General features: G+C 39.7%; 4 protein-coding genes and 2 long non-coding RNA genes across 19 annotated transcripts in view; 2 read left to right on the top strand and 4 right to left on the bottom strand.

The window, feature by feature from the left end:
• LOC128906762 (uncharacterized) overlaps positions 1-73,367 on the bottom strand; it is a 90,293-nt gene extending 16,926 nt beyond the window's left edge. For 2 of the 5 annotated variants that reach the window (XR_008465313.1, XR_008465314.1), the window contains exons 1-11: positions 73,242-73,367; positions 70,129-70,228; positions 39,294-39,472; positions 30,243-30,454; positions 19,540-19,831; positions 15,093-15,356; positions 13,362-13,439; positions 5,619-5,902; positions 4,272-4,513; positions 2,992-3,075; positions 1,286-1,398 (exon numbers count right to left, since the gene is read on the bottom strand). This is a non-coding gene — a long non-coding RNA (uncharacterized LOC128906762). Of the gene's footprint in view, positions 1-1,285; positions 1,399-2,480; positions 2,851-2,991; positions 3,076-4,271; positions 4,514-5,618; positions 5,903-13,361; positions 13,440-15,092; positions 15,357-19,539; positions 19,832-30,242; positions 30,455-35,992; positions 36,082-39,293; positions 39,473-70,128; positions 70,229-73,241 lie in introns of those variants that run through there. The other 3 variants (XR_008465315.1, XR_008465316.1, XR_008465312.1) reach the window with 3 other exon arrangements.
• A 74-nt stretch (positions 73,368-73,441) lies between these two features.
• On the top strand, positions 73,442-86,161 carry IRAK1BP1 (interleukin 1 receptor associated kinase 1 binding protein 1). 2 transcript variants are annotated; one of them, XM_054194609.1, is made up of 4 exons: positions 73,442-73,723; positions 80,509-80,574; positions 84,689-84,819; positions 85,838-86,161. In XM_054194609.1, exons 1-4 carry the CDS (start codon positions 73,442-73,444, stop codon positions 86,106-86,108), a joined length of 750 nt encoding a protein of 249 aa, XP_054050584.1. In that variant the 3' UTR covers positions 86,109-86,161. The 2 variants fall into 2 exon arrangements, with proteins under 2 accessions (XP_054050584.1, XP_054050585.1); XM_054194610.1 differs by lacking the exon at positions 80,509-80,574.
• Positions 86,162-86,357: 196 nt separating this feature from the next.
• LOC128906761 (uncharacterized) lies at positions 86,358-97,346 on the bottom strand. Its single transcript, XM_054194611.1, has 7 exons — positions 97,253-97,346; positions 94,980-95,145; positions 93,644-93,733; positions 91,678-91,748; positions 90,723-90,886; positions 88,795-88,905; positions 86,358-86,859 (listed from the first exon to the last, which is right to left on the bottom strand). The coding sequence occupies exons 2-7, from the start codon at positions 95,105-95,107 to the stop codon at positions 86,764-86,766; spliced, it is 660 nt and encodes a 219-aa protein (XP_054050586.1). The 5' UTR covers positions 95,108-95,145; positions 97,253-97,346; the 3' UTR covers positions 86,358-86,763.
• Positions 97,347-106,304: 8,958 nt separating this feature from the next.
• Positions 106,305-224,732, bottom strand: PHIP (pleckstrin homology domain interacting protein). 3 transcript variants are annotated; one of them, XM_054194606.1, is made up of 42 exons: positions 224,652-224,732; positions 224,447-224,505; positions 224,219-224,248; positions 224,010-224,069; positions 214,213-214,363; positions 214,015-214,113; positions 204,871-205,031; positions 192,969-193,190; positions 192,277-192,377; positions 185,632-185,702; positions 184,711-184,811; positions 184,552-184,592; positions 183,385-183,483; positions 181,172-181,325; positions 180,097-180,231; positions 164,911-165,039; positions 159,797-160,022; positions 156,726-156,863; positions 155,508-155,691; positions 154,699-154,822; positions 145,772-145,912; positions 144,839-144,915; positions 143,895-144,126; positions 140,540-140,659; positions 136,810-136,917; positions 136,283-136,407; positions 136,017-136,099; positions 129,817-129,928; positions 129,542-129,603; positions 128,019-128,174; positions 125,955-126,075; positions 123,770-123,895; positions 121,745-121,817; positions 121,292-121,342; positions 120,869-121,018; positions 119,179-119,331; positions 116,963-117,126; positions 116,207-116,487; positions 115,734-115,895; positions 114,208-114,276; positions 113,252-113,887; positions 106,305-106,907 (listed from the first exon to the last, which is right to left on the bottom strand). In XM_054194606.1, the coding sequence occupies exons 1-42, from the start codon at positions 224,695-224,697 to the stop codon at positions 106,876-106,878; spliced, it is 5,565 nt and encodes a 1,854-aa protein (XP_054050581.1). In that variant the 5' UTR covers positions 224,698-224,732; the 3' UTR covers positions 106,305-106,875. The 3 variants fall into 3 exon arrangements, with proteins under 3 accessions (XP_054050581.1, XP_054050582.1, XP_054050583.1); XM_054194607.1 differs by lacking the exon at positions 106,305-106,907 and having other exon boundaries at positions 107,572-113,887; XM_054194608.1 differs by lacking the exons at positions 106,305-106,907; positions 114,208-114,276 and having other exon boundaries at positions 107,572-113,887.
• Positions 224,733-225,419: 687 nt separating this feature from the next.
• On the top strand, positions 225,420-226,434 carry LOC128906757 (uncharacterized). The gene is made up of 3 exons (XR_008465311.1): positions 225,420-225,737; positions 226,109-226,229; positions 226,327-226,434. It is a non-coding gene; the product is annotated as an uncharacterized LOC128906757 (long non-coding RNA).
• Positions 226,435-242,593: 16,159 nt separating this feature from the next.
• HMGN3 (high mobility group nucleosomal binding domain 3) lies at positions 242,594-270,021 on the bottom strand. Of its 7 annotated transcripts, XR_008465656.1 has the most exons (8): positions 269,174-269,288; positions 253,425-253,475; positions 247,547-247,576; positions 246,847-246,894; positions 244,408-244,521; positions 244,192-244,291; positions 243,190-243,892; positions 242,594-242,752 (listed from the first exon to the last, which is right to left on the bottom strand). XR_008465656.1 is itself a non-coding variant. In XM_054196563.1 (7 exons), the coding sequence occupies exons 1-7, from the start codon at positions 269,219-269,221 to the stop codon at positions 243,879-243,881; spliced, it is 402 nt and encodes a 133-aa protein (XP_054052538.1). In that variant the 5' UTR covers positions 269,222-269,304; the 3' UTR covers positions 242,594-243,878. The 7 variants fall into 7 exon arrangements, 6 of the variants coding, with proteins under 6 accessions (XP_054052538.1, XP_054052537.1, XP_054052541.1 ...); XM_054196563.1 differs by having other exon boundaries at positions 242,594-243,892; positions 244,408-244,518; positions 269,174-269,304; XM_054196562.1 differs by having other exon boundaries at positions 242,594-243,892.
• Between the last annotated feature and the right edge of the window lie 18,337 nt (positions 270,022-288,358).

Here is a 288,358-nt window from a genome sequence, read left to right as displayed (position 1 = left end):
TTCAGGCACTATCCAGCCTTACAGTAACTCCTTCCAGTTCCACTCTAGCAGATAAATAATGCATGTTTTTCTTGTTTTGATAACTCCACGGTATAGCCATTTATGTTCCTCTAGGGTCTGAATCTACAGACATGGATGCACATTAGCACCAGGCGCTTGAGACTATTGTCACCACATTGACAGTTACCCCAAAGACCCGATTACCGAAATACCCAGGAGTTTCAGCATGGTATTTAATGGGGGAAGGTTTAGGTCTCATCACACAGAAAATTCTTACCAGAACCAATATAAGGAGGTCATTTTCAAACCTCAGTAAACAAAAATCAAATGAGGCCAATAAACAATCCTTAGGAGGAGGAAAATAAACAGATCAGTCATTAAGAGAAAATAGTTTAAAATTATTAATTTTTTACTATAGATATATTTTAATTAATCATTCATTATGTGGAAGCCCAAGAAGTAAACAGCATGCTTGCTAAGCCGCTTCACCATTGATTTTTAAACAGCCTCAGGTCATGGCCGCCTTCATCTTTGAATCACCTATTGAAATAATTGATGTGCCAAGTATGGGGATTTATCAGTCCAAACTCAGAGTTATGCCTCACTTAGAGTTTAAATGATTTATCTTTCTGGTTTTTAGGTGCTTGATTTTACTTTCTGTTTTACTTTGGACAGATGCTACTGAATTTGCCTAGAGGGACTATATTCAAAGAAGTGAAAGATGGCATTGCACAGATATATCTCTTTATTACCATGCTTCTGAAACATATCAAAAAGTTAAGCACATTATTGAGTAGAATACCACTGGGAAATGAACTATAGAGGCCTGCTGACTTATGTTTGATTGCATTTAATACTTCAGGGGCAACCCTGCTAGAGACAACAGTCCGCACGTTGCTGTGTCAGCTTCTGTCTCTACAGAACTGAGCCAGCTCAGATCAGGGCTCCAGAGCAGAAAGACCCCAAGGTCTTTTCCCCAAGGTCTGTCCCCAAGGCCTTCAGTCTTCCATTGTCCATCAGCCTCAGAGCTGACTGATGGCACTTTGGGAGCATTTAGCCATTCTGGTGCCAAATGCTCACTTCTTCCTAGCTGAGGAGCAAAGTAATTAAATAAGCAGAGTGCCAGGGGTGGAGAGAAGGAAGAGGGAATTGATGTCAAAGGGTTAAGAGTGACCCTGCTCTCCTTCTGCAAAAAGAGCTCCCAGAAAGCCGCAGGCAATTTGGGCATTTTAAATACTCCTCAGGGGAAAAGGGAAGCTGAGTTGAAGTTACGAGTGATTCTTACCAGGGAGTTTTGCTGTGAATATGTCCTAGGTCTGGAAAAACTGGTGGGATGTTCACACTTACTTCATGTCAAATGCAAGGCTGCAGGAGCCCATTCAGCAACTGCCTTGTGAGCTTCAAGGGAAGGAAGAATCAGCCAGAAAATTTTGCGTTAATTCTCTATGATTCTCAAATCTCTTCTTCTACCATCTTTGACAGGGTGGGTGTGAGGCTGTGGATGCTACACTGTGATATCCAACCTAATGATTCAAACTGAAGGCTGAGAGAAAGAGTTTGCTCATCCCATATAGAGATAGTTCTGTCACCAGCTACCAGCTGACTCTGTAAGTGACAGCACTTTGTTTCCAGCTTAGTCAGCTCCTGATTTTACCTAATGTTTGCAGTTAGAAGAATTAACACCAAAGAAGTTTTGCTCGCTACTATCCAGCAAGTCAGCAACTCACGTTCTGGTCTGGAACATTCACCACATATTACTGAAGCTATGAGAAAGCATTTATTTTTTTTTAGGAATACACAGGCCACAATTGAGGTTCACGGATAAAATAATTCATTTCAGGATACAGGCTAGCAAGGCAGGCAGCTGCCATCTGATGCTGTACCTCTGAAAGATTCATGTACCAAATAAAACTTCTGCACATCTGCTGCAGCTACGTACATACAAAAGAATTCAGCTATATTTTCAACCAGTATCTCATGATCCATGTTTTGGACAATAAACCTTCCTTTTCATCTATTAGCAGGTCTTTATTCTAAGAAAAAAAAAAAAAATCTGAGTAAGGTTGTTTTGAATGATTCACTGTGAATAAATCTGACACATTTAGCCATTATCCTCTTTGCAAATAATCCTGTCTTGTGTAAAAGTGTCAGTTATTCCTGAGAATAAGAGAAGAATACATAAAGAAATGTCCATTTCAGGTAATCCATAAATAGGTAGTAAATCTCTGTTTGGTGTGTGACTGGATACGTTTCACACAATGCTATTTTTTCTCCCCAGACAGATCTTTTTAGAGATTCAAGCATAACACAATGGACAAATAGCAACCATCTGAAAACAGCCAGCATTTTTGTTATTCTGCAGCTACCACGTTTTTGTTACGAAGGCAAGTATTCAGACATAGTGAAGACATTGTTTTGCAAACATGCTTTCACTGAAATGCTTATTAAAGAAATACTATGCATGAGCAACCATTCAAAATTCTAATAAGTGTTCACAATGTTTTCCCTATACTTCTAGTCATGAGCATTTTAAACTGCTATCATATTAGCCCATGCACTTGCAGCCTTGCTGCTGTGCAATAAGGTGGGACAGGGTGTCAGATGTCTTTTGAGTCTTGCCTATTCCAGGTTAGCAGGCGGCTGGTGCTGAGAAGTGACAGGGGTGCGAGTATGCGCAGTGTCTGAGGAGGGTGCTACGCTCCCCAAATTCCCACACTCTCATCCTGATAAACAGTGACGGAAGTTAATACCTATAGAAATACGTACTTAAGATGCACAAAACACACGTGGAGCTTTCCTTGCTAAGTCTTCTCAGTGCGCCTGGGTTTCAAAACACTGCAGAAAACACACCTCGATATCAAGAATTTGAGGGACAATTTAGCTCTTCCAGTGTATTTTTTTTCTAGAGTCAAACAGTCTTCTAAAAATTGTGGATATTTAATTTAGAGTGTTATGAAAAACATGCTGAACTGAATACTATCAGACACTTACCAGTTTGAGTAATGTTGAATGGCCTTTACTATGTTCTGCTGCCCTCTGCATTCAAGCAACGTCTTCTTCTGTAGGCCTATTACCCTATAAAGTGGGGGAAGACAATATGTTTTCAGAACTTTTTCAGAACACGCAAGAGTTAGGTGCCTCTAACACATTCGTACTTTTTTTAAAACTACTGATTTTAGAAAGGATGAGGATGAGCAATTCTCCATTTTCTTTCTAGGGTGATTGACACGTTCATTTTCACTCACATGCCTATGAACTTTTATAAGCATTATGATATAAGAATACTTCCCCACATTACAGCAGCACTTTCACGTGGGAATGAATGCAGTACTTTGCTTAAAATACCAATAATTACACTCTAGCTAAAAGATAAGCAGCGTTAGTACCTGATATAGCATTGCCGCTGCATGTTATTGAACAGCCACTTAACCACTGCTCTGTTTGACAACTGTAGAGTATAATTATATGTTACTTGAAAATGTTCCTTTTGCAAAGTGGCACTACAAAAAATCTTTTTTATTATTTTAAAAAGACTAAAACACCTCAAAAAAAAAATGCCCTGCTGAGCTGAATGCTGCATTACAATCAAAAGTAAATCTGTCACTAATCGAATGAATATACAGGATGATAAATGTGGCTAATACAAAAAGATCTATGGGACTCAACTTGGAGAGGGGACCCGGTGACCGGTTTTCACCATTCTCACCATCCATCAGCGGATGTGGTGGGACAAAGAAAACAGGAAATGAGGAGGGATGCAGCACGCTCTGCAGGGCTAAGCTCAGGGCTGGGGGCAGAAGAGACAGGTTATAATTCAAACCCTCCCACTAACCCCCCATGTACCCTTGGAGAAAGTGTAACTTCACCACTCCGACTTCACCGGTTACGGAATGGAAATAAAAATTTCCTCTTCAGAAAGTTGTTAAGAGGAAGAGCTGGCTAATCCTGTGCTTGCATAAGCATCCACTTTTCCCAGTGTCAGCCCCAAACGGTAATTTGAGAATCATTTGAGGCTGGTCTGCCCGCAGACTTCACCCGTAGCTTTAAGCACCAGCCGGTTTGCGTGACCTTTTGCCCAGGGCCAAGCCTGCTCTGCCTTCCTTCCCCGAGATGGCGACCACGCAGCCCAGCTGTGCCCAAAGGCACCGTGCTCTCCCCCCTCTCAGCCTGAGCACAGCACTCTGGAGACAGAGCTCATCTGCATTCAACATTTGCTAAGGGTGGACATCAACAAAAAAAGAGGAGACTTTTTGGATGCAATGTAAACCCACCGGCAAAGGTCAGAAAAACAAGGTCTAAATGTGGTTATTGGGAATTTCCCTGATCTCTCACTCCAGACCCTTTGCTGCAGGGTTATTTGCGGGTTTTTTCTTCACCATCTGGTACTAAACATTGCGTCCACAGCTTTCCAGAACCTCAGGCTCCCCCTGATGCTGATCCCAGCCAGTTCCTGTGACAAAATGGATGACTTTCCTCCTGGTCTGATCCAGAAATAGAATTCTTGTGACCCCACCTAGAAGTAAAACATTAACAATACCAAAATTCCTAAGCACAAAGCACTGGATTACCACCTTGCTTACAGACACATGTAGCCTGGAGCCCATAAACTGGACTACCCGTGAACAAAGACTACTAGAGTCTCACTTTTATTTCATTGGAAAGCCCACACCAAGAATTCAAGACAATAAACTTCAGGTCTCAGAAATCAAGTTATTATGTGACAGCACCCCCTCTTATTGTATATCCTAATTGAATTTAACATCACACTACATCTCTATCGAGAAAGACAATGACAAATATTATTTCGCTACAGAATACTCAGAAACATATCTGCAAGATCACAACTAGATTACCCTCTTGACAGCAGTGATAAATGATTGTCATTTTCATCCTTTAAAGAACTTTTAAAGTAATAAACTAGTGATCCAAGTGCTCCAGTAAATAAGAGCACATTTTGTTAGCCTTCTGTCAAAGCTAGCAAAATGGCCACACTGTGATTGCCTTTACCAGCGACACAGCCAAGCGGGAAACACATCTCCACTGATTGCCGCTTTACATTCCTTGACAGGACACATCTATCCTAGGAAATTTAATTAGTTATATGTTTTCTGGACATTCTGGCACTGAGGGCAACTGGTACAGAATGCCTTGTTACCGTGCCATAGAATTCTTTTTCCCTTATGAACAAGGTGGCACCACCCAAACTTCTTATATGGAATGGCTCAAGCTAATTCCCAAGTGATGCCTGGGGATAGTTCAGGAGACTTGCCTCAGGCCAAACCCATTCAAAGGACCATTCTGACAATTTAAGAACATAGACAATCACAAAACCATAGAAATATTGTTTGAAGATTACTTAATCCAACTTCCTGCTTGAAACTGGACTATTGTCGTCACTAGTTCAGGTCTGCCATGCCTCTGTCCAGCCACATCTTGAAAAGATCCAAGGTTGCAGATCCAACAGCCCCTATGAGCCACTTCAAGATGCTTCTGGTGGAGTAATTTTTCTTACAGTCCAACCTGAACCTCTAAACCACAATCGATGGTTATTACCCCTTGCTGTGCTGTCAGGAATTACAGTGAAGAGTTTATTGGCAACTGGACATGATTTCACTTACCAATCTATTTATTTTAAGAGCTGAGCAGAACCTCTGGGTCTGGGCTCCAGAAGATGGATGGGGAAGAGATGGAGCCATGGCAGAAATAAACTCCACTGGAGTGAAAAGAAGCCCAAAACACCGCACCTTTGAAAACCTTCCTCTGAAACCACCATCTAGAATGGTTGCAGCCACTAGATATTTGAACAGGGATACCTCTCAGACTATGCTATGGTCTTCTCACAGCACATCTCCCAGCTCATCAGCATATTCCTTGCCCTTCTCCCATCTTTAGTGCAGGAGATCTTATTGCAAAAGAGAAAAGTTTGGGGAAAAGTTTGTCAGCATCAGAGCCAGGAACTGCACCCACTCCAGACCAAATTATAAGCCATTGTTCAGGAAAAAATACCTCTGCTTATTTTCAGGAACAGAAAAGATGGTCAGATTTCAGAGTTTAAGTAAGACCTATTCTCTTATCTCAGCAAGGAAGAGTAAAGGTAAGTGTGATTTTGTGTTTAAAACTGCAGGCCCCAATACCTGTTGTTGGTGTGTTTGCACCAAAAGTAAGTTGAGAGAGTAAGGTGTCCCCTTTTCCACCTGGAAGTGATGGATCTGGCCATTGTGACTGTATTGTCGCTGACTGTCTCACCAGACTGGCAAAACTGTGGATTTGATGTTGCCCAGTGGGTTTGGTTGGCAGATTATGGAGTAGGACTGAGACTGCCACGCAAATCACTGGCGGCAAAACTATTGCAATACAGGGCAGAGCTTGGTGGCAGTTAGGTGTGATGTCAGTGGGACACTGACTCCTGTCAAGAACAACATTAATGGCCATGGGGAGGCACGAGTCAGGATGCACAGCTTTGCCAGGTTCAGGGCGTACATGGTGTTCACGGTTCCTCCATCAGTCGCAGGCTTCGGCATTAACCCTCCTAGCCCAGGGCTTTTTTCAGGCGCATCCAACTATTGCATCAAGTAGACGGGGTGAAGAGAGGTAGGACAGAGCACACAGCGAGCAGCTGCCGCTACACGTGGCTGCGCAGTGTGCCAGCATCGCTGTGAGGAAGGAATAAATCACCGTGCTGCCTGGCATGGAGCCTGCTTTGGTGGAAAGGCTCCTTCCCCGTTCTGCCGAGAGGTGAGTACTAAGAGCTGTGAGACACGTGGTCAGTTCCAGGTCTTCACATTCAGCATTTTGGCTTGAAACCGTTGCAGGCTCTGCATCTTCAGGCTCAGGAGTCTCACACCCACCCGCGTCCCCACCGCACAGGGAGTCCTCAGAGCCTGCTGGCACCAGGTGGGCCACCACCTCTCCTCTCTGCAAGCAAACCCAACACACCCCAGTCTGCCCCAGTCAACTATGCACCTATCCACCGGGCACCATCTCAAAGAAGATTTTGATACCTTAGAACAGAGGAGGGAGAAAAAGATGGGGAGGGGAAAATTCATAGAAAATAAGAGGTCAGCAAATCAATGTTTTTAAGAGCACTTATCAGTGGGGTATTTGTACTACAAAGTATCAGTCACTACTGTCAGGCCTTAGGTAAACATGCCGAATTGCCTCATATGTGTATGCTCACTTACTATATGAATGCACTTTAATTTTGTGTGAGCCCCTCTAAATTCAGCTTACCTGGATATTTCAAAAAATATATAAAAGAAAAACTAAAGTCTAAGCTCACATCAGCCTAAATTGCTAAAAAAAACACCCAAAACTATATCTGCAATTTGTCATTGGTGCTCTTGCTGCAAGTTAATTCCACATATCGGTCAGTTTGACAGCAAAAATAATGCCATGTGATTTGCAGAATTAAACACAATAGTACTTTTCATTTTGGCAATACCTTATAAGCACTCTTCAAATATTTCAAGCCCAGTAGAGACTCACAGATAATCTTTGCCAAATACAGTGGAAGGGTTCGTAGGGCGTTTTCCCCAGCCCTTTGGGAATATGAGGAAGAGGCAGCCATCAGCTGTTAAACTCAAATCATTTACCCCATTCTGCCTGGCCACATCAATGAGCTGCTTGATTTCAGCCTGCTGCTAGTATGAATGATACAAGACTCAAATCTTGGAATAATCGTATTCACCCACAGAACGCTGAGCTCAGATGACAAAATACTCACAGCCATGCCTTAATCCAATATAACTAAAAAAAAAAAGAAGCTATTAGTTTGGTTTCCTATCCTCTTATTTCTGGGAAATCTGTCCATCAAATTTCAGCTGCTGCTCAGTGTCGCCTTCACCATGAGATGAGCAGCACGACATGGGAGCTGTCATTTGTCTTTCATTTCTAGATTATATTACAGATGTTATGTGATTACTGGAGATCAAGTGGGTGAAATGCTGTTTCATTTCCCTGGAGGCTGCAGATCATCCTTATATAAGTTGTCACGGCTTCTAAGTGCTTCTCCTGCTGCTGGCTTTCAGCCTTGTGCTGTAAAGGGACCTTCCTTGTCCCTGGGATGAAGCTGCCCAGGGGTGGCCGCTGTGCTGGCAGGGGAAGAATTCATGTTTTGTTCTGCAGATTTGGATTTTAGACATCTTGCACAGTTCTTCCAGCACTGCACAAATTCGGTGAGATTCTGGCATTCTGCAGGTTGCCAGCAAGTCTTTTTTAAGCCTATTCAAAAAACACCTGTGAGCGTTACAAATCTGAACCGAGGGAAAACAAAAGCCAAAATGAAAAACTGTTTCTCCCTTCATAAACTCTCATGGGGAGGAGCATTTTCATGTGTTCATAAAGTACTCCCACCAGGAAGACAGAGAAAACTGAGCTTTGAAAACTGGTCCAGCTCATCACCTGGAATCCAGATATGTCTAGTGCCCATGGCCACCTGCCCGGCTCCTGGCCCCTCTCCCCAGCTCACTTTCTTCTTCCAGTTGTGTGGTGCAAGCCAACAAGCAACTGAAGTTGGGGTAGATGCAGGTAACAGACTGTGTCTTCCCACAACACCTTCACACGTGACTGCCACCTGGTAAAATTAAGCTGTTCCACAGCAAGCAGCAGGGATGTGGCCCTGTTTTTGGGGCAGTTCTTATGCTGCTGTACCTGCCCAGAGCCTGCCCAGCCCTGGCAACAGGACACCCGGACACTATGGGTCACTCGATCTGGGTGTAAGTCACAGCCACCTAATGACATCTGCCCAGCTTGAACTAACCGAGGACAATTACAGACATGCAAAAATAGAACCAAGGAGAGAAATAACAGCCTTTCCACAAAACAGTAAATTTGAACTTGATCAAAGAGCCATGAGTATGAAATCATTTCCACAGGAGTTATCTGAATTTGGGTCTGAAAAGACAGTAGGAGCAGCACGCCAGACACACGTTTATGAAGGATGACTCCTTCATTTTTATATATATATAAATACATATATTTAATAATTAGTGTAAGAATACAGAAACATTCTCAAGTGCAAATCCATCATTGCTTAAGTAATTTCTTGAAAAAATCCTTTCTGAGGAATATGAAGGAAACTAGGAATATGAGGAAATGAGGAATATGGGCTTCATATTACTTCTCCACCAAGATCTAACATCTAACAGGATAATCCTGCCTGTTCCCTGTAGTATCTGTTCATGGACCTGTAGCCGTATTCCTTTTTGCCTAGTCCCTTTTTGAAGCTGCTGATACCTTCTACCTCCATTAACTCCCACGGCAATGAGTTCCAGGTCACTACCTGCTACATCAAGACATAATTTATCTTATGTGCTTTTAACAAGTTTCTCATCAGTTTAAATCACTTCTCCAAGTTCCTGTATTGAAGGAGAACAACATTTCTGCATTCACCTTAACCACTATCTCCGTGATTTTGTAAACCTCAGCCACATGTCCCAAAGCCTCCCCAAACTGAAGTCCCAGCTTGTCTGCAGATACTTCATCCCTTTAATCATTTTAGTTACCCTCTTTGTACTTTTTTTAAAGTCCACTCTGTCCTTTTCAAGATGCAAACATGAAAACTGCCCACAGTATTCAAGCTGTGGGTGCTCTAAGGCTCTGTATAGCTGCAAAATGATGTTTTTCCTTTTGTAGTCAATACCTGATGATATCCAGTGATTTAGGGTAAGATGGGAAGGATCCTTATCCTGTCTTCAGACCTAAAACAGAAACTTGAAAACAGCTCTGTAAGTCTTCATTACTTTTTTGTGTGTTTCATGATCTGGAAGCACAGAGGCCCCAGTGTCTTTTAGGAGTATCCATTTGTTGCCACTTTACAGGAATCTATCCTGCTTAGCAATTTCTGAGGAGTTTCTGAGCCCCCATGCTCCTGAATCAAACAGCAAGCTGAAGTTTGGAAATGAAGCCTGTCGTCTTGTCCCGTGTTTTCACCATGGTTGTGGTCATTTAGGCTAATATGCTTCACTTCACAAATTAAATGAGCTAAGAGACGTGGCTCAGCAAACAGGTGGTAGCTCAGTATGCCTCAATAACCCAGTCCCTCTGGCTCCAAACCTGTCCATGTTTGGAGAGCTTGTCAGTGACAGAGAAAAGAATTAGCCTCTTGCTACGCTTCACACACAGCCCATTTCTCACAGAAGCAACCACCTTTCGTATTTTTGGCTCTAAATTGTCCAGATTCCTTTGAGCTAAACCTAAGACCTACTGAGTAAGTATTTCTAGCCGATGCCTTTATAATGTTTGTTGCACAGGAAGAAAAATTCAAGAAGAAAATAAAAGCATGTCAAAAAGGATTTAGGGGTTTGTATGTATGCATATATGCATGTATATGCAAAAACACTTTGAAAATGTGGATTTTAGGACACGTTTTTTCTTGGCAGAAGAAATATTTGTGTTTACAGGTCCTAAAGGACACACGTCACCAAAAGTCACAGTGGTAATAAGAAGCCTAGGACCAACAAAGGATCAGCCCTGAAGGAAAATGAAATTATTCTCAAGCAAAGGAAACAGTTAAGCTAGCATTTGACGTACAAATCTTTGAAGGCTGGTTGGTTCTTTTTCCTTCAGATTTCACCATAACTGGAGAACTAGGCATTAAAACCCACAATACACATTTCTATTCCTACCTAATTTTTCGAGAGATTAGTTAAGCAATGATGGCTTTTCACTTGAGACTGCTTCTGTAGTGCTACACTAATTATTAAATATACGTAGGCACTGAGCATTCCCCCCAGTTAATATCGATGTTGAATTCAGGTTAAAAAAAAAAATTGCCAATTTGTGCCTGTGTTTCATAAGCAAATGCACTGACACTTGCTTCAGGATTCTTGTTTTGCACTCTGTGGCTGAAGGCCAGGTATAAATAAATTAATCAGGTTATTAAATTGGCCCACGCTATGAATTACAACTCTGCACACGGCAAGCGGGACATCTGAAACTTGCCCTTCTGACCTGCAGAACGGCTAGAGAATTGGCACAGAAACTCCGAGGCACGGGCACACTTTTCAAGAGCTTTGAAAGTCAGCCAGCACAGCAGCGCACAGCACACGCCTGAATCCAGTCAAGTTGAAATATTTTATCAGAAGCCCATCAGCGAAGGCCTTCAGTCCCTCCCCTGACCTTTATCCCTTAGATGGGAACTGTCTCCAATCACTGATGCCTCCCATCCATAAGAAGCAGCATAACTGACCGTGACTCTCTTCCTGTAAATGATGAAAGTATCACCTGGTGTGTCAGATGCTTTTGATGAAGGTAAAGTTAAGGGGGGATATTTTGGGCAATTATGCATTGTCAAAACATAATGAACGTGTTTGAAACGGAGAGCTGAAAATAAGCCGTTTGAAACAAGCCTGCCAAAGGAGTCAAAGGCTTAGCATGAATTAATAACATTTGGCATTCCAGCAGCAAGAGCAGTACATGGACTCACTCAACTTGTTGCTGTGGGCTTGGTGGCAGCACTCAACCAAAAGCTGAAAGATGATGGGATCTGCTGCTGGGAGTAGTCCCTCTGTCATCAGTAGAGGAAATGCAACAAGCGGGATGAATAATACATCAAAATGGTCATGATAAAACACCACCCATTCATTAGCTGGAGAAGACATGATATGGGGAAGACCCAGGAAGTGCGGAGCATTTCTTCTCGGCGCTTTTCTTCCCAACACACAAGGGGGCTTGGCCATAGAGTCTCCTGCATCCCCTCTCCTCCTTCCTTGCTGCATTAAAGTGTGAGGGAAGACTAAAAGGCTGCGGAGGATAATGGAACGTTATTGCAGAACATTTCTGCTTGGATTTTGCATTTCTTTCCGTGTGCAAGTTCTGAAAGACTTCACACTCTGTGCTAGGCAAAATCACAGGACCTTGAAAGTCTGACTTACTGCAGAGCCAAAACACAAATTCAGTAATTTTAAATGATAACTTTCAATTAGTTTGAAACTGAAGTAGGTTAGATTCCAGCTTTAAATATTTTGTCATATACAAGCAAATATATAAGTGATTTACTGTGTATTGCTTTTATGATATAGTGCAATAGTTGTGCCTGGCACTTTGATATATTAAGTGAACAGTTCCTGCCTTATAATTTCATGCTGTAAAATGAAATATGTTTGTATATAAATAAATATATGTATGCATATACTTTTAAACACATAGATTCCAGTGCTGACAGCACAGAAGTAATGAAGTTAGTTTCCCACCTGCTTAAAACAGCTGTCAGCTTTGGCTGGTCTGAAAAAATCAAGAAGAATGCTGAAAAAATCAGAGGCAAATTGATGACAAACAGAAATCTACATTGGGGGAAGCAAATATGCCAGCTGAAGAAAATAGTTTCTGAATTCTTGTGAATGAGTTGCTAAATACAACCTTAGTCAATGAACAAGCCATTCTTCAGTAGCACAACAGATAGCTCAGCATGGTCACAGTTTGCCTTGGCCCTCGCATTACAGCACAGTCTGTTTCCCATGATAGCTCACGTGCAAACACACACACGCTCTACCAGCTGCCTTCACTACGTGAATACAAATAGACAAAGACACTGAAAAGGCTGGGGGAACCTGGTCAGAAATTAATAGCTTAGGTCAGGTTACTTTCAAGCTTTTCTTCCAACATGCAACACAGGAAATTTATGTATTCCCTCACAGAGAAAATTACCTTTCATGGGTGAAATACACCCTGTGTGTTCTGGTTCAGCATCAGTTACCATGTGTTGCAGGCTTGGTTGATTACCTCCTAGCTGGACTCTTATTAAGCTACTGTGAAGAACATCCCAGTCCTCGGTTCCTCCTACATGTCCCTTTGCACCAGAAGTGTGCGGTGGGCTGTTTGCCCCATTAGCATGCCTTGCAAACTCCCTGGGCAGCTGCACCTTCTCTAACATCATGAAACAGGCAGACCTACAATCAGTATTTCACCTGGGATGGGAACATCTGCAGTAGTTTGTGTTCTCCTTCTAATGGATAAGCAAACTTCACACCATTCACCCACCCTTCAGGGGGCAACTCAAATCCTTGCTCTGGATCACAATATCCCATATCCCATGATGTGACTGTGACTCCATCCTGGTATGTTCCCAAGGTATCAGCTTCCCAAGTCCACAGGCAAAAGCAGGAGAGAGCAAGACTTTTCTTGAGAGTCTTATCAGAGTTTTCAGGGCTTTGGCCAGAGGTAGGACTCTGTGCTGTTCACAAGCTGGCAGAGCAGAGGAGAGACCAAACTAAAGCAGATTTGCCCTTGATCAACTGTCAGAGTTTTCAATATCTCCAAACTATGCAGTAGTTGAATAGAAGTTTTTAGAAGACTTGTACAGATGTAAAATCTAATGAGTATTCTGAGCATTTCAGCTCTCTAGCCTTAAAGCACTTTCTTACCTCAGAGAGGTACATCCTAGGTTTCACAATAAACAAACTGATGTCTAGTAGGAATGTTTCTTTCAAAATTAAGAACACCTGGGAGAAGAAGGACATGGCATAAATAATTTAGTAGTAACATAGGAGAAAAGAGAATAAATATTAAAAGCTCTATTCAAGATTCTTCTCATCCTTCTCGAGACTGGTACAAACATAAGCAGCAAGCAACTTGGATCAAAATTAACTCCAGACCTATTGAAGGCCAGCACCTGGGAAGTCCTTGGAAGGTGCCATTTAGAGGAAAATGTAACTTTGAGGAAGATTTAGGCTTCTCAAAGGAAGACTTCACCTCTCATCTAGCCTACCATTAATTGGACTTCCCTAATGAGATCATGCCCGACAGTCCATAACCTTCCACCTTCAAAATAGTTTAAATGTTCATTTGTATTTCAGTTCTGGCAGTGCCACAGAAACTTCTGGGAGTCTCTTTTACCCCAAACTTGTGAACACTGTTACAGTATAATAACAACCAAATGTTGCTCAGAACATACTGGTAATACTTTTGAAATGAAATATGGAGCGTGTACAGTTTTGACATTCATAATATGTGGCTATGCAAGGAGCAATATACAAGTTCCAAACTTCTGTCTACTGGATTTTGAAGAGATATGGAAAGGGAAGAAGTGGGGGAAGGAGATGAAAGCAAACAGATATGTGTTTTAGGCTTTAAAAGGACTCAAGTACATAGACACATCAGGGAGGAGTTCTGCATTGCAGAACGGAAAAGAAACCTTAAGTAAGTTCTGTAAGATTCCCTTAATGTAAGTAAAAAGTAAATGTCCTTTTAAAGACTAGAGGGATCCTCTGTCCTTTGGATGCCTAACTACAGAACAGTTTGGTTAATCAGTTATCTTGCACTTTTCTACTCAGCTGCATAATGATTCCTGTGCTTAGCAGTACAAATGGAGTATTTGTACTGCTTGCAACAGCAGGAGCGGCAGGTTCAGTTTGGTAGTTGTAAACATCTCCGGTAGTTTCAGTCAGTCTTCACACATGCTTCCCTTGGGTCTGTGGCCATGGCCAACCCATAGACAGTGCTCCTTTCCCTAATATGGGGAAGGAAACTACTTTTTGGGCTTAGTAATTTGGACCCATTTATTTCAGTGCTGTTCATCATCCCTCTTGCCACCCAGGAAAAAGCTGAATTCCAAAGAAACTGAACTTCATTAATTAAGACAGAATATTATTTCAGAACTGTTACTGGAGTGCATGCAATAGGAATTGCAAATCATCTGTTACATGTCAGGAGATCTTGCCAAAATATTTTCAAAAATAATCTTTTCGCAGCGCCTGATTAAGTAACACAGTTTGAACATCCCTTTGCAAACACATGCTGTGCCTTTTTAGATACAATTTTTCTGCCAGATAACTCTTTCTCTGTCACAAGCTCCTCAGCTCCTCTAAGAATCTTCTCTACATAAAATTATCCAACCTTTCTTCACCAGGCCCATGTGCTTATTGGGCACACATTAACTCTACCAGTAAGTCTGCAGGACACAATGCAGTGCCACACAGAGAAACTCAAACCAATTCCAAAGAAACTAGAGAGGCACCTGGAGCTGCATTACCTTGTTCTTTACTCAAGACTAAGGCATCCAACCTTGCAAGTGTCCTCACCGTTCTGCACTAGGGCTGCCACTCTGTCTCTTGTTGCCAAAGTAGATCATTCATTAAATCATGATACATACATACCCTCTCCTCCTAGATTTCAAAACTATGTTTTTTCTTGTATGGAGACAAAATAGGTGGGAGCTACCGGAACTGTGAAAAAAATATTAGGCAGATATTCCTTTAGAGAAAGTGGTGAGTATGAAACAACGAATCCCATGGAAACAGCCTCAAGTCAAATGTGGCATCTAGTGGCTCTATGTCCTAGAGTGGTGAAGGCTTCTTCCTTTTCCACATTTAGAGGCTCGGATGAGGGAGTCAGGCAGTGACACGATACTTGGAGCTATGCTGCAAGAAGAAAATGTGACAGTGAGGCATAAATTAACACTAGAATGAATAACATTAAATCATATTGAGAAACACTAACTTCAGCAGGCTGAAAGTTTAAGGCTGACATTTAGTCTAAACTAGGAAGCTCCCTCTTCCATGGGGACAGTTGGGTTCCTTAGAGCCTAATATTCATCCCAAAGTAAGTTTCTAAAGTAAATTGAATGAGTCACTGCCTGTCTCTACATCAGAATCACAGAATCATAGAATCTTCATGGTTGGAAAGGACCTTTGAGATATCAAGTCCAGCCATACACACACCAAAAAAAAAACAAAACAAAAAAACAAAACCCACAAGCAACCAACCTACAATCTCTGCCACTAGAGCATGCCCTGAAGTGCCACATCCAGACGTTTCTTAAATACCTCTAGGGATGGTGACTCAGCCACCATCTGAGGGTGTTCCAGGGGCAGGCTGTTCCAGTGCCTGGCCACTCTTTCAGTAAAGTAATTCTTCCTAATATCTAATCTAAACCTCCCCTGCCGCAACTTCAGACCATTTCCTCTGGTCCTGTCATTATTCACTTGGGAGAAGAGGCCAACACCCACCTCTCTACAACCTCCTTTCAGGTAGCTGTAGAGGGCAATGAGGTCTCCCCTCAGCCTCCTCTTCTCCAAGCTAAACATGCCCAGCTCCCTCAGCCTCTCTTCATATGACCTGGTCTCCAAGCTTGGTCTCTAGCTTTCTCTCAGCTAGAGAAAGGGCCTGGAAACTACTGAAGCTGGCAGCAGATGTCTAGCAGGGTGGAGTTACACAAGATGGATATACAGAAGGAGACAGGCTCCATAGATCAACTATTCCCTTATTCTTCCTGGTAAGGGCTGCCACATCTTTCAGATCTGGGTCACATTAGTTTTCGTCTAAGACCCAAGACAGAAAAAAGTCTGCCTACAGGTTTCCTTCCACACTGGAAAGCATCACACCCAAACAAAGGAAATTCTTATTCAAAAGCCTTTCACTGAAGCCTCCTTCAGTCTTCTCTCAAGACGTGGACTGAACAAAGGTATTTTTTTTATTTCCATTTACTTCCACCTGATTTCTATTCCTCTCCGGTAAAATTTTACAACAAGGCTATTAATCAAATCTAAATTTAAATAAAAATCATATTGCATTATCTTTTATTGTTGGTACTATTGCTCTCATAATGCTGAATAATGGTAATGATGTGCTTGTGTGCAACCAAAGGATAAATTAAAAAACATCTCATGAGTGGAAATTCTTGTTTCACATTGAGCCTAGGACAGATTTTGCTGGATTAGGTATGGCCTAGTCTATTTTATTGCAAAATAATTCAAATTTTCTTTTTTATTTGCTAGAAAGTCTACTGATAAACAATTATTTTATGCAGAATACCACACAACTATAGCCATATACATATCTATATAACCCAGTTACTAATGCATTCATGAGGCAGGTAGAACACTTATGGATATCAATCCTTTTGCAAGTAATTTATACATTTTGAACAAGGGTGCTGCATTTTTCAATGCGACGTCTAATTCTAGGGACTGCCAGGCTTTTGCATCAGTGCAGTCGGCATTTTCCCAGTCTGGTCCTTTTACCTCTTCGCTTTTATCCACTTCTACATGCCTCTTGTCTTTCTGTTTGATCCTATTAGCACTGAGATCAACCACAAAATTCCTGCTGGGAGCAGAAGGGGATGCTGTCTTTGTGATATCTAAATCCAATATATGCCACCCTTCTTCTCTACATGCCAGCTGCAAAGAGGTGTCTGCTCTTCTAACTCGTCACTTTTAGATCTTGCCCTGTTTAGGTCTTTTCACCATTTAAAACAAAGAAAATAAAAGTATAAACATGAAAAACTTTTCAAATAATGTTACCTTTCATTAATATCCTAGAATTTTTGCAGTTTCTTTTCTAATCCCAATTCATACATACACAGTTGCACTATTGGTTTAGCTATACAAACCGCACAGGACAGAAGGTCAATTTCTCCATGGTTTTCACAAGAGCTGAGTAAGCAAACTTCATGTTCACTGGATGCATGTGGGTTTTCACAGGACATAAAATACATGCACTTATAAAAATGCATCACTATGGCTATAAAAAGGTATGCCACTTCAGCCCCTGAGATGAGGAAAACTGACTTGAAGATTTGCAGATTGTAAATAGGTCTATCTTGAACGTTTTTTTTGCCAAACAGCTTCTTTGTTACAATACTGTGATGATTCCTCTTGAGAAATAGACTTCTCATAGTCTTCACACAGGACAGGAAAAAATACTTTTTTCCCTTTAATACCACTTCATTAGTAAAAGGAAAGCAATTAACAATTATGCGTATTCTCATACCATTTTTACTGTAAAAGAAGGCATGATACACATGCGATTGCTCATCTAACTAAACATACTTGGAAAATAACTTTAATAATGAATTCTTGCCACTGGATACTGTTTTTAATCCAGTTAAGATTGATGGCGGATGAAAGAGCAGCAGGGTAAATACCACTTTAATCAAAACAACTGATATAACTGATGTCTGCTATTTCACTCCTGCCATCCCCTTCAGCGATACGGAAAATGAAAACTATTTTTCTGGTATTCTCACACCTACATTTCAAGACCGTCACTTCTACAAAATAAAACAAATCTTTTCGTTTGCTATTTTTTGAATCACCGTTAACACTTATTGTAAAACAGATGCTACGGGAAAAACAAAATACTAAGCAGTGTTTTCTGTTGAACTGGTAAATTAGCATACAATTCACTGAAGTTTTAAGTTCCTATGTTACCACAGAGTTTAAAATACTTCTGAACATGGCAGTCTGTTTGCGTGCATACTAACAGCCGCATCTTCCAGATACGCCATCTTGTTTTTCCAGAGTTAAACCCAGGATTTCTATAGATTTCATTAGGTTTACTTAGACCAGGGCTGTTGCCCCCGAACAAATGTTAGAGAACCTGCCATGAAGCTGGTCTGTGGATATGAATTTGATATAATTTGGATCACTGGAGGACTTTCCAGGTTGGAAAATTGCTAATTGTACACCATTGTCCCAAAGGGTAACCAGAAATAGAGGAATAACGTGATGCTTAGCAAAAAGATGACATTATTTAGGAAGGTATTAAACAATATAAAACCAGAAGCAGAGGTAATGCCAATCAAGATGGTTTTATGGAAAACAGCTCATTATCAAAACCAGTTTTACTTCTCTAATGACTTACATGATTAGTAGACAAAAGTAATGATATAGACATAATATATTTAAATTTTAGTCTTATCTGTGATTTTCGGAGGAAAAAAAAAAAAAACCAGATTCAGAGGGTCCCTCACAATTCATTCAGAAAGTCCAAGAGCAGCAAATAAAGAGAGAACTGAAAAAGATTTTAAGATTTTAAGATATCATTTAGACCACCCTCCGCTCAAATTCTTCACTCTCCCAACGCCTTTCCTGAAAGGGGTTTTTCAAACTTGTTCTTAAAACCTTTCATGATGGAGATTCCTTCAGATCTTCCATGTCATTTCTACCTAAGTTTTGTCGATCTTTTCTACAAGAGCCTATATCCTCATTCTTTGCCTCAGGAATCTTTTCAGTCTGTACATTTCTTTTTCTTGCATCTGGAGCTTCAGCAATGTGAAATAAAACCCCAGGGTTACACCAGACACAGTGTGCTTCCCTAGGAGGGATAGATGGATTAAAATGAAGACCACAATCCCTAGGAAGTGTGTGTCTCTATGTAGCACTGCCCTACCAATGTCAGCTTTACCAATTATGAACGTCCAAAGACTATAAGGCAGACAAAACCCCTTGTTTTTTTAAAGCTGTGTTAGAATTTGGGCTTTAAAAAAATAAATGCCGGGTTATTTTTACTTACATTCTAATTTGCCTTTGGAGTAAATCTGAGTCATGACTTTGAGTTTTTCACTGCAACCACTAAAACTAATAACTATTTCTGGGGTTTTCTTTCATTCTAAAATAAGGGAATGATCTCCTGTAATTACTTGTTTCCAGGAGTGAAGGCTTTGACTGAAAAACAAACCACTGCATAATGTGAAAACCGTTGCTCCTCATGAAAGAGCTGGCAGTTTTCAAAGGCAGAGCAGCTTTCCAGAAATAAATGGGAAGCTGGAACTACACAGACTTTTTATCAGATAACATGAAAGAAAAAAAAAAAACATCTCACACTTCTTAGCAGGCGCAGAGGAGAGCAGGCACCACTTAGCAGCTGAGGGACTGAAACGGGTTCCTGCATTTCCAGGCTGTCCAGCATCCAGAGCTGCTCCAAGTGTCGTGGTTATCCACCAGCAGTGCGGGACCTGAGGATTTTCTAATATATCCTGGCCCTCAGAAATTCAGGAACAAAGATGTGGGCAGAGAGAGCAACTACTTCAGAAACAAGGGTGTATATTAAGCTCTCATCTCTATGCCGAGGGATCTCAGAAAGGGTTGGGTTAAAAATGAAACTTCAGGAGCTCCTGCTGAGACACACAAAATTTCAAAGTTTATAAAAAAGAAGACATTTAGTTGGCTTTCTGCATCTCTAGCTACATATTCATATCCCTCAAAAAAAAAAGTCAAAAGCTAACCTAATGGCCTTTTTAGCATACATAGTTTCTGACAAGTTTTACTATTGCCTTTCTTCTACAACCTAAACGGAAAATGCAGTTAAATCAAAGCTACTGGGTGGGGGGTACTACACAAGGGTGGGGGGCACTGTATGATTGTCACCTCCCTGCAGCTCTGTAGCACTGAGTTTCATACAACGTCACCACCTGGGATGGCTAGGAAGACAGCAGTCACTGAGCTATTACCTTGTGTCTGGGCACAGTGGAATTTAATTCGGTTTGACTGCCACATCAAAATGCAGCTCATGCAAGATGCTAATGACAGGCTTCTGCAATTCCATGCATTCAACAGCAATTTATTAGCTTGGATACACTCTAGTAGGGCATAAGGCATTTTATTCATGATAATATATTGAAATAAAGGAGAAATACCACAAAAATATTTTCACAACCAATCTGTGGGGCTTGCACCTATTTAAAATTTTAATACTTCTTTAGAGCTTTAAGCAGTACTAGTGACTAAAACATTGGAAAATGGCTCCTAGGACATAAAAGGGGCAAGGTGACAAAGCGGGAAGACAACAATCGAGAGTTGTTGCTCCTCCATGCATAGTAGCATGTTTTTCCATCATGGGATGTAGCGTGCAGATACAGGGCTACTACTTGACTTCCTTATCCACTATGATTTACATCAGGACTTGATCCTGTTGTGTAAAAAAAGCATATTTAAAGAGAAAACATACTGAACTTTACAGAATTTAAAGAGAAAACATACAAAGCACTGCACAGCAATGGTTCTTGCTAGCTAGTTACAGGCTCGATGATCTCCAGTACCAACAGGAGATAGTGCTTGCACTAGGGAGCATACACAGGGGGTTCTTGCAAAATGTTTTGGGCCACTGGTACTAAAAACCTTCATGCTCCCCTAGGTCTGAGCCATTTTCACATGGAAAGGCTTGGGTATTTCACAGGAGTGAGCTTGCCACATCCCAGACCGCTTTTTACCCCCGGAGCAGGAGGAGGTCTGATCCCTGAGCATGCAGCAGCTTGCTCCAGCCGGGGACCCCAAAACCTTCTCAGCAGACAGAGGAGATCTGGGCCATCCTTGCACACATCTACCTGACAGTCACTCCCAGCAGACACCCACACTGGGGCAGATGGCACAGCAAAGATGGCTTCAGCGTCATTCAGGCACTGAACAAACACAGTGTAAGAAGAAAACCCAACATCAGCTAACCCAGGAGGCTGGAGACTGTGTAGAGGAACTCGTTCATGAACAGTATGACAGCACAGTGGCGATTGCTGAGGAAAAGGTGGAGCGGACAACAACGGTCAGTCACTTCCTCAGCCTCTCTAGCATCGTCATCTGCTGTTTACAAGTCAGTTCCTACCGTAGGTCTGTGCCATGCCAAAGCACCCGGAAAGAAGAGGATCCTTTTATGTCGTCAGGTGCGAGACTAACATAAAAAGTATGGACTGCCTAGCCTCACATCTCTGAGGCTTATAAAACTACCTGCTTCGTTGAAATTCAAATAAAACGAATTGTCTCCTTCTTTAAGCTTTTGAAAGCTTCTGTTATAAAAAAAGAAGAATACTGAAAAGAAAGTTGTAATATGAAATTGTCTAAATGGAGATACAATTTTGTCTCACATGATACACGAGCTGAACCCTAATGACCTCTCAAGAGTCTTAATTCCAGTCAAATAAAATCATAATTAATTACTTCAGGAGGCTGCTAAGTGACCATAGCACTGGAAAGTCTGCGGGAACTACGTCAGTGCTTCTGTGCTGTAAGACTTTAGTATAAAATCTTAAACATTTAAATGATTAACCAGGTCTTGTCAGCTCTCCTGGGACTGCCAGGCTTCTCCCAAGTTTTCCTATGGAGCCCCACTCTCCCAGCATGCAAATACACACACACACACACACTGCTAGCATAACATGGTTGCCACAGAATTGATTTTAAAAAGCAACATGCAACACAGCCCATTAGAAAATACTAGGAGACCATGGGGGAAAAAATCAACCCCAGTTCAAGACACTAATGTTACTGAGTTCTTGATGCAACACATTTGCTGAAACCATCCACAATCAATTACTGAGACAGAAATACAAGTGTGGAAAGCACCTGCCTTTAAATAAGAGACTGTTTATGCACTTAAAACTGTTCCTTACTTTTCTTTCCATGGGACAGAGCCTCTTCAACTGGTTTATATACAATTAAGCCCCTATTTCCTATGTGGTCCTGGACCATAAGAACCAGCGTTGATGACTTTTCACATTGTGGCAGAGTCCTGGTTAAATAAAAGGCCTTTAAGGTATAGAAGGGTTGATATGAAATATTCCTAACATCTTCCCTTTAAGGAAAAGCTTGTTTAACTGAGACCTGCTAGTGAAAGCGATGAGATGCATGCAGACAATGCCCGATTGCTCAGGCACTAACTCATGTTTGCTGCAGTTCCAGCCTCAGGCCCTTAAGATTTAGGAGTGTTATTGAGTTTTTCCTACCAGCTTGTCTCCCCAGGTCTCACTTTCCATAGATAAAACAGGAGAGACTGTGCTAAGAGCAGATCCGTCCTGACCGTTTGTGGTGCTGCCTGCTGCCCAGTTCTGCCTCCCTGCAGAGGGTGGCACATGGCCCAGCCCCGCGTTTCGGCCACTCACCAGAGCGCTGCCTTTGGGACCTTTTGCACTGAAGACTGCGCAAACCGGACCGACACAACTCATTTTCCTTTCCATCACACAGCTTTTGGTCACGCACCAGTCAAAACCAGCACGCAAAACAAAGGCCAAATATTATGCAAAAGAAAGAAAAAAAAAGTAAGGCTTCAATTTAAATCTGTAAACAATTACAAAGAAATCAGACTGACTACACAGGATGAATAATCTTAGAAGTATGATGCCTGTGTTCGCTTCTTTGATTTACATCTTGCTGTAATAACCAGATAAACCAAAATATGAAAGAGATACTGGCAAATTAACATGGTATTTAATATTAAATTAACTGATAATTACTACGATAACTGCTTACTTTTTATAAGTAAGCTTTTTGAATTTTCAGAATATATGCTATTTCTAACCCTGAGCAGCTCTTATCATTTAACAGAAAGGCAAAGTGCCTTGGAGCACAAGAGCAGGAAATCAGCACTACAGAATTCCCTCTCAGAAGACATTTAAATTTTATGTAATAAGCAAGGCCTATGACAAAATTACGTGTAATGTAATGTAATTGTATCATTTCTCAAAGTTTTACATAACGACTTTCTGTTTCTAAATAGTACTTCATTATTGGGAGCAGAAGAATGTAATTGTTCTCTGGGTGCTGCTGATAGCTCCTAAGGGCACGATCAATCCTGCCGAGACATATAATTCATGCACTGTTTGCTTCTGATACAGCTACATTTGCGAAAGCAATGCAGTGATTAGATTCCTCCAGAATAAATGTGTCTGTAAATCCCCCATCTTGCAAATATTACTAACAGCTACACCCAGTAAAGGACTTGAGCCACTCGCATGAGGCTGGGGCAGAACTAACAGACCTCCAACCAAATCATCATTTTAAATAAAATAAAAAAAAAAAAATAAAAATCTCCCAGCTATCACTTAACCCTGGACTCATTTACAATCATGAGGCACCTTGCTATCTAACTCTAGTCCTTTCGGTGCCTGAGGTGCTGCTCCGGATCCTCTCAGCAGGAACCATCCGAGCTTCTCAAACCCTTTTCCCACATGGGAGTAACCAGAGTCACGACATTAAGCTTTCTTCTGCCACATTTTTGGAAAGATTGAATCTGATAGGCATTTAACACAGCATGAGCAGAATTAGATGCCTTCACAAAAAGCAACCGAGGACACTCATAAAAAAACAGAGGCTATTTTAGCAGTCAGCGGGTGCTCACGAAGGGAGATCGCTCTCTGCAGTACCTCAAGCCAGAGGAGAACAGTGCCCTCAGCTACCTCAGGCTAAACATCATCCTAAGTAATGATCCATGTACACACAGAAATTACACAAACTGAACAAAGGGTAAAATTCATCTCTCCAAACTAAGACATCTGCACCGCAGCTAGCTGGAGAAAAATGAGTGGGTTTAGGGCATAATTCATCTCATTTAAGGAATGTACCTAAAACTCATGACGTGTATCACTCCTTAGGATTGTTTTTCCCACACTGACTATAAAGAGAGCCCTAAAAAGCTAAATCAGATATAAACGTATGCACGGCAGACTGCTAAAGTTAGCTGAAATGTCTTCCACTAAGTGTTTATTAATAATTTAACTAACCAGTAACATGGTCAAAAGTGAGTCAGTGCACTGTTGTCATATTATTTATGTTACCATTGGACTGTGCAGAGAGCAGAAAGATGAAACAGAGACTGAAAAGATATAAATTTTTCCTAACCCTGGAGAAAGTCATATTTATGTATGTCCTTGTATACAATAATAACATACTGATTTCCATCAGTTCCACATAGGCCATTAATAAACACAAACTAAATTCTGAAATCATCAATTTAAAAAAAAAAGAAAAAAGAGAAAGAGAGAGTAGGAGCCTTGATAAACCTATAGGACTCCTATGGCAGTCCAAAGAGATTTTCACACAGGGCTTTGTAACCACGACAATTTTTCGTTGGTTTCACGGACACCGTCAGGGGATCTTCCCAGAACAGGAATACAATCAGTTTGTTTCAGTAAATTTCAAAATCAGTCTTGAAGACGACTGATATTATTTACCTTATGTAAAGGCTGATTCTCAGAGGTTTCATCCCATTTGCAAGGTGTATAGTGCTTGGGTACAATGTATAGTGCTTGGGTACAATCGTACTGAGTTGTTCTTTCCACAACTGCCTGTTTCCAACATGTATATAATTTAAGAAAAGTCCACCTATATGACAGCGTATTTCGAGTGTTCATGCAGCATCTAGTGGCATGGAACCTCAATGTAGACCTGATTGAGGCTTCATGAAAAATATTACTTTAAAAAATTTTAATCATACCTTCTCTTGGTCTGACATTATAGATATAGGTCATCTATGTGAAGACCACCTGAAGCACATGTAATTTTGCCCAGCGCACTGATCTCATAGCTTTGACACATTTGCAGAATCAAAACCTAAATTTCCTGTAGGATGACATAGGAATTTTTATACTTTAAAAGCAAATAAGAACGACACATCTACTTTAAAAAAAACCAATATCATTGTCCCGTGCATCGCTTCTTGTTGACACTGGTCTCTAATTTGGAATATGTCTTCACCCACCCTATGAACCTCACCAATATATCTTTGCTTTCTTTGGCACATAGTCTGCCTTCCAGTAAAGCATCACTGATTGCCTTCTGAGTGTTCAATTAGCTGGTACCTCAGACAGGCACATATTGTAATTTTCCTGCAAATGACCCATTTGAGGAGAACCAAAGATGATAACTATCACAATGTCGTAGAGAAAAAAAGACAGAAGAAACAACAAAAATCAAGGGAAATGGTCAGTAAATCCCCAACTGGGTTTTGCAGTCCTCATTAGAGGAAACAAAGATAGTAAATAATCCTTAACTGAAAGAAAGCAGGACTCAGAGACCAGCACTTGCATGTCATCTGTTTCATCTCTGCTTTCTCCTTCAGGAGAAGCCAGCTGTGGCATAACTAACATTGGCTGTGTTGTCTATGGTTTTCTTCCATGGGCCAATTGTTGCCTATGGTCTTTTTTTAATCACTCATATTTTAACTTTCCTCTTTTCATTACCTATTTTTCCATATTAATCACAGCTTGCCACCTATGGTTTTTTACTTTCATCTGCTATCTCCTCTGTAATTTCATTTTGTTAGTGTTTTCTTTTTCCTCCTTCAGCTAAGCACCAGATCATTTAAATGGCAGGTCTTACACCTGCCTTCAGCCCAAGCAGTCTCTCCCACAGGGCAGAATTTGGTTTCACAGCAGAGGCAGAGCAGATTCGCCATGGGTGGAGGAAGGGGAGAGGTCAGCAATGAGGATCAGCCTGCATGCTCCAGGTGAGAGCTTGACACTCCCCAAAAAGCAGAAGCAGATGACTATCTGAGCAGGAGGTGGGGATAAACTAAGAGAACAGGCATCTTACCTGTCCACCGTCAGTCAAGATCTTCTCTTTCTGCCTGCTCTCCCTTCGCCTTTCCAGCCCCCTGAGTGCGCACCTCCAGCTGAATCTCTCTGGTAAGGTCCTCAGGGACATCACTTACTCCTTCATCACAGCCATCCAGTGCCACACTGAGCTTTGCTCTTTGTTTCCCACCCTCATAGACACGTAGGACACCACCTTGGGCCCCAAACCAGTACACCCTGGGGTAGACAGGGTATAGGAGGAAGTGTATAGTCAGTCCCCATGACACCTTGGGACTAATTAGGCACAAGGTATCTGAGGACCCAGCACAGCTGGCTCAGTTGGCCATTTTGCAGGACAGTGGGATGCTCCTGTGCAGCCTTCAATGCTATTGTGGCCCTGAGGAACATCGAGACTTTTCACCTGTCTCTTTTTGATGTCTCACAGCTGCTTTAGCTCTAAATCAAACCCTTCCACACCCAGCCATAAACTTCTCGCAGCTCCAAATGTTGTCGGTGGCACATTCTCAAAAAATAACCCAGGGAGGAGGAGGAGGGTTTAATATATTTAATTCCTACTTTGACAGATGGGGACCACTCAAAGCTTTGAGCAGTCTGCAGTAGTTATGTTGACAGTAACCACCCAGGAGCATAAATATAAACAAACACACTCGCACAGCACTTGGTAATCAAATGGAGGTAATAATTTACCTCACCCGGTGGACAATAAAAATTAAAAACCTCAGGGGAAGACTTGTGATCCCTCAAGTCACATTCAGTGGCGTACCCTCAACCCCCTCGCAAGCCCAACAACAGAAAGGCTAATTGTGCTGTGCTCGCCCGGATTAATGTGTTGCAACCGAGGTAGCACTCTGAAGATTTAGCCTCTGAGCTGTCAGGCAGTAACCGTCAATCCCTGGAAGGAAAGGGAAGAGTCATGCTGGTCTCTGCAATCCTTCCACTATCAGCAATATCCAGCAGCTCCAGTAGCACAACAGGTCCAGCCGGGGTCTTTAATATAAATAGGAACCACAGAGAGACATAAAACTTTGTCCGCCTTCCCTGTCCCTCTGTATTGTGGGACTGCAGCCTGAAGGAAGCTGAGGGCTGAAGCGGTTTAACTAGAGCCAGTCTGGCCTTGAAGGAGACAGGCTGGGAGTCCTCCTGAGGTCCCTTCCATCCCTGTTTCCTATGATTGCTAACTGGTCAAAATTGAGCAGCTCCTAAATGCATTACTAACTTCAGCCTCTAATCTCTCATAAAAAAACAGTCTAAAATAGATAGGAAAATAGTCTTAGCCTTCCCTCTAACTGGAGGTTGTCCCCCACTTTAAAAATAAGAAAAGATCTATTCACTTAACACTTAAATGACATTCCTAAGCCAAGTTCAGACACTACACAAATAATTGCACTGTTTCCTTAAAAAAGTTATAGACTGGACCTTTTCACTAAAAATTGGTATTACTTTTCTTTTTCACAGGGATTTTTTATTTCTGGATCTCAAGGCCCTTGGCAAAGGTAAGTAACTGCAAAATAAACCTTTGAAGGAGCGCAGTTCTAGTAGCTATGTGTTGTATGAGAAATTGGTTATGAATGTATAATTTAGGGCTTCAAGGAAAATTTTAAAGCCAGGTATAAATTAAGGACCTAATACTGCTCTCACTGAAGTCTGTTAGAACATGACTGGACTCTAAATGACCACTGGAGGTTACTGTTTCCCCATAGAAACTCAATGAGTCAAGCATTATGCTAATTATTTTCAATTATTAAAGACAGGCATCCTTAATATCAATGACTGCAAATTGCTCCCACATACGGTATGCTGTGTTGAGTGTGTTTGGGGGGCAGGGGGAGGGTGTTTGAGCGTGCAAGTATAGAGATGCAGTTGGAGAAAAATTTCTTGTTGCTTGTTATTATTATTTGTTATTAATATATGTATTACCCCAGGACCCAACATTTACTAAGTTTGCTGTGTGAAGATTGGAAATTGCTGCCCTAACCACCCATGGCCTTAGTGAAGAGACAAGAGAGCATTGCAAGCAGATAAGAACCCAACAGAGGCTATTGATTGGAGTGATAGACAGCAGCATCCACATGCCAGCAGCCACAACATCACCATGTCCTGGCGGAAGTTACAGACACAGAGAGCTATTTTAAGGGAAGATCCAAGGGGGGACTGTAAAGCTGGTTTGCACGTGTTTACAGAAGTTGCTCTGCAGTGCATTGGGCAGCTGGAGCTTTACTGGTGTACCCCTGAAACCTGGTGAGCAGGTAATCTTGACTTTCTGGGACAACTGGGGGCAGCAACCAACATCTTTAGTATGAATGAGAGATGCCAAGTTGGCTAATATGACTGATTAACTCTGTTTTCAGGTGATAGCCACTGTGGGTACCTTGTATTACTGCTTTAACATGCTACTTCACCTTAGAGGCTGTGAGAAGGTGGTTATTTTAGGATAGATGTACTATCATCCTCCTTTGCCCATATTACTTCTATTCAGAGCTTGCTCAAATTTTTCTGTGCAGCACTGGAGAGTTTTAGGTACCTGCTACAAATTGGGGATAATAATTGCCTATTTTCGGTCTCACCTGTTTGAAGGCAAGCTCTGGGAGGCAGGTGTTGCCTTTTAATATCCATTTGTGCAACATCTGTACAACAGATCTGGACAAGGACCCCTAGAAACTCGTTCAGTACAAGCAGTAAAAACAATAATAATAAGGTGATTCTACCTCTCAAAATATCTTCAAAGAGTAGACACAGGCCATAATATTATAAATCATGTCAGGAAGTGCCTAATGGCAGTTTACCCACCAGAACCTGATCTTCTCCCTCACTATTGGCAGCCAGAGGCACCTAATGGCGTGTTAGAGGCAGCAAAACAAGAGATCAATGTGACACAAAAAGAAAAAAACCCCAACCCAGTGGTGTGTGGAGAAAGCACTCAGTCAAGCACAGGGGAAGCAGCTGCTTTGTCATCTGTAAGGCTCTGTAAAATACCACAGAATAAAAGAATTTTAAAAATAGCACTCCATTTTCTCTTCTTTAAAGATTTGTCACACCCATCATTTTCTTTTCTACAAAGTTCTCCTCACCATCAAAGCCTTTTAACTTTAATATTAAAGTGACATATCATTTTTTTTCTCTTTCCTTTTATTTGGGGGGGTGGGGGAGGATTTGCATATTTTCCTTCATTGTTGGACTTATTTTCTTCAGTCTAAAACTGGTTTTGAAATTCTAAGCAGGTTTAGAAGTTCCGATAGAAATCCAACAACAATGTTTATTTAATTAAAACAAAAAGAAAATCTGTTTTTTATGTCTCTGTCATACTATGCAAGGACATTTCCGTACTCTTTGTAGCTGTTTCATTGGAAGCCTTTCTGCAGGTAAAGCGGGACTAGGCACAAGAGGAAGCTCATCTTCCAAGGTGTTGGGTCTGGTTGTCTCCCAAACATCTTCCCCTGGCACAGACTGGCATCCTCAGTTTGGTAGTACGATAGAGGGTCTTTCTCCTTCCAGTTGCCACTTCGAGTCTGGGTGAGTTTGGCAGTCGATAGTAACCATCGCCTCTTAAACAGGTACTGGATAAACACTGCAGGCCAGACTGTCGTTGGTACGAGCCATTTTGTAACCCTTCTACCAGGACCTGAGTGGAAACAGTTATAGATGAGTTCGCACTTAATCACTGCTAGAGCACTGTTCAAGTCCTCACCCAGAAACCAGGGAAAATTATCCTGATGCAAGGAGCAGTGCAAATGGCTCAGTGAGTAAACTGCTCCCACTGGCAAATACAAAACAAAGGGCTTAACAGGCAATATTTTTATTAAAAGCAGAAAACCAAAATGCCTCTAACAGGTAGATAAACAGGGTAGCCATAAGTCATTCTCAAAGCATAACCGTAATTTATAGTCTTTTCTTCTGGGGAGAGAACTGCCATGCCAGCTGGATGCCTTTCCCCTTCTCTACCTGTGTTCACTGATAGTGTGAAAGATCAACGCCCTGTCTCAGCCCTTCAACACCCTGTCTCAGCTTAACAAGCTGGTTGCAGGTGGCCCTCGGCTCTGCCCAACCGCTCCATCGTCCACCACCTCCTGTTGGCCCTTTCTCCTCCACAGCCATGTGCATGTGTTACCTACAGAGCATGAGGACATCTCTCCTCCTGCCTTTCTGGGTGGTGCAAAGGACTCGGCTGGAAGATGTCAGTTCTGCCTGCTGCTTTCTGACCAGCCTGTGAAAGAAAACAGTTTTCACCCACCTCCAAGAGCAAAGGCAGACGGCAAACAGCCCTCAGAGCAGCAGGACGTGCTGATGGCTTTCCCATGTCTCAAGAAAAGTGACTTCTGGGAGGGAGGTGGAAAGGAAGTGGGTGGGGGGGAAGGAAGGAATGGCATGCCGGAGTCGGTCCCCTGGTAGGAGTGAGAACAAACACTCACATCCAGATGCCCAAGCAGAGTCACGATGCTGAAACTTGAAAGGAAACAAGAAAACTCGATTAGTGTCATACTTTTTCTTTTTTTGCAGGTTTAGGAGCTCCCAGGGGGTGAAAATGTAGCCTACACAAAGCCTAGGCAATATTGTGTTTTAACAAGGGTGGAATAAAAAGGAATTTAAGGATTCCTTGTTTCCAAGGGGAAAATCAACCCTGTCTTGTACTGCAAGTACATCTCGACAAAGAATGCTGCTACTGATAAAAGCTCATGTAAACTTCTGAAGGAATGATCCCCAAGATCCTTAAATATTAACTTCACAGGACTCGGTTAATGTTTTTGCTGCAGAAAACTGTAAGGCTGATAGAGACAGGATTGGCAAGTTCTGAACCAGCTCTTGTAACAGCAAACAGTTCTCTAGAGTAAATAGCATCATTATCAATAAAAATGACATTTCATTTACTGCAGTTTTTGTAAGAATGCCTACTCTGTTCACAGAAATCTCCTGTTCATTGGAAAAGCCAGCAGTTTTCAAAGTAGTGACAGAAATTACCTGCCCTTCTCTGTATCTAGAATTTATTTTCCCCCTTTCATTTAGTTGCCTTGATAGCAAAACTGATTTAACTAAATTACTGCAGCCTACTCAGGCAGACACAGTTATATCAATATAATGGTGTTAATATATTTATAAGTGGTATCAACTAATACTAATTTCAACCCAGAGGTTATACAGATTTAAATACATTTATACTTCTCCCACAAGTAAAGTAAAGCCTTCTGAACAAACAATAGCAATAGTAATCATGCAGAATAGTTGGTAAACTTTTATATCAGCTTCATTTGATTGCTAAAGTTGAGATAAAAAATATCCTCCAGGATACTAACAGCCAGAAAAGTCTTTAAGGTAAAAAACGGTGTTTTGCTGGTGGATTTATTTTAACTCCAGAGCTAGACAAATTTCAGACAGTGCACACTGACAAAATGACACATTCAGTGGTTCTACTTTGACTGTGACCATGACAGTATTGTTTGATCCTGTCCCTCTTCTTCTAGAGATTGTTTCTGGTTTTCTTCCAAGCAGAACACAAAAAGAGTGTGTTTGCCTTTGCGCAGCACTATTTGGCTCACAATGATGTGAAATAACCATTAAATAGATGAATGTATTACGGCAGAGCTGGCAATTATCAGTTGATAATGAAACTGCCAAGGATCATCTAAGAGGGAACATGTCTGGCCATGCAGAGTCCCGAGTAATCCATAACTTGTGATTACCTTGTCATTTAATAGTTTAACATGTGTTCCATAACATATTAAGCTTAGCTCATAGTAGAGAGGCCATATGTCAAAGCGTTCTTCAAAAATTTACTATTGAAATTTTTATAACATCTTGATAAAGTATGCAGTTAATTTGGTCATATTTTCTTAAAACCAAGAGCAGTGGCTGTTTGAAGCTCTGAGCATGCAGTAACCATTCGGATCAGGATGAAAGGAGGAGCGGGGAGCACAACTCGCCCATTTCAGAGAATGCTCTTCCTAATCGCAATCAAAGCCATCAAAGAATTCTTTGTAGAGGAGGTGAGAAAATTTTCAATTAAAGGTTCCCACCTACCTAGTGGCAAATCTTGACTTGCAAAAAAATTAAAAAGGAAATGCAAGTTTTCAAAATGTTATGTGGTTTTATTTGAGGGAAAAAAAGTTACAATTTGCGTATCCAAAGTATCAGGTTTTGGAATTCAAGCAAAACCACCATATACTTTCACCTGAGCTGTGTGCTGTAGATTTTAAATCACAAACACTTTTGAGATTTTAATTTTGCATCATAACTAAACAGAACATTTTTGAAACTTGATAATTCTCCCACTCTATTTTTTTTTGCCTCTGAGAATTAGGAGAGGTTTGAATAGTTTCAATAGACATAGAAGTCACAGGCGGAGACAACTGTCCATGGGATGTTTCAACATGGTCTCATCTTTTATCCCCAAAACATGTTTTCAGCAAAATAAATAAAATTTCAAAAGACAGTGAAAGTATTCCATCTAATTTTTCTTATCAGCTTTGACCATGTTATTTACCTTTTCTACCGCTAACATACTGCCTGCTTCCTATCTCTATCTTGATCTCTTCAGGTTTGCTAAAAAGGCTTGGCTACAAAAATATTACATGAGAGAAGTCACATATCTGAGTAAAAGACAAACCCAGCTCATTAGTAAGTTGCTGTGCAGGAGCGGTCACCGTGCTCCTCTTGCTGAGTCATTTCCATGGGCAATGTATTGCAAACTTACCGTGGGTATCTTGAGACAGAAGAAAGTAATTACTGTACCATTTTAAAGCCACAAGACTTTATGAAAATTGTAGATACTAAATGTTATTGGTTCTACTATATCTGAGATCATGCAGGCTGCAAGTTTGTCCAGTGAGAACCAGAGAGATGTGTCCCCATAACTCTGATATAGTACAGCTTTACTGCCACCTTTTTCCAAAGCACAAGTTGGGAACCTTATTAAAGGAAGCACATAAATTCACAGCATACTTCGCTTACTTAGAAAGGAATAAAACAAGTCTTATTTTTTAACACATTCTGCCATTTAGAAGGACACTACCAGCCAGTAGATTCTAATCTGGCTTTTGCAGAAAGAAGATATCTACTTGATCTCTTTTGATACAGCTCTCAGTGGAAATAGACTTTATGTCAACAAAATCACTTATTTTTTATCTTCGAACGATGTCTTGAAAAAGATGTGATGTTAAAGGTTTATTTCTTAGCCGAGAGAGGAAAAAAAATAAAAAAGAATGGGACTGTTATTCCATAGTCAATCTGAATCTGCCTAACTGTTACCTTCCTCTCTGGGTTATGACTTTCAGTTCTACCACCAATAAATTTGAGAAGGTTTCTTGTGGTCACAATTGGGAACCTCAGCCCGTTATGGCTGGTTATCTCAGTCTCACGAACCATTTGATACAATCTAATCCATTAGTAGTTATTTTCCCACTTAGGACCACAGCCATTATTTCCCCTCTGATACATGAACAGACATAAAAGTAGACAGCGGAGAAAACTCAGGTGACGGACTCTACATCATAGAGGTCATAGTGAGAAGCCTTCTATGCAATAAGTAGCATCAACAAAACCTAAATTAATCATAACTGACAGTGCAAAACAATAAATAAATAAATAAAAGGTTCAAACACAACAATGATGCACTGGAAGTAGAGAAGAACAGTTCAATGTTTCTCTCAGGAGAGAGAAATTAAATTCCTCGCTCTATAAGCAGCAGAGATGATGAAACTCGGTTTCCTGCAGATCTGTATCTCAAGACTGTGCTCTCCTCTGGACTCTCTGATGTCTAAGCAACATGACTCCACATCAGCTTCTCCCCTGATGGGGCATGAACCTTCTGCTTCCTCTACCTTACCAACTATTTTCACAAAGCTTGTAGGGGTTTATTTCTTTATTTATTATATCTTTACCTTTCTGACAAGTTTGGATGAAATCAGCTCACATGTCCAAAAGTTTGGGGCCACGGTGGGCAGGACTGCGGACAACTAATCAACAGACAGACAAATGCAGCAAGCTTTCATAATTGTTGTTTGCTCAGAAAAAAATAGGTTAAAATAAAAGCCTGTCCTTGAACCAAAAGTTGAACATATCTGTTATTTGCAGGGTTGAATAGATAAAGGGTGGGAGCGAAAGACAATTCAGTGGGACTACACCTGAGAAGAGACTCAGAGAGAGATATTTGATAGAGTTTAGATACAGATTTGATATAGATACAGATAAATTCTGAGAAGACAAAGGTTGCAGTGGGAGAGGGAGAGGGTGATGGGGAAGGTGAGCTGGCTGATGAGATAAGGAGCTCGGGACCTTGTCAGGCCATCGTTGTCACAGCCTCTGTCACCTCGCCTTTCTTCTGATTTGAACTCAGTGCTACAGAGAGGTTGCAAATCTGTTAACCTCCAGAAAACACAGCTCATAGATATCACCATATGGAACCCAACGTGGGTCAGAGAATTATCCAAGAAGAGAACTCTTGGATAAGCTCAAAATCAAGGAAACTGGGCAGGGGGGAGAGAGTTATTTGGTTTTCCTGTTGTTTGCACCTGACATATTCCAACTCACACTGTTTTTGATTTATTTGTGGGACCGGGAATGACTTATATGTCAGGGAAAGAGGTGAGGGAGGGAAATTATCCACTTTCATGAAAATTACAGAACAGAAGTAGCATGCCTGTGGAGACAGAGAGCAGCAGAGTTACTTAGCTGCCATGTCACGACATCCCATAAGAGGATACTGAGAGGGGCTGGCCAGAAAACAGTAAGGGAAGCTCTCGCTCCACATCTGAGTGCTGGAAAAGAGGAAAAGCCCTATATCTAATGGAAAAAACCCCACTGCCATGAGAAAACCAGTTCCTTGGAAATGACAGCAGGAGCCTGCTTTCCTACAGCCTGAAAGCAGAACTCTGCCACGTCCACCCCAGAAATGGTCTGAATCATGTTTGTCGAGTGCAAAGAAAGGAGTCGCAGGCACAATAGGTGCTGCCTATCCCCAAGCTATTCTGTCACTCATCTGTTGGTACAATTTTCATCTGAATGACTCTCAGAAAACAGAAAACTTCTGAAGCTCACTAAGCAAAAAAAAAAAAAAAATTAAAAGAGGCAATGGCATTTGCTTTGTAAATAACATCTCTCTTTCTTTGAGCTATTCCATGCAAGAAGAGGCAGAGCTGGCTGCTTTCACTTACTGATAAACTGATATGAGTGAAGAAAGTAACAAGCAGTTTTTATGAACATGCATTCACTTGGGATAATGGGCTTTCTATAAAGGATATAAGTGTGTTTGAATGCCAGCACTGCTCAGGGTGTGGGTAGAAGTGCTGCCTCCCCAGACTGTGGTGCTCCAGAGTTTCTCTCTGCCTACTGCACTGTGTTTACTTGTGTTAGTTGCACTTGAATCAGAGCAAAGGGGAAGGATGTGGGGGACCAGTGACTGACTCAAATCTAGCTTGTGTTAGTGTCCAACTGCTGGCCCGTATGAAATGAATTTATGTCCGTAACATTTCGCTATCTCTTTAATAATTAAGCTCAATCTTGTCTAGCTGGGTGCTTGAATAACACATAAATCAGAGTACCACCCTAGTTAGAAATGGCCCAAACTAGTGCCAAATTCTGTAACACATTAAGTTTTCAGCAGGCTGAATTTTGAGGCACAAATCCAGACTGGCCTCATCAATACTTTGCAGAGGATGAGTAATTCTCTTCTGCAGCGAGTCCTGGTAAGCCACGTCCATATGTAGCAGCCCCTTTTCCACTCAGCTTCTCATCCCATGGAGACGGAGTGTGAGAAAAGGCCCCCACTTTTGCTGTGTGATTGCTGTGGTGATAAAAAAGGGATCCATAAATCCTTCCTTCAGCAGCCTGAGCAGACATTGGTGAAGGTATAAAAGGCCAGACATGAGCCCAAGCAGATCTCCTGGCTTTGCCCACAGAAAGGAATGAAGGTGGTACTTACACCAGTGTCCTCAATGATAGGTAAGGCACCTGCCTGGAACCAGGCTCAGCAGAAGCTACACAGATATTTACCTTTGAGACTCTAATCTCTAAAGCTGTACAGACGAGATCCTGTATTGTCCCGTAGTGAAGACTAAATTTACTGGATAAAACCACAAATCCTATTTAAAAAACAAACAAATAAACCATGTTGCATCCATCTCTAACTAAAAATTACTACCTTGACCTTAAAGTCAAGACTTTAACAGGGATTTGAAGATTGAACTAAATTAACTTTTATTCCCAAGACATGACCCAGTAAGAACAGCGTCATTTGGTTCTGTGCAGCTTATGTGTACTCTGGAAGGGTTTTTTACAGAGCTGAGAAATCAGGCTTAACAACACAGTGTTTTCCCTCTTAAAGTACTTCAAAATCTTTGCCCTGGACCAAGGCTTGCCGAGCTGCTGCAGGACTCGCAGATCCTCAGTCCTCTGCTTTCCAGGACTGGCAGCACAGACCTCCTCAGGTCACTCCCCTGACTGCAGCCTGCCCTCCCGTAATCCTGAAAAACATTCCCAGGAAATGCTGAGCGGGGAAATTATGTTGCACAGCCGTGTGTGATTTACACACAACAGCTCGTCAGAAAACATGAGGCAACTTCTGGAAGAGTGAGCCTTTGTAGGGCAAATCTCACAAGCTTTAATTTCATCCTGCTACCAGTGCTGTGGGGCTCTGAACTTCATCAGAAAAGATGCTTATTAATGATTCAGCTCTGGGAACTCCAACTGATTTGAAGGAGAAAATGTACTCTTTGAAGAAGAACTGATGGGAGTCCTCTCTTTCGAATCACTCCTCAAGACCTGCTTCTGCTGCAGCATCCATCAGCCAAATAATGTTAGCAGCAGCCAGGGACAACCCACATTCTTTATTAAAGGTGTTTTCTAATGATTCAGAAACACCATGCTGGGCCCATATGATAATTTACTTCATCTTGTGATATCATCCTCACCTTCTTTCCTTTCTCACTACCTCTTTCCTCTTTAAACTTATGTGCTATATTTTTTACGAGACCCTGTCCTCTGGTGTTGGGGCAGCACAAGATGCTAGTCCAATTGCACTAATCCTGCAACTGAAGTTCTGCACTGATATCTGTGTGGGTCTCTATGTATACGTACTTATATGCAAGTATAAATGCTCACAGGCAAGTGTGTATATGTATATGCATATATGTGTATACACACACCCACACACGTACCCTCTCGGTTCTCAGAAAAATTACCTGGAGCTTCCTACCACAGAGCTTCCAAACACGAAATAATTCACGCTTTATGTACATTTAAAAATCTTAAAAATCAAAAGTAAACAAGCCAAAATTCTCTTAAGTAAATCTTTAGTATCTGATGGGAAGGATATTTGTTTTTTAAGGGATATGAATTAGTTCCCTTAAATATACATCATGATGTTACTTGAGAAATGAAATATTGTACTTAGCAAGATCAAATAAGAGATTACATCTGTCAGAAAAACTCTCTTTAAGGAAAATGTTCAAACACAAAACTTTTAATACTTTTTTCCCTTGGAAATCATACAAGATAAAACTAAATGTGTCATCATTCTAACTGAATTTTAAGAGTTACAGAATCACTTCTTGGTTTACTACCTCTATATAAATTGTAGAATTGCTTACAATATGAAAGATGTTTGCCAATAAAGTGGCAGGCAAAGCATGACAAGCTAAGCTGAAAATGCTTTTAGGCTATTAGTGCTAGGGACCGGGGTTGTTTATTGCTATGGACGACAGCCAGCCCTCTTTGAAATCACTCAGAGCTTTCCCACCATGACTTCATCCAGGCCACTGTGCTGGGACACAGACCGGGGTCTCAGTTTGGGTACCCGGCTTCACTACTTCAATCAGTAACACTGGTGCATGGAAAAATTAAACATAAGCAATATCAGCTTATTATCACATTTGGAACATAAATCTTTCAGTATCCTGGCAAGTTCATGTGAGCGGGTACAGACGGATTCTGTCCCTATTTATACAGGTGACCCCAATAGTGTCAGTGGTGTATCTGAGAGCAGCTTTACTGGTTAGGCAGTAAGCTCCCAGTTCACTCACGAGTGCAATACGCTGTTCCACGGGCTGCTCCCTACATAGGGCCTGTTGCAGTCAAGACTACAAACTTCTCTATTTGGATGCCCAACTTCACATGCTTCTTTAGGAGGCTATCAGTGACTTTTCTCCAGTCACACCAGCTGAGACTCATGCTTTGGCCATGAACATAAAGGACAGAGCAGCATGGCCACAGTCCACTAAGGCTTCAGGCAGCTGCTTGATAGAGTCCTGGTCCCAGCCTTGAACACTGTACCGCTTTCCCTCCCCACCTGAAAGCTCTTTAAAGGTTTCACATCCAGCTGAATGCTACATCGGTGGCAGATTATTTAATAAAAGCAGTGGAGTGGAGCCGAAAAGAGTATGATCTGGGGGATAAAACAGAGATTTAGAAAGTCTTTGAGAACTGCCTGCTCACAACGCCGCACACGTTAGAGCAGCCTTACTGCTCACCACTTCCAAAGCCACCCTGGCACCCAAGAACTTTGCCCACCTGTAGGACTTTCAGCCACATACCAGCAACTAGGAGGGAGGTAAAAGCTGATGCGGTGGTTTGATACTATATGGAAGTGTCCTCAACAAAGCTGAATTCCCTAATGCCTGAAAAAAACCCCACAAGTGAGTTTCACACTGTCCGGACAGCATAAAGCTGTCTCCTAGAGGAGAAACCTCTGCTCCATGCTGCTCTTCAGATTCTGAAATAGCGTTTCCCTTATCAGGTAACACAGCACATTCTCAAAATTCACAGTTACCATGGTACATATGAGAGAATATCAAGGTCAGAGACAGCCAATTTGTAAAGATGAGTTATGCTAAACAGAACGCTATACTATAAATTAGAATATTACACTAAAACCTTTGCTGCTGGAAAGCCTCCAGACATCTTACTATGTCTCAGAACCAATCTGAAGGTCGGGATTTACTCATCACCTTCTGTAAATCAGGCTAACAAATCAGGTGTACACAGTAAAATGGCTTTTTTATTAGAAGCTCTCAGTTGCCACATAGATTGAGCAGCTGCTCAAAGGACGGTAGTAGCTGCTGTGGCTGAGACATTGTCATTCTCAGCTCCTGTTTCAAGCCATTTGTGGTATTGTGGAAAAGAGTATCAAAAGTACGTGGCAGAAATCGTTGCAGTATACTCCAAGATAAATAAAAACTGGAACAGCTGCACCAAGTTGATGATTTAAAATATATAAAAGCTATAGAAATCAGGTGCTAGGGAGTTAAAGTCTGTCAAGAAGATTGAAAGTGCTGCACAGAGAAAGGTCAAAGCTCACCTCTTTCCATCTGCCTTTATTCTAGTTGTCTACTTTCTTCTTGCACCATGGAGTGTGTTTGCAGCTGAATCTCCTGGATAAATTGTGGATTTTCTCTAAAAAGTGTCTCATCTCCCTGAGTAAAATGGCTTCTTGGATTTCCCGAGCTGTAAAAGCCACTCGAACGTCCATTTCCATCTCTAGTGACACAAAAAAGAGATGCTATCCAGTAAACTGCTTACCACTGCTGCTGAACTGCAGATCAACGCCAAGTTTTCGTGCATGCGCTAAATATTTTGCGTAATAGAAGAGTGCAAATACTCTATTACAACATAGTAGAAAAGCTTATTAAACCAGACTTGTCATGCCTCCAGAACAACATAAACCAAGTGATATTCCAAAATATGTCCTGAAAAATCACTATGATCAACAGAAATTACTGCAAAATTACATTACCTGTGCATTTAGGTTGTAACTCTGTTCAGACTGAATTAGGTCCCATTGAATATAATGGCATAGGCTCACCACCTTCATCCTTTATTTGCTATCTCTTAGAGTTTGAGTATTTAATTTTTTTAATAATCTACAGAAAGGGACTGATATTAGTGTCCCTGGAACTAGCAGGCTTTCCACATATCCTTATGCTCATAATTCAGCTTCAGCACAACTTAAGTATCTCTTTTACAGTTAAAAAAAACCCTCTAATAAAATGTCCCTGTTCCGAGAAAAAATTAACTTGAGGGTGTGCCAGCTTCCACCTCTTTACATCATCACAAGAAGGAAGAACCATTTCCTCGTCAATAGGAGAATCTGTGGGTTTTTTTTCCTTCGCTAGAGGGGAATTTGAGGGGTGTTAGGCATTCATGTGTCACCCAGACTGCCACAAAATTCTCTCTCTACTGTCTTGCAGTAAAGTCTGTATTGTAGATGCCCCAGAGTGCATCTGCCTGCAAAAGGAGTAAGCCATAGGAAAAGGACTTATTTTAACCCCATTTAAATACTCAGGTACAATTAAATAAGTATGTGCCACACTTTGCTGCAACCAAGTACACGGTAAGAGCAGCGCAGTGCTCCACAGGCACACATGGCCACAGAGGTTGTGAATGGCAAGCCGGGGCTGGCTTCACCAAAGCCCCTTAAATTGGGACAGGGATGAACCTGAAGTGTCCCGAGCAAGTCCCTGGGGTTCAACAGACACCACTCTGGCTATCCTTTGTGCAGCTTATTTCACAAGGTATTTGTTTAAGTAAAAAAAAAAAAATCTATCAACTTGCAAAAGTCATCAAAGAAATCTAAAGGAAACTAAAGTTTCGATGTGTCTCTCAACTCTTGTAGCCTCCCTAAGAAAGAAAAAAAATGTAATAAATGCCTACCATTTGGTGCAATGCAGTGTATTCCAAGGGCGAGAACTTTTGTTCTTCAGAATTATTTTTATAATGTCACCTCTGGCAGGAATGATTTAAGAGCTTCCAGATAAAGGAATGAATTTCATCAGAGGCAGAGAGATCACCTCAAGTCTTCCTTTAGCTTCTTGATGAATAAAACACCCTCCCCAGCCCACTCCAGCATCTTGCTGCTACACTCAGAAGTGGGACTTTAAAGCAAAGGAAATTACTTGTGTCTCAGTCTAAAGGACGTCTCTAAAAAATTAAGAGAGTAAACAGAAGTGCACCGAGTAGAGATGAGTTTGTTGACTAAGCTTTAGACGGTGTTAAAGGTGAAACTATCTTAAACCAAGTGTATCCAATCTACTCCTCTGAACCACTATTACTACATAGCACCACCGTGCCTGCTGCAAGTGAGAACAAATGGTACCTCACATTTTCAGAAAGTGAAGGCTGTCATAGCATTTCAGGCGTCATGCATGTAGGAATAGCTACTTGCCATTGCCAATGGCTAATTGCCATTCCTACTTGCATGTAGGAATCCTTGCTCTAAAACTCTCCAAACTCTCTCTAAACTTATACTTCTTCCAATGCTAGACACAGCAAAGTATCATCTAAAATCTTAAATAAAGCCAATTCCAAAGGGATTTCAGTACCAGTCTCCCTCCCTGGATAGATTCCTGCTGAGTCTTGCCCACCAGGCACATTCTTCTCCAGTATCCATTAGTTCTTCTTAGTAAACTCAAATAAATAGACAAAGAAGAACTGGAGCTTGGAAATAATTTTCAATTTACTCCTTCAACCAAGAGAAGCAGCTGCTAAATGAGTATGTGAATTGGGATCTCCCCTCATTGTAATCCTTCTGCATAGCTCCAGTAAGGAAAAGGAATCCTAAATATTGCACACTCCCAGCCATAAGTCACCTGAAAAAGCACTATGCCAGGTAGCCAGGGCTGGGCTTGCAGAATTCCCTTGGACAGGAGCAAGGATGAACCTGAAGTGTCCTACGCAAGTTTCTGGGGTTCATCAGGCACCACTCTAGCTATTCTTCATGTAGCTTACTTTGAATATTGAGGTATTCTTTTCTATTCTACCAGGATCTTTTCACTTGGAGATGCTGGATGTGGAAACATATTTTGTACAAATTTCCATAATCTCCATAGCCTCCGTAGTTGTCCTAATTCCTATACAGACAGCAGAGAAACAGCATCACTGAATTAAGCTCTGATAAAGAAGGCCTCAGCTCACATAGTACCTACATTTCCTAACAGCTCATGTTAAAGAAAGAGGAACTCAGACTGGCATGGGTTCACAGAATACTGGTTAGAGAAGTGGAGAAATGGAGATTCATCGTATGAGGGGACACTTATTACAAAATTACTTATTCAGCTTAAAAAAAAAGGAAAGACATCCTGAGACAGGGTACAATTGTGCTACAAATACTTCACGGAGAAAACATAAGAGAAAAACTTTCCAAGCTCGCAGACAGTGTTGGCATATGAAGAAAATGGTTACTAAGAAATGAGACTTCCAGCCATCTGGAGACCGAAGTTCTGGAACAGATTTCCAGAAAAAATATACTAGGAACAAAACAAAAAATCCCAATCAGTTTCCAAGATAGGTCTCAATGTGTTTGCAAAAGGGGATTATTTGGCATGGTTTCTCACAAGGAAATCCACCTCAGTACTGTACCTATATTCCTATAGGAATAACCTATAAACATTTCTAGGGAATCAGAGCACCCAAAGGCTGTTCAAGCAAATCGTTGGTCACGTCAGCCTCCTATGAGGTACAATAAAGCACTTTATGCAAACAGTGCAACATACTTAAGAAAAAATGTATCTGAAATATTTGAGCATGAGGAAGCAGACAAAATGAAAGCTTTAAATGTTCATTTAGGGAAAAGAGCTATCTACAGTGCACAGCATATTGAAGGGCAAGGAATGCAATTAGTGCTTGCTGCTGTATTTCAGTGCTTGATAATTTCTTCTTAGCATGTAATTTACATATTAATACTGAAAATACCATTTGTTTGTCGATTGCATTATCGCTCTTTGATAAGCATGTGTCATTAACGCATACGAATAAGGAGCTTCCACCTGTCTGCTAGCAAACACAGCCAGAAGTTATTTACAAAGGAATCATATTCAGTCTGCTTTATACCGTAATGAATCACCTGCCTCATTAGTGGAAACCTTTCCTTCCACCACACCATGCAGGCAAAGAAAGATCCTGACAGCAGAGCTAGTACTGCTTACTGCATGCTGGGTAATAACACAAGACTCTTTGCTATGAGATCAACATACAGATGTGCTGGAATTGTACCCATGTGCCTTCTCAAGACACCACCTTGTACGCAAGCACCTTAAAAAGAATGAAAGTTAAAACCCAGCTTTTAAGAAAATCAAGGCATGGGAGGCAAAAAGAAAGTCCAGGACAGCGGCAGAAGCAGAAGCGCTGGTGAAGCCGGCAAGCAGGGCTGGCTGACAGCTCAGCAGAGCCACAACCTCCCGCTGGCAGAAGATCTGAGTCACGGCAGCCACCTGAGTTCTCTGGCAGAGGCCAGCCTTTGGTCACTCAGTCAATAGAGGAAGAACACGGTTAACTCCATGTAACCGACAGAATGGAAATAAGCATAAATATTTTAACACACTTTGGTCAGTCTAAAGGTCCATTTGTTCCTATAGCCAGTCTCTGGCAGTGGCTATCAGCAGATGCTACTGCCAGAAAACATGGCACGCAGAGAGCCCTGTTGACCACAGCTGATCTTCCCAGCAAGCAGGTGTTTGAGGCTGCTCTGTGCCAGGGTTTGTTCTTGATGGCCTTTCTTCTCCAAACCCATCCAATTCGCTCAACGCATTGCTACTTTTACATCTGACACATCATATGGCAATGAGTTCCTGAGCTGCATTACAGGCTGTGAGGAAAAATACTTCCTCTTGCTTGTTTTAAGCCAGATGCCTAATAGCGCCGCTACACTGCCCACACTGCACAGGCTGTGAGAGACAGGGAATGAATCTGAAATCTGAACTGAACTGAACTGTACCACATACATCTCAGTGGTCTCTTTCCCAGGCTAAAAGCCATAACTCATTTAATCTCTCCATGTGCAGAAGCCATTTCAGATTTCTGGTTAACCTTATTGTCCTTCTCTGTATCTTTTCTAGCACTACTATATCTTTTTGAGATTAAGGGATAAGAAGTGAGCTCCCTATTCAACACCCCATATATGTAGCAGTGACAAAGTGATATTTTATCTTCCATTCCTTTCCTTATAATTTCTAACATTCCATTTGCCTTTCAATTATCATTGATCATTACAATGTGGGGTTTTTTTTCAGAAAATTATGTGTAATAACTTCAAATTGTTATAGCTAATAGAAAAATTATCATTTTGTATATATTGGGATTTCCCATATTTGGGATTGGTTTTCCTGGATGCATTACTTAAGGTACAGGGGCCCTAGGCTTCATCTGCCATTTTTATTTTACAGTCAATTAATATCAAGAAATCCTTCTAATGCTCTTTGCAGTTGGGTCTGAATTTTGGCTGTTCTGAAATATTTTGCCTGATCAAGCAGCAGCTGTCACCACATCGCTCACCCCCTTTCTCAGATCATTTATGAATACACTAAACAGCACAGAGTCTGGGACTGTGGACACTCCTCTCTATTGTGAAATAGAGATCGTTTACTCCTACCCTGTGCCTTCTTTAATTTAACAAATTATTAATCCATGACATCTTAATCTCATCAAGAGCCTTTGGTAAAAAGCATTGTTGAAAGTTTTCTGGAAATTTGTTATTAACTGCATCACCCTTACTCACATATTCTTCAAAGAAATCAAATAATAGATTTGTGAGGAATGATTTCAGCCTACGAAATCTGCTTTGACTCTTTTCACTTATGTTGTATTTCACCTCTCTACTCATTTCTGTTGTTTCTTACAGCTTCTACTGCTTTGTCCAGCACAAAAGTCAGAAGTACTGTTCTGTGGTTCTTCGAATTCTCTCTGCGGCCCTTCGATAAAAACTGGTGTTGCTTTTGCCACTTCCCAACCATCCAAAAGAAAAAAAATAATATTTTAAACAATAGGTTGGAAGCTACAATTAATTGTTCAGCAAATTCAGCCCCGAGTTCAACGTGTCCATACTGGGCTCATGCTGCCTGATGTCATCAGTTTGATTCTTCTCTTTCCACTGACTTTTCTAAACCCTCTTCTGGTGTCATTTCATATTGAGAGAGTTCCTCAGACTTGCTTCCTATAAAGAAAAGTTTTACAGTAGGACATCTTCCCCAATGAATGTCAATGAAAAGAATTCATTTTAAGCTTAGTTCCTTACTTTCACTGGGCTCCCTGTAATTCCCTTCTGCTGAGTTTGAGATGTCAGTATCTTCATTTAAAATCATCTACTCTAGTTCATATCTCTGCGTTTTTAGACTTCTATACTGGTAGAAAAGTAATCATATTCATGAGTTTTTCCAGCACATATGAACTTGATCAAGCTGCCTGTTTCTGTGTCTCATGCTTAAATAGATTTTAAGTTTTTTAATAATGAGCAGTGAAAACAGGGACCTTATTTGCCCACACATGATCAGTTACACAGCCTCATGTTTTATAGCATCCTATACCTAAGTGTAGGAAATACTCCATCCCAGAAGAACTAACAACCCCAACAATGAAGGATAACAGCACAAAAAATAAATTCAAGACAGCTGGCGCTTTCACTCTTCTGTAAATTAGTTGTTCCCCCCCCAGAAATAAACTGTATTTAAATTAGACTACATTATTTAGGCACCGTCTTAAACGTGGAAAGAAGATTTATGTTTCTGCTCTGGGTTTATCATAGGTCTCTGAACACACAGCAAATGTTCAATGTCATATTTATACTGCCACATGCTGTGATTTTCCCTGCCTGAGAGACTCCAGGGAATATGCCCTCTGCTCATCTGCAGTTGTGAAAGTATTTAAGCTGCCATTTGTACAGCAAACCAGTAGAAGGGAATGAAAGCACTAACCCATCCTTCTAAAACCACACAAAATAGCCTGGCTGAAAGTAATACCACCATTTCTGTGCTCACTTACAAAAAGGAAACACTGCGTTATCTCTCTCCAATGACACTTTTTCTTTCACAAGATATCAACGTTCATTATTGCTTTGATGACGAACCTGACAAATGATTTCTATTCACAATTCAGCATCCCCAAATGTTTGTCAGCAGCATTTGCTTCTCGTTACTTCTAAGTAAATATTTTCTAGCAGCATTATGTCTAGACCTGCTAACTCTAACAGCAATCTTATCTGGGCTTTTTTTTTTTTTTTTAATATGATGGGGACCTTTTCAGACGTATTTATGAGTATCTGTTCAGAAGCTTCTGGCTCCAAACAGGCCTACATTGATATTTTATTTGATATCTTGTTGTATAATACAAAGCATTTTTAACTGGGGTCTCCTTCAAGAAATCCATGTGGGGTTACGTTGATGCTGAGCTGCTTGGCTGCTCCTCGCCTTTCCTGCCTCAGGCACACAACCACCAAGCTGCTTAACCACCTGGGCCACCAACCAGGTAGCAACAACTCATAACTACTGTTCTGCTCGTCTCTTAGCCTGCACACACCCAGGTATCTGACAATAGCAGTGGGGAAAAAAAAGCACGTACAGACACACATATATATACATGTATATGTATATCACTCTTACAACCCAACAACTGACATGCTGTTTGCTGGTTTGGCCTGAGCTGAAGCCCTGAAGGAGATTTTCTCAAATTGAGTTGGAACTAGACGGTCTTTAAGGTCCCTTTTCATCCAAACCATTCTATGATTACAGAGAAAAGCTATCTTGAAAGTAAGCATAGTCTGGTCACCACAAATAAGTAGTGTGTGCTTGCATGCCTCAGGCAGCTCGCAGGAAAACCACAAAACATCAGCACACCACCAATGAGAATGTCAACAAGTTTAAACAGAAAGAGTGCATACTCTTGGCATCACAGGGACACAGGTTCAAGTACTCACTTGGCCTGATGTGGGTCAGAGACTTGCCACAGGCTGTACACATACTGAGAGGGTACCTCTGCTACCCAGCTGCTGGTATTTGGGAAGGGGAATCTCATTTTCTTTACGAAGAACATTGGCATAACTGCATGACTGAGAGAAATCTCCAGGAGAAAGGCCAAAGGTGGGGAGGAGAAGGGCACCCATTCTCAGGATCTCATCCCTCAGCAGCACAGGCTGATAACAACTAAGCTTCCAAAGTTTTGAGAGGTCACAGAGCCACCGCATTGACCAGCACTGGGGAAGCAGCAGTATTGAGATGTCACACCTAAGTAAATGCTCCTGCAGATGTGGACACCTTTTTGTGACTTACCTCAGTACAACAGTCCCTAGCTGCCAAAATCTATGATCCTTTCTCACTACTAACCTCAGTGGGACTACTTACACAATTAATCCTTAATTGCATGAGAAGGGATTGCTCGATGAGGTTCTTAGACTTGCATGTTTCTGGTCAAGTCATCAACTGATGTAAATTAGCACAGCTTCAAAGAAATTAGTTAAGTGATGCTCAAGGTCTGGCTCCTACTATTTGTGGGTTTTAGAGGGAAGATAATAGAGACAAAGAGATTTTCTACGAGGAAATTGTGTCTCTGCTAATATATTAGAATTCTTGTCAGCAGATTAATAGGTAAAGTAGGCTGGTAAGGTATAATTTATTTGGATTTTCATTAAATTCTATTAAGGAAACTAATTAGTCATGGGTTAAATGTCAAACCTCTGTCCCGGAATTTGAAACTGATGAAAAGTTTCTGTACAAAGGTAGAGAATTTAGGCATGCGAATGGTGAGAATGTAAAAGTAGCTGTAGAGGGGCAATATTATTTAGTATATTTAAGTTATTAGTAAACAATCAGGAAATTATTTGCTGGGAGTCTATTTGGAAAACACAAAAATGTTAAGCTGCATCAAGTCTGAAGGAGGTTTGAGGAATTTAAAGGGATGTAAGTACATAAGCAGATAGTTATCATTTCTATGAAACACCCTACTCTTAGCAAGGGTGAGCACTGTCACCAGCTGTCCTGTCCTTAACATACCTGAAGACAAGTTTGAGCAATTTAAAATGAGCCTCAGCTGAAAAGTGGGAGAAGCCCATCTCCTTTCACAGAAAACATCAGTTGGTGTGGTCAGTGCTAAAGCACAAGGCAACACTGGAACACCTCTCCTACGAGGACAGGCTGAGACAGTTGGGGCTGTTCAGCCTGGGGAAGAGAAGGCTCTGGGGAGATCTTATAGCCTTTCAATACTTAAAGGGGGCTTATAAGAAAGACGGATAAAGACTTTTTACCAGGGCCTGTAGTGATAGGAAAAGGGGCAATGGTTTTAAATTTAGGTGCATGGAAGAAATTCTTTACTGTGAGGGTGGTGAGACACTGGAACGCGTTGGCCAGAGACGCTGTGGATGCCCCATCCCTGGAAGTGTTCAAGGCCAGGCTGGATGGGGCTTTGAGCAGCCTGGTCTAGTGGGAGGTGTCCCTGCCCATGGGAGGGGCATTGGACTAGGTGATCTTTAAAGTCCCTTCCAACCCAAACTGTTCTGTGATGCTATGAACGCAGTCATCTTGGCTTGGTTTACTTTTTAATACACAACTGCTACCCAGCTATTTATCCTGACAGCTTATGCCCCTGCGGAGGTACTCTGCCAGCAAGCAGCAAAGGGATGAGTTCTTGGGCAAGCATCTAAGCTGTGGAATCAGGAATGAATCCAGTAACACACTGATTGCAGTGACACAAGCTGATTTCCACACAGGGGAAACCCAGTGTGTAGGTCCTAAAGGAAGTCATGGTACCCTCTTGCCAGATCCTCAGACTCAAGATACAGGAGGCCCAAAATCATGTCCCAAAAATAATAGTGCAAGAGACAGTACTGGACATTTCATGGATAAGCAATTGTGGAAAAAGCTACAGAACTTAAGTTACACGTGAGTTATAAGTATGAAACCTCAAGTTTCTCCTTCATTTATAACTGTGCTGTAGGTGGGGATCAGGCTGTGCCTGTATGCCCACCCAGTCATGCCCAGCTTCCTCCCTTCTTTCTTCTACTTCCTTCCTCTACTTCCCTCTGCTATAAAATCTCCATGGGCTGGACCACAACCGTTGTGCATCTGTTCAGAGAAACCCTTTGCAGCTGCAAGCACTGAGCTGGGAGAAGCAGCTGAGCGTAAAGGCGAACAATAGTTCCTTCAGCAAATTTTCTCATTGCTATTTCACACTTCTACGGGCACAGCAGCTTCAGAAGATGAAGAAGTCTTGCATACCAGCATTTATACAAAAAACTTTGTTCCCCACTGACCTTGAGTCTTGTATATCTGTGGGAGACATATGGTATATAATAACAGCAGTGCTAGGGGAAGTTCAGTTCAGCCAGTCACAGCTTACACACAGGTAAATGCATTTTATTAACTGTAAGCTTTCGTTTTCTCTCGTGGGTTCACAGGAGCCTCATAAGACATTTTTCTAAGGAGAAAACAGAACTGAACAATCTTTCAAGAAAAGAACCCATAAAGCTCACAATTAATTCAACTCTATAATATGCAGAACATAAGCCTGAAAGCCAATTTAAAATCTTCAACATAAGATCAAAAACCACTACAAAAGGATGGAAGTATTTTTAAATGGGAACACTCTCTTCAGGAGTCAAACTGCTTTGCAAGTTGAAAACTTTCTGTGTTCATAGCCAGTAGCTTCCCTTTGAAGCAACTTTTCACATTGAGATCTGATGGAATCACTCAACATTACAAAACAGGAAAGCACTACTAATTATGCTTCTTATTTTGAGGGTACAAAAATACAATCACAGATAAAGATCTCAAGATGCACAAAGCCTAAAAAAAATTACAAGTCCCGGCCTTACAGCTGATACATGAGAGAAAGTGGACAAAACTACACAGGAAAACAATGCAATAATAAGGAAAAAAAATCCATTAATTAGCATCCTGTTCCATGGGATCATATATAAAGAAATAGCAGGTCAATCAAGTGTTTGTAGAAGTTCTCTCCTAAACCAAAGCATGGTCACATTTGTGCAGGGGCATTGAAATAGGATGCATGCGCTGTCAGCCATGCATGCCAAATCAGATGAAAACAGCACAAGATGGAGAAGGAAGTGAAATTCCAAATTTAATCAACGTTATCTACGAAACAAAAAGCACTGGTAAGTAAATCAGTCAGATAGATGACTGAACCATATGAGTATAAAGATACAGTCAGACAGTGAGGGATATCAGCAGAAGAAAATTCTTGGTACTTTAACATTATTGTGGTATCGCACGCAGTAGGTGCCTTAACTTAGCTAAACTTAGAATTGCAAACACATAGCAAACCTAAAGTTCAAGTTCTTAAAATCAGACAAGAAGTGATGTTTAGACTTTTCATTAGACTGCTCCACAGAAGTGAGTTTCATACAAAATTTGTATCATATCCATATATCCATTTCTCTTGCACGTTTGTCCCCACTGCAGAGCTCTTTGTGAATGAGAGAGCTTCCCGAGCACACAGGTGCTTTGCAGCTACCTCACAAAATACGTTCCTAAGTTCATGCGGAATACGTGGTGTTATTTGGTGTTATTTCTTTGGCACTAGATAACAGCTCTCTCGAGCAAAACACACACTTGCGGTGGCTCATGACATCTACCATTTTATACCACTAAGCCCTGGGCTGTGGATAAGTCAAAGGCATGAAGTCATGAAGAGACCCATAGCAGCTATTTAAACGTTAAATATGAAAATTTTCACACTGCTCAGTTAAAAATACAAAGATAAAAGTATAAAGGAAGAGTCACCTTTTTTGACAGGTAACAAAATTTGAAAACAATTGTTGTGACCTTAACTTTTGCCTCTAGCATCTCTTCCTTTAGTTCAGCATTACAGTTGAAAAATTATATTTTTTTTAAAGGGTGCTGGCTTTGAGAAAAATGAAATGATCTGTGGCTATTTCCATGACTCCTGTGGCAGTTGGAATTTACGGGATTAGCTACCCAGACATGACACTGGAAATACGTGTTCTGCAAAAGAGAATATACGTTTATTCAGGTCTAGTGGCACAATGGATTCGCTGCTTGGAAGGATGGATTTGTTGAGTGACACTATTGCAGTCTGATTATGTGACACTGCGTGCTACCAGGAATAAACAGAAATCAAAGACAGGGCCATGAATGGAAGAACAGTGAAGCTAAAAGCTTCAGCAGAGACACTCTGAAAAAAGGGGGAGAAAGGATAGGGAAGAGACCTAAACAGCAGGTATCTTCAAGTAATGCACGCCAGAAAAATGGAAGGATTGTCAAAGGGGAGGTTTAATTCTGGCAGCCTCTAGCTGTGAAGTAGCGGACGTGTTTCACAAGTTTTGAGTTAATTTGAGCAGATGAAACTGCAGCATGAAAGAACCCTACCTTCCGTTGCTCTTTCCCAGGACCCCCGTCCTACAGAAATATCTTAATGATTAAGTTGTTCCCATTCAATTTTAGGCAATCTTTAAAAGACATGTAAATAGCGCCTCTTCCTTTTCTTCCCTAGAGCATCTATGCCTTGCTGAGACACTTAAGCAGTGGGAGCTGGTTTGAATCCTTTCCGGTGGAGGAGTGAATGGAATTGCATCCCACATGGAATACTCTACCCACTCTGAATTACACAATAAAGATTATACGTAAAGAAGGCACTATTACTTTCTTTGGTTATGTCTTATAGGATATGACTGCTGCTCCACTTCTGAAGAAAATTTCTGGGGCAAACAACTTACCCCAGCCTGTCCGGAGGGAGGCACCTTCCTGGAGACATGGATCGGATGACTATGAGTCCAGGCAAGGATGAAGATGTGAGATGGAATCTTATTCCCAGTTGTTCCTCATAGTGATTTGAGACAACCTTCCCCTCCGAGCACCAACCATGAATCCCTTGCAAGGCATCCACCCCTTGAGGGGCAGAGGACAGGCACTGTAAGGTCCTCTGCTGTGCATTCCTGTACTGCAGTAGGAACCTTAAAGTTAGACTACACACAAAGACACTCAGCTCTCCAGCACCCAGGTCTGTTGGTGAACCTGAGCTCATGTCACTGCGTTGTGTCTCCTAAAGAACCCCTCAGGCTGGCATTGACACACAATGAGTAGAACATACAGAAACCTACGTTACTGCTGCCAGTGCCACATGGGGATTGAAAGGATTTCTGTCACCACTGGGGCCAGGCAGTTTAACATTCTTTGTGAAAGCTGTGGTTTCTTTCTTAAAAAAATATTAGGATACTGGCATTAAATGCTCACTGATTTGCATATAAATAAACTACATTGTGCAGTAATTTTTGCTTTGTTTTCTTACATACTATTTCTATTGTTGCCACAGTCTTTTGAGATTTGCCATCTGTGCCTTGAGCATTAAAGTACTCACTGGGATGCCACTTATCTTAATCTTTTTTTGACATTTTTCATATACAAAGTTCCCCGCATAGTGACAGGTTCAGTATTGTTAAAAAACAGCAGGAGAAAAACCCAATTAAACTTGCAATGTTCCACGGAGCAAGGCACATACGCAATATGCCTACCAGATGACTTTCTCTGTCCTTGCCCGTACAGGACATATCTACAAGAAGATTTTCCCCTGTGGGCATAGCATGTCCCATTTCCTAAAATTCTGCTACTTTTCTGCAGAAGGGAAATATAAATAAAACATATTGATAATGGCTCTCTTCACCTCAAATATATATACTGGATTTACATGAAGCGCTAACATTTCAGATTTTCCAGGTCTCTGAAAGCCACCTGTGCTTTCGGTTGCAGCTTCCTTGTACACACAAAAAGAGTTATTGCTTACCATGTTCTTCAGGCTATTTTAGTGTGTAACTCCTCCATACGTATGTAATCATTTAATTTTCACACATGCACTATAACAGGAGGAAGACTGGACAGACATGTATGCTCACAGAACATACTCCTCCTTTGAGATCCCATCTGCACTTCAAATTCAATCATATTAAGGAACTCCCAGTGTGATTCACAGTGAACCCAAACTCTGATTTATAGCAGACCTAGAGTGCAATTTGTCTCTCACCACTTCAGCTGTCCACCAGCTCAACAGTTAGTCCATGAAATAGTTTCAGGCTGCAAATCCCACTTTCGCCTAAGCATTAGAGGATGGGGAGGCAGTGAGGCAGTTGTTTCCACAGGCTGTTTCAATGTATCCCCGAGGGCTGTGTATTGCTAACACCAATCCTAGTGCCTAAGGGTCCCTATTAAATTCAGAAGGAAATTAAGCACTTAACATGAGCTTACAAATTATATTTTCAGAACAGGTCTTAACATTGTAAAAACGTTTGTAAAACATGGTACAGAATTTGGATGCCTAACCCGTTTCTGAACTGCTGAATACACTTCCCTAGGAGTCTGGAGACACCTTGTGTGGAGATCACAGATAGGTACTGATGATCCCTCTTACAGACAGTAAGTGCAAAATCCATGAAAGAAGCCATAGCAACCATATTTTCACTGGATTGACTTTGGTAGTTAGAACATTTTTTAGGTGCATTATTGTGTAGGCAACCTACCAATCTTTGGATTTTTAAAGAACTTCTTTTAGCCATGCTAAAGAAAAAGCATAAGCACCCAAATTGAGATGGATTTGCTCACTGCCCTGCAATAGACTCACACCATGTAAGTGAATTTCTTTGCTTTTTAACTTTGCATTACTATTAGGAAAGGAATTCAGAGAGTGTGTTGGCTAGTCGTCTGTTGGCAGAGGGAGGGAAAATAATTTTGGTCACTCTTCCAGACAGCCTACAGGCAACGATTCATGAGAGATACCTGCAAAACAGTGGTGATAAATCCTCCCAACAACCAGGTGTTAGGCAGCTCATTGCAGTACAATCTAAAGGAGTCTGGGGCTGGAGGATTTTATGCCTTAATGGCATAAAATAACATTTAACATGGGTAATGCTTTTGAAGATCCTGCTGCACTAGACACAAGGTTTTCCTCCATCCTGCCTGGTGGGTATCTCTACAGCACAATTCAGCACAGTGGTATGCAAATAATCAACCTGGCATGTTCACTGGGAACAGCGAGATCATATCATCATTACCATAGCCTAGATATTCTGCTCCTCAGCATCATCCCAGCTATCCTGCTCAGGAAACTGCAGCCCTTCACCCAGGCTATCTGGCACAACATTGCTTTGTGCCCTGCACACGGACCCTGAGCGTTGTGGGAAGTACAGACATTCATAAGGGAAGGGGAAATGATACCATCCCAGAACAAGCTGTCAGCGCACCACAAACTCTCTGACCCAATAGCAGAGAACAAGAGGTCCTAAAAAAGCCGTACACAGGGGGGGAATCTTCCTGGAGGTGTCTTCTGGATGGGCAAGGGCAGAACCAGCCCAGGATCGCTTGCTGTAGATGACACAGTCCCTTACCAAATTCTTCTTACTTCAACTTTTGCTCCTGGAACGTTTTTATTAACCAGGACACAGGTCAAAAGTGATCAATAAAATAGACCAAACACATAAATCTTTATTCGAACTTCTGAATTTGACAATCTACAAATGAATCGCGTGTAGTAGCTGAAATTGGGCACCTACTTTTGCACCTAGAAATCCTAGAAACAGGGCAGCGTTCCTCAATCTACAGTCTATAGAAGTTAAAACATACATCCCCAAAGAAAAAGGGACGGTTTTCATATTATGCATTCAAAAGATGCGAATTGCATTTTGAAGGCCTGAATGTGCTCCTAGCACAAGGGAACACAGCTCCTTTCACCTTCAGAAAGGGAAGCATTCATTTATGCTGAAACCTTTCATCTCTGAAGCCAGTGCTGGAGTCATATAAAGCATTTGACTATGGACACAAAAGCCCATAAACCCTTGTTCAATAGCTGGGTGACTGTGTTTGCTCATGCAAACTGTATCTAGCAAACTCACTCCTGGCTTTGGTAAACATCAAGAAAAATTATGTGTTTTGTGGGCGTTTATAATTTCAATATTCAGATACCTTGTTTTGCAACTTTTACTCCCAGTTATTAACCCTTACAAACCTGAGTTGTTTGTATAAGTCTGACATCTAAAACCGAGCCAGCAGAGCCAGTCTTATGTCCACCTCATCAGAACATGGCACCTGCATTAAAACAATTGCTTAGCATAAGAGAGTGCCTAAAATTCTGACCAGATCAAAAGTATATATATAATAAATTTTTTTACTTACATATTCATGTTTAATAACTTAGTTCATTTACTGAGACTAATGAACAACACACTTTATTTAACATGTTTGCTGAGTTACTGGAGTTTACAAAACCATCTGGGATCACTTCTACTTTGTGTATTCACACTGTTAATAAACTATTCGACTGCATTTTCCCTTGCGCAGGGGATATGTGCCAGGCCTATGTTTGAATCACACGTTTGCATTTGTGCTCCAAACCCATGACAACGCAAAGACAAGCAACCACAGTCATTCTACAAACTCTTTAAATCCTTTCACTGGGCACAACGTGAAATAGATGCTATAGCTATACCAAAAGTAAAGTGCATCAAATCAATGTGGGAATGGATATAACTGTTTCACATAGAAGTATTTCTAGCTTCCTATTTAAACCTAAGGACAAAAATGTATATGTCATTTGCAGAGTTAAAATTCTGAAACATGTTCTTCTTTCCTCTATATTTCTCAGTCTCAGAAACCACACGGATTGCAGGGAAAAGCCTGGCCACTGAGGAGAATCGTTGCCCTTTCTCGAGTGCTAGCCTCAAAACCAACTTAAGAGGGAGGGGAAAAGATTATTTCCTCTTCAAAACACATAAAACAGGATTTTAATTTTTCTCTGGCATTCTTGCTTTTGGCTGATTCATTGTTGTACACAGATACATTTATAAGCAACCAAGAACAATGTTAAATTTATTCAGAACTGAGTTTATTAGTCCAGTTAATCCTAAAGCTTTGGAGAATTTAGTGCAGGGATTCAGAAAAGATAATGAAAGACTGTTTTGTTGAATACCGGTCAAAATATTTCTGAAGACCAGAAATCCAGGCATTTTCTTAAGACAATGAAACAGATAGAGAAAAACTTACTTTCACATATTTTAACATTAAAGCATTCCCACAAGTGCTTAAAATGCTGGTTAACCCAACAGAGAATTTAACTGAAAATAAACTAACTTCTTTTTATGTTCAGCAAATGTTTTTACTAATAAGCAGTTAAATTTGTTACTAACAATATTTTAAAATATTTTACAACAGTGGACTATTTTATTATTTTCTATATTGCTTTCACATTTTGCTGACAGCTCATATTGACTTCAACATGTCTGTAAAATCATACCAAATGGCTTACAGTATTTTTTTTCAATACTCGTAAGTGCAGAATCAAACATTAAACATGTAAAATCAAAATAATATTTCTATTTATCATACAGTTGACCTTTTTTTAATAGATAGTATAGGTAGGATTCACTTCCACTTGCTACAACAAAAGTGGCTTCAATTTGTGTATTTGATTCTAGAGAAGAATCTGTCTCTATATATTTAAACTGTCAACTTCAACCTACATTATGTCCCACCATAATGTTCACAGTATTTCATGAGCAGATCCATTTTATTTGCAGTTATTTCTTCTCTTTTCTTGCCTTGCTGTAACAAACACTTTGTTCTCTCTCAGTACAAAAAAAAAAAAAACAAAAAAAAAGAAAAATAGTAGAGAAGCCACAGTCCATATCTCAAGTGATGATCATCTCCAAAACAGCTCATGTACATCTTATCAGAGATGCCTCCATTTGGAATACTAATTTCCTTAGAATTTTTGTTTGCAATGAACCAAAACATAGCACTTGAATGAAGAGATACGGTCCACTAAAACTAATAGTATTTCTCATAGTTATTTCTGTTCTAATCAAAGAACTTTATTTCAAAACTGAGTACAAAATCATAAATTAATTCAACATCCAAGTTTAAATTTTCAAAAGCATCTAAATATAAACTACCTTTGTAGCCCAAACATATTTTCAAATTAAATGTAGAAGCTTAAATGTCATTGACTATCAATGAGATTGAGGGTCCAGTATGAAGATTTTGGTCTTTAAAAAAGCAGTTCAATGGAAAACCCCACTATGTAACCACACATATTTTTAAAAACCAAATACCTTTAAGAATCCAGCTCCTAGTAAAAAAATCTCCTTTGAAAATGTGAGAAAAATGAGCCCAGACCAACTCAGTAACCAAGCTGTCTGTACAAATTAGGTGCCAGTTTTTCTTCTCTGTGGCAATAAATAGAGGGTACCTTTTGTTTTTAAGTGCTTTCCTTTTGTGTGAAGGACACCACTATACTGTTTTCTGTATAATAATATGAGGAAAGAAATGAAGTTATTTCTGTACCTGTTCTCCTGAATAAATGTTGGGCCAGATTTCTGAAGATATGCACTAAATCCAAGTCAACTTTGTCCGTCTTTGATTTCAACAAGACTGCATTACCTGGACACCTTCTTTAATCCAATCTTAAGAGCAGCAGCTGGGATACAGGAAACCTTAATCTGAATTCACACTAACTTCTTGTTAGAAGGGGTGGAAGGAATAGTAAGAGGTATTTAAACTACTCAGGAGAAAAATAGGTGCAACTGAACTTTGAGCTGTGTTCTCACTGCAGATAATGTCACTAGGCAGTTTATTCAACTGGAATTACTACTCTTGATCAGAAAATCCTGATTTTTTGTGAGAAAGAAGTTATTTCAGGTAAAATGATTAGATACCTGTTTTCTATCTTATACTTTCTAGACGAAAGCATAGCATCGACCTATCACAGTATCAGAAGGGTGCCTTTTCAAGCCAGCAGACCTACTTGCAATACTGTCTTAATGGCTACGAAGAGCAAAGGGGAGAGCAGTAGCAACAGCTACTTCTACAGATTCTCTTGACAGGGATTTTCTAACTTTATCATCTAAAAGTCAGCTGCCTAAATGTCAGCTAGTCCCCTGGGCTCCTTTATAGTCGAAGGAGAGAACGAGGCACCTCCATAAGGCAATCCATCTCATCGTAAAATAGATATCTAAGACAGGTTCAATGAATCACTATCTCATTTCTTTCTTATCCTATGGCTATGAAGGGAATGTGACAAGTAACTTTTAGATGCCTGAGTTTGGTAAGATGAATCCTGCCCTAGCATGATTTTTCAGTCTACTCTGAAACTTCACTTTTGGATTTTCTTTGCCTTGGTGGTCTTTGGGTCTTGGTTCCCTTTCTTGCCACTGCTGCCAAGCTTCACAATGCCTGACCTGACCTCACTCGCTGACCTGAGCCAAAACCCACTGGAAAATCCTCTTTGCTGTGAATGACCTTTGGATCAGACCTTACGGGAAAAGCAGTACAAGGGCAAAGGCTCTTATCAAGATTATTACAGAACAGCAAGTGGGTTTACTCCAGTATCTGCAGGAAAAGTTCTCCCTTGAGTCTTTAAGACAGGGCCCATGTATTGATTAGCCCACTTCGGTCCAGAAGGTTAGCAGTTTTTTGATCTCCTATCTTGAGCTGTCATACATAACTTGATAAACTGCATCAAAATTGCTCCCTATAGTTGTTCACTTCTGGCCTGTTAGAAATGCCAATGAGGGGCAGAAGACTCTCTCAAAGATCTGTCATGCACAAGTCTTTCTGCAACAGACTATTGAAAAATGGACTTTCACTCTGAATTCTAGAATTCCCTCTAGTCTCAGGTTAATCAGAATTTTATTAAATTTGGGCAATGAGTAAAAATATTGTTGTTTAAATGGGTCCATGCTTGCCATTGAGGCAAAATCACACTTTTAGTTCAAGTATATCTACTAATGCGTGCTCCTATCCACCTATCTACATGAATCTGTGAGTTAAACACACCAGTGTGAACTTCATTAAATCAAACTTTTATGTTCTTTACATAATTCAGTCAAAATCTAGGGATCTTTATCACTTTCTCATCAGAATTAACAGGATACAGCCACAGTAAAATGTACCGTTATTGGAATTTCATTATTACCTCATTACAATGTCATGTATTTACCATTATAGCATAAAATAGCATTCAAATCTCTTGGTCCAACATGGATATCAACACCAAATAAAAAATATTAGCAAAAGAAATGGAAAGCAGTAAGCTCGCTCTAATGCTACTCTGTCTTTCTCACAAATACAGAGTCAATGGATGATTTAAATCTCAAATTGAACTCCATTTTTCCTACTAGCACTCTTGTAATGAACACTGACATTTTAAAACTGGTCAAATAACTGTGAAGTACTTCTTATGACATATTTACTACCTTTGCTTTCCTACATATATATATCTACGTGTATATATGTATATATATGTAAAGCTGTTATACTACTCAATTGCAATTCTAGTATGAAGGCTAATTATGTAACTGCAATATTGTGTCACTCTGTGCCATGTAGTTGAGTTAAAAAAGTCTTGCACAGCTTTTGGCAATAGAATAGTCCATGTCCTTTACAGCAGATACTGTTATAGAATCACAGAATCATAGAATCGTGTAAGCTGGAAGAGACCTTAAATATCATCTAGTCCCAACCCCCCTGCCAGGCAGTGAGGGGTCCCACTAAACCAGGTTACTTATCCTAGCATAGTTCATCTAGCTTAAATATCTCTCTCCAAATGTGCACCATAGCTAATGTTTAGAGAAAAAACAAAAATACAGGGAATTAATAGAGTGATTTCTCCATGCTAGACCTCCCAAGCAACCAGCAGAGTTCTTGAGACTTCCTCTGCAGGAGATCATTCCCAGACTCTGTCCTCCATTACTTTATCATAGAAGGAGGTATTAACCCATTTATGAATCCATTTACCGTAGTCTAAATGCAGAAAACAGGTGTGATGGATTCCGTATGTTTTGTTCAACATTTGCTTCTTAATTCATGTTAATACTGCACGCTTCCAGAGAATGACTGGGTCAGGTGAACTCGTTTGGAGAGGAAGACTGCTCCAGCATTGGTATGCCACTGAAGGAGAGGAGACTGCAGGGTAGAAGAACATGAAAGATGAAATAAGAAAACACAAGGAAAAAGGAAAAAGGAGAAGAAGGAGAACAAGACAAAGAACAAAACCAACAACAACAAGAGAATGAATGCTGAGCAAAAGGAGCCCATGGCACAGTAGAAGGACTGAGAACAAGTGTATGTCACGATATGAGTTCAGGCCAGGAGCATGCTTTCAAGAAAATCTTCTAACTATCACCATTTGGTGTGTTTCGGTTCGCATCATGGAGTGGTCTCTGAACATATCGACTGGATTCTTTTTGGATGAAAGTAAGTTGGAAGACATCCTCCGGGACTGCAACCCCAGCCTCAGAGCAGTATTCAATGTACAGGACCACACCAGACTTGGTTTGAAGTACATAGGCATAGTGTGGGCACTAGGTCCTCAGCAGCAACTGCTCTGCTCCACAAATACAGCTAGTCGCTCCCACTACTTGCCCATGAAGATGTAGCCTGAAAAAGTCCGGAGTGGAGCAGAAGCTTGCGCAGCCAATCCTCAAAGGCAGTGGGTGACCAAAAAGGACTGTACAGACTGTGCTACAACCCGCAATGCCACTGAGTTCACTGAAACTATGCTTGGAAGCCAGGACCTGCCTTCAACACTGCACTGGGCAGCTGAAGATTTTTTTCTTAAGGTATTTTTTCTATTCTGTTTCACTTAGTCAATTTATTTTATTAAAAAAAGATCAATTAATCTACTTCTATTCTCAAAAAAAATGTCCACTTGACCTTCCCAGAAGCATCACTATTAAAAAAATGCTGAAGTAATATCAATTGACTTTTGTTTTTTATTTCCTAAAATGTTAAAATCTTGATTGCAAGGAATCAGGTATATATGAACTACAGTGAAACAAGATCTTATACTTCAAAGATGGAAACACTCATATCTGATTGTAATCCATCTCCCGGCTTACAGACCAAGGCCTTCAGGGAGCAGGACAAATCCACATCATCTTTCTAAATGCCAATTTTGTGTTTTGACCTCTGGCTTAGATATCAGATAAAAATCACACATAACCACAAAACTCCCGAGTGATTACATTAATGCAGATGCTGAAAAGAATCAGGTTTTTGAGTGAAAGTAATCATGAACTTCGGCAAACATAAAAATTTCTTCCACATCTACCTTTCCCTGCTAAAAAAGAGCTTAGGAAATACATTGCTAGTCACTTTAGAAAACGCTTATTGCTCACTGTTGCTTTATGTTAATTTTACTTTGTTTGATCACATAGTCCTTTTTTGGTAAATGATATGTGCATTTATAAGGCACTTTCAGATCTAAGGATGAAAAGCACCAGCTAAAAATTCTATCATCATTTCCACTGCAAAGGATTCATAAAACGAGAATCTTGTTTGAGAGGAACATAAAGTATACACCAGGACTATAGAACGTAGCTTTAAATACGAACATAAAGTCGTTACTGAAAGTTCCAACACAAATCTAATGAAATCATTGACACTGAGAAAGTACATGCCTATATTTTGCAAGTAACCCATACATTCTCTTTTATAGCAATGTTTAAATTGGAGAAATCCTACTGGAATCAGTCTCCAGAAATACAGCCGTCTCTTTTTCTCCAGCTTCTTTTCATACAGTTATCACAAACAGCAATTATATATTCATATTCATATATTCATAAAACTAATTTCCCTGGCCAAGAAAAGGCAGTCGTGTGTCTCCAGGTCACAACCCTGGACTGAAAGGTTACAAGAAGACCCTAAAAGCCTAGGTGCCACTAGAGCGCCTAACAAAACTTTCCCCAGGGCTCACCAGCTCTACTTTCCTCAGGCCAAGCAGACCCCTGGGCTTTGGCCAGATCTGTCAAAACAGGTCTAAGCCTGCAATAGTCTGCCCTCCACACCAGAGTTTAGCAGTGGATGATCTTCAGAGCCTCTTGGTCATGTTGCCTGTGGTTCACTAGGAAGGCTGTAAAGCTGCCTGTGCATTACTGACGGGGTTGTTTCGGCCTACTTTGTTCTGGTCAGCACATGATGCCATATTTAATATGACTCTAAATTTGGAGTCATTTTCATACAGCACAGATAAAAAAGGATGAGCAGTGAATTTCAAGCGCTTTCACACAGATGGCAATGCGGTGCGAAATACTATTCCATTTTCCCACACTCAGATAAGAAAGTATAAATGTCAAATAAACCGGAGATTTTCCTCCGAGGAAAAGAAAAATGCAAAAAAGTTAGAAACCAGTGCCTAGATGGAGCTCAGCAGCCCCCATTTTGTCCCTTGTTATACAATCATGTTTATTGCAAGCCAGTGGGTTGATTCACCGGAATGTGTCACTCCAAACCACTATATTTTGCAATCTCTTACTGCCATCTTATGCCATTTTTTGTCACTGCACAACCCATGACATACTAAAAATCGTCAAAGAAATGCTTTCTCACATAGAGCATTTCCTTTTATAAGTGTTTGTCATCCTATCAGCTCATTATCATCTGGCCCTCTTTTCTGCACCCCCAATTCTGCAAGAAAATATTGAACACTGAATTCCCTTTGAAGTTGATGAGTAGCAAGAACCCCCAGCACCTTTGAGGATCGTGTTAGAAAGGCTAATAACAAGCTCTTCTCTTCAAAAATATTTCTGCAGTTGCTCATTGCTTTTCAAACATGTGGCTCGATTCTCATTTGCGCTGATTGACCCCATGTTTCCCATTCCAGTACTGTGCAGGGACTACAAAGTAAATGAAGATAGGCCTGTAGTTTTCCTTCTGTAAAAAAGATGCCTATAAATGGTGAAAACAGATTCACAGTATGCATTATTCACACAAAAATAATTTGCAAAAATTGCTGATTTAAACCGCATTAAATGATGGAACACCAAAATGAGTGAAGCACAAGAAAAAATAGTGATCTATAATGAGCTTTACTTTTAAACAGGTTTTTTTTTCTCTCAAAAACTACTCTAAATGACATTGTGTACTTCTACGGGTGTCTTCTTTCTTGAATTCCACATCAAATTTCCAGTTTATGGGTAAAGGGACACTGCTGGGCACCTTACCAGCAAAGCATGAAAATTCAACCTAAACTCTAAGAGTTAAAATGGGTTTTCTCCCTTTCTGGTTCTATCAACTCTAACAATTTTTCCACTAGCCAAGATATTTCCCCAGCACTGTCTGTAAAAAACACTCCATTTAGTTCTGCTCTAGACATTGATGATTAGAGTTTAGTAAAGAAAGCATCTTGTGGCTTATATATTAGAGCAAATAGATTCATTTCTCTCCCGTTCCCTTCTCCCACTCAGTTGTGGTTTTGTTCTTCTTGTTGCTGCGCTGATGAAAATTAAAATAGAGCTCAGCTTCTCAATACAGCCAATGTAAACAAACCTTCCAATTCACAGCAAATTCTGCAATCACATTTTATGCCACATAAACTCCACTTTTGTAAATGGCATTGACTTCAGCCATTCCCAGCTACTGTAATCCCAAAGCACAATGTTGCAAGACAACTAACATTTGTATTGATTTTTCGATATGTGCTACAATAACTCCTTTTAAGCACACTTCAGTGATCATTCTCAATGACAACGCAATCAAATGAGAGCTGCAAAGTATTTCATTGTTTGGCTTTCCCTAACACTGGAGCAATTCCTGAATCTCACTTAATAATACATTCACAGGAGAATCAACTAACGCAGTAGGACCCTACCTTCTAAAAGCAAAATTATCTTTTTCTGTGCTCAGTTTCCTGAAAGACTACTATTACCCCAAAATGGACAAATTAATGTGATGTTCTCCACTCTTAGACATCATTTGGTCCTTGTCACAACCCTCTGCTCTGTGGCATACTCCAGTGTGGGGAAATCAAAATAGTTACAAGTCACTGCTTTCTGCTTACTTGGAAGGAGAAAGTGCAGAATCTAACCTTGAAAACTCCCAAAACATGCCAGATTGGTATAAACAGAACCATATGGTTAATCTTGCAATTATCTATTTTCCTTAGTATTTGCAAAACTCCCTTTGGTCTGTATTTTTAAACATAAGGGACCTAATTCACCATGAGCAGGGATATCCTCAAGTAGATCAAGTTGCTCAGAGCCCCGTCCAAGCTGACCTTGAATGTTTCCAGGGATGGCACATCTACCACCTCTCCAGGCAACCTGTGCCAGTGTTTTACACCTTCATCGTAAAAAATTTCTTCCTTCTATCTAGTCTGAATCTACCCTCCTTTAGTTTAAAACCATTATCCCTTGCCCTATCGCTACAGGTTCTGCTAAAAAGTTTGTCTCCATCACTTCTATAAGCCCCCTTTAAGTACTGAAAGGCCACAATAAGGTCTCCCCAGAGCCTTCTGTTCTCCAGGCTGAACAGCCCCAACTCTATCAGCCTGATATGATATATATGATATATTTATATGTGCTGAGGTGACGGAAATTATTTAGAGGGGAATTCAACTTCAAGCTAGGTCCATAGACATTATAGCACAGAGACCTACAATAAAATAACTTGCCAGCTTAACTTCAATAGCAAGCAAACACATACTCTAAACCAAAGATGATGCATTTGTAAGGCTGCAGCGTATTCTACACATCCCGAGGTATGTGTAAAGTGCCCATGGAAATTTTAGGTCAAAGAAAAATGTGTCATAGCACAGAGAAAAATAAAGAAGTCTCTCTATTACACTTTTAAAAATACAAATTATTGTTTGAAAAAAAAAAAAGAAAAAACATCCAAGTCTTTTTCTATGCATCTTGCAAGGCTTTTGAACTGATCCTGATTATTTGTTATTTTACTTAAGTGTTTAAAAACGTTAGTCCCTCAGGGTTACTAACTACAATGCCACTCTGTTCCACTTCACATCTACTTCACAACTGCTTAAAAGTTTCTTTACAAACCAGTCACCTCTACTTCTGAATTAATTTTACACTAAATAGCAATATTGCAAATCTCCAGATTCATAGTCCAAGCATGCTCACAAACGTCCTCTTGAGATACAGCTTTCGGATAGTAGACCTCTCCACCTTGCCAGAACTATCACCCTGATACCATCTGCTTTGACAGCTCTTCTTCTGTCATCCCTTTTTCTGGCGTTTGCTATGCATTGTCCTACTGTCTCTGCAGGTCCTACCTGTTCCATTTTCTCTCTCTGGCGCTTGGCCATTTTTGATTATGGAGCCTCCAGAGCTTTTCAAAAGCATTTTTATAGACAATTTTTTCCTGTGAACATTTTCTCTTGGCTGATCTTTGAACTGTGATTTGGCTTTTCGCCTGCTGTATCACTTATATTTCCACTAATGCATCTGCTGTTGCAATTGCAGTGGCTATTCTAAAACTATCATCTCAGACATTCATGCAAAATTATTGAGATATCATTTCTTTAGATCTCAGTTACTAAGTGATCTACTTTGTGTGTTTAGTTACTCATTCCCAAGTCACGTTACACTACTTTATCTATTTTAAACCCTCAAAAAATCTTCTCCACTAACCAAAAATAAGATCAGGAGTCATGATTCCCAACCCTTCCACCCTTTGGCAGTTGCACGGTTTGAGGACTGGTCAGTAGGCTGCTTGATCAAGGTGCCCCAGTGACAGGTAACTGCTGTAACAAGCATTTGGACTTGGGAGCAATCACACTGCTGTGCCAAGAGTCTGCTCTGGACACAGGAACGTAAAGGCGCCTTAGACACCCTTTGACAACAGGAACATCACCTCTTCATTTGTGTCATGTAGGGTGGAATTTGGGGCAGGTGCTCAGGATGGGAGCCATGGTCCCTTGTAGAGAGTCTATGGGCTCCACAGAATCACAGAATGATAGTGGTTGGAAGGGACCTCTGGAGATCATCTAGTCCAACCCCCCTGCCAGAACAGGTTCACCTAGAGCAGGTTGCACAGGAATGCATCCAGGTGGGTTTTGAATGTCTCCAGAAAAGGTGACTCCAGGAGAAAAGCTTTTGGCAGGAGGCACCTAACTTCCCCTTGCATTTAGAAACCATGTTGAACTGCCTTTTCTGCCAGAGAAATTGCCTCTAGAAACATATATACATATATATTAAAAAAAAAAAAACCAACATTCAGGAAGATTAATATTAGGCAGTGAACACCGGTACAGGAACTCTACAGGGTTTCACTCCAAACCCCACCATTGGGTATAGTCTGAGCTCCATCCTAAGCCTTTAAACCTAGGCTTAACTGTTCATAGGGAAAACAGGGTTAGGGTTTCTAAGGAAACCTTTTCTGAGGAAGGACATGAAGAAGAGAGTAGTAACACAGTAAATTTAGTCCTCCAAAGAATTCTGGAAATGCGGGGGAAATCTGTAAAAGGTAGAGAAGAAGGTGAAAAATACCTCAGTTGGATTGAGTAGAGTGAGCTGGAAAAGGAGGGAAGCAAAACCCGCAGGATATAGCCAAAACCCAGGGTCTTCAAAGGCAAGAATTTGAACTCCTTATCATGGAAAATCTGAGGGATAACAAATGAAAGCTTGCCAAATATAGAGAGAAAACATCGATTTCTGTTCCTTTTTCCAGTAACTTCTAATGCATGAAAAAAATGTCTTGGCACAAAAGTTAGGGAGACATTTCTAACACTGTTTCATTTCTAACACTGTTTCACTTACCCTTTTAAGGTTGTCACTGTGTCACTATCTGTTTCTTTCCAGCTTTCATTCCCCTGAGTACATGAAAGCACACATAGTCTCTTGCTGTCAATTGCATTGGTCTGAGCCTCCCACCTCTGCTTCCTCTTCTGATCCAAACTCTTGCACATCATATTTCAGCTAATTTCTCAGTTGTCACACTCTCCCATAGTTATTCTTACATCTCTTGCTTCCAGCATCTGCACTTTAATATTCGGATGTGTATATTTAAAACTAGCAACTGTTACATGCACCTTTACAGCTGTTCTGTATATTCATCATTCAGATTAATAGGCATAATTAACAATAATCTTAAAGTCATTAAGAAGATCCACAACAAAATCAAAGTTACACCTTGCCGCAAATATTTTAAAGATGCAATGTCATGTACTGAATTTTTTTCTTTTAAAAAAGATAAAGATCATCCAATGACCAGTGATCAGTTCTTTACCTTTTCCTCCACCAATTGTGTGATAGCAAGATCTCATATGAATTGATAGCTCAGGGATTAAAGACTAAGCAAAGAAAATCTTCAGTCTGTGTATAGTCAAACTACAGATTTCCTTGATGCAGGAGATTCAAATTATTGGGTCAAGTCTAATAACGACTGCCTGGGTAATTTCAAGAAAGCTAACATTTGTTACATTGCATACCCAATTAATCTTGTGCTTCAAGACATTAAACTGTAACTTGCCTTGCTGAAAAAGAAGCTGTTTTTTCTCAATATCATAGTGTTGTGACGCTGGGATAGGTTCAGTGTAGTTAAATAAATAAATAATGTGTAAGGGAAAGAGTATCTTTTAATTAAAAAAAAATATTTTCTAATTCAAGCTTAGATAGACAATTTTTAAGTATTGATTTTTAAGTCATTTGTTTTCCATTGTGTAATTTCCATTACATTAACAGAAATGCAAGCCAGCAGACAAATTCCAGGAATAGGATGGATAAAAGCTGCCCTGGGGAAAAAACAGCCCCGGGCCCAAATCAGCCCTGGGCCCACACACTTAAGAGTTTCAGGCTATACCCATGAGCAAAGAACAGGGTCTAACAACCAAGCCCCAGAAAAAAAAATCCACCTGGGATAAAAACTCCTTTCCTTTGCATTTTGAAGCCGGGACAAAGGTCTCTGTGATCAGTTGTGAGAAAGGGAAGTCAAAGAGATGGTGCCTGTCGAACCTTGTCCGAAATTAAGGAACTGAGCTTGTGGAAAGAGGGAGACTACGGTCTCTTGAAGCAGTGTTTCCTCATTGTTGCTGATTACAATTAAGTGCTGAGCCAGTGCATTCCTTGAATCTCATGACAAAAAGGATACAAGCAAACAAGAGACAGCGAGGACAGCTAAGGCACCGGGAAGTGAAAAAAATCTCTAGTATCAGAGGGTCTTTACAGAAGTGGGTAGCCTAAAATCTACCAAGGACTGCTTGGAAAAGAATAGATTTGTTAGTTTCTAGCCTCTTCTAATCTGCATTTTCTGATCATCTTTTTTTTTTTAGCAATCAGAATAATTAATCAATAAATATCTGCTCAAGAACAGCAACAGGCTCTCCACAATATGAAATATTTCCATCAAGATGCCAGTTTTCCAAAAGTTTGGTCAGCTCACTTCTAAACTTCTAAATGTTGTGTGGCCTCTTACGGAGGTCGGGACAGAGGGATTTCTTTTGGTCTTAAAATCCAGCATTCTGTAATTCTCCCCAATTGTATGATTGCCGCCACAAAGCTCCTTTAAAGTGTTCCTGCCGAACGTGTAATTGCTATAACTGCCAGGTTCCCATTGGTGAAATTACAGCGGTATATTGTCTTGCTGAAAAGGAGTACTGTGGGGCAGTTAACATCAAGATGTTTAGCAGTGCTTATATATGAGAAGTATACATGTATGTTCATTCACAGTCATTGTGAATTTCTAAGAAAATATAAAAATGTAGGCTGGAGAAAATAGATATTATTTCCTTCATAACTCACAAAAGCTCAGATGACATTTTAAATAAAAAAACCCTGAAACTTAGTATTAAAATTGTTAAGCATGTAAATTTTAATTGAGTTGCTTATAGTACCTGAAGTTACACTTTAATTATCAGATTCTGCAAGATTACTATCTTTAGGTTATTAATTTATTTATAATTTATTCTTAAAATATTGCTTCTTTTGACGTATAAATTTTTGGCAAAGATTTATTGCCTACAGAGAATAATTCCAGGCCATTTCCTCACAAATGCATTACTGAAGACCACTTCAATGAGCCGTTTAGCCTTTCTGTAATGTTCATACCCTTGAACAGAGACTGCGACTTTTTTCATTTTCAGGTGCTGCTGAGCACAGAACACGAGACATTTCAGTGACATCTACGACAGAGACCAGATGTGAATCTTATTTCTACTAGTCTTAACCTAACTTTCTCTATGACAGTATTATTAATATCAGTATGTTCCATGCTTTAGGGCTTCATTCAGTTGTGACTGAAGACAACCACAGTCTCTTAACTGATTTCAGCAGCAACTGTGTTAAGTTTTCTACAGTTTTACAGAAGTGGTCAATAATGATGTTCTGATGTTTTTTTTGTACTGTGGGTGTTCGAGCAGTAGACTATCAGCTTGCTTCATCAACAGCTAGCTACAGTCAGAGAACAATTTCATTGCTCACATTATATGTTAAAGTTGACTTAAAAAAAACAGAGTAAAGAAGTCTCCATTTTTATTAACAGGACCAATTTAAGACTAGAAAAAGTCAGACCACATCTGAGCCCAGACTGAGTCACTGGTTTTGTATTGAGTTACCTCCAAAATCACTTTATCTTGTCAAATCACTATTTAGGAAGAAGCCTGGGAGGAAAAGAAATGACAGATGTCTTTTCTGAAGCTGTGAGATGCTAAGCTGTTTAAAGGAAAGTAAAAATGTGACAAATCCATTCATGTTTTCCAGCAATACTGCCACTTACCATAGTTGGGCTGCAAATTCTACTCATAGGAGTGGGTCTTGCAGCAAGCGACATCTAGAGCAGAGACCCACTGACCAACCTCCTGAGCTACAGAAATTGTTAGCAGCCTTGGAAATTCTGTAGACAAGGTCAGAGTGAGAAGACTGGAGGCATTTCTCTTTCTCCATAGACCTCTGTATGTTGTTAAAGGGAAAACCTTTGTTTTGCTTTAAAATTCTCACCAGCCTCACCTCCTGTGAGCCCTAGTATGTTCCCCTCAAGCCTCATCAAGTCTCATTTATCCTCATTAGTCCATGAGGGGAAACAAGCTTCCTGAGGACACTCATGTCCTTAAAATACAAGATTTCACAGAAATCATCTAAGTTGGAAATTTTGATCTTGGAAATAGAACACTACCAGGGGAAGGGCTTCTAATTTTCTCTTTCTTCCATGCATATTTCTTCTTAAAAAATAAAAAATGCTCAAGTAAAAGTTTGGAACTCTTTGGTGATCATTATTAAGTTAAGAATTCAGTAATTTAGAACTCTGACAAATTAATTTTAAATTTTGAAGAAGAATTTTCTATTTTCTTGGATCTAACCTTCTCAATTTTGAGTCTCATATGGTTTTGAAAACAAACCTGGCTTACAGCGGATATTTATTTGCCCTACAGAGTGATTGTCAACGCAATGAAGTGGGTGACCAATCAACTTTGCATAAAAACATTGTAAGGAATAACCAATTAATACATTGATACAACACAGGGCCTCCATTCAGTAAGTGTTTTACAGTACAGTAGGTCAGCACCTGAGACATATGACAGAAAGATATCAGTCAACACAGCAACTGCAAATTGTCCTTTCACAGAAAAGCCTTTGGCAGCAGCTTTAACAGAGATTTCCTTGTCACGCACATTCCAAATCTCAAAAATCTTACCTCACTAACTAAATCCAGCTGCGTTGCTGAAAGTCATTAGCAATGTAGCACTTCTCTGCTACCATACAGAAATAGATCCAGGCATAAAACCAGCTGTTTCCTAAGGAAAAAAACAAATCCCATACACAACTTAGCACCTTCTCCACCTTTTCATAGTCTGTAGGTAAGTTTTCAATTTTTAAATTTGAGTTAGCAGAATGATATTCACAATTAAATTAGCTTTTCCAACTCTGAAACAACAGTTTAATCCATCATTTTCAAAAATGCCTCCTACTCAAACTGTAAGTCAGAAAAAGCTTATTATCCATAGATTGGGCTTTATATTAAAATTCTGAGTGACAGACTCTCAATATACTTAAACTGGAGCTTTGCAAAGTACCCTTAAAGAGTGAAAAGTAAAAATGTTATTAAATTATCCTTAGTGTATGATGTTCTTATAGTGCAAGCTACTGTTCAATACTGCTGGACCTTGTTTCACAGAAAAGTATTTTTCCATAGATTAATTTGCATCTAAGGCAATTTTATAAGTGGTCCTAGGAAAGGTCTTCTAGGATTCATCCAATTAAGCTTTTAATTATGATACCTTTTTGTAATATTTCTACAAGACACATCGTGTTCCCAGAAAGTTAAAAATCACACAGCATTGAATTATGAAGTGCGTAACACGCAGGAGATTTCATTGCATATCTGTGTATACGCATGTAACTACTGCAACAGATTTTTTCTGATACAGGCTGCCTTCATAAAAAGGCAAATCACTTATCATCAATGGTTAAATCAGAATAGTCTTGAACAAACAAAACCAACCTGGAGAGTACCCAATTTGGGTTCATTACATTATCCAGCCCTTCCTTAAAAGCTTTATTGATGATTTCTTGATAAGCAGCATTCAATACTTAGAGTGTGCCTATTGATACTGTTACATATTATCAAGTAAATCCTCTACAAACATCTTGGCTAAATAAAAACAAACAAACAAAACAAAACAAAATCAAAAAAGAAAGTACTGCTGTGACAGACTACTTTCAAAAGCATTTTTAACTCCCTGTTTAATGAAATAATTTCTTTCTGAGCAATATACATTTATAATTTCCTCTGTACTCATTTTCCTTTTATATTTTATTTCTTAAAGTCAGCAGTACCCAGAATTTATTCATGTAAGCTCTCGAATGGATTTATGTTAAGTGACTAGGCACCAGTGTTTCTGGATTCTGTTACAAGCTTCTTCCTTGCGTTGTCATATAACTTTGATCAAAGTCAGTTACACTCAAAATTTTAGGTGTCTCTACTTTCGGTTATTCATGCTGAGAAACATGGAGTGTCATCTCCAGAGGTAATGATGAATACCTAACAGGTTCAATCCATTTTATTTGAAACTTTAAGTGTTCAGCAAATCTGGAGAGAAAACCAGATTCAAAGGCAGAAGGCTCAAAAAGTCACGAGGCATGCAAAAGTCATTGATACCTCTTAAGGCAGATGTGATATTAATGATGGGAAAGGAAGTTTGTGCACAATCTCCCTAATGATGGGACATGAAGCACATACCGCACCAAGCAGATTAATGAGGGGAAAAAAGACAGGGCTTCAATTCCCTTAATATTTCTCTTTCCTGACACCTCCAAGGAATCTGCATCTGACTTGTAAAATCAGGTCTTGATGTCTTTACATGTCATGTTTTTATCTAGAAGGAAACTATAGCAATATTTATCTGTATCATGTCATGCAGACTTTCCAGCATTTGCAACATGAATTCTGAAGGCTGCAAGACCTTGTCTAAACATACAGTATCATCAGCTTCCAGCCTCTGTACCCAATTCCAGACTTTGGGTGATCAAAACACAATGTACCACAAATGTAAACAGTAATGGCATATCCAGAGTCCTTTCCAAAAATCCTCATACAAATGAGACCAGACATACAGAGCTAGTCACTGAGACAGTCATTTCGGAGTCATTCGGACAGGCTGGAGAACTCAGCTGAGAGGCATCTCATGAAGTTCAGCAAGCGGAAACGCCAAATCCTGCATCTGGGGAGGAACAAGCCCATGCACCAGCACACGCTAGGGCCTGACTGGCTGGAAAGCAGAAAAGGGCTTGGGGTTCTGGTGGACAACAAGCAGATCACGCACCCACATGGCAAAGCAGGCCAACAGCATCCCAGATGGATTAGGAGAAGCATTGCCAGCAGGTCAAGGGAGGTGATCCTTCCCCTTTGCCCAGCACTGGTGAGACACACCTGGAGTGCTGTCTCCTGTTCTGGGCTCCCCAGTACAAGGGAGCCATGGACAGACTGGAGAGAGTCCAACAAAAGCCCACAAAGACGATGAAAGAGCTGAAGCATCTCTCCTACGAGAAAGGGCTGAGAGAGCTGTGACTGTTCAGCCTGGAGAAAAGAACGCTCAGGGGGATCTTATCAATATGTATAAATACCTGATGGCAGGGAAGGAAGACAAGGGAACCAGGCCCTTCTCAGTGGTGCCCAGTGACGGGACAGGACATAATGGACATGGCTTAAAACACATGAAACTCCACGTGAGCATAACAAAACACTTCATTTTTACCGTGAGCATGGTCAAACACTGGCAGGGGTTGCCCAGAGAGGTTCTGGAGTCTCCATCCTTTGAAGTATTCAAAACCCAACCGGACATGATCCTGGGCAACCTGCTCTGCCTGACCCCACTTGGGCCGGGGCTGGACCCCCTCTCCAGAGCTCTCTTCCCACCTCAAGCATTCCATAAGCCTCTGAGAAGCCTTTCCTAAAGAGAGGTCAGCATTAGCAGGCCTTGGTGAGCAGACATTAGCAAAGCTAACGTGTGTACTGCAGCACCCCTCCATGGAGAACCAGCAGCGCTGACGCTAGAATGGATTTTAATCACCCCTGCCACCAGAGGAGGACGTGCCACGACACAACAAAACGCTGCCCTCCGTCCACAGACAGCGACTACAACCAGTTCTCCAGCACTCCTCCTCACACTCCTGTGTTGCTCCAGACCTTAACATGCCAGGAAGATACGACAATAGGTCAAAAATAGCAGAAAAGGGGGCAGCCTTTCCTCAGAGGATATGCACCTGCTCCTCCCCAGCTACCGCCTCTCTAACGGCTACGGCCGTTACCTCGGTAACTGTCATGGCGGATCCCCTCCGGCGGGCGGCAGAGGCACTTCCGCCTCGGTACCTGACATGGCGAGAAGGAGCCTCGGTGGCGTTCCGGTGCGGAGCGGAAGCGGGGGAGGGGGAGGGTCAAGCGAGCGGCTCCCACGGTGCAGCGGGCGCGCCGCCGTTGGTTGCCATGGTGCCGTGAGGGAAACGCCAACATGGCGCTGCCTGTGCCGCCCCCCGCCCGCGTCTTCGCCGAGCTCCTCTCGACTCCGGCCCCGGCCTCGGCCCCGGCAGGAGGAGGCGGCGGCAGCGGCCCCCCGGCGCCGTCCGGGCGGGAGGTGCACGTTAGCGGCAGCGCGGAGCTGAGCGCCGGCCCCGACCGGGCGCGGGTGTCACTGCGGTTGGGCAGCCGGAAGGGGGCGGCCGGGGCGGCGCGGAGCAGCGTGTCCCGGCGCCTGGAGTACATCGCCCAGAGCGCCCGGCAGCGCGGCGTCACGGTGAGAGCCGCCGCCTGCAGCGCCGGGGGTTCCTCTGTGGCGCCGGGCCCCGAGAGGCGGGAGGTTCCCCCCGGGGAAGGCGAGGGGAGGAGCGGGAGGGGCAGCTCCCCTCCGCGGCGGGGTCCAACCGGCACCTCCCGGACCCCGGGGGCCTCTCCTACCCTTCCTCTACCCTGCCGGCGACGGGAGCAGGGGCGGCCGGGCTGGGGCAGCCCCGAGGGGAAAGGCGGCCGCTGAGGGACCGGTGCGTGGAGCGCATCGGCCTGGCCGGCGGGAACCAGAGGAGTAACGAGGGGTTCGGAGCTCTCGGCCTCGGGAATGCACCGGCCACTGGGAAAGCCTGTCTGTCTTTGGGAGGTTGCAGCTTTGCCAGCCTCAACAGGAAAGTTGGAACGTCGCTACTCGGGCACTCCAACGGGATGCTTGTTTTGCATGGGAAAACCATCCTGCTTCGACTCTTTATCATGTAATACAGCATCCTCACGTGCGTATGGATGAAACTGATAAAGGTGTACACAGCAGCATAACTTAACCTTTACATGTGTGTAAGTGTCAGTGTAACTATGTGCTTCCCGTAGCTTAGCAACAAATGCCTACAGAGCTTTTTCCTCTCTCTTTTCCTTGTTCCGCTTAAGTAGAGAGGTATGAAAAAAATGTGAGATGTGATCAAGATAGCTGAAGTGACAGAAGCCCCATGTGGACTTGGAAAGTTCCTTCACCACAGTAAGTTTTTTGGCCACAGGAAATCATTTTGTGACAATGAGGAAAGCATAGTCTTACTTTTAAAGCCTTGTCCACGCTGTAAATGCTCCATAAGGGTGATATTTGTCCTAGCAATTGTGCTGCTGATGTTCTTGGATTTTATAAAACAGTTTTGGACAGTGTTCCACACCTAGGACTCTTAAAAACAGAACAAAGCTGATCTTTGATGAGACACTGGAACAGGTTGCCCAGAGAAGTTATGGATGCCCCATTCCTGGAAGTGTTCAAGGCCAGGCTGGATGGGCCTTTGGGCAACCTGGTCTAGTGGGAGGTGTCCCTGCCCACGGCAGGGGGGTTGGAACTAGGTGATCTTTAAGGTCCCTTCTCACCCAAACCATTCTATGATTCTACGTTAAGTGGTTGCTTTTGAAAGTTACTTACTGTTGAAGTTCCCCAGGAAGTTTGTGCCTTTTTAGTGTATTCACAAATGAGCTGGGGAAAAGGGAGATGACAGAATTCTGATCAACACCAAATTATTCAATGTAGTAAAAAAGTAAGAATCGTAGGAGGGTTCCATGATACTGCATGGTGTTTACAATGCAATTCACTATTAGTAAGTGCAAAGTAAAGAGAGTAAATTACTCGGCCTAAATTACTCGGCCTAAACAGTGATGTGCTTACAGTGAAATTGCATGCCCATATCTCAATGCTGCACGCATTTGAAGATAAGTGCTGACTCCAACTTTTTTTTCCCCCCCCCCAACAAAATAGGTTTTACTATTTTCTTTTAAAACCGATAGTGTTGCTGTCTCTGTTTCTGTATTAGTTAAATAAAGCAGTTTTTCAGGAATAAAGAAGGCAATAAAAAAGGCCCTTTAACCCCTGATTTAGGACAAGCTGATGTTGCAGCTATGGGACTAGATGGCAAAGATACATAGAGGCTGCTGTGGGCTAGGTACGTGAGGCTGCTCCCTACGTTTTTCCCAAACACATGGCTGGGTGTGTGTCTGTGATGGGGAGCACAATTCCATTGACATCAGAATGGCTTGTTCAGTCAGAACCAGTGCATTTTTGTATGGGATTACAAATTGAATGCCTTTAATTTCGGTTAAGTGAATTAACAGGAGTTTTAAGTCTGGTGGATTTTAAGAGGAATGGGAGAAGACAAGGCAACTCATCACACATTCATTTTTATTAGTAGAGAAAACAATAAGCTTTTTACCCACCACCATGGTGAGCTGTCAGATCACGGGGTATTTTCATCCTGACTGCAATTAAATAGCTCTTCAGAGCTCGGATAGATTAGAAAAAATAGTTGCAGATACTTACCCTACAGTGAATCTGAGTAACTGACTGCTAGCTTTGACGTGAGCCTGATTGAATTAGGATAGCACGGAGCATTCAACACATGGTGGATGGCATGCAAAAGGAGTTGGCGGGTCGTTAAGTAAGTGAGCATGCTTTAGAGAGGCTGTGTGCACTACTCCAGGCTAGGAAAAAAAAATAAATGCAAAATGAAGTACGACCTGGGCAAACAAATGATTATATTTGGGTATATGCAGTCAGATTCAGAAATGTAATGGGAGCAGGTAAGCAATGGTGGTGTAACCTAGGTGGAGAGTGGACTGTTTTTATAATGTGGGGAGCATTCAGTGTCTTATTATAGTTATAATAATTTCACAGTAATCTCTTGCTGTTTCGGAAATGCTGTACATTGGAGAATGGAAATGTTGTTTCTTTCTACTTACTTGAGGGACTCTGAAATGCTGCTTAAGTTGTGGGTTTCTCGGTGTTAGCAAAGTGTTAGCTCTAGGGAACTCCGAGAAAAACAACATGAAGTTATTTTTTTTCAGAGTAGTTCCCCGCGGTATAATTTTTAGTGCTTTGTTCCATCCAATTTTAAATCACTGCAGTGCTACAGCTTTTATTTGCCTTGAAGCTTGTCTACTAACAACTCTCACTGCTGGCAATTTGTTCTTAACTGCATTTGCTAACATCACTTGTAGCTAATACCATTCTAGACCACTGTAAAATTAATATCTCTTCACAGTCTCCATATGGTTCTAGTTGTTGCAAGCCTCTTTAGAAATCAGCTGGCTATTCTATATATTTATTTTTAATTAATCTGTAGACCAATGTCCTTAACCCTTGTTGTTGCTGTCGTAGGAAGTCTGTGAGATCAGAAGTGCGTAACCTTTGCAGCAGTAGGAGCTTGCGTGAGCAGCTTGTCAGGATGCCTGGGGGCAGCACCTAATTTCCATATATATTTACACAGGATTTTAATCAGAAATAGATGCACATAGTAGCATTTATTTATAGAGTGCTGTAAGTATATGCAGCATCTGAGAGCACAGAATCTGCTTTGAAGGCTGCAGGGAAAGTAAAATCAGTGGGGAAACCAATCTCTCTTATGCAGCCCAGCTGCTCAAAAGTAGTTTTTTCTCTTTTTCTAGAAGCAAACTCATTTTATATTTACCACCTATGATTTATTTGGGGAGGGGTGTGGAGATGACACTTGTTTTTTTTCACTGTATCTAACAATTGGCATTTGCCATCTTGTTTAAAAATAACAGTGATAATATTTGTTGTACCAGTCAGAGTGTTATAGCACAAAATAAACAAACAAACCATCTCACAAACAATATCCAGTGGGCTCTGGCTTAGAGTTTGTCTCTAATGGGATATATCCTTGGATATATGTGCGATATTCTCCATATTTCAAAACTATTATTTAGGAGTAACAGTTATGGATGCACAGCCAGTTACAAAGAAAGATTTTGAAGTTTTGCTCACTCAGTTACAAAATCTTCCAATTTCAATGTATCCTGGAATAAGAAAGGTACAAAACGGCATAAGGCATCACCTTTTTTTAGACTACCATGTATTTTAAAGAATCCTGACATTTGTTGAGTACAAATCTGCTTTTTACCTTTCTTAAAATAACTGTTACATATACTTCTGTTATTGCTTGAGCAGCATTAAGCAGCAGGATCTTCTTCACCATATATTTTTAGGTTGTCATTCTGTCTGTCTAATGCTAAACAGAACAGACAGAGCGAGGGGATGGGAGGCTGCAGCACAGGTACCAGATGCCTACCTGGGGTACACGCTGACTATAGGTGCTTATCATCCTTAACTGCCCGGGGACACTATGGTGGATGGACTGTCAGGAGATACGAGCATACACCAAGACTCTGATTAACTATTTCTTCAGCTAAAGAACAAAAATGCTCTGTTCAGGTGGAAGAAGCTAACTCTTTTTGTTGTTTAAATATCTTTATTTTTCATAATGTAAAGTTATATTGGATATATCAGTTCAAATGTACAAGTAAATTTTAAGAGATGTTTCCAGGTGTTCCTAGATTTTTTTATTTATAACTACAAATATGAGCATAGCTTACCACAAGGGTGCATTAGCATACGTTTGCAAACTATAAACACTTTCCCTTACTAACGCTGGTCTTGTGTTTCATAAAAAGGTCTCACAGTTTCATTAACTCAGGAACCAGCAGCAGAACACATAACTTTATCTGCAGATAGGCTTTTCTCATACTGTGTTGTTATATAGCTGTCTCCTTGAAGTGTGCTTTTGCTAACTTATCTGTTTAGGGTTTTTTTCCTGTCTTCTTCTGGGGAAAGGAGCAGTCATTCCTGTAAACAGCGACAGTGTCATGAGGGTGGACGCGGTGGTCCTGTGAAGAACATACTGTTCAGAAGTAGCAGATAGGTAGGAGGAAGGGCTATGTAAGATTTTGTTCTGTTGAAAACAAGAAAAATATAAGGCAAAGCACAGTTTTAGACTTAGTATTATAAGCTCAATGGGATATTGGCTGTCTTTTTCATTTTTGTTTTTAGAGTACCTGCAGCTGTGATGGTTTATGTCAGTGCTGGCTCAGATAATAGGCTATATAAGCAGAATGCAAGTGCAGTTCTGTTAAGAATCGTTAATGGCTTCTGGGGTAATTGAGTCATCACATAACAATAACGTTATATTCATTTAATTTTCCTACTGTGATTCTTGGCCCACAGGTTTAGCAAATGGAGAAAGTTATTCCAGAAGTCCAGAATACCTGATGCTTCAGAAGTGTAGCTTTCCCTAAGTCACAGTGAAAACTATTTTTCCTGTGGCTATTGCCATCAAATGGATAGTTCCTTGGCTAAAATATGAGCAGTAGACATAAGCAGTAGGAAAAAAAAAGCCTTTTGCTTTTTATGTAGTCGAAGTCTGGATTCCAATTTAAAGTTATGTTGTCAGCTACCTGTCTTTTCCATATCTTTGTCCGAACACGCTCCCGAACAGGAACAAAGTATCTAACAGAAGATGTATTGCAGGAGGCTACCTTGTTATGACTTCAGCAATTATTTCGTCCATTTATCTTCAATAACGCATACAGCTACTGTCAAATCTGGTGGGATAAAAATTGGCTGTGAGGGAAATTTTATAATAGATGGCACAAAATGATCTTTCACTCGGATTGCATTGATCTTGCAATAGTGCCTGGAGCCACAGGATGGCACTGTCCTTAAATACACAGGAACCTTGCAGAGTGCAAAACCAAATTAGAGGACTTCAATCTGTTCAGCAGGAAAGAGAGCTTATTTTTAAAAGCTTTAAGGAGCAGAGGCAAGGAAAAACAAATGCGCTTTTTCTGTGTTTACTCTAAAGTTTTATTACAGTATAGCTATTTCTTCAAAATATGAGTTGTAGAACAAAGCTTTTCCGTGTGGTTATTTCTGTAAGATCGGTAAGAGCGCTAGAAAAAAATCCTGCTTGTCAATTGTAATTAGATTCTATCACAAATACTAAGATTTTCTCCATTTTGTAAATTAACTGAGTTGCTGGTGCTGGGCTGACCTGAGCACTCTTTTGCAAACCACAGCCAGCCATGCTGACAAACTACCTCAAACCTCTGACTGCAAAAGGGGAAATTGTTTTTTAGGGACTAAGTGGCCCCGGTCCTTGCCCAGGATTATCCAAAAATAAGAACTGTTGTGCTTGTATTTGAGCACTGCCAATCAATCATAAAATTGAAATTTCAAAATTTGTTTCTTGGAGGCTGCTGTGCAATGGTAATTATGGATCTAATTTCCATATGATATTTTAAAAGGAAAATGCTTCTCATGATTAATGTCATTTATATAAGCTTATGCATGCATGCTACACGATAAACTTGAAGATTTGAGCCTCTATAGGAAATATTCTGGCACAAAGCATCTCCTGAAATGTGTCAACACTGAAAGCAAATATTGTTTTCCTATGCAAATAAATTTAATAAGTAAAACTTTCTCAGTAATTGGAAGGCTTAGTATCTGCTTCCCTACAATTCCTGGATATTAAATGCGAAGTTATATTTACAATTAAATTGTAAACTGCACTTCTTGTTGTGTTGTAGTAATTTTACAAGAAGTTGCTCATCCAAAGTGTTTACCAAAGAGATAAGTGGGTGAAAGAAATGTGAGTTAGACCGCTAGCTAGCTGGTCAAATATTCAGATGTAACTGGAGTTATTCTGTATCTTAGTTTAGTATTTTATTTATAAGTCTTACGGGATTTGCTAGTGCTCTGTGCAGACATTAAGTTGAATAATGTAGCTGCTCCTAATGCAAAGGTGCAATGGCGGCACAGCCAGTCTGGTTACTGTTCTGCCAGAATAACCAGTGCTCAGTTGTTGTTCACATCACCTTGCTACAAGCTGCAACTGTTAAAATATCTTAAAATAGGGGCCTGAAAAGTACTTTTCACATAACAACTTTCTGAAAACAATTGAATCTTCTAGTTTTTTGAACCAGGTGAATTTACAGTTACACACTGCTCCTTGCTAGCAGTCACTTTTAAGACCTAGTTGTTCTCTTCAAGTGAATAGCAGCAAAATTACTTTATAGAGCTACAGTATAATTTAAAGAATGTCAGGAAGTCTTTAACATCCAGCTAGTTTTTAACTGAAGAGATTTGTATGGAAAATTCCACATTTCTGTTGCTAAGTCATAAGCAATAAGCCAAAATAATTCAACTTTTCAGGACACAGCTTTTCCAACAGATGCTTACTTTCTGTCTTTTAAGATTATATTCTTGTACTGTTATAGGAAGAAAATATGACTGTAACAGAGGATTTTAGCAGAGTAGAAGATACTTACCAAATGGAAGCAGAGGTACGTATTCAACCTAACCAAAAATAATAATAAAAAAAGAATAAGAAATGTAGCGAGGACCAATGGAAACTTGCAGACTGTCTTTCCTCATACCGAGGAGTTGATGGTCTCTACAGTAAAGGCAGCACAGTCCAAAGAAACTATTGAAGGACTGCAGTTTAAAGCAGAGTTCAGCTGCAGTCTTCTGTTGTGTGCTGAATTTGTTTTCTGCTACTGTAATATAGAAAGAATTATTATCTTCTCAGATGAATGCGTGCTTTTTAATATTACACGATGCAATGGAAGGGAATATTTGGTTCTGGGACTCTCCAGTTGTTCTGTGGCAGTGTAAGCAAACGCACGCTCTCCTTCACCCCTAGCCCTTCCTGCCCTCTACTTATTGCAAGGAGTTGTACTTAGGTGATCAGGTGATAGGTCAGTTCAGAAAGCTGCTCCAGTTAATAACTTTTTATTTTCTAGATTAGCTTTTATTTTTTCCATTATTTTAGCTCCCTGAACTGGAGGCAATGCAAGGCAGAGGACAAGAGCGGATGGGGAATAACAATGGTGTGGGCAGCGCTAATCTAGATCTGCTTAAGCCACAGCTGAACAGCACCTGGACTTTGGTCTATTCTACAAGACTCCGCCATCAGCTTGCTGCAAGTAAAGCAAAGCTAATTGTTTCCTAGGTAATTGACTTTGAATTCCGTAGGTAAAAAGTCCTGTGTGAAAGCTAAATATTATGGGAATAATCCCATTTACTTCAAAAGCAGCTCAGGGAAGTGTATTTTTGCACATTCATGCTATAGTAAGAAATAAATGCTGTGCTGAAAACATTCGCTGAGGGCAACGGTGTGGTTTCAGTCCATGGATCTTTTTAGAACATCAAACTTTAATCACTACCCACCAAATTTACAGATTCCTATGAAGTAAACCTGGAAGTCTGCAATAAAATGATAGATGTTTTACAGAGCTGTTATTTACAATCCCCTGAAACAGGGTTCAGACTCTTTAGTTCGCTTGCTTGCTTTAAGGCGTATTCTCACCTAAATAACAACAATAAATACAGAAATAATAGAGAATTTGGAGAACAAAATTTGGATTTTAAAATGAGTCTTCAGATACTTAAATGTGTCATCTTCTGAATGACTTTAACGTCATAGACAGTATCATGAGAGCTTAAATCACTACGGTTTTTAGATAAGCTATACTTAAAAATTAATAAAACTATATTGAATTATTATTTAAGCTACAGACAAGCGTAGGCTTACATCTTCAGTCTTAAGTGGTAGCTTAACCAATTGTCTCCCTTCTGCTATTAATTTTTATACAACGAAGATTTTATGTGGAAAGCAAATTACATGGATTTCGTGTTCATTTGTAGGCAGCTTGGACCAGCTGTAATTGCTGTTCAAAAGTTGTATGGTTCCCTAGGACCTGGGTGGCAGAACTTGAAAAATCTAGCCATCGTACCGCTGTTTTGGCTGCCCTGTACACTTAAGTAGCAGTATGGTTGCTTATGCAGAGATTAGTTTCTCCTTGCTTCCCCCTTTATGTATGTACTTGTTTCATTAGTGCAGCTTCATAAACCAATGAAGTTCCATTGACCAGTGTGTTTGCCTACTTTAGCAATATAAATGAATTTCAAATTAACTTACACTCGCTTCTTTACTAAAGTTTGCCGTCATATTTGTTGTACCTAAAATCATAGATGTCATGCACTATTTCACTCTATAAACTTTTTACCATTTTAGAAGACTGAAGAAATTCCCAGACAAATAGCTATTTTAAGGTGTAATTAAAAATTCAAGATACGCTTTCAACTGTAAGGAGATAAATTTTAATTCATGCTATAACAAAGGAAAATATGCAGAAGAATGAAGCTGTGGATGAGATCACAAAGCTCTATAACATCTTAATCATAATAGTTCATTTATTGCATGATGATCTCATGGGATGAAGATTATGTTGGTTTTGTGCATTTCTTAACATACTCGCCTCCGTAACTTCTTGTCCTTTACAGCCTTATCCAAACCTCCTAATGTCCATAATGGTTTTGCATACCCTCATATTACTTTTTCACACTTTTTAACCTTAATCATAATTGAAGAAATTGAAACACTGCTTTGCATTTTAATGCTCAGGTATCTTCTGTAAATGTAAGTGGGAATTATTTGGTCTAGCTCTAACTGAAAACTCTGTGGGGTTTAGGGGGAAAAAAACAACAAAATTCACAGATACTGCTCAGTTGTTTTCTGCCCCTGAGGGTACCTGATTACATGCTTCTTTTTTAACAATAAAGTTCCTGAGTGCCCAGAACTGCCTCAGTCTGAGCAGCTTATCTCTTGCTTAAGACCCACAGTTCTTTTGTTTGATCATTCTTTTGTTTCATCCCCTTGAGGGAACTAATCTTGTAGACACTGATAACGACCTGGGAAACACTATGATAGTCCTTATAGTGAGATGTCCAACTTTCCACAAAATACAACTATGACAATTTTCTGGCAAAACAGCACAGGAGGATGTATGCTTTTCATGTATGGCAAGAACTCCCACTGAAGAAAGAAATCTAGGTTTAGTCTCATCTTCAGCCTTTTTTCAGATTGCTACTGCACCTTCCAGAAAGTGATCCAACCCCCACGTTACAGATAAAGGGTGCGCAGCTCAGGTGAAGATGCAAGCCTTGGTGCAGTTTTGCACCAGAGGTGTGACCCTTTGTCCTTGTAGAAGATGGACCTGCCCTGCCACTCCATCTTGGTCAGTTTTTAAGGCCCTAAGCCCAGCTTTGGCTCGGCTGTGTGAAGAGCTACTGAGCCAGTGCAAGGATTCAAGCCAGGATGAGGTACATGTACTGCACTGAGAGGCTACCCAGGGTAATGTGTTCATTAATTACTTTGTGGTAATTGTCAATGTCCACTTTTTACCTTATGCTGTATATGGAGTAGTCCCCTCTTCTCTCACTGAGAGATTCAACTTCCTTGAATTATCTCATTTACCACGAGGTAAATCTGTGGTATGCACACAGGAAGCTACTGCAGTGCAGCTGACATGCCATAACTTGGATTTCTGTACCATATACCTTCGCTGGGATAGGTCGCTGCATGGACTGCAGCAATCGCTGTGCATCACAGGGGTTGGCAGTGGAATGTTCTTTACCACAGCTTTTTTCCTCCTCTTCCTGTTGCAGCTGCGTTACTGTGTAAAAATAAAGAGTCAGGGATAAGAGAAGGTGTGCCTGACTTGATAGTGAGAACACTGTGCTGGGAAGTGAAGATGAGGGTTTAGTTCTTTTAAAGGACTTTGGGACCTGGGATTTCTGATTCCTGAATGCTGTAGCAGCAGCTTGGCATCATCGCTTCACTCCTGCTGACTGTGTTCTGCCACAGAAAAAGGCTGGCTCCTGCCTGGAAAGTTGCCACTTGGCTGGCACTTCCCCACAAGGAAGGCTGTAGGGCTCTGGATGTGGGGCTGATAGCGATGCTTGCTTTGTAGCGCTTGGGAAAGCACCTGAGTTCCTGACACATCTGTACTTAATGCTTCTTATTGCCAAAGCCACAGATAGCTAGATGTTTAAATTGGTCTTAATGCAAGTCTGAAGTGCCCAGTTCTCTGTAGGCACTGGAGTGACTCCGTTCAGCCAACACAGGGTTCTGAGCACACTGCAGGCTGGACTGGGCTAGGCTTAGTCTCAGTTTAGGTTTCTTGAACCTAATGCTTGGAATTAAAATCTATTTGTCCTTTCTGCACAATGTTTTCCACATCATTTTGCTTGGCCTTCTGTGTAATTAACATTTAGTCATCTAAAAAGGGAAGAACCAGGATGCATCTAGTCATGTGTCCCAAAGAGCACGTTCATTCTTCAAATTGTCTACATACCAAGAATGCCGTACTTCCTCACAAAAAAAGCATTTCTTAATCCTCAATTTTAAACCATTTTATTAACTTCTTTCTGTTGCAAACCTAATGATAGTCTCTAGGGCTGTATAAAAGTGCTCTAAGTAAATGTTGGAGTTATATACGGAACTAGTATGTTTATTTTGTACATATTTGTCTTTATACTGATTTAAATACAAGTGTTGAATCACAGGGAAAAATTGAAAAAAATTACTTGTGTGATGTCTGTGTTCACTCCCAGGTCTGTATTATATTCAGCGATTTTGGAAAAATGCAGAATGTTTGCAATCTACTCATTGAAAAGTTAGGAACCTCTGTTACCATCAGTCCACCTCACTTCTACCATACACCAGAAGCTGTAGACACCCTTCGGTAAGTTCTCTCTCATGCCACAAAATTTACAGCTTCAGATAACAGTTAATATGAATACATAATTATACTGTTTGTAATGTCAGCAAATGGTTTCCTTCATACCTATTAAAATTTATGTTCAAATATTTCAGTATTTGTTTTAAATATAAATTAAAGCCGTTCAGCCTAGAAGATGCAGCTTGTTGTTTCTACAGTGTCCCTGTGCAAAAGCAGAATGCAATAAAAAATATTTTCCTACTGATTTCCAATGGAAGTATGATCTACTTTGAACATTAGGTCATCAGAATTTTACTTTGGCTACACCAGCACATGTAGGTTTAATTTGTATTTATTCATGAAGATACAAGTGTGTTACCAGATATTGATAATTCTAAGCACCCTAGCTAATTCCCATTACTCTTAGCTGCTGCCATGTCCTGAAAAGAACCATGTATGGTGCTTGCTCAGCATTGAAACATGCTGCTTTGAAGCTCACAGTCTTGGTATTTTAGGTGTTAATTATTCACAGTCCTGCTTCTCCTATTGGGGCAGGTGGGGCAGAGGGAAGTTTAATCTTGGTTTGGGTTTTGCCTCTTAAAGAAAAAATCATGCCTGGTCCAAGAAGCAAGCTCAATGAGCTGCTGCTAACAGTTCTGGAGATGTCAGAAGTGTATCTCAAAGGTATCTACACTGGAATCTGGAAATCAGGCCAGTGAGGTTAAATAGATGCCTTACACCTGGGCCGCCCAAGTGCCTGGAGCAAGGGTTGAACTCTTGCTCTGCACTACACACCATGGATACCTGCAGCATACAGGTATTAGAAATGCTTGATCATAGCTGATGAGGATGCTGACATTTTCTCCATGCAATCCCCCTTCAAACTCCTAAACTATCAATCACCCAGAACTTGGGGGAAGGTGATGTGTCTTACATCTATGCAGTTACAAAAGCTGAAGCATTAAAAAAAAAAAAATGCTTGGCAGGAATACTTGTACATCAGTTGGCCCTGCTTGTTATTGTGCTGCTTTTTCTCCCTCAGCCGTCAAGTATGTGTTGCTGCTGTTGGAAACACACGGCAGAAAGCTCAAGAAGTCTGTCGACTGTTTGGCCAGTCATTGGGAAAACCTCTATTAATAAGAGAAGAAGAAACAAAAGAATGGGGAGGCCACATAGACAATCATCTCTCGAACTCCCCAGATTCACTGACTCTGCAGGAAAGAATCCAGAATGCTACTGCTTATGCTTCCTGTAGAGTGTTTGCTGTGTTTGAGATAAAGGGAAAAGAAAACAGAAGAAACAAGTTGCTCTAGAAACTTTGAAATCCTACACCTTTTCTTAATAAAATTTTTTATGCTTTCTTGAATTTATTGTTGGTTTTTTTTTTTTTACTTTAGTCTTACAGTAGCAAGTAGAGTTAAGAGAAGATATTAGGAATGAGGTTTGTGTAGTGAGCCAAAGTAGGTTTCTTAACATACCCATCCAGGTGCAAAAAAGTAGATTAACTCCTCCTTTGCCTGTATCATTTGAAAGCAGCACAATTCATGCTTTTGTAAAGAGAACAGTCAAAGTATTGCAGGATTTACTTTCTACAGCCCTCCCCAGAAATTTTAGCTCTATCCCTGAAAATGAAGGTTATGATTTATTCTGGAACTACAGTTCTTAATTGCCTCTGTAAAAGGGCAAGATATTTGATGTGCAAAACCTTTGGTACTCCTAGCTGCAACTGGGCTAGATTTAAACCTTTCCTCCCAAATCTGGAAGAAAATTAATCCCCATTCCAAATCATGGTAAACTGAACATGTACAGCTTTCACTTCTAACGAAATGGATCCTTCAACATAAAACATGCTTAGGAATGTTTTATTTCATCATAGGAAAAAATATACATAAGTTTTATTCTGGCATCTCATGTTTAAAAAGGATATCTTTTGTCTGGGTGTACTTTACATGTACAAACACTTGTACTTCAGTCATGAGGATAGATTTTTTTCAACCATGGCTGCATAATATATTTTGATCCATCATATCCACTGAAATAGGCTTTCATGTCAGGGTGGTGCACCTGAGAAAATATTTCAAGTTGAATAAGCAACAGAATTAGCAATAAATACAAACCGACACTTAAAAGAATAATTAAAGTTACTACACTTAACTTTTTGAAAATTCCTGATTAGTTTTTAAATACATAATGTACATAGATTTTCAGTGGGATTTTCCGTGTACTTTAATCTGATTTATGTCATCAAAACAGTGGCTTTCTCAAAGTACTCTACAAGAGTAATGGGATATTACATGCTAGATCTACATCAGCATTGATGTTTTAAAATCAGAACTGTTTCTTATTGAAGTAGTTGCCGCTCTTCTGTTGGTGGTAGAGCTATTTGTTATTTTTTTCAGCTGGATCAGTTATCTAATCCAATTAGGCAACAGGAACAGTAAAGTAGTCAGGGAAATGGTGAAGATACAGCAAGTTGATGGCCTTGGGTACCACAATGTTCAACGTGAAGATGCAAATCCACAAAGGACAATGCAAGTTACAAGCTTTGCTATGATGCAGAATGCATACAGTGAATGAGTTAGAATTATCAAGTGGGAAAGGGTTAGGACAAGTCTAAGGGTGTTCTCATCGGTCTCAACTCTTCAGGCAATTACTCTGCCTATTAGGCTGTAGGAAAAGTTGAGTGAGGGCAATCCACAGACCTCCTTTTGAAGTATAGCCATCATATATAATGACTCACCATTTGTAATTAATCTCAACTAGACAACTTCCAAGTATCTGATTTTGTGAGCTTGTTCCTCTAATAATCTGTGGGGAGAATTAGCCTGTCATCCAGGTGAGTAAAACAATCTGATATCTTAAAGACTAGTTTACACAAGATAAATATTTAAGATGAGGTACCTGTTTCTCCCCACAGACTATACAGGAAACCAAAGGTACCCAGCTGACTGACATAACCAAGGGTACATTTTTTAGACACACAAGAGTTGCCAAACTCCAATTTTAAATACTTATGACAGTTACCAGGGACAGCATAGTTCCAGCTCCTAAGTTCAGGCATGTTAGCACATTTTATATTACAATTGGTGGCTAAAACAGAAACAAGGACTGTAACTAAGGTTTCTCCGAAATAAAAGAGGTAATAGTGTCCCACTGTTTGGCCCCATGGATTGAGGGGGGTCCTTTATGTGCACTGGCACAGTTTCAAGAAAGGGCATGGAGAGCCTTCAGGCCAGCCTAACTTACACAACTCCGTACAGGGGAGTTCTCCTGACAGGCAAAAGATGTTTGACTTGACCACACATCTCCTGTTAGATGAATGGTTTAGCTACTTGCTGTTATTTTAAGTACAGATACTGTCTTTATCCACTATTTAAAAGACACGATAGCGCTGGATCCCTTGCAAAAAGCCATATGTGCCATGCATGCCTGAAGGCCATTTTGTGGATCAGAGTCTCTGACTAGTCTAAGAATCAGTTGCACCTTGTATAAGCTAGAAATCAAAAGCTACCAAGACCGTGATACACAAAACAGAATTTTTGGCTCCCAGAGAGTTTTGCAGTTAAGAAAGGAGACATTATTCAGTCTGGGCAGCAGTTGAGCAGGAGCTGTTAAAAATGCAGATTTTTCAGAGTGGGACTGAGAAACCAATATACTTTGCTAGATCCAGTAGAAAGAGATTAAATGACTGGTCCAATTTTGATAGGTCAGTGAAATCCTAAAACAAAAGTCCACATCTGCAACAGCCTGCACGTAACAGAAGTCAAGTTGCTAAAACACTTATAAAACTAGGTAGTTGGATACTTTGAAGTAGGCAGTACCTGCGTTTTGTCATTTATCAGCTTCCAAAAACACATACTTGCAAGTATTTTATCTGCTTTCTCTATTAGTTTTCACTAACTTCACAAAATAGATAATATCTATTAAGCGAAAGGTCAGCCAATTTTTAGACATACAGGATAACAAACAAGTTGCAACTGAATAAAAAAGAAATACTACCTCTAATCCCATAATAATTGTTATCTCTTCCTCAGGAATGTAAGCTGTAGATTTGCCAAATCCATTTGCTTTGTTAATTAGAATTCGATAGTGAGGAGTATCTTTTAGATCCTGTAAAAATAGAAAGAAAATAAATAGCCTCGAGGGGAGATGATGACTAAAGATTACATAATGTAATCAGTTAACTTGAACTAGGTTTACAGAACCTAAACCCACTCAACAGATACATGCAAGGAGTTCATTTTTATGATCTTAGCAACATCAGTTTGGAAAATTAAATATAAAGCAATCAAAATTATAATATGTGAAGTTCTTGGCATATCTGAAACATTTTTTGAGAGTCAAGATTTTAATGTATATAGGTCCCATAACAATTTGTTAGTCACCCTTCTTCCTTCACAAGTGGCAACACAGAACACCTGAGAGAAAGAGGCAAATTCAGAACTTAACACCTCTGACAATCTTGCTCCCGATGCTGGACAGAGCTAAGGCAACTTCTATGTATATATAAAAATTTTCCAGCCAAGTAAGGAAAAGTGTGGCTTACTATTATTTTTACAGTGCCTACGAACACAAATCATGGGCCAGGATCCCACCATGCTCACAACTATCCATAAACATTCCTGCCCAAAGTAACCCACAATCTAAACACAAAAAAGTGATGGATGAATACAGACAGATAACTGGAGTTTATGAAGCAGTTAGGATCGATCAATGTGACAGGCAACGGCCTCTGCTCAATGATGTAGTAGAGAACTCAAAGTCAGAGAAAGGCAAGGAAAAGTTGGGCTGAAACCCTGGCTAACGTTTAGAGGGGATGTGCAAGGACTAAGCTTAGTAGTTGCCTCTTAAAGGTCAGAAGGCGTTTTTCATAGCTGATGCATGTAACATGAAAAGGCACAGGCAAGTTAAAAAACCCCAAAAGGCACACACTTAAACCACGCATCACCACTATTAAAATTAAAACAGTAAAGATGAACACAAGGTCACTGGGAGAACAGAACAATATAAAAAGAATCCGAACACCTAATGGGACATTCACGGGTGTTCAGTTGGTGACAACAACACTGGGAGGAGAAAAGAAAGGAAGGATGCACGTGTTTTAGAAGCCAAAGATGAGTGGCAGATGGATAAAATTACAGCAGGGAAGGAACAAAACTCACAAAACAGGACATAATATCTGCTCCCAGCTGAGCATGAATTCCCTGCTACAGGCAGAGTTCCTCATTTTTTCTCACTTTCAATTCTCTGACTTAACGATTAGTGCCTTCCTGCCACTTAAGCAGCATGTCAGCAGCCAAACCACAGAGTATGCAGCACCGTATTATCAGAACAGCACTGTCAACAAAGATTTAGCATCTGATTTTCAAATTCAACAAGGACTTAGGCTGGAGAATTTCAAAAGCCTCAAGAATTCTAACAAAAACAAGTTGTTAAATAGATTTACATTCCAAGTATCCAGATCCCCAAAAACATTGTTTTCTAACTGAAATTGATTAAAGACAAAGGATTACTTGCATTTCTTAGGTGCCATGAAGATGTTACCAATTATGGATGACCAGATAAAAGATTTAACAGCCTCTCAACTTTAGTAACACACCACGAGAAACTCGTTCAAACATTACAGGTTGACACTGCTACTTTAAATACAACACTGTATTAAAACTGAGTAATTTTAATTCGAGACATGCCCAGTTCAACCCTGACCAGCAAAGCTTAACCAATCAGTGGTGCAAAAGCAAAGCGCTATTGGGACAACAGCACAGAAGCAGCAAAGGTACCGCTCAGATGCACAGGTGATATGGGACCCTAAAGTATTTTCCATTAGGTTAGCAGAAGTCTGCCCATGACAGTGTTTCTGATCGTTTTTTTAAACCTGAGTTATTTTGTGTATGTATTAATACAGCAAGAGTTTAATGCATTCAAACCTGTTTTGCTGGAGGATATTTGTGTCGTAGCCATTCTTCTGGAGCTTTAGCTTTTACATCCCATCCAACAATGACTCCCGAATAGCCAAATCTTTTGTGAACTATTACCTGTCCCACACTGAACTGAATATATTCAGGCTTTGGGCTGCGAACGTGACTCGATTCTAATTTAACAAAGAAAGAGGCTTAGCAAGGATAACTGTTTAATCAAGCATATTAAACATTTAAACAGACATTCTCCTCCCTTCTACCAGAAGACAAGTGATAGTTAGATTAATAAGCAAAGTAAACATGGGAATGGGTACTTTGTTTTTTTCTCCCCAGAATTTTAATATGATATTTGACAAAGAGTATCCACCAAGAAACACATTCCTCTATTTGTATGCCTTTGATTGATATTACACAGGGATCTTAACAGAGGTTTGAAAAACATAAACAAATGTATGCATTGACAATTACTTAAGCCTCACATACAATATTTTACAGTGCTTACACATGCTAATGGATTTTGCCATTACTTTTTTTTCCAGCTTAGGTCACAGAATTCTTCTATTCAGTCTGACTGTGAGGAGTTTCTTTCCAAGAGCAGACTGATGAACTGTTTCTTTTTCCTGTTATGAGGTCAATCTAAATCAGTTCATTTGAATCAAGTGAAAGCTATACCACTGTTTCATACATCAGTACAAAACAGGCACACTCAGATCTCTTCAATAAAATAGATACATACATATAGTATGTCAATATTGATACTGTTACACAACACAGGGTGAAAAGGCCTTGGATTTTACATTTTCTGTTTTGCTTAATGAACATTATCAATAATGTTTAAAGAGAAGGAAAAAAAAAAAGAAAAGAGACTACCATTTACAAAGCAAGTATAGAAATCCACTATGGAAGACCTTACAGAAGCCAGTATCACAAGCAAAATCCAAAAGGATTGCAAAAACTCCAATACCTGCAAAATAAGAATGAGTTTCTGCTTCATTGTCGCCAATTTTAGTTTTCTTTTCTCCATAGTACCAATTCCTAAAATGTAAAATTAATAACCCAACATTCAAACAAGTTCTTTAGAAACTGAGTTTTAGGGTACTTGGCCTTCTGATTATTACTGTCTTAAGCATTTGTCTGAATAGAGGGATACTGCAAATCCTTTGATGCAAAATTCTTCACAATTTGAAGCCCAAACAGAATGACAGTTTTATATTAAAACCGCTTTTAAGGAATACACAAGACAAAGGAATTTGTTCCAACAGGAGAAAAGAGTATGAATCTGATTTTTTTGCATATGTAACTCTACAGCTGCATTATAATTTTTATATCAGAGGAAACCCATTTATTTTCTACAGGTGAGCAAATATGATTCTGAACACTAACAGAGTGATTCTTCAGTATCTTTTGTAAATTCTATTGTGAAATCTTTACAGATTGGTTAACATTGGTATGGACAAGGTGTCTGGCAATAAGTCTCAGACTAGGGCTACAATAAATACAACTTATCTTTCTGCACTAAGCTGAATTACATGTGAACTTAAAGGGTGGGGGCTAGCGGAGGGCCATCTTTAAAAAGGGGAGATGGCTTACGGTTTTCACTGCCATTGTGAAAAAGAGAAAGTGTAAAGAAACAATGAGCAAACTCCACACTTAGTAGGGGGGAGCTTTCAAATATTCCTTCTGCTAGCAATGTAACAGGAGCAGTCTGTGAACAAATATATTTGAGCTAACATTCTCCATTCATATCAGTCAGCAACCTGTTGGTGCCAAAGAACTATCAGTTGTCCTAGTCTACTTCCTCTTCTATGGTGTTCACTACCTTCCCTCTTTCAGTCTTACACCCTTTGCCCTGCCTGGAAGAAAGTAAGACCAGGTTCCACAACTGTGCAAACAATACTTTTTTTAAAACGTCTTGGTTTAGCTCAAATCTGTAGAAGACTTAAGGTTGACAAATACCTTTTAACAGGAACAGGGATGGTCAAATATCCTGACTTGTCAGACTGCACTGTTGAAAACAGCAGCTAATATAGTAGGTTTGGAAGGTCTTAAATGCCAACATATTTTTAGGATAACCAATTCTTATAAGATATTCAAAAGACACAAGCAGCTCCGAACGATCATTTGGTCTTGGAAGGCTTTATCTTTAGAAATGCCTGGAGCTTTCCACAAAGCTGCAAAGCAATTTATGGTGAAAGCAGAGTTTCTCTTTCCATCCACATACCGTTCCCCTACGCTTTCCTGGGGGTAAAACTAAGTCTGAGTCTTCCACAGTTCAGAGGACTTGACATCCTTGGTTACTGTTCATGAAGCAATAATAAAGGACCTTTGAAGGTCTAGACATGGTAAAACCTTTTGACTATTTCAACTCCACAAGAATTAAATCTCACAAACAAGCCTTTTAACCTCCCTCGTCTTAAATTTATATGGCATATATATAAATGGATATAATCTTACTTTTTCTAGACAAACTCAGTCACACATCCAATAATCAAGTTTCCCCTTCTTCCTAAATCCACAGATTTCCCATCTGTGTTTTCTGATTCAACTTGAAGTTTACTCGAACTCCCATATGCAGCATAAGATGTCCATCCCATGTTGTAGGATCTGACCCTACAAACGTAGCTGCTTACAATCATTAATATGGTTAATCCTACGGACTTCACAATCAGAGAAATCTGAAGTGGAGGATAACACATATAGAATTAGTGCCATGATTTATATTTAGTTTTGCTTGAAGTTCAAATAGCATGTTTGCATAGAATACAGGCGAAAGGTTTTCTTAAAACTCATAGGAAGTCCCAGTCAGTCTCAACAAGTAAATAAGAGAGATTTCCCCTTTGTTACTTGTTTTCACCCCTACAGCACACCTTCCTGTTAAGAAGAGGCCACGTTTGAAATGTATTAAGTGTAGACAATATGTAACATCCTACCTTGTCTTTGATAGCCACAGCTTTAAACGATCTGCCCACGCATCCAGACTCAAGTAAGATTTTGTAAAGCTGCTCCAGGAGGCAATTATCCTTTAGTAGTAAAAATGATCATCACATTGTTATAAAAATGTTCTACAGTATTCATATATATATATATTTTAATATTTAAACTATGTTTCTATAGCAAACAGGAAAAAAAGTCAGTGACCAGCAACAAATTCTCCTCAAGATTAATATCTAGACTGCAAATGAACATTCTTTCAATCATCACCTGTATAAGTAAACCATATGTAAATTTTGGAAAATGCCATTTTTCATTACAAGGTTGCTTGCTTTCTGTACTCAGACCATAGGAATTGCTAAATTGCATCAGATTCTGCAGTTTCAACTGTTACTTGAGAATAGTGCGCATGAGACATTTCAAAAATGGTACACATAACGAAAAAACTATTAAAAATAGCATAAAAGTTTTTGTATGAATCTAAATGGTTAGTAGTTGACTCATGCCATGAAACCTGAATGTTATTTAAATCTGGGTCTTTACGCTTAAAACCAGACTTAGTTCTTTTTTCATCAGACCAATTTTTTTGCTCTCATTACTTCATGTATTTGAGTTCTACAGATGAACCACACAACCAATGCACTACACAGGCTGCACTGTCAAAACTAAGTCACAGAAGTTTCTCTTCGCATGGTTCATCTTCAAGGTACCAACATTTGCCAACGGTTACCCCTATCAAGTATTTGGACCGGATTCTCCACTTCACATCTGGAGATAGATAGATGCGTGCAACCCTGTCAATACATAATTTCTTAATTCATACACAAAATGGCACTACTTACTTAACTCTACCATTATGACTGCCTTAAGTAATGTACTATGAATGATTTTTTGTTGGTTAAGACTGTACTGAATCATACTATGCGAGAAAACCTATTTTAACAGGAAGTGTCAAAAGGTAATGGAAAGTCAGAAATAACCTTACTAATCGAACACCTCATCCCCCCCTTTTTAAAGTGACATAACCCGTAATAACATTTATTGGAATGTCCGAAACCAGAATGAGATTAAGGCACAGTCATGCACTCACATAGACTATATACAGATTTTTATGTGAAGAGAACAACGGTTGTTATTTAAATTTTGAAGGACATCTTTAAACAACTAAACACAGTCACATTAAGCCACAAAAATGTCTGAGGTATGATTTGAATGTTGTTTTCATGCAGGAATGGCCAGTGCGTTCCACCCACACTCCAACTTTCCAGGACAAAGTGTCATTGGGGATGAGAAAGAGAACTCTCTTATAAATACAGTAGGGAAGGAGAGACTTACAACCTTTCTGTTATTTGGATGCGCTGAACAGAGTCCGTCCCGTACCACTGAGATATGAAATATTGTGCAGGAAGCGCAGACAGCAGCACACAGATCTGCAGAGCTGCAGCTGCATTGATGTGAGGCATTCCAACAGGAAGTTTTTTAAAAGACTCTTCCTTGCTCTCTACTCAGAGAAGAGGAATAAAAAAAAAAATAAATAAATAAAAAAAGAGAGACAGACAAAAAATGTAGCTGTCAGCTTTTCTAGCTGTGTAGTACTTAAATGTTTCCTTCAGATTGGTTTGTTGATTCACAAGGTAACATCCAATCTACACAGGCATTTCAGTTACACATGGAGCACACCTACATCAGGTCAAACTGAATTAAATTTGAAGGTACTTATAAAAACTAATAGAAGACTAAAGTAGACAGCTTCACAAGACAAAGAAAACAAAAACCTAGTTAAGTTATACAGACATCTCTTTCATCTGGAAATAGGGGGAAAAAAAAAAGAAATGGGAAGTTGTATGGTTGTCCAATTTGCAATAAAAAGCTGCTCCCCATGAATAAAATTCATTGTGCTGCTATATCATCAAATTAAGTGCATTAAATATGTCCGACATATCAGATTGATGGCCTCAAGGAAAATCTATTTAGATGCAGCGATTATCATGCATTTGACAGAACTAAGGAATTTTTCTTTCAAACCGAAGGCACGCATAGCGTCTTACCAAGATGATAACAATGTGTGCCACAGTCCCATCACTAGACTCGAAAAAGATTTGACATCACCATACATTCCACAAGCACCTGCCACACCTTACCAATGCATTAAGATATTCATGGCTCTTCCCCTCCTTCCCCGCCAAATTAAGATATTCACCTTCAGCTGAGGAGCACATTTACTGTCTTTTTACATCTGTGATGTTTTTTCAAACCGGAACTAAGACTCGCTGAAATTTGAGATTTGTATCTTTCACACAAGTGTTCTCAGGGTGCACAGGTTTACTGCAACATTCAAAGAGTCATCTACATCCACTCTCTGTTCTGTCTCATTAGTCTCCAGCAGTGGCTGTTACAACTACTACTCTCTAGTAGACTATGCAGCTTGCAAGCACAAGCAAATTGTTTCTGTTGTTTCTGAGTTGCTTCTAGTTCCTACTATCCTAATTTATGTCATTTACTCAAATAATATATATATTTATTTATATATTACCCAAATAATTTGCATTACTGCAATAGATACAGTACTCATGTATGCAGGAAATTATATTTATGAAAACTGCCTAGCAAAGGTAGTCGAGATCACACAATAAAGCTGAAAGAGGCCCAAAGAATATTGTAGGGACTACGAAAACATCTGCACGTGTGATCAACAGTTACCACAAACTGTATTTTTCACTTCTGCATTACCTGCTTTAGAGCCAAGAGCAAAGAAAAAAATAACTCCTAATTTTAGACATTATCAGTAGTTGTACGTGTACAGTACTTGTTTACTCAGGTATATCGGCGCTGGGGGGGAGGAAGAGTCGCATATTAGTTCAACAAAATAACCATCAGGACCCTGCTAGGCTGGGGAGCTGGACAGGACCCCCGGGGAACGCTACCACCCTGCCCACAGCGTTTCCACAACATGGCCGTACAGCTCAATTTACTTAAAATTTACTTAAAAACTTCAAGGCCAGGTTGGACGGAGCTTTGAGCAACCCGGTCTAGTGCAAGGTGTCCCTGCCCGTGGCAGGGGGGTTGGAACTAGATGATCTTCAAGGTCCCTTCCAACTGTAAATATTCTATGTATGATCCTATGATTCTATGAACTGTCCCTGCGGGTCTTTCTGCTATTTCTGAAAGCAACTTTTTGGGCAGCCGGATCCACCAGATGGAAAGGAGCACAGCAGCAGATGGGAGATAGCCCGGACCAAAGCTGGGGCCCTCACAGAACCAAAATACTTTTGCGCACATTCCCCGAGTACCTAAAAAACCTGTCAGAAACGAGCTATACCTTTACCCCCGTCGACAACCGCCCGGCAGCCGAGCCGCAGCCCCCACCGCAGCTCGGGGAGAAGCCGCCGAACTCCCCGCCCGGTAACTCTGCCACACGCGTCGGGGGACCAAGGCCACGAAACCGACCGGCGGGCAGGTGAGGCGACCCCGCAGGCCCTCCTCCCCCGCACCACCGGCCCCTCAGCACCTGAGGGGAGAGCCGGCCCGGCGCCAGGCGGCGGCAGGTGTCGGCGCCACCCCGCCATCCTCCCTTCCCTCCCGGTTCCCCGCGTTAGGCAGCCCCTCACCCGGCGGCTCCGCTCGGCTCCGCTGACCGGCGAGGGGTTGAGATCCCAGGTGGAGGCGGCGCCACCTGACGCCAGGCGCCGCCGGCAGCTCGCGCCCCCCCCACAGGGGCAGGGCGCGAGCTGCCGGCGGCGCCTGGCGTCAGGTAGCGACCGTTAGGGGGCGGCGGACATTTTGTGCGGCTGAGGGGAGCGGCGGGAAGCGGCCGCTTTCGCCTGAGCCCCTTCCCCCGATATCCGGGCCGGGAAGAGTTTTAACGCCTGTAAATGGAAGCCAGAGCGGTGAACGCTGGCGGCTTGAGGCTCGTGTCAGGTTGTCAGGTGTGGGGGTTACCTGCTTTCTCCCAGTCTGGCAGTTGTCTCCCCCTGGTGTGGTTAAGCCTCCCCCCGGGCTGTATGGGGTAGGGATTTCGCATTCTCAGAAAACAAACACCTGCGTGGACTTTAGTCCCTTGCCATTTTTAAGGAGATTATAAAGAGAGAAAGGAAGGAGAGAAAGGAAGGAGAGAAAGGAAGGAAGGAAAAGAAAGAAAAAAAGAAAGAGAAGGAGAAAGAAAGAAAAGAAAGAAGAATAAAAAAGGAAAGGGAAGGGAAAAGGAAAAAAGGAAAGGGAAAGGGGAAAGAAAACGGAAAGAGAAAAGGAGAGGAAAGGAAAGGGTTTTATTTATTTTTGCAGGTTATTTTTTAAGTAAATGATATTTGCAACTCCCTGAAGTCATTTTTTTTTCCGTGAAGATGGACAAGCGCCTTTAACCTGCTATGAATAGAAGTCAGGGGAAGTTCTCCAGTGTGAAGTTTATGTCGTGTTTTAACATAAACTTTTAGCCCAGCCTCACAGCGCACCTCTAAGCACCCTGTTGGTAGTTCAGAGAGCGCTTGGTGGTAGTCTCTGGGCCTGGTTCTGTCACAGATGGGTGAAGGCACAGCTGAAACAAAAGCCGTCAGCATGGTTTCGATCATGCATGTGTCAGCCGTCAGGCAGAGCCTCCCTCTGGGCCTGCTGAGCTGCTGCACCGGGGGTTGAAACCTGCTAATGAACCTCCTCTTTGTCAGGGACTTCTTTAGTGTAAATTCAACAGCCACCAAGTTTGTTGATGACACCCAAATAACAAGAAGAGGATAGTCTCAAACAGAGAGATTAGAACAACAGGAACGTTGCAGACAACAGGGGAAATTTTGCAGTCGCAAACGTTGAGTCTTACCGAGGGAGAGGAAATGTTCTGGCCCTGTCTTCTCACTTACTGAGCACATCTCTGTAAAGGGCAGTACCGTGAAAAAAGGGGAAAATATTGAGCTGTAACTAGTTCAATAATGTAGCTTACTTTTCATATCCATAGTTGCACTTTTCAAATGAAAAACTGGAGAAAGTACTTTTTCCTGTAGGCAGATGCTAAAAGAGAAAATGGTCTCAGAAATAGTTTGAAAAATGCAGGAGCTACACCGTGTGATGGTACGGGCTGAAATACTTCTTGCTTTCTGTCATGGATAATATCAACAATGTATAGTACAAATTGTGGCCCAATACACTTGCGGTCACGGCAAGTGCAGGGCAGCCAAGGGATCAGGGCCAGCCAGCATGGGTTTAGGAAAGGGAGGTCCTGCTTAACCAACCTGATCTCTTTCTATGACCATGTGACCCGCCTTCTGGATGCGGGGAAGGCTGTGGACATTGTCTGTCTGGAATTTGGTAACGCCTTTGACACCATCCCCCATAGCATTCTCCTGGAGAAGCTGGCGAATCATGGCATAGACAAGTGTACTCTTTGCTGGGTTAAAAACTGGCTGGATGGCTGTGCCCAGAGAGTTGTGATTAATGGGGTGAAGTCCTCTTGGCGGCCCGTCACCAGAGGTGTCCCTCAGGGCTCAGTTTTGGGGCTGGTTTTGTTTAATATCTTTATCAATGATCTGGATGAGGGGATTGAGTGCACCCTCAGTAAATTTGCAGATGACACCAAACTAGGTGGGAGTGTTGATCTCGTTGAGGGTAGAAAGGCTCTACAGAGGGACCTGGACAGGCTGGATCGACGCGCCAAGGCCAACTGTATGAGGTTTAATAAGGCCAAGTGCCAGGTCCTGCATTTCGGTCACAACAACCCCAAGCAACGCTACAGGCTTGGGGAAGAGTGGCTGGAAAGCTGCCCAGCAGAAAAGGACCTGGGGGTGCTGGTGGACGGCCAGCTTAACATGAGCCAGCAGTGTGCCCAGGTGGCCAAGAAGGCCAACAGCATTCTGGCTTGTATCAGGAACAGCGTGGCCAGCAGGAGCAGGGAAGTGATCGGGTCTCTGTACTTGGCACTGGTGAGGCCTCGCCTCAAGTACTGTGTTCAGTTCTGGGCCCCTCTGTACAAGAGGGACATTGAGGTGCTGGAGCGTGTCCAGAGGAGAGCTACCAGGCTGGTGAGGGGTCTGGAGACCAGGTCATATGAGGAGAGGCTGAGGGAGCTGGGTATGTTTACCTTGGAGAAGAGGAGGCTGAGGGGAGACCTCATTGCCCTCTACAGCTACCTGAAAGGAGGTTGGAGAGAGGTGGGTGTTGGCCTCTTCTCCCAAGTGAATAATGACAGGACCAGAGGAAATGGTCTGAAGTTGTGGCAGGGGAGGTTTAGATTAGATATTAGGAAGAATTACTTTACTGAAAGAGTGGTCAGGCACTGGAACAGCCTGCCCAGGGAGGTGGTTGAGTCACCATCCCTAGGGGTATTTAAACGTCTAGATTTGGCACTTCGGGGCATGCTCTAGTGGCAGAGATTGTATGCGGTTTTTTGGTGTGTGTATTGTTGGACTCGATGATCTCAAAGGTCCTTTCCAACCATGAAGATTCTATGATTCTATGATTATTAGACACCTAACAAGTCATTAAGTCTTTTCTTCATTAACAGGGCCTGTTGTGATAAGACAAGGGGTAATGGTTTTAAACTAAAAGAGGGCAGATTCAGACTAGATATACGGAAGAATTTTTTTACAATGAGGATGTTGAAACACTGAAACAAGTTGCCCAGAAAGGTGGTAGATGCCCCATCCCTGGAGGTGTTCAAGGTCAGAATGGACAGGGCTCTGAGCAACCTGATCTAGTTGAAGACCTCCCCAACCAAGGGGAGGTTGGACTAGATGATCTTTAAAGGTCCCTTCCAATCCAAACCGTTCTATCATTCTATAGATGAGGAAAATCATGTAGCATCTCATACATCTGTCAGACAGAGGAGAGGAATCAGAATCATAGAATTGTTTGGAATGGTATTAGCCTTTAAGTAGAACACATTGTTGGCTGCAACAGTTTGACTGTTGCTTGGGCTGAACTGAATTGTCTCGGGCAGTGGTTTTGAGCCCAGGGCCTATAAAAGATAGTTAAGAAAAGCAAGCATGATATCAGGAGGCTTACATACAGCATCCTGGGGCATGCGGACAAACAAGGATGATCCATTTTTCTAGTACAAAAAGTGCTTTGAATTCCTGTGCCGTAGCTAGGCAGGAAGCTAAAGGAAAAAAAAGCATCGGGATTTGGCACTGCTGCTTTCCCTTCTCCATTGCTTGTGCTGCCACTTGATGATCTTCCTTTCCCCCACCATCTCAGGGTCTCTGCAGAGACCTTCTTGCTTTGGGGACTGCCTGCGTTTGTCAGTTGTAAGGTTGTATTAAGATGATGAGGGCTTGGCAAAAATTATAATAATGATTTCAAGACAGCATTGGTGGAAAATACAACATGAGGGAACTAAGTGGCCAGCCTTAGGGTTTTGTTTGTTGATGGATTCAAGCCCATTCAGCATGGCAGGTATGCCTAGTTGAAAGCTCACATGAATACTGACAGACTGGAAATACGAATTTAACCTAAGAGAAATATGTTTTTAAAACATAACCAATCAAGTTGCTTGTCTATAGATAAAATATAGTGGCAATAGCTTCAGTTGGATAATTCAACCATTATTCTTCAACCCAATTAAAGTTTCATTATGGGGGAACATTATAGGTTAAGTTTTCTGAAGGTATTTAGGAGTAGCTTATCACAAAGGTTTCAAGACCATGGCCACACCAACACAAGAGATGATGCCTGTTTATCTCATCTCCTGCATTGCCGTTGCAGTAAAAGATGAACGAGTTTAGGACCTAAATAGGAAAAATGGAAAGAATCTATTTTTCCTAGGAGCCCCACTTTCCTTCCAGCCCAGTCAGCATCAAAAGGCAAAGCAACTTTGAATAACAGAAAGGAAGAGAAAGAGAAACAGAAAAGTACGCTTGGTGTCTGGAGGGCATTTCTCCAAGTGGGTGCTTGGTGCTCAGACTGCTGGGAATAATGTTGCTAGCATTTAAATGGGCTAGTGAGATTTGAAGGTAGCAGCTCTTTGAGGAAGAAGTGGTAGAAAGGTTGAGGTGCTACTTTTACTATCACTTGAATTACAATTTCCTGCAAGACAGCATATTCCTACCTAGCAGTGGAACGGTTATGTGTGCAGTGGGAAAGTCTCTCCATACGTTCATGACATGAAAAAATTTAAAGCCATCAGTGAGCTGGTGAGGAAGTTCCTCAAGGAGCATGTTTCTGGCTCATGTTAGAGTTCTCTGCAGTCATCTTCTGGGCAACGAGGGTTGGTCCAGCATGGAAGGAGCAAGGCTTCCACTATAACTATATTACGCTATATATATACTTATATACTTTAAGGAACAGGCACGGCACATCACCTCATGTAATGGGCTGAATTGCATTTTATTGGCTTCTGGTGAAAAAATAGCTGTGACTTGACAGTATGAGTGGGGTGTCAGCTGGTTGGAAGGCAATCTAAAGTCGCACTTTTTTGTGAATCATACATGAAGTGGTGAATAGGTGCTGAACTAGTTTTTTTCTCTCTCAGCATCAAGTCTTTATTTGTTCTTGGCAATTATATGATTAGAAGTTAAGGTTGCTAAAGTCAACGTATTTATTGTCCTGGATTAAATATGTACCTTTTCAAAAGAGGAAACGTTTTCTTCCTTTTTTTTTTTCCTCCAGCATGGGAATAAAACACATTCTGTACTGCCACAAAGATCAGATGCTGTTTTGCAGGGTTCTTTTAGACATATAAGATTGGGGAAAACCAAATTAAAATAATTTGCTATAACAAAAGTAAATCAAATAAAAAAAAAATCCACAACAAACAAACAAAAAAACCCAACCAAACTTATGACTCAGTGACAGCAGTGCCATCCTTATCATTTTAGAGGCATCAGAAGCCACGCCACTCCTACATTTACCATCCCTCCAGTCTCTCTGTTCGTTTTTTGTGAGTACCAGTTTATTTTTTTGACAAGAAAAGGTTTCTAGAGAGAGTCTGGGATCATTTTCTTGAAATTTTTTGCACTAGAGGCAACGCAAAGTGAAGGTGAAGCATGTTATCTAAATGCTCCTTACCCTCATGTGCTTTTTGCATTAGTAGAATGGAAATTACATGTGCCAGAATGCCTGAGTAACGTATCTGCTAACGGGCCTGGCAAAAGAACACAGACCTCAGCTTTGTCCCAGGATGTTGGCAGTTTACTGGATTGTCCTTACAGTAACATGAGGCCCAAGCTCGGTTTATTTGCTCTTCATCTATTCTTCAGCCAGCCCCTTCCCTACATCTGTCACACTTTCCCTTTTTTTGTCCTGGTAGCAGATCGGGGCTGTCTGAAGTGTTTGTCTACTGAAGTGACTTGCAACCGTTCTCAGATGCAGTCAGTGCGGTAATTCAGTCACCATGTGGTCATCTATCAATCTTAAGATAAAAATATTCCTGCACCCTGTGTCTTCTAATTCTTCCTCACTTCTAGGGTTTGCATGTTAGCTCAGGTTTAAAACTCAGCTATAAATTTAAGCCACAATGAGACACCTGGATTTCCGTGGCGCCCGAGTGGGAATGAGGAATTATGAGCACTTCGAAAAGTGCGCCTCAGCACCAGAGAGCTTTCAGACTGGAGCTCGATCTCTATTAGCCTAAGATATGCAAAGTAAGGAACCTTTCTAGATGCCTTGCAGTCCACAGCAATTTCCTATTTGCCCCCCACAGCCCACTCCAAGGAGAACAGATTCTGTGGGGCCATTGTGGCTGTGTTTGCATCTCGCCAGCTGAGGCTGCAGTAAATAGAGGGACCTAACCGCTCTCTTGGGCAGAAGCTCAGGAGCCACATAAATACCTGATCCCACCTCAGGGAGCCTGAAGGTTTCAAAGTGCGACTCAAGCAAATTACTCCCATACATTAAAGACCTTTCAGAAATACAAAGTAATTCAAATAGCAAGGTGCTTTGGTTGCGAAGCAGGTTGCTCTCCACATGCTCGAGCAGAGGTTTGTGGTGCAAGAGCCAGTCAGAAACCAACCCTCTGTATGCTCTGCTGTGACTTAGAGGCGGGCAGAGAAGAGGCCGAGCTCCTCCTTGTTCACTGGGGAAGCATGAGGCCTTGGTACTGGTTTGACTAAAAGGATCTTCATGGTCCGATTGCACTGGGATTCTGGCACAGGATCACAGTGGTTTCACTTCTTACCAGGCATCAGTTATAGCAGCAGTCCAAACAGAGTCCTGGACTTGGATAAGACCAGCTGTAGCACTGCTGTACTGTGATTTTTTTAAGGAAGAAAAATACCTTAAAAGGGCCCTAAAGGTTTTGATTTATTGGAATACCCAAGGAAAAAAAAATCAGAAAAATTTTCCTGAGGTGTAAAGGAAACCTCAGACCAAATACTCAGAAAGCAGATGTTTTTTGGACAGTTGGGGGGAGAATGACATATGTAAAGATCTACCATCTATTTGGAGTACTCTGAGCTGGGAGGAGATCCCAAGTTTAAGAAACTATTTCTTAAATAGGTGCATGTGTAAAATCTCATGGTTTCGACCATTCTTTTTCTCCACGAAGAAGCAAGAATTTCCAGATGTTCAAAAGAACCAAATTTCTCTTACTTAATAAGACAGGCATATTTTCACAGGGCTGTGAAACAACAGCAATTACCAAGCTGTAGAAAACTAGGAACACTGCTTTCTGTTTTGTAAAAATTCAAAACAGCCTCTTTCATGAAGACAGAGTTTCCATAAACCTGGTACAATCACATCACATGCACAGAGGGAAGCTGGAATTCTCAACAGATCTCTGAAACCTGGATAAGGGAACTGTTACTCAGTGAACTCCATTTCTGCCGCGAGTCTTCCCTGACAGTAACAGTCCCCTAAGAAGGGGAGAGGCAGCTAAACAGGGAGTCAAGGGCACCAAGACAAGTGCAAAAATAAGGTCCAAACCTCACAAAAAGTTTATAAGAATGTAAGTTTTGTAAAAAGGCTAGAGACAACGCTGCACAGATTTGTCTTGGAACATTTCCAAAGCCAGAGGAAAATTACAACTTGATAAATTAGCATGTAAGACAAAACTCTGTCCCTAAGACAATTTCAGATGATCTATCTACCTTTTCAGGTAGATTTTATTTCAGGTAGCTTATAAGGTTTTAAGGTAGCTTATATGATTTTTCTAGTAAGTTTCCTAAATAGTTTAGCATCTCTTTTCCCTTATAGCTTAATCTATCAGATGAGTTTAGTACTTACACACATTTTACAACTCAAACCCTTTCAACCATTAAACAGAATAAAAATTTGGAGGACTAGATTTTTAATCATTCCCAGTATCCTTGTGCATTCAGATTAACTGATGTCACCGAAGGACAGCGTGCACGGACAGCATGCACATGCACCCAGCTCTTCACGTTGAGATTCTAGTTGGGTAAAAATGCACTGTGTACTGAAAGATATTGGCGTGGTCACTAATTAAAAAGTTCAACTGTTTTAAGTAATTTTGTTCTGTAAGTGTCCTCAACATAAAACCTTGGTGAACAGGAAGGTTTTGGTAACTGTATTCCCTTTCTTTGGAGTTAATGGAAGCTTACACTACCTTCCTTAATAATAAAGAGAACTCAAATTTTGAATTAGGGTGCTCAAATATGAGAAAAATAACCCCACTAGATTTCTCTACTGTAGAATGTAGTTTTTTTTCTAGTGTTTTAGTCATATTCTAACTAGCTTTGCATTTTAAATTACAGTCTTTATTATTTTGAATATCCTTGTTCAAAGTCAAATTCAGAGACCTGAGACAAAGCACAAATGAACAGATAAGGCTGCCTGGGCCCTTGAATACTAACATTTAGCGTGAACTCGGCGTCTTAAGGAATATGCCTCTGCAGAAATCTGATGCTGAATGAATTGATTACCTGTGCTCTTGATTCTTCGTTCTTGTTTTTTTTCACTGGTGTGCTTACAAGCTAAAATAAAATGGGGCAGGTAGGACCAAGTGTAGGTAAACCCTCCCCATTTCTGAGGCAAGAGGAAGCACAAAGGAAATTTGTAGGGCTGTTATCAGATTAGAAACAGCATTCCAGAATTCTCTGCCCTGTCCACCCTTCAGCACGCACAGATTTCAAAGCACGAGACAGGATTCATAAATCCTCACTACACTCCTGTAAGAGTCAATTAAGCCTGTTTTTCAGATATCTAACGCACAAGATTTGTTGGAGGTAGAAAAAGAACGTGACAGTTTGGGCTTTGAATTTCCTGCCCGTATTAGTAAAACCCACAAAACCTACATTTTGCATGCTAATTTTGTGTACAATAATTCAATTATATGCTATTTAAATTCCAGTCACCTTCTACATTGCTTGCTGGCTTTAGTTTTCTGGCATTTGCTTTATTTTCACATGTGCTTCAAATAGAAACATTGATTAATTTTGAAAGCCATTACACTTTGCTCATTTGTCTCTGGGAAAAATGACAAACTCTTTCGTGAAACTCATATTGATTGCTAGAGCAGCAAAGAGCACAGGTTTTGGTACAAGAACTTCTCACTTTGGAATCAAAATGGTCATCTTCAACGATCATACGTAATTTCCCCTTCCTTTAATGAGGCATTTACTCTAACAGGAGTAAAAGGTATTAAGAAGGTAATGAAGCATTAGTACTGGCACAGTCAGCATCTAGCTGCCAGATACCAACATTTCACAGCATCTGTTAATCCTAAGCAAATTCTTGATTCTCACTCAAAAACTTTCAAAGGTTTCAAAAGACACCTGTCACACGTGAGGAGAGAGAACTGGGATATCATTGTATTTTAAGGATTCTGGGCAAAGTTAAACAGAAAAAGATCTTTCAAAAACAAAAGTCTGTAGACTTCTTATAAAATCTCCCTTAGAAGAAACAAAGAAAAAAAAATAAATCATGAACTGCTTAAGACAAACTGCTTCAGTAACAGAACTAAACCCAGGCCTAAAACGAAAACCCTGGACCTGGGGTAGTTTGTTTTTGGAAGAGCACACCACTATTATTAGAATGCTGTAATACTGGAGATGCATATACAGTAAAACTACCACCTCCAGTACTTCACAGAAATATGCAAGGGTGTTGCATTTTCAGTATTCTAAAACTGTTCCTCTCTAAGCAGAACATACCCATTACTAAAACTCACACAGATACTTAAGGCAACAGAGGTTTTTCCTTATATGCTAAAACAAGTCTTGCCTTTGCCACAGACTCTACGGTGGACACGTCTGGAAAGCTGAAGGGAGATCTGACCATCCCCTGACCCCGTGGCTCAGCAGCACACCTACCTGCATCTGAAGTTAAGGGTTTCTCCTGTCACTTCCTTGTGGTTTCAGGTAAGGTACGCAAGGAGGAAAAGATCATCTGATAAAGCAATAACAGGTGAAATTAAACAAAATCTACACGGTGCAGTATTTGAAGTACCAAACATTTCTTTTGCTTTATGCCCACTGAGCAGAAACAGGTAGATATAAACAAACAAAACCCAGAGCGTTGTGCAAACACATCCTGTATTGACTTTTCTGTGCATCACCCATTCAGGGCAACGAGAGAGCAGAGCAGTACTCTACGTGCAGGGAGGCGAGGGACTTCTCTCTGCTTAGTTGTTTTTAGCTTCTTCTAGAGTTGTTGGGAAGCAGAGATTTCCAGATAGATTGGACGTAGCTCTGGTACAAACAGCTGTCACCTGAACAGGGATGGCTTCTTGGAGGATGAGGGGTACCCTGTTGCACACACAAAAGTAAGCTAAGATGACTGGCAACATGGCGTCTTCAGTGCCAGATACTAGTGCCTTTATATTGCCTCCAGAACTGCGGTTTTAGTGAAAAACCTCACCAAATGGCAAATTTTGATCTCTATCGGAGTGCCTTGGTTGTAATTTTGTCTGGACCCACGTAAAACATTACTATATACAGCTATGCTATATTCCACAAGGAATCAAAAGAAGCTGATTTTAGGCTGTTTTTAAGAAAGCAATTGTCCCATAACACAGTAAATCACTAGATAGAAACAAACACTGTTGGACAGCTTAGAAAAACATGTTTTCTATTTATTTAAAAATAAGTTTGTAGTTACTACATTGCAGTGACAGTAATTCTTACACATACATTCTAGTTTGTATAAAAGGATTCAAAGTATTATGCATCAAAACTAACATAGAAAGTGTCCACGTAACAGTAAAGAAATTTCCAATCCATATGTACAAAAAGAAAGGGCACTGTTATTCTGGCGAGATACTTCAGGTTATAACATGATAATCCAGATTTCTGGAAGGAAAAAAACCTTGATAAAGCTAAAGAATTATAGTTTTCAAAACTGTTACTCATTACATACAACAGATTTGTGTTTTACAGAATTCTGTACAAAATAAGCGTAATTTTTAATCTGAAAATGTGTCAGTTTCAAAATTAACCTTTCTAGGTAATTTCCTTGAAGTTGAGCTCCATTCTATACATATTTAAACATTATGACAGAATTTAATTCACGCAGGATCATTATCCAGTTGCCCGCCACACTTCTGCAGTTTTAGTATGGTCCAAAAATGTAACTTCTGTACAGTCTCAATGTGTTAGCAAACCAAGCACACAACAGTGCACGCACATCATAGGGGCACGTGTACGTGATAGGTACTTGTATTTCTTTCTACTCCTAATTCGTATGACCTCATTCTTTGTTCTTTCAGGGTAGGAATTCATAGCATAGTACTACCTTTCCCTTCCTAAAATGTATTGTTTGCACTATCTGAAGTGAATTTCCTGATGTATTTATCTGCATTAAAAAGGATTCAAATGACTACTTGTTTCGCTACCAACCCCCTAAAAGCTAAATTTATTCACCTTTATTTTATTGCCGCATGTAAGGTTTCTCTCTGGAGTGCCTTGAGGCTGTTATACCCTTGGGGGGGAAGAGGCGGGGAGCTAATCGCCTTTTTCTGCAATTTAAAATGTCTTTCATTTTAGCCTTCCTGGTGCGTTTCCTCCTCTAACACACTGTAAAATGACGTGGCTAATTCCCACATTAAAATTAGCACAAACGTAAAAGCACCTAGAGGCTACCTCTAGTTTCAAAGCTACCTGTTATTTCCCCCAGACACAGTAGAAAGTGTACAAGCGCTGTATTCCTGATTCAAGAACAGGAAACTACGTAAACTGTCAATCCCAGATTTGTTATTGGAAACACACTGTCAAGCCTTGGCCAATTTTATGAAATTGAATACACTTTCCTCTGCATATGAACAAATGCGTATGTACAGTAATTTACAGCATAAAACTGACAGCCCTTTCATCAGTTGAAGATCTAAGTCCCCTTGGAAACCAATCTGTTACAAGAACTTCAGGGATAAAAGCAAATACATTGTATAGTAATTTTACAGTTAATTTGGCTTCATCAGGTAGTAAACAGAAAATGAGCTTTTGCCATTTCTAGGTGAGGTTTTAAAGCCCTCTACCTTCTGTATCACAGCACTGTTGCACAGTTGTATTTAAATTCTTGTTAAACACTCAACTGTGTTAAAAAAAGGCAAAAAGAAAAACTTTTGAAAAACTACTATGGACAAAATACAGAGTAAGGTAAGACCTCGGGACACAATGTCATTAATTGTGGTATGGCTGTAAGTTGACTGACCAGCAATATGTTAAAATTACCTCAGCAAGATTTGCATGCTTCAAATTAAATACAAGCGTTGATGAAAGTGAGCTTAAAAACCTCTAACCTCCAATCTACTATGTAAGTATGGGGTGAAAGGGTCCCATTCGGTTAAGCCTATTGCTTTTATAGAACCAGTCAACCATTTAACATGTGCCTAAATTCAAATTACACGCTAAAGCATTCACTTGTAGTCCTTGATCCAACAAATGTGAGCAAAAGATTTAACAATGTGGTGTAAAAATTGTAACAAGCTTGAAGTTACTGAATGGACAGGCTATTTTTTTTTTTTGAGTTGTATGTAGTCTTTTTTTGGTAAGACAAAAGCCTCTGGCACAGAATCAGAATTGGTACTTAAAAATATTTGTACAGCAATACAGTGAGTTGTCTCTACACTAAAATTTATTTTTTTATAGCTATTAATATATCCTACGTGCTGCATCAGGGTCCTTTATCAATTAATAGTTTTACAAATATTAAGCCATAGTAATATTTAACTCAACCAACTCAATCTTACAAGTCTATCAACAAACTGATCACATGTACAAACCGGACACTGTACAAATAAACATATGCAAATATATATCACAGCAGTCTAATCACTGGAGGAAGACATTTTTCTGTAAAGTTGTATCACTCATCATTGCCGAGTGACAAATATTGACAATAATGAACATTATAGTGGTAAAATTTAAGTTCAGTTCCCAGAAAACACACTAACAACAGAAACAAAATGGCTAAAGAGTTGTTAAGTACGTAGGCACAGGTACAATGATTTCTGTTAAACATTTAGAGCGCACTGGTATCACAGAAACAGAAGTTATTTCCTCATTGGTAGTTAGAGAACACACCGTTATGAAGATACCACTCAGCGGTAAATACCTTTAATGTTTCCCAGTAGAAATACCAGAACAGTATCCTCATATCCATGTCAAATATAAAAGAATTCAATGACTAAAACTGCATTAATTGCTGCCAGGTCTGTAAGATCGTTTGCGCGTATATGACTGTGAACCCATGTAATATTTACAATGCAAACGTGAAACGAGCACATGAGATTTTGATACTCCGTTTTCTGAACCAGTTGTTAAGTACTTGAGATGGCATTATAAAACATGCATATAGCTATAGTTCTTAAATTATTTCAGAACACTGACCAACAGTTTATTGCTCACATTTAAAAATTTAAGACTTTGTAATCAAAAGCTCTTTTTCTGTGTTGATACAGTATGTCACAACCTCAAATAATACATTTTTCCCCAACGAAAATGCACAGTCTGATGGTGACAAAAGTCTCATAAATAAAGTTTGTGATCTGGTGAAATTAAATTATAAAAATATAACTTTTAAGTAAATCTGGTATTAACTTCTAATAATTTTTTAGTGTTGCTTATATAAAAAATCTGACCCAAATTATGCACAATTTCAAAAGAAAAAAACCGTTAATGTGTCTAATATGAATTAAAAAGTTACTGGCTGAAGTCACTGATATTAGCGGGTGGGAAGCAGTACCCATATTCTGCAGGTAAGGCCTTCTATTCTCGTAAAATTAAGATGTACAATTTTCTACCTACTGTTAAGGGAACGCACATTATCTCAGTCTCCGAAACTTACTTACAAGGTATTTTTCATATATAAATATATACATAAACATGCCATATAAAACATTATTACAAATGGAGTAAATACAGAAGCTGAATTTTAGATATATCTATTTCATATATTACAATGCAGATAACATCAGGAAATTACACATTTTCAAATGATTGCCGTCATCAGCGAGTTTTGACAAAATGAGCAAGTAGAATCAATTAGCTTTGAATTGTGAAGCTGTATTGCAACTGTACAACCATAGCTTGTTATCTTACCACATGTTTAGTGACTCCATTTTAATTGCATGATAAAGAAATACTTGTTAGAAAAATAAATATACCAACAAATGAAACGCAAACTAATCCCTGCTCCCCAAATTCATATCCATAACAATTCAAAGAGGGTCTGGAAAATATGATAGTATTTTTTTGTAGCAAAATGCATAATGGACTACATAAAACGAGGTATGGTGGATACCAGTTTGCTATCCACAGTAAGCGTATTTCTATTCCTCTTGGTGCCAGATATCAACGTTCTTTGCTCAAACAGTTAAGCTTTTTTTTGTAACAGACAATAAAGAATGAAGAATTAGGCCTCAAGTAAGTATACAGAATCTGTGCAAATTTAAGGTCTTAATTCTGTATGCCCTCCCTTCCAGATATTGCAGATGATGTTCGTAAAAAAAAAAAAAAAGCATTATTATAAAGTAAGGGTGTACAGAATTGAGGTTTCATTTCAGGTTTATTTTTTCAACTAAGTTAGGGTCACACACACACAAAGAAAAACCCCTTTCCCACTACCCAAACTTCCAAAATAATGTATAACCAGAAAATTTTGGTTACATTTTTGTACCATACCAGATCTCAGAAAATATGACTACTTCTGTATTTTTTTCCTTAAAACTGGACAATACTTTAAGTGATAGAAAATGGTATTAAAGTTTGTTTGTAAAGGTATAAAATAACTAAATGTACCATAAACAAATAAATAACTGCTTTTCTTTTCTAGAGCAGTACATATAACAATACATTCCCCTAAGTCATATAGTTATCATTTACAATAGACAACTTAATTTTACTAAGGATGCAAGAAATAATAGAATACAAGGCACAATCATTAAATGGAATTTTTCTTTAGGGTGTATATTGACTTATGTCAGCGTGATATACCATAAAAAGTGCAGAAAAACACAATGTGCAATGAGACCACTGTATAAAACATGATTGCATAAAAAGTGATTTGGCCTTTGAACCTTAATAATTGAAAATAACCAATCTTCCCCTTAAAATTAAACTATAAAGTATGACATTTTAAAATTTATTTTCAATTCTAGTGCTATCTAAAAAATCCTGAAAAAAATTTATACCTGGGTAATATTTTATACGTATGTGTTTATGTATATATTAATATATACACATACACTCTTCTTTGTAGGTCATTTTAGCCTCTTAAGCATGTCTAAAGTTGTAGAAACAACAATCAATCTGGATCAGAAAGTAAACATCGTAATTCCATACCTGTCCTGTAATTTCCTTGAATCCTTTAACCAATTATACATTTCGTCTAAAACATCTCTGTCAAAGGACCCCACCAGTGCATTATTTTCTACCAAAGTACCAAAAAGGATACATTTCAGAACAATGTTAACAACTTACTATTTAAAACAATACACAGCTTGTATCACTGCAAATGGTATGCTGTACTGACACTCAAAAAGAAAAAAAGGCTTTCCACTGCACTGATTCTCAGTCTTTGGCACAATAAACAGAGAGTTAGTGATTGATACAAGAATCAAGGTCTGAAAAATTAGACATTAGTCAAACTTTTTCCAATGTGGATATATATATATATATTTGTGATTACATTTTTGCTATGTTTGGCAGAACTTGGATAAACCAACGGCCTGTGCTAGGCTTCTTTTGCAGCTGAACGTTCCATCACAACTGAAATTAAGCATTTTCAGATTAGCAAAGTTTGGTATTTTTGTGTTTAATAGAAATGTAAGTGAATTTACTGCCACTCTTTGCCAAAATCTGCCTTCCTAGGCAACTCGACTTTACAATCAACGTGTACCTTGCTTGGTCAAAAATAGACTTCTGTTTTCAGTTTGTGGCATTAAAAGTTCTATCACCTTTTTTTAATTGTGTAGAGATACTACGCACTACTCGAGCAGAGTAGTTCTCAACTCCGTACGTTAGTCAGAAATTGCTTCAATTATTCCCAACTGTGGACAAAATGACTGTTGAAATGCATAACCTATTTGGAGGGCAATAAATAGCAAACGTTTAAAATATATTTTTCTTTCAAAGAATGTTCTTTCAGTTTATTTTTTGCTAAATTTTTCTCCCCAAATCAGAACATATTCTTCTAACCCATAATAGCAGCAGGGAAGCAGAAGTCTGTTCTGCTGTTCCTTAACTGTACCTGCTTCATAGCATTCTGAAGTAAAACCCTTGGTAAAAATTACCAACCAATTAAATTAGCTTTTGCTTTTTCAGTCAACTTTCGGACTCTGCCTCTGCTAGACGTTCCAAAAGTTAAGGAGGTGTCTTCAAACAATAGCTGCCTTTGCTCTTCCTCAGAGTCATCTTCATTGTAAAAGGCTGTCCTCCTACCCTGGTTTCTAGTTCTCATGTGAGGTTCAGAATCTTTAAGCTCTTCAGACCCCTCCTCCATAGGCTCATCAATCTTTTTCCTCCTGCTTCTTGTTTGCATTTTAACATTCGCAGGAACTAAAAGGTCCGAGCCCGGCTGATGGGTCTTTATCTTTCTTTTTGGCTTTCTACCCCCACGGCCTTTTTTTTGTAACAAGTCTTCCTTCATATTATTTTCAGAAAGAGAGTTGCATGCAGTAGAAGCAGAGGCTTCTTCTGGTATATCCCTTGCAGTCTGGATTGTATTCTGCTCTGCAACCTTTTGCTGTTCAACAATTTGTAGCTTTTTTGGTTTTCTGCCTCTTTTCTTGTGCACCACTTCACAGCTACTGTTATTAGTCTCCACCTTCGGTTTCCGTCCGGGACCTCTTTTAACTGGAGGTTTCGAAGGCTGTCCTCCGTGTCCATTCACCTGAATGCTTCCTGATGCCAAAGCATTATTCTTGCAGTCTGCTGTAAAGAAATGAGAGTACGTATCACGTAACAGATTTGCGTTTATATTCATTTTCACACTGCCTTAATAAAACTCTCGCTAAAATATCTGAACGGATTCACAGCGATTGCCAATCTGTCAAAATCTAAGAAACCCAAAGTAGAGCTCAAAGAGCTTCGTGCCAGTATGCAATGAGGACTAACTTCTAGTTGGGTTTAGATCAAGGTAGCTTGAAGAAGGAAAAAAAAAAAAAAAAAAGAAAAAAAAAGAAAAAAGGGAACAGCTTGGGTATTTTTCTTGGCTGATGCTAAACCAGTGAACAAAACCTCGTATTTGGTACCTGCAAAGGCAAAAAGTTGCTCGAGAAGCATTGCTGCAAGGATGAGGAATGCTTCACAGCAGGTCACCTCTGCAGAAATGAAAAGATTTCTTTCAGCCTGAGGTAGCATCCTTTATAGCCAGTTCAGTACACCAGGGTTATTTCAACAATAAGCAAGGAAAGGGGTAGAAACATGGGACTGGAACAAAAACAAACAAAACCAAAAAAGAGATATGCAATTTGCAGATTTCTCACATTAACAGACACACAGCAGAATGTACTGGAGACTTTTATGGGCTATGAGTTTTTCCTAGGGGAGTGGTGCTCAACTTCCTCAGTGGGGCATGTCACAGAACCCCTTATGGAGATGTTCTGACACCACAGCCCCTGCCTAAAACGTGACCAGGAACAGACCGATAGCCAGCGTGATAGTTCATCCAGTCCTTTGATGGAACATCAGTGCACAGCTCCTGCTGTGTTCAAATGTGCCCCATCAGGCATTAACAGCTCATGCCTCCACCGTCATGTGAGTGGATGCGCAGGAGAGAAAGGATCACATCAACATCATTCAGCTACCTCTGACATGTCCAAGCATCCAGTCGTATAATGGCGGCATATTTAGCCATGCAATGTGGTGACAGCCAAGGCCTTTGTGAGAGAGTTTGCAAGGAACAGACAGATGATTTAACTGATCAGACCACAAGCTGTTTTTTCAGAAGCATGGATGAGTAAAATAATCCTCAGGGAGAGGAAGACTACAAGGAGTAACCAGATTAATTAGCTGCGGCCCAACTTGTAGACTACTGCGTCTCCATCTTCAGAGAAAAGATGCTTAGTGGATCTAGCTGCCTCACAGCAGCTTCACAGTTCAAAGCTCCTTCGTAAATAGGAAAGCTTTTATGACTAGGAGATCTTATTTCACTCTCCACAGAAGCTTTGACTTTTAAGGTATCCAGACATCAAAAGACCAAGCAAGTTCAGTCAGAAGATTGTATGAAACTAGGTCCGATCAACCCATACAGATATACTAAACAGAAGCAGTAAACACTGCACAGATCTATTTTGCTGTGGCAAAACAGTGAAAGAACCAAGTTGCGGCTGGGATGCTCTGATCTTCATGCTCGTGGCTGTGGAGGGCGTAATCACACTCAGGCTACTGACCCAAATATAACCCACTGAACTTCTATTAGGTAAACCCCACAGGGTTTAAAGTGTGACCCTGCAGAAGTCTGCTTTGGAATCCGAGAACTCATAACATGATCCTTGCAATAATTTAAATGAAGGTACAGGTGTGTTAATGTATCAAAATTGGCTAGACAACACTGTTATCACACCATGGAAATGGCGTTAAGACTAGTCAAAACCATGCTACTTAATCAAGAAGGAAACCCACTCTAAGTTTTTCCACTAGACTTCCCTATTCTACTAAATCATAATGCATACTAATTTCCCACCCCCAAATTATCACTAATAAGGTACAACAAACATTACAGCCACCACACTACACCAATAACTGGGAAGGAAAAGGCACCAAAGAAACTCCATACCTTGTTGATTAACAGTGGAAGATTTTACTTTGCGCTTGATTTGCTTCTCTTTCTCGGGATTTTCTCTTGTGGAGTTATTCCTAGTGTTATGACTGTAGTCAGACTGACTAGGGACTGATACAATATTCTGGTTCTTGGAATGTTTAGTTGAATTCTCCAGTACTAGAAGGGCAAGGAGAAGAAAAAAAATAATTATTCAAGTTAAGTAGTTTATACCACATTCTATCTTATCTGGCTAAAAAGGAAGTCATGTTCTTCTACAAACAATTGGAATCAGTGATCTAGAAGTGCGAAAGCGTCCTGGATAAAATAACATAGCCTAACTTGCTCAGTTTTCCTCTGACGAACCTCAGAGGCCCAGCAGCTTGAAAACAGAACCAGTCTTAACTGAGAGAAATGCATAAGATTTCCAAAAAGCAAGTTTTAGGTTTAAAAACATTCACAGCTTCAAAAAAACCAAAGAAACAACTTGCCTGACTTTCCTGACCCTGCAGTAGTATTAGCTTTTGTAATTAAAGGCTTTATTGTTAAAGGCTTTGCTCCTGAAGAAGTAGATGGTTGCTCTGTAACAGCCACATCCGTTATTCCCCTATTGCTTCGAGTCCGCACAAGGGAAGAGGTTTCAGCCGCTTTTCCATTCATCTGAGGTGGAGCGTGTCTCGGTGCTGTTGACCGTGCAGGTGCAGAAGATGAAGAGGTGGCAGAAGTTTCTGCCTTCAGCGGAGGTTTTATTAATCTCCTCTTCCTTTCAGGGCTGAAAAGGGAGTAACAATTTGTATGCTGGATGACCACTTTTTTATTTTACAGGAATAAATAAAATTAAATGCTAGCGTCTGAGATTGCGGGAGTAAAACGATCATCTCTGTATGAAGTATGTTAAAAACATGACATTTACTGTGGAAATTCATGTAGTTGTGAGCCTCTGAAAAGTGAATCTTTACAGTAAATGCTATAGTTATATGATAAAGCATGATGCCATCACTATCCTAACGATGCTGTTTTACTGTACATGTTTAGCAGTTATTTGAATTTTAAGCACTTACACTAGGATAGCTCTAAGTAAAGTTTAAAACTCTTCCACATCATAGGGACTTGCATGTCAAAGCTATCATTCTGCAATATAGGGAATAGTAAAGGAAGTATTAAGAAAACAAACACACCAAGTTCTACTGTTTAGGTATGTCAAACTTGTGCAGCATTTAATGAATACCATAAAGGAATTAATGTACCTGGATGCAACGCTGCTGGAAACTGAGCTGCTTCTGCTTCTTTTTTTTCTTCTTTTCTTTATTGTATTTCTTTTATGAAAGCGTAGGGCAGATTTATAATCCGATAAAATAGAACTTATGTGTTCTTCAAAGAAAGCAGAAAGGCGCAAACTCATGCTGTAGATCTAAAAAAGAAAAAACCAGTAAATAAGCAAGTTTTATACTTTTCCAAAGCATCATTTTACGTATTTATTATTGAACAATAGCTAGAAAAGTAAACGGATTAATATGGAAATGTTTTAAGGAAATTTACAGTCTCCACAAATTTACACTCATCCATGTGTACGTTTGCTTGAACTGTTTTCATGGCTTTGAGAAGTGTATTACAACTGAAGATCACACACAGAAGGAAAAATTAGAAAAGACACCTTTTCAACAGACCTTCCAGAACACATCCCTTTCTAGCGTCGGCAGAAACCAAAGAGAGATCCTTAATGGAATTTTACTGTATCATACCTAGGGTCAAGAAATCTAGTTTTCTTCTGTATTAAGCTGCATCCTTATATCCCGTATTTGAACATCAGTCTATTCCTCTTATGGATGAATTGATACTACCAGTGAGTTGGTTGCAACAGGTACAATAAATGTACTGGAATTACGTAAGTGCACATTTTTCTTCTCCCCCCGCCCCAGCCTTGGATGATTTACAGAGAGACCCGATCAAACTCAAGTTTAGATCACAGCTAATTATTTGAGCACAGCTGCTATTAATTTTGGAAACAAGAACACAGAAGTAAACTGTCTAGACACTTTAAGAGGGGACACTGCACCTTAGAATATGAAGCACAAAGACTATTGTAACAGTTATCTCCCTAATGACACACCAAACTATCAGAGTGCCAGATTAAACAGTAAGTGCGACAGATTCCGAATACATTACTGGAGAGGACATCCAAAGAAGTTTCATAAGAAAATATGTAAGGAACTATATAAAAATGTGTGTCTAATGTACCAAGGAAAAAAACCAAACACGCTGATGGGTTTAGGTTTACCCTTCAAGTACGCATCAGTGATGTAAAGATGCTAAAATATCACTGAATGACAAGTCAGAGTAAAAATGTCACCTTTCAACAACTCTGTGTTGCACGCATTGAAAGTACACAGAATTCTTGACATCAGAACCTTCCACTTTAAGTAAAATAAAAAACAGCTACAAGTTTACTACTATACCAGTCTGTCTGGAAGAAACATGAAAAAAATATGAAAACGTCAGAAGAATCTGTGAAACCACAACAGAGCTAAGATAATGCCAAGCACTCTCTTTATCTTGCTTTGAGGAGACCGAAAAAGAAAAACCGCAACCGAATCCAGACCTGCCCACCCCTCCAAGCCCTGCCCTTTGATGCAACCAAAAGACAAGGGAGCGATTCTTAGGCAGCTCAAACAGTGAGTGAGATTGTCTGTTACTGACTGAACAGAGACCAAACGCTGATCAGTCCTTGCTAGTCACATACTAAGGAATATGTCCCTGCGTTTTAATAAAGTCCTGATGATTAATTTGCTATTTAGAAGAGCCAAACATAAAAGCTATTAATAATTCTAGTCTAATACCTAAAGCATATTAGTAAAAGAAAAGCTACAGAGAAGCCTTGAACACGCATAATTATACATTTATAATTTTCACTGCTAACAGATACCTACAAGTTAATTCAAGAGAAAATATTATTAACTTTATCACCAGCAGTGCATTTCAGTATCAGCTCACTAAGAATGGCTCCGTAGGCTCATGCTTTACGTGAAGAGTTCTGTTACCCAGAAATCCTGAGTGCTTTATTATCCTCTACTCTCTGTACCCGGATATTTCAGTCTGGGGCAATCTCCAAAGTGGAGATCTCTGTGTGTGTTTTGAAAATCTAGTTTCTTCCTCAAAATACCAGTTAAATTCCACTAGTGTACCCAACAATCATGTTTCTACAGATCTTTCCTTCAGTGTGGCTCTCCCTTTAGATCCACTTTCAAACACTTGCAGAACACCAGAACTTTAGACATTGAAACAGCATACATTCCTTTCCTTTAATACAAAGCTATACTACTTTCTCAGAAATATTCATGTTTGAAGATCAGAAATAATTAAACTTGTTTTTAAAGTAATCAATTACACTGTCTCTCTGGTATTCTGCCCTCTATTTTTCAGATATAAGTATTCTTTCAAACAAACAAAAAAGGAAAAGTCGTACCCTGGATCTTTTACTTGGTGTATAGGCCTTGGAATTGCTGAAAATAAGTCTCACATCTTTACATAACTCCATTGGTGACTCATAGTTTCCAGCTTCCAGTGTTTCTCTAACAGTAGCAAAATCCATCGGAGTGTCAATAATATCTCTATAATCCTGTTAAGAAATAGCAAAGCGATGTATTACATTTTTTCTTCCTCAAGGCTTAATGTATCATTTTCATTAGGATGCATTTGATAAACCTGTTTAAACGAAACTGTCCTCTTTAAATAGGTATGGAATACTCCTAACCACGTTTTGCTCCTTTCTACTCAGACACAACGTAATTCCTCACAGACATGCTTGACAGGATCAAGGTCAGAAATTAACTGATATAAGATTTAATTCATTTGGTACACAGATTTATTGAAACACAGAGCTCAAAATTTTGTGTCCTAAGGGTTATATTACTGGCACACTGTCACAAAGATAACTGTGATATGAAAGTGTGACTACAAGCTCTCCATGTGGCTTAGCAGCTCAAACTTGGTACTAAGCCTAATACTGGTTTTACATATTAGCTTTAAAATATGAGGTTTGAATATTTGAACCTGATCAGAGGCTTAGCACATCCCTGCTGAAACCTCAGCAGTTTCCCAAATGGAGACCTGACAATTTAGGAAAGTAATACTAAAATAATGAAAGCTCCACAGGCTTAAATACCCTGTTCAAGCCAACTATTTTTCTAGGCTGTGGAAGAAACAGAAGAATATCCCTACAACAAAAAGCTTAAATACCAAAATTAACCAAAAAGTTAACTTAATCCATCAGAGCAAACAGAACCTACGTGGCTGCCTCTGAACATTTAACAGGTTTGTGACACCAGGGAGCCTAAGCCTCATAAGTTCTGTCAGTCACTTGAGGATCTTAAACGCAAAGGGCCACTTGTAGTTGGCCACAGCATAAAGTTTAGATTACTTCAAAAATTATGGTGCCCAATGGCTGCAGAAGTGTCAAGACAGACCTACTAGTGACTTCTGAAAAAAAAGCATTTCTTTTCTCTAATTGGGACGATTCATTTCCCCAAAGTTAATCACCTTAGCATGATATTTTAAAGAAAAACTTAAGCTAGACTTTCATGTTAAAATATTCTGTAGTTACAAATGGCTGCTCATGCTCTGAACTCCAGTGTAATCACTCAGGAAGAAAGCAAAATCTGGGCAAGTCATTGTTACTACAGTTAACGTTTCACTACAGTTCTTCTGCGGGTACTTTTTCTGCATCAAGCCCAGATGACTCTGATACGAAAATTACTTTTAGTTTTTATACTTCTGAAATGAAAACTAAAGATGATCCATGACAACATTTGTCAGATGCAACAACCAAACATATGCCCTTCCATTTTTCACCCAGAAAAGGAAAGATGCAATTTAATTGCAAAAGATGCAATTTACTTAACAACATAGGCATCCCTGAATATAAATACTTCAGTTGCAAAATGTTTTAACAGAGCAAAGTAGTACAATTTATTTTGAAATTACTTTAAAAAGACAAAAAACATTATTACTGGGTGACAACCAAGCACTGGGAAAAATGTCTGTCAATAGAGCTGCTGAAGTTTCAATTAGAAGAGCTGGAAAAATGGTCCCAGTTGAAGAAAAAAACCAACCTCACAACTGGATTATAACCAGCCTTCCTATTCTAAAATACTCACTGGATATTCAAGGAGATCCACCGGTTGTCGAAATGGTTCAGAGTCTTCGCACTGAAAAATGAGATTGAGCAGCTCCTGGCATTGCTTCTTCCATGACTGAATGTCATATGACTGGGCTCTATTACGTAGTCGCCGCTTCGGCTGATGATCCTGAAATGACAATATTGTCTGGTGTATAACAGATAAACTAGGTACCCTGCAGAATATAAATTCTAATTAATTAATTTGTACATGCAGCAGCACAGACGGAAATGCTTTGAGATTGAACAGCTCAGTAGAACAACATTTCAGTCACTTTCAGTTCAAAACCTTCCAAAAAGCTGAGACTATGTGGTAATAAGAACATTTTCAGTTTTACAATCCTTTGTTTACAAATGCATTTCTAATTATTTATAGCACTATAAATCATTTTTAAAAAATTACCTTTCTTTTTCTAGTGGAAGTTCCTGGCACATTTGTATCTTTCTCTTCTTCCTTTGAGCAAGATAATGAGTCGCATAAAAAGGTTAAAAAAATATAAGCATATAATGAGTAGGTGAGTTATTTTATGCTTCACTTATCATTTGAGTCTTTACAGTTCTATCCCTGTCCCTCTGGGAAGCATTTCATGTGACCATCAGTTTTGAGAACCTCTCAGAATTATAAAGAAGCACCTCAATTCTCCAATAAACTGTTCACACTGCCTGCACTAAAGGAGGAAGCTGGATTTTTACCCAGTTTCCCAGCTGACAAAAAGAAACATTTAACTGACTGAAAAGTACACCCCATTCCCTCCTTACAGTGACTGAAAACAGTACTTTTGTATCCAGTAGGACAGAGACAGTGCTCCCGTTTCTCCAGTCTATCAATGCCAATGTCCGAGGCACAACCACTTACCTCATCAGAGTCAGACAACACTTTCTTCTTCATTGCATTGTATAATGGAATTATGTCATAGCAACTCTGATCTCTGTGTAAAAAGAAATACATACTAACGTTTATTTTCCATCTTCACCTATGGAATCAACTGTATTTCACCTAGGATAAGGAAAACATTTATGAAGCCATTCCCAAATAAAATGATCAAGTGTTTAGTTCTGTATGAATACTAAGAGGACTGCGGTAATACGAAAAGCTAATCTTCTGCTCAAAAAGCTGTAAAATATTATCAGCATTCTGTAAAATATCAACCACTTAACAGTGTCAAAGTTTTAAAATTAAAAATCATAATCCTTTACTACGAATTTATTAACGTTAGAAAAATACTACACCACATAAAGGGCTCTGGGGCTCATTTAGCTTTCTGAGAAACACTACAGTGGATTTAGGATACAGAATTGCAATTAAATACATTAGCACCCACAATGTAAGACAATTGAAATTTACTGTTTATTTATGTAAGGACTAACACTGTTATTGTACAAACCTGCATAATTAACTCAGCAAAACAAATACTAATTTTTCAGTTCTTGTATAACATAGCCAGCTCCCACACAGAAGAAAGCCCAAAGGTGTTCTGCTATGTAGCCATACAAAGCACCAGAAAAAAGGAGTAAACACTCAGCAACTGTGGACTGGAATCGTAATCCATAATACAGGCTACTGCGATTAGCACTACAACAGCTGGGGAGAAGGTGGGAAAAAAAAGTAAAAAAAAAAAAAAAAAATCAAGCCACTCCCCCACCCCCCCCACCTTCTGCTTTTTAAGACTTCGGTAACTTAGACTATGCCTTAGATTCTCAGAGGCATCTGGATATTTCACTCTCATTACAACCACACAGGGTTTGCCTTCCATACTCTAGGCTTTCTACCCTACATTTAGAACCCTAAAAAAGACTCAACCCAAAACTCTGGGCTTTTTATGCATTGCTAGTTCAGTTAAATGAGTATATTAATAGATAAAAGCTATAGGCCATTATTAAATAAGAATATCCATGTGTTGCACTAATTTAACTAAGGCAATTAAAAATACACACTTTGAAAAACCCTGAGCTGCTTAATTAATCAGAAAAAAGCAACATAGGACAAAACGTTAAAGAACAAAGTAAGAGAGAAGCCCTTTAGATACGTATCTGTTCCTAAAGGTGTATTTCACTAAAAGTTTTAACATCTGAACCAGGTCAAGTATTTTTCACTCTCCAGCCAGTATATCACAGAAATCACAGGCACTGAACATAAAGATTTACGCATGGAGTCAAAGTCCTAGATTTCCAAATACATAATGCAATTCTAATGTTTTTAAGAACACACGAAATAAAAAAGAACAAGTTTCAATTTTCAACTGAGAAACTAAATCACTAAAAATGTGATGATTTTTGTAGAACTAATGAAGTATCTCGCCATTTCTGCAATGTGGGAATGGCAGCACTTCACTGTGTACAAGCAAATCAAAGCAGTGGACACGCTCAGTAAACTCTTCTTACTAACTTTAGGTCTGCAAATTTATCTAGACACGTCAGCTGACTGTGAGGCATCTGAAACATTTCGCATTGAGTTTTTCTATAGACAATAATAAAAAAAAGAACATCTGAAAGACAGCTACTATTTCTGTCAACTACAAATCCTCCAATTTTTATTTTGCATATCAAACAGCATTTTCAATCGCATCCTACATTGTGAAGACTTTAGAATTAAATGCCCACAATTGTATTAACATAGGCAGTATTCAAACTCTAAATCAGAACTCCTAACTTACCTATAAATACATCTATCACTCCACAAAGATACTCAGACCCATTTTTATAAGTTAGCAGAAAGTCTCTTGAAATTAAATGCCATGCCAATCTATGCCAATCAACGTATTATAGAACTTCATCTTGTTTTGAAAACTTACATATTCTTCATCAAGACAAGCTGTAATCTGAAAAGCCTAAATACCCTGGTAAGAGACAGGAGTAACAACAGACCTACTAAGCAACTCACTTTATGAAGTGTAGCAGAAGATCTGTGACAAATTTGGCAGATTTGACGATAGGACTTCCAGGTTCATTAAACGTGCGAGTATTATGTTCTATGTACCGGACTTCCCACATTAATGAAGAAAGGCGCCTGTATGTGAAAGGAGGGAAGGGAGGAAGAAGAGAGACTTAATTTCTAGTAATGTATGTGAAACAGAAGAAAAAGCCTTACATCCTTCTTCTAATGTATTATCCCATTCATCATTTTTTTTTAACATTAAATCAGAAAACATGCACACTTCGATAACGTTGTTCGTTGTGACCAGCAGACGGCAGCTTCCTCAGGCTTCCAGCGCTCATGTTATGTCCTGCAGTAATTTATATAAATGGCTTTATGAATATAGAGCTGACGCTCCTCAGGAAAATTCTGCTGTGACGCTTCAACTTTTGTTATTCCTTTATGACATACATAACCCACCCTGTACCACCTCTTAAGTCACAGCTGAGAATTAACAGAATAGTCATAAAAAATTATTAAAAGTATGTATTTTTCTGACAGACAACAATCAGAATTCCTCACATGGTTCTGATTTAATGACCTAACTATAGAATAGCCACAGCATCATGAAAAACGATGCACAAAAGCAAAAATAACTGAAAGAAATTAAATCCAAATCTAAAAAAGATGTAATAAAAAAGAAAATACATGCCATTTCAAATAAAACCTCTGATGGCACAGAAGTTACAAATATATACAATCTTCTATTTTCATACTAGTAAAACGTGATGAAAAGAAGTGCTGCACAAGTGTTTTGAAGGGTGAAGCGGGGGATCGTTTAACATGTTTAGTGTAGCATAAGCTTTTAAATGCAATTTAATCATGTTTATGGTATTTAATGGTAATCCAGTATTTAGTTCTATACAATGCCAGTAACGACTGGGAAAGATTGTATTTTTTCTGGTTTGTTTTGCGTTTTTGAAAAACACACAGGCATGCTAAGATTCCTGGTTCAGAAGAGAAAAAAAAATAATGTTTTAAGATAAGCCTCATGAAAAGCTACCAAAACCACAAGTGATCTGAACAATCCCTCCTGCAGAAGGTGTAGAAAAAAATCTCCCTGGAAAGCACAACACAAGGCAGTTGCTCATTACCTAGCCAGGCCTTGGCAATACCACGAACTAATAAAAAAACAGATTTACTGAAGAAAGTATGCTGACTACCAAAAATAACCGCTTACTCTTTTGGCAAGAGAAAAAAAATAATCCAGCAAGTCCTCGCCACCTCTGATTGCAAAGCAGTACATTACGGAAGTGAAAGCTGGATTACCTTTTTTCACACAATGAAGATGGAAGAATAAATTTGCATTATTACATTATAATGTATAAAAAACCAGGTTTTTTTTTTTAAATGAAAACATGACTTTAATATAGAATTCGATCTTTAGTTAGTACGCATAAAGTACTGCAAATTAACGTTGAAATTTGACAAAAACCAAAATGCTATCCATGTTTATTCAAAATAAGTACCAGAGGGACACTGATTTTCAAACCATAAACATCCCAAGAACGAAAGGAAACAGAAGTAATTAAAAGGAGCATACTCCTACATAGATAATATTTAGTGAAAAAGAAATACAGCAATTGCAATTGTGGTCTAGGAAAATGCCAAAACGGTGTCAAAAAGTTAAAGCTTATTTTTGTTGCTTTCCAACAATTTAGAATTTCAAGGCCAACTGAAAAGCTACTTTAGCTTTGAAATTGAAAGTAGCTACTTTAAGAAGCTATTTTCTGTGTAGCCTCTAAAGTGATAAAGAAGGATTTTTTTTTTTCCAAAAAGCATTAGAACAAAAACACTTGACATATTTCTAAGGTTTCTCTTATTAAGAGACAGATTTTTTTAAAATTATAGTGCAAACTTCATCCTTTTGGACCTAGTCTCTGGTCCTGCAATTTGAATCTCACATGGGACGAAGAAGTCATTTGCATAAGCAGGAATCTGAATGCCGCATAATTCCAAAATACATTTTGGAGAAGAGCTGTTCAATCCTTTTTGAAGTTTTATAAAACAGAAACTCAGATCAAGGATAGAAGATGGGAGAAACGCAAAGCGCACGCCTGTACCCATCTCCTAGTTGGGTATTACAAGACAAAGAGCTACCAAAAATATGGTCGGGACTATTTCACAGCAGGAACTGAGACTTGGATCTAACCTGTAAAATCTGCTTTCCAGTCTTTGTTTAATGGTACTGAGGTCTGTGGGATATGCCACAACAGTGCAATACATTGGGTAAGCTTGAAGATCCACAGGTGCCACAAATGCAGAAGCGATATCTAGACAGAGTGAGAAAAAAAATAAAAATAAAATCATCAGTTACATACCACAGAAGTCCCTTAGTGGTTTCAAGATTAACACCCCCACAACATATGCTATTTCTTCATCTTTGAAATGCATAGCACTTTCCCCAAAATAACAACAATAACAACTCTAGATACCCCAAACAATTTGTGATATCCTACATATAAAAGCGCTTTGCTGAGGTGTATGCTGCGAATACAATCATTGCAGTGACTACCCATTCTGGTGTGCACTCCTTGGAGACAAGGCAAGCTTGTCAAATCTACATTTGAAAAGTAGATTTAAATGTATAAATTATACATATATAAAGACAAGCAATTCAGTATTGTTATTTACAACACAAGCTCATTTCATCTGGTTTTATACTGCCCCTCTCCCATCTTCACACAAAGCAATTCATTAAATTCTTACCATAAAAGTTACAGTGCTATTTCAATCTCATTAACATACAGGGAAAAATCCAGACTCAAAATAAAATAGAAACACAATCTCCTGTCCCTACCTAACAGCAAAGAAGCCTTCTAAAACCAATCCACCATAATGCTAGGAGACTGCTGAGCAATTAAAGTCTGTGCACCTACACAAACTTGGATTTTTCTTCCTGTGCCTAGAAGCATCATGAGCGCTCCGACACATCATTCTAACATGTTATACCTCAAGGGAAAATATCGTAATACAAAAACCTTTAAAGTCTCTGTCAAAAGTCTTTAAAAACAGAAAATATGTTACTGCTAAACAGACTGCGCTTCTTCTAAAAGCTGTTTACTTACTCTTACGAATGTTTCAGCAACTGCTACTTCGCGCCGATAGGCACCACATATGCTATAGTTTAAGCCCAAACTAAGCAGTATGCCATACAACGTAACGCAAGATGTAAAACCATTACTCTTAGACAACGCAATGAAAACAACTAAAATTTAATTTCCTCACCAGTTTTTAATGTAATTCTGTAATTTGGATTACTACACTGTATGGAGAGTTCCTTGCTTTTGGAAGCAAAAGGAAGCCTCTTATGCAGCATGTCACCACAGAAGCCATAATGTGGGACATTTAGGTATCAGAAGTTATATCAAGAGTTAAAGAGTTTTCTGGCTTTTTGGAAACGTAAGTGTCCCACCTTGCTTCAAGTCCTTCAAAAAATCAGTTAAAAAAAATTTATCTGTGACAATCTACATATTTAATTTATGACCATTGTTACCCCAAAACCTAAGACTGCTGACTTAATACCGTTCGCTCATCACAAAACATACAACAGACTTATGATTCAGCCTGTATTTCACTGATGGATCTGCATCTCAGACACCCATCTTTGATCATGTAAATGTTGCAGTGATGTCCTAAACGTTTTAACAGTTACCTTTTCAGAAGCTGCCCGTAAAGAGTAATTGCTCTACAGCCAAATAGCAAGCAGCTTTTCATAAGTTAATCAATTACTTTTTCCTCAACATTTTGCAACATGGGGGAGAAAACTGGAATTAGAAAAGGCCAATACAGGGGAAATCTACACATAAGTATCCCTTCTCTGATTAAGTATATAAGATTATTTTTTTCCCTCCCATCTGTTTGCAATTTTAACCCCAACAAGAGTTGGGGTTAAACGTATACATAAACTACTTCAGTAGCTGCAGTAAAAAAATCAAATACTTGTTTTTGGCATGTAAAACCCGAATTCCTAGCATATGTCATCAAATTATGTACCAAAAAGCAATAGTTACTTTGAAAACAGGAGAAAATTTAGGTTTTATAGGTACCCACTATATGAAAAAATTAAAAGCGTTCAATGAGAAAGTTTTGTTCCAGTTAATCAAGAGATAAAACGTGTATTTTATCACATTCATTTTGGTAATTACAGAAGTACACGAGCATAGTATGAAAAATATAACAAAACCACCCGTTTCCTGTATGATTCAGGATTTACCTAGAGTCATGAGTTGGTTTATCCCTGCAATAATTCTGTCACACTCCTCGTCTCGGGTCCTGGAACCCCACTCTCCATCCAGAGGTTTGTAGAGCAGTGTTCTACGTTCATCATCTGTTAAAGGAACACTAGTTCCCAGTTCTTCTGGAAATACAGCTAGAATATAACACGAAAACTAAATAAAACATGAGTCGTCGTATCTTGTGCAATACATATATCCGCAATTCAAAGATACATAACATCATTTTCCTAATCGAAACAAATACATACTTCGTGATTTGCTCAAAGACATTCTGGATGCATCCAGTATCCTTTCTGTATACTGTTGTATGTTAAATTTAAATCCTTACAGTGCAGCCTGGTGTACAAGTCCCCCATGAAACAAGATTCATCCTCTTCCAAATAGCTAATTGTAGAATTTATTTTAGAACCAAGACACTCCTTTATCACAGTTAAAGCTTTTTGGTTGCCCCCTTTTTTTTTTTTTCTTTAAACACAAATTTCTGTGTAAGAAATGATTTTGGCATTCCCCAGGTAGGGGTTCCACCTTGTCACAGTTTTGTGAGGTCAAATGGTAAAACCAGAGCTCCTGAGCAAGAAGTTAACAGTGCCATCACGCTACCATTCTTGAGGGCCTACCAACTTTGACAATTCATAATGTAACAGCAGATTTTCAGAGTATGATGCAAAGTACTCCTCTAACGTTTTTTTTAAAGGAAGGTATAACAGAAGTCAGTATTTGTGGATAGAGAAAAAAAATTTATCAGGTTCAGGTTTAGTTATCTGCCCATTTTAATTACTTATTTTAGTCATGTTATCATTCTAACATCTGTATTTTACTTATGACGAAGAGGTACCCGTTAAAAGAAGGGCTGAACCAAAATGAAAAATCGAAATTGACACATTTACAACTTCAAAAAAATTTATTTATGGTTACTTATGAGTGACAATATTATCAAACATTTCCTAGAAAAGACAAGGAAAAATTGCTGATTCTACTTCGTTGTTTAACCAGACTTTTACGAAATCTTCAAAAAAACCCAAAACCCTGCGTGAGAAAAGAAGAAATACTACATTCTTGTCTGTGAACAGTGCCCATGCTGCGCTGCCCACTCTGCAGTGGGTCTACCAGCCACGTGTGCTGGGTCAGGCAGGGAGCGAATCCTACTGCTATCAAACCATCTCACAGGCGCGTGTCACGTCTCCAATGCACTGAACCTCTGCCAGAGCAAGCAGTTTCCAAATCAAAGCTGACTTAGGGCACAGCTTTATCCTCAATCCTTCCTAACTGTACAAAAAGTTAACTTTAACTGTACATTACCTGTTAGAAATTTCTGTAACATTTCTATTTCCAACATACACTTAGTTTGTTTAAGTATGGCTCTGTGTTTTTTTGCAGTTCGTTTACCCTGATCCACTTTTAGTTTAGTAATTAAAACAGGATTAGTTAGGTAAAACCATACATTTTTTTCCCCTTCTTAAAATATACTCTTAAAGCAAATTACTTTATTAATGTACCATACCATTACTTGGTATCAGCTCCATGTCCCAAGGACTCATCTTCTCAGTATCACCGTTGTCCCAGCTTAAAAATAAGCACATCTTATTTATCTACTAATACTGCTTCAACAATGTAATTATTTAATGTTTCTAACATAACTTATTTATATATCACAGAGTATTATAATAAACAGGTACAGTGAGATGCACGACTGAATTTAATGAAAGCAAGTTGCTCAGTCAGTACTTTAAATGAAATAACTAATTAAAATAAAAGATTGAAGATAAATCTGCTAACCAGACATTGTAGCATTGAAATAAGCTATCGGGATAATCAGGCTGAAGAGGTTCCTGGCTCTCAATTGTTCCAAACCACCAAGCATCATCTATCACAGACCTGAAACGATCACCTAGGTAAGAACACAAAACAATGTCATCAATACGAGGCACCTTACTCCTCCCAAAAAAAGGCATTTTTTAGATACATTTGGCTTGATCTTGAATACAGAAATCCATTTGAACACTTGTAGCATCAACAGGCAAACATGAGTCATACTCAGTTTAAAAGAATTATTGTTTCTGAAAGCTGCTTTTAAACCAAAATGAAAGTTAATATGGCATTAAAACCCCAATGATTTACAAATCTATCTACATATTCTTTATATACGAATTTACTTAATTTCATATAAAAAGTAAGACATTTCAATGCTGCAACTTTAAGACTCAAACTTACTTGCATTAAACACTACATGCTATCTATCTTAAAATAACGGAGCAGTGACACTTTCGTATGGGGAATATTTTGTATGCTGCTGAGCTCCTCCTCCTTAGCTTCTGAAGTGCTTTTTCAGCTACCCAAATGTAACTCAGAGGTTTACTGCCTTTACTATGCAGGCAATCTGACTGATAAAAGAATAAAATTTATTAAAGCTTCTTTAAAAGGTTAGCAAAGTAATTTGCTATGACTTGAAATGGTTTCACTGCTGCAAAGCATTTGCCTAGCTGCAAAAAAAAGGTCAGAAACGTTATTAAAAAAAATTACACATGAGAATAGGTGTATTACAGGCCATCATAAATTCTAACATTTTCTGTAACACATGCCATGGAATTTAGAAACAATTTTTAGTGCAGTATTCATTTTGCTCAATACAAGTACAAATGTAATTTAAGTCTGAGATTCCAAGAACTGCACAGTTTTGTTTTCATGGGATTTGAATATGCACACACTTTCTCAACTGCTGCCATGTTTTTTCTGTTTCAGTACATCCACACTCTGCCTAAATGCTTGCTGCAGTTGTCTGAATTAATAGGAAGTAAATATATTCTCAAAAATGTTCTGCTTTCTTTACTGCACTTTTTTTTTTTTTTAATTTAATGGATTGCAAGTACTTCTAGGACAATTACAAAGCTTCCATTAATACTTTTAGTTACACTGAATGTAACAGAACCAAGTATACCAGAAATATCTGAAATGCAAGATCAAAAATGTAAATAAGGGCTGATGCTTTATTTTAAAGGAATAAATTATTCTGAAAAGCTCTTAAAGTACAGTCTCCTCATATGGCATTCCCTAGTGATCAGTTTTACAAAGAAATATGTGGAGGTACAACTGTGAGTGCCTTCATAGGGCTGAACATTAAGCAGATCAAAACCATTTAGAGGAGCGTACGCTGGCAGCCACTTCCAATTTCTCAAGAGCCACACAGCATTCCAATGGACAGAACGATAAAGCAGAAAACAGGTAATTTTAAAAGCCCACAGAACAATCTCTTGAATCACTATTTTTCCAATGTCCTCTGTGTTACCTCATCTATGCAGACAGCAGACCAAAAAGTCTTATTAGAAGAAGGATTTAACATAATTTTCCAGAACTGTGTATCGCCAGATAACGTTAGCTTGAGGAAAATACAAAACGTGTGTTAGTGGCCACTAAGTGTAAGAGACAGGTATGCGCACCTGTCTAAGACATACAGTAAAGCTACAGGAATCTTACTGGAATACCTTTTAGCCCAAGTATTAATCTTGTAAACTATAATAAGACAAAGATATGCAATAAATAGAATCTGAGTAGAAATAAAGACTTGTCACTTTCAAGCTTTTAAAGTTTGTTCTTTCTGAAAGGATTCATACATAAATATACACTTACTATAAAAAAAAAAAAAAGATAAGTAAATATTCTTCCCTAAAACAAACAAAACCAAAAACACACCACAAAAAAACCCACACCAGAACACCAAGGATTGTTATTGGTTAGAAGATCAATGTTTTAATGACTTAAAGTGGAGTCCGAAAATTTAATATGCCGTGACTCTCCAAACAGTAGCCTATAAAAATATTGATTTGTAGGCTAAGTGCCAGAAATTATAGAGAAATAAGAAAAGATAGTAACAGCAGTCCTGAAGAGACAAACCAATAATTGCATGACATGAAAAAAAAATACCAGTTTGTTGATGAAGAGCTATGGTAAAAGTTCAGAAGACCTGAGCATGTCAGGTAAGTCTTGGGGATTTCAGATTCGTGCGGTTAAATACACAGGAACAGTTTCACGTCCAGTTCTAAGGCGTCTCCCTTTACCCTGGCAGAAAGCATGATCTACTTTCAAGGAACATTTTTATATCGTGTTGCACATTGCAACAAAACAGTGCACGATTTGTTCCAAGTACATAAGCATACACTGGTAAAATATCCAAAGCATCGATGCAGCGAGCAGGTAGCACTCTTGAAGGCTCCTGCAAGAGCTGTAACACTTTTACAGCACTGTCTTTGTTGTCCCTCCTTTAGCTTTTCATAGCAGGAGACTATTTTACCAGTATTTATACCACCCAAAAGAGGAACTGAAAAACAAACTGAACTCTAACACACGCTTGTCAGAGTTATAAGCTGGCATTAGACACTACTGGCCTGAAATTCAGGTTATCTACATTGAAGGCTTGATAAAATGTTCCGGCACTTCCAATACTTTTTGTGTAGCTCCGATTCTTTCCACATTGCAAGTTTGTAGAAATACAGCTGCCAGCCCAGGAAGGAGATGCTACCTGTGCTCATAGTCTTAAGAGCAGCAAGGGTAACATTTCAAAGTCCCTCCTCTACTTTTGGATTTCTATCACAACAGCTGACTTCTGGCTAGGCAGTTCACATACAAGGTATGGCGGTCACTCTTCTACTGCTGCCGTGATCTTGTGGGAAAACACATACGGCATGGCAGAGGAGGACAAGATCACAGACTCATGACCATCAGGAAAGGAGCAAAGCTTGGTGACATATTAGTAGATGTTGACCGATCTTGTCTCTTAAGGGATCTTTAAACTGAAATCATCTGTAAAGATATCGAGGTTTACATTTCCAATTCAATCAGAAGCCTAGGGTTTTTATCAAATTCCCTACAGAACTGAAGGCGAGCCGTCTTTTCGAACAACATAATGTAAAGTATGAGATGATATGGAAGTTATTAATACGGCATCATGTAATTTATACATCTACTGCTACGGCACACGTCTTAAGGAAGGATATCATGATGTACATCAAAGGACAGGAGATCAGTTCATCTCTTCTGGCAGAAAAGTCAGGAAAGAAAGAATAAAAAAAGAGCTTTTAACATCCAGCTGTGCCACTTCTTCAGGTTACTGTACCTAGGTACAATGAACTCAGGAGAGGACAGCAGTTTGAAAACAGTGAATATAGACTAAGGAGGCAGCATATTTGCAGAAACATATGTTGTATTGGTTGTTTATACACAGGCAATCAGATAGACTATCATGTTCTTGTATTAAAATCCTCCTTCTCCTGTATGATGCTTTGCCTGAAATGGCAAGAAATGCTGGCAAATCAGCTGCGTACATGCTAGCCACAGCTCCTGAACAGAACCACCGCAGGAATTGAGTTGGCACAGTGATCACTGCTACTTTGCAAAAAATGTGTTTAACATTGAGACCTGCTTTAAAAAAAAAGGCAGGCTATCAACATTTCACTTTCAGGAACATGCCGCTTCACAGAATATACTGAGATACTGGAAAGGACTTAACGGTGCCTGTAATTCTGTAAACGTGGTCTCGTATACAAATTTCTCTCTTCGGGGAACAGAGTTCATCCTGAACTCTGACGAATCTGTAATACTTGCTAAATCAAAAGATTTAAGTTTCAGGGGCAATCTAAGCCTGTTCTTATGAATGAGAACATACGTATTTCCTGACCTCCTGAAAAACACCCAACACCTTAAAGGATCATTTTGTCGTAATGCAACTTTCTCGCCCCCTAGTTATATCTCATTGTTGAAAGGTGATCTTTGTTATCATAAGGAAAAGACGACTAGGAAATAGATCTGACTGGAGGACATGCCCATCATGGACATTCTCCAGTATCCCACACTTCAAAATAACTAATCACTGGCAAAGTAAAATGAATCAAAAACATTCCCACATCACACAGCAGTGAATTATAATTATATACACTTCAGTGAAGCTAAACCATGTGGGGTTTAGAACACAATTCAAACAAGCATAAGGAGATGGGAAAGGTATTCTCTTTGTACAATCTAGAGACCATAAATTTCAAATAGTGGAGGTGTTTCCATAGTTCCAGCATAAATTCCATAAATGGAAAAAAAAAATCTAGTAGCAATGCAGTTCTAAGCCTTCAATCAAAAAAAAAAAAAGACAGATATAGGCGACAGTAAGTTATCACTTACCAATCAACATCATATTTCTAAAAAGTATTCATAATTCCTCTCTGCAAACCCACAGCTGAGATTGTCTTTGCACTTTCTTTTACAGATCACCTTCACTATTTTGTTTGCTTGCTGTAGCTTCAGTCAAGGACAAAGTAGGACTCCACATCCAAATGCAGACAGAGCTTATTCTCAGATCATAGAATCATAGAAACATTTAGGTTGGAAAAGACCCTTGGGATCGTCGAGTCCAACCATCAACTCCACTCTACAAAGTTCTCCCTTACACCATATCCCTTAACACCGCATCGAAACGAGTCTTAAACACATTCAGGGATGGTGACTCCACCACCTCCCTGGGCAGCCTATTCCAGTGTCTAACCACTCTTTCTGTGACGGATTTTTTCCTAATGTCCAGCTTAAACCTACCCTGCTGCAGCTTGAACCCATTCCCTCTTGTTCTATCACTAATTACCTGTGAGAAGAGACCAGCACCAACCTCTCTACAACGTCCTTTCAAGTAGTCGTAGAGAGTGATGAGGTCTCCCCTCAGCCTCCTCTTCCTCAAACTAAACAGTCCTAGCTCCTTCAGTCGCTCCTCATAAGATTTATTCTCCAGGCCCTTCACCAGCTTCGTTGCCCTCCTCTGCACTCGCTCCAGAACCTCGATATCTCTCTTGTATTGATGTGCCCAGAACTGGACACAATACTCAAGGTGTGGCCTCACCAGTGCTGAGTACAGGGGGACAATCACCTCCCTCCTTCTGCTGGTCACACTGTTTCTAATACAAGCCAGGATGGCATTGGCTTTCTTGGCCACCTGGGCACACTGCTGGCTCATGTTCAGCCGCTTGTCAATTAGAAGCCCCAGGTCCTTCTCTGCCAGGCAGCTCTCCAGCCACACTTCCCCAAGCCTGTAGCGCTGCATGGGGTTGTTGTGCCCCAAGTGCAGGACCTGGCACTTGGCCTTGTTGAAGCTCATACCGTTAGCATTGGCCCATCGGTCCAATCTATCCAAGTCTCTCTGTAGAGCCTCCCTATCCTCATGCAGATCAACACTCACGCTTAGCTTCGTGTCATCTGCAAACTTGCTGATGATACACTCTATGTCCTTATCAAGGTCATCAATAAAGATGTTAAACAGAAATGGTCCCAACACCGAGCCCTGAGGGACACCACTTGTGACTGGCTGCCAGCTGGATTTAACTCCATTGACCACCACTCTTTGGGACCGCCCATCCAGCCAGTGCTTGATCCAGCAGATCGTATGCTCATCCAGGCCATGAGCCGCCAGTTTTTCCATGAGAATTCTATGGGGGACAATGTCAAATGCTTTTCGAAAGTCTAGGCAGACAATGTCCACAGCCTTTCCCTCATCCAATAATCGGGTGATCTTGTCATAGAAGATCAGGTTCGTCAGGCAGGACCTGCCTTTCCTGAACCCATGCTGACTAGGCCTGATCCCCTGCTTGTTCGTTATATGAGTTGTAATGGCACTCAAGATGATCTGCTCCATGACCTTCCCCGCTACCGAGGTCAGACTGACAGGCCTATAGTTTCCCGGATCCTCCTTTCTGCCTTTTTTGTAGATGGGTGCTACATTTGCTACCCTCCAGTCCATTGGGACCTCCCCAGTTAGCCATGACTTCAGGTAGATCATGGAAAGTGGCTTGGCAAGCACGTCTGCCAACTCTTTCAGCACTCAACTCACACAGATTTCAGCATAGTATTAGGATTTATTTACTATAACCTACTTTTTAATAAGTTATCATGAAAAATAGGTAGACACTCAGAAAAACAAACAAAAACACACCAAGAAACTCCCCACAACTCACCTATATTCCATCGCCTATGTTTTGCATCATCAAACTGCTGCCTCAAAACTAGGAAATCTATGACGTCTGGCATATCATGGTACCTAATTACAATAGAACACACAACTATTAAGCAATAAAACAGCAAAGGCAGGAAGTAAAGCCCATACATAAAAAAATAACACTTTGAATTCAACACTTCTCAAGTCGCATTAATGGTATCTTAACTTTCAACCTCAACCCCCACAAGAAAGCCCCCAATTTAAATATAATATTGCTTTCCTTACTTCATGGTGAATGATCCTCCCGTTAGTTTACCCGTATCAGGGTCAAGAAATGCTAGTTTAAGACAGCAAAGAGTGGGCAATCCCACCTCATACTTTATCCCAACTATTTTCATCAGCTCTTGCTCCTGGAATAAACAAAATGTTATGTACCACCACTGAAGTTAAGATTACTATAATAACCTTCTGAAACATGCAAATAGGAGTATACTGAAAAAAACAGATTTCTGACAAAACATGTCAAAATCGCATATCTGAAATTTAGTCTTTCAAAACAAGCTATTATTTCACAATGTAACTTCTTTGAAAAATATTTTGCTACAAAGTGTAACCACCTCATCTGCTCAAGCAGATGCAAAAGGACGTACAGTTTAAGGCTTGATTTCATTTGACTATTTAACTTTTTCCCCCCTTATCTTAATATATTAAAAGCACAACATTAGAAACATCCGTATCAAAAATCTTCTTTCGGTTGGTTTCCCAACTTTTTTAATATTAAGGTACAAAGAAGAATGAAAAAGAAGTCATACCCGTAGTTCCATTTTATGCCATGGTTGTTTCTTGGGATTAATACTATATATTTTGTTCTTCTTAGCCATTACAACGTATGCTTCATGACCTTGTCGGAAATAGTAGACCTAAAAGTGAAATGTGATGGTTATCTAACAAAGACTTTGAGGAGTTGAAATGCGAGCATACGACGGCTATGCAGCGTGTGTACTTTCTATTTTATCATCAACTTTTTTCCACTCTGTTTTTCTGCAAAAGTCACAGGTTCTCAAAAAATTAAGTGGTGGACAATTAAAGCAGGTATCATAGAAACACATACAGAAAAAGTAGGAAAGATTCAGAACATCATTTGTCCTATGAGCAAAATATCCTAAATTACACATGTGAGACCAAAATGAAATCAGTAACAAAAACATGTATTTATCACCGCCCTAGAGAACAATTCAATGACAGGAACATGAATTCCACTAATGCACCCGGTTATTCATCACTGTAGGAGAGCCCTAAGATGACAATCACGTATCACTAAAATAACTATCTGGCTAATCATATCTTTTTTGAATAAGAAATATATTCTAGAAGGAAAATTCAGCTGTTTGTTATTGTTCTGGTAAGATTTTCATGTTTGCTCCCATACCACCGAACAAACAGCCTAACAAAGACACTAACAAACGGAAAATGGACATTTCAAGTGCCTATTAAAAATTTCCAAATCCTTCCACTATAAATTTCCATGGTTCAGTCATCCAGAATCTATTAGTTTTACTTTGATCCTGTAGTATACGATACCACGTGGATGACTATTTTTGTTATAAACCATTATTGTAATAAAGTAGTATGCTCAAAACCTTAAACATATATGCAAGGAATCTATCTGAAATGCAAAACAGAGGTTCCTCAAAGTAAACAGAACAAAGAACTGATAAACAGCTGTATTCCAGGTATGATGCATTCCACATAAAAAAATCCTCTAGAAGTGCCCTAAGCCATAAACGTGGGATTTCCACCAAGTAGCACACAACAACTTAAATGTAAAGGTCTGACAGAACAAAAAAAGCAGAGTGAAAAGCCCTCACTAAGTTTTAAAATACATTTATAACAAATAAACACATTAACATTTGTATTTCGACACGCTCTCCAAAGCTGTTGCATCATAAAAGATTATAAACAAGCATCTATCAAGTTTCTACATTAACAGTTACTGAACTATCTTCATGTCACGTGACAAGTTTTGTTTTGGTTTTTTTTTTTTGAAATGGAAAAGGACTCAGCACCACAATTCTTTTAAACGCTTCTTTTTCCATAGTATTCGACATGCACAATATCCTCATAGGCAGAAAACACACAGTAGTTACAGAAGGCACGAAAAGCAGTAAGAATCTCCTATGCACTGTCAGAATCTAAACAGGCAGGAAAAGCAACAGAGGCTTCTGAGACACAGACCTAAAATAATGCCAATTTTAAATTACACTTTCAACGTTGTGACAATTGTTTCCCATACTTTCCAGTGAATCAAACCAAAAAATCCACTTAGTGACACTGGCTACAAACAATTCCTCCTACACTTACTGTTTCTGCTAAACTCCTACATAAATTCAACCCACTGTTTACAGAAGTGAACCATTTTTATTTTGTAAATGACTCTAACCATTGCATCTTCTGTCATCATCAGAAAGATATCTGTAGAATAAAGAATTTATGCCTTTTTCCAGGATGTTACTTTTTAAATCTTGATGAATTCCTGCTTCTGCACGTTTGTTGTAGTACCCAGACAAGACTGTTCTTTATTGTGTTAATGGCAGAATACGCCAACGAATATGCATTGTATTTCGACAATCAGATAGGGAAATTGCAGTCCCATCTTTCTGGTATGCTTTCCACCATTCCTCAAGACACATGACAAAGGTCTGTAAATGGCAGTATTCACTAAGGGAAAAGGGATGGTACGTGCTATTCTTATGCACTAACTAAATATAGCACTACTGTTTTTCTGACTTGTTTGTACAGCTGTAAGAACAAATTTGAAATATCTCTCCTCCCAAATCTTATAAAACATACTGCCCATCCACCAAAATGTTTGAAGGCCACACGAGACCTGACCATCCATGAAAATGTTTGAAGGCCACACGAGACCTCTTATCATATTTCTCTAATTAAACCCATCTTTTATTTCTGTGGATCTCTTATTTCTAGATGAATAGCTTCTTTTCACTGGGGAGAGCAGGTATCAGAGGCTGAATTTTAGACTGAGCAGCTTGATTACAAACTTACTCTCTGTTTGTGCAGCTACTCCTGCTTTCTAGGCACAGGACAGGAAATTTCCTGTTCACCAATATAAAGTATTTTTCAGCAAAAGGATGTAGCCTGCTTAGATATTCCTAGTACACACTGCACATGCTATTTGGCAGGTGCCAAACAAAACACACCAGTTTATCTTACTGAACCAATACGATGTTAAAGTCTCCTGAATAACATGGTACGGATAAATCCTTGGCGGCTTCACTGTATCTAGATGGCATCAGGCACCAAATATATTTATTTGGACTTGATCTTTTGAACAGCACAGTCTCTGAAACGTGCTTGCTGAAGGGCATAAATACATAAGTATTTTCTCCGGTTGCAATTCTCACTTTGAAGTGCTCCTTCCCTCCCTCACTAGCAATGCCCATGTAGTTTTGGCATAGCTGTGCTGCGAACTGCAGCAATGAAGTGATCCAGTAAAACCAAAACTGCTTGCATATGCAGCCTCTGCTCCTCATTCAGTTTCTAAAAGGTGGTGCCTACAAACAGCTCTAGCTCAGGACCAAAGTTAATCAGCTTTGCCACCACGTCAAGTATCTCCAACTGCTTTCTAAAAGTGTGAGCTATATGAGAACTCTGTTTAGTACCTCAGAAACATGTCGCTCCCTGAAGAGCCACCAAACTACACCATAAGCCAGCTATTTCCTCTTATTTTAACCTGAGGGGATTTTAGGAAACATGCACAGACTCCGGTTTTCAAGACTGCCTTCTATCTGATACTACTTATTCATATAATTCACTGCAGTGTTCAGATGCTATATATTCCAGAGTAGAAACTGGTGGGTGTGTTCTGCTACTGTATTTTGAGACACCTGGGCCATGTTTACAAAGTGTTTACAGTCTAGTTCATATAAAATACAAAACTTCCTTGTAGTTTTCTGTTGTAAGAGACCAGGAGTTTTCTGGTATCAGAAACACAACTGAAAAGGACAATATCAGAGTTTTTCTTCAGAATAAATGAATTAAAAAAAAAAAAAAATCAAATAAAAACCACACAAACCCCCCCACCATTTCCCCAGAGGTTTAATTCCTATTTTTCGCTTCAAGTCCCAAACTGAGGCTTCCCAAGCAACTTAAATTCATATTTGATTTCTTACCTATTCTTCAGCATACAGGTTACTTTACAACTAAGGACTAGTTTCACTAGACAAAGCATCTCACACAGCTTGTATACACGCATCATAAGGAAATGAACACACTGGATGTAGTACAAGAAGGAATGTTACTGCAACAGCATGGAATAAAAAAAGTCAAAGCAACACTGGGCAGAGTATTTTTTAAGTATGGGAAAGACTACAGGAAGTGAAAACAAATTTTCGCCAGATCAAAGAATGTTTTGAAAAAAATCCCAAATATTCTGATGATAAATCTCTGGGAAAAATGCACATAAGAAAATAAAAAAGGCAAAAGCAAGCTGAAAGAAGCAAAAACACAGAAAAACTACAATACCTCATCCCCCATCTGTGGCACAAATGGGCACCGACGAGGAACAGTGTCTGTAATCCATGCTGAAGGCAGCCATTCTTCCAGTGTCAAACCATTTTCTGCCAGAACTCCTACAGCCAGCCTCTGAAGAAAATGCACACAGAAGATTATGAATAAACTAACATTTGAGTAAGCCTTGTATTTTGGGACATACTTTATTAAAATCAACTGCCATTTCCTAAGTATATTGAATGCAAAAAGCAAACTACTGCCAGTGTGAAGATAAGTCTTACTTAACTGCTTACAATAACATCAAGACCAAAAACAATAATCTGAAAAATAAGTGGGGTTTTTTTAGTTGATTTTTTTTTTTTTAGTTTGTTGGTTTTAGGGGTGGTGGTAGTGCTCTTCTAACAATGACTGAATTTATTAACACTCCAGTAACTGTGTCTTATGCCCCAAAAGAGATAAAACTGAAATATACCATTCTCTTTAACCAAATTCACACAGTTGCCTTGGCCCATAAGACACCACGACTATACAGCTGCCTCCAATTAAGGCATCCCACAAAATGAGAAGACATTAACAAACATTAACCGGAGGTAAAGCATGTGGAAATGACCCGAATTGGACACATCCACATTACCTACTGGCACATTTACTATCATGTGCTGTGGAAGTGCATTTTCAGATTTTATGTCCACATCATGTATTTGTCAGTAACGAAGCTCACGGCAGCAGCTGGTCCTAGGTGCAGGCTGCATGCCTGTGTCTAACAGGCCAAGTAAAGCAGGTTTTTGTACAACCATTCAAGCCAGCTTTCTTTGAAATTATTAACAGCATCTTGTGCATGTACAGAAAGCAACCTTGGATGGTTGTACAGAAATCCACTCCATGTAGCTACCGACTGAAGGAAGACCCTCCATCCCCAGACAGCAAATGGGATACTCCACGTGTAACTCCATTGCACAAATCCAAATCTGGTTTCACCAGGATGGGAACTGCTTCAAGCGCACCACTGGACACTGGCGGGTACCACAAGAAAAAGTCTACACGCAGTTAAAAACAAACAATAACAACAACAACAAAAAATCAAAACAGAATCTCTCCCTTGCAATAAATCACTAACATAGAAGCAGCTTGTGGATTCTGAGGTTCAAGCAGGCCTGTCTTGTGAAAAACTGATGCACTGCATCAGCGAAAAGTCTGTCTGGCTCATTAGTGAACTATGGGAAGGTAATAAGATACAGCCTTTAAACAGAAAATCTTCCCTTGTTATAACTTCACACATTAATCATCAGTTTAAGACCCTCTGGAAGCCAAACCTGAATTCAGTTAATCATCAGGAAGAGACCAGTCCCAGTGAATTTGTCTAATCATTTCTGAAACTCTACTAAATCCTTTAGTAATTAGTTCCACAACCTGATTATGTGCTCAGGGGGTTTAGGGTCTTTGTTTGCTTTCAGGGGGTGGGGGTGGAATGGGGAAAGGGCTCTTTGTTGAGCTTCATGTCTGTGTCATTGGGTGTTACATCTCACTGTAACAAAATAAGGAAGGAAATAATTCTGCACTTATTCATTTCTAAACCATTTGTAGTTTTATAAAAGCTTTTTATCGTATCTCCTCCAAACTTTCTCCATTCTACATGTCAGCCTCTTTGTGTCTGCCCCAAAGAAATATTCTGTACCTTTGATCTTCACGAGTGCTCCTTTCTTGCCCTTCTTCACTGCTGTATCATTTTTTAGATTGATTTTTTGTGGAGGGGGATTAGAAATGTAAGCCCTGCTGAAAAATCTCGACAGCTCATGTGCTAATAGAGAAGAATGACATTCTTTCTCTACTCCTTTCTTAATTCCTAAGATTCTGTGCCCGGCTACAAAAATGGTCAAAACTTCTTTCCTCAGGGGAAAGCCCTAATTTTGATACAGGGTAGGAATCAGGAAGAACTTTCTACCAGTAAGAATTGTAAGTTTTCTGCCCAGTAAGAAGGTAGAATCTCCACCACAAGAAACTTCAAAAACAAACATCTGTCAGGAATGACAGGTATAATTAATCCTTCCTAGGGGCAGAGGGAAGACTTTCTGATATTCCTTCCAGCCTAGTATTTTCTTGTGATTCAAGAAAGGAGCAGGCCCCATCTTTCAAAATCTGAAATATCTAAGTCTGATATTTTTAGAATCAAAGACCTCCCACATCTTGATAACTGGGACCAAAATAGATGCAAGATTCCCAAAACACTCAGTTCGGCTTTAATCTAAGTGGGAACACTAGGCTGTCAGCTAGTCTTACAGTAAAAAGCTAAACTAGGGGTTTCAACCATCAAAAAAAACCCAAACACCACCATCTATTCTCCTCATCTCATACCTTCTTCTGGTTTCAGACTGTTATCAATACCAAGATACTTTTAGTATCAACACTACGACCAATGACTGCATACAATAAGCAAAAAGTAGCCTAATCAAGGAGTAAAGACTATCACCTAACATCCTGCATGTCATACCTGCGATTCCCAGTAAAGCTGATACTATGCCAATCTGCATATTAAAATAGCTGTTTTGTCAGTCTACCTTCTAATGAGGGCTGAAATACTGAGGTAATGATCTGAAGACTCATAATCTTATAAACAAACAGAAAACAGTTATTTAGTTACTTAGATGATGAAATTGGTTTCCTTGGGTATTGCAAAAATAGAAGCTATGCGCTTATGAAAGCAATTAACATCTACCAGATAAATCAGTTCTGGTCTCTGTGAAGAATGAAGAAACAAAGTCTTCTGATCTAACACTTAATTAAAAACAAAACACCCCCCCCTCAAAACCACAACACACTGTAAACAACAAAAGTCACTGAAAATTTCCATGTACTAATCTAAACTGGAATAACATCGTTATGTTAAAAAGCAAACAAAACACCAACAGACAAAACCAAAATCCTGATCAAGTGAAATTCCCCTTGATGGAAATGTAGTGGCAAGTATAATGCAAAATATCATACATCCTGGTGGTAGAAGAAAAACTGACATGGTTGTGCAGAGCTAAAAGAAGCTGCAATTAAGGGGGGAGACAGTACAGCTGAAAAATTACAAGCACATGTTATACCAATACTCAATACATCCATAGAAAGGAAGCTTCTGGTCTGAGAAAAGATGGCGTTAAGGACATTAAAAATGGTCCTTAAGTGAAATGTATCATATTTAGAAAGCATATTATTAGAGCAATCTATCATTTGACTTACAAGAGTCAGTAGTCATCATTTATTACAAGTCATGATGTGTTTTCAAATTAGACAGCATTAAGTTGTATACGTAACTGAATCATTCACCCAGTTCTTTCCAAGACAGCAGGAGTGAGCATCCTGTAATATACAAAGAACATCTAACCTTTTGTTTTCTCTCTTTGGGTTTCCTCTTCTTTGGTGATGTTGATGGTCCATCCTTCTCCTCAATCCCTTTTTTCCTTTCCTTTTTAATTTGCTTCTTTTGCTTTTCAGGTCCTTCTTCATCCTCTGAACTACTTTCTGCTTTCTTTGTTTTAATTTTAGGAATTTTCTTTGGTGGTTGCAAATTGATTCCTGCATCTGCCGTCCAGTCAGAATAATCACTAGAGTAGTCGCTACGTATGATATGCCAAAGAAAAAAAAAATTAAAACCCCAGAAGTTAAAAAGCAATTATTTGGGGTGCATTGGATTATATAACATAACCCAATACAAGATTATAGTTAACAGTCCAGATAACTACAAAATTTTAATAGTCAAAACCAGCGCCTAAACCCCTATATTCTATCTACAGTTTAAATGTAGTAAACCAAGCATCACCAGAAGTGAATCCGCTGTTTACTTGGTCAATTCAAGATGATACATATTAAAGTCTGGATCTTGTTCTCAGGACTTCTGGTTTTGAATAGGTTTAAACACAAGTTAACCAAACCCCAAAATCTGCTAAAGAGGAAATGAAGGATGGGTTGAAGCTATCTCAATCTTTGCTCTCTAATTTCAAGCCAAGGCTCAGCAGAGGCAGTCACACAGCTCAGACCGACAGTCATAGGAAACTGCTACCACATGCCTGAAGCGTGCGCCTGCCTGCAAAGAACAACCCTCCTGCAGAACCAATTGGAAACAACTCTGCTTCCGGCAAACAAGGATGAAAGCTTCCCTAAATTTTAGTCAATAATATAGCTGAAAATTAAATCCTGAAATTTAAGTTCCTTTTCATCTTCTCTTCTAAATGTGCACAAGTTTTAGTTATTATTCATTAACCGCTTAGAGAGAAGATCATTTAACATTTATCAGCAGGACTTTTCTCTGTAAGGTATACCGTCACTTACCTAGAACTGCCATCACTGTGCCATGCTCTTTCATCATCTTCTGATGTTCCACCACTGGCAACAACTACTTCTCCTTCCTAACAAAGTGTGGGGGAGACAGGGAAAAAGAAAGCATTTTCTTTGGAACTCAAAGAAATTATAATTCATGACAATATGACTAAAACTCTTCTAGGCTTTATTTGTGTTATAAACATATAGCATTATAAAAGCTTCCTGTTGCTAAAAAGGCATTTTAGTTTGCAGATAGCTACTTTACTCCAATGGACTTAACTAAATGAGAAGAAGAAAGAAAATATTTATGCCTGGACAGACACACAGTGTACATCAACTTTTTTTCAAACGTATAGGCAGTGGAGACCCGAGTGCTTCTCAATCTCCATTTAAAGAGGCTAGCTTACCTTTTTTAAAATTACTTCCAGCCCTTTTTAATGTAGCATTTCCACAAATTTTCAATTAATTATCAAAAAAACCCACCAGTACAAACCTTATATACTCTTATTATACATTTCTTCACTGTAGCTACAGAAGCACAGAATGATTGAGGCTGAAGGGACCTCTGGAGGTCGTATTGTCCAACCTCCCTGTTCTGTTCAAGCAGGGCCACTTAGAGCCGGTGACGATACTGACAGGCCACATGGGCCATACTCATTAGGGTCACAAATATAGGGAAGATTTAACATTGCACACACTTACTTTGCAAATGCCCTTACAAATGAGCATTTCTCCCTTTCGTCAGTTACTTTTTAGTTAAAACTAAACACATAAAACAGCACGTGAAAACCTAATTCAACATCAATTTTTGAAGAGGTGAAAGAAAAAGCACAATGAAAAACGTAACCCGAGTTTCCACTAGGAAGTGTTTAATTAGCTGAAGCAGGAGCTTAATGAGTAGAAATGGAATAAATAAGATTGCCTCATGAATAAGAATCTTACATCTGAGGAACTATGTCCATTTTCTAACTCTTCTGCAGGCCTTGCAGTTTCTTCTACTGCGTATCTTGTACGGTAGTTGTGCTGATTAGCTTGCTGTTTTCTTGAGTCACTAGTGTCTAGTAAATGATCATGAGAATGGTTCTGTGAAAACATGAAAGTCAAAATACATCATTTTTGAGTATACGTTTTATTAATACATAGCACTTTCTTTAGTAATAGTATTCCAGGAAGCAACTTTTGCAGCAGCAAAAAGATACAAGTTTCAACACCACAAAAATTTAAAACAGACCACAAGTCCAAAATTAAAGAGCTGCTGAAGAAAACACTCCACGTAAGTTGAGTGTAAGCACCAATCGTTTCAGTATATTCTGGAATTAATTAAAATTTCTTCCCAGATATAATGGAAAAGTCTTATCTTGAGTTATTAAAACTCTTCATTCTCTACAAGGTATGTATCAATTAATTACTGATAGGCTGCTAAGAGCTTGTAACAGCTCAAAGTTACACTAAAAACGGCCAGAGGAAAGGGGACTCTTACAGAAAACTCCAGAGTGTGTTCTTTTGCAATTGAGTGGTCAGATCTATTAAAGAGAGACTCATACAGTAATACATCCCTTAGCATACAGACATAACTGTTACCAAGTAAAGGCCTTTAAATGGTAAGATGACGCTTGGAAGACTTCAAATGAATGAGTCAGTTGGAAAGAATCTGAGTTTTTATGAAGCTCAGAAGAATGAAATAAGGCTGTAATTAAGAAACACTTCACATTCCAGCATAAAAATATTTTGCTCCTCCTGTAGAACGTATAATAAGGCAAACACTTGCTCTCAACACAAAGTGTATCATCTTGTATTAGTCCGCAAACCTTGGCAAAAAAAAAATAATCGAGAGCTATGATCTCAATTTCAAGAGTTTTGTGCTAACTCTTTTGGCATGGATATCTGAACTTCATCCTAGCTCAGATCCAATGAAGCAGTTTTTGGACACATTCCTAGATGCCGCAAAAGGATGTATGCATCCCCAGGGCTCTCCTTGCTTCCAAACCTCAGATCTAATCAATTAGGTGCTGATACGGTTGAAAAAAACAGTCCCTGAGATGAAGAAACCAGCAGAACTAGAGCAAACCACAGAAACATACTAATATTATCAGAGCCTTCTATCAGGCGGACTGCTTGTGCCTAGTTCTCTTGGATTTTTGTCTTTTGTAGGAAAGAGAACATCTTTCCTGTCATGTATGATAAAAGCTGGTTCATGAGGTTAAATCTCCTCATTAAGGAAAAAACTCAAAACACATTTTGGTGAAAACTGTACTAAAAACCGGCTAAGCAGTAGTAGCTAAGATTTGGGTTTCCTCAGCCACAGTAATTTTCCTTAAAATGCAGAACTCTGGTAACTAGAGCTTTTCTCCTACCCTCCCTGTTAGAAGATACGCACCTTTTTCTGGCACAACTGCAACAGTTCAGGAGGGCAGGCCAGCACACTGATCCACACAACTGCCTTACAGTTTTCACCAAAGCGCACAGGACCAACACAAACTGCTCTATGCTCTATTCAGTGTTTCTGTTCTGTCCAGTGAATTCAAGTTGGGGAAGCTACCATTGACAGTGCAGCTACCAGAGAAACTTCTAATGGGACTACTCGGCAATCAGCATTTTAACATTGCCCAACACTTCTGAGACCAGAGGCATTCCTTCTTCTGGATTCAAACTGGCAGCACATACCAGATCTCCTCCAGCTGCTCTGACCTGACCCAGAACAGCTCTGAGACAACTAGTGGCTGAGCCCATCACACAGCCTTCTGGGGCTGCTCACTTCTCATCAAGTTCTCAAGATTCATTGCTCAAGCAGAGAGGTCACAAAAGCCAGCGTGAAAGCAACTTGCTTCTGCTACTGAATTGCGACTTTTTTTTTTTTTTTTTTTTTAAATAAAGCCCATCAACCTCTTAGTATCATGAAACACAGTATGAAAAGGCACAGTCAACAGAATGGAATCACCTAAGCTCAATGAAAACAAACTAGTCAAGTATCCTTTACAATAATGAAGACAAATTTTGCAGAAGCTACATTACAGCCTGACTAGTGCTTATGTCTTCTCCATAGAAATAGAAGTCCTAAAAATTTACATCTCCATATTTATTCAGAGGTGAGAGGTGAGATTTCTCAAAAGGCTATTCTAAATACAGCTTTTCTCTATTATACTAGAACTACGGATCCTTGGAAAACTGAAGTGCTTTGCATTACTCTTTGGTTTTGGAAAAAAGTTCTTCTCTTTTTGGCAGTTCAAAGCTTAAGGAAAAGGACATCCCCTGCCCGCCTGATCATTCCTTCATAGAAGCAAATAACATCACCATATAAATATTGGGCCATAGTGATGCCAACCGGTAACAAACTACTTTGGGAAGGATGCAATGCCCAAACAAGAAGGGGAAAAAAAAACCCTGAAGACAAAACCACAGGTAGTTATCCATAAGTAACACAATGACAGAATGACTGAAGTCAGAAGGGACCTCTGGATGTCACCTTGTCTCAAGCAGGGACCAGAAAGGGACCATGAGGTATACATCTTGCCAAAAAATGTATTTTAACATCACTCCCATACAACACAGTTTTGCCAAAATCTGATGAGAAGCTGCAGGTCAGGCAGATCTTTATTTATCTGGGGAAAGGGTGGGATTGAGTGTGAAGTTTTAACTAAAAATATAAAACAGTACAAGCTTTTTCTGACAAAATGGAATCTATCACCAACATTTTCAACAATGACTGAGGAAACACAGCTAGATGGTCTTTCACCACTCCCACCACCCCCCAAAGTATATCCTAAAGAAAGAGCTTGAAATTGTACTGTCAATTTCAACTAACTCCCCAGTTCAAGAAAGACAAGGAATTACTGTGGAGAGTCCAGCAGAGGTCTACAAAGATGACCAAGGTACTGGAGTGTCTCTGTCATAAGGAAAGGCTGAGAGACCTGGGTCTGTTTGGCCTGGAAAAGAGAAGACTTGAGAGGGGATCTCATCAATGCTTATCAATATCTAAAGGGAGGTGTCAAGACAACGGGGTCATACTCTTCTCAGTGGTGCCCAGTGACAGGACAAGGCGCAACGGGCACAAACTGGAACACAGGAAATTCTGTCTGAACATAAGGAGCACTGAAACAGGCTGCCCAGAGAGGTGGTGGAATCTCCTTCATTGGAGATATTCAAAACCTGCCTGGACACATTCCTGTCCAGCCTGCTCTTGGTGAACCTGCTCTGGCAGGGGGGTTGGACTAGATGATGTCTTAAGGTTCCTTCCAACCCCTACCATTCTGTGATTCTGAATGTAAGGCGTAGAAATAAAGCCAAAATTATCTGTGATTTGAGATTTTATCATCACTTTCTCTCTCTCAATACACTTTGATGAACAGTCATATATGCTGACAAGTACCTTGTATCATATCCAAGACTTCCAGTCAATATCAGAGCAAATCTGTAGAAATTACAGCTGCCGTCTGAACAGTTTTTATACAAAATACAAATAATGGCACTTCCTGTATTTGAGAGGGACAGATACAAATGTGTCACCTGGACACTGCTGAGATTCTTTGTAACACCATTTGTGACAGACACAGTGGAAACTCAGTGGTGTCCCGACAACTCAGACCACTGTGTTCTACTGTTCTTATGACCCTGACTCCACCAGGAAGCGCAGCTTTGCTACGCTTTCATATAGGGCTGCAGCAATTTTGGAAAGCTTTGGCTGTAGCGATTTCATAGTATTCCTTCACCAGCAGTATCTATTCTTTATCTGAAAATGGTTCCTCCTTCCTTAAGACAAGGAATTAGCCTCTAGTAGAAAGTTAAACAGGAGCAGGGCTATGTCCAGTATCAGAATCTCAACATTAAACGAATGCTTACAGCCTCTTCAAGACTAAGAAAGGAGATTTTGGCTTTTTTGTCTGCCTGTGGTTTTCACAACATTACCTTTTAACTGTTATGCTGAAAAAAAAAATAATCTATTTCTCAATTAGCCTACATAACTGTTTTCACTCTTGACTAGATACGCTATTTAAATTCTTCAACCTAACGTTTATCTCTGAACTTAAATTTGCCCTTATTGAATTTCGGTTCTTATTATCTGGAAATTTTTTTTTTGCATCACTGAGGTCATTAATAAGTACCTTTGTCCACGTTAAACATTCCTCAATGAGCATGAGTTCTCCCCAGATGATAAATATAACAAATCCCCCAAGCTGTTAGTACATAAAACAATTTCACAGAATGGCTGAGGTTGGAAGGGATCTCTGGAGGTCATCTTGTCCAACTCCCCTGCTCAAACACAGCCACCTACAGCCAGTTGCCCAGGACCATGTCCAGAGAGCTTCTGAGCATCTCCAAGGTTGGAGACTCCACAGCTCTTCTGAGCAGCCTGTGCAAGTGCTCAGTCAGCCCCATAGCTAAATGTTTCCTTATGTTCAGGCAAAACCTCTTTCGTTTTAGCAGTCTGTGCTTACTGCCTCTTATCCTGTCATTTTTCTCTTTGGTTAAAAAGCATCTTTCCATATTCTCCTCAAGTCTGGATCAGTGCTTGTCATTACTTAGATCTTACTCTTACCACAACACATTCGTATAAGAAATTAGTGAGAAATGTTCCAAAAAGCAGTGAAAATAACGGACACTAAGCACTAAGTGCTAGTCTCATGGGTTTCAGATTTTCCTCATTATCTTGCTGATTTACCTGGAAGTAGTGTTTAAATAACGTGTAAGTGGAAAAATTACTACTTTTGAGGAAACACAACTAAGCTACCTTCAGCAAAACACCACACACATTTCTCCTCACTGGTTTCTGTTAGTTTACAATACAGTCATTTGCACCTCTAATAACAGAGGCCTATGCTTACTTTTGTCCATCCATAACAATCTCCAATCTTAATTCTTTGCCACTTATCATTTCCACTTAATGGTAATTAGCTATATTTCCATTTTTGTTTTGTTTTACTAGGACACACACCACATCAACCCTCTAGCATACCCAAATTTCACGCTCTTTCATATTTATTAAAATGCTCTCTAATCCCAGTGGTTAAATAAACTAATACTCTCATTAACTGGACTGGGAACATTTACCTAAACATGCTATTTATCTCACTTCTCATCTTTGGCACGCTCCTGAAAAAAAAAAAACAAAAAAACAAAAAAACCACAAACCAAAAAACAATTCCATTTTGAAAATGAAAAAATGCCAATGCCACATTCTATCCTCTGTCATTACGGGTTTTGTTTTGTTTGTTTTGGTTTTTCAAGTGGTTTTGTTCAATAATAATCAGAGAAAATCCTATTCCTCACCAATGACTTTGAAAGTCAAAGGCAATTCTTGATACGATATGCAGATCAGTGATGCTAAATACTATTCAGGTCAAAATACCCAAGCTTTTACGTTCTCCCACACAACTCCAGTAGTCCCTCAAACAATCACGTACAAACACTTCTCAGTATGACCTGTGTCAAAGAAATGTGGGCTTTCTCACTTTAAATATCAGAATGATTATGTGACTTCCATCGAAGTTGCAGATATTGTCAAAGAAGAAAGACTGAGCTATAATTCTGTAGTACTTTTAACACATCCTGTAATGACCCTGGACTAAAAATTAGTAACGGGACTTTGGAATCTCCTCAAAAAGTAATTACAGCTTCTCTGCGTTTTTCCTTACTGACCTACACTTTAGCTTGTAATCTGAAATGCTAACATTTGTTCCTGCCCTCCTTTTCTTTTTACTTCTGTATTTTTGACTAAGTCAGAAGGGAACCAGAAGAAAATATTATTTGACCATTATTATATGAACAGAACCGATAAATTTCAAAAGTTGATATAAAAATTATTATTTCCTACTGGTATGAATACCACTCAAATTACATATGAGGACAATGTTTTAATACAAGCCCTGTTTACTCCATTCCAAGACCAGCTGACAGTACTGTAGAATGACACACTTTTTAGAATTCTCAGTGCTGTAATTCTTAGGTCTGTATATTACTAGAAGATGATGTTTTCCCCTGCGTTTTGTTTGAGGTGTTCCCCATCTCCTCTAGACCATAAACTCTCTCATTAAACCCTTAAGAATTCACTACACAACACAAAAGGACTGTAGTCTTGCAACACTACTGTAGTATCAATTACAAGGTATCAGTATCAAAACCTACTGCATGCACTCAGGGAAAAGCAAGGTTTACACCGTACTTTCCAGTTCTGCCTTTAACCTAACACAGCTTGTATTTAAAGCCACACAGTCACTGTAAAGGACTGCAACAGAAGAGCTGCTATAATTAAGTTACTGATTCCTATAAAAAAAAAAAAACAACCCTAAAAATATCACACAACAGTGTTTGGAGTGCAGTTGGTCTCGCTTCTCGTCCCAGGTGTTTGTTTGATTTTATTAGGGACACTACAGAAGATGACAATTCCAATTCACCATTCTTACTCTTCCGATACTGAGCAAAAGTGTTGCTCATACCAACCATAAGGAACAACAAGAATCACTAAAATCTGAGCAGTTCATTTACTTGGGAGACTCAATCACTTGGGATCAAGCACCCTTTCTTCTTCCAAATTTGCTTACTTAAAAGCCCATTTGATACCTACTCATTTCTGAATCCCTCAGAGATTTATCTCAAGGGATTTGAATTAGTGTATTTCTCAACAACCCAAGTCCTCCAAAAATAAACACGTTTAATGAAAAATAAACTATGGAAGAATATGAGGTTTTTGTCCCAAGATGGCACAAAAAAGTGTCCTGTAAGGTTTAAGAGGGATTTATTTAAATGTTCTGAAAGTGTTACTGAATTCCACAATAACGTCTATATGGAAAATTTACTGGAATACTCAACTGCAGAGACCACAACTGTCTGCTTTTTGCTGTATTTTCTCAGGACAAAGGTGGGAAGCAACTAAAGGATTTACCAAGTTATCTCTTCCTCACATTCTGGGCATCAGAATCCAGATCACAGATGCTCTAGGGACCCAGATAAATGAAGGGCACATTTATCTCTGAGTAAATATATGAAACAGAAGAAAGGTTTTCCTAAGCTAGCTTTTCCTCAGAAGGATTTTATGAGCATAAAATCAACAGTGAAAATATGGGGCTCAAAAGGATCCAGTGCTACCTTTAAAGTTCGGAGACTAAAAAATTTCTCCTACGAGAAAAGATTTTCCAAGACATCCGTATTAAGTTTCTTTGAAACAAAGATGTAGTACAAATAATTACTGAAACCAAAATGCTGGACCAACTAGCCTACTCTGCTATTTTTATGTCTTAGTGATATTTTAGGAAAACTGTAACCCAATTAGAAATTTATGGGTAAGTTGTGAGAAATTTACATTATCAGAAAGGATCTTTTGACTAGACTGTAGCTGAAGAAAAAAAAACACCAAACCCTTGAGCAGTGCAGTCGTTTAATTAAACTAGAAGTCTATAATTCAGCACCAGAATACATCCCCTCAAGACAAGAAATAACTGTTAAAATCTGTATTTATGAGGCCAATTTTCTATTATTCCTAAGAGAAAAACAGGAGTTACCACTACTTCTAATGTCTTGGTATTTCATTAATGAGCCGTGCCATGGCCACCTCCAAAACTGTAAGTGGCATAGAGCTTCTTCCCTCTATGTACAAAAAACGGAGATATACTGAAAAAAATATTTGTTTGCTTTATCTTGGGCAAACACACTTAATGTTGGTGACTACAGAATTGAAATTAGCGTATCAGTCCCATTTCTTAAGACAGCAATGCACACAATTTTAATACAAGAAAGAAACTGAAGAAACATTTAAGAAATTTGATAAAGAAACTGAAAATGATTAGGAGACTGTTTGGGGGTGGGGAAGTGTTTACCTCACTTCTTTTGAAAGCTTTACTTTGGTCAAGTATGAAAAAAAGAACCAAAACCAAACACTCAAATTTAGTATCAAGTAGAAACTCGTCCATCTCAAATTTATCTTTCTACCGCCTATAGGACATCCCTTCCTCCCCAAGAAAGTGAATAATAAACAGCACAGGCATTAAGTATGGTACTCTGATAAAGCATATACTTGGTTCTTAATATTTCATTTCTTCATTTTTCCACCTTGAACTCCATAAATGTTTTTACTTTTCAATGGACAATTTGCAGGCGCTCTTGAAGGCCTGTATTATACTAAGCTTTTGGTTAAAGGTGAAATAGTCTCATCTAGAATAAGGGTATTACAAAACCCAAAGTATGGGTTCTCCTTTACAGTTGCTTAAAATTTACTTCCTTTATTACAAAATATAACTGGTTATTTAGCTAGAAAAGCATAGATAAGCATGTGAGATACATAGATAAAATAATTTCTAACAAACAAAACATAAAGTGATTTTTGTAAACATATACTTCCCTCACATTTTCTTACCAGCATAAAGGCTTAAGATGAAATATTTTTGCAAGTTATACGAAAACGTCAAGTGAGTTATCACAATTTCTTTTTCAATACAACCCATAAAAAAACCTCACTATGATTATCAGGGTACCATGACAGAAATACCCAATTCTGTATTTGGAGACGTATTTAAATGTGCTAAGGTTAATAACTATGACTTCCGTTTTAATCGAACCTTTCCACAGAACAGTATGTCAAACAGCAGACAACAGTAGCGGGATGTATTGATTAATAGTGACAGACTCCCTACAGCAAATCATGTCCCTAACGCCAGATTCACAGGGCTTCTCACTTAGGGGGTTCTAAAAGCAATCCCCATTGTTTACTTAGAACACAGTGAAACATCAGTAGAGACATGCTTCCTCATTCTGGGAAGGTAAACAAATTCCTGTACCCCTGTTTTTTAAATTTAAAACTGAGAAGAGTAAATTTATGTGGCCTAACACATTGAGTTAAATTTCATGCTTCCTACTATGATAAGGTACAAGTGAATATTTACCTTAGAGAAAGTAGGTATTTTGTTTTCTCTTTGAATGTGACTTGTTACGTGTTTTCTTTTCTCTTCTGATCGATAGACCCTTACTTCTTCTTCTCCCTTTGCTGTTCTCCATTCTTCCTGCCTACTGAAAAAAGAAAATTGAGACGTTAATTTTAAAGCAAAATACTACAACTGAGAGGATCTATTCCAAATCAAGGAATAAATGTTCGACATTTATAACATTCTTTGAACAGTAGTTCTCTCTTTACAGTGAGAATACGGCTTCAAAGTTACCCTTTCTGAACAAAGTAGGCTTTCAATCTTATTTCCGAAAGCTAGAGCAGCTTATGTTTGATTGTGGCAAGTAGGGTGGCTATTGACACAAGTATTCATCACAAGAGTTAATTACTGGATGAAATAAAGTTCCAGTTTGGAAATCAAAATTCACCTCCTGCACCTAATGGATTAGGTCAGCATCCCAGCCATAAAATACCATATAATGGCAGGAACAAATGGAGTTAAAACATACTGTAATCTTACGCTACGTCAGAAAACACTGAGGCAGCTAGACTCCATTGCATGTACAAGTTAAATTACTCCGCCATTTGTGAAATGGTCAATTTTTATTCACAATACTTGTATAATTTCAAGACTTTTTAAGTGATATGCAAACAACAACCGATTTCAAACTGAAACTGATTTTGTAAGAAATGTGAGATCACAGAACAGATAAATACCACAACAGTTCTATGACAATGTGAATTCCGAAACTGTTCAATTTAATTAAGTACACTGAACTAAAATTCACCGCAAACTTGGCGTATGTTTACCTGGCCACACCAGAAGACAGTTCAGGCACTACAACTCTTCGACTCCAAGCCACAAGGTCCCGCTCAGTGGCTATTTCACTCCTTGGTGCGTTGCTATGCATCTGACGCACACCTTCAATTTGTCCGCTGCGTCTTAATCCTATATTTGGTGGTGAATGTACTTCTGAGGTAGAACTTACAGATCCTAAAAAGTCAAAAAGTTATAGTTGTACTTGATCTCAAATTCTAAGGGAAGCATTTAAAAAGAAAAACTCAAAATGAAAGGTAAAAAAAGAATTTTACTTAATCTATTACTTCAAGAGAAATCAAATATCAACTGAATATAATTATTTCAGCAATTTCTTAGTCACCACAACACACCCACTTAAACAGCTACTGGGCTGCAGTACTCTGTTTAAAACTTCACACTGAAAAGGAGCATACGTATCAACAATCTCAAGTGAAGCAAATGTTTAATTAGTTTGCTTTTCTTCAAAAATGCTTTTGAAAACCTTTATGAGAAGGTGACTATTGCACTCTAGATCCGTATTCTAAAACGGTAAGCTATCTCACTGAATCAGTGTATTCCTTAAACAGTCTTCTACCTTCAAAAAAAATGAAGCCACAATACTGGAAATTATTAGGAATCCAAGCTGTAAAATTTACAGACAAGAAATTGAAGTGATCAAAAGATAAAAAAACCCAAAACAAAACCACACGCACAAGATCCTCCAAACACCTATACTGTAGCAAAATTTCAACATTTTTCCACATCTTTCCATACACTAGCTATTCTTACATTCCCAGGTGGATTGCCAACCATGGTAAGTGCTGAAAACTACCATGTAATCTGGTGCGAGACACTGAAACATGGAACAGCTGTACTGAGAAACAAGCAGCTCCTTCCTTCTTTTCTCCCTCTGTTTCCCTATTTGAGACAATTCAGATTTCAATCAAGTAGATGGCCCATTCTAGATTAAACAGTAGCGTAGTTATTTCTAAAGGAACACAGTTGCTGCGAGTTCCTTCAGTGAGCAGACGACTTTACAAAGATAAATTTGTAATGTTAAGAATACTGAGATTTTGCAGAAAGGTAAAAAAAGATGGGAAAACTTTATTATTCTCTATGGCTCCGTACCTCCTTTCTAATAGTTCAACAAAATTTACAAGTTATTTAAGTTTTCCAACTCTCAGCTGCTTCAATAGAAAAGCCACAATACCAATCCCCCCGTAATCTACCTCTGCTTATCCGGCTGGTACTACTGGTTCCTGCCTCCCCAGAGCGTCTCTGGTCCTGCTCTTGCTGAAGTCTCTGAATCATGCTATCCAACGGACTAACTTCTTGATTTGCTTGTTGACTAAGAACTTGATTCAATCCTGTGAAGTAAAATACACAAGAAAACAACACACAAATGTTGATTTGAAGAACCAAGTGTTTCAAACAGCTCATCTAAGTTTTAGCTTTGAAACTTACAAGTACAGCATATAATCATATGTGCAAGTTTGGGCTAATTCATATTTTTTAACAGCCATTTTTTAAACAGGACAATTTTTTTCTTAATATATTGAGAGCATTATATTTTCTACAGCAGGGTCAAGATGATCACATGACACTCCTAATAAAAGTTTAAATTTGATCAAGTGCCAGCAAGCCACAGAAACTTAATACAACTGCTGTTTGTCAGCTCAGGCAATGTAAATTGTTCAAATGCTTGCTCAGCCTGCCCCAAGTGCATTATAAAACACTTTAGTATAAGCTTCAAGGAAGAACTACATAAAGAAGGTCTAACTGAATTAGAAAAGAATTATCTATACTAGAGAATACCAAGCAGTAAAAATGCTTGATTGAGCTCCACATAGGCATAAAGATGACACAGGTTAGGTAATACTAATTTTCTTTGGTATGTGAAACAACCTCCTTTTGGGTTCTCACAGTATTATCATCTTGTAATCACTTCTGCTTCTGTGCAGCAAGCAAAATACACAGTACATGAGCATAAACAGCACAAAACCTCTTTTCATATTCACAATGGTCACAAAAAAAATTAGAGGGGTATGGAGAAAAAAAAAACAACAAGGGTTACAGTACTGATTGGAAAAAGAAGTCAGACACCTCCACAGGGGACAGTCAGATTGTGGAGCAGAGTGGTGGGAAGCTCTGGTCAAGAGAAGCAGAATTTGCAAAACTTTGCAATGTTAAGAGAAACAAGCTACAGAAATTATTTTCCCAGCATGATTCCAAAGAGATATCATAATATAAACTGCACTTTTCAAGATCAAAGACAAGCTATTACAGTAATTGTGCTATGAAATGAAGAGCTTTGATTATGTGGCTACACAGAAGCAGCTATCTCTTAACAGATGACGATATGCAGAAAGAACATAAATATTTAAGATACTGCTCTCAGAGTTTCAAGGTTACTGTAGTTGAAGTCAACCTCCCTAAAGCAGCAGAAGCTTGGAATCATGGAATGAGCTCTGGTGTAACCACAGCTGGATGTTTTCTGACTCATATAGCGAGACAGTCAGATTTAATTGGTGATCTCATGAGCAAATGCACTACCTACTGAAAACAATGGGAAATGCTACTAATGACCTAAGAATGATCCTAAATAAGGAAACTGCTACGTAAACAAAATGAATGTTTTTATATATCTAGCTTGTGAGTTTTTGCCTCTGCAAGTAACAGCAAGTTTTTTTAAAAAAATGCAACAATAAAGACACTGGTATATATTTGATTTTTTCAAAACATCGGTTTAAAGAAGCTTCACATACATCTACGCAGTAAATCAAGCATGACTATTTAAATTCACCCTACTCTTACAAGCCACTGCAGAAAACTTAAGAAGAAATAAATTGTCAGTGCTCTGAGGGAAAATCATCAAATCCCACAATAAAGTTTCAGAAAGAAATGGAGCTTCCTTAGTGGAAGGAACATATAAAATACATGAACATAGTTTAGCTCAGCATAAGACTGCACATATTGTTGCTAAACTGTAAGAGGTTGAAAAATGTTTTCTGTCTCTCCCAAATCTCTCTGGCTGGCTGTCAGCCTGCCATTAAACAAAATGCTATGGACGTCATCTTCCTGCCATGCAGCCACACCATTAAATTTAATACTGTTGGGTCTGTATGCAGAGTCCAACTTGTTTCAAGATGTTATACTGGAGAACGTTCCCAGGACGTTTTCAAATTTGAAGAACTTCAGAATGTCACGGATCCGTGCTGTAACTGTAACAACCAAGTAAAACTGCATCCTTCCTTGGAAATCGAATTTAGCTTGAAAGCCACTAGCTAAAAACATCAGAGATAAAACATGGTATATATTGACCAGAAAGGATTCTTTTTCCTTCTTACAGGTGGTTCTCAGGCAGCATTTCTTCCTCTAATTTTGGAGGAAATATGGAAATGCTCCTTAAAAAAACACTAGAAGTATTCAGTGGCTTGTAATCCTCAGGTCTACAAATGAGGATAGAGAGATCTTTTGGTAACAACACTGTCAGTTAACCTTCCTGGGATGTCTGACCCACCACAGGTTTAAGTATGGTGTACATTTAAGCCACTATTTACAGGCACAGTCAGTTTTCCCCTATCTTCTAGAGTATCCAAATACTTAACAATGCTTATCTTAAAAACATTTAAAGCTACTTTCACCAGTCACTGTTTGCTCATTCATACTAATATGGAACTAGTGACAGGTAACAAGTAGGCATAATTTTTACATCCTCACCCACGCGAGCCACATTTAAGCAGTTTCCAGCAGCCAGCCAGTGGCCTAAAATATGCACGTTCCTCCCATGTTGTGTGCATGGAGGATACAACTTTCTAGGAACTTCCTAGATTTTCTATCCTCATCAAGTCTTCAGAGTTCTCTAACCAAACCAAAGCTTCATGTAAAGAGGAAGAGGATTTTGCATGTTTCAGGTGTCCCCTCATCCTTCTCTTCTTGGAGGCATTACCTGTTCCAACTGATCTGTGGAAGATCAGTCTATTTCCTAGGTTTTCTGAAATTGGAAACCTTACCCCAAAGAGGTCAACTGAAAGCTCACTCAGCATCATACACTGTTCCAATAATGAAATGAGCTCCAACCTACCTGGCATTGTACCATCAACTAGTACTGACTTAATCGATGATGATACTGTAAGTGAAATTGTCACAAGCAATCAGTGCCAAAAACACTGCAATTCCTCCACGCTACGTGAACAACTATGCCCAGAAATGAAGAAGAAAGACAAAGTGAAAGGGAAAGTGTAGAACACCTGCGGATAACTAGATAGGCTACTGTGTACTGAATTTAAGTTTTCCATACCTGAAGATGTCACTCCCATCTGAGGAATAAGCTGTTCCTCCCTGCAGTTCTCACGACCAGGAACTAGCCTCTGATACCTTGCAGGATGAGGGTTGCCATCCACATCAACCAAAAATGGGGGAGGCATAAGGTGTGGAGCCTGCTGTGTCTGTTCATCCAGGACAAAGTTGTTGGCATCACGGATAAGGGGCCGATAATCACTATGAAAGAACATCTGATCTGCTATCTGTAAACAAAGTCATTTTGTAATTTTTTTTAAAGAACCTATTAAAAAAAAGCATACAGAAGATAACTGCCAAAAGTATTTTTAACAGTGTTACTCATGGTCACTTTTGCAAAAACAAGGTTATAAGCTGATCTGTTTATCTCTGCTTAAAAGGGAAAATGTAATGACTCCATGATTATTTTTTTTTTCCCAGTACTCCTTTTCTAGATTATAGTCCAAGGAGAATAAAGCACATGTTTGAGGGTGGGGAGCATTTAAAGAACAGAGGAATGGGGCCGGATTTAACTACTGGAAGACATTTGACAGAACGCAGCACGGACATATTAAATAGGTTACAAATTTTCTTCTATGCTCTGAATATACATTCTGATAATGAAAACTGTGTCACAGATTTATGAGCTATGGTGTAGGAAGAAGAGGAATAGGAAAATATTTATCACATCACATCTTTGCCAAATATTTTAACACCAGCAGCCAAACATATGTACTCTTATTATAGTGCTAGATACGTGAAAAAGTTCCAGTAGATAAAATAAAGCTAACGTAAAGCTGAATTCTTCAAGCTCAAAGTTTTCTTTTTTATTTCAGTCCACCTGCTCATAATTTATTCTAGATGACTTTCCACAGACACTCAAGACTAAGGAATTCTTTTGTCCAAATAGTATGTAAAAAGGCTTATGCTCCATCCCTTGCTGGCACATGCATCTCAGTATCGTGCAATCAGAAAGATACTGAACCACAAGGACAAAAGAAAAAGAGAACAGTAGCCAAGCTGACGCTTATACTACACATCCCAACATTACCTACTGGCAAGCAAACCCCTTGGCAGCTCATGTACTCAGTTTAAATTTGAACAAGTAAAAATAAAACCACAAAATCATCGTTCACGCAAATTAGATTTCCAGTGCAGCATAAAAATGATTAATAGAGATCTCCAAAAAAATCTTGTCTTAGGTGTTAAAGACAGACAGGTATTTGAGCACAAACAGAGGAATGTCCAAGTTGTCGTAGAATATACCCTGGTTTCCGAAGAGCATGCTCTATCGTGACTAATCCATAACATAGTTTCCAGTAACTTGTTACGTGGAAGTCAGTAAGGCAGAGGTTGTAGCATCTACTCAGAGATCTGCTCTCCTAGTGACAAAGTTTTGTCCTGGACATAAGAAGACCAGGAAGGAAAGACAACGACAAGCATCTGTCAATTACAGCATCAGGAAGTGCCTACACGTATCCACATGAGGTGGATAAAAAAGAAATAATAATAAAAAAATCAGAGGAATCATGGGATCTGGACCCCACAAGTGTTCAGAAAAGTAACAACAGGAAGAAAATCGAAAAGATGCATGGAAAGATGCAATGGAAAAGAATTTACTTCAGGGATTATAAAGGTTACCCTTACAGACCACATACCAACAAGGTGACATTCCGCTGCAGTAACAAGCCCTGACTAGATGAAATCTTGTTGCCAGATTCTCTGTTAACTTAACAGAGCCTGAATGAGAAAGATACGAGTATTTTCACGTGCCTGCCTGACAGAATCAAGGCCTGCCTAACAACTTTGTTCCTTCAGCTCAAATAGCTCAATATGATAAAGATACAGGTTCCTCTAGATGGACTTTAAGATTTTACCTAGAATCACAATAGCAGAGTACCCAGTACTTTCACCTAGTGTAAATTCTCCTATTAAGTACTTCCCGCACTAAGAAAGAAGAGATTCCAATGGCACGATCATACAGCCTTTGAGTTCTAATGTGCTGTGAGATTTGGCCATACAGTGTTGTCTGCATCACAGGTTTTGTAAGCAAAGGGAAGATCTGAAAATCCTTCCTTAGATTCAGTGACCTCTACCAGAATAGCCTCTGGTGCAAGATCATGAGGGACTTCTTTGCAATTACATTTCTGTGTACTCTGTACTGCAACCAAGTATGGTAGCGTTAACAACAATTTTCTACTCCACAAGATAAGAATGGTATTCATGGAGAACCGAAGCTCAAACCAGCTCTCAGGTAGAACACTGGAATGTCCCTACCAGGACCTGGGGCAACAATCTTATCCTCAGCTACTCCAAGTCCTGACAAAAATCAGATAAGTTAGATGTTTTAGAGAATCTTAAAAATGGCTATGTTCGGCAGACAACCAGTTAAAAGTATTAACCATCAGACCTATTTCTTAATACACTATCAGAGATCAAATTAATGACAAAAAGAAGACACTACACCACCATCAGGACGATATGAGTCCTCTGTACCTATGGCTTCACAAACCCAGCTTGGGTTTGAGCACGAACGCTTTCCACAAGGTCTGAGCTCTACAAGTACACTCTCCTTCAGTAACTACACTACACACCCAGAAAGCTCAGTTTCTCCAAATGGGCACACCTACGGAAACACAGAGATTTTCCCCACTACTGCACCAATCCACCACATGGGAGTTATCAACTTGCAATGAAGAACTGTGGTTTGGGCAGTCTACAGAACAAAAAGCCTTAGAAAGCTCAGAGATCTAGTCTAATCTAAGATTTAAAATCAACTGAAAGGTATCTTCTTTAGGCATTCCTGGACAAGTTTCCACGTAAGCAAGAATTTCTGAAGTGCGCATGCCCTGTTGATCGTGAGCTCAGCTCATCTCTGATGATCTTCACACACTCAGAAATCTCAGCAGAGATTGACTCAAGGTTCCCTTAATTTGAACAACAAAGGAGCAACAACAAGCAGCAAATGGTATTCTTCTTTTCCACCACTATAGCTAACACTGTTCTCAGCTATAATCATCATCCTGAGGACAACTCACAAATGAAGGAATACAAGACAGGTTATCAAACTCCTTTCTTCTGTAACAATCATTCCCCAAGATGGATGGAAACCACTTCAAAAAAAACGCAGCTTCTATCAGAGCACATTCTCACAAGATGACTAAAAAAACCCCAAGAGTCTGGAGGTGGGGGTGTGGGTAAGTAGCGGGGAAGGGCAGGACAGAAAAAAGCACACCGGATCTCCAACATCTACCTGTTTGTAGTTACATTTTTCCAGAAATCAGGTCAGACAAAAATAAAGAGGAGATGGAACCAGACAAGAAAGAGATCAGAAACTTCCAAGCTGAGTCTTCTAGGAATTGAAGACTGTGATTAAAGAGGTAAAAATGTAAGTCTTATTTGCTCCCATTTCTTCTATGGTCAAGAATGCCAAGATTACCATTGGCACAGTAACAGCTGGCAGGGATCATTTTACATCACCCAATAAGAGAAAAGTTTTAAACATAATCTTTTCTCAGAGACTGCAGCAAAAGCCCCAAGAGAACAAAGGCTCTGTAGAACTCAAGAAGTGAAAAGCAATTGTTTTCATTCTTCAGACAGATCTACTCCCTCACAAGGTAAATTCTCAAATGGCAGTGTAAAGAAAACTCCTGGTCTATCACAGCAAAGACAAAAAGGCTCATGGTTTCAACTTCATTTCCAATGCTTCCAAGTAGCAGAGAACTACACTTCCAAAATGACTGGAGAGCAAAATAAACCTGGAACAATCCACGGACATGGTGAGAAAAATGTTTCTATTACAACAGGCTTTAAAGTTTGGAAGAACAAGAACTCTGAAAGACAAAGACCTTGAAAATGACCTGATCATCCTGGTTTTCCTTGTTTGTGGTGTCCCTGCACATTTGTTTTCTTTGGAATGGAAGGGGTAAATGCACAGCTAGTAAAAGCTGAGAGATAGCAACAGCAGCCAAGCACTGACTAGTTGAAATTATAGTTGAGAGACAATGAGGGGAAAAAAAAATCCCCAATATGCAAATGCTGCTGTAACTAGCATCAAAGTAAGAGCTGGAAGACTACAGAAAGAAATGCAGTGGCTTACAAGGCAAACATTAAAATTCCTTTTGCTCTCCCTCCTTTATTTCCCCTCTGTGTTGCTGTTTGCCAAAATGCTTTCAAGGCCAGCCTGAGTCCAAAAATCCGAAGCAGGAGGCAAGATCCAGAAGTCAGCACTTCAACAACCTTCAAGTATCAGCTACCAGACGCAGAGATGAAAATCATGGAGCAGATATGTCTGCTTAAGTCTTAGAATGAGAAGAGACACATCTCACCTCTTCCACGATTGGTAAAAGAAGAACTAGGACCTAGAACTAGAACCTCTCCAAACCAGATAACCTTTATGGTTCATAGGGCATGTTCATCCACAGAGAAAAAAAACAAACCAACACCACATATCTTTGAAGTCATGAGGGTCTGTGGCAAGACACCCACACTTAGAATACACAATGTAGACTATGACATTGGAATAAAGATGTAATATTTTAATCACACAGTAACAGTGGAACATTGCTGTGTAAGCACCAAGGCATCCACGACAGAACTTCATTAGCAGACATAAAATTGTATCACTAGAACATATAGTATATTTATTGTAAATAACTGTCTCCCAGGCTAAGCAATGTTCAAATACGGACAGCAGGAATTAGTTGTATTATACCCCACACCACCACCACCTTTTTTGGTCCTAGTTAGGAACCAGAAAAAATATTTAAGGCAAAATGTTTAACGATTATCAATTCCATTGCAGTTTATTCACTTTATCCATGTGGATCCATTAGTAGACACTTGCAGCCTCGTCACTTAAGAGAGCAGACAGTGACTGGGTCATTTTTTTAAATGCCTTTCTTTTTTTCTTTTAAATTATTTTTAACTTCCCATGTAAACAGTAGCTTAGTAGCATGTTTCCATAGTTTAAAAAGAGACAGTGAAAGAAAGCTCAATGTCAACAACAGGAATCTGAAACATCCCATATTAATGGCTCAAAATTGTTTTGACCCTCTTGAAATAAAGCTCTGAAGAAAAGCTTGCACGAATGCATTCAACACAGACAAACATTTTGATATTCATCTTGCACTGTACCTTGTCATATTTGCTACTGGAACCAAAGCCAAAAATCAGAAGGTGACCGTGAGAATCAGTACATGCAAAATGCTGTCCATCAGGAGAGCACTTGCAGTCAAAAACTGCACCGTGTCCTTGTCCTTCAATCTGAAATACATCAACATACAAAATAATTAAGTTACCAGAAATAAATAATTTTCAATTACGATTCTCAAAACTGTGGTGCTGATGTTGAAACTTATAAAATCTGTAAGACAGTATATTGCTAGATGGAAGTTACTTTAAAACATAGTTTACTTTTTAGCTAGTCACTTTTCAGTGAATTTTGTAATAATGCTCATGAAAGATGCCAAATTGATAGTAGTAGAAACTGACAGATTTATCCACAAAGCAGGCACAGCATAGGAAGTGAAAATAAAAGCTTCCCCTTGAACGTCCTGCTAATGAGCCTAACCAGAGAGCTGGGTCCAGTTCAGGGCTTTTAGTCACTACACCCTTTCGATCCTTTGCCTTTCCGCTAAGCTAACCCAGTAGCATTGGCTGCTGCTGCGGTGTTTCAGAACACCTGCCCGCTGGAAAACGCGCTGACATAGACAACCCACATTACACAACTTAGCAACTGCCTGTCTCTGTCATTCCTAATCCTAATGTATTGGAGTGGGGGAGGTGTAGATTTGTGTAAAAACTCCACTTTTTAAAGGAGAACTGCAAAGATTTTAAAAAAGGAATTTTTACCTGATACTCATTTTCTGTTTTCCAGTTCCATTAAGCCAGAACAAATGGGTTTTTGTTTTTCCCTGCAACCTGTCAATCAAGCAGAGGTGACCAATCACCACTCTGAATTTTCATGTCTTCAGCACCTCTTCCGAAAGCCCCTTTCTATTCTTCCCCAGCAAAGCACTTTTGCATTTTCTTTTAAGAGACACCAAACAAAATTCTTTCCCTAACTGTGTCAGGCCTATATACTACCCGAAAAAAAACCCAGTGGTATTCAGCCTGCAGGCAGTAACACTATGCACTTCTGTAGCACCTTCCGGAGGCGTCAGCATTGTTTTAAAAAGTTAAGGAAACAAGCCTCGAAAAAACCTGTCAGGTAGGTACTGTTCTCACTAGCTCACAGGCTGAGACAAAGGCAAGAAGTCTAAATCTTTTGCCCAGGGTCTTAGCACACATCCATGCACCCCTGCACATCCCCCCAAGCGGCAGAGGCTGCTACACCTATTACCAGTGCTTCCAGGTACTTGATAAAGGTCTTACTACAAGTACTTTCCATAAAAGTCAAATGAGTTTCTGGATTAGCAAAAGAGGAACATAAACCAATGCAAGTTTTATGTTCTCTTTTCCTCGTTGTTCCAGAAGAAATGAACAGAAGTATCCTACAGAAAGGGATGGAAAATAGAAACAGAGCTTCAAGCGAGTGACACTAACATCACAACGGCTAGGAATGCAGAAATTAATTTACACTAAGCAAGACGCAACAACCAAGGCAGAGTTACAGCTTTCTGCTGCTTTTTGTCTGTAGAAAGCTCACTGTAATAGAGGGAGACAGTTCCGGGAGGTAGGTGGAAAGGGGAAGGAATTTCAGCCCAAGAATAAGCTTTGCAGATGTATTGTAAAAGCCTGGAAAAGCAGTAGTTTTACATAGAGATTTCTGTTCCCTTTGCCTTCCTCCAACGAAGAAAACATCAAAGTATCAAGCTTCCTAACACTTAAGTCCTTCGTAAATAGAATCTCAGGGTTCTCCTAGAGCCTAAGATTAGAAGATTTTTTGTTTCACAAGGAAGACAAGGCATGTTCTGGGAAGAGCTATTTGCTAACCATGGTGAGGAGAAAAATAAGCAATAGAAGGAAAAAAAAAATCAGACTATTAAGATGATGGGGTTTTTTAATCCTTCCCAGCAAGCAATGATTTGGATGGACCATTTTCAAGAAACTCCTGGGAATCAGAGTGTGTGTTGGAAGACATTCCCTTCTTATGTAAAGGAAAAGAATAGTGATCTACTATTCAGTGATTAATACAGTGCAAATAGTTTTACTCTACATGTGGCCAGAATCTGGTTTAAAAAGTGCTTTTGGAAAGGACAACAGTAAAACCTTTTAGTACAACCCCTCAAGTCTGACGTACATTTACTTGGAAATAAAGATCCTTAATATTGTAGGAACAAAAATTACTGTTGCGGATAAGCTTCCAAGATATAATTATTACTACGAATTAAAGAGCAAAGCCTGCCACAATGTGCTACTCAGCAGATTTATTTTATTTTAAAACAAAAATATTTTGGGATTAATAAATGACACTTTACAATGGAATTTTTTCAATAATAAAGCTAACACAGTGCAGCTGGTCATCTGGAACAGAAACTAAACATTATGTTGCAAAAGCGGAAGCTGTAGTAAATCAGTGAAGCTGTAACTTCAGCAAGCTAGGTAAAAGACTTCAGCAAGAAGGAAGCTGCTTTCCCCACTCCACCCCTTTTAAATCAAAGATGCAAGAACTAAATGAATATTGTATCCCAAAGAAGACAGAACTGTTTATTCTGTCTGAAACCTTCACCCGTTGAATAAAAGGATATGAATGGCAAAAGGAAGAGATCGCTCACAAGAACAGAAAAAGCACCGGTCAATAAGAGGCATCCCAACAGAGAGCTGCCAAGAGGGAACACGTTGAGACACTGCTGGCAGCAAAAACCAAGTAGCAAGGACCCTTCGGCCACAATCAGGGAAGAACCAGTGATGCTATACAACTAGGACTAATTTAAGATTACATATAGTCTCAAATCCAAGAATTAAGCCCGTATTTTCGCTAGCAAGGGAAGAGATGGACATTGGTACATCACGAAGGGAGGAAGGAATGTTGATGAAATAGAGAATGAAAAAGGGAAGTTATTCGTTTCCTCTCAGTTTTTAAGAGCTTACTATTCTCCCCCAAATGAGGGAGAACAGAGCTGTGAAACTGGTACACAAAGGAACATATCTTAGATCCATAAAAATAATTTGTTGTGTGAAAACAGAGTAGTACCACCTACAGAGAGCGCGAGCTCAATAATAAGCCTGAGCTGTTATACAGTCTGAAAGACTTAAAACCTAGTTTTTAAGACAAGTAAAAGACATGAGGGAAAATGAAAATTAATCAAGAGTAAAGAGTACCAGATAAACTTACCAGACTTTCTTCATTAAAATAACTGCTTTTTTATATCAAGAAAATATAATTCCTTCAACCTAGCTAGATTTTACAGCCATGATATGGCACCAAAAACTTAATTCCAATGGAAAAGACTGCAATTAGTAGGAGAAATGCAGAGTAGGTAAACTTGCTAAGGAAAGGATAACAGTTATCGGTTTTGGAAAGACACACAGAGCTAAAAGGATGTTATCAGTGGAGTTCCTCGAGCCAGGCTTTTCTGTTAGTGACTACCGAAAAAAAAAGAGCCTGTTCATGAAATGAACATTAGGAAATTATCCACAGAGAACAGATTTGGGATGCAGCACAAATGGTATCAACTAGAGCAATTAAAAGCCAACAGGACAAAATGCAATAGGCCATGAAGACAGTAAGATTATTAGAAATAAGTTACTAAACATACTGCCAGAAAAAATAACGGCATTCAAGTCTACACACAATAACGCTATGCACTTCTATCACGCCTTCCAACACAAGTCAACGGCACTGTTTAAAAAGTCAGTGAACTAAGTCTCTACTAGCCTGAGGTAGACAGTGTTCTCTCCCGTCCTTCACAGTAAGTGACCGAGGCAGTTAGTTGGAAACACAGGCAGAAAGATCACTGTGTATTCGCTGTAATGCGTCACATATAATGCAGCAACAGAAATAAAACTATGCTCCTAAAATATACCAGAAGCATATCCAGAAGAGAAAGTGCATACGTACTAGACAAATAGACAACGATAAGAATAAACTCTTCCAAAGCAACACACATAATAATTTTTGCTTCCCATTTTCAAGGTGAATAAATTTTAAGTGGAATAGCTACATGGTTCCACTATCATGATAATGAAAAATCTAAGAGCTCAGCTTCTTCACTTGGACACTAAGGAAAGAGGACTATTTTGTACGCCTATACAAAAAGACCTTTAGCAGGAAGAGAACTACTCTACTTAAATGCATTGGGACAAATGAAAATTAGTTACAAGCAACATTCAAACTTGAAAACTGAAATTTAGTTTCTAACGATCACAACCATGGTATGCTAGAACAACTTTCTAAAACTAGCAAAAAAGCAAAGTTAACTAGTTGTTATTAAAACATATAACCTCTTTCATAAGTGATGAAACTACATCATAGCTGCTTGAGTCAAATCAGTCTCCAAGTATTCTGAAGCTCCTTTGCAGGTTTGTGTTCTCCTTTGCTTTAAGGAAAAATCTCCGATCACAGCATGCTTCCATGGTAAGCTAAAAAATATCTATGGACTTTCTGCAAAGTTAGTGGTTGCTGCAGATTTGGAGAATTGGAAAGAACACTTAATTTTTAAGCCAGTTTAAAAAAAATAAAAATAATCAAAGTCAACAGGGCTTCTATGCTGCTTCCAGAAGGCAAGCAACAAAGGATCAAATGGTAGGAAGAGGGCAAGAAGTAATTAAATTAAGAGTAAGATGTTTACTAAAGATGTTTCTATCTTCCTACCACCCAAGTCAGTTACCCATTCAGGAATGAGGTGTATTTGTCTCAAAAGATAAACATATCAATGAAAAGATCTGGCAGATCACCCACTCTACGGATGCCTGAAGTTATATAAAGGCATATACATACAGAAAGTATTTACAACGTCTTTTTTATTTTTGTTAAAGAAAATTTTTCTTAATAAACATTCTGCAAACTCAGTATTGGCTTCTACTTGGAGTACTAGAGCATTATGCTGGCTTTGCTTTTCAGGATCTGCTCTTCAGGATGTGCTTTTACATATATTCAAATGTGGAAGCTCTCAAAAATATTTTAGTAGGATTACACACTGGCTGACTGAAAAATAAAGCATCTATAATCTTAAGTCATTCTGTATTTCAGATGACTAGAAAACCTGATCTAAAAATACAATCCCATATAATCCTGGCAAAACTGTAAGTCTCTTTAGACTTTATGAAGTCCACAACATAAGAACGAACGTTTTTTAAATCTCTAGTTAACACTGGAGATTACAGTACATTGTCTATATAAGCAAGCGATATGCCTTTTGGACATTAGTCCAACAAATCACCTCATGTGGCAGAAAATCCATGTACAGAGCATTCTGCTGAGCTGTCCTAGATGGAATCTGATCTTCCATGCTTGTTCTTCTGACAGGGACACCAATTTTTTGCTATGTCGTTTACAATAAAACTAATCAAGTAGTTGCCAACAAAGATCTAGGTAGGCCACGCAGGTTTACTGATTAACAAAAAGGAAACGAAGTTGTAAGCAATACGATAATGCTGTTAGGGCTTCAGAGTTTACCATTTTGCACTGAAAGTTGAAGTAGCATTAGAAAGTAAGGAACCACATCGCACAGATCAGACCTCAGAAGATGGGGCAGGAACAACATTAAGATACCCAGACATAAGGAGGCACAGCATAGGAACTGCCTGTAATGAAGTGTCCACTCAAAGCTAAAAAAATAAAGGACGGAGTCAACAACCAGCTCTCTGAAGGAGCAGGAGCACACAGAAAAATCCAATTGCAACTTAGGAGGCCTCTGCTTGATTGACAATTTGCAGGAAGAAACCCTTTTGACCTGAATCAGTTGATGCCATAACACTGACAGTAAATTCTAAGCAAAACAAGGATTAAACTGTACTAAAACATTCAAACAGTCATTAACAGGGGATATGTGTGTCCAAATTCACAAAAATTAGAGATCATCGCCATTATGAAATACATTACTATTATCACCTCCATGGGGGTTCCCCAATTTTTCTCACCGATTTATATAAAAATGTTAAGACGTGGGAAGCGGGCAGATAGACTGGGGGGAAAGGGAAAACAACCAACACACGACTGCATCCAGATGGTCTGATTCTTCAACCGTAGCGCAGACTCTCTGTTAACTTCAAGTAGGGTCAAAATTACACCCTCTACAATTTCCATTCTAGAAATCTGGAAAATTCTTATGGGCTGCTTGAACTTGACATTTTTATGGTCAAGTTTTATATATGACTATTTCAGTTACTGCTTATGCGAATAGCTTCAAATAAATCTACAATATATCCAAAGCTTACAAAGCTAGAAAAGTGGTTCTATTAAAAATTTTCAAAAAGATACATTAAGTGTCAGAAAGTTGGGAAAAACGTGTAAGCTTGAAAAAGGATCATGCAATGCAACTACTATACATCCTATTAAAGTAATTAAGGACCCATTTGGAAAGAAATGCATGGAACCAGGAATAGTACCAGACAACTTTGCATTAATTAGACAACCAGCTAGCTACAGACTTGGGGACAAAAAAAAAATGTAAGACATCAGCTTCGGAGATCTTATCCTTACTTCTTAATGTCTATGTGGCCAGAACTCTCATCCTTAACATCAACAGATGGATTTGTTTTGGTTTGGGTTTGGTTTTTTTTTTTTAAATAAAAAACCATTTATCTGCATTTACACAGATTAACTAGCATCTGGCTATGAAAAGGCATATATTCACCATGGTAACTTCACATAGTGAATGGAAAGCAAAACCAATATGAAATGCATCCACTTGCTTCAAGCTTTCCCACTGGATACGTGACAGTACACATTTTCAATTTCAAAAACAAGCTTAATGTTTTAAATACAACTATTGCTTTGTCGTAACATATAACACTACATTTCCTGTTTCATTAAGACACTATTTGAAATAGCAGCAGCACTTTAGAACTATACAGCTATAATCATCACATAACGAGAAGCGGGTGGCCTTATAAGGCAGGTTAGTATCTGCTTGCTGATTCTACTACTGCCTTTGAAAACAAATGGAATCAAATGAAATAAAGGAATTTCAGAGATCACCTTCAAAACAAGCATATCAAATCCATTTTTTGTTTCCTCAGCCCAAGGCTTCTCAAGAAAGAAGCCACCTGAAAAAGAAAATGAAGGACCAAAAAGAGTCACATTTTTTTTCTTTACTATAGCACAGTCATAAGAGCTTGGGTCTAAGCTTTGAGACTGGTCAGGAAATCGAAGGACCTAAAAATAAATTTGTGAGTATTCACAAAGAAGATCTATTCTTTTGAGTACATGAAAGCATTACATGCTTCACTGCCTCAAAAGTTAGAAAATAGCCTAATGAAAGCTACTGCAGCACACCAATAAATAAATAAGGTTTTAATGAGCAGCCCTGCATCATCATGTCCTTCCAACACACCTTTTCTTCTACCTAACTGTTCTAGTGGTAACTGTTAGAAATAAGGTCATGACCTTATTCAAAATAAGGTTCTGACCAGCTTCCTCAAGTACAGCTCTGCATTTTTATATTTCAGATAACAAGCACTGTCAAACATCAAACATCAAATATGAGACTTCATTAGAGAAGCCAACCCAAGCTTCTGGTCAACTTGGTAAGACAGTGTAAGACATTAAATGCTGCACAAAAGTAGTCATAACCCAAACAATTCTATAGCTAAAAAGTTCACAGTTTCATTAACATTTTTAACCTGCTGCAAGACTGTAAGCTTTTCTGGGTGTTGTTTTTTTTTGTTTTTGGTGTTTTGTTTTTGTTTTTTCTTTCAAAGATTATCAACTTCTGCAGTACTTTCCTAACTGAGACCAGGAACATAAACAAAAGATCAGCCTACAGGTTTGTTAGCTCCACTGCTAAAGTAGTTTATCCCTTTTGGTACTGCATGTTCCACAACAGTTGAAGTACTTCAAAAATTTTTCAGTACCAAGAACTTTAGAGTTGCTGTTCCCCATTGATGTACCTGATAAGGGGAACGATTACACTTAAGTTTTGATGTGGCAATACAATGCAGAGTCAAAATAACTTTATCTTGCTGAAAGGATCCATAACTATTTACATAAGGTCCCAGTAAGATGTCCTTTAATCTCTGAACTCCAAGAGCGAAAAAATTTTGTCCCCGTTTTTCTTCTAGCTGTCACAAATTTTCTTTTGAAGAAAAAAGAAAAAAATGAAACAGAACTCTGTTTACGTAGTTAAATCCACACTTTATTCTAAGATCTCAAGTAATTTGCTTCTCGGCTGACAATTTTAAAAGAAATTGGACAAAATTGCGTATCTGAGCAGCCTGATCTAGTTGAAGATGACCCTGCTTACTGCAGGGGGGTTGGACTGATGACCTTTAAAGGTCCCTTCCAACCCAACACATTCTACGATTAGTAAACTGATATAAAATTGCAACTGCAAAAACTTTAACTTAGTAGAAAATTGGCACTTTTCAATTCAGCTGCTTACACTGTACCTGTTTTAATGTTTGGGTTTTGATACAGATGGAAGAATCCATGCTCATGACACTAGCCAAATCTCTGAATAAGTTATTTAATATTTTGTGAAATAAACAAAGAAGTGTTCAAGTCCTTACTTTGTTTAAAGAATGTTCATATTTAAGGTCTAAATTTCATCACCAGTTGCTAATTAATAAGCATAATGGAAAGAACACATGCAAGACACAAGCTTCCTAGTTCTGGATACAATGCCTATTTACATAAAATGTAAGTAATGTATTTTACATGAAAGTGCGGGACTATTCATCATAAGCTTCCAACAGAAAAGTACCTAGAATGAAAGCAAACATCTTGGATTCTGGTACAGAGTTCTAGATAAAGATATAAAGATAAAGTTTAAAAAAAAAAAATCACATTTTTTTCCTACAGCTGTAAGATGCCTCATCCTCCCTTACAGCAGCTACAGTTATCAGACACATTGTTGTCATTCTAGGTCTCAACAGAGAGGCATGTCTTAGCCCCAGGATCAGAGTTTTTCAAAAACAGCCAAGAAATGCAAGTGTACCCTTTATTTTCAACATTGATGCAACAGGATGGTCAGCCTCCCCCTCAGGCTTTGCAATTTTGAAGTTGGGTATGGTTTTTTTTTTTTTTCCTGATGGTTTCCATAAAAGCAGGACAGAGGGCATAAGAACGATAAACACCAATTCAACCAGTAACTGATACACTGCCAATAAGAAATCATCCACTGCTTCTGAAGTACCAGTCTGGTTTCCAGGGCAAGCAACATTTACTCAGTGACACAGAAGAGAACAATGGTGTTTCTGGGAGAGAGTAAAGCTTTTCTTTCAAAAATGTATCAGAGTTATTTGCCATTTCAAAGGAAGACGAAGGTGGGAGAAGGGGAGAACAGGTCTGGCGAGGAATTTTTTTTTTTCCTTCCTCCTCAAAAAGAATCAGAAGGTTGCTTCAAGTCACTGGTTTACAGAGATCAAGTTGTAAAGCATTTCTGAAATATACTCATGGTATTCTATATGCTCTGATGAAGTGTGCTTTAGCATTTAGAAAAAGACTCATCATCAAATTTGCAACAGCTGGAGATGTATAGGGTGACCATTAGGTGTCAAAGGCTGAGGTGGCTTAGCCTTTCAGCAAGTCCGATAAAGTCACAAAGGTAGGAGGATTTTGAAGTATTAGGATCTGTGAATTTAATACAACATCATAAAAACATTCTTTTTGTATCAGTATTTCAAAGCATTCGTCAGAATAAAAAAGGACTAAGGCCACCTTTGCACTGAGTTTAAAGTGGGCTCCAGAACTACAACCCCCCCACAGCACGTTGCAAAGAACGCCCTAATACATGACAGGGTTCAAAAAGACTGTCTTAGTGCAGAGGCAACATAATAAGAATCAGTCCAAATGAACTCTTCACAATCACTAGAAGGAATACATTAAGGTTACAAGTAAGCAAAAGTCTGACCTTAAGAGACGTTCAGGCACACGGGAGGCCCCCAATGCACGCAAATCATGTCAGACATAAGAAAGCTACCAGCTACAGCGAAGCCTGACTTCCCAAAGATTCAGCTTGCAATAAGCGTCAACCCAGTAAGACAGAGGAGCAACACCGAGTCATGAAAGATCTTCAAGGTTTTGGGTTTGTTTGGGGTTTTGTGTTTTCGGGGCTTTTTTGTTTTGTTTTTTAAATCTGTTGTCCAGGAGAGCCATTTTTAACTTAAAGGCAGCAATATTCTTACTTGATTAATTTCTACATTACACAAGGATTTCTTAAAATGCTGTAAGGCTAGTCTTTATCACAGTTAATACACAAGTTTGCCAGTGCAGTAATTGCAATGCCTACTTCGAAAATCTGCTGAGTCAGGTATCAGATTTAGGCAAAGCAATTATGTTCAGAGACACAGTACAAAAGTCCGATATTCTACAGTAACAGAGACTGTAAAAATGTCTGCTCTCCCCATGTCTTTCATTCTTGCTACTGTAGTGCACTTTTCATACTTTCAACGGCATACTTTTAAGTAACTGCAGTCACCATATGTTCCTGCAACTGTTCATAAAGCTATACTGTAAATCAAATTATTAAAAAAAAAAAAAAAGAGAAAGAAAGAGAGAAAAAGAACAGAGCTACAGGCCTGTACATACCCTGCAATCTTTTAGGAAACTTTAAAAAAATATTCTTCTATGGGGCAGCCCACTTATGGGACAAGAGCTATCAGCTTTACCAGAGGAGAAATCTATACTCTACGGCTCCAGACAGAATGCCTTTTGCAAGCAGTCTGAATCAGCTGAGCTCAGCCCTGAGAGGTACTGCTTAAAGAAAACTACGTAAATCCAAAAAAATAAAAATCAAGGGCAGCACTCTAATACCACAACCCTATTTGGGGTCAGACTCGAGGAACACCGGTAGTTAATGTCCAAATTGCAACACCAACAAAAACTGAATTACCAAACCACACAAAACCCCATGCATTCACCTAACATTACTAGGCACCTCCTTTATGATCTGTAAGATTCTTAAGTCCCTGTAGTTTTCTTTTTCCTCCTCGTACATTCTCAGAAATGCTTAAAGGAACTACAAGCGTAAGGATAAGCTGCAGCACATACCATCAGAGTGCCAACCCTGTCATTCCTAAGAAACCAACAGTGTCAGGTCTATTATTAAGAAGAAACTGAGCGAGAACACCTGAAAGAAAACAGATCCTATGACAACAACTGAGTGTTGTACAGCTTTTATTTATGACTTAACTGTGCACTAATCCTGCAAGTTCAAGAGCTTGCCTGAAGCTTGAAGCCAAAAGCCATTTCTACCACTTTCTAATTTACCTAGAACACGACTTCCATACCCAAGAAAACAAGCCTAGCAGAAGTGCCCAAACCCACAGTCTACAGATTCACGCCTCTCCACAGCAGCACAACTTCAGCACTTTTTCCCAACTTTCTCTTGTTTAGACATTTATAGCTCAGAAGCCTTCCTGGGTAAGTGGCAGATGCTGAATAGAACACCTTGCCACCGAGGAGAGAACAGAATCTAGGTCTTTAATTTCCCCCACTCAACAGCTTAACATTAGTTAAGGCAATCCCAAAAGATGAGTGCCACCTGCACCCACACCCGCCTTTCAAGGAGAGCAGGGAGCTCCCTCAGTTACTGGAAAGGTGCCTTACCACACAAGGGATCCAGATGCCTCATTGCAGCTTTAACTGAGAAACGGCATTTCAAATATATCTCTAAGTACATTATTACGCAGTGGCTTTTGCTAGACAGCGCACCATTCAGTGCACTTTTTTTTTTTCCTGGAACATCCATTAAGACACCTAAATCTCATATACTGCTCAGTAAACTGAGGATTTCATAGGATACTGCATTCCACTTTGGAGACTAAAGACCTTGGTCCCAAATAACTTAGGTGCCACAACAGTCAAATCCTTCAGTGAATCCAGGCCCTGGTTAACAAGCCACAATTTCAGCATTTACAAGGGTTTGTGCTGTACTTCTGTGGCAAAAACCCCTGATTTTTGTGAAATATGTAAGCTCTGAAACAGCGGACTGCAGCAACCACTTAAGGTTTATTACCCTGGTTTCTTCAGAAGTCTGCTAAATTCGTATTTGTACCCAGGAAATACAGCATGCGAAACTGCCCTGACATTACAACACCAAAGCAACGACCTCATTGATTCCTTGGAAAAACGAATGGCAAAAATACACTGAGAACGGTTTTTTTCATGAGCAGCTCTATTAAGTCAGGACCGGCAGGGACATTACAGGGATATTACACAGGCCACAAAACAACAAGTACCTGTGTATTTGCACATGCAATTTAAAACCATCCCAGGACTTACTTCCTGCATCTCAAAATTGTCTAACAAATTTTAACCCTCTCACGCTCTTGATATTTCTATAGCAAGTTTCACTCTCTGGGGTAGTTGAATACATTCCTTGAACCTAGCTGACTCAAGTCACTGAATTAAGCCAGTTCTGAAAGCCCATGAACTCCAACAACAAGTTATGCGATACTTACAGAACTAGATCAAATGAAGTGAAGACTACAAGTGAAAATGTGGAATATATAAAATATATACATACTTACTGAGAGTAAAATCATAGAACGGTTTGGGTTGGAAGGGACCTTAAAGATCATCCAGTTCCAACCCCCCTGCCATGGGCAGGGACACCTCCCACTAGACCAGGCTGCTCAAAGCCCCATCCAGCCTGGCCTTGAAAACTGTCTCTTATGGGACTGAGTTTACTATTAATTATAAAGAGCAAATCTGGCAAACAGATTGAAGATGCTTCGAATTAACCATGATTGTGCCAATCGATTTAGTAACAAATCTTAACTCCAAAAACCTGGGAGAGAAAGTTCTGTAAGACCACCACAGTCTCCTAGCACCCCTATCTGCAACCAGCAAGGCACAAATGAACTTTGATTCCCCCATTTGAGTTAAATATAAAACAATAAGTGTCTTTGCTTACTACAGCTTTGCAATTTCATTCGCTGACTGGGTAAAAGGAATTAAGTTTCAAACTGACTGACACTGCTTGAATCCCCTGAATTTTGATTTTATTTATTTTTTGATACTGACAATGAAGAAATTCAGGGGCGGGGGGAGGGGGGGACGGACGGACGAACGACTTAAAAATATCCATCTCTACTTTAGGGATTTGTCACAAAGCTTTAGACTTACCAAGTCATCCATTTAGCATGGGAATACCTGACTGGACTATTATTAAGCTAACAGTCATCTAAGATCTTGCTAATTCAACCAATACCCCCAAGGTCCGCAATTTTTTTTTTTAAGGGGCTTTTGTTACAACAAAGTCACCCAGTGCTAATTCTGGTACCACGGACACTGTTTTATCAGACAACGATAATAAGAGGTTCTTGAATGGTAAAGCAGGTACCTCATGTCATTCAACTCTCAGGTTTGGTTCCAACTAATGACGTCTCCCTGTCTGATCTAAAAGAACCCAATCTGTAAAAATTTCCCATCCCCTAAATACAAATACTGTTTTTCACAAGTATGAGAAGACATATTGAGCAAGTCAATGAAGGTCACAATGGTTATCAGAATAATTTAATAGTAGTTCATCTAATGATGTTCCAGGCTGATATGCCAGCCAGGAAACTGGGAGAAGACTGGTGACTCCGTATGTATTCATGCCCTCCCTTAGTAAACCAGAACTCTCAACATTTGCAGCTCTGCAGAGGTGACTATGCAATCTAGTCTCATGGTCTAGAAGCATTTTCCCTACCCCAGCCATCTAAGAAAACCTCTAATTTCCACCCATGCCTTTTGAAGCATCAGACACGGAAGACTGGCCGGTGAAATATTCAGAGACTGTCGAGAGATGCCTCTCTTGCATACATGGCTCATATGACTTATTCATTGGTTTGAAACAACTGATTGCCAGATTTACAATTCCCCTCACCTCACACAGCAGGCAGACTTTCTCACATTCGTTTCTAGCATGAAGCGCAGATTACTAGCTGCTGAGATCTTCCGATTATCTACACATTTCTCTGAATCCAAATATCTTAAAATGTATGTGATTTTTACCCTTTTTAGATGTTTCTGTTGCGCTGCATTGTTAAAATAAATATTTCAGTCCTTCAGGGGGTTGCCTAATGTCACGGACATCTGTAATTTAGATTCCGATAGCTCTTAAATGGACTTGTCTTATAAAGACCTTGAATTCCATGAAAACTAACATACACCCATCATAAGTAGTGGTGGAAAGGCAACCTAACCACACAATGAGAACATACACCTCAATTGTAACAGTGAATAGCACTGAGTAACGAAGATTTGTACTCATAGCTGCAAGATCTCGGATCCTTCGTAAATTCAGTTACAGGAATCAATGCAGAGGGAACAATACTGAACCCAGGTCAGTGCTGAAGGAGTCTAAGCTGCTCTCTCTCCCACTAAACTTGGCAGAATTTCTTCAGAGACCTTATGAACTGTACTGTACACCACACATCTCAAAATCTTTCTTTAGGTTCAGAGTGACCTTCCCGGCTGGACTTTTTTTTTTTTGCGAGTACATCTATGGCAGGTCTCCTCTTCAGATAATCTTCTTTATGCTGGTCTCCAAGACTGCCATTCTACTATAGCTGAAAGCTGAAGCCCATTTGCCTACTCTCAGCGTTCTCAATGATTCTCATATTCTTTCTTAATTTTCTTGAGGAGACAAAGTCTGAATTGCACAATAGATCATTACCTTTTTGAGGAAAAAGATATGTACAAAGACCCAATTAATATCAAGAAACAGATGGAAATACCTGCCGAATCCATCTTCCAGAAGAATAGTTTAGTGCAGAACAGACCAAATATGAAACCTGCATGTGGAGGAGCTCTACACAGAAAGGCTGACAGCATTCAGTCCAACAAGCCAAGGCAGCATACAACAACATTGTATGAGATCAGGTGACTCCTGAAGAGCTTTAGCCAGATTAAGAATTAGCAACGCAAAAATAAACCAAGTTCCACCTTGGTTCCCCAGGCAGGAAACAGAGCACTAAAGGAGGGTCTCTGTCACCCTGTCTCTTACGCATGATCTCTGACAATGTAAACTAACACTCCAATTTCACATGGATGAAGCCTATAGAAAGATGACACTATGAAACACAGCCAAAGAAACAACTTTTTACATTCTACAGATTTAATCTTTGCCCCGCTAAACTGAATAGGAATTTCTCTTGACTTCACTGGATGCAGGATCTTACCCTATACACAAATGCATGCTTCAAGATGGCCTACATAAGAATGTACTAAAAGCAAAAAGTTTAGAAAGGTTGCTTTGGCATATCTGCATAAAGCACAATAATTACCATGTTGAAGTAGGACCGGATTTTGACCCCTCTTGCCAAATCCCAAACTATGACATTTCCATCGTGTCCAGCAGAGAAGAGAACTCTTGGATCAAACGGATGAGGTTCAAGTACAAACACTTCATCTTCATGTCCCTGAAATTAAAGATACAGCAAGATGAACATCTCAAATACCCAGAAATTCAATATAACACCAGCAACTGCAACATTAATCTGTGAAAGCGTCCAGCAAAGAACAACTACTTTGACAATACATTTCTTTTTTTTGTAGCAATTTATTATGCTCTTCTCTTTCCAGTTGCAATTTTAGCTTCCTAAGAAGTATGTTCAATATGCCATCTCCACAACAAGTACGTCCCAATTCTTTTGCCATGATTTTAAAAGGATTAGAGTCCACAACATTTGGTATTTTTGGTCTTAATGCTCTGCAGATTTCAATTTGTTTAGGCAGAATAGCAGTTAGAAATTTAATTTATACCCATAAAGAATCAAGTACGTAACTAAAAGTTAGATAACAATGCCTCCAAAATTAATACAAAATTTTAAAGCTTTGCATGAGATATTTCCATCTCTAGAGGAGCATCTAGTTACCTAGAATTACCTACTTTCTCAGTTAAAAAAAAAAAAAAAGAAGTATCAGACATTAGTAAAAGTGTTGTTTGCTTTATTCTAACAGAAGACTATTTTTTCATACTCATGGAAAGATTAGGTTGCAGAAGTGTTTCTGTTTAAAAAGGGCAAATTTATCCATTAATGGTATTTCAAAACATTTGTCACATTAAGTAAAGGTAAAAAGAACTAACTATTTCCTTTTCTCCTTTCAAGATAGCACTTTAGGGAAAAAAAAAAACGCCAAAATTAGTTTCAGACATCTTGAACAGCAATGCTTATTTGCAACTTTAAAGATTTATTTTCTAATAAGCAGCTAACAGACAACTTTATTACACTTTAATTATCTGGAAAAAATTGTTAAGGCAGTTTTCAGACAGGAAAAAAAACGCATAAGGAAGACTTTTGATGATGTATACATAAATTTTGCATTTCAGGATTGATAAATCAAGATGGAACGCCTTACCATGAGTATATGAATGAGTTGGCCAGTGAAAGAATTCCAAACCTTCAGAGTCATGTTATTTACTGCAGTTATAACAGAGTTGTCATGGCGGTCCCATGCCACCATAGTCACTTTCAGCTTTGTGATTTTATCTTCAACTCCTTGTAAACTTTGTCTAAAACAAAAGGGCAAAAAGTTTCAAAGCAATCCTAGTTTGCCAAAACATTTTTATGTCCCTAACAAGTGAAAATACTTCTGCATTTTGTTTTATTATTAAAGATAGAAGCATTATTCAAGTAACTGGAGAAATTAAAGATGTTTTCCATTATGTAGCACATAGAACCCACAAAAGAATTGTAGATGCTTAAACAATGGCTACTGGGTCATAAGATATTCTTAATATCTTAAAGAATACGTTGGTCTATTTTTCCAGAAGATGCCCTCTGATAAGTGACCTAACCCAATTAAATTTGATAGCTACACTATTTGTTGTGACGTTTGAAGAGCAAAAATCCAAACTAGTAAACCAGTGAACAGCAATTTGTCCCACAGAATATTTGTACTAAGCAGTTATAAATACAGAGAGAAGCATTCTGATACCTTTAAACGAGTTAAATTCTCAGTCTGTATTTAGTACCTACCACCACCCTTACATCACTTTACTACGAGTAATAACAGCGCTTAACCTTGCATGTGTTTTATTTTTACCCTTTGAAAACCAAACAGTAGCCATCTGTAATAAAATCTATCAGAATACTCCCAAATTACATTTTTGTCACTGTGGTTTAAAGATGAATCACCATTGAATTCTCTAGCACATTAATTTCTGGGAAAACATCAACCAAATGCAACAACGGCATGTTACCACCAAGTAGGCGGAAAAATACAGAATCTCCCATATAGTAGGCACTACAATACGTTACACAATAGTATATATTGTACAACTCAATAATAGAAAATGTAGTTACAGACAGATTTCTTTCTGGATTCAGTGCAGAACCCAGGAGGCTTTATAAGCTGAATTCACTCTTTCCTTTCAGTGCAGCAATTTCATTTTCTTTGATAAAATTGTGCTTGTGAAGAAAAGATCAAATTTGGAACTGCGCTTATCCATCTAGTTAAAAGGATAGAACAGAATTCAGCTAAAGGTGCTTTACTGAAATGAGCAGTTCAGTTTCTCAAAGAAGTTTCGCAGTTGTGACTACAACGAAGGAGAACCTATTCCTATTTTTCCCAGGATCGGTTAAAACTAAGAATTTTTTACAGGCTGCACAAGAGAGAGGAATTCAGTCTCTTCTCAGAGTGACAGTGTTTCATACACTCTTATCCAACAGTTTTACATTCACGTTTTGTTGCATCTGCCCATAACTGACAAGATCTGATCTGATCATTTAATGAAATTATAGCTTATTTAGCTGTCTCTTCCAGCGCTCGCTTCGTCTTCCAGACATTGTTCCACAGAATTACTCCTGAAACCTTTTTTTTTTCTTTTCTATTAAATATCATCCTTCAAACCACTGAGTATGACCAGTAAGGGGAAAAGGATTACCTCTTAAACCCATTATAAACCTTTCTAACGTATGTCAGTTGGAAAACATCTCCCCCATGCCAAAAATAAAAAGGTGCAAGCCACAGTTCCTGCTAAGTCATTCTCCATCTTTAAGTTTTTCCTATTACTTGTTCTAGTACACAGAAGTGTCCATACCTACAAAGCCTTGTAAATGCTCAGACTGTTTTAACAAATGAGAACCTGTTACAGAGCAAGCAATTTTTTTGCTCTGGCATGTGGTATGAAAGAACCCAATACTGCTTTTCTGGGCATGCAGGTTCCACAATATCTTTAGGTATTACTAAAATGCAAGCAGTCTCAAGAACAGATCTGACCTGGTTTTCTTGCTCCAGAAATAAATACCTATAAAAAAGCCATATAAATTTGACTTTTAACGGGTTTTGAGTATCTTTTATTCTTTTAATCTACACAAAATACTAGTGGAGCTATTATCAGGACAAGCTAGTTTCCACAGCTGAATATGCAGTCAAGCATTTGTTTTTATTGGACTTCAAGAGTTCGACAAGGGTATTGGTGCATCAAGCAATAATAATTTAAGAAGGCCTTTCCCCCCACTCCCTTTTTTCCTCTCTTTTTTTTTTTTTTTTTTTTTCAAATAAGTCAGCAAATGATATCAATGGCCTTCAAGTATCTATCTGATAGCAGAACATTTTACATCACTTACCCTGCTGGGCGAGTAGCCATATCTAACAAAATGCTTTTCCATTCCCTTCGCTTAAATTGCCAGATTCGTGCTGTTCCATCACGGCTTCCACTCACAAATCTAACAAAAGGGGAAAAGAGTTACTCAGAGATCAAAGGCAGACCTGTACAGAAAAGATACCTGAAAACTGAATCTCCAGAACTCAGAACTCAAAAAAGGAAGCTATAAGTAAGAAGTCCAAACAGTGTCAGAACGCTGTGCAACTGGTTTGAGGTGAAAAACACTTCCCCTACCAGTAAAAAAAATTGAAGGCCTGCAAAAAGTGGAACTTGCTTCCCTACCCTGAGCCCCTTCTGAACTAACTGTACCTTGGCCTTGGTGCACCTTGTTGAGTTATGGCACTGCTCTGGCACAGGGACACCATAACGCAATGAGCATTCTAAGACACTGACCCTATCACTCCAGGTAAAGCTAACGAAGAAATTTAAGGGATAAAACCAGCTGAAGGGCCAGGAGAGACCTGCAAGCAGAAGTACAGACATGATTTAAAACAAATAAAACCTACTCCCAATAAGCTAGCACCATTTGTTGAGTAAGTACTGTGTTTCCCAGCTTGAGTGTCTCTCCACCTTTTTCTTCCCCCTTTTTGGGGTGCAGGGGTAGGAGGAGGAGAAATAAGTGTGTGGAGCACTATGAAGCTTGGTTTACAACTATTTGTATCATAATAAAAGTATACACATTAGAACATCAATTAAATGAAGTATCAGAAACTTCATTATAAACAACTGTTTTCTTTAGCATCCTTCACATCCAACATCCGCTTAAAGTGAAACATAAAAAAAACATTAGACTAGCTAAGCAAAATACTGTTACATCTAGTTTGATAGTTTTCCTGTATCCAGCAGTCACTTTAATGAAAAAAGGTTTAAATATTTAAATATATGTAAAAATGCATGTATTTTATATGTGAATATACATACACATACGTTTCTTAAGACGAAATTTCAAGTATTTTTATAATCCTTAATTTTGGCAAATTCAAAATACTTTCATTATTCATTACAATGAAAAGAACTGTAAAACTGAAGGAGTATTATTAAAACAAAACAGTGAGAATCCAATGGTTTTACAACTACTTCCAGAAACTGGTATTTATAAATGCCCACAAGGTCAAAAAAAGTAGCTTACCTGCTACTACTATTAGAAAACTGAATGCTGTCAACTTTGTCCTATATAAAAAAAAGAGTGGAAAAAGGAAAAAAGTAACAATTATCATTCCAAATTACCCAAATTTGTATAAATTATTATTTTAATCAAATACATATGTAATTTTAAAAAAGTATTTACAGTATGAAACTCCAACTCTGATATCTTCTCTGGCTGACCTGATCCAAAGAAATAAACCCTAATGATGTGATCTGTACTCCCAGTGGCCAAAAACATTCCACCTGAGAAAAACAAACAGATAAGTCTTAAAAAAAAAAAAGAGCAATCTAAAGTTATTACAGTATTTTTAAATGCTGTAACATCAAATACTTAAATTTATTCCCTTACGTTTATAGCTGTATCTCATTTCAGCTATGCCTGTAATTGACCTTTAAGTAAAAACAAGACTTAGAAACTTAAAAGTTTAACTGGAGTTGAATTACCTCACATTTGCTGTCAGATAAATACGCATCTGCAGATTTATGTGAAAGATTAGCTAACTACAGCAATTTGTTAGCTACTAAGCCCTTAGAAGCCTCAATCTTAACAAAAAAATGAATGGAACTAGAGCTCCAGTACATTTATTTTCAGAAAGTTTCTGTCGTTTTGATATTTTATCCAATTATTTACGTTGCAGTCTTCAAATGCCAACTTTGGAATCAATGAAATCCAGACTGTGAGAACCTGGTAATCAACACCTTCTTGTCTTAATCCCTATAAATTCCATCTCAGATAAAGCTGATTCTCAGAATCACTCTAAGAAAAAAGGTATACACTGTGTTTTAAAAGACTTGCAGTCACAAGTCTTTCAACACAAGTCACTTTCAATGTTTTATATTTAGCTGTTTTCAAGAATTTCCATATCACCAAGAGTTAATGCATAGATTCTGAATTTCTATTTTAAATATTTTGGGCTTTTTAATAGCTACTTTAAACTCAATTCCATCTTATTAGCATGAAATATGCTACTGTAACTGTATTATACTTCATTTTACTCTTGAAATGACTTCCTATATTGATACAAGGCAGAAAAAGAAAAGAAAAAAAAAAAAAGTCTTTTACCAGCACTAAAAGAAGAACAGATCATTTGGACTCCAGGCCGAGGGCGTTCTGTAAACTTCGTTGGCCTTGGACTACAAATAAAGAAACAGTTAAATAGTTTCCTAACAGGGCTTCATAAAATAAGTCAGTATCTTAGAAATAAAGCACAGAAGGACAAAATTAAATATGAAAGAACAGATGGCTGCCCATCTATAAACAATTTTGTGTGACTATGCTTCATGATCTGATCTTTAAGAAACTAAGACATCCAGATGGACTAAGTAATCCACATATCAAGGAGAGCTGTATCACAAGTTAAATCCCATTCCCCTCTCCCCTCCAATACTGCTATACAAAACAGTCTCCTCAAGTCACCGGCAAAGCAGAACAGAAGACACTAGAGCCAGTTGTCCACGATGTTAAGTTTTGAACTCCTGGGTGTTCTGGAATTCTGGTTTTCTCCCACAGCAAACAGCTGCTTTTACAAGAGAGAAACAGAGCATGTGCTCTTTGTAGAAAAGGATACAAGAGAAATTTAAATAGATTTGGTGTTTTTCACAGTATTAGAAAGAATATACCAGTTTCTTCAGAGGACACCTATTCTTTGTGGGCTAGTTTCAAATAGTGCCCAAAGGATGTCAGGACAATGGCTAGAAGGTTGCAAGAAATTTTACTTTACGGCTTGTGCTTTCTTTTAGACATTTCAGAACCTGATGTGCAAGCAGAACTAAAGTTTCAATGGTTTTGTCACTTTAAGAGTGTATAAAACCAAAACAAATCAGATCAGATCTGGTTCTTCAATCATTACTTCAATTCTGCTCATGCACTGCAGCAACCTCAAATCAGTAGGTGGTCTTGCACAGTACGCCATCTGCAATCTTCACTCAAAGAATAAACTTACTAGAGAACAGCAGCATTACACCCACAAATGTCACCGCTAAAGATTTGTTTTAACATAAAAGAATGCATATTCATAACTTATCCAAAATTTTCTCTTTTAAAAGCAAAATTGTCCATATAATTCATTTCAGCTGAAGGCAGATGCATGCGACCTTTCTCCACAAATCAGCTATTGCTACCTCAAAGTAGTAAGCATTAAACCTTAGTGCTGCCTATGCATAAAACAAAGTAATAAACATCAGGAATACCAGTTAAGAAATCTTTCTCCAAATTGTCCATTCAGGCTGCTTCCGTGAATTTTCCTCTAGGAGTTTTAAGGTAGCTCCCTGCAGACTCATGACAAGGAAACTTCACAAGATACACTAAACAAGACAAAGATCTATTCTACAAAACAGCTGAAGCCCTTCTTAACTAACATAAAAAGAACTATCAGATGATTCAATATGCAGCTTACATAATTTGGAGCAAGTGTAAATAGATAAATAGGCTGCTGCTTTCTTCCACTGTGGTTTGTGAACTCTGCCTTTGGAGTTAGGACAGCTGCAAAATAGAGCAAGTATGCACTTACGTTCTAGTTTGGATAAATTCTCCAACTTATGTCTCTCTAATGTATGTTATTTTAGGCATTAGGAGACAAAAGATTATGGCATTCTTTTACAACAGAGCAGACTGTGGTCTTTGCAAAAAGAGCTGGGCAATCAGTATTTTTGGGAAGCAAGGAAAAGTGACAAAAGCATAATTTCTTGCAACACACAGAAACCGCACTATTTCGCTTTACATACATTCTCAATCCAACTACTAAGTGGCTGGAAGACACTAAGATACCTTCACAAACATTTCATAGAGAGGACCAGAAAGGCCCTGGTAAATCATTTTCCGCCTGGAGGAGACATGTATTCCGTTCATCACAAATCCAGAAATGAGAGGGGCTACAGTCAAAAAATAACCTGCACTCAGAGCAGCAGACAAAGCAGCAATTTGGTCTATGCGCCTCAACTAAGAAACACACTCACCCATATAAGTGTCTCAAGTTCATCCTCTTCAAAATGCCGCAATAGTGAAGGAATGGCTACCTAAGCCAAACCGTGCCGACTAACTTCACTCTGGACATATAGTGGCTCAAGCATGATTTCTTCCCAGAACACAGATGTGTGATATAACCTCTCCAAATTAAGTCTTTGTTCACAAGCTAGTGAAAAAAGTTCAGCATATCTGAATTCTGATGTATGACCAGCCCCTTTAACATCAAGTGCCCTCTGCTTAAGAGAGCAGATGGGAAGTATCACACCACACTGATGACAATTGAGAAATCAACGTCTTGTCCAAAACAGGAACACCAAAATCATCGCCAGATGTTTTTCCTAAGATTTTTTTTCCCTTTTTAAAATTATGGGGGGAAAAAAAACAGAAAATAAGAAAAGCAGGAGAGTAAGCTCCTCTACCCAAACCTGTGAGACAGCTCTGCTGCCTTGTTCATATGCTTTGCCACTAACAGACTAACACTGGAAACTTGTGATCCAAACAGGTGTCAGAAGAATAACAAGAAAACTCATCATCTTTTTCAGAAAAGATACGTATGTAAATATTTTGCAGTGCAGCTAATTTAACTTTGATGCACTGACCAGTTGTAGTAATTCTCCCTTAAAATTGAGTCAGATTGTTCTCCAATTTCTGATGACCCAAGGCTGATTTTCTCTCTTCTCTCTACTGTCAATTGATGCAGGATTTGTGTTTTCTCTTGTGTTTTCTATCACCATCCCGAATAGCAACAGGAGACTAAACATAGGTAAAGTCTTGACTGTCTAAATTTTTAATTGTTTTTCCTGTCTTGTTTGGGACACATTCCTTGTCTTCCTTACCTAAAGCAACAACCAACTTTACCATTCCTCTATTTGGAAACCAAAGCGATCTACCTGGAGCATCACTGCTTTAAGGCATACATGGTAACTACCTGGTCTCTTCGCTGAAAGAAGAGGAGCACAACACAGGAAGCTCTATAATACTGAAGAACATGCACCCACGCTAGTCGCAGAAGCACGTGGACCAGGCTGATCACTCTCCTTCGAGCAATATGGGAACTTTGTGCTCAGCCATGCCAGTGTCTTATGTTTCACCTTGTGCACTGAATCTACTGTAATGTGTCCTTTTGCAGTTTCTCAAAACAGAGTTCTGTCACCAAGCATCTCCTGTTTGGGCCATATGTGTGACCTAGATACTGAACATGCCTCAATTAACGAGGCTGTTAAAAAATTAGGAGACAAACACGGGAAGCCTTTAATTTCAGCGATACTATTAACACTGCAGCAGAGCTGCCAGCAAAGCTGAATATAAGGATTTTTGCCATCTAAGAATGAAACAAAATAAACATTTGCAGAGAAGCAAATAGAACTGGAATAGGGCACTAGACGTTAGAAGGCTTAAATTAAAGGATGCCGAAGTCCATTTTAATGGCAAACACTCCAGTTTGTGAGGTAGTGAGTTTTCCAATTTTTCCATGATCTGTTGAGATAAATACTTGCTCTATAATAGTCTGATCTTATTTTATATGTGGGGAATAAAGAACAATTTTGAGTTTCCTCATCTCCTGAAGAAGCTGACAGGGAAAGATTCCCTTCAGAGGGAGCTCTTCCCAGAAGGGCCTAAGTCCAATTTTCAGTTAGAGAGGGGGAGTTATCTAATAGACTTAACCATCCAAGTTGGGTTCCACTGAAACAGTTTTCAGTGTCGTTAAGAAAAAAAGGGATTATTTTTAATTCGAGAGCACACTGAACATAGTAGTGTATCCAAACGCTGCCTTTCCCATATTTCATGAAAAAGTGCAGCGAAGTATTGCTGGCACTGCCAATCATCTTGAAACTACAATCAACCACATGATTATCATGAGGCTACCCAACAGCTCATAATCTTAACTCATTGTCAGATGATTTAAGTAGTGCTGAGTATAAAAAGCATGGGGTGGAGTGTGTGTGTGTATATATATATTTTTTTTTTTTTCTTTTAAGCAGATGAAATTTCAAGACTTTGCCACCAGTCACCATTTAAAAGTATTGGATGATTTAGTAACACGCTTTCATCACTGACAGCAATTGTATTCTTGAAGGACAGGCTGCAGTCAAGCTCAGGAGGAGCATGAAATCAAGTTCTGACTTAAGCATGTGACAGCACCCTTCACCTGTACTACCCAGATCTTTCAGTCTTGCCTGAAAGCTCCCATTTCTCCTTTCTGGGGTGGGAGTGGTGCTGGAACCGAGGCACAGGGCAGCAAGCTCAGACCTTGAATACTTGTGGTAAGAGATCTTATTTTCTCTGCCAGCTTTCCTCCTTTTTAGAGATACTATGGAAAATTACACTGGACTCTTAGTTTCCCAGTATCATTTATTTTGGTTTACTGGAATAGCATGACAAATAGAATTTGAGAAGTTTACAGTTTAGTACATTAACTAAAACTTCCTGTAACTAAGAAATTCCCCTGAACTACTATACTGTTCAATCCAGGAATAGCTAAATTAAGACTTTTCTGTGTTTGCAACTATTTCGATACCGTAAGCAACATACAGTTATGTTCCAGTCCCAAAAGACATATCTATTTCTTATTTAGACTTTACCATATTTTTATCAAGTTTCAGCTTGGATCAAAAGCATCAATTACATCAAATACATAACAGCTCTACTAAGTTCAAACGAAGATCTAATACCAGTATCCTGCCCCCAAAGTAGCCAAAACCGAGTATGTAAGAGCAGAAAAAGTACACAGTGATGCCTTTTAATATCTTCACATAATGTGTAATACCCTATGGTAAGGAGTTTCAAAACTTAACTGCATGTTTCGTAAAGAACCATCTCCTTCCAATCTGGAACTGGCTACCTTCACTTGATATCCTCTAGTACAGTAAGGGTCAACAAGTAATTACTCATTACATGCCCTCCTCAAGACCCTCGTGACTACATGTCATCTTTTTCCAGACTGAAGAAACACAGCTTAAAGGGTTCCTCTGTCTTCTCAAACACAATGTATAAAATGCTTCCCAAACAAAAAGTAAGGATGGTACAAATTTCGGCCTCAAAATCTACTCTGTACTCTGTCATTAAGCAACATGCATCACTTGCATGACTTGGGTTACCAGAACCACTTCCTTGCTGTGCTGCACGAGACAGCTGAACTAATCTGTTTTCTCTATGCCGCTGTGCCTGACCACATCTGCTGCAACCACTTAGAGATAAAAGCATTACTCAAAAACCTTTTATTCCTTTAATATTTGCTGAGTGCATCTCACTGAAAATTTTTATTCTACACTTACATTATCACCATGGAAAGGAATTAGTTGAGAATCCCCTACCATAATTGATGCCAGCTCAAATGAAAAGAAAAAAAAAAATCAGAAATCTCATTCTATGAGTTTTACCTCAAGCCAAATCCTGTCCAACTCTACGATGCATCCAAACATTCATGAATTCTAAACATTTGTCTCTCAGCTCATATAGTATAACCCGCTTAAGTCTCATGGATTCTGCTATTCTCTAATAACAGAAGTGGTTTCGAAATTCAATTCCATAGACCAGAACTTTACTTAGGAAAAGGAGAAAAAAAGAAAGTAAAGAAAAAAATCAAGACAGAGAAGCATGTGGGCTCAAAAGGTTTACAAATCAGGCAAATTAAGATTTCACCTTGTCAACAAGAGTTCAGACTTAAGGGACCTTAAGAAAAATAACGTGGTGGCAACTCCTCTCGTTCGCACGTTAAAAATAAGCATGTAAGCCATGTCCTCTCCTCAGTAAGAAGGAAAGCCTGTCTTTACAGCATGCACCAGGCAGCAGAGGATTAACAGCTTGAGAAGTAGCTTCATCTACAGTATCAAAAAAGAGCCCAAACACCCAGAGAACATCAAAATAGTTACAATCCAGACAACCAGCGACGTACCTAGGCAAACGTACCTACAAGCCCTGCAAAGCCTTGGCACATTGCAAGAAAGAGATTCTAACAGCAATTACCAAAACTACAAGAAAATGGAACCTACTTGCCAGGAAAATATTCCTGTAAGAACACACTCCATAGATAAATTACTAACAATTACTAAAACAATTTCCAATGTTAACGTGCAGGTGTTTTGTGATAAAGGAAAAGAAAGTGCAAAACCCATTTGAAAGCCACTGAACACGTTAATTTAAAAAAAAAAAAACCCAACCTATCTCTATTTGAGGGTCCTGACAACATTTTTAATATCTTACATGTTGAAGGCAGAAATTTTGGGCTCAACTTCAGCCACCAACACACAGCTGCACAAGAATTCTGCCTCCTGCTATGCTACAGTAAAGAGCAACTATGAAAAGGTAATGCAGATAAAGAAAGAACAAACATCAAAAATATCCCGTCCTGATTTATACTAGGATTTTCAAGTCTAAATTGCAATCATTTTACCAATAACTTTCATTTCATTTGGGATTAAGAGATTAGAACAGAACCAAAAAGCACCAACTTTCACACCACATTACAAAAAAAAAAATCGTTAAGACTTTTTTACTCAATTAACAAATACAGCAAAACTGGGTACACAGTTACTTGCTTCATTCCACAAAATGTTGTATTATCAACTTAGTCCTTAAAAGATAAGGAAGCATGCTATAGCTACATCAGGAATAGATCATACCCAACAACCACAGTGAACCAGCCAGTAACTAGTTTTGTTTACTCAAATTTTTCTCAAACATTTGTAAATCAGTCTTAATTTAAAATAAAAAAAAGAGGCAACAAATAAAATAGCAACTAACTTTATTTTAAGGGTGCCAGCATCCCACAGCCAAAAGCATATTGTTCCATCTGCCCCGGTTGAAGATAAGTATCTCTTTGAGCCACTGCACAGTGGAGAGAACTGGGGGAAGGGGGGGAAGAAAAAAGAGAAGGTCTCCTGTTAATCTGTTCCAGATGTGCTAAGGAGTTCCTCAAGTCATTGACTTCTTACCAAAAAGAAATAACCAAGTATAAGGAAAATAAATTGCAATGAACACCAAAATAACACGATGCTGCTCAGAGTCACTCTCTTCCCTCAGAACAGCCCCTTCAGGGTTACTTGCCAAAGCACTCTGGGTTCTCCCTCCCCACAACCCAAGATGTGCAACAGCATGCAACTCCAAACAGAAACCAAAGTATTCAGCAGTGACTGCAGTTCTTAATGTACCTGTGCTCAGAATCACCACCTGCAAAGGAATGATACTTTGAAACAGAACCGCCCACATGCATCATGCAATTTTTTTTTTGAACAAGGGTTATGCCTGGCATTTTTCAGGGGTCAGGCATTTTGACAATAAACACGTGTTATTTCACAGTGTGTACCATTCCTTCTCGCTTCACGCCTTAGTTGCCAGGCACACATTTTTATTATACAGAACATTCTTGGGTGGTTCCTTTTTCAGTCAAATGATGCATTTTATTGCTCAGGTGAGTTTGCAAAGCAAAAACCTACCTGCAATGATGTTATAGATGCACTGTGACCCTGCAGAACTGCTAAGGGTGCACAAGTCCGAAGGCACCAAACTCTGATCATTTTGTCACAGCTTCCAGCAGCTATCATGGTGTTTTCATAGTTCACTGCCATATCAGATATTTCAGCTGCATGCCCCCTCAGGGTAGCCAACAACCTTCCATCATCTGTTGCCCAGATTTTTACAAGGCAATCATCTGATCCCTAGAAGTAAGGTAGAAATCATTTCAACCATATACCATTAGCTGTTTTGATGTTACAGTTAACTAACACAATGAACTGATAAACAGAATTAGTGGCATACATGGATAAATATTCCCCCCCATGTTTTCAATAGTTTCCCACACCGCATTCAAAACACAAGATTACATTAATTCTCAACAGTATATACAAAGCATGATGCATTTATAATACAGATCACAAATCCTACAGCAAGTTGGAGTCATGTTCTTCAGTAAGACAGTTCTTCCAAAACCCCACCACAAACTGAAGAAGCTGTTGCAATACGTTAAAACGAAAATTTACATTAATCACTAAGTGAACTATGAATTGGTACTATGTTTGTCATTTAGTGTTATACTCACTTATGTTCCTAATCTTCCTAGTTTGATCGTCATGCCCTACCACCGTTTGTAGTACACTTACCACAGTAACAGCAAGGTAAAGAGCCTGTATGAACAGCTATTCCATTATTAAGTTGAAGTACTATAAATCTGCTTTGATATTTACACCAACAAACACTGTGTCCTGGTTTGAGGTAAAACAGAACCAATTTTCTGATTTGTAATTTTACTTTTTAGCTGGGCCTCTTCTAACTGACTGAAGTCTGAAATTAACAGCATATTGTTCAGAAACTGTTCTCTCTCAGAGTGATAAGACCTGATTATACCAAGGAACGGTACGCACAGAAGCTCTTGCTTAGACTTATTGCTGTAACAACCAAGGTCAGCTAACTTCGCTGCTTGCCCCGTTAGAGGGTCGGAAGCGGAGAAGCATAGAGAGGTCCCACCTGCAGGGAGGAGCAGATGGGACAGGTGACCCAAAACTGACCAACAGGGTATTCCATCCCATCTGCCCCATGTTCAGTATAAAAGCTGAGGGATCAAAGGGGCAAGGCTGCTCTGGCTCGCTCTTTCTTCAACAGCCAACAACTGAGGAGGACCCTGTCTGTTCGTCTGCTTTTGATCTCCATCAAAGGGGCATTCCTGACTCTAGTTCCGGTATTCAGCTCCTGTCCCTCGCTGACTCCAGTCTGGGACTTTCCCTGTGTCTGCTGGTGAAGCGATCATCATCCTGGGAGCTGGATATGGTTTTGTATATATTGTATATTTTTTTTTCTTTAGTTTTTATTATTCTATTATTATTTACTATTTTCTTATTTATTATTTTCATTAAAGTAGTGTAGTTCTTTTTTCTAAACTCGTGAATCTCCTTATCTCTTCCTCTCCTCTCTGAGGAGAGAGGGAAGGGAGGGCCATCTGTCATTCTGATCGGCCAATCCAGCCAAAACCACAACAACTGAAATGACCACTCTTTCTCAACAAACTTCAGAGGCTTAATCTTCCTAGTCATACTTAACTCACATTTTGCTGGTGTTCCCACACTACTGTAACAGCTGCTTGTCTGTACACAACGAATTCACAGCCCTAGCAAAAATTTCAACTTAGCTCTTCATTTTTCATTGTATTCCTGCACTTCCCTGGAAGTCTTAGTATCTTTGCACCTTGCTCAACACAATGACATGTGAACACTGCACGGAGACACTGACAGAGGAGATTTGCTGTAAACATTTCTTTCATTTGCTCAGGTTCAGAAGCAATACAAAGCAGGGTGTTGGGTTTTTAATGTCTGGAGCACTGGCCTGCTACTGGGCAGACACAGGCACCGCAGCAAGTTACAATGTGACACCATCACTACAAAATTTCACCTGAGTTTTTCCATCTGCTTACAGTGCCTCTGCACAAGCTTATCTAGTATTTATTCTTTAAAGAAGCCAGGGCTATACTGTTGTCCACCTTTTATAAAAAAGTTATCCAAAGTACAGGGACCAACAGACAGATTTTTAAAGGACTGGTAAGCATTCGGTGAATGTAAGCATCTAATGACCAAAAGTCTCAAAAAATATTCAGAGGCTACTTATACTATTTACAACATTACAGCTTCTACAAACAGCTAAATGACATATATTTTCTTTTTTTTTAGTACACTTGTTAGTCTACACCCACATAACTATAGAAATCACACACCACCAGGGCTCATTCCGCTACTGTTCTGGGCAGCCCGATCCCACGGCACCAATACCCAGCTTGGGAAATTCTCAAGGACACAGCCCCCGCGCACAAAGTAGAGCTACCCCAGCAGAGAGCCAGGCAAACGCTCCGGGAAAAGCATTCAAAGAAGGAACCCAGATACATCCTGCAGTTATTGGAATACATAGAAGAATTTGGAAAGCTTCCCCCTCCCCGCCTCCATTTTTTGATAAATACTGACTAGCCTGTTTACATTACTTTAATGCTGATGAACAGACAATTTATTTCCCCAATATTTTTTGTCGTTACTATAAAAAAAATAAATTTATTTGTCTACCTGAAAAGGTAGCTACATTTTACTCATTCTATTAGTTCAGATTCAAAACTACTATCTGGGAGAAGGAGAGGAACCGCATACCTGCGGTTACCTAACAATTATACACCCATTCTCATTTGCAGCAATACCCTGCAAACCAGGCAACTTCCTCAGGCTTACTTTTTGTTTAGTGAACAAGAAGGTGTTTCTGGCTCACAGGCAGTTATCCACAGCAGTTTCTCTCTTCCTGTATTATTTATATCAATTCAGACAAGACACATCTCTCTTCACACAATGAGATATAACTATAGCCCCAGTTTTTGAAACAGTAAAAAGAAATCTGATAGTTTTTAGGTACATTGAGAGGACACATTTTTCTACAGATCACAAATACAGGTTGCTTCTCTACAGAGGTCTTTATCTCTAGCATCAGCAAAAAGGCTACTTTCAAGCATTAATGATCCAGCAGAATGTTTTGCAGGGGACTCCAGACATGCAAAACCAAGATAATTTAAAACTTCACTGTGTATTGGATTTCTGGAGTGCTTTGGTAGGTATTTTTGATTTACCAGCTGCCTTGCTTCTACTTTTCCTCAAGTGGACATGAGTTTTCTTTCTTCCCAACCCTTCAACAGGTGCACCCACGAATGCAGAGATATCGGCAAAACAAGTTCTCCCATACCTCTGGCCCTAGTTATTTTTGGCATAAACTTCTGAGCCTCCAATTAAAGTTGTCGAACAAATTCTGTGTCACTGCATACTCATTTTAAACAAGTACTTCTATTAGGAGAAGGTCCCTCTTCCCTCAAACAGAAGTATGATTTTAAATTTCAGATTTCTCTTTGGTCCTCCAAGGACACTGCGGCTGAGCAATCAGCATTACAGAAGAGTACCACTCTGAACGTTTAATCCCAACACTCAACCAAGGACTGCTCCCTTGTGCAGTCTTGGTTAGTTACTGCAAGCAACAGCCAGTTTCTACTTCTAAAAACTTTGTCATAAGAGGGAGCGTTGCAGGGACATGTCTATTTGACAAAGGAGATAATAAGGGAAGCTTGTTAATAATTACATTTTCTGTCTCTTGGGTAAGGAGAGACTATACTATTTCTACTTATGCATAAAACTTCCATGCTGAGATTCTGTGGCACATTTGCCTTATCTGACTGCTGGACTGCTACAGTGCCAGCCCAGGGAAAACAACCGGAGTCTGTAGAATTGAGCAGCAATGGACAGACAGAATCAGAGAACCACTGAGATGGGAAAGGACCTCTGAAGATCACCTAGTCCAAGCGCCCTGCTCAAGCAGGGTCACTTAGAGCAGGTCACCCAGGATGACACACCAGCCATTCTTCTTTTGTTAGTTTCTGCATGTGTACTGAAGGTACCCTCTGTCCAATCACCCAGATCCTGCAAGAAAACATTAAAAAGTACTGGCCTCAGCACCAAACCCTGTGGTACACCCGTAGTGACTGGCCTCCGGCTGGATTCCATGCTGTTAATCACAACCCTTCAACCCTGGCAGTTGAGGCCATTTTCAATCTCACTGACTTATCTAGTAAGTCAGTAAGGATGCCATGGGAGACAGTGTCGAAAGCCTCACTACAGTCAGGAAAAGTAACAACTACTACTGCTCCTCATCCAACTTTCATTGTATATTTTATATATATATAATAATATATAATTATATATATATAATTATATATTAATATAATTAATATATAATAATATAATTAATATATAATAATATAATTAATATATAATTATATAATATATATATTTTATATTGTCATTTCATTGTATAAGGTTATCAAGTTGGACAGGAATGATCTCCCCTTCATAGATCTATGCTGATCACCTTCTTACTGTTAATACATTTGGAAATGGCTTTCAGGAGGATTTGCTCCATCACCTTCTTCTCAGGCAATTAAGATGAAGACAAATGGTCTGTAGTTCCATGGAACAACCTTCTTGCCCTTCTCGAAGGCAGGAGTGACATTTGCTTTCTTCCAATCCTCAAGAACCTCTCCTGCTCATCATGGCCTTTCAAAGATAATCAAGAATGGCTTCACAGTGTCATTGGCCAGTGCCAATGCCACTTTTCAGTGTCTCCCATCAGGTCCCATGGACCTGTGTATGGCCGGTTCATTTAGCCACCTAGCTCAGTGCTCCTCCAGCAAGGGGAAGTCTTCCTTGCTCCAGACTTTCCCTCTGGTCTCAAGGACTTGGGACCCCTTAAGACAAGTCTTGCCACTGAAGAAGACAGTCAAGTATCTTGGTTTTTTCTGTGTCCTCCATCACCAGGTCTCCTGCTCCATTCACCATCAGGACCACATTTTCTATAGCCTTCCCTTTGCTGCTGATATACTTAAGAAGCTATTCTTGTTGCTCTTCACGTCCCTTGCCGGATTCAACTCCAGGCTGTCTTTAGCTTTCCTAACCCCATCGCTGAACTCTCAGGGACCAACTCTGTGTTATTTCTCCCAGGTCATCTGTCCCTGCTTCCACCTCATGCATGCTTCCTTTTTGTGTTTCAGTTTTGTCAGAAACTCCTTGCTCATCCATGCAGGCCTTCTGCCACCTTTGCTTGCCCTCCTGCACACCAGGATGGACCATTATTCAGTCTGGAAGAGATGGTCCTTAAAAACCAGCCAGCTCTCCTGGACCCTTCCTCTCTCCCCCAGACCATATTTCATGGGATTCTTCCAGGCAGGCCCCCAGACAGGTCAAAGTCCACTCCTCTGTAGTCCTGGGTTGTGATCCTGCTTTTTGCCTTGTTCCTTCCTCACAGGATCCCGAACTCCATCACCTCATGGTCACTGCAGCCAAGACTGCGCCTGACCCCCCTGACCTTCACATCCACAAACAGTTCTTCACTGTTTGTAACTATCAGATCCAGCAGAATGTCTTTTATTGTCAGCTCCCCAATGACTTGTGCCAGGGAGCCGTCAGTGCACTACTGCAGAAGCCTCCTGGATTGGTTGCGTGCTGTTGTGTTCCCCCTCTAGCACATACCAGAGTGGTTCCAGTCCACCAAGAGGACCAGATGAGGCTTCTTCCAGTTGCCTGAAGAAGATCTCCTCTAGTTATTTCCAGTGAGGCACCCAGTAGCAGACACACACCTCAGTGTCACACATGTTGGTCTGCCTTTTAACCCACCCATGAGCTCTCAGCTGGCTCATCACCTGCCCCCAGGCAGAGCTCCATGCACTTATTCACACTGTTCTCTCACATCAAGGGCAACTCCCGCTCCTTTCCATCCTGGCCCACTCCTCCTGAAGAGCCTGTATCCATCCACAGCAGCGGCCCAGTCCAGTGAGCTACCCAACCCCAGCCCACCTCTTTGGTCCCAATGCAATAGTGTTGTAGCCCTGCAACAACACACAGAATTACAATTCCTCCTGCTTTTCTCCATAGTGCGCGTATTAGTGTACAGGCACTTCAGATGGACACCTTGTCAGGCTGATTTCTTAAAGCATGAAAGCTTTCCCCAAAATCCACCTCTTGATCTATGTGCATACCCTTGATGTGGGGCCCCTTCAACCCTTTTTGTTGTTTTCAGGGTTTCTCCTGCCTACATCACTCCACATTCTTTGCTTACCCACCTCGTCTACCACTTGCTCACATGATTGTGGTTTTTCTCCTGTCCATATCTTTCCTGCTGTAACACTCTCCTCACCAGACTAGCCACGCTGTTGAGGCAGATACTTTTGCCCCGTAATTGCCTCTTATTTTCCTCTTCACATCCCTCAGGATCTGTAACAAAAAACTTCCGCTCCTCTGCACACTTTCAGCACCTTCACAAGTTAAAAATTACCAAAGCCCTCGATAAAGTTGTTCTAACAGGAAGTTACTCTGTTAATGCAGTTATAACAGGATCCAAAGAAAAAAAATGTACTCCATAGACAAAACTGCACAATAATGAAACCACTCCTTTGCTTTTACACTAGAAGTTCTATACCTCAAGCATGCTAGAGCACCTTACTAACAGACATAGTTTTCCAAAACTTTGGACAATGCCACAACTCTTTTCTGAGCATTAATCTTCAATTTTTTTCCCCCGATATCCTTAGGGCGTTATCTTAAAAAACAAAAAAAAACACAAAAACAAAACACCCCACCCCAAAACCCCAGAGCAGTCTAGCAGCAAGTACAACACAAAGTCTGTAATTTTTCTTAATTTCATCTAAGCTAGGACTTTGGTAGTAATTTTAACCACAACAGAGCAACATAAGCGTAAATGAATCCAATTATTTGGTGTGAACCTCAAAAGTCCTTTTGAATTACCTCAGAACTTCTTCAAATTGTATCCTCACAAACTGTAACAAGTGTTTGCAGTCTTTGCTCTTTGCCCCATCATGTTAAGACTGTATGAATATGAAGATCAAGTGCTCAATACTCTACCTTCTGTTATTTCTATTTTTCTCCCAAAATCTTTACCAAACACTTGAAATGACCGCTTCCTTCTACATCACTGACTTCTTTTTTTCTTTTTGATTCAGACCCATTGAACTAAGACTCAATAAATGAACCTACTATGCACCTTATTCTATCTTTATTGCTACATTTAGCTCAGCTCAAATACCTGTATGAAAAGAACGTAAACCACCATCAGGAATCGCTTTTAATTAATAGATAAAACTTGGGACCCCCTAGTAAAATGCTCACCTACCCAGAACTTCTACAAGAAGAAAGAAGATTCAAGGACCTCTTAAATTTCCAGTTATTTAACTGCATTTAAAGGTAGTTGTTAGCATTTAATGCTATTGAAAAGGCTCCAAATCTCACTCATATTGAATACCTTGAGAGACACACACAGTGTTATTTGTTAAGAAAAAAAAAAAGAGCTGAACTTATTAGCTCAGTCACAGAATGTTTTTGCAATCCAGGCTAATTTCAGTTATAGCTTGATTTGTTCACTTCTAATAAGTTGCTGAGACACTAAAAAGAAGGGAAAATAAAGAGGAAAAAAGTTGGTAAACAAGCTCAGTAATGCACACCTCCGAACCAATTCCAATGAACAACTTAACACTGGTTTACACCAGAACTAGCAAACTTGCTGTTTAGGGCTTTATAAGCAGAGTTTAGAGGTAAAAAGGGTCCCTTTTTTTCTCTCTAAACTCTGCTTATAAAGCTCTAAGCAGATCCAGTTTTAATCCCTTTGCTTCATTACAACAAACATACAAGCACGCTAAAAAGCACCAGATTTGGTGTTTTTTTCCCATGCTACTCAATAGGTTTCCATAACTGTCCCTGTCTTTCTAGATTCAAATCTGCACTTCTGTATCTAAAGCTTCAAAAAGTTGCAAACTCTATACCTACTTGATGCCACAACTACCTGCAAAATAGTATCAGCTCATTCTGTTTTACTGATATCACGGTGAGAGACTTGAGAGTATGAAGAAACTTGTACGGAAGTGCAGTCACCACCAAAAAAACCCAAGAAGTGAAGGAGACAAAAAGGGCGCGCGTGCATACCTGTGTGTGTAAAACTGATGCTGACAAATAATAGCCTCACTGCTCAAGAGAGACCTGAAATTCGAGGAAGGGAATAGGGAACCCAAAACTTCCAGAACACTATAGCGGGGGGAGAAATCACTCACATGCGGATTAATCTCTTTCTCAAAGCAGTACATGTATGAGAACAGAACCAAGCCATTAAAATTAATTGCATTATAGTCTAGAAATCTCAAACCACTGGTCCCATTTTTCTTGGAACTGCATAAATTAATGAAAACAAATACTCTGTCTACCAAACTATACACATTACATAAACATGCTTCTGCAATTCTCACATTGTACAGATCAATAATATGAATAAGCTACTGACTTTACTGTAAGCTTACAACCTGCAGTCATTTTACAGGATAAACAGTTTGTTCAAAACACAGCAAAAAAAAAAGAAAAAGAAATCAATGAACTAAACTCTGCATTACGAGACTCCTGAAATGCTGCTTGCAGAATGTAACTGATGGAGAGCAACCTGCACATAGACAACTTAAAGACTGACTGTTAGCAAATCTAAACAGAAAAAAGGAAAAGAAAAAAAGAAAAAAAAAAAGGAAGAGGAAAAAAAGACTTGGTAAAATTGTAAGTTCTGTAGCATTTTGGCAAGATAACAGTATTAAGAGTTCAAATACATTCATGGGATTCTGCCTGACCTGAATGGGACAATTCACAACTCTCAATATACAGTTGCAGTTGTGCTAGCAAGGGCATTGGCTTACACCACAGCTCATGTTTCCAACCTTATGTCTACAACTGCTACAAATTATGTGCCTATTAAAAAGCATTTGTCAAAAGTGAATCCTAGAACAAGCTCAGCACCAAGTGAGAACTGATGACAGCACTGCCAAGGTATGGAGTAAAAGTGTTCACTTTCCTACCATTACAGAGACTTGTGGGCTGAAATGAAACTGCCAAGAAACGTACAAATTAATCTTGGGTTGGAAACCTTACACAGACTATTACACAACACTGTCTATTATTCCCTAGAAAGAGTAATCTCAGAGAAGACAGGAAGATAAAGGTTGGGAAAAATAGATGGCCATTGTTCTTCGCAGTCAGAAAGTTAAGTGGCACAGGAACCAGAGAAGACAATGCTTGTTTCTATTACCCTGCATGGGTTCTGCAAGTCACACTTTTCAAGACATACAGAATACACAGTCTCAGAAATAATTAGGTTTTCTTCACTGATAGCTGACAGGTCTTTTAGCTGTGTCTTTCCAAGTAAACATGCCTTACTTGTAGTTAATTAAAAAAAAAACCCAAAACTAAATTACCAAGACACCACAGTTTGTATATTAAGAATATTTTAGTATATTCAAAAAAAGGTAAGAGATTTCTTCAGAAATCTCCTGTGAAATCTGTAAAAGATTATAAACAGAAACAGTCATTGCATGACCTACTAGCTAGTAGGAAAACTGCATAATGTCCTGTTTTCACTGCCTTTAGGCAAACTAAGAGCATCTTCTTCCTAGCAAAGATAACATCTCCCAGAAGAGTATGACTCAAAAATGTGCTGAGATCACTTTCTTTTCCTTTTAATTTGAAGCAAAACATAAACAGAACTTGAATTTAGAGGCTTTCAATCCTTCAGAGGTCAGGAGGAAAAGGAAACAGTTATGATGCATCTTCTAGAACCAATTATAAATCTAAAACAACCTCTTATCTAGCTAATGCCACACTGAATGCTGGAGGTTGTAGAGCAAGAGTAATTCCCTATTGATGCACGCAAATTTACATGCTGGCAACAGACGTGTCTGGAATGAAGTCTGGCTTACTTTTGATTATAAATTCCTATTTCTACTTAGTACACTAGAGGCTGAAGAAACTGTAGTGGCCTAGAATGAAAAGAATTGGCACCATTCCATTATACAGACACAATTACAACACGACAGTTCATGAACGTTTATCCACAGAGTACATCACGCCAGCTACAGCAACTTGGACTCTACTGCAGTGTGGAATACAACCCATTCGTTTTCCATCTGCCAACAACCACTTAAAACTTCTACACAAAAAAACACTGGATTTACCTGCAAACACTGAGGTAAGAAGGTCTTTCCCAGGTGAAAATCCACCAGTGACAACCAATTTCTATGGACATTTTATGTAACACTAGATTGAAGTAACCATGATCTAAACTAGGACCTTTTCCAAGCAATCATAGCAGGCCACCAGCGTATCAGTCAGCAAAGGACTGCCAGCAAAGCTCTGGGGTTGCAGAAGCAATATTGCTTCCCCCATTTTATTTCAGGTTCTTCTACTTTTTTTTTGGAAACAAATTACTGTTACAGTCAAGAGAATTCCCTCCCTTTAACCACTTTTAGTCAGACTACAAAAAGCAAGGGAATGTGCAAGAAGGAATGGTAACTGCAGATGCACCCAAGAGGAAGTACCTCTGGAAGAAGGAAGGTTTTAGGAACATGGGAAAAGGTTTAGGAAAATGGAGAATTAGAAGACCTTAGCAAGGAGTTTTACATACTTCATCTAGTAAGCACAAACAGAAGTTTTTATTTAAATGTCAACAGGAAGAGTATAGGTGATTTTTATACTTGGTACACATAAAATCTCTAATCCATTCTGCCATGTCATATATAAAACAAAACCACAACCGAGCGGGCTTTTCCTGACAGGTTAATCACACATAAATTACGGGACATAAGATTTAACGCCTGTGACTGTTGAGGGACTTAGCTTGCTGATGAAAGCTAAAGAAATAAGTAAAAGTCTCTGCTATGCCTGAAGTAACAAGCGAACAAATAAACAGAAGTCTGTTCAAAACACTAAGTGTCCCATCCCTGCAACCATACATCCCTCTACGCAACAAAGAAAAACACATGTGGGCGAGAGGGCGAATTATATTTACAACCACCTTGAAAGAATTTTAGAAGTTATGACTGTAATATATAAAGTAGGAGAACTGCCATGAGGTTAGAAAGCACGCAATCAAGCTCCTAGATCCACAGAGGTATCAATTACATCCAGTGTTTCTGGGAAGGCAATACATGTAGCCAAAGTGTCCCAGACTGGCATGAGGTGTGTATTTACGAGATCTTTGGCTCTACTGAAATTGACTACTTACCAAGAAATCCAGATTACACTGACACCTGTCTGGTTTTTATAATTCCCATTCCTTGAGAAACTTGTAATTTCAGTACTGATTTCAGACATCAGTCCAATATTATTTTTTTTAAACAACAACAAAAAAGAAATAGCTAAAAATACTAAAAACACTGGTACAAAAAAAAAACCAAACCAAAACACAGTTCCTGGCATCTCATAAAGACAATTCCTTGTGAACCAACATTTGTTACAACACACCATGTGAATTTTCAGCTCTCATTACCATCAGCATGCTGTACCAAATTTAAGTGTATCACCAGACAATTAAACTTAAGAGTCATTCTTTAAATTTAACAAAAGTTACAGTTAAGAGTCAAAATAATCTTTATTTCCATATTGATTGTCTTCTCTGACCTTCTAATCAAATTCTGTGGTGGTGATCCATTCTTTTGCTTATGCTTTTGCATAAGAATCTACAAAGAGTAGTTCCACCAAAAATAACCTGAGTTTTCTGACTGAACTACACACATCAGTAATTATCATCACATCTAGTCTTAAGACATGTATGCCAAAACTATTTTAACACACAAACTAGCATGGTTATTAAAAAGCATATATGAGAGTAACAGTAGTAAAGCATTCATCTGTTCTTGATACACAGCATCAGTACATATAGATTTTGGAAACCAATTAGGTGACATGCTATCTGTACTTAAAAAAAACACCTGTATCTACAAAAATATTTTGTACTTACAGTAAATATTCGCCTGCCAGTCCGATCAAAAGTTACACAGTATACAGAAGATAAATGTCCTAAAATTCGTTTGTGCATCTTCATATGTTGATAGACTGCAGTTGGAACAAGGCGTTCAAGTCTGTATTTTCCATTTAGTTTTCTTGAAAACAGGGTATCCACTGCCAAATGGGGAAAGACAAAAGAAGAGACAGCATTTATACTGGGTTCATAAACTAAAGTACTTCTTCAGGGTGGAAAGTTTATTTCAACACTGGACCACCTGCCATAGCTTACTACAGTAATTCTCTCATTTTGCCATAGTTAGGGAAAATACGTACAAAAGCAGCCTCTGATACAGACATGCAAAAAAGTAACAAACTGCAAGGCAGAGCGTAAAAATGCAGTACAACTTTCAACTTTAAGTGCTGAAACCTATGCTTCTGATTTTATAATCTAGTGTTAGAAATTTAGGACTGAGGCAGCTTCTGCAGAGGAGAATACTACTTCAAATTTAACAAACATAAGAGCTTCCATACAGCTATTAACTGAAGATAGCAAACGTTCAAACCTTCTCCAAGGCCACCTGTTTTTTGAGGTCTACACAATCAAATGTTGCGAGACAATCAGTTTATTTTTAAAAATATTGCTACCCACTACAGCTGAACAAACAAAAAAACACCAAAGAAAATATCAACGTATCAGTTCACCAAAACCTTACAGAAAATTCTGATTTTGACTAACAGAACCTTATTCAAAGAGTTTGGGATTTTTTTTCAAGTTTAAAAGCTAAGAAGGTCCAGGAGCAGGAAATCTTCAAAATGGAAATCTTCAATAGAGAGCTTCAGTAACGAAAATAAAGCTCAGTGATACTAATTTTAAACTGCTACTCATGCAATGATAAAGCAACAGAGTATAATGCTTTTATGAATGGATACATAGACATTAATCAAGCAGTTCCCCATATCATCATTAGATCGATGAATAGCAATGGCATTAGATTCTATATTCTACAGAATTGTGATAAAGCAGGTAACATATTCAGATCTCTGACTTCGGAATACATGAAAAGTAAAAACATAAACACCCAACAACATCCACAGCACTACACACACATGAAAAATGAGATCTACCAGTGCCAAGAGAGGTAGCCAATACTTTCATTACGCCCCTAGTTAGCCATTCTTTGTAAGTGACCAAGGCTACGTCTGTACAAGTGAACTGATCAGGACCAGGGCAGGGGGTCCGGGCACAGAATCACGCTCACTCCACAGCATCAACCGTGGAACAGCTACAAACCTCTGGCATCGCTTGGGTTTGGCCCAGACCAACCAGACACTGGTTCATGAGTCAGCACAGGTCAAACTACATTAAATATGCAAACTGGATTGTAGCTCCTCTATAAGAAGTAGAAGCACTTAGTGGTATGGACAACTGCCAAGCCCACTGGCCTCAGGCCATAAGAACATCCCTGAAACACTTCAGTTGACTGCCTATGTAGCCCAAGGATTCAAGGAAGTTTTCCTAGTTCAAGATGCTTTGTAAAGGAGCAGGATCATTAGCTGTGGAGCAAGGCACTTTTAGTCAATGTGCCTTAAGGCTCTACTGTATCCTCTTCGCTCTCCCCTCATACAAGAAAGACGCAGTTGCATCTGCTTTATGACAAAGCTTCTCCTTGCCAACAGTCTACTTTAGAACAGCAGGAGGAAACCAAGATTAGTTCAGTCACAAGACAAATCTAGTTTTGGTTTCTGACAAATCATCCTACAGTTTAAAAAAAACAAACCCCAAACAGAAAAGTCACACCAAAAAAAAAAAAACAAAAACAAAAAAACCCCAAACTCACACTAACTAACTAACTAACAGAATGAGGAAGGTCTTTGTCACAACAATAGAGAGAGCTTACACAATAATCTCAACCTACTCAGAAGTTACCTTTTGTTTGCTTTTAATGTAAAATGGAAAAGGTTGTTGGAAATCAGCTTCTAGCAACACCTTCAAATGAAACCATAGCTCATAAAAAGGGAAAAAAGCTTAACTAGAAGTTTAATCCGCAGAAATGCCTATCAATAAATTGAAAGTGTACGCAGTATCTTTAGGATAAAACAACCAATGACTTCATATAAGCATGTAATCTGTAATATACATCTGAATTTATGAAAAGCCTTTTAAAGTACTTTTATTATGAACTTACATTCTATGGGAAGAAATTTTTTTACCAAGCACATACAATTTGGGGGGGGCATGCACATGACTGGGGGGGAAGAATCAATCTCCTGCAGGTTTGAACACCATCCATAAATATGTAATTTTTAAAAGACTTCCCAAACTGTTTTTTTCTTGTTTTAAACTAAATTCTCACACCCACCATTGTTCTTCAATATGGCCTTCCATTTAACTACATTTATATTTGCTCTCACTGAATTTTCCAAGTGATCCAGCTTGATTTCTTTAACTGACATATTCCCACTTTTTACTCCGAACACTGACAACTCCAATGTGTCACCTGCACACTTTGTTAGCACAATAGCATTTGCTTTTTTCCTCCAGAGTACAGGTAAAAATTAAAAATAGCTGTCTCTCAAAAATAAATTCCTGCAGCAGATAATAAAATTGATTTTTCTGGTACAAGCCAGGGTGAGAAAGGCTACCAACTGTTAATAACAATAATGCCTTTGTGCTAATTACAGGCCTTTTGTTTTATAATGATTGTTACCCATATCTAGCATCAATGCTTGACAGGCTTTATGTGGTCTCTAATCTATTTTAGCTTGATTTTAACTGTTTTCGGAAAAAATTTTAGAAGCTTGCTGTGACAGCAAATCTAGTCTCTCTCTTGTTTTAGCCATATTAGCAGTTTTCTGTCTTTGCTTAAATTTTGCCTGGCCTCAAACAAACAAATGAGTCAGTATGCACAAGGGTGTTCATCACAGAGAGTGTGGTAAGGTATAAGCAGTTAAACAGCTGCAGTGGGAGCCAGAAACCATACATAATAAGGCATGGAAAGAGGATGAGACTTTATCGCAGGAAGAGTTGAGCACTGGTTGGGCCTTACAGTGAAATCAACCAACATGAAGAGAAGTTAGAACAGTTGAAAGGAAGAAAGAAGAAAACAACAGAACAGAGTGCCTGCTCCTTGCTGGAAGAGCACTGTGAAGTGGACGCTGCACAGAAAGAACTCCCATCCAATGCCTGGCCAACTAAGGAAATCAAAATTAACTTAGCTTTACAAGCCCATCTACTAGTCTCACATTAGAACCTACTTTTAAAATAAATAAGATTTAAAACAAGCAAACAAACAAAAAGCAGATGTTACTACGTGGTTGCTGTGCAACACAGGATGACAATCCACCACTTATTTCAAAATGACATTTCAGTTTGAAAAAATCAGGATTCTTCATATTTACTAATGAAGCTAACTGATCAGCAGAAACGAAGGCCTGAGAAAGCCAGGAGTATTGTTGATGTTTTGAACATGTAAAAAACACTTTGCCACAAACTTTATGATTTAAGTTGCTATCAATCGTTTACCAACTGGTTCCAAATAAAATGAATTGGCTCCTAGTGTTTAGGTAACTGAGCTCATCTTCACACAATATGACCAACCACAAAGACTGCAACGGCCTGCTATCACAGAACCACAGGATGGTTGAGGTGGCAAGGAACCTCTAGAAACTGCCTAGTTCAACCCCACCGCTCAAGTAGGGTCAGCTACAGCAGGCTACCCAGGGCTGTGTCCAGTCAGGTTTTGAATATCTCCAAGGATGAAGACTTTGCAACCTCTCTGGGCAGCCTGTGCCAGAGCTTTGATCACCTCCACATCTTAAACATAAGATGTTTTCTAATGTTTAAACTGAACTTCCTCCATTTGTGTCCATTGCCTCTGTCCCATCAAGAGGCACCAATGAGAAGAGTCTGGCTCCTCCAAGGCCAACAGGTCATTGAATACTTCAGCTTCTCCAGGTCTTTTGTCATTAGGTCCCCTACCCAGTTCAGCAGCAAGCCCTACTGTTCCTCCTGATGCTGTTAGGCCTGTAAAAGCCCGTTTTGTGCTCCTTCATGTCCCTCACCAGATTTAATGCCAGAACTTCGACTATTGTTACTGCAGAATTACAAAATAGTTGAAGTTGGAAGGGACCTCTGGAAATCATCTAGTCTAATCCTCCTTTGAAAACAGGGTCAAATACAACAAGTTGCACAGGACCTTTTACTAAAGTATGAAAAAAAGAAAAAAACAAAGTGGGGTAGGGTGAGAAACATAGGAAACAAAGGCTCTAACCTTAAGCTCTAAAGGTGAGTTTAAATTCCTTTTTTGTAAAGCCATCTCGGGAACCTACACCGTGAATGGAGAGTTAGGCTCTTAAACCAACTTAGTAAAATAGAACTTTGTTTTTTAAAGTCTCACTTCTGCTGTTATAATTCATTGCTGCCAACAACCTTAATCTGAAAACCACACATCTCAAGGACCGAAGATCACATTATGTGTTTGGCTTCCCTTTGAAAAATTTAATATCAAACATACATGTAAAGCTGATGAAGGTAAAGTGGTAAGAGTTGTCAGATTATAGCAGGTTTACAGCAGGTTTTCTCACACTCAAAAGGCATGCAACAGGCACCAACTTGAATGCCTTCAAAGTTTTCGAATCTCTCTAACTCACTCCCCGCCCAAAATAGAACCAGCAGCTCAGAGAAAAACATCAATCAGTAAAAGGAAGATAAATTTGGGGATCTGAAAGATATGGCAGTATTAGCTATGCCGAATTCCCCCCACCCTCCTGCCTTGACTTTCTTATTTTAGTCTTATCAAAGTGACCAATTACATCACCTTATTTACATGGCCTTATCCTGGAATGTGAAATATACCTTTAAAGATGGCAGACAGTAATCTGCCTTATCCACTCGTCAGTGGTAAACCCAATTTAATTTTGTACCAAGTATAAGCTACATTTTAAAAAGCACACACAAAAATCATTATGACTTATGTTTCATTTTCTTCCTTTCTCGAGTTGTATTTAATCAATTAAAGTTCTGTTCTGAAGAACAGAACCCACCTTCGTTCCATTTTCAGAAGGGGAAACCTGGCAGGACTCCTAAAGAATAAATTTCACTTACAACTTACTCATATTGAATCAAGTTTCATAACTTGAGATGCTAGACATGCCTCTAATGAATACCAAGGCATTCAGAGTTGTTAAAAATAACAATAAAAAAAAGAGACTGATAGACTCTCCAAGCCAGCAAGACTAAAGGTATCAAGCACTCACTTTGGGTTGTTTCCACGCACCCTCCCCACCCCTAGCCCTCTTCTGTAAAGATGTCCAATATCAAAAAAGCAGCTTGAATTTACTTCTGTCTTCCCACCATTTTTCTGTTCAACTTCTAAACTCTATACAGCACTCCAGTTCTCCTGGCTTATAGATGACTGACAAACAAAGTGGTTAAGCTACCAATTTGATCAAGCCAGCACTTCCCTCTGGGCATTTCACGAAGGTAAAAGTACACTGCCACTGGAGCATTTCTGAAAATATAAAGTTAAAATACAGAAATTCTGCATACATCTAAAAGTTTACATATAATATTTATTTGTTCAATGAAAGTAACTGTCAATCTGTACTAATTCAGAGAGGTAAGTGGTGAGATATTTGAAAAAGCAGAATCCCACTTGCTTTCACTATGTATTTATTCAGTTTCTATTTTAACGAAAGTACTATAACGCTTCTATAGCTCATTTCTTCTTGCATAACAAGAAGTCATTTACTTAAGTATAATTCACTTTATACTTGAATAAACAGGTGTAACAACGTGTTACTTTTACACAGATTCCTTAACACAAGACTGTCTTTTCTTTTAGTTTTTTACTCTAATTAACAGAATAATGTAATGACACAAAGGACTCTTAGGTTAGATCTTAGGCCTAATGTATTTACTGTATTTCTAGAAACAGACATCTACACCACTTTCAGAACTTCACATTCTCATTACAGCCAAACCAGCAGCACCATTTAATAAAGAAACTGTGAGATAAGTGCAAAATGCCTCGGAACTTTTCTTGAAGCGGACTACTCAGCAAGACCATGTAATACTATTTTTGAAATGCAGATATACTTGTTGGTCAGGAAGAACATTCTTATTGTATGGGATGAGAAGCCAGACTCATTCAGGTCTTGACACCTGAGCGACCAGCTTCCCCAAGAGCTTTGAGCTCAAAGCTCTCAAAGCTTTATGCTTTGGTTTATGCTTTTTCAGCCGTTCTGAAAATTACGGAAAAAGAATTCTTTTTCTGTTTCAGGATCCAAGATGGGACCTTTAACTAAACAAATTAGCATATGACATAGCTATTTTTGCTCTTAATTAAGCACTTCAGCAACTTTCTATAAGATACATTGCACAAGTGATAGCAACTGGACAAAGATTATTCCATATTCAAGTTTTGTTTATTATGTTATACAGATATTCTATAGTTTTATGGAGAAGTACGTATTTATACAGATGCATTTTAACCGCATATAAACAAGCTACCTACAAGGCAGCTGGCACAATGTACTCTAAAGAATATCCCATCAGCATCTTAATTGCATTGGTTCATCAGGCTAGGAAACAAATGAATATTTCTGTATGTCCAGTGAAATGCAAATTAAGTTTTCCTTAAGATAAAAAGACTTCAGTATCTTCTCTATTCCTCAACCATTAGTGTGTTCTCCACCTGAAATTCATACAGCCTGAAGAATAGATTCCAATTTTTTTTCTTGGGCAAATACATAAAATACAGCCTTCCCGGGGGAAAACTGAGAAGTTATTAAAGGAAACAGAACAAAATTTTCTAGTTCAATTTATAAGCAAGTGTCATTCCAGTTCATGATTTCATTGAGAGTATCAGAATAGGACAGGATAAATCAAAAACAAATGCTTTCACGTGCAGCTCTGAACCAGACACCAAAAAAATCCAAATACACTTCACAGTTAAAAACATTCAGTTACCAGCACTTATCTCAATGTTTGGAAAAGGAAATTATTGGTCATGAGAAAAGGGATATGTTGAAATAACTGTAATTTTGCAAATATTCAGTGCTCTGCAAAAGGTTCAATAAAAATAACATTTATTTAGAAAGCCTTACTTGTTCTTCCCTAAAAAGAGTCTGAAAGTTATTTTTCTTAACATTTAATTCCACTACCACTGTAACTCTACAACTTTCTTTAAACTCCAGCTGCCATGGATTTCATACACTGATCTTTTTCCCTTTAAAAACTACATAGTTTTGGAGCAAGTAACAGTACAATGCAAAACAGTCCTCTTCCACTCTGATTTCTCCAACATGTTTTAAAATGTATTTCCAAGTAAAGGAAAAGGTAAGGCAACCACTGAAGAAATGTTAGCTATTAGAAGGTTCAGTCCTCCAGCCCCCTTGCAGAAATAGCTGCTCATCTAGTCCAACATCTCCCAAGTTTACAATCTTCAAGCCAATGCACAGCCACTCAAAAGCACAATTCTTCTGTTCAGCAACAAGCATTTTCTCCCCCACATCCAGAGCACAACACAGAAACAACTCTCTACATGAACACCAAAACAGAAGCTCAAAACAAAACCACACTGAGTGGATGCAGGTGCTACATGAGGGTTTAAGGGAACCACCTCTGGCCAATACACATACTAGCTGAGAAGGTACTGAAAACTTAGCTCTAAACACCCTGCAAAACCATGTTCTCTTCCTATATTCCAAGCATCTACAGGAACACCATGGAAAGCATGAAACTTGTGCTTTAAAATGGACGAGCTATTATAACAACAAATACTTTGCCATCTGACCAAGTCAAAATTGGCTGTGCTCATTCTAAGAGGTTCTTAGCTGTAGCATGCTTCTGCTTCAGCTTTTAGAAGAGAACAATAATTCTCTGGGTAAAGTGTAATGGCATGCATTTTGAGGATTTGATTTTGAGTTTCCTCAATGTTAGAAATAAGATGAATAGCCCAAATAAGGCGCTCTCAATTATTTCTAGATATATACACACACCTCTCCCAATTCATGGAAAACTTCCAGGCTATCAATAGCCTCTAAAAGGAGATTGAAAAATTGTAATGGCAAGTTAACACTTTAAAAATGCCTCTGTTCCAAAAAGCACCTGGCTATGTGTTTGTACTGTTAGTCATTAGTTCCCCCAATATATATTCAGTTGTTTTTTTCTTGCCAAGACAGAAACCTTTGTCTTTGCAGCAGCTGCACCTCATCAGGAACCAATCAATTGGATATTCTCTGCCCACTGTCAGCCAACACCACACATCTATCTGCAACTACCATTTTGGTATAATTCACACTGGCAATTTGGTCTTCGCTGTTCCCCCTTCCCTGGATATCAGCAGAGAAAGATGAAAAGACACAAGTGATTTTGCGCATTTTCCTATCCATGACAAAAGAAAAAGGATGCTCCTTAAATAATCTCATGAAATATCATGCATCATGATTCTTCTAGCAATTAAAAAAGTATCTTCTTGTTGAAAGCTAACAAACATATTCTAGTGACCATATCAGAGTTTAAAAATATTAACTAGAAGAAAGAAAAAGAATACCCCTGACCTCCAGCTTCTCATTTCTTCAATGGTACAGACAGCACATGCACATTTCATGGTATAGCACAGTAAACTAAAGCACAGATACAAAATTACTGAATGGACCACAGCAGAAAGAGTAACTTCTACAAGACACTCAAATCTTTCCAAAGAAAACCATTACCAGTCTATGTGACTTATTCTCCCCAATGACGGGTGCAGGCCATGCTGTCCTGGTTTTAAGTTTTTATATAGTATTAATTATTCATCTACTGACAGCTTTATTACCTCTTTAAGAATAAGAGTTTTATTTGTATGTATTCACTGTTGAAATATATTTTAGTCTATTTCATACTTCAAAGACAAAATTAGCTTCAGAACAGAGGTAGTGTATGAATTTACAATACCCATTTTTTTCCTGGTAAATTACATCTTAATAAAAATAAATTACATCTTAAAAAAAAATAAAAAAAAATCTTAACAAAAATATACTAAAGGTAAGGTATACAGCACAAACAAGGACAAATACAAACAGAACTGCTACTTAGCTTTCATCATCACAATAATCAATCACCCTGGGAGTCAGGTGTCACAATGGCAATGCCAGAATAGAATTGACTTACCTATACTGGGTGGACTGCCATAATTTACAGGGGACTCTGGAGGCCTCCCACAATGTAGTGCAGCAAGAGCAGATCCCTTCCATACAACATGTTTGCAACCTGTTTTAAAAGAATTACACAAAAAATGTAGGTGAGCATTTTTTCATGTGAAAACACGGAAAAGGCATGAAATATCAAGAACTCTAAAAATTCTCATACTTTTGTTTGTACGAAGCAAAGACTGTCTGCCAGCTCCTAATAACGTCTGCACTCCAGGGACACTTTGGGGAATTTCTTGCTCTAGAAGCGGTCCAAGTCGATGGCATATTTGAAGCAAGTGATCAGGTGCCAAGTGCCTGTAGTATTTCACCTATTATATGAAAAAGCAAACAAAACATTTGATAAAGAACACAATATTTTTGAAGAATTACTGGTTTAATCTTCCCCCCCCCCCGATTGTTACACAAATTCATAAGAATATCTTAGTATATTAAGGAGAAAAACCAATAATGACCTTTTAGTACAATAACTCATTCCAGCTGGTCCTAATTAATTCTTCTATTCAGCACATGCTACTTTGTACAGAGAACTGTTGATATTTACTACTTTGACTTTAAGGCACAGTTGGTCACAAACTAATAAGCTCCTTTATAATCACAGCAAAAAATGTAAAATATATATTCAATATTATATTTAAATAGTGGTCTAGTCAATTTAAGCTACTCTCAAATAAAGATGAGACAAAGACCGTAAGAACAGCAACATTTACAGAATTTCTGGATACCACATAAGTAACATAGCTTTGTAGAAGACAACACAAAAATATTCTGCCTCAGCTCATCTAAGTTACAAGACCTTGTCAAAGCTCCACCACTGGGTTGTTTTTTTGGTTTTTTTTTTTTTACATCTAAAGCTTTTAAACAAAAATGTTGGCTTAGGTAATTCAACTTCAAAATTGGTATATGAGGTCCTCTATCAGGCTACGAACGTGACCAGTTTTTGTAACTGCTCATGGTTTTCAACCACACAGTACCAAAACAAGTTCCTATTACCAGCAATAGATCTTCTCACCGCTTGATTATGATGAACCAGTATTAATGACTGCCCAGACAAAACTGGTTCATTCTTTTGGACTACTATAATTCTAGATCAAAGACCATCTTACACAACAAGGGAAAAAAAAAGCTTCAAAATGTATGTGACAACAGTAAAATCCTGTTAACATAAAGCTTTTTAAGAAATAGCATTTTTAAAAGGCGTGAGCTATTGTCAGCTTAGAGTATAGCAAAGAAAATTTAAAATAATAAAGAGGGAGGATAGAAACTCAGTTTTCTTCAGTTGTTGTACAGGATTTGGCGTGTAGTAGTTTTATCCTTCATACAGCCTGACAAAACTTCTTCAGTGCTTTACTTCACAGAATAAAAAAAAAAAAATAATAAAAAAAAAAGAGTACTGCAGTAAAAGCTGATGATGTTTTGTTATCTTCTGCAACTACAGACGGCTGTGACTGACATTTTAGGCAGAACGATGCTTCTGTATTACACCCAATTAACAGGAACATACCTCATTCTTCATCAAATGTGCTCCTATCTTGCTGACACACTGTAATCACTTCATGTATTCTAGCAGTTTGTTAACATAAGAAGTGCTGATGTCTGAAACCAAGGCTCTGGAAAAGCCTTGCTTACACCAGGAATTCCCATCACAACAACACAACCTTCTAGTGAAGGAGGAAATTTCCTCTTTTCTCTTCTGCTCCTGTCATGGTTTAACCCTGGCAGGCAGCTCACCTCCCCACTGCTGCTCGCTCTCTCCCCCCACGGTGGGATGGGGGAGAAAATCATAAGAGTAAAAGAGCAAAAACTTATGGGTTTGAAGTAATGACAGTTTAGTAGGTAAAGCAAGAGCTGCACAGCAAGCAAAGCAAAATAAGGAATTCATTCACTACTTCCCATCGGCAGGCAAACGTTTAGCTGTTTCCAGGAAAGAGGGGCTTTCCTTCTGTGAATTGTATTACATTTGTAGAATGCCTCGCAAGCTGTCTGAACTTGACTGCCTAAAAGTTAAATAACTTACTAGATTCACACAAGTTAAAAAAATACTTTTCTTTAGAGAATATTAGAAATTATATATATTTTTAATAAAGTTAAATTGACTGGAGGGACCTATTAATTTAAAATAACTAAATTTAATATCAAACAGGCGGTCTGTTAGAAGAGCTGCAAAAAACAATCAACTGAATTCAGAACTTGCTATTCTGATTCATTGTTCTTATCAGTAACATGCAAATAAAACTTGTTTTTTCCTACCTAAAGGAGTTAACAGTCAAAATACACACTTGAGAGCCCTAAAATATCAGAATAGCCTTAAGTAGTGACAAAGCTAAGCACAGTTTCTGCCATCAACAGCCCTGATCCATTTCCTTAGCTTTTGTTCTCCTTCACTCCTATCAAAAGGAGTGCAAAAACTTGACAAATACAGACCTTCGTATAATTCTATCTGAAACCAGACTTCATATCTGCAGGATTAATTATCGGTAATTTTTTTTGTTTAATCACAAATATTAGAACTACATATGCAGCGCAGTTGTCATTTTATCCTGCTCAAGACCCTTCAGTTTTACCCATGCTCACAAATGCACAAAATCTACAGTAAATGAAGCAAATCAGCTTTGGCACATTCCAAAACTACAGCGAGCTGACATCTTGAGTCATACTTCTCATGATTTATCATAAGCCATGTGTTCACTTTTTTATTTTAGCAGAAACTAGGTAGGCTCAATTCCTCGTGCAGTTTTTAAAGCAAATGTTTTGAAAAGGGGGGGTCTATTTGTATTATTCTTAATCATACCTAATAAAGACCTTAATACATACCTTACACCCACACTATAGTCTTTCCTCATTTAAGTCCATTTGTGTGAAGACAGCTATTTATGCCAAGTTATGCAGTAGTTTTGTGATGCTTCTGCACAGAATTTGTCTGAATAATCATTGTTCGCTACTGAACAGCATTTGCTAACAGCTCATTAACAAACTGATTCAACAATACTAAGTGAGCCCTAGGCTTAAAAAAAAAAAGTGACACTGGCCATCTAAATACTTGTCAGTTCCAGAAAGTTTATAAAAACCATTTCATGAACTATACACGGCCAAATTTGGCTCCCATTTTCCTATATAAGACTAAAGCACACACAAGAAACTTTTAATAATAAAAAATAAGATACATTTCATTGTAAAATCTGCTAGAGAAAAAGAAAGTAAAAGTGAAAGGAAAAAAAAAACAGATGTACAAGTACTTAAAATTCATACAGCTCTAAATGAAAAGTGAAAACTGGACTCTACAAACAGGTATTCTAAAATTTTATGCCAAAACTGGGATGTCAAGCAGTATATAAACAGCACAGATTTTTTTTTCCCTGACAGTCCCACCTAGCTGAAATTCTAGCTGGTTTCTTTCCTCCTGTAACACTTTCTGGCAACATCTAATTCTGCTCTTTTCTTCCATCAGCAGTGCACCAGAGATATGCTTTTTTAAGTGTAATAATGAGCTCTCTTTTTGTTGAAATACACTTTTCACATAAGACAAGTTAATAACATTTCTTAAACATTACTGTAATAAAATTCAGAACTCTGTTAGCTCCTACAAAATTTTCAGATCTTTAGCACAAACAATATTTCCTAGAAAATAAGCAGCAGAATTACCTTCAACTTCACCCTTTACCTACTACCTCCGACTTTACTTATTCCAAATAAACAGCATGGGAATACACAAAACACAGCTACACAGCTATGTGGACTAACATTCAAATCTTTATTATCTTTGAAATAGGCCTAAGCGCTTATATTTTCATTCTGCATGACTCTGCAGAATAATTCAGCAGGAGAATCACAACGAATGCATCAACAGAATCATGATTTGACCTAGACTCTTTAGTTAAATTTGTAATACATAATGCAGTTATTCACTGCGAGTGTTTTAGACATGAAGTAAAATATAACCCTATTCTGGATTCTGCTCTAAGCACTATGCATACCAAAACGTTCTCCGAAGTATTGTTGTTGTTGCCCCTCCATGCTAACAGTTAACATGCTTAACTACAAGTTTGACTGTAAATATCTTTCAGAAAAACACATTACCACACAAGGACATTTAACAAAAAAACCCTAGGTCAGTCAGCTACCTATATTTCAAGATGAAAGAGCTCAATCTAACTAATACCAGCAGCTATCCCAGCTTTAACTGTTCTGCTATGTAACATATTACCCAAAACAAGCTCCAAATTGAATTACAGTAATTGTTGTACTGTATCAGACCATCAATCTAATTGAGCACCCTGTACCACCAGCCACTGCCTTATCACTTTAAAATTAGGAACTGCAGTAAAGTGCAATTACTTTTCTCTGAAGCATTCTAATTCTTTTTTTTTTTTTGGGGGGGGGGCAAGCAACAGGCAACAGGGAGGGGAGAATTTGATAATTAACTATTTTCCCCAAAGCATGTTTATTTTTCATACACAATACATATACATAATTATGCTTGAGCTTGGATACTTAGACACTATTTCCCATAGGAATGCCTATGATTTCAATGTGAGATTACTTTTTCTCTAATGAAATAGATTCTTTACGAAATCAGCCATCCCAAGAACATACTAGTTTTTCAACTACTTAACGTTTTTATAGGTGCGAGACCAGAGCAGACAAACTCAAACCTTAGTATAAACAGACCGCTGCAAGCTTGCTACCTACCAAGGTATGAGAAGGTATGAACAATAGTAGCATTTTCAGCCTTATGGACTAAGATATTCAAATACATCTATTACTGTTGATTACCTGTACCTATTTGCCCATCTTAAACACATTCACAGCAGGGGTTTTTTTGTTTGTTTGTTTTTGTTGGGGTTTTTTTTGTGTTTCTTTTTGGGGTTTATTTGGTTTGGGTTTTTTTTTTATTTCTTTTTTTAATAAAAGGTACACATTAGAAACTTGACATTCCTCTTCAGCCCATCTCTCATCAGCGTTTCTTAGTCTCAGTTTGAAAGAACTGGCACAAGACAGTTGACTTAACAAATGTGTGGTACTTCACACAATGAACTGGAGTTCCTCCTCATCAAAATAAAATAGTTTGAAAAGAGAGGCTCTAACATCACCTAAATTCCCAGCTACGGGAATAAACCGTAGAACAAAAGTTATTGTCTTTTAGAACTAAAAGGAAATAATTTAACTTGATATATGTCCAACAGAAGCACTGATAATGAGACCAAAATGGTAAGGCTCGCAATCGTTTTGCAGGTTTTCTCACCTCCAGTGCCAAGTCTTTCAGATCACCTTCCAAAACACTGTACAGACTTTCCCCAAAATGCTGTTAATAACAAAAACTAGATGATGACACAGCTCTCTCATTCAATGCAAGTTTTATTTTTTGGTCCCTATTTCTTTGAATACCTTCACAGTGCAAGATTTCCTGAAGAAACAAACCACTTATTATCTGGTTACTTATTAAGAAACAGAATTATTAAACAGTAACCACAGTGGTGCCTACAAGAGTTTACTATGTTAGGTATTATATGAACAATGAAATACAGTGTCAATTTACTTAGTGTCCCAGTCCCACAGATACTCTTTGTAACTTCACGTACTTTTCACTCTAAATCCCATTCAGTAATTGTGGGCAGGGTAAGAATAAGGGACAAACGTTAGCAAAATAGTAATAAACAGTTCCTGAGAACAAGAATGCATACTGCCTACTAAACCCATCATGCCGCCTTCCTACTTGATGTGAATTCCCTGCCTTCTCTTTCCTCAACCACCACCACCAAGAATAAAATCCTAATTCAACAGAGAAAGCAACAGTTATGTGAATACTTTAGATGAGAAAGGTAACACAATGGTTCTGATCACGTACACTATGATGTTTGTACCCTAAAAGACCTTAAAAAAAAAACAAACAAAAAACAAACAAACAAAAACACATACCCCACACCAAACCTAGGGGTTTTTTTAGACCATTTCTCATCAGTGTCTCAGTCTCAGATTAAGAGAGCTAGCACAAAACTGCTGACTTAGCCAATCCTCTTGATTTGATAAGTCAAAAACCCACCACCCTCTACAGTAGCTCTAACTTGGTGTGGTGAATCTTAACAGCCGGCTTCATCCAGCTGAAGTCCACTTTGCTCCCAAAAGGAGCAACACCAACACATTCCCCGAGCCCTCCACACGCACTCCTATCATCTCCCTCATGGTGGTGGTAGGACCTGTGTTGCCACACACAAAAGGAAAGCTGAACCACCTGAAAGTGATTTTTGTACTGTTCATTTTTCAGACAGTTCAGCTCCCTTATCCGACTGACCGCACACTTGGAAGAGCGCTCGTGCCTGCCTACACAAAGGATGCAGCAGAAATGCATAGCTTTCATCCATGGCACACAATTAGAGTAGCTACACCCATAGTGAAACTGAAATTTGAAAAAGCAATTACCCTGGAGTCAAATGATGCACCACAGCTTGTTCACGTGTCAAGGCCTTAACACATGTGTTTTAAAGCCTAATGACACAACACTTAAACAACACATTTAACCACAATCTATAAACAATTCACAAGGCTGCCTTGCTCTGTTAGCTCTTAAAACTCAATTTCTGCCCCTCATCATGAGAAATCCTCAGTCTTTCAAACAGAAGAGAAAAAACAGCTGGCTTACAATTCTTAAGTTTTCACAATAAATGCAAGAGAATACCAAATGTCCTGAGATCCATTACTGAAGAGTCCCACCATCCTTGGTACACCAACGTTGAAAATGGCCTACCAGGGACTTGATTCTCAGAAAGCCTTTGGTTACAGCACAACTAGAAATCTTAATGCTGACGATATAAAAATGAGATTGGCACTCTGAAATAAGAGACTACACTCTCAAAGCAAGATTCAAGTGGTTTATACCACAAATGGTGACTGTAGAAAAAAATAATATAGAAATATTTGAATTCAAGAAAAATCACTTAAGAATATAAACCATAGTATAATTGCATTTCTGAACTCATGTATTTTCCTGCAGCATTACAAGCCTGCACAGCATGCTGTTAGCTTAAAAGAAAATGAAACATTTACTTTCACTGACCAAAATGAAAAATGAAAGTAATTTACAAGATGAAAATTACATTGGATTTAACATTATTTGCAGAAATTAAGTTACAGAAATTAAATATCTAAGGCTGTGAATTTCAGTCTAATAGCAGAAAGTTAACTCTAATAAGAATTCCCAAATAAATGTTTTCAAAATGAGGAAAAAAAACCCAAACAGGAACAACATCATCTCTTGAAAAGATATCCACCTAAATAGATGTATAATAAAAGGCACGATTTTGCAATCAACAAAACAGAAGCCTGGGATTAAATTTCATCCCCTGTTACACAGAGCCTTTATTCCCTCCTAGAGTAAAAGCCAGACATCTAACTACATTTACTGCTATTTTTATTTCCTAGCTTTTCTCCCTTCAGCCCCTTCTGTGACATTTAGTGAAAACTCAAGGCATTAAAGTCTGAGAAGTGGTACCAAAACATGACAAAACACACCTTTTTCAGAAAGAAGAGTCAGCATCTTTAGACTGGATTATTTTTTTAAAATTAAAATAAATTAAAAAACAGAAGGGAGCTCATCATCAGCCTCTGCCTTAAAAGCTAAAGTCTTTGGTTTGAGATAAACAAGTTTTTGTTTAATGGAACAAGACCCTGTGAAAAACACTTCTTTTGCATGAAATGTAACTGTCACCCTGCAAATACACTTCGGTGCCAGCTTTCACAAGCCTAAAACGTTAAGTAATACAAAAGTTCACACACCTTTGACAACCAAAGCAAGAGCAGAGAGAGAGGATGGAGAGAAACATCAAGAATGAAGTAACCCATTTCCCCTCCTTCCTTCCCCCCAACATCCAGGTAGGGACAAGGTGGAAAAGGGCATATAAACATTTATAGGAAGTCTAAGAAATCTTTGTTAGGAACAGAAGACTAGGAAAAGAGGAAGGACCTAGTCAGCATCACATCTCCAAATGCAAGTATGCAAGATCAAGTCCAAATTTTAAGGAAGTACATCTTATGTCATCACATACCTATTCTGACTAAATTAATATTTACCTGCTTTCCAAGAAACAAAAGTTTCGTGGAAAGAAGAGTCTGAATGAACTTATTCCTCATCGCCTTCTTACTTCAAACCTTTAAAATGTCTTTTTCCTCACTTTCTCTTTCTTCACGTCCTTTTATATTCTGACTATATAAAAGAACCCCAAACACATTCTACGTTAAGACTGCAGCTCCAATTCTTTGTAATTTATAGGATAAAAGAGAGATTTCATGGTAAGTTTTGCCAAGCAACTTCTGACCATTGTTTAAAAGGTATAGCACAGCCTTATGGTCTTACAAATAAATACATAAATAGCATAACGTATCAAGCAAAAAGTATCAGCACATTGAAATTCCCAGTTGAGCTTCTTTATGATCTTTGATTTCAGGAAAGTTTAAATGTATTGTTACATATGAGTATGTTTTCAAGAAGTCAACTGCTATCAATTCTTCCACACTGCACACATTAAAATGCCTGGGCAAATCCACCTCTTGCTCCAGAGAAAACCAATGCAGTAAGCAAACCCATTCCAACTACAATAAATACCTATGATTCATACTGTAACATTCGTAATACAACTAAAATAACGCATATGCAACAGTCTTTACCGGACGCACTACAGATGGGAACTGTTCCGTCTCCTTTTGTGTGAGCTCCAAAGTTCTCCATGCATTTAAATCTCAGAAGTACTGGAGTTCAGAACTACTATAACCAACCAGAAAGCCTGAAGGGAAACTTCGTTTTGATGAATATTACAGGCAGGGCTTAGTGTTCCTCTGAAACCCTATTCAGAAACTCAGAGACTAAATTATACAACAGTGCACCTGTAATGAAAACAATACTGGAAACAAGTTGCTAACAGACACAGTTCAGACATCTTAATTGCTGTTTTCCCAGCTACTGTAGTCCACAACATATTAAAAAAATAAATACATACCCAGGCCCCTGTCTGCTAGCAAGTACTACACCACTAAGTAATACTTTGGTTTTTTTATCCCTGATTGATGAAAAGCACACACTGGGAGATTAAAAAAAAAAAAAAAAAGGGGGGTGGAGGCGCAACAAAAAGACACACAAGTCAAATTTGTGATGTGAGCCTGGCAAGTACAGCTATCCCTACACACCGGATACGCGGTATATTAAAAACCCCCAAGCCATACAACACATCTTGCCAGCATTCGGTGGGCACACACCGAACCGGGAAGGACCCCTCCAACCAAACCCACCCACCCACCCCCGATGCAGCCCCCGGCCCAAACGATGCAGACCCCGACTTCACAGCGCAGCGAGGGAAGGGGGGGAGGAGGGGGAACAACAAACCCCAAAGAGAACAAAACAAAACCCTCAAAAACCTAAAGCGCCTCAGCACGGCCACCGGGCACCCCACCTCCCCCTCGATCCTCGCCCCCCGCCCCACCACCGTGCCCCGGTCCGACGGGGGGAAGGGGGTGTGGGGGGGTAGCCATTGTGTGCGCGGGCGGCGCGGCGGAGAGCGCCCCCGCCCGCCGCTGCCTGCCCGCGCGCTGCCCGCGCTGGCCCCGCCCCGCGCGCTGCCGCCTGCCCGCACCACGGCCATGACGTACCGCTCGTTTCCAGGCCGGGGATCGCTCCCCTTCGGCCGATTCTGGTTATTTTATATTTTTTTTTTACCGGCGGGAGCCCGCAGCCCCGCGTCTCCCCTCGGGGCCGGGAGGGAGTTAGAAGGGGCCGAGATTGTTTTGTTTGAGTTTTTTTTTAAAAAAAAAACCTCTAAGTTTTTTTGCTTGTTTTTTTTTTTTTTTAAGTTGTATTTTTTTTTGCGGGAAATTCAATTTCTTTATTGGGCTGCTCAGGGAGAGTGAGAGAGGGGGGAAAAATAAATAAATAAATAAATAAACTTTGCCCGCCGCACGGGCTAAACGTCTTACCAGGTTCTCGTAGCTGCGGGGATGCTCCTTGCCCGTCCAGTCCGTTCGCTTGGGCAGCAGCTACGGTAGGGAGGAGAGGGGGCACCCGGTGAGCGGTGCCCCCCCCCGCCCGCCTCCGAGGAGCCCCCCGGCGGCGGCCGGGATGGGGCGGGGGAAGCGGGAGAGGGAAGGGGGGGGAGGCCACAGGCGGGGCGAGCGCCGCCGCTTACCTCTTTCTCCGCCACTTCTCGGATCAGGACCTGCAGCGACAACAAAAGGGGCGGGGGGGTGTGAGAAAAGGGGGTCGGTTTAAAAATAAAGAGGGGGGGGAAAAAAAGGCGGGGGGTCGGGGGGGAGAGAAGGGACGAAGCGGCGAGCGCGCCGCCCTGCCCGGCCGCCCCCTCCCCGCCAGGCCCGGCGGCGCCATCCCTCCATCCCTCCCTCCATCCATCCCCTACCTGAGCCGCTTGCTGGCAGGGTCCGTCCTCCAAAAAGCGAGCGATGAGGAAGTAGAGCTCTGAGGGGAGAGGAGAGGCGGTGAGGGCCGGAGCTCGCCCCTTCTCCGCAGGCTTTTTCTTTCTCTTATCCCCACACACACACACCCCTCTCCCGCCTCCCCGCTCGCTTCCCGCCGCCCCGCACGGCGGCTCCCCCGGCACTCACCCGCTCGCAGCTCCGCCGTGTGCCTGCTGCCGGCGTCCCCGGACATGGCGAGGCGAAAACCGGGGAGGGGAGGGGGGGGGAAGCAGGGGGAGGGAGGGGGGGAAAGGGGAGGGAAGGGGGGGCTCGGGCCGCGCTCCCGCGGCAGCGTCGGGGGCCCGGCGAAACGCGTCCGCCCGCCCGGTAGCTGTCACTGTTCGTTCGCCGGGAAGAGTCTCGGCTCCACCATTCAACCCACGGGCAGGAGGAGGAGGAAACAACAACTCACGCCAACGCCGCCGCCAACGCCGCCGCTGCCGCCGCCAGCCAGCGCGAGCGAGCGCGATCCCTCCGCCCGGAGAAAGAGTCCCCTCCTCCTCCTCCGCGCCCCCCGCCTCAGCCCTCCCGGCCCCTCTCGCCGCACCGCCCCTCTCTCTCCTCACACCCCCCCCCCTCCCCCCCACGGCCCTCAGTGCCCGGCGGCGGGGGCGGCCCGGCGGGGAAGGGCGGGGGGGAAGCCGCCTTCTCCCGCTCTCGCCCCGCCGCCGCGGCAGGCAGCGGCGCCCCCCCTCCTCCCCTCCGGCGCTGCCCGGCTGATGGGGGAAAGAAGGGGCGAGCGCTACGTGTTTATTATCGGGCGGGCGGGCCGCAGCAGAAGATGTCGGAGCGGCAGAGGCGGGGCGGGCGGGAAGGCGGCGGGCTGGCGGCTGAAAGGCGCTTTCTCTGCGAGCTGCGGGAGGCCGGAGCGCGGAGGGATACGACGCACGGGGAGGAGGGGCTGCGGTGAGGGGCGGGAGGGAGGCGGTGTGGGGGGGAAAGCGGCTCTTCACGGCGGCGGCGGCTAGAAGTTACCGAGTTTCAGTGTCGCAGAAATGGGAAGCGAGCGGAGCCAAAATGCCCCCGGGGAGCGCGGCCCCGCTGGGGAGGCGGGCTGAGGAAAAGCCCGGCCCTCCTTCTTCCCCCCTACCCGCCATCCCGCCCCGCTCCACCATCCCCCGTAGCCAGGCCCCTCCCGGGCGCGGGGCGGCCCTGGGCTCCCCTCAGAGCCGGCGGCGGCGGCCCCGGGCTCCCCTCAGAGGCCTCGGGGCACCGCGGGTTTGGCGTCTGCGCGTAAGTGCCGGTGTCAGGCGTCGTTGTTTCTTATCCTTGCAAATATTGTGCCCGGGGCTGGGTTCGTGCCTTGGGTTTGTTGGGTTTTTTTGGGGGTTTTTTTTTGGTTGTTTTTTTTTTTCTGGGCGGGGGGGAGAGGGAACCCCAACAAACCCCAAACAAACAGAAACGTGCTTTTTCTTCGTTGTTTCTTCGCTGCCCTGCCTGGGTCGGGGTGCCTGGCCTGCGGTCGCCGCCGCGGGGAGGGAGGGTGAAGGAGCTCGCTGGGCGCTCGCTTTGAGAACTTCCCTTTAAAAAAAAAAAAAAAAAAAAAGAAGACCAACCCAAATATCTAATAACGCTTTTATTCATTGTTCTTGCCGCCAACCGAGCCGGACACGCGGGGGCTGACGAATCCTCTGGCTTGTGGGAGCGATGGCAAAGAGGAGGAGTGTTGTCAACGCGGGGACCGGCGAGGGATGGCGATGCCTGCAACCTATGGCTGAACTGGAGGTAATTCGCTAGCGGATCGATAAGCTACCGAAGGTTCCTGAAAGGCTGCGATGTTGCACGGAGCCTGATTAGCGATTAAATCATTTATTTCTTTCAGGCTTTGCTAGCTTGACGGTACCGAATAAACGTCCTGATTTGCGCTGTAGCTGTTTGTTTTCTGCTTACAGTCAAAAAAGGGAAAGAAAATAAAAACAAAGCAAAAGTCCACTGATAATTACCTTTAAAAAAAAAAATCGGTATCAGATGTGGAAGGGGTTTAAAGGAGCATAATTACTCGTCTTTATGGTTTGCAACGCGTCTATGCTTTTTCAGGTCGAATTGGGGCCTTGCAAGAATGAACTTGTTTGTGGACAATAAGAATGAAATTAGTGGGGATTGATGTAAACGGGGGATGCTGTTATTTTTTAGTATTTCTTTTGCCCCAATTATTAACTAATGTAACTTGTGAAGCAAAGCCAAAAGTATGTTTGAAATAATATAGAAACTAGACAAAAAATATTTTGTGCGTAAAGACCCTGAAGCTCCATGTATATAACTTTTAACGAAATTCAATTTAAACCGTATTTCATTGCAAGTGCGGGGAAGCTGAGTTGAGCATTTTTATATGTATGTTTCCAAGGCTCGCGAGCTCAGTGTACGAGCCTGCTGCTTGAGCTTTGTGCTTGGCATGGCGAGAAAGCTTACTGCAGCGGCCCTTCTGCTTTATTGCACAAACGTTAACCGTGAAAGGTTAGAGAAGGGAGGCTAAAATGTCACGTATTTCCATAAAGTCATGTTATAAAAAGTGATAAAAATTAGATTTATATAGCAGATGCCTAATTGCTGCCCATTTTGACATAGAATTATCAAGTACCCTAAAAATCATTAAAATCATAATCTAGCATGTGGTCTGTAATCATGAGGGTAAATGTATTTTGTAGTATAGATTGGTTTTTTAGGAAGTAAAATCGTGCATACTGAATTGGATCACTTTATCTGTAGCTATGCTTACTTTATGTATTTAAAAATGTATGGCTGTCTCCCTTTTCCCGGTTTTTATAACAATAACCACTCTGTTTCGGCTTTATTTTACATCTACACTTCAAATAATTGAAATGGCAATGAAATCATAATTTACCATCTAATAAAGATTTAAAAAAATAAAGTGACTTGAGTCTTTTCTTAGCAATGTAAAATATGTATTGTAATATCTCTCATAGGTGGTTCTCACAACAAAGGGCTACATGAATAATGTGATTAACATTTTCATTTCCCTTGATGTTTACATAAAAGAAAGTATGCTTGCATATGACATCACTAAAACTATAAACCAAGGAATAGAGAAATTTTAACAGCTAAAGAGTCTGAAAGTAGAGGAAAACTATCCTGAATATATCGAACTTCCCTATTCTTTTGGCAACTCGTAACTTTTCCTGATCAAAATGTTCTTGGTGCTCTGACAGTAAAATAAGGGATTGTGTCTTTTATTTAATTTTTGTAGAACGCCAAGCAAAATGGAATCCCAGTCCCCGACTTGAGCCTGAGCACTGCAGTACTACAAATAAGATTTAATAAACAGCTTTTACAAACATACATTTCACTTCTTGTTACAGATGAAATCTGATGGGGCTTTTTTTTGTTTATTTGTGGCTTAACATGGAAGTTACACAGGCCACAAGAGAAGATGCGGAATTATTATTTAGTGATGCATGTTATAATGAGTTTTAAGAATTCATGTAGCTGTAATAAATATTCCTTTAATTTTTCAGAGTTATTTTAAAAGTTGGGGTTTTTTTTTTTCCCCCCTGTTGCAATTAAATTGAGGATGTTTTTGTTAGGTATACAAATAGAGAAAAATATTTTCATGTCTGAATTTTTACTATCCATCCTGATTGTTTTGCTTTCAAATAATTCCTTTTCTTTTATTTGATCTTGTCACCTTACATTATCCTTAGGTAAAAATACATCAGTTCTGCTTTGTCAGTGAGATTTAATGTTTTTTAGGAGATATTTCTACTCTGAAAGGTCTGCATTAAAAAAAAAAAAAGTAGTAATAATGGAATTATTTTCCTTTTTCAGCTATAACAATTGTTACACTTGCAAAGAAAATCTTAGATTATTTTCATCTATTAATGGGATTTTTTTAACATCTTATAGCTTTAGATATTCTTTCTGCAAATGTGCAAAATGTCCTGTTACTTTATTTTGTGATGACTTTCAAATACGATTATTCACACATGTTCACTAAAATCATTTTACAAAAAAGCAAGAATAAAGTTTATTAGATTTTGCTGTTAATAAAGTTGATACGTAAAACTTCCAATCAGTTATGGACTGATCCCAAGGAGTTATTTGGTGGTGTTTTGTGGTTTTTTTTTTTTATTTCCCCTACCTTGGCTTTTTTTTTTCCTCCTTTTTCCCCCCTCTCCTTCCCCCAAAAGTGCTATAAGTACTCTTAAGTATGCAAACACAGATATGTTAAAGTTCTCCTGAATTACTGTTTATTTTTGACAGATAAGAATATAGTATCCTTGATTTCTTCCTGATTTTTCTAAATCTTGATAGTTTGGGATTTTTTTTTTAACTGATTTACCCCCCACCGCCATAATGGTTTATATCAGTTACCAGCATGATTTAATAGCTTGCAACTGGAAATTGCACTACGTGAAACTTAATGTGAATTTCTCGATGTGAAAATCCTTTCTGTTTCTTGTGAAACTTGCCCTTTCCCTTTTCTTTATAGACAAAGGAAAGTATTTAGGGTTTGTAAATTGTCAAGCTGAACAATGTAGCCAAATATTTGAAGCACGATACTGGTAGAAGGAGGAGGTTGGTTGAGAGGTTGAGAGCAACATAAAGTGTTGACTAAGCTTTCCTCAGGGCTGGTTGGTGGCTGGGTTTTTTTTTTTGGTGGTTTTGTTTTTTTTTTTTTCCACCTCAAGTGAGAATTATCACCACCAGTTGCTTGTCTTTTTGTGACTGTTGGTTCTTACTCTTGAAACCAACCATTCATCTTACAAGTGCAAGAAGGGAGCGATGGTACTGACGAGTCCAGCCAACATTTTTTATCATTATTGTATATATTAAATGGCTGCAGAAAGAACCAAATGTGCCAAAATACAGTACTACTACGAGTAAATTCCTTCTGCAGTTTTAAGCAATAACCTACAATTTAACTAAGTAGCTTCACATCAGAATTATTATTTCAAATACTCACTTGTTCATGCTTCATGCCAGGAATATATCATTTCTGGATTTTGCATTGGTAACCTACTTGAACCTTAAACTGTGGAGTTCCTTACGGAGTGCTTAGCTGCTCTGTATTCTGCCTATATTAGATATTAAATAGTGAACTCTATGCTTCCATACTTTACTTTTACTTCCTTTTTCAGTGCACCCATTACCATAGAACGTGGGTGTCTTCCCACTCCAACCGAAACACACCGTTTCACCTTTCGCTTGCTTCTCCCTGTTGGTGAAAAGTAGCGTAGAATTAGGTATCTGCATTACCCAAATCACCATACACCTCGACAAATTAACATCTTATAAAAGCACCCAACTAGATTAACCTCTGACAAGCATGTTTCTTCACTTATGAAGACATCGTTCATTTTTTGTGTAAAGATAAATAATAAGTGCCAAATCTACTATCAGGCTTCTGAAAGTAGATGTATATGTCATTTATATTTTGAGCAGTAAATAAATGAGTATGGTTGAAATTCATCCAATGACTCTAAAAACCTCTTCAGAATGTTGTTATCCAAATAAATATGAATTGCACCAGCCATGACATTCTTTCAGTTTCACTATTATATCTTTGAGTGCAAAAAACTTCCCTTATAAAGAGAAACCAAGAATTAGACCTATGCAATTCTTATTGAATAAAGGAATTCTGCTGCTTTATGGTGGGGTATTGTTTGGAGGTTTTAATTTTGTTTTATTTTAAAGCAATTTAATTTGTGCTCCTGTATTTGGTAAAAGACCTTCGATTAAAATTACTGGATCAGTTTGACAGTACAACTTTCTATGCTGAATACGTTCCCTAATTATCCAGAGAATTTTGAGAAAATTATTAAACTGCTGTACTTAATTGTTCGCTATTGGGCTTTTCTTCACAGAGAATCTTGGATATTTGCCATGTTCCGTTCCATGTCCATGTGATACCTCCAAAGTTTTCTGAGAATTCTAAGGATTATGTGGGGTTTTTTTTAGTGGTGCTTGGAAAAAATTAATATAAATATTATATTATATATATTATATTATATTAATATAAATTATAATATATATAATTATATATATTAATATTAATATATATTAATATAATTATAATATATTTTAGAGGGGAGATACTCTGTAATAAATATAGGAGCAGAAAACTAGGATGTTTACTATGTTGCTTTGTATATTGACAATTAGTTTCTTAGATTGTTACTTCTAGATTGTTACTTCTTAGATTGTTACTTCTAGAAAACTGCTGAAAACATTTGCTGTTAGTGTACTTTCTAGTAAGGTATTGCAATATGCAAAGGTGATTTTTGTTGAGCAGAAGATTCTCAAAATAAGAAGTATAATTTAAGAAGTATAATTATAATTTAATTTTATAAAAAATAAGAAGTATAATTTATTTTTTTCACTGGTTTCATATTAGAGCTCTAAGTCTAGACAAGATTTTAAGTCTAAGTGACAAATTTTATTTATAGTGATAAATTATAAAGCTTAAGACGACACATTTTAAGTGTCCTTCAGTGAATATTTATCTTTTCGTTTCTGTAAATGAAAATCTAGGTTTCTGTTTACCCAAGTTTGAGGGCCATTTCTGATTAGCAATTTGGATTTGATTTTTTTCAAGGACAGTAGTAGCCTGTTAGAAGTGCAACTTTTGAAAATACAGATGATGAGTTATTTGTCTGACTCTTCAGAATGGGGCTGGTTATCAGGAGCTTTGGTATAGACTTGGGATTTCCCTGAAGTTAGTATGGTGGACTATTAAAGATTTACATCTATGTAATAACTTGATACTGTTATCGGAGATATATCTGATACACTTGTTAATATGTAATTACAGGAAAGGCCGAAGGAAAAATATTTTGATGTTTACAGATACTCATTGTACAGTTTAGATAGAACCAGAGCAGGCCATAAGAAATATCAGAGAGATCTACCCAGAGAAGAGATGAGCAGAGCAATGTAGGTAAAATTTCATGATGTTACCTTCAAAATAATCTGTTGGAAGAAATAATAGGAGTCAGTCACGCTCCGTATGGGCTCCTAAACCAATATAGGAAAAAGAGCTTTATTCTATAGCCAGTAGTAAGTCTTTTTAAAAAGACCATTCTATTTATTACATACTCAACATTGAGAATATGGTCTTTTTCTTCTAGAACTCTTAATATGAAACAAACAATGACACGTCTTCTGTTGGAATACTGCGTTGAGTCTTTCACCTTATCCCTAAAGAATTAGAATTCAGAGGTCTATACGGAAAATAGCTATGATCAAGGAAAAATATTCTAGGAATAGAATTAAAGACCAAAGAAATGGAATAAAATATTTGGAAGAGGTAATATTTAAGTATGGCATACAAAATTTCTCTGTTTCAGAGAAGATAAAGCAGAATCTTATGTAAACTCTAGGATATAGTTCAAGAACTGAAATAGTTGAAAGGTTTCAAATTAAAAATTACGTTTTTCCCCACCACAAAATATAGCCATCCTGTCTTTACTTTTGCCTCAGAAATCGCTAAAGCAAGGATTTTAGCAGTCTTTGGAAGAACTGATGCTTCTATAAGTAAGAACATTCATCCAGTGACAGCACACGTACATAATTAGAAGGATCATTAGTCTGATCCAACACAGCCTTGCTGTGTTGCTAGCTTTAAGACAGTCCTTAGTTTTTCCCTGAGTGTTTCCTTCTAGTGTTGCTTGATTTCATTTAGAGCTGCGAAGCATTTTTATTTCTATGCGGTAGAAATATCTGATTTCCCCAAAATAGTAATGAAGTAGTGCGAGTAGTACCAATATTTGCAGTTACAGTAAAGATTTTAGTGCTGTTAGCGTTGAACCATTTGTCTGACAGTGCCTACTTTGTGTACATGTGTGATTTGTCAATCAACCATGAAATGCATATCACTGAGACTCTGATCTCCATTTATTGTTCAGTCTTTTGAGAAAACACTGGGCCGTTGATCCAGATTTCTCCATATTTTGTATTCCTCTAGAGCATCTACTTGGTGACTTGAAAGGATTATTTTTCATTTTTTCAGTTTGCCCAGATAAACTGTTGAAGATTTTGGTGTGCCAGCTAGGCATGGTGTAGTAGTGGAGATATAAATTGTGTAAGGTAACTGTTGCTTTAAAATCATTGAATCAATCTCTTGATTTTACAGGTTTTAGAGCACTAGCGACAGGAAGTGTGATTAGACCACAAATGACCCGTGCATATTCATGACGCTGGTTAGGTTTTTTGTTTGCTCCCTTGTTTTTAACCTAATATGAATGTAAGACGGACATTGGCACATGTGCCTCCCTTTTCCCAGGTAAGGACCTACCACAAGATTAAAAGACCGTGCTCACTCCAGCTAATCTGTAGTTTTCCCACGTGAAGTGCAGCAGCTTATTTAACGGAGGCTAAGAAGAATCCTCTTTCAAGGGTATCCACCCAGCTGGCTAGCTCATTCTTTTCAGAGGTACAAAATACTGTTTTCTCTTCCCTGTGGACGAATTTGAACTGAAGTTGGATCCCCCTGTGCACCAGAGTGTATGAAAACTACAAAGCTGTTGGATAAAAGGCACAACTGCCGCTTTGGTTGGGACCTACTTTGGTAAGCCTGCCCTGGAAATGCTCTACGAATGGGGTGCGCAAGCGAGACGAGCAGATTTGCGGATCCTGAGCTAGTCAGAACAGGCAGCTTTGGGCACACTCCCAGAAGGTGTTGGCGTTGGAAAATTAAGTATCAAAAGATTATTTTATAGTTAGGCTGTTACACACATTCTCACCCAGCTGTGGGTCAGCTCGTCACTGATGGGTGTTATTGCAGCAAGCTCTGGAGCATTCGCACACAGCCAGTTGCTGCACGTGTGTGTTTTATTAAAGCTCAGGCTTCCAAGATCAAATAAGAAAAGGAACTGAACTTGATCTTTCAGCATCAAGTTTGACTACTACTAATTGCCTCTCGGCAGGCCCTTGTAAGCAAAGCACTGAATAACACTAAAACTCAATCAACTAATGTAAAGAAACACGATGTCTTACAAAGACTAGGCTGAGTGTTTGAAGAACTACACGGGTATTTATTTTTACCATAGTTCTAATTTTGGAGTGTGTTATTCTGGTTATAATAAAGGTATGTTTATCTAGTCCCTGTATCAGATTTTTTGTATGTATGTTTGAAAGTGCTTTAAAAGAGGAACGAGTGTGTAGGATTCATTGAGCTTTCCACCTAAATATAACTAAAGTTTGAATCACCTGGTTAAAACGTAAAGTCATGCCAAACCTGCATGTCAACATTTGAGGAGCTGGGACCCTCCGAAATCCTTATCTTAAAATACTGAGGTTCTTTTTGTTTGCAGGCAGGGTGTTTTTGTTCTTGAAAAACAGTTGGGGTACGCTTTAAGTTTTATCTATTAGACATTTATTAGAAACGAAAGCTGAGGTTTTCACAGTTTACTTTCTTATAGATCTGAGCAATAAAGTATCAAACTCCCAAAATTTGAGAAATATGAAAAAAAACCATAATTTCTCCCATGTAGTCTAATACAATTCATAAAAATCATTAGGGTTTGAGAAGAACAAGGGAGGGTGGGTGTTCTGTTGAGCTGCAAGAGGAATTACCTACATGAAATTGAAAATAATAACATTGAAAATAACGTACTGACTTTTTAAAGAAGGGATCATATGGATCCTGTTGATCACAATTTCATCATCAGAACTTAATGTCTCAAAGCTTCAATTTCAAGACATAGTCAAGTTTCAGATAATTCTGGAAAATTTGTTTTGTACAAACAGAAAAGAGAGTTGCCTAATAAATTACCCAAAATACTTCCTGCAGGGCCTGCTAGTTGTCAGGTTTTTATAGTTTTGGTTTCACTGTTTTTTCAGGGATGAACAAGGAATGTAGGGAGAAAGTAGCAGATGAACAAGCAGAAGTCAGGGGTAAGTCAGCTGTGCTATAGCAAACTCCCGAACAAGATGGAAAGCCATTTAAAAATTGGGGGAAAAAATTAAAAAAAGGGCAATCCCTTAGAAAAAAGTTCCATCAGCTTTCCATCCTTCAGGTAAAATGCCCGAGTTAAGGAAGAATTGACTTATGCCAGAGTTCAGAGTCAGTAACTTAAAATCACCGAGGTTCCCACTGAAGTTCTAGTATTGACGTTCCTGGTTACTAAGAGTTAAATATTACAGTAGGTTCTCAAACCTCCGCAGGACATTCCTTTTCCTCAGACCCTGCATAGCACTTGCTGACAATTTTAACAATATAGGCAGCTGATTGCTAATGCTCAGACCCGAGCCCCAGTGCTGTTTAGGTTATTACTTAAAACTTAATTTCAAAGTAGTAAATGCTCTTAAAAAAAATGAGGAAGAGGTATTTGCCTACTTAATCCCATTTGAAAACAAAACACTACATGCTTCTTACATTCTAACACCACCTTAAATTCTAGGAGCATGTCTGCTCTGTTTTTTCCAGCCAAAGTCCTTTTAGTTTGAAGTCCAAGTCCTAACAAAACCAGTCCAAATTAGAAGTACTGAATCCCCTTGCTTTGAGTCTTTTTATCTAAATAATTAACATTTGAGTAAAATTAGAAAACCCCTCAAATGAAATTGACTTCTTGATTCATGGTCCACCACCCTCAGTGCATCCAAGATTTTATCAGATTAAGCGTGTAACTCTGAAATGTGTTGTTCATGTATACTCCTAACCCTGATTTTTGATTTGAAATCTAAGCCAGCAACCTTAGATTTTTCCTCTCCCTCCAGGAGCGTGGTGTCCATTCACTGTTGGATGTCCTGAATAGCATAGGATTCGCTGTAGGAGGGCAGGTCATGGCATATTTAGAGGCAATAAAATCTTGAATTACTGTACGCAGAAGGTAAAGAGTACTTGTTGCTGTATTCCTCAATTTTGAACTCTATCCATATTAGTGAAGAGTACTAGTGCCCACTCTATTTCTGAGGCCAGCTGCCTCATGCCGATGGCCATGGCCATATTACTAAACTCTTTTTAACTACCGCAACAGGACGGCTGCATCTGCGTTGTCAGCTGGGGCTGAGCTAACCCCCGAACCACACCAAGGGTTGCTTGGGAGAGCGCCGCTTGGCCTGGCCCAGGGGCAGGGACTCCGCTGACGACAACTGAACAGTGTAAGCAGTGGGTCTGAAGTCTCTAGCTCTGCGCCCTGGCACCCTTTAACTTGCCAGCACAGTCCCAGCCTTTGCAACAAACAAAAACCCACAGACTGCCATTGTGCTTTACTTCTGAAAAATTAGATGTCTTTCTAGTGAGGTATAGTCCATATAAAATAGGGAACACATCCAACACATGTCCTTTGTTAGGAAGTTCTAGAGGCTGAGCTAAATCTCAGTACGTTTTTGTTAAACCTCTGAATTATTTGATCCTTCATTCTGTCCATCAAATAATGGCAAAACTCTGAAATGCTTAAAATGATCATAAAAGCTTGTCAGGACCACACTAAAGATCACTGAAGGAAAAGCTGATGTGGAAAACAAACCTGGAAAATAAAAGGATACAGCTGACGAGAAGCTGAGGGAAAATAATGTAACATTAAATGGAGATAAACATAAATTAACAGCTGTCGGAGATTCACAGTGTGTCTCAAACATCTACAGTGTTCTGAACTGGGAGGTACCTATAGTTAGAGGGAGTCAAGAGCTGGTTGCAGTTGTTTGCAACAAATCTATTTAAAAGTGCTTGAGGGATATTGCAAAGGAGACGCTACAGCGATCAAAGACTTTGTCAGACCTTACCAGGAACAGGAAGGCTGGTGCATGAAAAGCACTGAAAAGAATCCTTAAACGGGATTTGTGCATAAAGCTTCTTGCTGTCTTGTTCTTATCTGCTGAAAATAGGACTATTGGGGGGAAGGGGGAACACACAGTTTTGAAAAAAGTAATACATAACAGAGCCCTTCATTCGCAGTCCAACCATAACATAAAAGGTATCAATCTGCTGAACATGACAGATGCATTGTTGTAAAGAGATATACGATACCAAATGCATTGTCTAATTGCTTCATGAAATAAAGGGGATGGTCAGTATCTTCCACGCCTGTTGATATAAAACAAGGCTATTGTTATTAGTGATAAATTGAATCAGTCATTGAATTTTGTAAGAATGCGGTATTTGTGCTGCAGGCTGCTTTCTACAAATTACTTCATGTGTTTTAGGATCTGTAGACCTAAAGCACCACCCCACCAGGAAAGGGTGAATCTAATGCTGATAACTGAAGCATTCATCAGATGAGGAGCGCTATTGTTTTCACTTAAAAGATCCAGCATTTTGAAAATAAGTTAAGACACCCCTGTGGTCATGCAAGTGTGAACGGGACAGTGGCTTGACAGAGCCAAAGAAAAGCGTCCTAACATCAGTTACTTAAAACTTGTGTGGCAGTGACCACCCCTCCCCCCTTGCAGTTTCATCACCGAGGGTGACATCTACTTGGAAATACAATCTCATTTTTTACTGGCCTCTGGGATTCCTTTACAACTGCATTCAACTGCTGCTGTAATTGGCGCTTGCAACTCAACATTTAAAATCAGTTTCATACACTGCCCATAGTCCCAATGGCATCTCTACTACCAGAGAGCTAACTGTCTCTTGTCATTAATTCCTATTAACATTATCTGCATCCACTATCTTTGAATAATTATTGCCAGCTTTCTGACTTGCTGTGATCGTTTAACAGAACCAGCTGCCAAAAAAGTCACGACCAAATCCATCCTTATGCAACCGCTGGGCAGCGTGCCCTTTCTCTGCTGCTCAGTATCAGAATAACCTGTGGCAGCCACCTCGTTCCCTTAGATGATCTACCACACACATTACAAGTGCCCAGCCCACACCTCGCCTCTGGCTGTGGAGGCCAAGCAACCCTCATCTGGTGCACGGCTATTGCCTGAAGCCTAAAGTAGTAGAAAGGTGGTAAGTTCATGAGGCCTTCCCCTGGCTATCTTCATTTTCAATCTTCCATCTGGCCTCAAAGGCTGGTATCTATTGCCACTGATGTGGACAGCAGACTTTTCAGTAGCATCTTGATGCCAGAAAGACTGCTTATTCTATGCTATATAGAATCATAGAATTGCCTAGCTTGGAAGGGACCTTTCAGATCATCTAGTCCAACCATCAACCTAACTCTGACAAAAACCATCACTAAACCATATCTACCTGTCTTTAATACTTTCAGGGATGGTGCTTCAACCACTTCCCTGGGCAGCCTGTTCCAATGCTTAATAACCCTTTCAGTGTAAAAATTTTTCCTAATATCCAATCTAAACCTCCTCTGGTGCAACTTGAGGCCGTTTCCTCTTGTCCTATCACTTGTTAGTTGGGAGAAGAGACTGACCCCCACCTCGCTACAACCTCCTTTCAGGCAGCTGTAGAGAGCGATAAGGTCTCCCCTCAGCCTCCTTTTCTCCAGGCTAAACAACCCCAGCTCCCTCAGCCACTCCTCATAAGGCTTGTTCTCCAGACCCCTCACCAGCTTCATTGCCCTTCTCTGGACCCGCTCCAGCACCTCAGTGTCTTTTTTGCAGTGAGGGGCCCAAAACTGGACACAGCACTCGAGGTGGGGCCTCACCAGAGCCCAAGTACAGGGGGACAATCACTTCCCTAGTCCTACTCACCACACTAAATAATACACTATCTAATCACCTCCATGCCAAAAAAGGGCATAGAAATTTGTATCTTCTGCCCTCATTTTAAGATGAGCTGAAACATCAACATTGACTTTCGCTCACCTGGAGGATACTGTCCTGCTGGCCTTGGAAGGGAGTCTGAGCTCACCGAACCCGCTCACCATGAATGCCCTGCTTAGCTGGAGATTCACAAAAATTATTTTCAAATTGAGTATAATACATTTTTAAATCTCTGTAATATGATGCAGTAAATTTTAATAAGCAGGTTACCTTATAGTTTAAACTTTCACATACCTAGTTCCCTCGGCAGGCAAAGCTTCCTCAAAGACTCCAGAAGTTCATCAACAGAACTATTAGTTGTCCTACAGGTAGAAATTTGGCAGATACACAAATGATACTCAAGTGCAAAAATGCCCTCAAGGAAGCAGAAAAAAAATAAAGTTACAAGAACTGTATCCCAGAGGGAACAAAAAAAAAAAGAAGTACACTCAGTACCTGAATTGTCGATAAAAGGCCCGAGGGGAAAAAAATAAACCTAGTGACACTCAAAGCTTGCTTACACATGCAAAGAATTTTGCTGTTTCTCTCTTGCACTTTTTCCTAGGAAAATCAGTTTCTCCTGTGTTGTGCAAGAGCTCTTCCTCCACACGCACCCACTCCAGATTACAGGGTCAGATTTCTTCCCCTCTTGCCGTTTCCTCCCCCCACCCCCCCGGCTTGTCTTCCACGGAACAACATTGTTTTGCAATCACTCAATCACTGCGCAGTATTCACACCTCTCCTCTCCCACGTCCAACCATGGACCGATCTTTCTTCCAACCTCATCCTGGGACAACCCACAGCTGCCACAGTGGAAGCACTCCTCCCTCTTGGGAATAACAGGCGCCTCACATCACCTTCCACCTTTTTTCCTTACAGAATATTTGAGAGTATTAATTAATAATTCAGAAAGGAGGAGCAGGTCTGGAGCATTTGTTGTGATTCTGTTCACAGTCATTCTAGATGCAACTGACATACTTACATCAGTTTCTTAATCTCCTATGGTTATGTATCCCTTGGTGTTATTTTAAGAGCTCACATCATCTTCCACCTTCTTTCCTTACAGAACATTGTCAGAAATTAGAAGGGGTTTGGAGAAATTAGATCCTTAAGGTATTTCCTTCTGATTCTTCTAGAGAAAGCTTAGAATGGCCTTCCAGCTTAAGCCCCAGGATAAGGCAAAAGTTCTCGTTCTACAACCTTTATTTTGTGAGGAACTACAGTAACATTTTATATTCATTTCAGAAACGGACTGAGGACTTTGACAAGATCACTACTTTCAGTCTCTGTATTGTCAAATTATATTGCTCTGCATTAAATTGTTCATTATTAGAAGATTCATATCAGACAGCTTAGTACCTGAAATCATCCAATACAAATTCAGTTTTTATGGGCCCCAAGTCTGAAATTTGTTTCTGAATGAGAATCAAAACAGTGATAAAACAATTCCTACAAATTATACTACGGTAACTTAAATGCAGTAGTAAAATCAAGCACAATGGCTTCATGCACTCGTTTCGTTTTTGAGCATGAATTTAAATTACTCGCTTTATCCTTATCTTAGCAGGCATGTAAATGTGCTTTTCCATTCACATTTAGGAAAAAAATGAGACTAATTAGTATCCATAGACAAACTTGAAATATACTGTTAAGTCATTTTGCAGCAGAACTCATTTATAGCCACTTTGAAGGTGCTTACAAGAAGAGCTTATTTCGCTGTACTAGTCAAACACAGGTTGGTCTCTGCTTGTTACATATGAACTACTTTGTTACTAATACTATCCTTCATCACAAAGGCTGTAATATATCAAAATAGTTTACTTCTTATCTTGTCCATTTTCTACAGGAAAGCCGTAATTCTGATTTATTATAAATACAGAATGGGACATTACAGAGGGCAATCTGTGGCAATTAGGCCATATCTAGACAAGTAACAGCTTTACGCCAAGTTCAACGTTCATGAATAAAGCAAAAAGTATGTTTATTATGGAGAACTGCAGTAAAAAAATCTTGCCTTTACAAAAAGTAATGGCACTGAGCATTCTCGTGCTTCTCCTGACCGTTACGCATGCAGCAATTTAATCGGCAGTGAAGGGATTGCCCAAGTTTTCCTACAAAGAAAAGAATGATGATAATAAACCTTAAACTAGGAGGATGACGGAGTTCTTGTCACCGAACTTGCTTATAGACAGTTCTCCTGTATCTTCTTGTGCTTTGGTTCAAATGCAGAAATCTACTGACTTATTGAATATGAATTGACATAGAGGGCTAAATTGTTGCTTAAAATCTGATCCGATCAGCTGCCCAGCAGTATTCCAGATCCAGTGACATCAGTGAAAATACAGGTCCAGTAAAGCAGTCAGGTAACAGCAATTTATTCGGAAGAGACAGAGACTCCTTCACATTTCACATCATTTTGCCCTTTCTCATTTGATGACACTTTATAGAATACAGAATGGCCACTTGTTGCATAACTTCTTTAGGGTTATATAGATGTTGTGTAATTTCAGTAAGAATTTAATCAAAATTGTGGCTGTTGAGGCTTGGTATAATGATGTTTACCTTAGGATTGTAGGACTTGTTTGATTTTAAACCATGTTCTCCCTTCAGACTCAATGAACATTTAAGTGATCTTATTTTCCCCTTTTAAGGCTACATTAAAAAAAATAAAAATCACAGAACTGGGAACAAAAAAATTACTTTTCCCATTCCACTAGGAATTTAACTCTTACATATGTATGTTATTTATTCTAATACGGGGTCTTTATTTTCTTGCTATTCCTTCTCCCTTTCCCTATTTTCCCCCCTTTTTGACGTTATGAACAGAACAAAATCTCCAATTTTTGAGAGTTGAGCAAAATGCAGCAAACCAAATTTCACTGCTGTTTAGCGTAAGGATCAATTTTCCATTAGCACTCCCCTTAAACGCTTGCGTCTAATCTGCACGGTTCTCCATTCAGAAAAAGCTGCCTCTGCCGTGTTGAAGAGACAAAATGCCAAGTGTAACCTTGTGCTGAAATATGCAATCAGCCAAGGAGAGGGAAGCAGCAGAAAGCAACAACCCAGAGAAATCATATAAAACTAAGGGAAGGGGGACCTTTAACTACTCAAGGGTGACTTTTTTTTTTGATCATTCATTAAGTCTTGTTTCTGATGTACCTCCCTTCTTTAAACTCAAAACCAGGCCATCCTTCCCAATAAAAAAAAATAAATAAATTTTGATATACTTTGAACTACCCATCTGTTACATCCCATAAAGGACAAATACCACTTTCAGGGATCCCTCCAAACTTTGTGTTCAAGTGTGAAGCAGCCGTTCATTAAATAGTGATGATGCAATTTCTTCACGGCTGCGATTCAGCACCTGGCACTTTCAAGTGCCTCTTCAAAACTAAAATACTTACATACTTCCTGAAGGTGCTCTGCAGGTCACCAGCTGCCCACAAAGACTTGGCTCTACATATGTTTGAATGTGCGACCATTCTAATTTTAAAAACTGTGTTGTACAACTTGATACAGTGCTTTGATAATTTTCCTGCCTCTCTGAAAACTTGACACATAGATGAAAAAGACAGGAAAGCATCAGACTTACAAAACATTTTTGAAAAAAACACAAACACCAGAAATGTTAAGTGAATCAGCAGGATAGTGTGTTTTATTAAACTTCACCCAAGTGGATTTTCTGCTGTTAAATGCTTCTAACAGAAAACTCTGGCGCTGAGCTGAATCTCCTAACCTGGTCAAGCCGACAGAAGAATTTTGTGCCAAAATTACTAGGTTAGGATATTGCACAATCAGTTTAAAGACCCCACTTCAGTCCATCTTTTAGGCATTTAGTAACAGGAGCTCTCCTAAAATAATCCTGTCCAGAGATGTGTCAGTGTCTTGTGATGCTCATTCCTAAATTCAATCTAAGTTAAAAGGGTCATTTCAAGAAACCCAACTGTCTAGATAGGATTAGGCAACTAATCTCTCAGTTACCCACACAAAATGATGACAGTATACAAAACCCCTCCTCACAGGAATGATAAACCCATGAATTGACAAATGCTTAGAAACAGCACTTTGATGATTCTGTGAAAAAGTTCAGTTAAACTTCCCATAACCGCAGTGTCTAAATTAAGAGATTTTCAACAGGGTCCATCAGAAAGCAATTCAGAAATACTGTGCAGGACCAAGCACGTACCACTGAGTAACAATACGGCCTTTTGACCTTCCATCACTAGAAGCAAGACTATTAGTTTAAATTTTCTTCCAAAACTAAGTTCATGATGCAGAGAACAACCTCCTCTGATTATTTGGCTGTAGCAAGCCTATCGCTAGAGCAGGTGTAGCATTTATCTCAGTGCAGGTGTTAACTACTGTTCTAGTTAGCATATAGGGTTTTGGTAATCAATCTTCAATTTTTCAGTATAGAGAGACTTCTGTTTTAATGTAAAAAGGCAACTGGAGATTTCTTCCCAAAGAATAAATAGAATGCTAGGTCAGGCAACAGTCATTTATTTATTGACTTAAACAAGCAAATGGTATCCTCAGACATAACGGCCACCACTTGAGCAACACAAATCAATGCTACCGAAGAACAGGGAACATCTTTTCTCTCACCCCTCCCATCCCAGAAGTAACTAGAAATACCAGGGCCCCTAGAGAAAAGAGAAGGAGAAAAATTATAAAAGGCGCTTAGAATGACCTGCAGAGTTGAAACATGGCCACTAAAAAAAAAGGAAAAATCATTAACTAATCCACCATATCACCAGAATCACCTCAAAAATAACTTTCGTTGTTCCATTTCTACCAGGTACCAAACATATAGCGCTGTTTAACAGCGATTTCAATGTATTAACAACTGTCCTCAGCTGAAGCAGAACAGCAATTACTATTTATATTAAATTTGAGGCTGCAGATAGAAAGGTTTCCACAGAATACGATGCAAGTCTTCTCTAGTTAATGAAAAAGGAGTGGGGGAAAAGCAAAGCTACTTTAACAGTTATCGTACGTCTCTATCAATCAAGCAATTCATTCTGTATTGATAGCTCATTAGAGACACAAGATCCCGACAGAGCACGACAACTCTACTCACCCCATGACAGTATATCTGAAGAATGTATCTGTAAGTCCCTTAAGTTGCGGGCCACTGAAAATCCCAGCCTACTACTCCTGTGTGGGCATTTTTTCATCAGACCTCAGCAAAAAAGCAAACAGACTGCATGCAAATCATTTAGTCTTCCTCATAACAGTTGAAAATAGGAGTAAGGCATTCCTCAGATTTAGAGAAAACATTAGGAGGCTGTAGTTTCGCAGGCAAGGAGACCTTTTATTTTAATCCATTAAAAGAACCCAAAATAGTCAGCAGGTGGCCACATCTATCCATGTTTCATTAAAATCACATAAACCCTAAGTACAAAAGCACCACTGATTATTGCTCTAGAAAAACTGCATGAAAAATTCAAATACGCACAGTAAAAACATCACCATATGCACAAGACTTAATTTCTTAAAGCAAGTGTATGGAATGCCGATCCAATTTTACACATACCTTGCAATATTAAGTTGATATTTATATTACTTGGCAACAATGGGAATTTCTAAAAGCACTGTTATGAGAAGGGAAATGTTCATATACAGTTTAATATGTCAACTATCATAGTCCTAAAAAAATTAGCATTTACAAAATACTTGATAAAAATATCTTTTAAAAGTTGTCCGAGAGGTACATAAAATCAACCCAAAATTTTCATGATATTTCATTCATTCTTGTCACCTACAGATTCAGTTTTCTGAGCCTGTGGAGAAGAAAAAAAGAAATTAATTACTATAGTAAATTGCCTTTACACACCTAAATACCCAAACTACCCTTACTCCTTCAAGTTCTTATTTGCAACAGCTCAGTTTCAAACCTACCTCCATATTACATTCAAGCACAAACAGAACAGGTACATTCACACATTCTTGTCCAGTTATTGGTCCCAGCTTTTCAAAAGCAATACAAGCCTTACCTGTCGGCTTCCATTGTTCATACTGAAAAGCACCACACTACTATCTGTTTCTATTCACTGCACACATGCTGAATGCTCTACCGTACCCTTAACTTTCACTGTTTCAATCTGCCCTTTTACTGACAGTGTGCTGGGTGGGGCACCTCTGGATGTTGAAACACTAACAGTTGAGCGAGAGATGCGAATCTGCAATAACATTATGGGCAATAAAAAGAAACATTATGAACATGCTATCAATGTCTGAAAGGTCGAATAATTCAAAAACACTGATTCAATCAGCAGGAGGTATGTGTGGGAAGTACCTCTTCAGCTTTATTTTCACCATTTTCAGATGGTGTAGTACCTTCCTTTGCAGCTTCTTGCTTTTCATCCTTCTTCCCTTTAGCACCTTTGTTGGCCTTTGTTCCAGGTTCCTTCTGACAGAAGATGAAAAACATGGGCAGAGACACGGTATGAGTAGCCAGCACCCTACATCTTTATCAAAAAACTTTCATATGAACTAAAAAGCAAATCTTGGTAAGCTGCATGTGCTGGACTGGAACAGAAAACCAGCTAGAGACTAGCTGGAAAAGGTACATGGAGACTCTCAAAATTTCTAGAAAATGCTGATGTCTGTTTCTTTATTGTTTCTGCTAATTCACAAGGATACAAAACCCCCTCAAACTATTTTGGCAGAGCTGAGCTGTATATACAGAGGTATATACAAGATATCTGTAGGCACAAATCCAATTACAGTATATTGAAAGCCTATTCAGCCAAGCACAAACAACACACTGTTTGTGTAACAGCACTACATTTTCGATTAACATGAAATATTAAATTAGATTTAAAAAATTAAGCATTTTTGTTGGCTGTCCTTTTGTTAGTTTGATAACACCTGCGATGTTCATTCCATGTCAATGAAAGAACCAACCAACACACTAGGGAGGCAAACACAGATAAAATTCCATCTGCAGCAATACAAAGCGGAGAATTTATCAAAAGGAACTATTCTAACAGCTACAGTTTCGTTTGGAGATTTGCTCTTAAACAAACAATTTGTGTGTTGAAGTCTACTTTTTCTTTAATCCCTGCTCTATGTACATATTTATATTTGTGATCTAAGGCTAGTAGAGACATAGGTTAAGGATTTTAAGTGTAATGGGATAAAAATTTAAATGGTATTTAATTAAATATTTTACATTAGTGTTTAAAGTAGTTCTGATGATAAACACTGTGGAGATGTTCCATGTGATCATTTGCTCCATATTCTCCATGCAAAATGGCAATAGTAGCTGTGAACAGGGTTAAGGTCAGTCTCCCTTCATTAACTACCCTTCCCCAGCGATCCCCACGCAGGAGTGGGGCAGTGAGGAGGCAGTGCCAGTAATCCTAGTTCCAGGGCAGCCTGAATTACTGCTTTCACCCTTCAGCTTCAATGTTACACAGCAGTGGTGGTGCTTAACTGAGAAGCTTATTGGTGGTGTGAGTATAGTCATAACTCTTCACCTAGGAAAGAACAAGCTAAGGACTTGACTTAGTAAATCCATCATTTGCAAGTTTTTAACACTAAAAATTATCTCAAATCTGTGCCATCTTCTGTTGTTTACTAGCAGGTTCAGAGTACACACTTGCTGTTTTCTGTTTAGGAAACCAAGATTAATATACTCCTGAAAATGTGATCCAGTTAGACTTTGTAAAAAAGCAGATTACTGTATTAAAAAGTTACTTAGAATAATGTCATAAAGGATTTGAGTCGCCTGAAATGAGCTTCAAGTGTCTCTCACGCAGCTTAGACTGATTCCATAACACTGAATTAATTTCATAACATGTATGTGAAGCTATAGAAGCTACCATATTCCCTTTTCTATTAATACTCTTTCTAAGAGGGGAGCAGGACGGACTCAGCAAGACTTTATTGGTAATTTCATTTGATAAATCATAAAGTGTTCAAAGTCATAGAGTTTTACTTTCACATACGGACTTTGTGTCCTGATACTTGCCCAACTGAGACACCAATAAAAGGACTTGAAAAAATGTGTGAGGAGTGCTAGACTCGGTTTCCAGCATGTTTTTTTTTTCACTAAAGCAATTGCTCTTATTTAACATTCCCCTTGGGCACAAATAAATCTACAGTTTCTGAAGTACATGATTTATATGCAGAAATCCTGAAAAGGTATTTCAGACACTAATAAGATTTTAATTTGACTGTAACTGGCCTAGAAAACTCAAACCATTCAAATTAAATATATTTAATTTCACCTTTAATTATAATTGTGCATTCTCAGCAACGGCCAGGCTTCAAGAACAGGTAAGAGTTTCTCACTGTGAAATGAAGTACTGTCCCTCTAGACAAGGAAACAGGATGGCACAGGGTAATCTCAAATCCTATTGTAGAAATTGCTAAGTCTCAGGTAGAGCTTACTCAACCAAACCTGTACATTTCAGGAAAGGTGTAGGAAAGGTAAAGATTCTTCTTAAACTAGGAATTCACCATAAACTAACATGGTCTGCATATCAAACAGGCAAGACATTTCGTTTGGGCCAGTAATGAGGCCAGGAAGGGGTGGAACAGAAAGAAAAGAATGATCTAATTTGTTTTTTTTTCCGGGGTGAGGAGGGGGGGGCGGGCAGGGAGCTGGGGAAGGGCAGGGGAGCCGAAGCCTCACAAAAACGCTGTGAACCGAACTGTTTGCAATGCAAAGGAGTATACTTGCTTACTATTGGCTACAATGATGGCAACTAAAAAGAAGAGTACTTACCTTCGTGGTTTTCCTTGGTTTGGGTTCAGGTTTTGGTGGAGCAGGTTTCTATAAAACATTTTTAGTTGCACAATGCGTTAGATATGTTACCAGAAGCCAGCCAGCCGCCTCCACACCCCAGCTCCCCCCACCCCACACCTTCCCTTACTTCCTGCTCGTTAGTACGCATCTAGAAGAAGACTGAAAAACCTTAATGCACAAATGCACCTCATCACTGTGTACACACATTTTCATTAGCTCACCCATCTGGGAGTCAAAGCAATTTGGGGGTCATTATAAGAGTAGAATGTGGAGATTAGTAGTTACTATTTAAAAAAAAAAATCAGATATGTTCTAGCAGAGAAGAGGAACTAAAACTAAATATTAGTAGTGGCATCAAATGAAGTCCTTGAAGGACAGCTCTTTCTCCTTCCAAGGGAAGCAGCTGCATTTCCACAACTAACATCAGCCTGCAAAATGGTACAAAGTCAATCCTGCATGTAACAGACAGTGTTGCACTGAGGTGGGGAAAATACATCTTTTACCACAACAACCTGAAACCCAAAACCAAGAAAACACAGATAAACTTCAGCCCTAGAGTTCTTTAATACCCCTCAGCTAGAGTAGAAGTTGAATCAAGCAAAACATAACAAACCTGTTTGGTCTGAGAAACCATATGTGCCTAGAAAAGTACATACCAAGAGGTGTTATACATACTTACAGCTGACAATCTTGCTGATCGTCTTGTGGGCTACAGAAGAAGAAAAAACAGAGAAGACATTTTTATAGGCTTACAGCAAACAGTATCCAAAGCAACATAGTATCAGTCATTTCATGGTGACAGCATAAAATATGTCTCTACCGATGTCTGTCTCTACTGCTAAACACAATTCATGTCTTCCTCATTTTGGATGATCAAAATTTTGAAGGGGCAAAGTGATGTGAAAATTAGTAATGAAAATTGTTCATAAATTATAATGTCTAAATCTCCATATGGTTAAACACTTTTTTTTTCTGCCCCTATTTTATAAGTACTTCCGAGTCCCTTGCTGCTCTATGAAAGGTTCACAAATACAGCAAGCCTGACTACCTGTGCACAGGATGCTGAACCTTTCTCATAAATACTTAGAATGATGTTTCTATAATCTAGCAGATGCTACTTGTAATAGTGGGTAAAAATACCATCTGATTAACAGCAGAATAAACTTAACATCCTTCCCTAGAGGATATCAGAGTGTTAAAATTTCAAAACATGAAACTAAGTCCTTCCACTTCCTCAGTTCCCCATACACTCAATCCAAGAGTCCAGGTGTACACAGGCAGCTGCAGGACGAGAGGGAGAAATTATTTCTTCTATTTGAACACAATTCTCAAAAGGGAAGAAGAAAGTCAGATATTCTGCTTTCCTCCACTTTTCTTTATCATTTCAAACAGACCTTCCTTATTTCACTCTGTTCTTTGTCACAAATTTATTACTGCAGATGAGTTAAGTCTTAGAAATAGTTGTAAGCTCATTAGTTTGTTCAGAATATTTTTGTATTCATTAAAACAGAGGAACCCGTGATCCAGTTACACAGCATGGTTATCAGAGTTAAAGTCATAAACCGGAATCACACTTTTAGCCAAAATAAAGGGACAGCTGAACTGCAACAAATATCCAATGTAACACAGCTTAAAAAGTGAATCAAAATATCTTCTTAATTACATAGTAAGCATTTAAGTTGAGCAGAAAAAGCACAGCTCCACACATCTTCCAACAGGAAAAAGCTGTTGTTAATATCTGAAGAATGTAGTCATTTGTATTCACTGGAGCCATTTAAATATTCTTAGTGGAAAGCAGTAGTGAATAGTTCAGACCTGCATCCAGCAAAATGGAAGTCTTGTCAAAAAACACCTAAAGATACTTTCAGCTATCAAATATTTATGCATCATTAACAACAAAAAAAAGTAAACCTCTCTCTTCTTGGCAATTTAGAATATCAACTGCTTGTTTAGCAGCTTAGCACTATTTTACAACAGGTTAAAATAAAGCATTTCGCTTGGTCAGGTAATCAAAGAACTCCTAGTTCAAGGCAGCTTCTTTTGCAAACTATTTTCTTAACTGATGATTTCTATCTCTCTGCATTTGGGCACTGGAATGTTTTGTTAGGATCTACTTTTTAAAGGATAATACGTTGGTTTAGATGGATTATAATTCTCTCACATATTCCCCAACTGTTCCTGTTCCATAACTGGTTTCATGGAAGACTTGTACTGCCATAAGAAAGTCAGCATAAACCCTCAGTTCCTTAAAAATGCCTGACAGTTAAGTCATTTTAATTCTCATTCAGAGTCCGTATGTCTTTTGTGTTATCTGATTTTAAGGAAGGAACTGCAGTCAAGTCAGCAAAGGTCAGAATTTAATGTGCTTTTGGAACCCTTGTCCCCCCACAAACAGCTGTACAGAAGCCAGCAGCTTGCCCAATGCTCTATTTGACACTGGCCCACTAGCAAAAACCCATAGAAAGAGTATGACACGGAGCAGACACGGAACACCACTTTGCACTTTCCTACTGCACCAGCTTCTGGAAATCTACAGTTGCAAACTTTCCAACCTGGATATTATATCCACGTCATGTGTTTAATAGTCCCCCAGGGTCATTTTCTCCATAAATTTGTCTAATAACCTAGTGAACCCATTTACACTTTCAGTTTCTCTAACATCCTGTGGCAATGAGTTCCATAATAGGATTATGCACTGTGTGGGAAAGAAAAAGCAAAACCTTCCCCCTCTGTTGTCTTCCCTTTAAACTTCTTGCCTCTTACTTTCACTAGATTAGGTTTTTTTTCGGGTTACATGAGTAATAAGTCCCTAACTGCCTTTCTCTGTGCTACTGATGATTTCATCACACCTCTGTTACAAAAAAGTGAGGTGAAAGAAAAAGAAAGACACACAAAGAAAAAAAGCTTTTTTTTTAAAAAGCTGCTCTGCATCCTCTGTTTGTCCCGCTTAGGGGACAAACTTGTACTTGGTATCCTTTTCATTCTGTCATGGCCTTTTTAAGGAAGAGTCAGAACTTCATTTAGGAGTCCCATATCTGGGAGCACATCACTGATACTTCACACTCTGTCTTCTAGTATTTTTTCCTATATTCTAGTTACCTTTTGTTTAGAAGAACTGATATTTTCTAGTAACTATTCACTGTGATTTCACAATCTCTCCCCTGATTAACAGCTTATCTGGTGACCATCACTGTCTTCCCCTCCCCCCGTGTATTAATTTGCATTTCTCCATACTGAATTTCTATTGATATTTTATCACTTAGTTATCAGTGACACAACAGCCTTCTCAGTCTCTCTCACTTCTGACTACCCTGATAATTTTTTGTAAACTTCAGCAAACTGTCATTTCTACAGCACCTCTTCTCCTAGATCATTAATGAACACATTCAGCAACACAAGCCCAAACACAAATCCTTCCAGTGCTCCACTGATAATTCTCCTCCATTATGAAAATTAACTACTACTTCCCTACTCTCTTCTTATATCTTCATCTGTTACAAATTCTTAAGAAGACCTTCCCTTTAATCCATGCTAACTTAGTTTCTTTAAGAACCTGCTTGGGGAGCTTTATCAAAGCGTTCTTTACATGCAAGTAAACTCTATCAGTTGGCATGCTATCATTTCATTCTTGTACCTGTGACTTCTACAAAGAACTTAACTGCCTGAAATATGACTTCTCGTTGCAAAATCCGCGTCAACTCCTCCATTTTACATTTGTCTACATATACTTTTTCTTTTTTTAATTAGTTTTGCAAGTTAAACTCACAGGCTTTTTTTCCAGAATCTCTTATCTAAAGTCCTGGGAGCATTTCATCACCTTCAGTCACCCTGGTACTGAGGCCAATGCAAGCAGTATATTACACACTGCACTTAACAGTTTGGCAATTGCTGGTGAATACTGTCTAATTCTCACTCACACTCAATTAAGAATGTCCTCCAGACTCTACACCCATGAGATAAGGCTCCACTGTGACAACATCCCTAAGAATTCTCCATAGCAGGAGTTTCACTACTGTTTTTCAGCTTCACATTTGCTATGCTGGAGGCTTTGTTCCTTTCCTCGTTGTTTTCCATCAATACAAAAAATACTTTTCAAAAACAATAAATTTCCCTTATTTTGCTATTAAGACATTGCTTTTTTTGGAGGGGGGAGTGGGGGCTTTTGAAAACTAATGTGCATTTCTGCAAGCCTCTAGCATGGAGTACCACAAAACCTCTCTGCCACCTGAAACCATTAAACTTTTAGCTGCTCCTTTTAATAGGCTCTAATTTTTAATAAAATTCCCTTTCTTCATATCAAATCTTATCATAGCGGAGTTTATTTTCACTTACATTTCTGCAAGGATGATGAATCTGAATATATTACGGTCATAATTACAGAATAGTTCCCTGACAACTGCCTTTTTAACTAGCTCCTACATACTACTGAGGACCAAATAAAGAGCTGATTATCCTTTTATTGGTCCTTTGATTTGTTCCTGCAGGAAGCAAGCATTTATATTTTTAACTTTTTTTGTCTTTGTAATGCCATCCTGTGCCTTTTACCAAATATCTGAAAGGTAAGTGAAATCTCCATCAACACTATTTCTGTCCTCAGAGCCTCTCTGGTCTCCTTTAACATCCCATTGCCACTTTTATTATTGTGGTCAGATGATACCTGGCACAATTTCTACACTATATACTTCCCATTTACACATGGTTTGGCAATCCATAAAGGATTCTCCCGTACTTATTGATTCAATTAATCTAGAGAAATATTAAAGACGTGACAGAAAGTCATTCTACCACTAACGCAACATAGCTCTCAACCCTGTATAATTTGTCCCAACAAGTTTCTGAGTTACATCACTGTCCTCATTTAAAGCCAGATAGTCCAAGTTGCCCAGATTTAAATTTGCAGCTTTTGTATTTTGGCTTGACTGCCTGTTTTCATAGACGTGAATTTACCAGGGCTTTATTTCTCAAGACTCTCTTTACCTTTTCAGCTGCTAACTTTTATGGCTTCTGTGCTAGCCCTCGCTCTCCACACCGATAGGGAGGTCTGACTTCACCCTATGCTCTCGAGAACTTGTTGGTCTCTCCACAGATGTTTAGTTTAAACTAATTCAGAAGATCTCCTCAGTGTGGTCCACACAGGTCTCTCTTGGTTCAGACCGAAGCCACGCTTCCTAGATAAATTCTACCTATTCCAAGAGCTCCCACAGTTTCTAATATAATCCTACAACTATTTTCCTCATTCACACACTAAGACCTATAGGTGTATCTACTGAGACTACCTTTATTTGTTGGGCTGTTGGTAGTATCAACAGCCACTATTATCTCACCTTGACTGAAGACTACTCTAAGAGCTCTCATATTTCACAGTCAGCAGGCGCTCTCTAGAGAGAGCCTGTGTATTTCTGTAAGCTTTTTGGTCTTTTCTTCTTTAATCTACCAATCAGGTCTCAAACTTTTTAGGGGAAGGAGCTTTCACTTTTCTGGCTCTTGAAGAAATGATATTTAAACTTGGATAGGGAAAAACACTAATTCGGAGCAAAGGAGATTATATTTTTACTATGATTTAGTCAGTCTTTTCATAGAAACAGGAACTAATTTTTCTTCTTCTAGGAAATTCCACAGGAAGATACTAAGGGATCAAAATCTATTCCTCTCCGACCTCCTTTTTACTCTACCTGATTCTTTCAGGAGCTTACTGTAAGCATTACTATTGTTTGAAATATTCTGTCATTTCCACTTTCCGGCACCTTTTTCTGCCAGACTGAGCAACAACCAACTTCCCAATTCAGAAAGGGTAAAATTTCATTAGACCATTTTTCTTGTTCAAATATGCTCAAAGATTTACAAGAAGAGCAATTAATTGTTAACTCATTTGAATATTCGCCTTTTCTTTTCAAGGCCCTGATTTAATTTTGTCTGCCACAATAGATGACAACCTAAGAAAACGAATCCTCCTAATTCTCTACCTGTTTTTTAAATTCACATTAAGGGCTGTGACAAACAAACTAGCAAACTTTACTGTAGAGGTCAAGGTATCACCAGCAGTCTCATTGCCTTCTCTGACAAAAGTTACTGTGCCCTTAAAACAAATTCAGACAAAGAAAACACACAAATGTGTCAGCTGCTCCAGTTTAGAGCCTGGTATCTTAATTCAAGACACCCTTCCATCAGTCACTTAAGCTAAGAATAGTTTTGAAGTAGACTGGCTGAGGTGTGTGCATTAACCCTCTTGTGCCAACCCACTAGAGACAGAGCAACAGTTCCAGGCAGTAGCATCCTACACTGTTGCCACAAGATCCATCAGAGCTTGTCTATCAAAGCCCTAAGTGTTTCTGAAATTTATTTTGTGTACTAATAAGCTGTATGAATCCTCAGTGCATCAAAAACAAATTATGCCAGATAAGCTACAAATGTTGTTTACTGTCATTATTGCCACTGAAAACACCTCACCAAAAGTGCCAGAGCGACGCGTAGTCTTCGGATATGCAAGACTGCAGATCTCCAGTTAAATAATTACATGCCAAAATAAATTAGAAATAAAAATTAAAAAAAATACTTGCCTCTTGTTTAGTTACTTTTGCTGCATCCTTGCCTTCAGCACCCTCTGGAGACTGAAAGAAAATATTAAGTCAGTGTCTTCATTACAGACGTAAAAGCATCCAGGCAACAGCAAAACAAAGATTATGTTGAAGGTTCTTCTTTCTATACATTGCAGCAACTAAAACAGGCCTGGCAAATTTACGTTAGTATTTACAAGACACATTGTACCAAAGCCATTCTAGATTTTCCAAGCAAGAACACAAGGACCGATCAACACCAGGTACACACATACCGTATCAGACAGCATCCCTCAGTGGTCCCTCTAGCCAATTAACTAAGCTCCACTGGGAGCTCCATCTAATCAGCAGTTGGTAGCACAACAGTATGAACTGGAAATCTGAGGTTTGGTCTACCAGGACTTTTGAAATCCCTGAGAAATTTAACGTGTTTCTTCCCAAACATGAACTTAACGAATAATGAGATGTGATGAGATGAACCAAAAAAGCACAGCATTGCTGAAATGAGTGATTTCTTTACCTCATTTACTCCTTTTGTGCCTCAGGCTCACTCAGCTGGAAGCTTTAACAGTATCTTTCTCTCCTCTCATCTCCTCCATCAGAACAGCAAAAATCAGTAAAATACCAAGACATTGACAGGAAAGCTAGGGACAAACATGTTTCTTCACAAGAACAAAGTATCAACCTGATCATTCTAATGCTCTTCTTCCAGAGGTACTAGAGAAATGTTAGTTAAACCACAGGAGAGGGGGAGGAAAAAAAAAAAGCCTCTGTCTTGTTTACAAGTCAAGATGTATTATTTCACATTTTGCAAATGACTGGGTTTCCACCTAGGAGCAAGCGATTCATGGAAAAACAGGGAGCAGCAGCAGTTAGAGAACTACAAGAACAGCATGTATTTCAAAAAGGCATTTAACAGGCAGCAGAGAAGGCAATTTGGTTGCTGTTTTGTTTTTCAATCAGTAAAGAAGCAGGCTAGTTATCTTTTCCTTTGTCTTTCCATTTCAGTCCCAACCCAAACCTCCCCCCAGATTTTGACACAGAATGTCTTCGAGTTACACAGTTACAGTTTGGGGCAGAGAAAGAGACGGGCTCATTTGCAGCAGTTGAGCACTGCCTTCTCCGGGCACTGGGCTCTAACATACTCATAGAAAGACACTCTTCAACCCCCCACCAGAGAATAAAACGTGGCTTTGTTATTGTGCGCTCTCCTGACAGAAAGGAAGCATGCCACAAAAGCAGCCGGTTTAAAAAAAAAAAAAAAAAAAAAAAAAAAAAGCCGAGGACGGATCATCGAAGTAGCTAGAGAACAGCAGGAAGTTAAGCAGCACTGCGCAGCGTCGGGCAACTCAGAATAGCAACAGTCAGGCATCCAAAATGGAGCCTGACTCTTCCCCAGGCTACTGCCGCCTCACCAGCCGCCAGCAGGGTCGCTTCAGCTTTGCATTCCTAAAAGCCTCTCCGTTTGGTTACTAAAGAGTTGCTACAGCTTGACAGCATGATGCTGAGAGCATCAAAAACCATAAGGAAAACAAAACCAAGCAGTTCCATGATTACTGTCAGTAGCAAAGTCTTGGTTTCTACAGCTTCCCTCTTCGGCTCTGGGTACAAGCTCTGGGTATAGCTTTTCTGTAGTCCATGAATTTATAACATCTGTTTATCCCAAATGCATTTTCTCCAGTCTAACAAACTTGTACTGCACCCTTTCCCTGGGAGTTAACTTGAATACCATCCTTCCTGTCCCAGGCACCTATTTTTATACGGAAGTTTTCTCAGATTTTCTCATCTTTTCCTCATAGTGGCCAAGAGGCTCAAAATTTACAGGGATAGTGACAGAAAGACGGTATGATTCATTTCCTTCAGAAGCCAGGCTAAAAAACTCACCGTAAACTAAATGAAGCTGCCTGACACTCCACAATCGGGGCTGTTTTACTCTGCTACACTTTTAGGAACCACAGAGCTTTGAAACACGTCTAAATCATCACAAGATGGCATCGATACATGCCAATAGCCTTGCAGTAATTGCCCAGGAGCAAACTCTCACCCTGCAGTACTGCACAGTTAACGCACAGTAATTTACCCCATTTTCTTTAGCACTAATAAAAGATAAGTCTCCTACACTTCTGATAGACAGGGCAGTCTGGTTTTAGATTACAGTATTATTGCTCGACAGCAGATTTTAGAAACTGCTCATGAACCTAACCACAGGGGGGGAAAATTATATTAAAATACTCTTAAGGCAACCACAACCACTGTATATACTACTATGATATATTACACAACATACTTCAATTAAGTTAGCTAATTAGCCCAGCATTCCCTCTCAAGTTAGAAAATCCAATAGCAATTCTGAAGGCCACCTAACTTTCTCCACGGAGGGACACGCACAGCAATCATCTCAGAGGTGTGAATAAGCAGCAAGGGGTTCCGACACGCTCTCATTTCCATTGCAGACCTGCTCCCTCCTCTCTGCAATCACTACCAGTCCAGGCATTGGGAGGCTGCGCTCATGCTCCCAGGGCCTTGGCTTCCCAGCACGCTGGCAGAGCCGTGTGGGAGGCCATGTCATGAATAAGGTAATTGATCCAGCTGAAAAACAGCCTGCTGCTTACACAAATATATAAATATTATAAATACATATACAAATTATAAATATATAGTCTTCCCTGCTCCAGCAGAATTATTTTACTGCAGAGCTGCACAAACAATTGAGCCAGTACAACACAAGAATGAAGTGGCACGGGGCAGTTGCAAGCAGTCACACCAAAAAAAAATAGATATGTCCGACATGGCTATAGCGTATTTGTTACAAGAGGAACATAAACTTATTTTCCCCTCCGTGAGTCCCGCTTAGGCATTCCAGTGAGTCCCAGCTGATGTGGATCTTCATGCTAGTTTTTGCAGTACATAGGGACCAGAGAGATTTGTACACGAATGGATTTGAGCCAAGCATAGTTCCCAAAGAACTTGGCATGCCACACGCAGTGACTGTCTGCACTAGTATCTGGAAGTCCCAGGACTTTTACGTAGATACCACCAAAACCTTGAAGTCCTTGTCCCTAACTCTTCCACAGGAATCCATCCCCCATCTTTTGTCCTGGTGACAAACTACTGAAGGAACTGTGGTTTCAAAGCAACCAAACATACTAAGTAACCCATCCCCTTGGCACGTTTTTGCACATGACGTAATGCTATGGCTCACCATATTTCACATGACGCCCCAGTCACATTAAAATGCACCCTGAATACTGTGCCTTACATCGTAAACTAGTCAGGAGCGGGTCTGTCCACACTGCAAGTTTTGTGCAGCAAAACCAAAGACAATGTGAGCACTGAATCACTTGACAAGGGCAGTACTTCAACCTTGGTAATTCTTCAGCTGTACTCCATCGCATGCCTGTATTATACTCATAAAGAAGTCCCTATAGGCCTGCTGTGCCTGATACTGTATGGATGCCTAAAAGAGACAAGACAGATAAAATAAAAAGGCAAATAAGGACACAGATAACAGTGATTTTTATTTTTTCCAATTACAGAGATACACAGAAGGAAAGAAGCTGACTGGCTAACTCTAAATATGCTTTTGGCATTTAAACTAATAGCAAGCTTTCAGTTTAGATGACCACACATTGTGTCATACCTCAATTAGCACTACGTATTGGCAACAGGATTGTAAATTAAGCCGTAGCTAAGCTTTGTAAGATCTGTCTGAGCTGCATAACTTTTATACCACAAGATTAACCTGGAAGGTTCTATGCAAGATTACCTGTGTCTACCAGCAATCAGATTATATTTTTTTTATTTGCGTTTTCCCCACCCATTTTTTAAGGACAACCTAGAAAATTGTTTTGAGAGGATTGTAAAAAACAAAGCAATGTTAATAGATGATAGAGAGCACCAAAAAAAATAATCAAAAGAATATTAAAATTGAGCTTGTTTGTATACGCAGCTCTTGCATTTCACCAACTGTGAAGTACACATAAGAACCAGTGTTACCACACACCAGTATAATACTCCGGTACCTGCAATGCCAAAACCATTACTGCTGAAAACAGAAAACTAGATAATTGTTTTAAGGAAAAAATTAACAGAACATACAGGCAATTTTCCTTTTTTTATTGTTCTTATGGTTGGGTTACCTGATAGAGATGCACCACAAAAGAAACAAAAAGCTTCAATTTTTCTAATCAAACCGCTGCAACACAATCAGGATGTAAGAAGAGCACAGTGACACAAAGTAGTGAAGTTATTGATGTCTGTTTGAAAGATCCAAAGGTACATGTTTGAACTTGCAGTGACCAGCTTCTGGGTAAGTATTTTGTTTGTACTTAAATTAATGGATTGTACTATTATAAAGGAGTACAGTAAAAAGCGTGAGGAATAAGAGTACAAGTACGTGAGAAGTAACAGTACAGAAAATTGCTTATAAAATGGAATAGAGCGTTCATTCTCTGAAGGATCTTATTACTAGCCAAAACTCAACACCTTTACTCTGATGGGACAAAAATTAGTCCTTTCATACCCAAGTAAAAAAAAAAATAAATAAAAAAGATATGCCAATTTCATATCACGTTAAGAAGTCAGAAAGGCAGAAAGCCTTAACTGTCCTAGCACTTGAGTATTCTCTATAGCATTTCCTCTCTATAGCACTTCCTCCCTTCATTGCAAGCTGTTTTGTTCAGCCGCATCTCAATACGCTGCCTGCAATGGGATTTGCCTGCAGATGCTTTCCTGGCTCCCTGTTCTAGCTGCAATTTCCATGATGTAATGCTTTGGTCATTCCTCCAACAACTTTTTTCACCAACCAAAATACAAGAAAAGCTTCCAACAAAACTACACCACAAGAAGTGAAGACGTATCAAGTCCTAAGCCTTATTCAGGGTTCACTGCACTATTTTCCTAAATTTTTTCTTCCCCTCTTTTCCCTGTAAGTAGAACTCTGCATTAGACTAAATCTAATTCAATGAATTGTTTCCCCATACATGCTAGATCTTCTAATTACTTGTCTTCAGAGTAGCTCTGAATCTTGTGCTAGTTCATAAATGTAATTAAAATGCTGTTTATTTCTTGTTTTAGATTAATGAAGAGTACATGTCAACTAATTTAACACGAACCAACTTCAGCAACAACCTTCTAACCATTGTTTCCTCATTTAGCTCCTCCAGCATCTTATCGTTAACCTTTGTTTACAGCTAGGTCTTTGATGTTTTCAGCGGATAGAACAGTGCTCACTGCCAAGCCAGTGTGCATGAACTCTGCAAGTAAAATTAATTCTCCCTCATAAATGCTTTAAGAAATCAGGCATTCTTCCTACTACACTCTTTCATTTGCTTTTTCTATGAAGAGCCTGACCCTGGAAAGGGGAAAAAAAAAAAGCCACTAATTCAAAAAACAAGTATCTCTGCCAAGTATCTCACTACGAGTAAAGTACAGAACAAACTTGGTTAGTGGTTGGATTTTTTAAATACTTATCCAAAATGATACCTGTCTTGCTCTATTCTGAAAAATCCGAGGGGTTCTTTTTGTATATACTGTGTGTATATATATATGTACATATATTCTTCACTTAAAAAAAACCAACCACCCAACAACAAAAAACCTGCTTAAATATTTATTAAGTATATAATATTCTAATCTTTTCTGTTTAGAAGTATTACAATAAAACGTTATACAATATGTCATGTATAGAATTTAAATCCCTCCATCTTACGTCTATTAAAAGCAGAACATTTAATTTTCAAATTCTTTGGGGAAGAATGTCAAGATCATAAAGAAGACAAAGGTTTAAATATAAAGAAGACCATTAATATCCCCTGATATTAATAAGCAATTAGGGAAAAAAAAACATCAGGGAAAATGTTTCCTGATCAAAGTCTCCATTCTTGCTTAGAGATTCATGCCAAACATATTTAACCATAGACTGGTTAACATGCATTGCATTTTCAAAGAATATATGAGAAAATAAGAATAAAAAATCTGCAGGTTCAGAAAATGCATTTTATTAAATTCCTTAATTCTTAACAGGTAACTTTATGTGAGCTTTATGCTCATCGAGACAAGACAGAAGAGACAGGCACCAAGTTAGGCCTGGGGTATTTCTAGATATCCAAAACCAGCCAGAACAAATGCCTTTCCAAGAAAGTAAGATCCTTCATTGTAGATTGAGGTTTTGCTATTTCCACTGAAAAGAGGTCAAAAATTGACCAATATAATTTAAAACACATTTAAATTTGATGGGATATTCAATAAATCTCACAACTGGTTTGTTTTTTATTTTTCCTTCCAACATTGCCCTCTCTGCAGTCGGTTTTTTGAATATGACATCTTCTACCTACAGCAGAGTGAAGAAGTAAGAGCAGTTTCTAGAGGCTCCGATTTAAAAAAAAAAATGCATTGTAATTTAAAATTAGACAGACAGTTCCTTTTTCAGACAGTGAAGTAATCAGCTGCATTTTGAAAAATACAGATCAGCCATGAGAGCAGTGAGCACAGTGCATTTGAAATTATTCTGTTTCCCCTGAACAGCCAACATGAGAATTCAGCTAGGTAGTAAGCAAATTCCTGTCTCAGTATTTGCTTAACCATTTTCGTGCCACCATAAAATAAAAAGGCAGATTCGAAGAACATGATGGATGAAATTCAATCCCTAATACTATTATTTCTCTGACCTTTCAAATCTGATGCCAGTCCTGCAAGTGAAATGAAGCTGATGGACTCATTGAAGTCTACATACAGAGTCAGAGTTTTCAAAACCTTGATGATCAGGTTCCAAAAATCTGTATCTAAATAAAACTGATCAGACCTGCAAAGCAAAACTAGCACAAAGTACCTCTGAAAAAAATATGAAAAAAAAAATCTACTTAATGATAGAGATTAAATTTAGACAACTACTTTCAATAACAACTGATTTCTGAAAAATAGCCACCTCTGAAAAAGAAAAGTACTGAAAAAAGGTGTGTAATTCCTCCCTTCCCAGAGGACATAATTGTGATAAAATCACAACAACCTTTTTTATTGTCGTTTCAACTAACTGGTGCCACAGAACAACAAAACTCTGAGACGATGATAGCAGGACCACAAGTAAAAGGTAGGTACCAAAGGCACAACTGGTACAACGCCTTAGATACACCAACGTCTTACATCCCGGTAATAATTCCAGCTGGAGTTAACAGGAGTATTGCCGTGCTACAACAGCCAGGATGGAGAGCTTCACTGACAACCTAAATGCAGTTTCAAGAGAAGAAAAAAGTAAAATGTCTACAAGAGGGTGCAGGTGGGATAAGGAAGAAAGGATGCAGCAGAGATAAAGGATGTTTTCCTACTACAAATAGAGCACCAATACCTCTCCTTGAGTCTGCTTGAGAGGAACAACACACCACACAGGTAAAAATGTCATTAGACAGTTGATTTCCAACTATGGAATCTATAGTCTGCTACTACTAACTCAGGTAGCATTAGGACAATGGAGAAAGCTAGGTGGGAAGAGCAAATGTACCCAACAGTCCCAAGAAAGCCAGTGTTGATGGGAACATATACAATTTTTTTTTTTTTTTTGTGCACAGAGATCCCAACATTCTTAGGGAATACTGCATTTTATAGTTGCAGCTTTCACTGTTACCAAGTACACCCACTCTTTACTACGGGAACGCAGGGCCTGTATCTCCAAGTTACAGGAGTAATTTATTGAAAATTGGTAATTTCCAAAGATACCAAGGGAAAAAAAAACACAAAACAAAACAAAAAATCAAGCCCAATGCCTCCCCCTGCAATGGTGCAAGGACACAATTTGACCACTGAGTTGTTCTGATTATTCTAATGAATTAAAGAATGTTCCTCTATGCAACTCTATGTTAGGGACAATCAAAGAAAAGCTAGCTAAGGCTGCCATCTGATTAATGCCTGGCTGCTGCTAAGAAGGGTTCTGCCCTTCCCCACCTAATGATTCCTGCCAATAAGACAGCTTAACTCATTGTGCCAAGGTATGGGAAACTAAATCAGCAGACAAGTCTGGCCAAAAACTACCTCAAACACATATGACATCCCACAGGTTAAATCAGAGTAAGGATAGCAATGAGTATCCGTAATTGCTTCTTTTGGCCTGTACCCACCAGCTTGAAATATCTCTTGAACTACAGTCCAAACTGTAGAGTCCCACACTGACAATTTTCCTGACAGTAGAAGTGGTATAAGAGCATCTTTCTTCTGCGTGCAGCCAGCTGCTCATTCCCAGCCATACTCCCTTCTAACAGCTTACCACACATTCATTGACTGATCTGATAGCCTGCTATGATAGCATGACTGGATGGATGAGCAGAGGGCGGTAGATGTGGTCTACCTTGACTTAAGCAAGGCATTTGACACAGTCTCCCACAGCATCCTCATAGGGAAGCTCAGGAAGAGTGGGCTTGATGAATGGACAGTAAGGTGGATAGAGAACTGGTTGAAAGACAGAGCTCAGAGCGTCGTGATTAGGGGCACAGAGTCTAGTTGGAGGTCAGTGACGAGTGGTGTTCCCCAGTACTGGGTCCGGTCCTCTTCAATATATTCATCAATGACCTGGACGAGGGGATAGAGTGCACCCTCAGCAAGTTTGCTGATGACACAAAGCTGGGGGGGTGGCTGACACACCGGAAGGCTGTGCTGCCATACAGAGAGACCTAGACAGATTGGAGATTTGGGCAGAGAGGAACCTTATGAAATTCAACAAGGGCAAGTGTAGGGTGCTGCACCTGGGGGGCTGCACCTGGGGAGGAATAACCCCATGCACCAGTAGAGGCTGGGGGATGACTTGCTGGAGAGCAGCTCAGCTGAAAGAGACCCGGGAGTCCTGGGGGACAACAGGATGACCATGAGCCAGCAACGTGCCCTCGTGGCCAAAAAGGCCAATGGCATCCTGGGGTGCATCAAGACGAGTGTGGCAAGCAGATGGAGAGATGTCATCCTCCCCCTCTACTCTGCCTTGGTGAGGCCACACCTGGAGTACTGCGTCCAGTTCTGGGCTCCCCAGATCAAGAAGGACAGGGAGCTGCTGGAGAGGGTGCAGCAGAGAGCTACCAAGATGATTAGGGGACTGGAACACCTCTCTTATGAAGAAAGGCTGAGGGATTTGGATCTCTTCAGTCTGGAAAAAAGACAACTGAGGGGGGACCTTATCAACACTTATAAATACTTAAAGGGTGGGTGTCAGGAGGATGGGGCCAGGCTCTTTTCAGTGGTGCCTGGCAACAGGACAAGAGGTAATGGGCACAAACTTCAACATAGGAAGTTCCACCTAAACATGAGAAGGAATTTCTTTACTTTGAGGGTGGCAGAGCACTGGAACAGGCTGCCCAGAGAGGCGGTGGTCTCCTTCTCTGAAGACATTCAAAACCCGCCTGGACGTGTTCCTGTGCAAGCTGCTCTAAGGTGACCCTGCTCTGGCAGGGGGTTCGACTAGATGATCTCCAGAGGTTCCTTCCAACCTTATGGTTCTATGACTCTATGATTGTATCACAGTGCAGCATCTCTAAAATTGATTAGCTAAATGACACAGGATTAAAAAAAAAAAATATCAAAAGCACTTTCAAATTTGTTAAATAAACAAGCATTAAGAGGATTATGACCTGAAATGTAAGTCCAGCACCTGAAAGCGCCTTTTTTGGCTACTGGACCATGAGGTAAATCACTGTGCTAGCTTACTGCACTTAAAGAAAAGAAAATAGATGATGATCCTACAAAGTGATGATTTCCAAAAGAAATCTCTGGATCTGGCTTGCTTACACTCTACACAAAAGACAATATTACAATTATGTCAAGAAAAATTCAATTTCATACAATTTCTCTGAAACAACAAGGACACACCTTGGAACATAATAGGCCTATAGGTGGCTACTGCTGGGGTAACACAGCAGCAGAGAAAGTGAAGTTTTTCAAGTATGACAGAAGAAAAACAGCCTTAAACTACACAGCATGTATCTGCTATATTCCATTTACACACAGAACTTTTTTATTTTTCAGACTTCACAATACTGATACTCTGGAATACAAAATAATACTCCCGCTGTTCGCATGTTGCACATGTTGGCATGTATATAAAAAGATTATCTGCACCTGGTTAGTTTTGAACTCAGAGGTGATGACTTACAAAGTAGACTGTACTACCGGCTACACCTCATCAGATATTATGCTTTAATGCGCCCAAGAAGCATTAAGAATGATTTTTAATTAACAATTCCGAGCAAACTTAAGAATTTTTAGGTTGCCCATTCATTAAGTCCAACTGTATTTCACTGGTGTAAGGAGAAAATTTATATACGTTGCTATCAATTGCTGATAAATGGGTCAGATTTTTACAGACCTGTATAAAACTATCAGAAACATTTTAGACCTATAAATCCTTGGTCAATGAGCTTTTACTCTCCATAACTCTGAAAACAGTCATAGCTAAAATTAGATAACTAGCTCCTTCTAAGCTATTTTAAAGTGTATCTTTAATACAAAATGCGGATATTTGTTGCATGTATTTAATAGCCCAGTAAACATAATTTATTGCAACATGGCACAGCAGCATTACTCAAGCACGTTTTTTCTTCAGTGCCACTCAACACTGCTACACTGTAGTATATCTAAGTATACCATACGCAGACAAAAATTTGTGATCTTTTCTGCTTAATTTTTCTATGAAAGATGTAGATCCTTTGAGTTAGTCTAGTCAACAGGTACTTGGAGTAGGCCAAGTAAGCAGTTTACAATTGCTTTAAACACAACAAGGTTTAAAATTCTCAATAGTTACAAATTTAGAACAAATGGTACAATTTCTAAAATTGTTAAGTGACAAAACATCCTTTTCCCTTGTATTAGAAGACTCCTTCAACCTTTTAAGATGCTCTGGCACCTCTATTCTGTTTGCCTTGGTTGAATGTTAAGTGCATCTCTGCATAGCAATTGTTTTACCTGTCCCTGCAAAGGATGACGAAGGTAGAAGCCCATCTGGGGACTCTGCTGGCATGTTAGGTATGAGTTTGTCAAAGTCAGGGGTACTCAGTGAGAATGTCGTCTTCTGCTGTTGCCTAGCCTGTTTTCCAGTAGTGACTGATGGTCTAGGATTGATCTAATGGGAAAAGCGGAAAGAGAAACTACCTTCTCAGAGCTCTGACTTCTGCTTTTAGTCGTCATGTAGCACAGGGAGAAAGGAGGAAGCAGTCAGCATGAAACATGGGGAGTTCAAGCAAAAGTCTGGAGAGAGAAGTGTGACAGAATGGGAGCGTGAGAGGGCAGCAGCCAAGACATCTGTATCTTGTACTGACCCCCTTTTCCCTTCTAATCTATAATCACCTCCAGAGCATGAAATAAAATACAGAACCTCCCCATTTCTGCATCCCACTGGTAACAGAGCATGTCCTGTTAGTTGTGTTCTGAGATAAACTGAAGACTGCCTCTGCTACAGACCAAGAGCTTCCAACTCCAGTGACGAAACAAGTTGTGGGCAAGGTCCAAGTCCCCACAACATCACTGCAGCTTCTTTCATGCCAAGTAGCTTCAAAATGAAGATAACAGTAGCAGAATAAACACAATGTTACACTGATGCTGGCATGTTGAATTGACATGGACCGATACACAGCTGGAGTATCAAAACATGGAAAGGGACGTGAAGCAGAGCTGAACAGCACTTGAGTGTACTTCATCCTGCTGCACTATGAACACAAATTCACCTGCTATTCCTTGCACAAGATATACACCTGTCATGGTTTAAACCCAGCCAGCAGCAAGGACCATGCAGCTGTTCGCCCGCTCCCCCTGGTTTGGATGGGGGAGAGAATTGGAAGAGTAAAAGTGAGAAAAGACTCGTGGGTTGAGATAAAGACAGTTTAATAGGTAAAGCAAAAGCCATGCAAGCAAAGCAAAGCAAAACAAGGAATTAATTCCCTACTTCCCATCAGCAGGCAGGTGTTCAGCCACCTCCAGAAAAGCAGAGCTCCATCACATTTAACAGTCACTTGGGAAGACAAACGCCATCACTCCGAACGTCCTCCCTTCCTTCTTCTTCCCTCAGCTTTATATACTGAGCATGACATCATACGGTACGGAACTGCCCTTTGGTCAGTCAGGGTCAGCTGTCCTGTCTGTGCCCCCTCCCAGCTTCTGGCGCACCCCCAGCCTACTCACTGGTGGGGTGGTGTGAGGAGCAGAAAAGGCCTTGACTGCCTCACAACAACCAAACCCATTAACACGCTATCACACTATTCCCAAATCCAAAACACAGCACTACACCAGCTGCTCGTAAAAAAGTTAACTCCATCCCTGCTGAAACCATGACACCACCTCATTCCAGGGACCAAAGCGCAACAGCGGGATCATTCAGAGACACAGCAAAAAGAGCTGTCATCTTACAGGACCCTCAGCTTCATTAGTTAGTTGGTGTTTGATCCCATGCAAGTTGCTCCAACAGCGTTTTAGAGAACCAGTTACTACTGCAAGTTCCTCAGCAGTTTCTATGTACACACCAAGAAGCAAGAAGAAAAATTTGGAGAAGTAACAACAAATGCACCACCCAGAGTGCAGGAGGTGCTTATTAGGAGGAATAAAAAATCAGGAGAGACATCTTAACATGAGAATCCAAGAGGAAGGGACCATTCCAACAACTTGGCTATTCACTTCTGTGCCCCATTTCCCTATCAGTGGATGAGGAACAATATTTCTCTTAGAATACTCATGACATTTCAGAAATGCAAACTCTAACACACAGAAGGATTTCACAAAGAGAACTGAGTTTATGTCCAGACAAAAAAAAGGGTAAGTAGAATTTAACAGCTCTAGGTTAGTACATGTAAGAATGTGCATTTAACCCCAAAGATTAGAAAGACTGATTTGCTACCTGGTTGGCAAAACAACTAGCAAGGTAAGAGTCCCACAAAAAACTAGCAAGTGATCATGTAACTAAATTTGCTACGATAGGACAGCCCTGGAATATGGCACCTTCTAACTTCCACTAAAAAAGCAGTATTCCAAGCAAAATATTCAGCAGGTTTGTTTTTCTGTAGTAAACATAACCAACTAGTCTCTCTGACTTTAAAGAAAGTGAATTTGCATAATGGAACAGGAACCTGATGCAGATGTTCCCTATTACATTTTCACAGCATTGACTTATACTGCAGAAACTAATGTGCCTGACTACAAGCAGGCAGCAAATAGTCTACTGAAGTGGCCGATTAGATCACAATAATTTTTATTTGCTCTGAAACAGCAACAGTCAAAGATGTTACATTAAAAAAAAAAAAAAGACTTAAGAAGAAGTAGTTGCATCTAGTCCTCACATCTGGTTCAACTTGCAAGGGTTTTCATAACAGCATGTGAGGTGCAGATTGCGTTGCACAGAATCAGATTAAAGAATGAGTTGGGTCATTTTGGAGTGCAACTCCAACTAACTGACAGGTTCCCCACTCAATAAGGGACAAGTCACCACTTGGCCTATTAATACCCCTCAGAGATGGTGCACATTCTACATAAAGGTGCAAGTATTGTTCATCTTGATGACGACCACATTAAAGCTTACGTCTGTACGCTTATGTATGTGGGTGTATGTAACCATACCACAATTATTCTTGTCATCAGGTGCAGGACGCTTCTTCATCCTTCTATGGCTACCAATGAGACGTTTTTACTGGGGCTATTTCAAGGTCAAGGAGTTTTTCAGTATGACCCGAGAGCTAATTCCAGCAAGACAAGCGACAAAACAAAACACCCCAATCCATTTCAAGGCATTTGTTGCTATCAATACCACAACAAGCATTCTGGTTTATCCCACACTAGCATGCCATTCTTCTTGTGAAAGGCCATGTTCACACCACAACATGTTATTAAAACAGACAAAGGGTACAGAAATCTGACAGGAGGAGTCCAGAGTTCAACCTCTTTTTGTTTTAGCACAGTATTTAACACCACCTCAATACCCATGAATTTTTTCCTTTTCCCTGTGACCCTCAAGGAATGAGAAACGATATCCCAATACCTCAGGCCACAGCCCTCAAGAGAAGGGGAGACAACCTCCATTTTTTTGTTCACAACACTCATAATGAACATAAGGCCAGGGACTCGGCAACTGATCTCAGTTTACATAAGAGATGAAAAAAATCAGAGGCAAAAACAAACAGTTAATTTAGGTAAGCAAGACATACACAAAAACAAGTACTGCTGGATTCATGCCCTTTCTGCAATATTATTTATTTACCTATCCCCATAACTGTGAAACTTTCTCATTTTGACCTTTGATGTTTATTTCCTTATAAAACTTTCAGTGTTAACCTTTTTACAAACTAGAAGTTTTAACATAAGAGTTGACTATAAGCTGCACATGATGGTTCTGTCTCCCTGTGAAAGCTAAGCGGTACAATTATTCAGCTACTCTTGTATCACTAACTTCTCACTCTGTGGATGTTATTCTGGAATAAAATTGACTATTGTAGAATACTTATGTCAACTCCACTTTTCTCAAAAGCGAAGTCATTAATCACGTACTTTTCCTAAACCACTGTTTCCCAAACCCCAGACTTTATAAATAATCTTAAAATTTAAATGTTTACCCATACAACGGTAAGTAAATTAATATTTACTGTGCCATTAAAATTCATCTCCATTGCTCTGATCCCAAATGTAATGCTTTTAGGACTTTTTTTATAATCTTCCAGAAAGAAGACACGTTCTCGTGGACTTAGAACTCAAAGATAGTTTCCCTAAAGAAACATTTCACAACAGACTACAAAAACCTACATGAGTGACACTAACTCTACCCCCTCTTAGGAAGGGCTGCCTGAAACATTATCCGTAGTGTAAGAACACAGAAGGACAACGGAAGCAGGGTAGGAAGTTTGCAAGGTTTCTGAAGTCGTGGAGAGTCCTATGGGCACAGGCTAATTTTCAACTTTTTCCTGATGACAAGCGACGGCGCTAAAAGAGCAAAAGCATGTGAGGCCTACGCCAGGGTGCAATGACAGAAGCACAAGAGGAAAAACCACCCCAACATTGACTAACTTCAAGCCCAGTTCTCCCAATAAAAGCAGTCAACCCCATGGTTGCAACCATTTTCAGAACTGGAAGCGGGTTCTGAACTGCAAATTAAGTAATTTGGTAGCATAGCTGTCAATTTTACATTTTGATAGCTCCCATAAAGAATAAGGAAAGGACAAGAGCTACCTGGAAGTCATCATCTACCTGTAAATTTATTAAATCCGATTTGAGCCCCAGCCCACATACAGTGTATTAGGAGGTCACAGGTGACATTTGGGAAATCCCCCCAAAAACACAAATTGCTTTGCCTTGGTTGACCTAGTTAAAATTAAAGGACTGCAGCTATTATTTTTTTGCCATAGCGTGTATCAGCGTCAAGCCTCCCGTTCCACTCGATCAGCGGCAAGTTCTCGACGAGGGTCTCCACAGCATGGCTCCCCCCCCCACCACGGCCGCCCACCGCCAGGGCCCGGGCGGCCGCCTCCTCCGCCCCGGACCCCCGGGCCGCTGAAGGGCCGCCTAAGTTTCTCCCCCTTCGGGAACGCCGTCTCACAACCGGTCCCCCTCACGGAGAGAAAAAGATGGAGGGCGGCTGGGGAGGTGGCGGGAGGCCGTCAGCGGCCCCTCAGCCCCGCCATGGCTGCCCCGGCCCGGCGGGGGGCGGCGGGGGCCGGGCGCTCTCCCTCAGGAGGCACCGCCCGGCCCCGCCCCGGCGGCCGCCCCCCGCCCCCGGGGGCGCTGCCCGGATGGGCGCCGGAGTTGGTACATACGGGTCTGCCGCGGGAGGCGAGGAGAAGGGTGTAGTTTGTTTTAAACATGGCTTGCGTCTCTCCCCCCCGCCTTCCACCTCGCAGCCATCACCCGGTCGCGGCGGGAGGTGGCGGCGGGATCCAGCTCCCCGCCACTCCCAGGGTGGGAGCTGCCCCCTCCCCGCGGTTCCCCCCCCACAACCTCCGCGGCGGTGGCGCCGGAGTTTGCAAGCAGGAAACTCCTCCCGCCGGGGGCCAGGGGCGAAGCCGCAGCTGCTGCAGCGCTTCTCCCCGGCGGCGGAGGGAGGAGGAGGAGGAGGAGGAGAAGGAGGAGGAGAAGAAGGAGGGGGGGGGGGGGGGACGGGGGAGGGGGGGGGGGACGGAGTTGTGACAGCGACTTCACCCCCCACCCCGGGGACGGGGGCGACACTGCCCCGCCCGGCGCCAAGAAAGTAAACAGGGGGCGGCGGGGCGGGGAGGGGCGGAGGGGGGCTTGCAACAGGCAGCAAAATACCCGGGCGCGGGAGCAATCCGCGGGCTCCGGAAGGCAACGGCGGCGGGAGAGCAGCAGCCGCCCCCGGCTCCTAATCGCCCACCGGCTGGGCCCCCCCTCGCCCGGGTAGGCGGGGGAGGCGGCAGGACCCGCCGCGCAGCCCGGGGCGCCTCACCTTTCTCTTCGGCATAATGTCCCTGCTCCGGGGCCGCCAAAGTACAGCGACGAAAGAAGCTCCGGCACAAGCGCGGATCCGCCCGGCGGTGGTGGCGGCAGCGGCGGCGGCGACACCGGCGTGGCTGGTGCCCGCAGCTCTGCCCGCGCCCGGTGCCCGCCGCGCCGCCCCGCCGCCCCCGGCGCCCCGGCAGCCCCCAGCGCCAGCGCCCGCCTCGCCGACGGGGCGGGCAGAGCGGGGGCAGCCCCGCCTCCTGATTGGCTCCCCCCTCGCCCCGCGCCCCCCCCACCCCACTCCTGCTTCGCCGGCGGGAGCGGGGTGATCAGTGGCAGTCCTGCGCGGGCCAGAAATTGGGCGCGCGCGGCGACGGTTGGGGCCGTTGGCGGACCCCAGCCCTGAGGGGAACGGAGCGGGGCCGGGCCGGGCCGCCCGGAGCCCCCGGGGGAGTCCGCCTGCGGCCTGGAGCCCGCTTGCCGCCCCTCCAGGTGGCGAGGTTCTTCATGAAGGGTCGGGAAGACGAAGCGGAGGTCTGGGCACGCGGGGAAAGTTGCGTGCCGTGGTCAGCATCTGCTCAAAAAAGCGCGTGCTACAGTGTTCGTCGTACAGCCGATTTATTTCAACTGTTTAAATCTCCATTTTCTCCCCTTCCTCGACAGAAATCCACTGCAGCCTTTCCCCATCACGACCCTTCTCCCTTCTTAAACACGGTGGCTTATTTTGCTATGTCAATCCATCCAACCTCCAGTCCTCCAAATGCAAGGAAGCTATTTTTTTCAGGTCTCCCCTTTACATGCCATGTGAAATCACTAACAAGACAAACCAGTGCTGCTGGGAGAGACACTCCATGTGTGTAATCAATTGGTGGTGTAATCAATTCTTCACTTAAGTTCAAATACCAGCAAATACTTTTTTTTTTTTTTAATTAATTAGAGAAATAGGAGTGATTGACTTGTTACCAGCTTTAAACTAAATCATCATAGAATGGTTTGGGTTGGAAGGGACTTCCAGGACCATGTAGTTCCATCCCCCCTGCCATGGGCAGGGACACCTCCCACTAGACCAGGCTGCTCAAAGCCCCATCCAGCCTGGCCTTGAACACTTCCAGGGATGGGACATCCACAATTTCTCTGGGCAACCTGTTCCAGTGCCTCACCACCCCCATAGCGAAAAATTTCTTCCTAATACCTAATCTAAATCTCTTGAACACCCGCAGAAGCAGCGGAACTGAAACTGGAGTTTGCCAAGGGGTTGGCCACCTGCCTTTTAGCCAAGAGCTAAGCAGTTAGGATGTACATAAAGATGTGGCAGCCATAGGCCTGATTTTCCTCTTTACCCAAGGGGATTTGAACTCATACCTCTTGTTCTCCCACAACATTATTTTGACAACAAACTACATCATCTCTGGCATAGGAGAGCTTAGATTCTCCTGTTGGTAGTGTTTCAATAGCTTTGTTGAATTTGTACAAATTAATTTGTACTGATAATTCACCAGGGCAGGAACCCAGCTGGGTTTGCTCCCACTTAAGTGTGTAAACCACCAAACTAGGGAGTCATGCCCACTGGTTTGCATGCTACTTCCATTCATTTAAGTAAATAGTTTATACAAAGTGGTATAGTTCCACACAGAAAGACTGAGAAACATGGGACATCAGCAGGAGACGCCTGTGCTAATCAAAGATTTAGTCTAGTTTTACATAGTAAAAAGCCTAGATACTGCTTAACATAGGAAGGAAATAAGTCAGAATGATTCTACAGCTTAACTTTTCCCTATTTCTTTTTTCACCTGTTCTCCGGCATTTGTTCTTAATCATTTATGGATGATGAGTGCAACCCCTGCAGCTTCACTGAGGGCTGCCCATTGAGAAAGAGAAACCAGAGCTAGGCCTCCATTAGTAGAGGTGAATGCTATTGAGAGGAGAACTGCACACAGTTGCAGTGATGAGCGTGACCATAGTATTTCTTCCTATGCCACACAAAAATTTGGATTAAGCCCACATCTAATTCCAAACCAAAATAGCTTGGAACACACACACACTTTACAAGTTCTGATTAGCTCTACGACTGCCTTCCTCCTTGTTCTGTTCCATTCTTGTGTCATCTTGTCCCTCTACTCTAGAGTCCTAGGATAAATCAGGTCAAAAGGAACCTCAGGAGGTCACCAAGTACAACCCTCTGCTCAGTTAGAGAAGGTGGCCAAGGGCCTCATCAAGTTCTGAATATCTCCACAAACAGAGATTCCACAATCTTTCCAAGCACCCTATGCCAGGTCTTCAGTTCTTTCCCTGCATTACATAAATTCAATTCTAATGTCCCACCTTCTTTCCAGAGTCCCTTATTCTCCAGATTCTTTAAACTTTCCACTAGTAGAAGACAACGGTTCTATAAGAACAGTAGGAGCCTGGGAAAAGGCAGAGAGAAAGTCCAGTAAACTCGAAGAGGTAAATTTCTCTGGCTTTATAGGAAGGGAGGAAGCAATCCTGTTGACGTTTCATTTATAATTAGCTAAAACTAATGAGCAGTGTGGAGGAAAAGCAAAATTTCAGCAGCAAGAAAGTGAAAGAAAGAACTGGTGGAACCAATAAGTTATTTGCAGATGCCTTTCTTCCTCCACTGAACCAAACTCAGGTTCAATAGAAACACAGCACCTCAGGATGAAATCACTCAGGAAAGTTGCTGCTCTGTAGAACCGTCCAGTTGGTCTCTTTGTTCACCCCCTCAGTATTTTCTGGGTCAGTACAGAATTGTTTGTAGGCACCTTCTGTCACCGCAGGTCCAATCAGGTCTCTGGACAGTGGCAGGTTGTATGGGAAAGTCACTGAGACATGAGAAGAGCAGCGAGTTGTTTTTCTACTACCCATATACTCAGCCCTGCTGTCTCTGTGTTACGCTCTCTCTGCAGCAGAATTTCTTATCAGACTGACTGGCTTGCTGCTGCAGCCTTCCGTTGAAAAACACAGGAATTGTCTGGTAGTTTCTTCTTTCTGCTGTCTTTTTTCTAGCGTACCTGACCCACTAGTGTTAAAAAGTTGCCTTGTCTGAAAAGCCCTGCCACTAACAGCGAGAAAAACACTGATCTGTAGGTTTTCAAAGGGAAAATGCAAAACTGCTCTCTTCCAGTATGTGATAAAGACTTCTGTACCACAGATGTAGGCCATGCTAGAAAAGCCATATTTTGATCATATTTTTGGTTGTAATAGAAATTCACTTATACCTTATTTTACCCTCACAAATTTTTCTATTTATAAGTTAGTAGGGGATGCAACTGTAACGCGGTTCCACTTTTCTCTAACATTTAGGAAATACACAGATCCGAGTAATGTAGCCCTATATCACCTTTCATGTCCCAGGGATGACACTTGTAGTATGGTCCCACGCAGATAGATAGCATTGGAACTGTCAAAAGAGACATTATTGTGATCAATTCATTTCATTGTGATCAATGAATACGTGGCTGTAGGCCAATAATTCAAAATGGTGGAGGTAAAGGGTTACAGATATACAAACTAAGCAATCAACCCACTTCTTTCTAGTTCCACTTTTTCAAATATAGGCACCCTGAAGTCTGGTAATTAATTTCTTTTATTATCATTATTTTTGCTTACAAGTAGCCATTCTGAAGTAGCAGAAATTTCTAAACAGCACCAGATTATTAATAACGCCTTTAAAATGCCAAAGTTACCTTTGACAAGAAACCTGTCAAGCAGGTCAATCAGTATGAAGAAATTCCCATAAACCATTTAAAATTAGTTTCAGAACAGCCTTATGATTTATCTCTGAATAAGAAAAAAAGTTCAAGCACCCCACAACTATCATGATTGTTTCCAAGCTATCAAGCTTTTGGAACACATCACAGTTCTCAGCAAAGCTCCTTCTACCATTGACTCATGGTTATCTCTGCCACCTTGAACCAGTACAACCACTCTTTAACCCTCTCCTGTACTATAAAGAATGCAACTTTCATTCAATAGTGCTCTGCACAAATACTGCAAGCAATAGCAAAAAACAGAGACACTTAGTAGCTGGCTACCACAAAACAGAGAAATGCCAACTTTTCTACCACAGTAACTGAAAAAAGTGTAATCGTTCCACACACGTATTAGAAAGGCAGTTGAATTTAGAAGTCTAATAATTCCCCTTTTTTTTTTTTAGCCTCCATAAATTTCTCCCAATTATTTGCAGAAATAGAGCAGGTGGTACACACAGTTTCCACAGAAGTCGGCGTGAACCACACCAATGAAGTTTGGAGCACAGTTTGGCTAACACCATATAGCCCAGAGAACTTATACTATTTTGGACGCTTACATACTGTGGTCAGCCTATGAGTTGTTAGCATTTAAGGTCACAGAATCACAGAATGATTGAAGTACGAAGCGACCACCACAGATCGTCTAGTCCAACCCTCTGCTCAAAGCAGAGTCAGGTACAGCAAGTTGCATAGAGCTCTGTCCAATTGGGTTTTGGATATCTTTGAGGATGGAGACTCCACAACCTCCTTGGGCAACCTGTTCCAGTGTCAGACCACTGTCACAGTAAGTGTTTTCTTACAAGCAGGTGGAAATTCATGTAGTTCAGTTTGTGCCTGTTGCCTCTTGTTCTACCACTGATTATCACTGAAAAGACCGTGGGTCCAGTTTCTTTATTCCCTCCCTATAAGATACTTATACACACACGGATGAGATCCCCCTGAGCCTTGTCTTCTGCAGACCAAACAGTCCCAGCTCTGTCAGCCTCATGTTGTACATCAGATGCTCCAATCCCTTCATTGTCTTCACAGCCCTTTGCTGGACTCTCTAGTATGTCAATGTCTGTCTTGTACTGGGTAGCGCAGAACTGGACGTGACACTCCAGGTACGTCTCACCAGGGCTGAGCAGAGAAGAATGACCCCCCTTGACAACACTCTTCCTAATGCAGCCCGAAACACCACTGGCCACAAGGACACAATGCTGCTTGCGTTTGTCTTGTTGAACAACAGGACTCCAAGAACTTTTTCTGCCAAGCTGCTTTCCAGCCCATCATCCCTCAGTATCTACTGGTGCATGGGGTTATTCCTCCCCAGGGGCAGGACTTAGCATTTTCCTTTGTGGAATTTCTGCCTGCTCATTTCTTCAGCCATTGAGGTCAGTCCTTCAGAGGTGACAGCACACCCATCTGGTATATCAGCCATGGATCCCAGTTTTGTATCTCCTGTAAACCTCCTGAAAGAACACTCTGTTACATTATCTAGGTCATAAATGAAGATGTTAAACATTAGTTGCTCCAGTATCAACCCTTGGGGTACACCACTAGTGACTAGTCTCCAGAGGGAATTCATGCCACTAATAACATCCCTGTGATCACACATTGCCAGGCTTTGGGCTGGCAGTTCAGCCGGTTTTCAGTCCATCTTACTGTCCACTTATGTAGCCCGTACTTCATCAGTTTGTCAATAAGGCTGTCATGGGAGAGTGTCAAAAGCCTTGCTAAAGTCAGGATAAACAACATCCACTCTCTCCACCAGTTGTCTCATCACAGAAGGCTGTCAGATTGGACAGGAATGATTTCCCCTTCATGAATTCATGCTGACTATTCCCAATCACCTTCTTGTCCTCAATATATTTGGAAACATTTCCAGGATTGTTTTCTCCATCATTTTCCCAGGGCAAGGCAAGTCTGACCAGCTTGTAGTTCCTCCTTCTTGAAGACAGGAGTGACATTTGCTCTCCTCCAGTCCTCTGGAACCTTTCCTGATCATCACGGCCTTTCAAAGCTAATCAAGAATGGCCTCACAGTGTCATTGGCCAGTGCCGTCAGCACTTGCTGATGTCTCCCATCAGGTCCTATGGGCTTGTGTTTGGCCAGTTCATTTAAACATTCCCTAGCCCAGTGCGCCTCCACCAAGGGGAAGTCTTCCTTGCTCCAGACTTTCCCTCTGGTCTCAAGGACTTTGGACTCCTTAAGACAAGTCTTGCCACTAAAGAAGACAGTCAAGCATCTCACCTTTTTCCATGTCCTCTGTCACCAGGTCTCCTGCTCCATTCATCATCAGGACCACATTTTCTATAGCCTTCCCTTTGCTGCTGATACACTTGAAGAAGCCGTTCTTGTTGCTCTTCATGTCCCTTGCCGGATTCAACTCCAGGCTGTCTTTAGCTTTCCTAACCCCATCGCTGAACTCTCAGGGACCAACTCTGTATTATTTCTCCCAAGTCATCTGTCCCTGCTTCCACCTCATGCATGCTTCCTTTTTGTGTTTGAGTTTTGTCAGAAACTCCTTGCTCATCCATGCAGGCCTTCTGCCACCTTTGCTTGCCCTCCTGCACACCAGGATGGACCATTATTCAGTCTGGAAGAGATGGTCCTTAAAAACCAGCCAGCTCTCCTGGACCCTTCCTCTCTCCCCGAGACCATATTTCATGAGATTCTTCCAGGCAGGCCCCCAGACAGGTCAAAGTCTGCTCCTCTGTAGTCCTGGGTTGTGATCCTGCTTTTTGCCTTGTTCCTTCCTCACAGGATCCTGAACTCCATCACCTCATGGTCACTGCAGCCAAGACTGCGCCTGACCTTCGCAGCCCCAAGCAGTTTTTCACTGTAAGTGTTGTGGTTAACCCCAATAGGTGGCTAAGCATCACACAGCTGCTCACTTACTCCCCCCTCAACCACAGTGGGATGGGGGAAGAGGAAAGGAAGAATAAAAGCAAGAAAGCTTGTGGGTTGAGATGCAACTTGTGTAATAAGCAGGAGAGACGTGGAAGAAGAGAGAAAGAAAATGAAACAAAGGCAATCACTTACTGCTTCCCACAGGCAGGCCAATGCCTAGTCAGTTCCCAAGCAAAAGATGGCTAACCTCCCTAAACCTTCTTTTCTCCCTTTCTGTGGCATGGTATAGCTCTTTGGTTAGTTCGGTTCATCTGCCTGGTTCTTTGCTCTCCCAATCTATTCATCGGGGCAGGGGGAAAAGCAAAGTAAGAAACAGAAGGGCTTGACACTGTACAAACACTGTTCAGCAATAGCTAAAACATTAGTGTGTTATCAGCATTGTTTGGGTCATAAATCTAAAACACAGCACCATGTGAGCTGCTATAAAGAAAGTTAACTCCATCCCAACCAGACCAGGAACTATCAGATCCAGCTGAGCGCCTGTTGTTGTCAGGTCCCCAATGACCTATGCCAAGGAGCTGTCATCAGTGCACTACTGCAGAAACCTCCTGGATTGCTTGGACCCTGCTGTGTCACCCCTCTAGCAGACACCAGGGGGGTTCAAGTCTGCCAGGAGCACCTGGCCTTGCGAATGTGTGGCTTCTTCCCATTGTCTGAAGAAGACATCATCTCTTTCTTCCTGATCAGGCAGCCGGTAGCAGACACACACCCCAATGCCACCCACGTTTGTCTGCTCTTTAACCCACCCATGAGCTCTCAGCTGTCCCCAGGCAGAGCTCCATGCATTCCTGCTGTTCTCTCACATAAAGGGTGACTCCCACTCTTGCCATCCTGGCCTGCCCATCCTGAAGGGCCTGTATCCATCCATGGCACCATTCCAATCACATGAGTTCTCAAAATATCCAAGCAAAGCAAATCTATTTGGAAACTTCTTTGGAATCTTCTGGAACCACTTTGGTTCTAGAGAATCAAGAACAAATGAAATAATTTAAAAAAGAAAAAAGAGAAGTTTTTAAGAAAGTTGTTGAGCAAGTAAAACAACTCTTTTCAGATGTCAGAGATTGCTGAGAGAAAAGTCCTATAAGTTAGATGTCCCCAACATTCACCGTGACTTTAAAAAAAAAAAGGAATACTATAAGAAAACAATTTATTAAAAGCTGAGGAGAATCAGGGTTCCATGACAAACAAGTCTGTGAAGTCTTGATGCAATAGTACAGTAGAAACACTCACCCTGGAGAAGCAACTACATATTGAAGTTACGTGAGAAGCACATCGCATGGTTACCCAGCCTGTTGTCAAAGTAAGGCAACTGCCTGCCATTCTAGCTTTCTTACTCTATTACATAAATCCATGAGGCAACTTATGACCTATTTATACAAGCGCATTGTTTTGCGTGACTTGCTGAAGCAAGAGCAAAGGCCTTCGTCCGTCTCAGGTTCAGCAACACCTCCAGCCATAATGCCTTCTAAATACTAAGATAGCCACTAAATTGCCACAACTAACAATATTCTTACAATATTTTCTCTCTCCCTTGTCTCAGCTTCTTACCTTCTAATATCCTTAGGTACAAAAGCTGGACCAAGAAAGACACCACCTTTTGAGATAAAGTAGCGTTAAAAGTAGTAAATCTTGAATTAATCTTCACAGACAGAGAAGAGCCTTTCTCATCTCAATTAGACAAAAATTCCAGAGAAGTGATTCTATCATCTTAAACCTTCTCCTGAGTCATTCTACTTGCAGAAGCCCTGTCTTCAGAATTTTGCCTTTAATTCTATGGCAGGCCTTTCTGAAAGCACCCGCAGCACGTACCTGTAAGTATACACTCGTACATCCAGTGTGATGTTAGTATTTGTTTTCTGAATGTAGGAGGCTTACCTTGAATACACTCCTTTCCGTTATTTATTTCCACATTTATTCTTAGCATGCCTAACAATGAAGTAGCTAGTAAATGAGAACAGAGAAGCACCCTGAGGTGTTTTCCACATTGTGTTATACATCAAGCAGGCAAAAGAAGATCTGACTCCTCTTCAGAGGGCTTTAATGAAGGTCTTATGTGTTGTTCCACCTACCGCTGAGCCAGGTGAAGCTAGAGATTCCTCTCAGGTCTGTTGATATACCAGCTTCTGTGGCCACACCCTAGTTCACTACTTATCCAAGTGGTTGGGTTAGAAACACAAGCATTTAGAGGTTTTTAGTTGACCAGAGTCTGAGAGCAATCACAGATGCAGTGTGGGGTTTGGGCAAACTCTAACCTCCAGTTAACGAAGCAGGGCAGTAATATGTGGCTGGGGGCAAGAGACTTCATTTATCTGCTGCTGGAACGGCCTGACTGCAGTTGTACTGCAGCATTTATCCTGCCTTCAGACAGTTAACTGCAGTGATGCCCCAGTTCAGTTGCAGCTTTGCTAGGTCAAGGGACCCCTTGATCATAAAAAATCCTCTGAAATCTGCTGCCCTCAATTCTGCTGTCCCAGTCTTTCAGTCAGTCACTCTCTGTTTCAGTTTGGGCAAACGAAAATGGACCTGCAAAGACCTGTCATTGATGATGAGTGGGCCTGGCTCATTTCAACACAGGCTGGGGAGCAATCAGACAAGTTACACTGGCAGAACCTGGGAGGTGGGAATCTATGATGGGGGTGGTAATGAGCAGCAGGGGGTGCCCCAAGTGTTCTTCACTCAGCATAGCTACAGCCAGAACTAGCTGGGTGAACACTGAAAACTGGCTGCCCTGACCATCCTTTTTAATTGATGGAGAGAGTTGGGCAGCTATAAGAAGTAATTCATCCTGCCGAGATTCTGGATCACCCTTTGAAATTGCAAAAACCACATAAATATTGGGAGGACGGTCAGAAGTCTAGATTAATATTTTCCTGATAGGATAGTGTTTCCATCACTGCCACGCTTCTCTGAAATACTACAGCTGCTTGACAAAAACAGAGAAGATTTTCTTTTAAACTTTAAAATCAAGCTTAATTTTAAGGCAAGTTTAGGTAGGTGATAGGTCCTCTGCTAACATACAGTGAGAAAAAAAAGCCCACAACAAAAAAAACCCCTAAATTACTGACTTACTTCTGTTCCATAGCATTAAGCCGTGCTGTCAATAATCAGTAAGAACTTATCTACAGGGAATACTATAAAGGGATAAATGGATCACCTAAAATTTAGTAGTTTTTTAAAAAAGTCTCTGTATGTGCTGAGTATACATTTATTTACTTTGATAAAAGGTAAGTGGGTTTTTTGGTGTAGACACTGTATAAAGTTCATCTTAGTTGAAGATGTGATGAGTCCATCGACTAATGACAAAATGCTGCTATAACACAGGAACAGTAATATCTCTTTGGGTTGTCATTTAATGACGCTTTGAACAGCACAAGCCGACGCTCTTCATTAGCTGCTGAAATTCTGGACCAGCTCAACAAAACAAACACTTCTTCTGCATCCCCTATTACTATCTCTTTTCAAACTTTGCTTAGAGTTTCTCTGCAATCAATTCATCTTCCTCAAACAGGAAAGGGAGCAAGCATGCAAGAGAACACAAACTGTAGCTGCAGTGGCCTGGCACAGAGTTCCTGAGATTACAGCAATGAGATTGCTCTCATCTCTCCTTTACACTGAGGCTGCATCCACTACTGGGTAAGGGTCTGCTGTTAGGTGTTAAATATGAATCGGTCTTCTCTGAGTTTGCATTAGGGATGCAGAGGTTAGTTTATTAGCTATTTTGTAGCAAGGAATTAGTGTAAATATATATTGTTTCCACCCTCCTTGCATGTGTTTTCCTGGGCTAACTGCGCTTGTCCTCTTTTGTGTATCTTTAATGGTAAATATGTCAATAAATAATTGATTGAGCTGACAGGAAGAAAAAGACAATACAATGGAGACCTTGCCAAATAAGGCCTTTAAATAGCCAGTGTAATTTAAATGGGAAATCCTAAAGCAACTGCTAGATAATGTAGTAAGTAAACATATTAACTAGCCACAAAGTCATAAATTATGTTTGTTGATATATCAAAGTCTAGTCATAGCAGTCAACAAAGGCATGAGGAACAGTTAATGAAACTCAGGAAATAAAGATAGTGTATCATTTTATGGACTTTATAAATTACGGCTTCTAAACACTTCTTAAAAAAATCGTTTCCAGAGTGCCGCTTTAGAATCATCGTTGAAAAAATATTCTCAAAAATCTTGAAAAATTTGTTCTCAATTAGACCTAACCACTTAGGAGATTTCAAAGCATTAATGCTCAAAAAATGCTTCAAGTTCGGGAATGCATGATAGAACTGTTATTGGAAGAGTGCTTGGTTCTGTACAGTAAACAGTATGTAGTCATTGTACTGAAAAAGCATTTGTTGGGGAAATTTTGTCACGATTTTAAAAAAAACCACAAAACTGGTATATGCATGCATGCAGGATTGTATATTCTAATAAGATACCTTTTTTAAAACTTTGGTGTGTTAGATACGGCTGTATTTACAACACCCTTTTTTTCTTTACAGCACACTTGCACCCATTCCTATTTTTTTTTATTACATGTAGACCTTTTTTTACCCTGAATTAAACTTACAATTAGTCCACCCATTTCTGCTACAGGTTGGCTCGTAACGCCCTAAGATAAGTAAAACCAAACAAAACCAAAACAAGCACCACCACCCACCAAGCCCACAAAACTTTACATCATGCATCCTCTTCAAACCGAGGAGACATCACTGGTGGGATTTCCCAAAGGTTTGCCGTCAGCTATCTGCTGCCACTGAAAACAATGAAACCATTGTCTTGGATAGAAGCAAAGTTGGGCCAAAGCTGAGCGCTTTCCCTGTCAACTTGCAAAGACAAATAACATTTGAAAATGTGTGTTATACTTAAAATGTTTATAAGCCTGTATGGCTAACTCTGTAAACGCCCTATCACAAACTGAGCTAAAATGAAACCAGTCTTCCTGAAAATTCATTACTGCTTCTAATGCCCAAATTATAAATAATTAGCTCTATTGCATGCATTGTTATAATAGGGGAGCCCATACAGCTGGGTGAACAGTGTAAGTCAGCAAATACAGTAACAAGTGTTTTCAGTAGGGAGCTGAAGGGATCCCACAGTTGCTAATTTAGGCATTTGGAATTTAAACAGTGGAGAACTTTAGTGAGAAGAGGGTTAGCTGAAGTTGACTGAAGATCGCATTTCATTTGTTTGTTTTCGTTTAACAAACAAGTTACCCATAGCTGAGGCTAGGTACCTCACATGGCCGTTACTGATGTAGCAATCCCAAAGTCAGAGCATTCTGACTGAAAACTTCAGAACTCTACAACATATATCAAACATACTGCCACTTTATAGAGTAATTTATTTTTTTTTCCCCCAGTATGGTGATGATGTCAAAGCCTTAAGATGTTTCTGGCATGCTCTAGTAGGTGAAGCAATCCCCCCCATGGGGATCAGCTTTGAATATACAACTAGTGTGTCTCCTGGGTTTAATTTTCTTCATCCTAATTGCCAGCAGAAGTTGTGATGATTGTTTTTTGAGGGTTCACAGTCCTACCTCCAACAAAGACATTAACGTACTAAGAGAAGTTGGTAAGCTGAGCCTAGATGTACTGATTAAGTGAATTTCTTCTTAACTCCTGTGAGAAGAAACCAAAGCTGCTGAAGCACAGTATGCTAATGTACTCTGAAAGGACTTCTATGTTGTACTTTGTAAAGTTAAATTGCCTCGGTGTTTTGCTACAGTATCTCTATATGCCAGAGACATACAGAGACATGTCTTTGAAGGGGAGGAGAGGTGAGGTTGTTCTGCTATACTGGGTGCCATTTATGTTAAAATCTTTCCCTAAATTAAGAAGTAAACTCAATTTTATATTTATACATATAATTATATATATACACACATATATAAAATGTATAAATGTGCATGGAATATAATGTAATAGAAAATATAAGACAATATACATTACCTTATATATTATATTTTGTAATATATTACTGTAATATATGTTACATATGACATGTTATATTTTACAAACAGAATAAGATAGACATTAAAAAGTTATGTTGTTGATTTAAGGTTTCTCTGGCCTCTTCACAGGAAATTTATCTTGCTCCTTAGAGAGAAAATGAATGGGGTTACAGCCTCAATCCCACCTTTGCAGCTTACAAATCCGGTGTTCATCTGCTTCTTTCTTTCCCTTTAAATACATTATCTAAAACTATGTATACAGCTAGATTATGAGAAAGAAATTTGCTAGAATTACTGTTATCTTGTAATGCAGATGTAATATCTCTGCTGCAGAACCAGGGTGCCTGAATGGTGCTGTAACACACAGCATGTACTCCATGCTTCAGCATGGAGCAACCAGCTTCAGTCAGCGCTGGTTGGTAGCCCTTTGTAACACCCTTCATTATATACTATAGACGTGCTTTCCATCGCTGACTGAAAACATCGCCAGGTTTGGCCATCACACTGTGAGACATAGAAAAGAAATGTGTATGAAGAATGAAATCTTACTCTTACTGAAACAAGGGAAAAAACACCCAAAACCTTTCATTGACTTACTTAGGGTCAAAATTTCAAAACATAAGATGTGAATGATCATCCTGTCATCCTTGGAGAAGATTGTTGCAGTGTGGAGTTCAGACGTATTCATAGGACATATCAAGACATGAAAAGACCTGGAGTAGTTGCTCTTGAAATGATACATAGCAAGATAAACGCAATACAACCACCATAGCTGAGAAATCAGTGTCTTTCTTGGAAGCTTGTATCTATGTCTAAAAGTGAACATCCCAACGTTGAAAGTTTCAATCCTTTTGATCCCACGCAGGATTTATGAAATTTCTGTATAGAGTCGGCTCAGGTCCCTACACTATGTGTGGTCAGAGGAAGGTAGCGCTAAGAGGGCATTCATGGTCAGCACACTCCTAAGGTTTTGGCTTGCCTATATGTAGGCAATGATGACTGTAATTCCAGCTCTGCTCTGGGACTGAGGCATTCAACATTATAAGAGGGATCTGTCCTCTTCTCAGGCCATGTGGCAGCAATGTCTTTTTAAGAATAGGAGCCGATCTACAAACTTGAGATCAGTGGTCTTTTGGCTAGGATTTCTGGACATCTGCAGCCTGTTGGAGCTGCAACTGCCAATAATTTATCAGGACCAGAGGAATGAAAAAAGTCTTTGAGTTCCACCCAGTGGAAAAGAAGATGTGATCCTAGGCTTCTCAGCCTTAGTGCCTTTACCCAGGATGGGGGAGATCTAGGTTTTGCTAGAAGAACTGTTCATGAATTTTCTTCACTGACTGTTTCTTATTGGACACAGAAATAGTCAAAGCAGAACTCAGATCCTAGATGTTTCTCTAATGCCAACCATTCTTCCTGATTATATTTCGTCTTTCTTCTCAGGGAAATAGAGGAACGTCTTTGTTTTGGTACCTCAGCTGGTGCAGGTGGGAGATAGTTGCTGAGATGCTTCACATACATCTGTGTAAGACAGCTGAGAGATTTGTAGATACGTTCAGAATGGGCCAAGGTTTTCAGATTGTAATTTTGAACACTCATTCGGACTCCAGGTTTGGAGCCTGAAATCATTGCTGTAGTTTTTTTTTTTTAATGTGCATATTAGTATTTGATTTGATGGCTATCAGCTGGATTTAGCCAACGTCACACAATATGGACAAGATGGCAGACAACAGAAAAAAAGAGACAAACAATCTCACAGCTGAAAGCTGAAGTCAGCAAAATACCAATGAAGATTAGCTCACTTACGGAGCAGGTAACTGAATATGTCCTCCAGTTTCAAAACGAAGAACAGGAATTTGCCAGAAAGTATGTGTAGCCCAGTGTTGAACTGCTAGATTGGGGAACAAGAACGGCAAGATGAATTTGCAAGGTTCAGTGCTAATATTAATTTAGACTTTTATGGACAGTGCCCCGCTGCAAGTCTAAGAGCTATATACTTTTTGGAGGAGACACAACTTGCTTATTCTGCCAGTGCCTAGGATTGTTTTTCTGGTCTCTGGTTTTAACTGCACAGTTGTGAGCCTTTACTCTGGATGGGCATGAGTCAGCTCCGAACCATAAACAGCGTAGCCATGGTTAGTAAGCCTGAGCTACTAAGCCTTTGCTGATAGCGTGGGCACAAGTTGTGTCTGCTTGGAGCACAACCAAAGCAAGCTCACATCTGCTTGCAAAAAAACCCCCGTGTAAACATATCTTCTCTGTTCTTTTCCTGCTTTCTCCCCCTGCCTTTCTCTTTCCCTCTCCCTTTTTCTTTCTCTCTGTCCCACCCACAACACAACCACAAGAGCGCTCATAGAAGCTCCACCTATCTAAGCCCTCCACCCAGATAGTTCAAATTCCTGAGTGGGATCTCACAGGGCACACATTTGTTTAGGGTGGTAACAAGTGGCTGTGTTTTGGTATGAGGGCCCTTGCACAGTTCCTTACAATGAACTTGAACAAAGAACAGTTGTTACATTCATCCGTTCCAGCAAGGTTTTACTCAACCTAAGAAGTGTTCATTTTTGCCTGCTACAGCTGACTGAACCCAGAAAAGGCTACTATAGATGATGGTGGGGGAAGCCACTATGCTGAGCTCCAAACAGTTTTTGGGGGAGTGCCCCGTTCAGAGGGGACAGGCTCACCTTAAATTTCACAAAATCCACTATGGCAGGACATCAGTGCCCTGCAGCTCAGAGCACAGACTCTGGCTGCGGAAATGCCAATAGCAGCCCTGCTTTGCTGTTGACAGTGGCAGCCAATGACATATGAATTTTGAGTGACTTTTCATGTGGCTACAAGATCCAGGTTCCATCGGGTTTTCTCACGTGCAGGATAACAAACAGGTTACTCTTTCCCTAAATTTTCTTTTAATCTACCTTTTCTTCCACTAGCTACATACTAACTATGTTGTACATCATCTGCCATTTTTCTGGCAAAAGCAGCATGCTGGCACAAGTCAGTGGAAATTCAACATTTGTTAAGGTTAGACTGTATTTCCTGGGTATCTCCTCTGTCTTTTCCCCCCCCCCTAATACAATCACTTACAAGAATGAGGCTAACAATTTTACAGCAGGAAGCCCTTTGTTCACCAGCAAAGCTACAAAAGCTGCATCTTGGCCATCATTGCCTTGATGCCTGGCATTTAGTTTTTCTGAGATCTGGGGATTTTTACCAGTAGGTTTTGAAAAACATCAACAATCTTAGTCACCTACACACTTCCACAAGGACTATGTTCTCAAAGAAGCAGCACTTTTTGGCAGAACAACTATGAAAGACGCTGAGAAGTAAAAGCATCATTACAGAACACATCCCTTTCTCTTTTTAAAATGTATAATCCTTACAGGAGATTACTGATGGGTGAATATTAGAGCTGGTCTGCCTTCTAGCTTGAAAGCTTGTTTCTCAGGGAAAGCTGTCTTCTGGCAACTTAAAGGAAATGGAGTTTCTCAGGATCCTATTTCCCCCTGCATAGGAGAAACTGATATAAAAGAAAGGAAGCTTGCTTATTCCTGTGAATTCCTCCTCTGTGTGTGTGTGTGTGTGTGTGTGTGATATTTTTATCCCAGTGGCAAAACCCAGACACATCAAACGCAGACCCTAGAATTTACTTTTCTCATTGTGCTGGTTTTGGCTAGGGTAGAGTTAATTTTTTCCATATTGGTTTTATGGGGCTGTTGAAAATACAGGGATATTTTAGCTATTGCTGAGCAGTGCTTACACAGAGTCAAGGCCTTTTTCTGCTCCTCACACCACCCCACCAGCAAGTAGGCTGGGGGTGCACAAGAAGTTGTGGGGGGACACAGCCAGGACAGCTGACCCCAACTGACCAAAGGGATATTCCATGCCATGTGACATCATGCTCAGTATATAAATCTGTGGGAAGAAGAAGGAAGGGGGGGACCTTTGAAGTGACGGCATTTGTCTTCCCAAGTAACTGTTAAATGTGATGGAGCCCTGCTTTTCTGGAGATGGCTGAACACCTGCCTGCTGATGGAAAGTAGGGAATTAATTCCTTGTTTTTCTTTGCTTTGACTGTGTGTGTGGCTTTTGCTTTACCTATTAAACTGTCTTTATCTCAACCCACGAGTTTTCTCACTTTTATTCTTCCGATTCTCTTCCTCATCCCACAGGGGGAGAGTGAGCGAGTGGCTACGTGGTGCTTAGCTGCCAGCTGAGGTTAAACCATGACACTCACATTATCTACATCTCAAGGAAACATCAGGAAGCTAGGTAAGCTCTGTCACTTATTCCTGCTACCTGCTGGATGCCACAGGTCCTGCAGGCTTATCCACATGCTCCTTGGTTAAATGTGGGAGGAATATAAGCATCACTGTTCTAGTTGGAAGACACTTACACAGCTCCACTATTACAGCTTAGTCATGAGCTTTAACATATATAGCTTTCATAAATCCATTGCAGCCAGACTAGCACTGGTATTCCCATTTAAAAAAAGGGAACAGAGAAAGTAAGTGTAAGTGACTTGCCCAACATTAGATATATCCATGGTCATGCAAAATCCCATTTGTTCCCTGGCAGAGCAAGGCTTGATTTATTTCACAAGCCAAAATAGTGCATTAATTTGCTTAACAAGGCCAAAATGGTGCCTTAACTCTTTCATCTCTAAATCAGTACATTGCAATGGTGGAATAAGTATTGTATAGTACCTAAAACAAATACAGATTTCTCATATCTGCCAAGTATATACAGAAACTTCACAGTATTTGGGCTAAATGGGACAGTTGGGGACAGCAGATGGAGTGCAGAGCTCCTCATTTTCAAAACAGGTTTTGGGGCTTGGAAAGGTCAGTCAAAAAAAACCATCAAGTCCCACATGATCTTACCTGTCGGAGAAGGTGAGAATTCCATTCCTGTATGTTCTGCAAGTTAATTTGCTGTTCCTGCTCGACATCCTAAATCTTCACAGCCTGCGCTCTAGGGCTATGCTATGCTATGAGGAGGGAGAATCCAATTAATTATGTCCACCTCGCATTCAGCTTTCAGCAAGCAATTATTAGACAAAATCTGGTTGAGGCCCTTATTTGATTTAGGGGACTTGTGTGTCTTGGCATTCGTCAGGATTTACTGATGTTGATAAATTGCTCGTCTCTGTCATGGCTCTAAATAGACATATCAGGTTTGTCCAAGGCTCCTTGCGGAGCCTTGATCTAAATAGTTTTTCATCTAGGAGTACGGAGCAGTTGTTCTTTTACCTAGAACTGTGATATGGAGGTCAGGAGTAATGAAACCAGCATTTGTCTAATTACGAATTCCATTATTATTTTCTATCCTCAAACAGCTGGGGGTAAATCCACATGAGTCTGCTTCAGTAAAGCTCTCCTGAATGAGCATAGTAAGACAAATTAAAAGTAGCGTGAGCCAAGTATGTCCTGGGATATCTTTAAACGTGGTATCTAAGAGAGCCTAGGTTGCAATCTGCAGACATGCTGTTGCCAGCCCCAGTATGACAGAATTGAAGAGGTGGGTTGGGAATATATCCTCTATGAAGACTCTGGGATGCTGCCTCCTTCCCCCCGCCCCGTCCAGCACCTATTTGTGTTAGCTGCTCTTTGAATAGACTACTACTTGGTAGTACAGCATGAACTGATTGTACTAAGTTTTGTTTAGTTAAATTTCAAGATAATTGACAGGGTGCTCAGAGTCCTGTGGCACTTCTGCTATATTTTAAGCCAAAGGAAAGGAAAACCAAAGAAAAAGGAAAAAAAATTCACAAAATAGTGTATTTTCCCTTCCTCTCAGCCTCCTGTGTTCCTAACCAGGATCTTTGTAAAGTACTTTAACTTGGTTTTCAGACTAGTTCTTGAGATCATAGCCACAATGGGCAGGAGTCTGCTCTTTCTCACACAAGTACTGAACTGGAATTATTTGGGTTTTTTTCCTCTTAAATTCATTGTGAGCCA

The sequence above is a fragment of the Rissa tridactyla genome, chromosome 3 (genome assembly GCF_028500815.1).
Source record: "Rissa tridactyla isolate bRisTri1 chromosome 3, bRisTri1.patW.cur.20221130, whole genome shotgun sequence".
NCBI classification, from domain to species: Eukaryota; Metazoa; Chordata; class Aves; order Charadriiformes; family Laridae; genus Rissa; species Rissa tridactyla.
The sequence above is the reverse complement of the archived record's forward strand: the minus strand, read 5'-3'. Positions and strand labels throughout refer to the sequence as shown.

Bases quoted from the DNA above. Each gene is read 5' to 3' on its own strand.
- LOC128906761 (XM_054194611.1), bottom strand. From the start codon at position 95,107: ATGCCTCACATCAATGCAGCTGCAGCTCTGCAGATCTGTGTGCTGCTG. The intron at 91,749-93,643 runs GTAGGATGTTAC...TTTACATTTTAG, and splicing joins CTGTGGCTATCAAAGACAAG to GAATTGGTACTATGGAGAAA. The intron at 86,860-88,794 runs GTAGTATTTCTT...ATATTTTCTCAG, and splicing joins CAATTATTATGGGATTAGAG to GTGCACCACCCTGACATGAA.
- IRAK1BP1 (XM_054194609.1), top strand. From the start codon at position 73,442: ATGGCGCTGCCTGTGCCGCCCCCCGCCCGCGTCTTCGCCGAGCTCCTC. The intron at 80,575-84,688 runs GTACGTATTCAA...GTTCACTCCCAG, and splicing joins CTTACCAAATGGAAGCAGAG to GTCTGTATTATATTCAGCGA. The intron at 84,820-85,837 runs GTAAGTTCTCTC...TTTCTCCCTCAG, and splicing joins GAAGCTGTAGACACCCTTCG to CCGTCAAGTATGTGTTGCTG.
- PHIP (XM_054194606.1), bottom strand. From the start codon at position 224,697: ATGTCCGGGGACGCCGGCAGCAGGCACACGGCGGAGCTGCGAGCGG. The intron at 154,823-155,507 runs GTAAACATACGC...TTCTTTTTTCAG, and splicing joins CTGTCTTCTGGTGTGGCCAG to TAGGCAGGAAGAATGGAGAA. The intron at 117,127-119,178 runs GTACGACTTTTC...TTTCTTTTTTAG, and splicing joins CACCAAGTAAAAGATCCAGG to ATCTACAGCATGAGTTTGCG.
- HMGN3 (XM_054196561.1), bottom strand. From the start codon at position 269,221: ATGTTTAAAACAAACTACACCCTTCTCCTCGCCTCCCGCGGCAGACCC. The intron at 253,476-269,173 runs GTATGTACCAAC...ATTTTCTTTCAG, and splicing joins TCGCCTCCCGCGGCAGACCC to TCTCCAGAGGGTGCTGAAGG. The intron at 247,577-253,424 runs GCAAGTATTTTT...CTTCTTCTGTAG, and splicing joins CAAAAGTAACTAAACAAGAG to CCCACAAGACGATCAGCAAG.